The sequence below is a fragment of the Rana temporaria genome, chromosome 5 (assembly GCF_905171775.1).
Source record: "Rana temporaria chromosome 5, aRanTem1.1, whole genome shotgun sequence".
In the NCBI taxonomy this organism is placed as follows: Eukaryota; Metazoa; Chordata; class Amphibia; order Anura; family Ranidae; genus Rana; species Rana temporaria.
The window spans coordinates 145,919,089-146,142,792 of NC_053493.1; the positions used below are offsets into that span (position 1 = coordinate 145,919,089).

The window sequence follows — 223,704 nt, forward strand, 5'->3', positions numbered from 1 at the left end:
ACACACAGAGGCAGAGAGAGGCAGAGGCAAAGAGAGAGAGGCAAAGAGAGAGAGAGAGACAGAGGCAAAGAGAGTGAGACAGAGACAAAAAGAGAGAGAGACAGAGGCAAAGAGAGAGAGAGAGAGAGACAGAGGCAAAGAGAGTGAGACAGAGACAAAAAGAGAGAGACAGAGGCAAAGAGAGAGAGAGAGAGGCAAAGAGACAGAGAGACAGAGAGACAGAGGCAAAGAGAGAGAGAGACAGAGGCAAATAGAGAGAGACAGATGGGCAGAGAGAGACAGATGGGAAGAGAGAGATAGATGGGCAGAGAGAGATAGATGGGCAGAGAGAGATAGATGGGCAGCGAGAGAGTTACTGTAGGCAGGACAGTATAGTGGTCAGTGTAGTGTAGTTCTCAGTTTAGTTCTCAGTGTAGTGTAGTAGTCAGTGTAGTGGAAAAATAGTATAGTGGTCAGTGTAGTGTAGTGGACAGTGTAGTGTAGTGGTCAGTGTAGTGTAGTGGATAGTATAGTATAGTGGACAGTATAGTATAGTGGTTAGTGTAGTGGACAGTATAGTATAGTGGTCAGTATAGTATAGTGGACAGTGTAGTGTAGTGGACAGTATAGTATAGTATAGTGGTCAGTGTAGTGTAGTGGATAGTATAGTATAGTGGACAGTATAGTATAGTGGTTAGTGTAGTGGACAGTATAGTATAGTGGTCAGTATAGTATAGTGGACAGTGTAGTGTAGTGGACAGTATAGTATAGTATAGTGGTCAGTGTAGTGTAGTGGATAGTATAGTATAGTGGACAGTATAGTATAGTGGTTAGTGTAGTGGACAGTATAGTATAGTGGTCAGTATAGTATAGTGGACAGTGTAGTGTAGTGGACAGTGTAGTGTAGTGGACAGTGTAGTGTAGTGGACAGTGTAGTGGACAGTATAGTATAGTGGTCAGTGTAGTGTAGTGGACAGTATAGTATAGTGGTCAGTGTAGTGTAGTGGACAGTATAGTATAGTGGTCATTGTAGAGTAGTGGATAGTATAGTAAAGTGGTCAGTGTAGTGGACAGTGTAGTATAGTGTTTAGTGTAGTGTAGTGGTCAGTGTAGTGTAGTGATCAGTGTAGTAGACAGTGTAGTGTAGTGGTCAGTGTAGTGTAGTGTAGTGGACAATATAGTATAGTGGTCAGTATAGGTATCAGGTTGGTCATTACTATTGTATTTGAAGGGACCCGGGGAGTGCTAAAAGTCTGCAGGTTGGGGGATGGCGCAAATTACTTGCCTTGCCCTGGGTGCTGACAACCCACGCTACGATATTGCATCCAGCTAACACTTTATAAGCAGTTACAGCAAGAGTTTGTTTCCTTTTGAGATAAAGGTTTTACATAAATAAAATGACAGCATTCTTGTCAGTGGTAAATGGTTTGTCTCAACCCCCCAACTGCTGCTTTGTCTGGACAGCTTGGTCTGTTGAACACTTCAGCCCTGGAAGGATTTACCCACTTCTTTGAGATACAGCACTCCACACACATTTTAAAACCTCCTGAATTGTCAGGAGTTCCACTTTAACTACTTGCCGACCAGGTCGGCTCCCCTGTGCGAGAGCCCGTAGCTATACGTGTACAATGTATGAACAGCGATCAGTAATTTCCCCTAGTGAGGCCACCCCCCTACAGTTAGAACACACCCAGGGAACATACTTAACCCCTTCCCCACCCCCCTAGTGTTAACCCCTTCCCTGCCAGTGGCATTTTTATAGTAATCCAATGCATTTTTATAGCACTGATCGCTATAAAAATGCCAATGGTCCCAAAAATTTGTCAAAAGTGTACGAAGTATCCGCCATAATGTCGCAGTACCGAAAAAAATCGCTGATCGCCGCCATTACTAGTAAAAAAATTATATTAATAAAAATGCCATAAAACGACCCCCTATTTTGTAAACGCTATAACTTTTGAGCAAACCAATCAATAAACGTTTATTGCGATTTTTTTTTTACGAAAAATATATAGAAGAATACGTATCGGCCTAAACTGAGGAAAAAAATATTTTTTTTATATATTTTTTGGGGGATATTTATTATAGCAAAAAGTAAAAAATATACATTTTTTTCAAAATTGTCGCTGTATTTTTGTTTATAGTGCAAAAACTAAAAATCGCAGAGGTGATTAAATACTACCAAAAGAAAGCTCTATTTGTGGGAAAAAAAGGACACCAATTTTGTTTGGGAGCCACGTCGCACGACCGCGCAATTGTCAGTTAAAACGACGCAGTGCCGAATCGCAAAAAGTGCTCTGGTCTTTGACCAGCAATATGGTCCGGGGGTTACGTGGTTAAAAAAAAAGTAAACGAACTTACTTACTTACAATGCCAGCGCCTTCACCTGACCCGACTTACGAATTGGCTCAGTGTGCCGAAATCACGGAATTCCTGGACAGGCATATTTCCTTATATTAAAAGCCAGCAGCTACAGTATTTGTAGCTGCTGACTTTTTAAAAAAAAATCCAGACTGGAGCTCCTCTTTAAGCAGTGGTTCTGTGTGGATTTTTTTAGGAGGGTAAGGATATTGATAAGTGTCAGTTTAAAGACTATTTCCCTCCCCTTCAGTTAATTTCAATATGTAATTGTAAGATATTTAATCAGTTCAGCACGTTAAGACGTCCATTTTATGTGTTGTTATCTAGTGACATTTTTGAAGTGACCCGCAGTCCCCCTCCCACTTATGAGACCTAACAAGCTGAACATGCAACTTCCCTCATGTTTGTGTTAGACAGAGAACACTGAGTACACAGTCACATGAGTGACACAGAAACTTATTCATGTAGGAAGTGAAGATCTCTGGTCTTTTCAGCATTTCCTCATCATTTTTTTGTATGCTACTTTAACATGCCAAGAACATCATTTTAACTTTCTGATCTGAAGACGGACACGACATAACTGCATGACGTATATGTTGGTTCCTATTATTTCCTAGAAACTTGCTTGTTATGAGGCTGTGCTGTATTTTCAGTGTGGATTTCCTTCTCTTAGTCACCTGACAACCCCAGCCCAGCTTGTGACTGCACGGCACTGCCACAGACTGAGAAAATGAATGGACAGAGACAAGTCCTTTCCCTGGCTCTGCTGATGGGGATTCTGATTTTACAGATTCAGAATAGTTGCGCAAAGTCCTTTTTTCACCATGATAAAGTGCAGGTGAGAGGAATGCAAGTCACCACTGAGGAAGGTGCTTGTCTAGGTACGTACAAGTGTTGTTGTTGTTGTTGTTGTTGTTGTTATATTCAAAGGTAACTTTGTAAAGATTCATATTCTTGCCATTTTCCATTTAGAGAAGGAAGTTCTTAAAGTGTATGTATAAATTCTCCTTTTTAGTTTTGGATAAAGTCCTGTACACACGATCGGTTTGTCTGATGAAAATGGATCGATGGACCGTTTTAGTCTGACGAACCGATCGTGTGTGGGCACCATCGTTTTTTTTTCCCATCTGTTTTAAATTCTTCCTATAGATAAAAAAACGATAGAAAAAAACGTTCGTCTGTGGGGAAGTCCATCGGTCAAAAATCCATGCATGCTCAGAATCAAGTCGACGCATGCGCGGAAGCATTGAACGTCATTTTTTTCAGCACGTCGGAGTGTTTTACGTCACCGCTTCGGACACGATCGGATTTATAACCGATGGTGTGTAGACAAGACTGATGAATGTCAGCTTCATCGGATATCCAATGAAAAAATCCATCGGATTAGACTCCATCAGATATCCGATCGTGTGTACAGGGCTTTTTTTTTTTTTTTTTATGCAGGTGTCCAGTTGTGACACTGGACAAGAAATTCGAGAGACCTAAAAAATAGAATCTGCATCACTTTCTGTCTCTGAAGCCCTGTACACACGGGCGAGAATCCCGTTGTAAAAAAAAACGTTGTTTTTCTCAACGGGATTCTTGTCTAGCTTTCCTTGCATACACACTGTCGTCGTTCTAAAACGTGGTGACGTACAACACGTACGACGGCACTATAAAGGGGAAGTTTGATTCCAATGGCGCCACCCATTGGGCTGCTTTTGCTAATCTCGTGTTACTGCGTGTTAGTAAAAGTTTGGTGAGAGACGATTCGCGCTTTTCAGTCTCTGTGTTTTTCAGTCCATTACAGCGTGATGAATGTGCTATCTCCATTACGAACGCTAGTTTTACCAGAAGGTGCGCTGCCGTCTCATACTTGATTCTGACCATGCGCTGGGTTGTTTAAGACTCAGGCCTCGTACACACGACCGAGTAACTCGTCGGGCGAGACACATCGTTTTCCTCGACGAGTTTCTTGTAAGGCTTGTCGAGGAACTCGACAAGCTTGCTTTGCGTACACACGGTCAAGACAAAATCTCCTTGTTCTCAAACGCGGTGACGTACAACACATACAATGGCAGGGGAAGTTCGATTCCACTGGCACAACCCTGGGGGCTGCTTTTGCTAATCTCATGTTACTGCGTGTTAAGTAAAAGTGTGGTAAGAGACGATTTGCACTTTTCAGTCTGTTACAGCCTGAAAAATGTGTTATCTCCATTACAAATGCTACTTTTACTCCCGTCTCATACTTTATTCTGAGCATGCGTGGGTTTCTTAGCATACACACGCTCGAGTTTTTCGTCGAAAACCAGCCCGACGAGGAACACGACGAGGAAATTGAGACTCCCGTCGAGGAAAAAGAGAACGTGTTCTCTTTTTTTCTCGTCGAGTTCCTCGACAGTTTCCTCGATGAAAAACGTACACACGACCGTTTTCCTCGGCAAAAAAGCTCTGCCACCAAGTTTCTTGATGGATTCTGTCGAGTTTCTCAGTCGTGCGTACGAGGCCTCAGAAAAGCATACACACAAACGTTTTTCTCTTTGTAAACCAGTCCGACGAGAATCACAACGAGAAAATTGAGACTCCCGACGAGAAAATAGAAAGAAGGTTCTCTATTTTTCTCGTCGAGATTCACAACAGTTTTCTCAACGAGAAACCATACACATGAACGGTTTTCTCGGCAAAAAGCTCTGCCAGCAGTTTTCTTGCCGAGAAAACCGTGCGTGTGTACGGCTTCATCCTTTGTCACCAGGACAGAAAGTGAGCGGAAATCATCCCAAAGCAGTAAGGATTAGCGGCGGCCGGTCCATAAGGGGCACAGGGGAGTTTCCCTCCCAAAGTTTTGACAAAGAAAGCTAATCATAGAACAATTTATTTTTAAATAAATGATAATACGACTAACATTTTTTATCATCTTAAAGTTAATATTAACATTAAAGTAATATTATCATTTAATTAAATATAAATTGTTCTATGTGTGTGCACTGTGCGGGGCGCTGGACTAATGGTTGTCTATTATGCCTGTCATTTTTGGACAAGCATGTGATTAGAGCACTGCGCCACAAACCCTCCCACTTATTATTTTAGCGACCCAATATTCGACATCACGTCACTTCCGGTTTCCAGCTTCTCGTCCTGGCCAATCAGGAGGCTAAATATTTGAAACTCGGAAAAAAGACTGGGTTACACGGAAGCCACAGAGGGGAAGCAGCAGGGGTATCAGGGGAGCTGTTTCCCATGGTGAGTGTGGACCTAGAGGGGTTTGTTTGTGCCTCCCCCCATTTTTAGCACCAGCCACCACTGGTAAGGATCAGACTGAGCTTTGAGCTTCTTAACCCCTTTGTGGCAGCAAGAACAGTGGGCTTTATTGCCCAGCCATTGCTCATATGCACCCATTGGAGGAATAAGGTTGTATGCTGAGAGTACACTTACTGCATGCTCCCAGTGCACTGACTGAGCTGCCACCGATAATTCTCGGTCAAGGTTTTTGATCGGGAGCCAGGGAGATGGGAGCCAATCACAGTGGTCACATGATGCAGGAGCCATGTCAGACTATGTTCACACAGACCAGCCTTTCTTAACCTTTTTACCCAGGAGGAACTCTTTGGGAACCCTGCTAAAACCAATTCATTGGGGGGTCAGTGCCCTTAAATTGGTAGCGAGTAGGGAGAATGACCCCCTAACAGTGATGGTCAGAATGCCACGCTAATGGTGGCCTTTCTTACTTTGATAAACAATTGATTTATTTTCCGATCAAACTCTTCTGATAGGAATGTTTAATCTATAGTTGAGACCAGGTTCACAATAAGCTGCGGGAATGAAGCTGTGCGACTTCAGCTGAAATATCAGTCCCAATTTTGGCCACGATTTCTGAGACATCTGTGAGGGTTTCTGCACAGATGTCAATGTAAATCACAGCCTGAAATCGCAAAAAGTAGTACAAAAACTACTTTTTGAAATCTGCGCAGCGCCGCAGATGCAGCGTTGCACCAATTAGGATGGTTCCATTGACATGCGATTTGACATTTCAAATCGCATGTCAAAACGCACCAGTGTGAGCCAGAGCTGAAAGCCTATTTCATTGATAAACAACATGTGGGGAAGTGGATTTCAATCAACAGTTAATATAGGATTATAAGTTATTGATTAGATCTCTGTTTCTACAATGTATTCTCATAATTCGATATCATAAAAAAATTAGATCATATATTCACGATGAACAAAGTATCTCAGTGCTGCTGCTCAATGCTAAATGGTCGATAATTTTATGCCCTGGTCAAATGACTCAGTTTAATCAAATTTGTGGGGGTTGGGGAGTTATAGCTATTTGATTGTTTTTGGATGACATTTTTTAATCAAATTAAAAATAGATTAGATTAAAAAAAAATGAAGCATACATGGTCACCATACAGACAGCTAAAAAGATCATTGGTGTCACACAGTTGGCTCTGCCATGTTATGTTGGCGTCAGAACTATGCAGGGACCAATAAATGAGAGGTCAGTCAGTCAGAGCTCATGGAACCCCCTTGCAGCCTCTGGAGGAACCATGGTTGACATTGCTGGCATAGTTGACCTGACTGACATAGACACTGAAAGTGGAGCACTTAGCATGTGTTTTCAACTTCTGTCACATGCTGCCTAAATAAGAAAGGGTATTCTGAGTCAATGTCCATACTTCTGCACTGGAGCATAGCAGTGTATTACAATGTTCAGTCTATGCTTGCCATTAACCTATATTGCTTCCTCTGCTGGACGAGCATTCACCAGATTAGTAGAATGGATCTTGGTGGCCATACACAGTAGAACGTATGGGATGGCTGGGACACTGGTCTTTGTTGTTCTATCCACAATCCACAGAAATGACATTGTAGGACACGTAATCATTTGCATTGAACTGCATCACCTAATAAGTATGACTTGTAAACATCCTTGAAGTTAAAGGGGTTGTAAAGGTTTGTTTTTTATTTTCGAAATAGGTTACTTTAAGCTAGTGCATTGTTGGTTCACTTACCTTTTCCTTCGATTTCCCTTCTAAATGTTTTTTTTTCTTGGTCTGAATTTCTCACTTCCTGTTATTCCTCAGTAAGCTTGCCCCATCATCCGAGCGGTGGAAAGTCAGCCAGAACAGCTTACTGAGGAGAACAGGAAGTGAGAAATTCAGACAAAGAAAACATTTAGAAGGGAAATCAAAGGAAAAGGTAAGTGAACCAACGATGCACAAGCTTAAAGGAAGCTATTCAGAAAATAAAAAGCAAACCTTTACAACCCCTTTAAATCAGAGGAAACAGAAGACATATTACAAACGAACGTCAATTGTTGTGTGTTCATTTCAAGATGCTGGGTAAGGAAACTTGCACACACACACCTAGTCATCCTGTCTGGTGATGTTTAATGATATCTCTTGAAAATCTATCTCTGCTCTGACACTGTCAGTTATAAATCCATGATCAGAAGATATTTTCTAACCCTTCCAAAGCAAAATGCCAACATAATCAGAGACATCGATCTGCGACAGGCCAACAAATGAAAGAACATGCCAAAAACATTTGTTTTTATTATAATATTCCCAAAATGCATAAGGATGCCTTTATTCTCTCTGCAAATTGTTATTTATTATCATGTAGTATACAAGCGAGTGAGAAACAGTACACACACCCACACACTTAAGTAGTCTGCCTTATAATGCATGATGCTTTGCAGCCTAAAGAAACATATTAGACTGTGCATAGGTCACCTAGGGTAATCTCAGAAGAATGGCATCTGAGTAACGCCTAATGCCTTGTACTGTACACACGATCGGAATTTCTGATGAAAAAAGTCAGACCGAATTTTTTCATCGGATATTCCGACCGTGTGTGTGCCCCCATCGCAAATTCTAGCGATCAGCAAGTTCTGATCGTGTGTTTGGAACTCTGACTGAGAAAAAAAACATGCATGCTCAGAATCAAGTTCACGCATGCTCGGAAGCATTGAACTTCATCTTTCTCGGCTCGTTGTAGTGTTGTACGTCACCGCGTTTTGGACGGTCGAAATTTGGTGTGACAGTGTGTATGCAAGACAGCTTGAACGGAATTCCATCAGGAAAAAACTTCTGTTTTTTCCTGATGGAAAAAATTATGGAAAAAATGATTCCGACAGAAATTCCGATCGTGTGTACAGGGCATAACTTACATGTTTAGATGTTTCTAGATTAATCCATTTTTCTCTGTATCAGGCCTATACAACCAATGGCATGCGTTAGAGATATTTTGTGAGGAATTTGAGTATAAATCTAACATATAAGTATAGAGTTAATAAACAAAGCTTTGTGTGTGAATGAGGTATTCATACTGTACAGGCCACAGTGCCCATGTGAATAATCACATGGGCGCTGTGGCCTGTACAGTATGAATCAACATTTTTTTTGTTGTTTTATGTGGCTGGAGCTGTGTGCAGACAGCCTATGATACGCTATGGGGATGCTATGGGGATACAGGAGCTGTATGAACACAACCATAGGTTCTACCTTGACAACCTTGTGGTCGCAGGTTTATGGCCCTGAACACATACCGGTCACTCACTTGCACATGCACACCTGTCAAATTAGGACCCACAGTGTTCGCACAGTCCCTGCATCCCCGTAGAGTAACAAGCAGCGTCAACCACAGAACAAATTGCCCGTTCACACTGTATCAATGTTTTTTTTTCGTTTTCAATTTTTTTTTCAATTTTTTTTTTTACAAATTGTATTTTTTTTTTTTTCACAAGACTGATGGGGGGGATTGGCTTGAGTGAAATATCAGGGGTGTAAACCAACCCCTGATGTCTCTATTTTTCAGTTATAAATGAACACAGTGAGTGATTGCTACCCATCATTCTGAAATTAAAGGGGCCAGTAAATATGACATATTTGCCAGCCCCTTCCCCTGCTCTCCATAAATACGAGATTCGGGATGAGCCGCCTCCATTCTGTCCTTGATGATGACATCATGTCAAAACGCGTAGGGTGGGGCTTGTTTGGAGTGATGTCAGCTCGCAGCCTGAGGTTTTGGAGAAAAGTGGATATGCCTTTATGTCGGGAAATGGACACTTTCTGATGTAAGTGCAAGAATTTGACATTTATTTTTAATAAAACACTATTAGCACCTTTCATCCCTTATCTATGGTCTCAGGAAGGAGAGAAAATCATTAAAGATCACCCCAAAACATTTTTTTAACATTAGATTGAGGCTAATTACGGGAAGCACGGGTGTTTTTTTTAAATCAATGTAGTACTTACCGTTTTAGAGATAGATGTTCTCCGCCGCTTCCGGGTATGGTCTTCGGGACTGGGCGTTCCTATTTGATTGACAGCCTTCCGACCGTCGCATACAGCGCGTCACGAGTTGCCGAAAGAAGCCGAACGTCGGTGCGGCTCTATACGGTGCCTGCGCACCGACGTTCGGCTTCTTTTTTTTTGTCCATACTTACCTCGGTGGATGCAGCATCAGACCAATGCTGCATCTGTCCCCCGGCATCTCTGCACCGAGCCACAGAACATAGCCAATAAGTTTGGTTCTCTCTCCTCCCCCCGAGCAGAGCGATGCTGACTATCAGTCAGCATTGCTTGTGCTCTACTTCTCCGAGCGTTGAGCTGTGGAGGGGCAGGGAGAGGCTGTCTCAGCGGCTCGCTGAGTTGCTGAGACTGCCATCAATCATGGCAGCTGGCGGATCCAGACTTGGAAGTCGTGATGACCCTCTGCCCCGACGGATGGCAGTGACATCAGTGGAGAGCGGACTTCAGACCGCTCTCCGCTGAATATGGGTCACAGTGGTGCAAAACGAATTGCACTTCTGTGACTCTCAGGAGTAGCCCAGCCTAAAAACCGCAGGCTGGACTTTTCCTTAAAGTTTTCTCATTTAGTTATTTATAACATCACTTATTGAGGATTATTTTATTCTATTTACTGATTGAATCATCTATGAATTCATGTGGCTATCTTCGAATTATAGCTCAGTCACAATATTATTTGTGAGCAGGGAGAATCAGATCAAGGACAGGAAGGTGTGATCAGTGTGCGGAGGGGGGGGGGGGGTCAAATACTGGAACCGATCTCCTGTATAGATTTCCCTGCTGCAGCTGAAAGCCAGTGGGAGGTAGAGGAGGGGAAGTCAGCCCTCAGCTGGTGCAAGGAGAGCCATACAAGGTATCGGTTCCAGTAATCACTCCCACCACACAATCACCCCCTCCTCTTCATGAATGGATTCCTTCTGCTGCCTGCGCCCCCCTTGCGCCCCCCTTGCTGAACTGATGAAGCCCGGGCCTTATACAGCAAAATTCTAGTAAGATCATCAGAATTACTAGAAATCATAAAAAAAAAATTATATATATATATATATATATATATATATATATATATATATATATATATATATATTGCTATGATGTCGGCTAAACACCAGGTTTATGGAACAAGTCACTGCCTATGTCTGCTAGTGGAATTTTTCAACAAAATATACTGTATAGAGAAAGTTCAGGGAAATCCTCGTATGACCTGAAATGTGCATTGCGCAATTTTGAAAAGCCCATAAACTGTAGGTTCTGCATTTTTCTGTGTTGTAAGAAATATTTTACAATTGGGTGATAGGGAGAGATTTCAAAGCTAAAGTTCAGTGGTACCTTGTGTAGCGCCTGTGTACTTTATAGTACCGGTGCTAGTCAAATTTAAGGTTAGATCAGAGTATAGTTAGACTCTGATCCAGATTGTTAAGTGCATAACAGGGTCTCTGTCTCAGCTTGGCTGTGCTGTGGGCTTATTCTGTTGTACTGGGGTGTTCTTCCAGCCCCGATGCTGCAGGTGGCAAGAGTGGAGTCAAGATTTGGGTGCTCTTTCCTAGCAGCCAATCAGGAGGGTTTGACCTCGCTGTGCATGCTGGGGAGGGGTATTTATGGGGCAGACGCCATTGGTTCTTGGTCTTCTTCATCCAGTGTGGCACCCACCTTTAGGGTGGCCACATCACGGCGCCCCGGCGTTATGGCCTACTTGGCCGGGGCGTGCGTGCCACACGGTGTTCCTGGTTCCGGGGCCATGCTGGCCCGGGGCATCTGAACAGCGACGGAGACCCAGTGAGTGACTGGGTTCCCACCTTTGAGAATCCCAAGCTGTACTGCTGTTCGGTGGGGAGTCAGTCTGAGGAGCGCCATTAAGAGGCTGGCGGTCCAAAAGGGCCTGGACAAACCACCGGGGATCGAGGTAGCCTGACACTGAAGGATTAATCACCTGTCAGTCGGTACCTGAGCGACAAGTTGAAGGAGACCCAGGCGTAATTCATCTAAGGAGGTATATCTCCAAAAATTTAATCCAGAGAGGACCTGTGGCAGAGGTACCCTTCTGAGGCTTACCAAGGAGAGTCTGTGGCAGAGACTTCATCTTACAATTGTCAAGTGATACTTCGGCTGCCAGGTCAGTGAGAGGGGACACTAAACCCATTCCGGCAGGAGTGGCGCAGAGAAGTGTTACGCTTGGGAGCAGGACTGTTTCCCTATCATCACGCCTGAATCTGCTATTCTCCCTTCTTCTTCAGCTTTACTTTCCTCACCACAAGTTTATTGTTTTTACCTGGCTGGGTACTAAAGAGCACAGCAAAGAGCACCTGTCGTGGACATTCCTTTACTTCTACTATATGCAATAAGTATCACTCACCCCTGGGAATTCGGAGGAGCCATGAGGTAATGTGCCGCCCAAACATCCAGCAGCTCCTCCGGGGGTAATGCTACACTTGCAACTGATAGCTCCCAGTGTTGGTGATTTTATTGCAGAGCTTATTGTTTGTGTTGTAGTGTAGTCACCCTGCAACTCATTAAATCATCTTGTTCACCTGATGCAGCTTTTTATGACCCTTGTGAGTACATGAATCGTATCCAAAGGTGTTTTTCTTCACAGATATAATAGAAGCAACAATCTAGTCTTAGCCAGACTAAAATGCTCAATTGTAGATGCAGGGCTGTAGTTACTATAATACCACTTATGGACCAGTGCCTAGGGCAGATTCTATAAGGTCTCTTTCATACTCACAAATGGGTCCACGTGCGATTATGTGCGGGAGACCCAGTGGGGTTCCCAATGATTAGCTGCGGAAAGCAGCCCTAATAAAGCTTCCTCAGTTATTTGCAGCCACTCACATGTAATAAGAACAAGACAAGAGGAGTTAGAAGGCTCTTAAGTTCATCTGCCCTGTTAGTGTGAATGGAGGAATTGGTTAATTGGTTATGGGTAGATGACAAAATAAATTATGTTGATTTACTGTCCAGTAAGGAGACTAAAGGCAAAGAGGAGACAGGTGGGAGGTGATATGTCGCTGGCTCACTATCTGTTTTAACTCTGAAAAACCTGCACTAGGTGCATTGCATGCAGTTGCAGGGTGGTTTCTGCGTGGCTCTATTAACTTGAGTTTGTTGCGAGCAACGATGGTACTGTCCACCATTTGTGATGGGGGTATCATTTTTTCCATGACTTGTGTACAACCCGCTCCAGTTGCTGTGTTAGGTTTTACCACCCCTGTACTACATGTTTGAATGAGCTCTAAATCACGAGATTGGCTGCACAGAATTTCAAAACAGTAAACATATTAGAGTCACTGAGGAGGTTTAGTGCTAGAATTATTAGTCTTGCTATAACGTTCATGTTGATACCTCATGTGTGGTACGAACATCATTTACATATGCAGGCGTGACCTCACTATGTGTTTTTTTGTTTTTTACACAAAGGTTGGTTTACTAAAACTAGAGGGCCTGATTCCCAAAAAAGCTGCCTAACTTAACTTTCAGCAGTTAAGTTACACTGACTTAAAATTTCTACCTAAGTGCCTGATCCACAAAGCACTTACCTAGAAATTACACGCCGTGTAACTTAAGTGCCTCCTCTCCGGGGGCGTTTAAAATTTAAATGAGGCGCGCTCCCGCGCCGGCCGTACTGCGCATGCGTGTGACGTAATTTTCCCGACGTGCAGCGCGCGAACGTAATTTACGGCGGGCTTTGTGGATTGCGACGGGACACTAAAGTTGCGACGGGTGAAAAAAAAAAAGCGCCGGGAAAACAAAAACAAAAAAGAAAAATTGTCAGCGTCGCTCGGCATGCATTCCTGAGAGGGAGAACTCCATGCCAATTTTCAAAGAAAAAAACGGCATGGGTTCCCCCCCCAGGAGCATACCAGGCCCTTAGGTCTGGTATGGGTTGTAAGGAGACCCCCCCTACGTCGAATTTTCCCCCTACAATCCATACCAGACCCGTATCCAAAGCACGCTACCCGGCCGGTCAGGAAAGGGAGTGGGGACGAGCGAGCGCCCCCCCCCCTCCTGAGCCGTGCCAGGCCGCATGCCCTCAACATGGGGGGGTTGGGTGCTCTGGGGCAGGGGGGCGCACTGCGGGCCCCCCCACCCCAGAGCACCCTGTCCCCATGTTGATGAGGACAGGACCTCTTCCCGACAACCCTTGCCGTTGGTTGTCGGGGTCTGCGGGCGGGGGCTTATCGGAATCTGGGAGTCCCCTTTAATAAAGGGGCCCCCAGATACCGGCCCCCCACCCTAAGTGAATTGATATGGGGTACATCGTACCCCTGCCCATTCACCTGGAGGCAAAAAGTTAAAGTTATTAAACACACAACACAAGGGTTTTTAAAATAATTTATTAGTCTGCTCCGGAGGCCCCCCCTGTCTTCTTTATTAGCTCTAATACCAGGGGGGGCTTCTTCTTCCACTCTCCGGGGGTCTTCTCCGCTCTCCGGGGGGGGTTTCTTCTTCCGCTCTCCGGAGGGGGGTCTTCTCCGCTCTCCGGGGGTCTTCTCCGCTCTCCGGGGGTCTTCTTCTATCTTCGCCACTCTCCGCTGTTGACTCGGCGCACCCCGGTTCTTCTGCAGCTGTCCGGTGCCTTCTTCTTCAGCGCTGGCTGCCTGCTATCTTCGTGTGTTAGCTCAATTACTAACAGGCAGCCAGCGCGGTCTTCTGTGACGTCAGGTTCTTCTTCTCCCTTCTTCCGATGTTGACACGTCGCCTCTTCTCACTGCAATGATGGAAGCACGCCTTGCATCCCATTTATATAGGCATCACCGTCCCATCATGCTCCGATAGGTACCCACGTGGTGGGTGCACGTGGGTACCTACCGGAGCATGATGGGACGGTGATGCCTATATAAATGGGATGCAAGGCGCGCTTGCATCCCATTTATATTCATTCAGTAGCTAATCAGCTGCTAAGATGGCTTTTACATGAGAGGGAATTTCTGGCTGAAAATAAAGACATCTGCAGATGTCTGCAGCTGCAGGCATCATTCAGACATTTCCACTTCAAATCCAGGACGTCATATGATGTCTTATGGTTGGGAATCATCTCTAGTTTCATTGTCTACAAACTAAATAATTTTTTAATGTGATCCAGTATTACCTGAATTTACTACATGTGCCAGTAAAGCTACCAAAACAAGGTAGCAACATTTTAATCTGACACAGACCATTTTAAAGCATCAATAGGGCCTTATTGAACCCCCCCCCCCCCCTGTGTACAGTATTTAGTCATCTGCCTGATATATCACTTTAACTCTAAAGCCCTGTACACACGATCAGTTTGTCTGATGAAAACAGACCGATGGACCGTTTTCATCGTTTTCATGTTTTCCATCGGTGAAAAAAAATAGAACATGTTTTAAAATTTTCCTATGGATAAAAAAACTGCAATCCATTATGAACGCTACTTTTACCGAAGGTGCGCTCCCGTCTCATACTTTATTCTGAGCATGTGCGGGTTTCTAAGCATACACACAAATGTGTTTCTCATCGTAAACCAGCCCGACGAGAAACCTGACGAGGAAATTGAGACTCCCGACGAGAAAAAAAGAGAACTTGTTCTCTTTTTTTCCTGTCGAGATCCACAACAGTTTTCTCGACGAAAAACATACACACAGCTGTTTTCCTCGGCAAAAAAGCTCTGCCACCAAGTTTCTTGATGGATTTTGTCGAGGAAAGCGGTCGTGTGTACGAGGCCTAATAGTTTAAATTGGCGAAAGGTTAAGAGTTGGGGTTTGTAGTTTAATAGTGCTACGACTGGGTCAGGTAGTAAGGTTTAGTTTTCTAAACCTTAAAAAACCTTTCAAACGTTTTTGGTTATAAATCACTTGTGCTGGATTAGGTAGTACATAATGTATGCAGAATCTGAAATCTCACAACACAAGACCATTTTTATATTATAATTCAGTTTTTTTTTTTTGCTGTGTTGTATTGAGCATTCAATATTTATCAAGGTCCCACTAAAAGCGCATCAGATTTGTAAAGGTCATCTTGTTAAAATAAAAGAAAAAATGTGTGTCTTTTTCTACAGTATTTAATAAATATCTGAAGATGATTTTATTCAGTTGCTTTTTCTTGCCACAAATAAAGGAAAACATTTAAAAAATGTAGTTAAATGTATATTTCTTGTGTAAAAAATATGTCTGTATGCTTTACTGAGACGTAATGGGAAAATAATTTTCAGACATAAAGAGGGAACGTTTCTGTCCTTAATAGAAGGCTTCTTTTTGATTATATGAGTCACTTTGACAAAAAGGTTTCGAATCTTTTAACTGCACGTGGGAAGATATTTTCAGACAAATGGAAGCTTGATGAAACATTAGAGAGCATGTAAAGGAAAAGTACTGCATTCAAAGTATAGTTACCTGGAATGCCTTTTCATAAAAAAAGTTCGATTTTTTTTTTTTTTTTTATGAATGCACTCATTAAAGTGCTGCAACTGAGAATTTGTTGTATATATAGTATAATATACCATTAATAATAATATTGCGTATGCATATACTGTATGTATATCATAAATCTTAGCTAAGCTTTTTAACCCCCTACAACGTTTTTTCAGGTGTCCTATCATAAGAACATTTCCTGAAATTTACATTAAATACAACTTATCTCCTGTTTGTCCTGTCATAAATTTGAATGCTTCACTTTTGCTATTTTTATTGATTTAATTCTCCGTCCTTTGATTTAATCCATCCATCCAAATATTTATATACTCTCCCAGCATGCACCAGTGGCCAGGAAACTCCTACTGGTTGGTTAAGAGAAGTATGAATATTCATAATCCAGTTTCACTGCAGCCCATCATACTAATAACTAAATGACACCTACTGGCAAAAAAAGGAGGCGCTATAGCTACACTGGATTTAGGGGGAAACCAAATTAACAAATAAACTACAAATCAGCTAGGTTACTTACTATGCAGCAGCACTAAATTTGGCTAGTAGCCCTTGTTTAAGACAAGGGGACTACACCCCTGTTATATTTGGGGAGCCATCTAAATATATACGAGTTCATACAGAATCACCACTCTTCTCTACCTTGTGGGTAGCTCTCAGGAAATCATACAGATTTATTGCCTACAAACAGAGATAATTTTGTTCTAGGAGATGACACAGTTACATTCAAGGCATATTGTGAATGATAACTGTCACAGGGACAGTAAAGCCATCAAATGCAAGTTCAGATCAAACAAAGGCTAAGATAACAGCTTCCTTGGCTGTTAAGGATAGGAGTGTTTAGTTCCTCTTTAAAGCGGATGTCCGCTGAAAAAAAAAATATTAAAAGCCAGCAGCTACAAATACTGCAGCTGCTGACTTTAAATATTAGGACACTTACCTCTCCTGGAGTCCAGCGCTGTCCGCAGCAGAGGACGAGCGATCACTCTGCTGCCCCCCCCCCCCGCCATCCTCGGTGAGGGAACCAGGAAGTGAAACGCTCCGGCTTCACTGCCCGGTTCCCTACGGCGCATGTGCGAGTCACGCTACGCCTGCCGATTGGCTCCCGCTGTGTACTGGGAGCCGAAGGTTCCCAGAACACAATGGGGGGGGGGGGGGCGGGAGGTGACGTCATGCCCGCAGTCTGCCCGAGACTGTGAGGCCGGAAGTGGGTGCAAATACCTGTCTTTAGACAGGTGTCTGCACCCCCCACCCCCCTGAAAGGTGTCAAATGTGACACCGGAGGGGGGGAGGGTTCCGATAAGCGGGAGTTCCACTTTAGGGTGGAGCTCCGCTTTAAGACTTCTGGTCAATTTTTATCATTGTGGTATGTCAGCTGCAGGGAGGTGGATAACTAGTGTATGTCTCTTGTGGTGAAAACAGCACAGCAGATCATAGGTACAGATCAACCAAATTTGTATACAACATATGACAGCCGATAAAAGCATGCAAAAGCTATTAGTAGGGATACAACTCATCCAGGTTTCAGTGTTTTCGCTTAATTATTGTTAGGGAAAAGATATAGGATGTTCAAAATACATGTTAATCACTTGAAGTATAGTTTTTTCTCTAGGGCTGCGTTGTCTATAATTCCACTTGGTGCAGTTTAAATTTTTCGGTGTGAAATTTTTACTAAAATATAGGGCCAGATCCTCAAAAGAGATACTCCGACTTAACTGCTGTTCAGTCTGTGTGTAACTTTGGAAACGATCCTCAAAAGGCTTTTTCCAAAGTTAGACAGAAGATCCGGCATGTGTAATTGAATTACACTGCCGAATCTTAGGATGCAGTACCGCATCCGCCGCTGGGGGCATTTCGAGTCGAAATGCCGTTGCTAGTATGCAAATTAGCACTTAAGGCGATCCACAAAGCTTTCTAGCTTCCTTTTTGCGCCGTAAGTGTTATTTTGCAAGTGTAAAATTAGGGCTGGTTCTACAAAGTGTAAACTAGTCACACCTTGTAAAAGCCCATTCCAGCGACGGCATTTGGTATGCTTTCCCGAGGGAGAACTCCACGGCAATTTGTAAAAAACAAAACCGGCATGGGTTCCCCCCCAGGAGCATACCAGGCCCTTAGGTCTGGTATGGGTTGTAAGGGGACCCCCCTACGCCGAAAAATCGACGTAGGGGGTCCCCCTACAATCCATACCAGACCCGTATCCAAAGCACGCTACCCGGCCGGCCAGGAATGGGAGTGGGGATGAGCGAGCGCCCCCCCCCCCCTCCTGAGCCGTGCCAGGCCGCATGCCCTCAACATGGGGGGGTTGGGTGCTCTGCGGCAGGGGGGCGCACTGCGGGCCCCCCCACCCCAGAGCACCCTGTCCCCATGTTGATGAGGACAGGACCTCTTCCCGACAACCCTTGCCATTGGTTGTCGGGGTCTGCGGGCGGAGGCTTATCGGAATCTGGGAGTCCCCTTTAATAAGGGGGCCCCCAGATACCGGCCCCCCACCCTAAGTGAATGGATATGGGGTACATCGTACCCCTATCCATTCACCTGGAGGCAAAAAGTAAAAGTTAGTAAACACACAACACAAGGCTTTTTAAAATATTTTATTATTCTGCTCCGGACGCCCCCCCTGTCTTCGTTATTAGCTCAATTACCAGGGGGGGCTTCTTCTTCCGCTCTCCGGGGGTCTTCTCCGCTCTCCGGGGGGGGTTTCTTCTTCCGCTCTCCGGGGGGGGCTTCTCCGGACTCCGGGGGGCTTCTTCCATCTTCTCCCCTCTTCCGCTCTTGACTCGGCGAACCCCGGTTCTTCTGCAGCTCTCCGGTGCCTTCTTCTTCAGCGCTGGCTGCCTGCTATGTTTGTGTGTTAGCTCGATTTCAAACAGGCAGCCGGCGCGGTCTTCTGTGGCGTCAGGGTCTCCTGTTCTTCTCCCCTCTTCCGATGTTGACTCGTCGCCTGTTGTCGCTGCAATGATGGAAGCGCGCCTTGCATCACATTTATATAGGCATCACCGTCCCATCATGCTCCGGCAGGTACCCACGTGGTGGGTGCCTACCCACGTGCACCCACCACGTGGGTACCTACCGGAGCATGATGGGACGGTGATGCCTATATAAATGGGATGCAAGGCGCGCTTCCATCATTACAGTGACAACAGGCGACGAGGCAACATCGGAAGAAAGGAAGAGAAGACCCTGACGCCACAGAAGACCGCGCTGGCTGCCTGTTTGAAATCGAGCTAACACACAAACATAGCAGGCAGCCAGCGCTGAAGAAGAAGGCACCGGAGAGCTGCAGAAGAACCGGGGTTCGCCGAGTCAAGAGCGGAAGAGGGGAGAAGATGGAAGAAGCCCCCCGGAGTCCGGAGAAGCCCCCCCCCGGAGAGCGGAAGAAGAAACCCCCCCCCGGAGAGCGGAGAAGACCCCCGGAGAGCGGAAGAAGAAGCCCCCCCTGGTAATTGAGCTAATAACGAAGACAGGGGGGGCGTCCGGAGCAGAATAATAAAATATTTTAAAAAGCCTTGTGTTGTGTGTTTATTAACTTTTACTTTTTGCCTCCAGGTGAATGGATAGGGGTACGATGTACCCCATATCCATTCACTTAGGGTGGGGGGCCGGTATCTGGGGGCCCCCTTATTAAAGGGGACTCCCAGATTCCGATAAGCCTCCGCCCGCAGACCCCGACAACCAATGGCAAGGGTTGTTGGGAAGAGGTCCTGTCCTCATCAACATGGGGACAGGGTGCTCTGGGGTGGGGGGGCCCGCAGTGCGCCCCCCTGCCGCAGAGCACCCAACCCCCCCATGTTGAGGGCATGCGGCCTGGCACGGCTCAGGAGGGGGGGGCGCTCGCTCGTCCCCACTCCCATTCCTGGCCGGCCGGGTAGCGTGCTTTGGATACGGGTCTGGTATGGATTGTAGGGGGACCCCTACGTCGATTTTTCGGCGTAGGGGGGGTCCCCTTACAACCCATGCCAGACCTAAGGGCCTGGTATGCTCCTGGGGGGGAACCCATGCCGGTTTTTTCTTTGAAACTTGGCATGGAGTTCTCCCTCAGGAATGCATGCCGCTGTCATTTTTTTTTTTCCCCGACGCAACTTTTTTAAGCCGTCGCGATCCTCAAAACTCGGCGTAACGTAACTTCGCGCATGCGCAGTACGGCCGGCGCGGGAGCGCGCCTCATTTAAATGGGACTCGCCCCATTTGAATAGGAACGCCTTGCGCCGGCGGAATTTTAGTTACACAGCCTGAAATTTCTAGATAAGTGCTTTGTGGATCAGGCACTTAGGTAGAAACTTTAAGGCAGTGTAACTTAAATTGGATTTTTTAAGTTACGTCAGGTTTTTGTGGATCTGGCCCATAATTTTTTTTGCTATATTTAAGGATGGATATGTGGGCTTGTGTTAGGAAGTATGCATGTGAGGCTGTTTTGAAAAAAAAAAAATTTACTCTCACTCTTGTAAAGAGTACCTTGAAAAGTCTTGTTGTATGTATACAATGACAATAAAGTGTTATCTTATCTCTTATTTTATCTTATCTGTTGCTAGTAAAGATTTGATAAACAATTAAATTTTTGGATTTTTGTGTAACTTTAAATTAGTAGTTCATCCACAAGTTTGTCATCCAAACTATGTACTGCTGCGTAGGTTGGCATGTGCAGTTTTTCTAGTTTACTAAGCATCTTGATATCCTACTTTGTTAATAAATGGCCATGGTTAGGTGAGCCCTTGGTCACATAACTTGGATGGCTCCAACTAAGCAATCCTAATCTGCCTTTGCCCATCTATACTAGACCTTTCAGATAGTTGAGTTAAATAGTGACAAACCTGACCTGAAGTAACTTGTTTTTGGACATCTACACCCTGTAGTTTTGAAGATTATCTATTCTTTTTTCCTCCACTCGTTTTTCCATTTTCTTTGTTGCATTCATGTGTTATTTAACACTGGCAACTTCCATACTTTTTAGTTATATGTTCCTTTTGTAATAGATATTCCACTCTGCCACTGCTTTTTTTACATTTATTTTTGCCTTTTAGAAAAAAAAATATTAAATTATTATGTCAATTATTTTCCTAAAAATGTATATTGTTTGTTATGTATTTGCACACCATTTTAAACCATAATTTTATGAACAAATCAGGAATGCATTGACCGTGTTTTGGCCATTGAAAAAAGTATATCCTGTTTTCTTAGATGTGAGTTTGTTTCTGCTAGATATCCTATTAGAGTCATTTGAAGTTCTTCAATTTATCTCCATTCTATATTTGTGACCAATTCCCTAAGGGAGTCATTATTCCCTTATTATTTGTGAAATAATTATGTATTATTTGTGATCAATTCCCTAAGGGAATTTGTATTTCCCTAAGGGAACTATTAAGGGATTTAGTGTATTTTTTGAAAAAGGTGAGATTTATGAGCAAATCCAATCAAGTAAAATTAATTAGTGAATGGCTAACCCTTTCATAAACACTGAAACTGTGGCAGCAAGTCAGATTTGTATCACCAATGAGTGATTCTGTTGATTACAGTCAGAAGTTGAGAGTTATCTGGTGCCTTTTTCAACATGTGGAGTGTAGAAATGACAAATGGAAACTGATTGGTTCTATGGGTAACAAGCTATTTCCTATTAAAACAACTTTCATACAGATACACCATGTTCAGGAGTTCCCAGCGCTTTGTGATTCATAAGTTAGAGACATAGGCTAACCAAGTCAAGAATGGAAAATCAAAAGTTGAGAATATTTGTTAAATATATTATTAATCATTGCAAATATTATGTATATATGGTTCAGGGGGACTAAGTCCACGCCCCACACTATACAGTGGGGATCGAAGGTTTGGGCACCCCAGGTAAAAATGTGTATTAATGTGCATAACGAAGCCAAGGAAAGATGAAAAAATCTCCAAAAGGCATCAAATTACAGATTAGACATTCTTATAATATGTCAAAAAAAGTTAGATTTTATTTCCATTATTTACACTTTCAAAATTACAGAAAACAAAAAAATGGCGTCTGCAAAAGTTTGTGCACCCTGCAGAGTTATTATCTTGTACTGCCCCCTTTGGCAAGTATCACAGCTTGTAAACGCTTTTTGTAGCCAGCCAAGAGTCTTTCAATTCTTGTTTGAGGTATCTTTGCCCATTCTTCCTTACAAAAGTCTTCCAGTTCTTTGAGATTTCTAGGCTGTCTGTCACGCACTGCTCTTTTAAGGTCTATCCATAGATTTTCAATTATGTTGAGGTCAGGAGATTGTGAAGGCCATGGCAAAACCTTCAGTTTACACCTCTTGATGTAATCCCCCGTGGATTTTGAGGTGTGTTTAGGATCATTATCCATTTGTAGAAGCCATCCTCTCTTTAACTTCAGCTTTTTCACAGATGGCATCAAGTATTTATTGAATCCATTTTTCCTTCTACTCGTGAAATTTTCCCTGTGCCACTATCTGCAATACAACCCCAAAGCATGATTGATCCACCCCCATGCTTAACAGTTGGACAGAGGTTATTTTCATTAAATTCTGTGCCCTTTCTTCTCCAAATGTACCTTTGCTCATTCCGGCCAAAAAGTTATATTTTAACCTCATCGGTCCACAGAACTTGTTTCCAAAATGCATCAGGCTTGTCTATATGTTCATTTGCAAAGTTCAAACTCTGATATTTGTGGTGAGGATGTAGAAGAGGTTTTCTTCTGATGACTCTTCCATGAAGACCATATTTGTACAAGTATCTCTTTATAGTGGAATAGTGTACCACAACTCCAGTGTCTGCCAGATCTTTCTGGAGGGATCGTGCAGTCAAATGTGGGTTTTGAATTGCTTTTCTCACAATCCTGCGAGCTGTACTGTCTGAATTTTTTTCTTGGTTTTACAGATCTTGCTTTAACTTCCACTGTTCCTGATGACTGCCATTTCTTAATTACATTTCGAACAGAGGATATTGACATCTGAAAACGCTTTGCTATCTTCTTATAGCCTTCTCCAGCTTTGTGAGCTTCAACTATTTTCAGTTTCAGTTTTCTAGACAACTGCTTAGAAGAACCCATGGTGCTGATTGTTGGGGCAAGGTCAGATGAGTCTGGGCATTTAAAACCTTTGAGATTGACATCACCTGGTCTTCCCAGACGATGATTGAGAACAATCCATGACACTGGCAGGTCTCAGCTTTTCAAAGGGGGCAGTGCATGCTATAAATTCTGCAGACGCCATTTTTTTGTTTTCTGTAATTTTGAAAGTGTAAATGATGACATATTATAAGAATGTCTAATCTGTAATTTGATGCCTTTTGGAGATTTTTCCATCTTTCCTTGGCTTCGTTATGCACATTAATACAAAGTTTTACCTGGGGTGCCCAAACTTTCGATCCCCACTGTATAAGGCTGCCTGCACGGTGGCCCTGTGTAGTGTGGGCGGAGAGATAGTGTGATTTAGATTGAGCAGGCAGGTTATTCAGTTAGCTGCAGTGTATTTCATATATATACAGTATATATATATATATATATATATATATATATATATATATATATATATATATATATATATATATATATTTATTGTGACAGGAAGTCAGGTAAATCTGTGGGTGTTGTCACAAACGGGAGATACATTTCTGCCTTGTTTAGACAATACACCAATTGTTATTAGGCGTCGGCTGCAAAAGTAGCCAGGAAACGTTTAAGGGCGTTGGAAAACTTCAGCTGTTCAGAATGAGGCAATTAAGGCCTCTATAAGTAATCCAGAGGATTACCACTGATTTGCTGCATCCTGAGGCTTTGTGAGTAAGGAAAGCAGTAGCTGAAAGTCTTCTGAGGAGGTGAGGTGGTCATTGATTTTTCTGTGTGATAAAAATCAAAAAGAGACTATTGTTTTTCTGCTGTATGACCAGCAGTGCCTGCCCAGCACTAGGCTGTGCCAGACTCCATAGATAGGTTCCTGTGTGGTGAAGGTAGACGCCCCAAGTGGCCAGGGTTTATTTTATGTTTGATTTTGTTTATGCTGTTTGGATGCTAACCCCTTACACCTTACAATATATATATATATATATATATATATATATATATATATATATATATATATATACACACAGTCAGTCAGTCTAGTATATATATATATATATATATATATATATATATATATATATATATATATATATATAGTAGACTTTGGGGATCTTTAAGCTCCGCGAGACAAGTGCGTAAAACCGTGTCAGTAAAGCAAAGGGTCTTTATTGGTGACCAAACAAAACAAAATAAAGCTTTTCTTCAGCATCAAAAACGTCACAACAAAAGTCCTGCTTGTTTCCAGCATAAATTAGGAAAAAGTCTTTCTTCAGAAAAACAACCAAAAGAAAGGCACATATGTTTTTAGTAAGAAGTCCTCCAGACCTTCCCTGCAGACACAGCTTTACTTCCAAACTACTCAAAGGTCCTTTCTGAGCAGCTAGCAGACTTCCATCTTGTCCTCACAGGTGCACTCTCCCAACTCACTCACTCCCTCCAGCATCACTTCCTGCTTTAATGGGTGGTTGTCTGTGAGATTTTAACCCCTTGTGCGCTGGCTTCCAGGGTTTAGGAGTGGAGGCTCCATCCCACCCAAATAACACTTTGGAGCCTCCAAAATTCCAGGCCCCAAACTACTTTATTAAGATAGAGAAGACTGCGAGCCAGTCCTCTCTGAATTAGCGCCTGCCTGGAACTTTTCACCCACTTTTGGGTGACCCCCTGAACCTTCTACCTCTATTTAAATGGACCATAGTCCAAACAGTGGTGCCGTATAGCACCCGTCCAGGACCCACCCCCGGTGTCCTGTACAATATATATATATATATATATATATAAATATATATATACTCTGCATCCAGTGTAGCCTATATCTGACTGCAGGCCATTTGTGGTGTACTTTTTCTAAATACACTTCAGGCGGTGTATTTAATATATATATATATATATATATATATATATATATATATATATATATATATATATATATATACACAGTTTTATATATATTTATATATATATATATATATATATATATATATATATATATGTTCTGCATCCAGTGTAGCCTATATCTGACGGCAGGCCATTCCTGGTGTACTTTTTCTAATATACTTCTGGTGGTGTACCCAGTACACAATACAGTGCAGCCATAGTTGCTATTGCACTTCTGGTGGTGTACACAATACAGTGTACCCGTAGTATACTTGCTACTACTTTTCTGGTGGTGTACACAATACAGTGCAGCCATAGTGCAGTTGCTACTACACTTCTGGTGGTGTACACAATACAGTGCAGATGTAGTGCAGTTGCTAATACTTTTCTGGTGGTGTACACAATACAGTGCAGCTATTGTTAGTATTACACTTCTGGTGGTGTACACAATACAGTGCAGCCATAGTGCACTTGCTACTACACTTCTGTTGGAGTACACAATACAGTGCAGCTGTAGTGCAGTTGCTAATACTTTTCTGGTGGTGTACACAATACAGTGCAGCCATTGTTGGTATTACACTTCTGGTGGTGTACACAATACAGTGCAGCCATAGTGCACTTGCTACTACTTTTCTGGTGGTGTACACAGTATACAATACAGTGTAGTGTGGTGTTGCAAAACAAAATTTACATCATGTCCGGAAGGCCACCAAGGAGAGGCAGACGCTCACAAGCCACTAAAAGAGGGCAAGCAGGCTCTGTGTCTACAGTCAACAGTTCTGGTCGTGGACACAGTGCATCCTCTGCACGTGGCCGTGGGGCATGCTTTTCCCATTTTTTTTTGCTGCTGGCCTTGTTATTGAGCCACAACATGCAGAAGAGTTTGTGGAGTGGATAAACAAGCCGTCCTCAACCTCCTCATCTTCTGTTACCCAGGCTCAGAGTAGTTTGCCTGCCAATGCAGCTGCAAACCGACCTCTTCCAACGGCTCCTTGTCAACAGTCACTCCTTCCCTAGCCCCACCATCATGCATCTATAGCTGTTGTTGAATTTATACTGAGACCCTAAGGCTGCGCAATTGATTAACCACAGACCGTAAGCACTACAAATTGAGTTCCTCTACATGCAGTTAGGGGGCTAGTCTTCCTATGCCTGTAGGCTACCATGAGTTCTCGGCAGAGATGTGTGTGGAGCAATGCAAAAGAAAAACCAGAGTGGAAAAAGCAGAACAAACTGCATGTGAAGTATAGAGGAAATAGTCTATAATCACACTCAGAAGTGTTGCTGATGCTTACTTACAACATAAATACAGTATGCCATGTTAGTGTCAAAATTTGGTGGAAGAAGTCTTGTGATGTCTGTTGCTAAGCAGTTCTTGTGGGTTGTAGGAAATCTACTCACTATTCTAATAAAAGGGTTTCATTATGAAACACATTTAACCAAAGCACTGGCATCCTTTATGCTAACTGAATTATAAATGACAGCTATAGCATTATTATTTTAAACGGTATATTATATATATTACATTAATAACAAAGATCAGCCAATAACATTTATTTTATTTCTGTATCCTGAACAATAGAATTAAATAAAATATATGCCAAAATACAGTGCATCATGTCTAGAAATCCATACACAAAATCAGGAATAAAATAACTTGGAGATGAAGAAAAACTCTCCTAAATAGTTTATGCTGCTCTAAAGCTTTTTGACCCATGTTTAGTCATGTAAAGAACATGTAACAGAAATATTACGTTTGCAGGGGAACATCTAGTGCCAACAAAAACATAGCACCATCTGGCCAGCACTACCCATACATTCTTTATCTGTTTCCCTTAATGGAAATGTACCCCAAAATGTTCTTCCAGTTTTAAACACCTTATATTCCAGCCAGGTAACATTACTCCCTCTCACGTTTCCTGGCCAGCAGGCTCCAGAGATAAAACAAGCTGGATCCGTGATCCTGTTCACCAGACCAAATTCCTTGTTGAATAAACCATCACAGACCTTGAAGCACTTACGTGGTATCCCACACCACACCCAAGGCTCTTTGGCCAAGCTTATGGCAATACACACACACACACGTGTATATATATATATATATATATATATATATATATATATATATATATATATATATACACACAGTATCTCACAAAAGTGAGTAAACCCCCACATTTTTGTTAAAAAATGTAATTATATCTTTTCATGTGACAAAACTGAAGAAATTGCACTTTTCTACAATGTAACGTAGTGAGCACATAGGCCCATATTCTCTCTAAAAATCCGCGGGCTGCGCTTAAGGCACTTACACTCCGCTGTCCCAACTTACAGGAGTAAGTGTTGTATTCCCCAAACACTTGCTCCGTAAGTTGGGACGGCGGAGTGTAAATGCCCCGGCGTAGCCTGGCGGATCTCCAAGCTTGTATTCAAATTAAGCGCGCCCCCGATTCTAATGAACTGCGCATGCGCCGGGCTTCAAAAAGCCCAGTGCGCATGTTCCAGTTCTCGGCGGAAAACGTCAATGACGCCGACGTGTGCGTCATTGACGTAAAGTCGTATTCAAGAACGACTTACGGAAACGACGTACCCAACGAAAAAACACGACGCGGACCCGACGCCATCCGTAACATGGCCTACGTGGGACTTGCGGAAACTTACTCCTCATATAGCAGGAGTAAGTTTCCGCTTACGCAAACGACGTTAGCGACGGTTACGCGATGCGAACTCGTTCGGGAATCGGCATAGAAGGATCATTTGCATACGCAAATGAGTCCTTCACGTAAATGCCATCTAGCGGCGGCCGGCGTCATTACATTTAAGATCCGCCAGTGTAAGTGACTTACAGATGGCGGATCTTAAGTGTATCTATGCGAAAATGATTCTAAGAATCAGTCGCATAGATACATGGGCCAAAAAAGGGAGATACGATGGAGTATCCTGAGATACTCCATCGTAACTCCTATGAGAATATGGCCCAAGGTCTTTAACATCCACCAGCTCCGTGATGATGTCATGGAGGAGTGGAAGAGAACTACAGTGGCAACCTGTGAAGCTCTGGTGAACTTTATACCCAAGAGGGTTAAGGCAGTGCTGGAAAATAATGGTGGCCACACAAATTTTTGACACTTTGGGCCCAATTTGGACATTTTCATTTAGTGGTGTACTCACTTTTGTTGCCAGCGGTTTAAACATTAATGGCTGTGTGTTGTGTTATTTTGAGGGGACACCAAATTTACACTGTTATACAAGCTGTACACTCACTGCTATACATTGTAGCTGAGTGTCATTTTTTCCGTATTTTCACATGAAAAGATATAATAAAATATTTACAAAACTGTAAGGGGTGTACTCACTTTTTTAGAGATACTGGCCCAGATTCAGCATAGCTTGCGCTTTATTTGCGCGGGCACAGGGCAACGATTTTGCCCTGCGCCCACGCAAATATTTTGCGCTGCCCTCGATTCACGGAGCAGTAGCTCCGTGAACTGCGAGGGCGCGCCGGCAAATTTGCCCGGCGTAAGCGCACGCAAGTTAAATGATCCCGCCGGGGGCGGGAATCATTTAAAATTAGGCGCGCTCCCACGCCGAGCGTACAGCGCATGCTCCGTCGGGAAACTGCTCCGTCGCAAGGACGTCATTTGCTTCAAAGTGAACGTGAATGGCGTCCAGCGCCATTCACGAAGCACTTACGCAAACGACGTAACATTTGAACGTCGCGACGCGGGAGCGGCGGTATACTTTAGCACAGGCTGCCCCTGCTATTAGAAAGGGCAGCCTTGCGCTAAAGTAGCCGTACGGAAACTCCGTACCTGGCTTGCGCGGGGCCCGCGCAAGATTGTGAATCAGTGGTAGTATGCAATTTGCATACTACACGCTGATACACAATGGGAGGGCCCCCCCGCAAGAAAGCAGCCTAAAATCTGCGAGGCATAAGAGCCTTATGCCGCGCAGATTTTAGGCTGCAGCCGGTGTAACGAGGTTCCTGAATCAGGAGCACTCGTTACACCGGAGCAAGTAAGCAATTGCGCCGTGTAACTCATGGTTACACGGGCGCAATTGCTTCTTGAACCTGGGCCACTGTGTGTATATATATATATATATATATATATATATATATATATATATATATATATACACACAGACTGTATATATCTGTATAACTCTATACATTCTCTTTAAATACATTACTTGTACAATCTGTAACAGGATGTGCACAGATGGCTGAAGTGAAAAGAATCTTTGGCATTAAAGACTGGATTTTTATAGACTAAATATATTTGCATTAATTAAGTTAATTAATTGTACTTAATGTTTCCCTCCGCTTCTATATGTCTAAATTATTATTCTGTTATGTTCTTAAAAGGATTCAGTTCAGTCAGGAGAAAACCTTTCAGTTAAGCTGAAATTATGACTATCTACCTCAAAAGACTTCAAAGAGCTTGTGATGCTAAGCAGCTTCAAGGGATGGTAGCCTCAGAGCTGGTCGACTGTGGTCTTAAAAAGGATCTGAACTGCTAAAGCTGTGCCAAAAAAAAAATGCAGTCAGAGGACAGAGGACTAGTCATCATGTTGCCTTTAGTCTCCCCGCAGCAGTATAGTGGCCAACATTTTGTGGCAACACCTATGCTGTGCATCCAACAAGCCATTGTAGGCAGAAAATGTACTTTAATTAGGGATAGGACATTCATTTAAATTGGGCATGGTTCTACATGAGGTATATACAAAACCTTAAACTTTAAAATATTCTACAACAGTTGTTCTCAACCCTGTCCTCAAGTACCCCTAATGCCGCGTACACACGATCAGTCCATCCGATGAGAACGGACCGATGGACCGTTTTCATCGGTTAACCGATGAAGCTGACTGATGGTCCATCGCGCCTACACACCATCGGTTAAAAAAACGATCGTGTCGGAACGCAGTGACGTAAAACACAACAACGTGCTGAAAAAAATGAAGTTCAATGCTTCCAAGCATGCGTCGACTTGATTCTGAGCATGCGTGGATTTTTAACCGATGGTTGTGCCATCGGTTAGGAATCCATCGGTTAAATTTAAAGCAAGTTGGCTTTTTTTTAACCGATGGTTAAATAACCTATGGGGCCCACACACAATCGGTTTTGACCGATGAAAACGGTCCATCAGACCGTTGTCCTCTGTTTAACCTACAGGCCATGTTTTGGGAATTTCTCTTAGATAAAATAGCTGTCCAAAATACCAAGCCATTGACTCTGTTTTAAAGCACCTGTGCAAGATAAAGGAAAACCTACAAACATGGCCTGTTGGGGCTACTTGAGGACATGGTTTAGAGCCACTGCTCTACAAGATGTGCATTATTATACTTAGGACCGAAACATAGCAAAGAATGTATTGTTCGTTAGCAAAGCACTATGTATGTATTTGTTTAGCTAGCTACAACTTTTAAGCTGGTCTTGTATGATTCCTGCGAATCAGCAGAAATTATAACCATGAGTAGCCCTGTTGCCATACTTTTTTCTGGGTTACAGAAGTCACCGCTCTCTACTCTACTTGAAAATAAGAACTGTGGGCCAGATTCACAAAGCACTTACGCCGACTTAACTCGAGATGCGCGGCGTAATTGAAAAATGCGCCGCGCGTATCTTTGCGCCGTATCCTCAAAACGAGATACGCCTGAAATCCATTTTTTTCCGTCCTACCTAAAAAAATTACACCGGTGCTTCTTCGAGAGCAAAATACGCTAGACACACCGCTGTTTTGATAGCCAAAGATGCAAATGAGGGAGATAAGGCGATCCACAAAATTTAGTGTGTGCGGCCTAGATTGCGCCCTGTGCGCTTCCGTTAGTTTCATGGTGTAAAATTACACTTTATAAAAGGTGCCCTAATTTTACACCAGCCGTGTAAAGGTCAGCTAAAGCAACACCATTAAGGAAGAGCTGAGCACACACACTTGCAGGACAACAATCTGTATGCCAACATGCCAGGGACATCCATGCTCATAACTATACTAGTGACTTTAGTAACCGAGGGTACCCCCTCTTCTGAGGGAACAGCAGCCAGGAGACGCCTCGCAGAATGCTTTTTTGCACAGTAAACACACACATTAATCATGTCACAATGAGAATGCACGCATGCACACCCACTGTGGTCCCTAGCACAGACACATCACATGCACATCTAATTGGATTCGATCCAAGTACCCCGAATGGTACTTGGGAGCAGTAACGCCACGCCACTGCTCCAATTATGTCACTGTGCATTCATACACCATTCACATGGACCTGGGATTACTTCTCCCTGGTCCTGGGGATCCCTACTCCACCAAAACTGAGGGTGACACCCTTATTTAATCAGGAATGCCACCCCCACATTCACACATCATTCACACACATAAAACAAATCATAAGTACAGCCAGGGGAGACTCCTGGGGGGGTGAGCAGGGGAAGGAGGAGACTCATGGGGGGGTGAGCAGGGGAAGGAGGAGCCTCCCCTGGTGACTGTCCTCTTGCTGGCCTGCCCTCCAAGGCCACTGCAATTCTGTTCAGACTGATTGTGAGGGCAGCCGTATTGGCCTGGACAGCCCGGGTATTGTCCTGGACAGCCTGGGTCAGGGCACTCACCTCCTGGGCCACGCCTGTTGTGGTGGTCTGCAGGTCACAAATGCATGTGATGACCGCCAAGGAGTTTGTGGTCACATCAGTGAGTGACTCCTTAATTGAGCCCAGGCTGTCCTCCATCTGGGTCAGAGTCTGTTTGATCTGACCCAGATGGTGGGTCTGCCGGGCATTGTCCCTCTGCAGACTGACCGGCAGACGCTCGGCCACCCCCCTGGTCTCATGGGTCGCCATCCTGCCTGCAGCTGAGTCTTGTGGCCTGGGAGGAGGGGAGAGAGAGACCCTTGTGGGTGGAGGCCTGTTGGGGGAGGAGTGGGAGGGGCTACCCCTGATGGTGGCCTGACTGCTGCCAGCCTCAGGGGTAGCCTCAGGGGTAAACAAATCCGAGGCCAAAAGGACTTCCCTGGCAATGTCCATATCTTCATCCTTAGCCTCCACCCCCTCATCCTCCTCCCCCTCAACCTCCTCATGAGGAGAGGTGTGGCCACTCCCCTCCCCTGGGGACTCCTGCCATTCTTGGGACTCTTCTGCAGCCTGTTGTCCTGGGGATGGTGCAGCCTGGCCTGATGGCCCAGCAACCTCCTGGCCTGATGGCCCAGCAATCTCCTGGCCATCTGTGGAGGACACAAAACATTCACAGGTTGGAGGATCCACACACTTGGCACATATTCCCTTCCCCCACCCACACATGCTAATCACCAGATAGAAAAACCCCAAAATGATCTGTCCTCACAGGAGAATCAGATTGATAGCCAGGCAGGCCCACCACCTGCTGTGGGTGGAAACACCGGGCCACTGTCCATTCCTCCTCACTCAGCCTGACGTTGATCTTGGCCATCTTGTCACGGACCAGGCTCTTAAGATCGTTGATCTTCTTTTGTATCCCACTGGGGGTCCTCGTCTCCCCCCCCCGCCGCATTGATCTGATCAGTAATTTTCTGAATGATCTCCTTCCTCCTGGTCGAGGAGGTGTTCCGGCTCTCAGGGCCATGCAAATAAGGCCCATATCGGGCGATGGCCCTAGCAAGAATCTGCTTTTCTGCGACAGAAAAATTTAACTTCCTGCGCTTCGTGCTATAACAGCCAACACTCAGCACCAACAAAAAACAAACACAACAAACAAACACAAATACTCACACAACAATTAAACACAAATACTCACACAACAAACACACACACAAATCAAACCACACAAGCAGACAGCTAATACAAATTCAAAAACAAACTCCGAAAAAACAAACAGAAAATTCCCTTTAGAAAAAAAACAATCAGAAAAAACGAACAGAAAATACACTCAGAAAAAAAACAATCAGAAATAACAAACAGAAAATACAATCAGAAAAAAAACACAGCTACTACACTCTACTACTCCTCCAAATCTTTTAACTAACACTAAACTCACCAACACACACCAACAGACGACAGAGCAGAAGCAACTAGCTCTAGGAAGGAGAACACAGGGATGTACTTTTGCAAGGGAAGTGTGTTTGTCTGGGGCTATTTATACACAGGGCGATTCTCAAACTAAATACGCTTGGCCTTTTTCCTATCTCACTGATTGCGCCAAGTTCTGCACGTGCCCAGTGAGGTGCAGATTCGTGCGCGCATGCGCAGTACGGCCGGCCCTTCATTTGCATGGGGTCACGGCTCATTACAATGGAGCACGCCCACTTCCTTCCCACTTGCAATAACCCCGCCTTACGCCTCGGGATTTAAGTTACGCTGGCGCTAAGTTGGGCGCAAATGCGCTGTGGATACGGCACTTACGACAAAAAATTAAGGCACCGTAACTTAAATGAGATAGGTTTGGAGTAACTTAATTTGCGCCGCTGTTTGTGAATCTGGCCCTAAGCGATTAGCAGTCATGTGATCACTCAGTTCTCGGGCTGTATATCCCGCACTTCTTCTTCTAACTGCTGTACCTAGTAGCATTTAGCGGTGGCAGGACTCCCGATTATACTTCTGTTTACATCCACCTGGGTAGCATTTAGCGGAGGAGATGATGGGTGAGAACTTGGGAAATAGCAATCTGAATGAGCAATTGATTTACTTACTGTGTGAATGCCACAATATAGAACTGAGTGATCAGTGATCATGTGATCACTCAGTTCTCAGGCTTAGAGCCAGCAGGAGACCACTGCAGTTCAGACCGAAGCTGCATCAGGGAGGTAAGTGTGTATGTGTTTTTTAGAACCCCACACTTCTACTTTAATTCAGAGAAAGTGTCATATATACATGAAGACACATACAGGATTAGAGGTAAGAATAATAATTATGACAGAATGTATGTAATATAACAGAATGTATGTCATATAAAGTCACATATAACATTGCAGATAGAATCACAAAAAACGCACCGATTAAAAATCCAGACAACATATATTTGTCAAATACAAAAAATTATCGTAATCATGAAAAACTAAATATTATGAGAAATCACCTCCTCATAAAGGCGTGTACAGTATTGTATCATAGGCAATATGAGCAAGACTGATTGCGAAAACGCGAGAGGTTTCTGGGTAACGCCGACATCACTTCCTGCCAATACCCGCACGATAGTGAGGCTTGGACCGCACGCCAACCACGGGGGAATGAACGCTGACATATCAAGCCCCATAAGCACTGCTGGAAAGGCTCTGTGCCGGCCCCAAGGCACTGAAGTTTGTGCGTGAAACCTTTTTTACCTATTTTACCAATAAATTGCAAATATATTGCGCAATGATGGCTATTTTTTTTTATGTTTCAATAATTTTTATTGAAGTTTACCAATACAAAGATTAAAGATCTCAACTTTTCAGTATACCGTATACGAAATAGTCAGGGAGTCATACATTGAATATTCCAAAAAGATTTGAGGAATAGAGATGTACAGAACTGTTCGCCGGCGAATAATTTGCGGCGATTTTTGCGCGTTCACGTTCGCCGATGCGCGCGAACATATACACTGTTCGATCCGCCTCCTATTAATTATCATTGAACAAACTTTGACCCTCTACCTCACAGTCAGCAGACACATTCCAGCCAATCAGCAGCATACCCTCCCTCCCTGACCCTCCCACCTCTCAGGCAGCATCCATTTTAGATTCATTCTGAACCTGCATTCTTAGTGAGAGGAGGGATAGTGTTGCTGCTGCTGAATTTATAGGGAAATCTATAGCTAGACTAGTGTTTTCAGTGTCCACTCCAGTCCTGAAAGACTCATCTGATCTCTGCTGTAAGGACAGCACCCCAAAAAGTCCTTTTTAGGGCTAGTAACTCCAAAAAGCCCTTTTTAGGGCTAGTATATCAGTGTGTGTCAGGATCACAGCGTACACTGTGCCCAGTGCCACCCACCACTCATCTATCTTGGTGGCACAGTAGATAATATTTAAAAAAAAATTATTACTGCAATATAATAGTAGTCAGTTGCTTGGCTGGCAGCGTGTGTCAGGGTACAGCGTACACTTTGCCCAGTGCCACCCACCACTCATCTATCTTGGTGGTACAGTACATAACATTTAAAAAGAAAATTATTACTGCAATATAATAGTAGTCAGTTGTCTGGCTGGCAGCGTGTGTCAGGGTACAGCGTACACTGTGCCCAGTGCCACCCACCACTCATCTATCTTGGTGGCACAGTAGATAACATTTAAAAAATATATATTTATTACTGCAATATAATAGTAGTCAGTTGCCTGGCTGGCAGCGTGTGTCAGGGTACAGCGTACACTGTGCCCAGTGCCACCCACCACTCATCTATCTTGGTGGCACAGTAGATAACATTTAAAAAAAAATATTACTGCAATATAATAGTAGTCAGTTGCCTGGCTGGCAGCGTGTGTCAGGGGTACAGCGTACACTGTGCCCAGTGCCACCCACCACTCATCTATCTTGGTGGCACAGTACATAGCATTTAAAAAAAAAAATATTACTGCAATATAATAGTAGTCAGTTGTCTGGCTGGCAGCGTGTGTCAGGGTACAGCGTACACTGTGCCCAGTGCCACCCACCACTCATCTATCTTGGTGGCACAGTAGATAACATTTAAAAAATATATATTTATTACTGCAATATAATAGTAGTCAGTTGCCTGGCTGGCAGCGTGTGTCAGGGTACAGCGTACACTGTGCCCAGTGCCACCCACCACTCATCTATCTTGGTGGCACAGTAGATAACATTTAAAAAAATATATATTACTGCAATATAATAGTAGTCAGTTGCCTGGCTGGCAGCGTGTGTCAGGGGTACAGTATACACTGTGCCCAGTGCCACCCACCACTCATCTATCTTGGTGGCACAGTACATAACATTTAAAAAAAAAATACTGCAATATAATTGTAGTCAGTTGCCTGGCTGCCAGTGTGTGTCAGGGGTACAGCGTACACTGTGCCCAGTGCCACCCACCACTCATCTATCTTGGTGGCACAGTACATAAAACCCCAAAAAATTGACTGCAATAGAATAGTAGTCAGTTGCCAGCGTGTGTCAGGCTCATAGTGTAAACTGTGCCCACTTGCCCAGTGCCACCACTCATATATCTGGTGGCATAGTATATTAAATTTAAAAATAAAAAACACAATTTTGACTGCAATAGAATAGCAGTTAGTTGTCTGCAGGCGTGTGTCAGGTCTACAGCGTCTACTCTGCCAACTTCTGCCAGTGCACAGTGCCACTCATATCTGGTGTCACAGTAGCTTGCACGCATAGTACAACTAAACAATTAAAAAAAAATGATGCTAATTTGCTAATGGACTGTTTGCAGGTGTTTGCGGTGCGTTAAACACGGAGTTTGATCTGTCAGAGTTTGGTCTGTCACTGTGAACCCTAACCCTATTACAGACAGGGTTAGGGTTACAGATAGGGTTAGGGTAACAGATAGGGTTAGGGTAGGGTTAGGGTTAGGGTTACAGATAGGGTTAGGGTTACAGACTGCAACCCTAACCCTATCTGTAACCCTAACCCTGTCTGTAACCCTAACCCTACCCTAACCCTAACCCTATCTGTTACCCCAACCCTAACCCTATCTGTAACCCTAACCCTACGCCTTACACTACCTGATCGATATAACATCATACTTGATGTTTTAAAGCACGTCATTCCAAACAATTTATGAATGTTAGGTGATTTATGCCCTTTATGGATTAAAAACGGACTCTGCGACAACTACGTAATTTTCCATGGGAGTTTTGCCATGGATCCCCCTCCAGCATGACACAGTCTAGGTGTTAGTCCCTTTGAAACAACTTTTCCATCATTATTGTGGCCGGAAAGAGTCCCTGTGGGTTTAAAAATTCGCCTGCCCAATGAAGTCTATGGCGGTTCGCGCATTCGCGAACATATGCGCAAGTTTGCAATCGCCGTTCGCAAACGCGAAATTTTAGGTTCGCGACATCACTATTGAGGAATCCTGCTCATATAGCATATCTGGATCATTCTCACTTCCTGATGTGAACTTTAAAACTTCTACACAAGGAATTATGGTATATATACCTAACTAAACCATCAATCTTAAACTGGATACAGTACCACTGTGACCATAACCTAAGGCCTATTTTCGACCCTAGACTCAGCGTATGTTCTACCCGCTGGGAGGGACCAGCTCCCCATCTGACTACCGGGAGAGTCTGGCTCCTCCCATCATGCGGTATCTCCCACTATAGCCCAAGTGGGCAATGGTCCTTTAGGGGTGAGCAAGAAAAACATCACAACAAAATATAACAGAAATTGAAACCCAATAATTAAGAATTGTTCCTTAACAAAGATGGGGGGGGGTGAAACAAAGTAGAAATAAAGTGTAGAGTAGGGGGCAGATAAAGGAAAGAAGGGAGGATGAACTACGTCACCATGCCCAAAGACCCATCTCTGGGGAATAGATCTAGGTCGTGAGTGTCCTGGGGTTGTTTGTTAGGTATCTAATCCATGGATCCCAAACTTCATGAAACAATTTCATCTTATCTTGTACCATTGCAGTTAACGGTTTGTGTCTAAGCTGGTCAAATGGCAGGGCAGCGGACCTCCAGTTCCTGGCTATAGTTATTTAAGCTGAGCTATTTATTTTTATATGAGATCCTGAGATAAGCCAGTACGGATGTTTAAGAAGTGAATACTGGTATACCGATTTGAAAATTTGCAGATTGATCCTTACGAGTGGAGTGGTTATCCCTTATATGAACCAAAGGTGAATATGTAGCTTGCATCTGGTGAGTGACCATTTCAGAAGGTGGTGGTGTCTTCACAAGTTAGTGGCTATTTAACTCTGTTCAGTCACGGATGTGGAATTGAGCACATGGGAAATAGTTGATCAGCTTTGAAAAGCAACACTGGTAGCTAGATTCAGAAAGACTTAGGCTGGCGTATCAGTAGATGCGCCAGCCTAAGTCTCAATCTGCGCCGACGCTAATTTAAGCGTATTCTGGTAACCAGATACGCTTAAATTAGGCTCAGATACGAGCGGCGTAAGTGTCTTACACCGTCGTATCCTAAAGTGTAATTGACCGCTAGGTGGCGCTTCCATTGCGGTTGGCGTAGAATATGTAAATCACTAGATACGCCTATTCATGAACGTACGCCCGGCCGACGCAGTACAGATACGCCGTTTACGTAACGCATTATCAGGCCTAAAGTTATTCCATCAAATAGCTGGAATAGTAATGTTAAGTATGGCCGTCGTTCCCGCGTCGAAATTCAAAAAATTTACGTCGTTTGCGTAAGTCGTCCATGAATAGGGATTTACGTCATTTACGTCCACGTCGAAAGCAATAGGACCGTGCGGCGTACTTTGCCGCAATGCACACTGGGATATGTAGGCAGAAGGCGCATGCGCCGTTCCAAAAAAACGTCAATCACGTCAGGTCAACCCAAATTAACATAAAACACGCCCCCTCAGCCTATCTTAAATTAGGCGCGCTTGCGCCGGCCGCAATTACGCTACGCCGCCGTAAGTTAGCAGGCAAGTACTTTGTGAATCATGTACTTGCCTCGCTAACTTACGGCGGCGTAGTGTAAACACGATACACTACGCCGCCGCAAAGTTAAGGCGGCCTACCTGAATCTAGCTATGGGACTGCATTCTAGATATTATATTTTTTATTTATTTTTTATATATTTTTCTATATATTCTTTCTGATTTTGTTTGTATTGTTGTTATAAAAATGTTTTTTTGGAAACACAGGTTTGTGTCGAGAATTTTTAATTGTAAGCACGGGATGGCACTTTATTATTTTTGAATATTCACTGTCGAAGTAGGAGTGGTAATATATACAGTAATATAGAGTTGGCCGAGTTATCACCTTTGTCTTGTGAATATGAGCTCTGTGCACTGTTATTATTTGTTTTATCTTTACAGTATTAGTTTAACTCTTCAATCGCGTTGGCTTTCTTAGCAGGGTGTTGATATAAGTGCGGCACTCTCATTCTCCCTACGCTTTACTGATGGATGTGATTTGCTCAGGTCAGCCAGTGGGTGTGGTTCAAAGATGGACAGAGTCCTGCATGTCTGACTTTTAAAATATTACTGAATGTGTTAGTGTACAAAAAGGACAAGGGGGGAGTGTCCCTCTCGAACCATCTGTACTGCTGTGTAAGAGAACAGGCATCCGTGCAGTGAGGACTTTGCCAGGATCCAGCTACCTGCACAATGTGGGACATACTTCATTAGACCCCATTCACACTAGTGCATGTTCTTATGCAACAGCTGCTGTGCTTCATGGCACGACCATGGAAATCACAGTAGTCTCTATAATGCCCATTCACATCAATGCAGCACAGTTATAGACTGTAAGCTCTAACGAGCAGGGCCCTCTGATCAGGGCCGGAATAACATAGGGGCCGATGGAGCTGCAGCTCCAGGGCCCCTCCTCAAGATAGGCCCATTTGCCCCAAAAAAAAAAGGTCGACTTTGAGGATTGTAAATCGGCAACCAGGGGTCACAGATACGCCACATTTGGGGGGTATGTAGATGAAGACCGACCCCACAACTGGTCAAAATATGGGGCTTCTATCATTTATGTAAGTAGCTACATACAGAACGGCAAGTTTAAATACAAGCTGACACACTCTGCAGCAGCGGACTGAGAGGATGAGATCATAGGGCTTATAATAATTATTTGTATATATAAAAAAACACTAAAGTTAGCACAATTTTTTTGTATACTAAGTCAGTGGTCATCAACCCTGTCCTCAGGGCCCACTAACAGGCCAGGTTTTATGTATTACCTTGGAGAGATGCAGACTAGAATACTGCAATCACTGAGCAGCAAATTATATCACCTGTGATGTATTTTATCTTGCAAACCTGGCCTGTTAGTGGGCCCTGAGGACAGGGTTGATGACCACTGTCCTATGCGATGCTTTAAATTTTGTTTACAGGTTACATGTTTAGAGTTACAGAGAAGGTCTTGTGCTAGAATTATTGCTCTCGCTCTAACGATCGCGGTGTATGTAACCTGTGTGTATCTGGCTCTGATACTAGCCAGGGCCTTCCCAGGGACTGACTAGTATCTCTCCCCAGCCTGTCCCCACACACAATATCACCTGCTGACCTGTGGATGGGGGAATCACTTCTGCAGTGTTATTGTGTTATGCCTGTGAATACAATGATCGGTGTTTCTAACTATAGCTGGCAGCACTGATTGTTTTGGGAAAAACTTGACAGGCTGGTTGTACTCAAGTCAGACAATAGATTGACTTGTGTAAAACCAGCTAGCCCATACATAGATCGACTATGGCTGGTCTCTGCTTAATTGGCGTAATTTCAATCCATGTATGTACCGCTTAACCACTACGCATTTCCTAAACATCCTTCCACAAACCTTTACATTTTTCCTTCCCAGATGCCTTCATCCTCCTCACCTGTACATACTCTCCACACTTCTCTCCAGTACATACTTCTCACTGTCATACCCTCCACACTTCTCTCCTATACATAGTGCCCACTGTCATACCCTACACACTCCCCTCCTGTACATAGTGCCCGCTATCATACACTTCTCTCCTGTACATAGTGCCCACTGTCATACCCTCCACACTCCTCTCCTGTACATACTGTTCACTGTCATACCCTCCACACGTCTCTCCTGTACGTACTGCCCACTGTCATCCTCCCCACTCTTCTTCTGTACATACTGCTCACTGTCTTACCTTCCACAGTCATCTCATTTACATACTGCTCAGTATCATACCATCCACACTCCTCTCCTGTACATACTGCTTGCTCTCATACCCTCCACATTCCTCTCCTGTACATACTATTGTACATACTATTGTCATATCCTCCACACTCTTCTCCTGTACATACTGCTCACTGTCTTACCCTCCACACTCTTTTTCTGTACATACTGCTCACTGTCTTACCCTCCACACTCATTTAATGTACATACTGCTCAGTATCATACCCTCCACACTCCTCTCATGTACATACTGCCCACATTCATAAACTCCTCTATTGTACATAGTGCCGGCTGTCATTCCCTCCACACTAGTCTCCTGTGCATACTGCCCACTATCATACCCTCCACACTCCTCTCCTGTGCATACTGCCCACTATCATACCCTCCACACTCCTCTCCTGTGCATACTGCCCACTATCATACCCTCCACACTCCTCTTCTGTACATACTGCCCACTGTGATACCCCCACACTCCTCTCCTGTACATACTGCTCACTGTCATACCCTGCACCCTCCTTTCCTGTACATACTGTAACCCAACCTTTCCCTCCACACTCCTCTCCTGTACATACTGTAACCCAACCTTGCCCTCCACACTCCTCTCCTGTACATACTGTAACCCAACCTTACCCTTCACACTCTACATACTGCCAACTATCTTTCTCTCCACAGTCCTCTCCTGTACATACCACCCCCCATCATACCCTCCACACTCCTCTTCTGTACATACTGCCCACTGTCATACCCTCCACACTCCTCTTCTGTACATAGTGCCCACTGGTAGACCCTCCACATTCCTCTCCATCACTGCACATAATTCCCAGTTTTATACCATCCATACTCCTCTCCTATACCTCTTACCCACAAAAACTGTTCTTTAAAATTATACTGAATATCCTCAATGTTACCAGCTCTAGAATGGGCACACTTGTGTTAGTTCAACTAAATGAAATCTTCTCAGTCCTCATATTTGTTCTGCCCATTATTAGTACTTATTTAATTTTGTGATTATGACTGTGATGTATAGAGGAACATAGGGGATCTCAGCTACTATAAATATAGCACTTGTAAAAAAAAAGTGTCCCTTAAAAATATTTTTGAAATGTTGGCAACTATGCACTTAGGTACTGCCCAAGGGCACCGGGTCAGTAGGGGGCCCCATGAGAGGCTTCTGGGATCCTGTGATAATAAAGCGGTAGTAAACTTCACTAACATTACTACTTTTTAGAGGACCTGAGGTAGGTTATGCCACAATGTACAAGAATGCACAGCATATTAGCACATTAGGGTACACTTAAATTGTCAGACTGAGCCCTCCAGTGCTGCGCTGTGATCAGTTCGGCGGGTCCCGAGCGCTTCCATCTTCACCCCGGTCTTCCTTCTGGGCTCTGTGTCTTCGGTCACTTGCCTTGGCTGGGCTGCGTTGATGTCATTCCCATGCATGCTCATGTGCATACTCTCTCTCTCATCCCCCCTTTCTCTCTCATCCTCATTCTCTCTCATCCTCCCTCCCTTACCCCTCACCCCTATAATAATAATAATAATCTGCAGCGTGTTTTTTGAAAAAGTGCAGGTGCTGTTGCTGTGTGATTTTGGCCGCATAGTCTTCAATGGAAATGTACCAAAAACACATGTATAGTGCATGTAAAGCGCTTGTACATGCATTTTTAGTGCATTTTTGTGTACAAAATCTAGCCTACATCAACAAAAATGTTTGAAGCATGAAAAACACGTCAAAAACATGCAACGTCGTACTACAAAAACACACTACAAAATGCATCATGTAAAAACTGAGCTAGTGTGAACCTACAGATAAGAGATATGGCTATAGCTGTAAGGTATTATTGTACTTAGATAAACTTAAGCTTTAGGGAAAATTATCCAATAAGAATGTCATGGGCCAGCTTAAGCCATTGAAAGCTTTTCAGCCTTCTGTATTGTTTCCCGGGATAAGGGAGTTCCAAAGGATATTTAATGATTCCAATCTTGAATGAAACCTATGATACCCTTATAGTCTAAAGGTGACCACACATCACAGTTGAGTCTGGTGGTTGGGCAATCATGGTACGATCTCCATTATACTGTATTTGCCAAGAACTATGTATTATGATGGTCTATCTTAATAGTTCATGCAATGTCCAGCTATGTAGACCCTCACACTGCGCTGTTGTTTGTAAATCTAAAGAACATTATACATTGAAATATGTGGCCAACATTAGGTTATGCTGGAAGAAGAGGAAAGGAGGACGATCTTTCAGCATCTTAAATTCCCCACACATGTAACAGTCTAATTATGCAATCTCCTTATGTGTGATCTATGAAAAACTGTTGCATCATGCCCTGATGATTAAATTGCTACAGTGTTTTATTCATTTTTGAGTGTAGCTTCCAGTGAAGCATGTAAATTGTGTTCAATTAATTTGCCATTTACTTGGGTCATTGCAATTATTTTCTCAATAAATAAAAAGGTTTAATGAGTTTATATAGTGAGCTTAAAGAGTTGTAATGACCTTCAGATCGCCCTAAAAATACCACCAACGGGGATATCAACATTTGAGAAGAGATTGCTAGAATTACCATGCTAATGTAACTAAGACCTGGAAAAATGAAAAACAGCTTTAATTTCTCTTGTTTCCTATAATGTCACAGGTTTACTTTCTTCCTTTAAATCTATGCCTTTACCACAATGTATTTTCTCAATTACATAATGCATTTGTAGTGTTTAGTTGTGATGTTTTCTGTGGATCATTTGGACACAGAACACAGGGGATATGATTATTGCATCATATTATATATTGAACACATATCCGAACCAAGATGACTTCCTAAACCCAACCAACAAATAGCATAACATTATCGGGGCCGGACTGGGAATAAAAACCAGCCCTGGAAATAATTTCATACCAGCCCCATAGCATTATTATACCAGCTCAACAGCATAACATCATCAGTGAACCAACAATGCACTAGCTTAAAGGAACCTATTTAGAAAATAAAAAACAAACCTTTACAACCCCTTTAAATAGCAAAGATAGACTTACCGTAATTAAATGCATTTGATATTTCCATATACAGCCTGTGCCCCACTTTATTTTTTAAAGGAGATGCATGAGGTTTATATAAAAAAAAAATACATACTCCCACAGGAAAGAGTTGATCAGAGTACCACAAGTACTCACAAGTACAAGCTCACAAGTACCAAATCCTATATAAATGTTCAAAGACAAGAAAAATGCTCAAAGAAATGTAATACCATACCTGAGCAGATAAATGAATTATCTGGGCAGATAAATCAAACACATCAAACAGTACATGTACAGTTATATATTAAATAATGAGAGAAATGTGTGTATTCCACAAATTTACATGATAATACATCTGTCATTATAAATAATATCAAAAAGGTTTGGGCATCTTTTTTTTATGCATCATTTTTATTAACACCACTTTTAATTTACAACACTTACTGTATACCATTCATAAACTGAAACATATTGAAAACAATCAAGGACATAAATATACAAATACACAGATACCGTCATCTTAATTATTTAAAAAAAAGTCGATCAAAGATTGGCGTATAGAGCTGTTTCACTGCAGCACCTGAGTCATTGAGCATTGACCTGGCTTTAAATCGAACCCATAAAGAATTTGCGCCGTAAGTTACAGCGGCGTAGTGTATCTCAAGCGGCGTAACGGCACGGAATTCAAATCGGCGATTAGGGGGCGTGTTTCATTTAAATGAAGCGCCGAATGAACTGCGCATGCGCCGTCCCTAAATTTCCCACCGTGCATTGCGCTAAATGATGTCGCAAGGACGTCATATTTTTTAACATAGACGTGAATTACGTCCATCCCGATTCATGGACGACTTACGCAAAAAAAAAAATTCAAAATAAACGCGGGAACGACAGCCATACTTAACATGGCAAGTCTAACTATACGCCGCAAAACAGCAGCTTTAACTATACGCCGGAAAAAGCCGACTAGAGAATGCGATGGCCGCGCGTACGTTCGTGGATCGTCGGAAATAGCTAATTTGCATACTCGACGTGGAAAACGACGAGAACTCCACCCAGCGGGCGCCGAAGTATTGCATCTAAGATCCAAAGGCGTACGAAGCCATACGCCTGTCGGATCTAACCCAGATGCCGTCGTATCTTGGTTTGAGGATTCAAACCAAAGATACGATGCGGGTAATTTGGAAGTACGCCGGCGTATCAGTAGATACGCCGGCGTACTCGCTTTGTGGATCTGCCCCTAACTCTCCAATTCCATTTATTTCCAGGTTTAATTATTTTTAAGGACAAAAAAAATTGTGAATGACCAGAAACAATCATTGCTAGGTACTGCACATCCAAAACAAATGTGAGAGTTTGTTCAGTACCCAGGACTAAATCAATCCTGGATAACAAACCATAAGTAGAGGAACAACAAGAAAAAGCCTGCCCTGTAGGGTTAAATACACTCCATAAATCCTGGAGCCCCAATTCCTGCAGGTGAATTGCAAAAGAAGTTTCTAACTGTGGGCCTGCTGTGTATCGATCCATACCTGGATTACAGACGTTATTAAAATCCCCCATTATTAGTAGCGGTATACCAGTATGCTCTGCTAAAAACTCCCCAATTTTGAATAACACTTCTGAGCTATATGGCAGAGGAATATGCACTGAATACAGTATATAAACGGTTGAAAACAATGTGAAAACTAATAAAACATATCTACCCTGTGTATCGTACCACTTCAATATAACTAGCTGAAAATCAATCCAAAGAACGCAAATTTTTTTTTTCACAGAAGATATAACTGTACATGTACTGACTTATGTGTTTGATTTATCTTCTCATGTGTGGTACTACATATCTCCTGAGGAAGCCTATAAGTTGGCGAAACATGTCATACACCATGATAACCATTTCTAAACAACTATATTGTGGATACTCAATTCCAAATGAACATTTTTTATTTTATGTTGTTGTCTGTTATTTCCACCTAAAAAATCTGAGCTCTTATGAGCATTTTTCCTGTCTTTAAAGTAGGGCTGTTACTGATTAAAATTTCCGTGTTCGATTAATCGATTTTTTTTAATCGATTAATCGGCTAAATTTGATTAATTATAACGCACATACAGATCCAACTACTTTTAGCTGATCTCCTTGCAGGCTGATTCCCAGTGCAGCTACCAACCACTGGAAAAATGGATAGCAGGATACAAAAAACACACAAAGGCAGCGCTCGATGGGAATAGCAATAAAACTTTTATAGTCTTCAAGTAGGTAACAAAATAAATATTGCACTGGAGATAAAATCGATGTAGCTACATAAACTGTAAAAATGGTGCGAGTAATACCAAGCGGTAGCAAAAGCAGTCATAAAAACATGTAGCTAAGTATGATACTGGTATAAAAATTTGTACAACGATACCACTGCTTAATCCAGATGAGGAGAGGTTAACATCAGTCCGTCGGCATGTAGATGTCCCGTGAAGGAAACTATCACAACTCCCATTGGATGGTTGTAGAATCCCAGGATGATAGAGGGAAGTGATAGAGGGAAGTGTAACAGCCCTTGCGTGTGGCAGATAGTAAGGTCCCGCCGGCATGCAGAAATGAAGGCACAGCAAAGGAGCCCTTCAGATAGACACGGCAAGCCCCGCCGGTGTCCGTGACGTCACCGGATCTCCGACAGAAAATCCCTGAAGACCCGGAAGCCGGCGGAGAGGTGAGTACCGATTAAAAAGAATTTTGATCGATCAAAAAAAATTTGATCGATCAAAAAATTAAAGATTAATCGAGGAATTAATAGTTAATTTCCACAGCCCTACTTTAAAGATACATACTCATATCCGTGTAGCAGCCCAAGCCACAGACTGAGAGCTGTCAATCAGGCAGATGGGTGGATCCTGACAATATGGTCAGAACCCTCTTGTGAAGTGGTTTTGTGATGTCAGGCTTTAACTGATTCTGGGGTAACAAGAGAGCAAGAGTAAATGCACTCCTGTGACCCATAAGTGAAGTATGGCCCAAAAATATTTGTCCATACTTCTCTTTTCTTTTTTAAACCAGCTTCTCATTTTTTTAAACCAGCCATCATTGACTACAATGGTCTATAAGTATACATGTTTATATTCAGCTTTAAAACCCTCTGGTTGCCAGTGAAGTACCCCATTTTCTCCTCTTGGATTGGTAGTGCACCTCAATAAGCTTTCATGAGGTAATATCAGTTTTGACTGAAACCCGCCATAATTTTTTGTTTTTATAACAATTTTTCAATTTTCACATTGTTAATGGGGTCAAATAAATGTTCATTTTTGACTGCAGGGACCAATTTTTTTTTTCCAAACAAACAGTGTATTTGGTTTTTGTTCAGGAAAGGTAACAAATTTTTGAAGTACTTTTGAATGACATTTGTCAAGTCATCGAATGTACTGAGAGTTTCCACACAAATTTTCATATACAGTAAAGCCACGTCTACACGATCAGTCCATCCGATGAGAACGGTCTGATGGACCGTTGTCATAGGTTAACCGATGTAGCTGACTGATGGTCCGTCGTGCCTACACACCATTGGTTAAAAAAACGATCGTGTCAGAACGCGGTGATGTAAAACACAACAACGTGCTGAAAAAAAACGAAGTTCAATGCTTCCAAGCATGCGTCGACTTGATTCTGAGCATGCGTGGGTTTTTAACCGATGGTTGTGCCTACTAACAATCGTTTTTTTCCCATTGGTTAGGAATCCATAGGTTAAATTTAAAGCAAGTTGGCTTTTTTTTAACCTATGGTTAAATAGCCTATGGGGCCCACACACGATTGGTTTGGACCAATGAAAACGGTCTATCGTGTGTACGATGCCTAAATGTTCAAAAATCTACTAGCCTATGGCCAGCTGAAGGATTGGTTCACACCTCAGCATTTGTCTGCGGGTGCGGGAATCACATCTGTTCCTGCACCCACAACCACCCGCAGTCAAACCGCAAAAATGCTATTAGGAGATGCGCAGGGCTGGCATTTATTCTGATCTTAGCCCAAAGTCTGTTTGCAGGTGTGGCAACCGCACCGAAATTGCTTGGTCAAAAAGACCATGCAATTTCCCTGCTCCTATGTTTTTGAAAAGAAGCATGAACCTTTGTTTTGCGGAAACACAGGCAAGTCAGCCCATTCCTTTGAAAGGGGCTACTGTGCCCGCGCAAACGTGGGCAGCAAAATAGCTAAGGTGTGAACTTAGCGTAAATAATTCTTTGTTGGTACATTATGCAGGATTCTGTTTATACAGTCCACAGGAATAGTATTCTGATACTTTATTGAAAAGTACTAGCTTCATGAACATCAAGAAATGCAAAAATAGTACAAGCTGCTAATATAAAATAATAATATAATAGGACGGGATTAGAGAACAGTAGGCTGTTGACCTATCATTTTAATTGGCATGTTTACCTTTTTTCTTTGAAGCAGTTATTGAATGTAGTTTACTTTTCATTTGCTGCTAACAATTTATTCATGGAATCCTGAGTCTTTTATAAACACATTTGTTTAAAGATAGCATGCTTAGCCACATGCTGAATTAAAATAAAGGAAAATTTATTATCATACTTACCGTAATTTTCCTTTCCTGATGGACTCCATGGCAGCCTACGTGTGGGTTAATCCCGCCTCCTCTCCAATGTGATAGGACCCCATACCCATAAAAGTTAACTCACCAATAGACTCAGTGTTCCGTAACTATCCCGACTCCATAATTTCAGGGTGGGAACTCCGTCTGCCATGGAGTCCATCAGGAAAGGAAAATTACGGTAAGTATGATAATAAATTTTCCTTTTTCCTGACTGACTCCATGGCAGCCTACGTGTGGGAAATAACTAGCCAACACACGGGTGGGTATGCTGAACAGAAATATATTTAATTTGTCCCGTCAGCCGACAAGACTGATAAACCAAAATTTACCGAAGACAGTGCTGCAGGTTCAACACAGTAATGGGACATAAAGGTGTTTATAGAAGACCAAGAGGCCGCTCTACAAATAACGTCTGGCGCCACATGACGGGCTGCTGCCCAGGAAGCTGCCATCCCTCTCGTGGAGTGAGCTGTTACCGCCTGCGGAGGAGCCAAGCCCTTTGCACAATAAGCCTGTTGTATCGTTTGGACGATCCAGGATGCGATTGTTCTTGAAGATGCCTTCTTCCCTTTGTTCTTGCCTGAATGCAGGATGAACAGGTGATCAGAACGTCTGAATGTAGATGTAACTTGAAGATATTCAGTGAGTATCTTGCCCATATCCAGAGGGTGAGTCTCATCAGAATCTGGGTTTTTAAAGGTAGGGAGAACTACTTCCTGATTCTCATGGAAAACCGACGAGACCTTCGGTTTGGAGCCCAGCATAGGTATCAGAACCACTCTGTCTGGAAAAAAGGTGAGAAATGGCTCCTTGTGACCCAAAAAACCGATCTCGGACACTCTCTTGGCCGAGGTGATAGCTACCAAAAAGGCTACTTTGGCTGAAAAGTTCTTCAACGAGGACGGGGAAGGTCCCGACATACTAAGTCCATTCAAAAAGTCAAGTACTAACGGGAGATCCCATTTGGGGAATCTTGGCTTCCTCAGAGGTCTCAATCTTGAGGCTCCACGAAAAAATTGTTTGATTAGTGGATGAGTTGCCCAAGGGATTCCAGAAAAGGCTGAAAGTGCTGAGATTTGAACTCTTAGAGAGCTTACAGACAGGGGTAGGTCTAGCCCTGATTGAAGAAAGCTCAGGATGTTTTGGATTTCTGGGTTCTTGAAGGAACTGCCCGCGGTTAAAGAAAATTCCACAAACTTAGACCATATTCTACCGTACAATTTATTTGTGCTTCCTTTCCTTGAGCTCATAAGGGTAGAGATCACCCGAGAGGCGCAGCCAAGGGATTCTAGCCTTTCCCTTTCAAGAACCAGACCGCTAGTTTCATTTGAGCCGGACAGGGATGGAGGAGTGTCCCCTGGGAGAGAAGGTCTGGTCTGCATGGTATTGGAATTGGGTCCTGAAGACTCAGCTGAACCAAAAGAGGGAACCAAGGCCTGTTCGGCCAGTATGGAGCCACCATTGTGATTTCCACTTCTTCCGCTAGAAGTCTCTTCAGGAACTTTAGAATTATTGGGATCGGGGGAAAGGCGTACGCCCTCTGAAACCACCACCGATCCGTTAGGGCATCTGTCCCGATTGCCTGGCTGTAGTAACCCCTCGTGTAGAAATTTTTCAATTTGGCATTGTTCGGGGAGGCAAAGAGATCCACTTGGGGATTGACTCCCAGGGATAATATCCAACGGAAAGACTGGTCGTGGAGAGACCATTCGTTGACGTCCACCTGAGTTCGTGACAGGAAATCCGCTTGGGAGTTCTGAATGCCTGGAATGAAAACAGCCGTCAGGTTGACCAGGTTCACTTGGGCCCATTTCATAATGGGCTCTACTTCCTGGAGAAGGGATGAGCTCCGAGTCCCGCCTTGTCTCTTGACATATGATACTGCTGTGGTGTTGTCCATCCTTAGAATTACTGACTTTCCCTTCAGCAGTTGTGAAAAGGACTGTAGGGCACACCAGGCCGCTCGAAGCTCCAGGGTGTTCGAGCCTGGATTGTGGAGGCGAGCGTCCCACCTGCCTTGCGACATGCTTGTGCCGCATAAGGCCCCCCAACCGGAGCCACTGGCATCTGTCGTCACTGTGACCCACGAAACTGGAGCGATGGAGTGACAATTCAGCAGATTCTTCGGTTGAAGCCACCAGAAGAGGCTGCCTCTCATTGACGTTGAAATGTGGATCCGCTGACTCATGCTCCCTGATTTCCACTGCCTGAGAAAGCCGGATTGGAAGGGACGTAGCCTCCAAAGCGCCCATTTCACCATTGGTGTTGTGGATACCATTGTCCCAATGATCTTCAAGCATTGATGAGCTCTTAGGTGGCGAGTACTCAAGGCCCGGGAAATCCTCTCCTGAATTACCGGAATCTTCTCTGCTGGTAGAGAGATGGTCTTCATTACTGTGTCGAATTGAGCACCTAGATAGGTCAGACACTGAGTTGGCTCTAGATGGCTTTTTGCCAGGTTCAGGAGCCACCCGAATTCGGACAAGGTCGAGATGACCTGATCCCTCTGTGCCAAGAGAAGGGTCTTGTCTTGGGACAGGACCAGGAGGTCATCCAGATAATGATACAGACGAATCTTCTTCAGCCTGATGAGAGCTACCAGTGCCAAAAGAACTTTGGTGAAGACCCGTGGGGATGTTGTTAGGCCGAAGGGTAGGCACACGAACTGGAGGTGTTCCTGGTTGACATAGAACCTGAGGTACTTGTGCAGCTCTGCTGCTACTGGGACGTGGAAATAGGCATCCTTTAGGTCCACGGAAATCATCCAGTCGCCTGGCTGTATTGCTTGTTGGATGGTTGATAGAGTTTCCATTTTGAACTTTTTGTGTGTTATAAATTTGTTCAAATATGTCAAGTCTATGACTGGGCGCCAGGTACCGTTCTTCTTCTGTACTAAGAAGAGAGGGGAGTACACCCCAAGAAACTGTTCGTCTTTTGGGACGTGTACCACTGCTCCTTGAATCTTCAGGAGGTGAATGTAGTCTAGAAGGACCTGTTTCTGCTCCAGTGACCCTGGAAGAAGGGTGGAGATGAACTTTGGACAGGGAGGACTGGAAAAGGACCATGCGTGTCCTGAGGTCACGGTCTTGATGACCCAAAAGTCCTTGATTGAGGCCGCCCAGACGTGCCGATAAAGGAGTAGACGAGCTCCCACACGACCCGCTTGGGCGGGCGTTGTCTCAAAAAGATTTCCCCTTGTCGCGTCCAGTTGACGCCTGAGTAGTTGGAGTAGGTCTCCGGTAGGAGCCTCTACCTCTGCTCCAATTCCTTCTGTAGTTTCCACCAGGCCTGTAAGCGCGAGCTTCCCTAGCGCGGTCCGGGCTGTATCGCCGAAATTGAGGCATTTTTCTTCCAGTTTGGCGCTTGTCCTGAGGAAGGAAACCAGATTTGCCGCCCGTGACTTTGGAGATGGCATCGTCTAGCTTGTTACCAAACAGGGTTGATCCTTCAAAGGGAATCTTGCACCAGTTCTGCTTCGATGATGGGTCAGCAACCCAGGGGCGTAGCCAGAGGGCCCGTTTCGTGGTCACAGAAGAAAGCATAATCCTAGCTAACAGGCGGATTAAGTCAACGGAGGCTTCGCCCAGGAATGCGACCGCCAGTTTTAGCTCTGCCGTGGCTGAGTTCTTGGCTAGTTCTTCAGAGACGCCTTTGAGGAAAGAATCAACGTTTTCCGTCCAGGCTTCCATGGCCTTTGATAATGCCGCTAAAGCTAGAGCCGGTTTGCACGCTGTGCCCGCAAGGCCATAAATTCTTCTGAGGTCCTGGTCCATTCTTCTGTCCAGGCCATCTTTGAAAGAGACGGAATCAGCAATAGGTAAAGTGACATGTTTAGCCAGTCTCGTTACTGCCGCATCTACCAGAGGAACATTTTCCAAATGTTTGACCTCCTCCTGCTTGAAGGGATAGAGCCTTGAGGCTTTGTTAGCCATGGAAGATTTCTTGTCCACCTTGCTCCATTCCTCTTCAAAGATACCCTTCAGTTCAGACAGAAACGGGAACGTAGGGCGTTCTTTTCCCAAGCGCTTAAAATATTTTTTCTGCTTGGCTGGAGAAGCAGGTTGTTCCTCCCATAAGAGAGCCTCCTTAATCGCTTTGACGAGTGGCGTCACCTGTGCGAAGTCAAATTCTAAGCCTTCTTCATCACTCTCTAGGTCACCCTCAGGAAAAGCCGGAGTGGAGGCTTGAGGCCGGGAAGGACCTGGATCCTCTAGGATCTCCAAGTTTGGAGAAGCAGACCCGTCAGTGTTGGTCTGAATCTGCGTGTGGGGCATGTTCTCTCTTAGAGTTCGTTGAACCACACGTTCCACCAGAGACTCGATGCGATGACCTTCAGTCTCTTTTTCCCTAACCGCATGGGCGTAGCATCGGTCGCACAATGATTTGCCCTCAGGGACACGAGTGTCACATCCCCAGCAGGCTCTGCGATCAGAGCGACTATCATGGCGGTGGGAGCGGTGTCTTGAGGAGGAATGTGATCTTCTCCTCCGGTGGGAAGAAGTAGATGGAGATCTACAAGTGCGTTGCGGACTGGCAAGGTCTTCCGGTTCTGGATTGGAAGGGCTAAATAAAAAACATTTAGGGAGGAAACTGTCAACACACATGAAAATGTGACTAGCAGCCCCAAACCCGAACCCTTTCCCGCACATACCTTGTGCGTGAGGGCTGGCCGCCTGTAGACGGTGACTGGTCCATAATTACTCTGGACCTGCGTACAGTGGATGACAATTCAGGACCAACAAGAAACCTATGGTGCCGAATAAAAATATATTAAATAAAAGTGTGCTGTCCCCTTAAGAAGAAATTCTCTGCTCATTACTGCTGCTTTTTTTTTTTTTTTTTTTTTTTTAAATAAATAAATAAATATATAATCAACTAATTAAACGAAAATTCATTTAGACAAATCAATTAAGTTTACATAGTGATTTAAATAATTAAATAATTAAATACATGCAGATAAAACATAAGCAAAAAATAGGAGCATGGTAAAATCAATAAAAGCCAGAAGCAACATTCACTGACCTGGCAACCAGAAGGGAAACACCCAGACACTCAGCTGCTCGCCTGAAGGGAGACCCAATGAACATAGGCGAGCAGCTGATTTTAAATCACCCGCCGGTGACGTCACGCGTCCTCCACGAACGCGCCTGCGCAGTGGAACGCGATCCCACGGCGCCTGCGCGGCCGCCGCGGGAATCGACGGACTGCGCATGCGCGACCAAGCCTCGCTCTGAGGATGGATACGGCGCATGCGCGGGGCACTAGCGATGGGGAATCAGGAAGTCACAGGCGTGCTGGAACGCAGAGGCGCTCCAGCCGCCATACACACACAAAACAAACAACACAGAGGCACGAATAAGCGACTGCCATGGAGGAAATATATAGAAAGGGACCTTGCCAGCCGATCCTAGAAGTCTTCAGCACACGCCACAGCCACAACCAAGTGTGCTGGGAAGCTCACCACCCGCCCATGGCTGGGATCCGAGCTGCACCGCTTAAAGTGTGCTCTTTTCCATTCCTTGAAGAAAACGATTTTGATCCATGGAGGAGGAAAAAAAAGGAACACTGAGTCTATTGGTGAGTTAACTTTTATGGGTATGGGGTCCTATCACATTGGAGAGGAGGCGGGATTAACCCACACGTAGGCTGCCATGGAGTCAGTCAGGAAATTAACATTTATGAATTCTTCTCTGAGCTCTTTATTTTGAATATTCATTGTTTAATGTTAGTCACACAAACATGTTATTTAAAAATGTATTGAAAACCAAATTAAATTTATCTTATTACCATACAAGGCTATCATGCGTACTTTAGGATTTTGACCTGTTTGAAGGTCCTAGTTTTAATTGCATTTATTATTGGTATATACTGTCATAGTCTGTGACATTTTCTTAATGAAAACAGATACCACCCACCCCTGAGGTTATTATATTCATGAAGATAAAAAGCAATTTTTTTTAATAATCGTTAAGGTTCAACCCAGATCAAGCAGGTGGTATGAAGGGCAAAGCAACTTGGTGTGATGTCACAGTACACTTCAATCAATGCAAATCAATGAATCTTAATAACATTTTGTTGGAAAGCTGCTTCAGATGTTATTCTTACCAGGCAAGATGGTCATATGGCTGAGTCTTTCTTGTATTATTGGAAACAAGAGAACACAGACAGGAAATGACATCATAACCATGTAGCTCCACTTAGAATTACCGGTACATCATACAAAGATTAAACATAACACAAACAAAATAAAACATAAGAAAAAAACAAAAGAAAAGAGAACTTTTGATACAAGTATTACGTTATCTAATAAGGGCATGGGTTCCCCCTCTAAGAGCATACCAGGCCCTTCGCTCTGGTATGGATCCCCCCAAAAAATGATAACATTTAGTATATTGCAGCTTACCAGTCTTAGGCCTCGTACACACGGACGGACTGTCCGCTGAAAACGGTCCGCCGGACCGTTTTCAGCGGACATGTCCGCTCGGAGATTTCTGTCTGATGGTTGTACACACCATCAGACAGAAATCCGTGCAGACACGATATGCGGTGACATGGCCGCGCCATCGCCACGACGATGACGTGGCGACGTGCGCGGCCCTGGAAGGTCAATGCTTCCACGCATGCGTCGAATCACTTCGACGCATGCGAGGGCTTTCGGCCGAGCGGACATGTCCGGTGAGTCTGTACAGACGACCGAACATGTCCGACGAACAGGCTTCCAGCGGACATGTTTCTTAGCATGCTAAGAAACATTTGTCCGCTGGAAACCTGTCCGCTCGGACCAGTTTCAGCAGACATGTTCGTTCGTGTGTACGGGGCCTTAGATGTGTTGGCTGCATTAGCTTTAATTTTTCATGCTTTTTTTTCTTTGTTCCTGGTGATCCTGGAAGTAACACACTTCCGTTTAGGGTGTCAATGTTCTCTCACTGTACTTTATTAATGAAGAAGAAGCATTGTCACCCTAGGCTGCTCTCCTTATTTGAACTTCCAACACTTCCTCATTTCCATTACATAAGGGGTTTTGTAGTTCATAAAACATAGCTGAAAAGAGTGATAACAATGTTTGAGACTTTAGTTCAGTATGCAGGAAGTTACAAGCACTCAGGTTTTTTTGGCAGTGTTTGTTCCTGTACCTGCAAAAAACGTACTTAGGCTCGCCATACACGGTTTGAATCGTGGCAGAAACAGAATCTCAGCAGAAACCAGCCGAGATTCGAATCATTAATGGGTCGGCTGAATGTACCAAGTTGATTGATCGTTCAACTTGGGTACAACCAGCCTACTGGATTTGCATGCGATTATCGCAAGCAGCATTTATAGCCACTAGTGATAATCACTGTCCTCTGCCAGTGGGGACGGTGTCCCCCTACCCCCGTCCCTGCTGGGTGGAGACAATGGCTTGGTAGGAGGAATTCTCACATCAACGCTGTCTGTGTTGATAGGGGAATCAAGCCAAATTTGCTCCGTGTATGGCCAGCCTTAACCTTTTCAGTAGAGTATTGACTTGTCCTACTTACTAATAATTGGTGTCTTTTTGTTATGTTTCGTTGAAGTACGTCAGAACCTAGTACCCCTGGGGGGTAGCGCTATATACTATATATATATATATATATATATATATATATATATATACACAAAAACTCTATACATTCACTTTAAATACATTACTTGTAGAATTTGTAACAGAATGTGCACAGATGGATGAAAAAATTTGCTCTGAGTATGGCCGGCCTTAAGCCCCGTACACACGATCCGAAAATCGTACGAAAAATGCCGCTTTCAAAACAATTGTACGATAATCGGATCGTTAGTACAGAGCTTTCGAGAGCCAATCAGGACAGTTCATCCGATTTTATTCTATCGTACATGCACAGAATTTTTTTTCGTACGATGCCAGATCGTACGATTTTAGTTTAATCAGTACAGCTGTCGTTCGAAAATGCAATACAAATGCATTACAACACATGACATCACTTCCGATTTTTTATTCTGCCGTACGAGAATTTTTGTGACTTTAGTAAACTCATCAGATTCGACGTGAGATTAGCATACAAAAAAAAAAACAGACGATCATTTGTCCGATAATCGGATCGTGTGTACCGGGCATTAGCCAGAAAAAAAAATTGCCACCCCCACATATGGCAAGCAGCAATATATCACATTTTTGTTCTTGGATTTAAAAACTGTATACTGTACTTTAAAGTTTGTTTTCTGTAGAAAAATCACATGTTGGCATTGAACATTAACAGCTAGTTTACAAGGACATTTGAGCAGTGAAGGACAGTTTGAGATTAGTTTGCACTTTGCTTTTATTTCTTCATACAACTCAATAAATATGTATATTAAATGTTCGTGGTAAACACATCTGAAAAGCCAATGTACACTAGCTGTAATGCTAAGGTTGATTTACCAATCGTGTTATTGTCACCCTGGCCAGTGTTCATATAAAATATCCAATCAGGCTAAGGTTAATTTTCTTTTTATTCTCCTGAATTCAGCATAAGATATGGTGAAAACTACCTATTGAGTAAATCTTCCCCTAAGGGTACATATCTAGTTTAAGCCTTTAATTTAGTAAATAACATTTAATATTAACCACTTGCCGTCGCCGCACCGTCATTATACGTCCACAAGGTGGCTCTCCTAGGCGAGACCACGTAAATGGACGTCCTACCTCTTAGCCGCCACTAGGGGCGCACGCGCGCGCGCCGCCGGAGGCGCGCGCGCGCGCGCCCCGCTCGCCCCCGACTCCCGTGCGTGTGCCCGGCGGGCGCGATCGCCGCCGGGCACACGCGATCGCTCGGTACAGAGCGGGGAACGGGAGCTGTGTGTGTAAACACACAGCTCTCGTTCCTGTCAGCAGGGGAAATGCTGATTTTCTGTTCATACAATGTATGAACAGAAAATCAGTGTTTCCCCTAGTGAGGCCACCCCCCCCCCCACAGTAAGAACACACCCAGGCATACTTAACCCCTTCCCCGCCCCCTAGTGTTAACCCCTTCACTGCCAGTGGCATTTTTATAGTAATCTAATGCATTTTTATAGCACTGATCGCTATAAAAATGCCAATGGTCCCAAAAATGTGTCAAAAATGTCCGAAGTGTCCGCCATAATGTCGCAATACCGAAAAAAAAATCGCTGATCGCCGCCATTACTAGTAAAAAAAATATTAATAAAAATGCCATAAAAATACCCCCTATTTTGTAAACGCTATAACTTTTGCGCAAACCAATCAATAAACGCTTATTGCGATTTTTTTTTACGAAAAATATGTAGAAGAATACGTATCGGCCTAAACTGAGGAAAAAAAATGTTTTTTTATATATTTTTGGGGGATATTTATTACAGCAAAAAGTAAAAAATATTCATTTTTTTCAAAATTGTCGCTCTATTTTTGTTTATAGCGCAAAAAATAAAAAACGCAGAGGTGATCAAATACCACCAAAAGAAAGCTCTATTTGTGGGAAAAAAAGGACGCCAATTTTGTTTGGGAGCCACGTCGCACGACCGCGCAATTGTCTGTTAAAGCGACGCAGTCCCGAATCGCAAAAAGTACTCTGGTCTTTGGGCAGCAATATGGTCCGGGGGGTAAGTGGTTAAAGTTACATAGCGCAGGATGGAAAAAGGAAGAAGGCCATTTAGTTCCACTAATAGGAAAAAAACAAGCAAATAGAAAACCTCCATATACACAATCCTATAACCATAGTCGATCCAGAGGAAGGCAAAAAAACAATACACCTCAATAAAAACTGAAACTTAAAGCCCAATTTCAGGCATATCGTTTTGCCAGAAATGGCTTCTTTAGGAGATCCTAATATAAAGAATGAAAAAAGGTATCAGAGACGCGCAATCCTAGCAGAGGAGTCCAGGCTATCCCAAAACTGAGGGGAGGTGTGCCAGGGCCAAACACAGCTGTCAAAGAACCCCCAAGGACAGTATAAGACTTCAGTGACCACCAACAGAAGTATCAACAGCTGGTCCAGATGCATTTGTAAGAGCCGGTTCACACTGGGGCGACTCGACAGGCGACTCAGCCGCCTGACAAGTTGCGTCCCATTGTAGTCAATAGAACCGTTCTAATAGGAGCGACGCAAGTCGCTCCGACTTAGAAAAAGGTTCTTGTACAACTTTGGGGGCGACTCGGGCGACTTGCATTGACTTCTATACAGAAGTCATGTTGCAAGTCGCCTCTGAAGTCGTCTTCAGGATGCCTTGCCGAGTCGTTTTCAGGACGCCTTGCCGAGTCGCCCCCGAAGTCGTGCCACCCCAGTGTGAACCGGCTCTAACCATACTGGCCCCCAGAAAAAAGACGCTACTACTAGTTGGTGGCAACCTATAAAGTCCTCCCTTTATTTCTTCTTCTTTTTTTTTTTGAGCTTACATGTGATGTCATGTCAACAACTTGTGCTATACTCTGTGTTACAATTTTCAGTAATGAAATAAATTATGTTTTTGTTTTTTCTCTTCCAGGTTGTGTGCTTACAGTGTCTCTTGTGGAACAGCTTTCTCAGATTCATAACAGTTCAGGAAAAATGGCCATGGAGTTACTCTGTAGCTACCTTCCAGGTCTGTAAATGAAAAAGCAATGGAATACTTTAGTAATGTTATTTGGGCTGTTAAAACATTAATAATAATATGCAATATAACAGACAAAATATATATTTCTACATATATATAGAGATATATATATATCTATATATATCTATATATATATATATAGATATAGATATACTATAGATAGAACAGACAAAATATATATATATATATATATATATATATATATATATATATATATATATATATACAGTATATATATATATATATATATATATATATATATATATACAGATATATATCTATATATATATATATATATAGATAGATACACTGTATATATCTATATATATATATATATATATATATATATATATATATATATATATATATATATATATATATATATATATACTGTAGATATAGATAGATAGATAGATAGATAGATAGATAGATAGATAGCTAGATAGATAGATAGATAGATAGATAGATAGATAGATAGATAGATATACAGTATATGTATATATATATATCTTTTTTTACAAGTTTGTTATCAATTTGTATTTCTGCAGAAACACTGGGCCAGATCCACAAAAGAGATACAACGGAGTAACTGCGGTTACTCCATCGTATCCCTTGTCCTAACTTTGGAACTGATCCACAGAAGCAGTTTTCCAAAGTTAGGCAGAAGATCCGGCATGTGTAATTGAATTACACTGCCGAATCTTAGGATGCAGTACCGCATCCGCCGCTGGGGGCATTTCGAGTCGAAATGCCGATTCTAGTATGCAAATTAGCACTTAGGGCGATCCACAAAGCTTTTCAGCTTCGTTTTTTCGCCGTAAGTTTTAGTTTGCAAGTGTAAAACTAGGGCTGGTGTTACAAAGTGTAAAGTTAGTAACACCATGTACAAGCCCATTCAAGCGACGGCATTTGGTATGCATTCCTGAGGGAGAACTCCACGGCAATTTGTAAAATCAAAACCGGCATGGGTTCCCCCCCCAGGAGCATACCAGGCCCTTAGGTCTGGTATGGGTTGTAAGGAGACCCCCCCTACGCCGAAAAATCGATGTAGGGGGTCCCCCTACAATCCATACCAGACCCGTATCCAAAGCACGCTACCCGGCCGGTCAGGAAAGGGAGTGGGGACGAGCGAGCGCCCCCCCCTCCTGAGCCGTGCCAGGCCGCATGCCCTCAACATGGGGGGGTTGGGTGCTCTGGGGCAGGGGGCGCACTGCGGGCCCCCCCACCCCAGAGCACCCTGTCCCCATGTTGATGAGGACAGGACCTCTTCCCGACAACCCTTGCCGTTGGTTGTCGGGGTCTGCGGGCGGGGGCTTATCGGAATCTGGGAGTCCCCTCAAATAAGGGGGCCCCCAGATACCGGCCCCCCACCCTAAGTGAATGGATATGGGGTACATCGTACCCCTACCCATTCACCTGGAGGCAAAAAGTTAAAGTTATTAAACACACGACACAAGGGTTTTTAAAATAATTTATTAGTCTGCTCCGGAGGCACCCCCTGTCTTCTTTATTAGCTCTAATACCAGGGGGGGCTTCTTCTTCCACTCTCCGGGGGTCTTCTCCGCTCTCCGGGGGGGGGTTTCTTCTTCCGCTCTCCGGGGGGGGGTCTTCTCCGCTCTCCGGGGGTCTTCTTCTATCTTCGCCGCTCTCCGCTGTTGACTCGGCGCACCCCGGTGCGGAGAAGACCCCCGGAGAGCGGAAGAAGAAGCCCCTCCTGGTATTAGAGCTAATAAAGAAGACAGGGGGGGCCTCCGGAGCAGACTAATAAATTATTTTAAAAACCCTTGTGTTGTGTGTTTAATAACTTTTTGCCTCCAGGTGAATGGGTAGGGGTACTATGTACCCCATATCCATTCACTTAGGGTGGGGGGCCGGTATCTGGGGGCCCCCTTATTTGAGGGGACTCCCAGATTCCGATAAGCCCCCGCCCGCAGACACCGACAACCAACGGCAAGGGTTGTCGGGAAGAGGTCCTGTCCTCATCAACATGGGGACAGGGTGCTCTGGGGTGGGGGGGCCCGCAGTGCGCCCCCCTGCCCCAGAGCACCCAACCCCCCCATGTTGAGGGCATGCGGCCTGGCACGGCTCAGGAGGGGGGGGCGCTCGCTCGTCCCCACTCCCTTTACTGACCGGCCGGGTAGCGTGCTTTGGATACGGGTCTGGTATGGATTGTAGGGGGACCCCCTACGTCGATTTTTCGGCGTAGGGGGGGTCTCCTTACAACCCATACCAAACCTAAGGGCCTGGTATGCTCCTGGGGGGGGAACCCATGCCGGTTTTTTCTTTGAAAATTGGCATGGAGTTCTCCCTCAGGAATGCATGCCAAGCGACGCTGTCAAATTTTTTTTTTTTTCCCAACGCAACTTTTTTAAGCCGGCGCGATCCACAAAACTCGGCGTAACGTAACTTCGCGCAGTACGGCCGGCGCGGGAGCGCGCCTCATTTAAATGGGACTCGCCCCATTTGAATAGGAACGCCTTGCGCCGGCCGGATTTAAGTTACACAGCCTGAAATTTCTAGGTAAGTGCTTTGTGGATCGGGCACTTAGGTAGAAATTTTAAGGCAGTGTAACTTAAATGGGATTTTTTAAGTTGCGCCAGGTTTTTGTGGATCTGGCCCACTATTCTCGAATTGTTCCAATATTTCGCTGCATTGTGCTCATATGCTGTTATATGATATATGATCAATGTTCTATAGGAATGATCATGGCAAATAACAGTGTAACAGCTTAAAGCGGATCTCCACTCTAAAGTGGAGTCCCGCTGATCGGCACCCTCCCCCCCTCCGGTGTCACATTTGACACCTTTCAGGGGGGAGGGGGGTGCAGATACCTGTCTACAGACAGGTATCTGCACCCACTTCCGGCCCTACGATACGGGCAAAGGACGGGTTTTTTTTCCCCTTCCCGTCCGTCCCCCGTTGTATGCTGGGAACACTCGGCTCCCAGCACACAGCGGGAGCCAATCGGCGGGCGCAGCGCGACTCGCGCATGCGCCGTAGGGAACCGGGCAGTGAAGCCGGAGCGCTTCACTTCCTGGTTCCCTCACCGTGGATGGAGGGGGGAGCAGCAGGGTGACGAGCGATCGGCTCGTCATCTGCTGCGATCACCGCTGGACTCCAGGACAGGTAAGTGTCCTTATATTAAAAGTCAGCAGCTGCAGTATTTGTAGCTGCTGGCTTTTAATATATTTGTTTAGTGGCACATCCGCTTTAACTACCAACAGTTGTGTCCCCCAATGATGAAAAATGTAACAGCATCCAGCAGTAGCTGTGATGTCTAAAGTCCTGGGCAATCAGGCAGCGTAATGGGGTGAGCAACACCTATCAAGCATTCCCTGATGTGTGGCGTGGACAGTATGTAGTTTACTGAATGGCTCAATACTCAGATGTGCTCATGGAAGCTATTGCTTTGTGCTCTGGCGCATCAGCATTAAATAAGACTTCAGCAGTGCATGGCCAATGCTCCAACAATAAAGCATGTTATTGTAGGGGAAAGGAGATGGTGGCAGATTGGAAAAGCTGGAAATAGTACTATAAAATGTATGGGCCAAATTCAGGTACATCTGCGGCGGCGTAACGTATCGCATTTACGCTACGCCGCCGCAAGTTTTACGGGCAAGTGCTTGATTCACAAAGCACTTGCCTGTAAATTTGCAGCAGCGTAGCGTAAATCCCTCCGGCGCAAGTCCGCCTAATTCAAATGTGCCAGGTAGGGGGCGTGGATCATTTAAATTAGGCGCGTTCCCACGCCGAACGTACTGCGCATGCTCCGTTTTGAAAATTCCAGCCGTGCTTTGCGCGAAATGACGTCGCACCGACGTCATTTTTTTAACGTAGACATAAGTTACGTCCTTTCCTATTCACGGACGACTTACGCAAAAAAAAAAAAAAAATTTTACGCGGGAACGACGGCCATACTTTAACATGGCAGGTCTATCTATACACCACGAAATACCAGCTTTAACTATACACCGGGAAAAGCCGACTAGCGACAACGTAAGAGAATGCGACGGCCGCGCGTACCTTCGTGGATCGCCGGAAAAAGCTAATTAGCATACCCGATGCGGAAAACGACGCAAACTCCACCCAGCGGGCGCCAAAGTATTGCACCTACGATCCGAAGGCGTACGAAGCCGTACGCCTGTCGGATCGAAGCCAAAAGCCGTCGTATCTTGGTTTGAGGATTCAAACTAAAGATAGGACGCGGCAAATTTGAAAGTACGCCGGTGTATAAGTAGATACGCCAGCGTACTTGCACTGTGAATCTGGCCCTATGTGTTTATGAGCCCTAAAGTGTATCTAAACCCCAAATTCTCAGTATATTGCAACTTACCAGTCCTTCGTGGTAACTGTGTTGACTGCATTCGTTTTCCTTTTTTTCAGGCTATCAGTAACACACGGTCCTAATATAACACTTATTTACTGTACAGTATCGAGACAACAGAAACAAGTTTTGACTACAGAACCCCATCCTTCTACTACTCTACACAATATAGAGGGCGGGGTTCTATAGCCCTCAGCCCTAGCTTAAAACAATGTTATTGATAAGAGTCAGCACAGCAAGAGAGAATAGGAGGCTATAAGATTACAGATAAGATAAACAGATTAGCCAAAACATTTTCACTAGTGTATTTAACAGAATGAATGGGGCCAGACATTACATTTTTGTTTTTGGGTTTAGATTCCCTTAGGGCCAGTTCACACCAGACACAGTTCTGTGTGCTTTTTTTCTGCACAAAATGCATGCACAGTGTTTTCCATGTATTCCAATAACTCTAGTTGGCTCTAGTTCACACCAGACACAGTTCCGTTCAGTTCCGTGTGCTTTATTTCTGCACAAAATGCATGCACTGTGTTTTCCTTGTATTCCAATGGCTCTAGTTTGCTCTAGTTTACACCGTGCAGTCATGACTGCATGGTGTGAACTAGAGCCATTGGAATGCATAGAAAACACTGTGCATGCCTTTTTAGTGCAGAAAAAATGCACACAAAACTGTACAGAACTGCGTCTGGTGTGAACTGTCTCTTAGGCCAGGTTCACACCTATGCGAATTGAGTGCGGTTTAAACCGCATCTAATTCGCAGGACATTTTAAAATACATTGTTTTCAATGAGGCTGGTTCACATATGTGCGATGCATCCGCACTGCGTATTGCCTCCAAACCGCATGCGGTTTTTATGTCTTGCGGTGCGAATTCAGTCCCATTATCTTCTATCTATGGGTACGCATCTAATTCGCACATGTGTTCAGTTCTCTGCAGGAGTTTCTCTCATTCAGCTCAATACAATTCTCCCCCACTCTCCTCTCACCCGGAAGTTCTCCCAGGTCTCCAAATTCACACCTGATCTGCAGCTAAACCGCAGTTGATCTGCAGAACACCCTCTAGAGAAATCTGCAACGACAACACAGCTCAAAAAAGCAACGCACTAGTGTGATTCCGGCCTTAAAGTAGTAGAACAGGCAAACTTTTTTCTTCATTTTTTTTTTGTGTCCCATTGGGGAGATTGCACTTCACTTCCTGTCCAATAGTCAAAACAGGAAATAAGAGGAAATATCTCCAAACTGAGTAAATCCCTGGATTGTCACCAGGGTACCCAGGGCTAGTGCCCCCCCCCCCCACCCCCAATTAAAGATATCCCCTCTATTATTGTTCTGAGGACAGCCCAAAACCTGGGATTTTCTTTTACTTACACTTTTGGTAACAATGGTAAACATGACAAATAGAGGGGGTGAATCTCCCTAATGGGGGGCAAAGACATCTATGAAACCCTGACAGGGGGTCTAATCCACTTCCACTCTGTCTAAAACATAGTTATACTTTAAGTCTTCCTCACACATCAACCTGGTGTAAAACCCTTGAAATCTAGGAAGGTCCTGTTGATAGCCATTGTTCCCCTCAAGATAACACAGCTAAGGCTTGCATGACTTATGCACTAAATAGACTTGTTTGTGAAAAACAACTGTTTTAAGAATATGCATTGTGAGGACAGGCACTTCTCACCATTATATAGGGATAATGGTCAGCTTAAACCTGTTTTTCTTGTTCATGTACATATGGTTATATCTGACACATTGCATTCTTCAATACGGAACAAAGGGCCAGACACTGCCTTAACCACTTGCTTACTCCAGCACTGCGTCGCTTTAACTGACAATTGCGCGGTTGTGCGACGTGGCTCCCAAACAAAATTGACGTCCTTTTTTCCCTATAAATAGAGCTTTCTTTTGGTGGTATTTGATCACCTCTGCGGTTTTTATTTTTTGCGCTATAAACAAAAAAAGAGCGACAGTTTTAAAAAAAAAATGTTTTCTCAGTTTAGACCGATATGTATTCTTCTACATATTTTTGGTAAAAAAAAAAAATCGCAATAAGCGTATGATGACGGTTTGAGCAAAAGTTATAGCGCTTACAAAATAGGGGACATAATTATGATTTTTTTTTATTATTTTTTTTTACTAGTAATGGTGGCGACCTGCAATTTTTTTATTGGGACTGCGACATTATGGCGGACACATCGGACACTTTTGACACATTTTTGGGACCATTCACATTTATACAGCAATCAGTGCTATAAATATGCACTGGTTACTGTATAAATGTGACTGACAGGGAAGGCGTTAACACTAGGGGGTGAGTAAGGGGTTAAATGTGTACCCTGCATAGTGTTTCTAAATGTGGGGGGAGGGCACTGACTGGGGGAGGTGACCGATCTTTGTCCCTATGTACAAGGGACACAGCATCGGTCTCCTCTCCCTGACAGGACGTGGATCTCTGTGTTAACACACAGAGATCCACGATCCTGCTCAGTTACTGGGCAATCCCAGGTGCCCGCGCGCATCGTGTTCCCAGTAACGCGGCAGGTGCGTGCACGCCCCCTAGTGGCTGTGAAAGACGAGGACGTCATTTGACATCCTGTCAGAACAATAGAGCTATCGTACCACCGTCAATTGATGGCGGCCTGTAGTATAGTGTTTAAGCAAGTTATATTGCACAAACAGTTCAATACAATCCTCCACCTGATAAATCATCCCTCTTGTGTTTAACCCTTCCAGACTTAGTTATAGAGATGTCAATTTAACATAATCCTTCTGAGCCAAACTACCGCTCAGACAACTATAATATAACACGTAGCGCCCCCTCAATGGGAGCAAGGCGCTACATAGGATTTATATAACATAGGCAGTTTACATAGCGCTTTACAACTTGAGGGTAGACAGTACAAATACAATACACTTAACAAAACAGTAGGGATGAGAGAGCCCTGCTTGTTAGAGCTTACAATCTAAGAGGGAGGGTCAAGAGATACAAGAGGTAATAACTGTGGGGGTGTGCTGATGGAGAAAATAAATGTACAGTTGTTAGGTGGGGGCCAGATAGGCTTCTTTGAAGAGATGGGTTTTTAGGGATTTTCTGAAAGTGGACAAAGTAGGAGATAGTCGGACAGATTGGGGTAGAGAATTCCAGAGGATGGGAGAGGCTCGGGAGAAGTCCTGGAGGTGAGGATGGGATGGTGACAAGGGCGCTAAAGAGCAGGTCTTGGGAGGAATGAAGAGAACGATTTGGTTGGTATTTTGAGACCAGGTTATTGATGTAGCTCGGGCGAAGTTATGGATGGCTTTGTAAGTTATGGTTAGTATCTTGCATTTGTTTGGTTGAGTGGCAGCCAATGGAGGGATTGCAGACGCTATATAAGCTTTTTTTTACCTTACTCTTATTTTCAGAGAAAGATGGTTTAAGAGGAATCTGCACACTAATTGCCGACATTTTTGGACCTGATATAATCAGACTGTAAGTGCTTTTATTCATAAACAAATCTAAGTACTATAAGACCGCCTTTGTTATGTTTCTTGCTGTAGGAATTTAGGAATTGGTTTTGTTTTTTTGTTTTCACGATTATGTTTCAACGTTTGAAAATTGCTAATATTCCCCTACTTAAACATCTGCATATTTTGCCAATTACACTCTAAACCATAAAATCTATTTCCTTATTTTAGCGTTAGAACCAAGTGCTTAAAGGGGAGGTTCACCCTAAAAACGACTTTCCCTTATTACACTGCCCCCCCACATTACAATACGATTATGCCTATTACTTTTTTTTTTGATGCTGTACATACCTTCGTACAGCTATTCACCCGTGGCTTCCGGGTTGCGAGTCCCGCGGGAGTGGGCGTTCCTAACATGGTGGTGATTGATGTTTTGACAAAAAACGAGCTCCCCCCCCCGTCGCGTAAGCCGCGTCACGACTGGCGAAAGGAGCCGACCGGCGAGTCGGCGCTATGCTGCGCATCGCCGTTCGGCTCCTTTCGCCAATCGTGACGCGGCTTACGTGACGGGGGGGAGCTTCGTATTGTAATGTGGGGGGGCAGTGTAATAAGGGAAAGTCGTTTTTAGGGTGAACCTCCACTTTAAAAATTAGTCCAACCCATTATTAGTATGAACTTGAATCAACTGGGACCCAATTTCATTGGGTAAAATAAAAACAATGGAGAATATCCCTGTAGCAAAGTGAATGTTAGTAGACAAGGTGAACCTGGGTTCTCTTTGAATAACCAATCATTTGAAGGACATTAAAACACAGGATTTTTAGTACAAATGATTGGGTATTCAAAGTGAACAGAGATTAACCTAAAACACTGAAACCAAGTGTAGCGCTCACCCCCGAAGGAGCCGCTGATTGATTTGGGATTGGCAAATTAAGTTACCCTGACATGGCTCCAGGGGTGCAGTGGTAGAACAAATAGTGAGCGAAGGTCCAGACAGTATTTGAAGGGTTTTCAATGCTTTATTTCCAGGCCAACACGGCCAACATCAACATTAGTTTGGAAGGACAAGGTTGATGAAAGGATAGGAGGAGAAAACCTTGCGGTATCAGGCCTGGATATCAATGAAGCAGTCAGTACTGCTCTGTATAGTACCAACTTCTATAACTCGTCGCCACTCTACTTAGAGTGGGTAAAGTGCCCCCAGACAGACCCCTATGATAGGCCTGGCAGCCGAAGTGTCACTCTGAACCGTCTGGGAGGAACGGGTCTGTCTCACAGACCCAGCTCTAGGGCCTCTGCCACAGGCCAATTTCAATAAAGGACTTAGGTGAACAAAGAGCAATTCCTCCCAGTAGACTTTTTCCTAAACAGGCCCCCGGATGACATCAAGCATACCTGTCGGTGGTCTGGACACCCGATTCCCAGACAGGGATTCTCTCAATAGATCCTGGAATCCAGCGAAACACTGGAGTCCCCTTTCTCCTCAGGATGAGGTTCAATGCAGTCTTGAGCTTTGGCCAGGTGGGCCGCGCTGGTGGGGTCCATGGATGCGTGTACCCTGAAGGTGGCTACCGCACCTGGAACGGGGACCCCGCAAAGGTTTTGGAACACATGACACCTGTCCCAGATATACTCTCCCCCAGCATGCCTTGCGAGGGAAAAACTCCTCTAATTGGCTGCTGGGAAAGCTTGCTCTGCCAGAACCCCTCTAGCGCCAACTGCCGGCCAGGGATGGCACTGCATCCCTGGACCACAGACTGACCCAGTGGACAATTCTGGAATGACAGAGGTCCCGGAATTTGAACAAATAAGTTGCGGCGGCATAGCGTAAATAGGATACGCTACGCCCGCACAAAGATGCGCCCAGGTACGTGAATCTGGGCCTTGGTATTTAAAATACATTATCAAAGGGGTTGTAAAGGTTCGTTTTTTTTTTTTTCTAAAATTGGTTCAGCTGGTGCATTGTTGGTTCACTTAACTTTTCCTTCGAATTCCCTTCTAAATGTTTATTTTCTTTGTCTGAATTTCTCACTTCCTGTTTCTCCTCAGTAAACTTCACACCATCTGAACAGTTTACTGAGGAGGAACATGAAGTGAGAAATTCAGACAAAGAAAAAAAAACATTTAGAAGGGAAATCGAAGGAAAAGTTAAGTGAACCAACAATGCACTAGCTTAAAGGAACCTATTTAGAAAATAAAAAACAAACCTTTACAACCCCTTTAAGGGACTGGGAAAGCTTCATGTTGCAGGATGTGTTTTCTACAATGCAACACTTTCTTGGAAATGCCATCTGTCATAAATCATAGTGTGTATTCTTAAACCAGCTGTCCTGAAATCAAAAGAGCAAACTATTTTGTAAAACATTTTTCTGTATTACCCTACTTTTCAGGCTAAATTTTAAACTGAACGCTGATGTCATTTGCCATACTATGAAATTATGTAAATTTGACTCACACCAGACAGTTTGTCACCTGTACAAGGAACCAGAGGTAAGACATTGCTTGAAGTGTATGCAAACAATGAACTTCTGTTATTTGCTTCCATTTAGTCTGTTAAATACACAGTGCTTTTGTTTTATTTGTATGATAAGTGCAGAAAGCTTGTGATTTATTGTGCACTCTACTGCACTGAAATATCAGGCATTGAAGAACCCAGAAAGAAAAATATTGGCTAAACAGTGACTGCATCCAATTAGATGCTGTTACTGTTGGGGTATTCTGACAGCTGTGGGTGTAGTTAAGCCTGGATAGAGGAATCTATTAGATTTCTCTTGTTCAGCCTATGGGCTCATTGTGGTGAAACTAGAATCTAATTTGCAAAAACTAGCTTTAAAGCAGGGGTAGGCAACCTTTCAGAGGTTAAAATCTACCTGGACAACATAGAGCAAATCAAAGATCCCTTTATTCGCCCTTTAAAAAAAACCTATCAAGCGAGAAATAAAAACACAGCATAGTGTCCTGTCCCCTCCCACAGTAGTGACATCTGCCCCTCATACAAAAGTGTTGTCTACCTCCCCATAGCAGTGTCCTGCCACCCTTCACATCACACTCCCCCACTATAGTGTCCTCTGCCCCCCCAAAGAATTGTCCTTTGTCCACTTCACACCCTCCCGCACTGTAGTATGCTCTGCACCACCACCCCTCTGTCCCCTTCACCGCCACAATTTTGTGTCCTCTGCCCAAAGCAATGTCCTCTGTCCCCTTCACACCCTCCCCCCCTGTAGTATTCTCCGTGCCCCCCCCCCAATGCAGTGTTCTCTGTCTCCTTCACCCCCTTCCCACTGTAGTGTCCTCTGCCCCCACCCTCTCAATGCAGTGTCCTCTTTCCCCTTCAGCCTCTCCCCACTGAAGTGTCCCTGCCCCCCATGTGATGTCCTCTGCCCCCCACTGTAGTGTCCTCTGCCCCCCAAAGCAATGTCATCTTACCCTTCACACCCTCCCCCCCCATGCAGTGTCCTCTGTGCCCCCCATGCAGTGTCCTCTGTGCCCCCCATGCAGTGTCCTATGTCCCCTTTACCCACTCACTGTAATGTTCTCTGCTCTCCCAGTGCAATGTCCTCTGTCCTCTTCACCCCCCCCCCCATGTAGTGTCCTCTGTCCCCTGTACCCCACCCCCCTCCCCACATTAGTGTCCTCTGTCCTCTTTACACCCGTGTGTAGGTAGCACTCTCCTACCTTACAAAGCTGCTCCTTTATAATTAAAGGGGTGTTTTCATCCATTCCCCATTTTTTTGTGTTCCCCCCTTAACTGTATTGCTGCAATCTCTTTAAAATACACACTCAGGCCTCGTACACACGACCGAGGAACTCGGCAAAAACCAGCAAGAAACTTGCTGGGAGATATTTTTTTGCCAAGGAACCCGTCGTGTGTTCATTTTCGCCGAGGAAACTGTCGAGAAACTTGACGAGCCAAAAAGAGAGCAAGTTCTCTATTTCCTCGACAGGAATGGAGAAAATTGGCTTGTCGAGTTCCTCGACAGCCTAACAAGGAACTTGACGAGGAAAACGATGTGTTTCGCCCGTCGAGTTCCTCGGTCGTGTGTACGAGGCCTCACCTGCACGGCAGGTCCCACTGCAATCCATTATTTGGGTAACATAGATCTGGTCCCACGCTGCCATCCTGGACCTCATCAGCTGCCTGCCTCTTCTGGGTTCAAGCAGCCAGCTACCAAAGATGTGCCAGGCCCAACCTCCTGCCGCTCTGTGGCTGATCCCGCCGTTTTTCTGGGAGATGGGATGTAGGTATCCCAGGAGGCTGCATGATCAGGGACATGTAATTTTGGCCTAGGCCAGAATGGTGTTGGCGTGGGGCCAGGGGAAAAAGAATAAATGCATTTCTACTTGCGGAGGGAGCAGGGGGTTTAAACAGAACAAACTCCCTTTTGAGAGTTAAGTTCGGCTTTAACTAGCACATTTGTCATAACAGAATTTTCAGTATGTAGTCCAATAGTTAGGATAGGATATGTTAGAGATTAATTAATTTCACCTCCAATAAATCATCTACAGTTTCTAATCTTTTTTTGCATCATTTGCTTGCCTTCATGCGTTCCCTCCACGAGTGCTGAAATATAAGTACATTGTGTAAATACATTATTCTGCAATTTTATTTCAGAAAATGATTTCCTAACAAACGTTGCGTATGACATGATAAATCAGGCCTGTGTGTGTTAATCTTTCTGCAGTGAATCTGACATCTAACAGATAAAACACATTTGATGAATCATCTTGAAACTTTTTAAAAACAGAATGTAAGAACGTAAAAAAAAAAAAATAGTTCAGAATGTTCTGTATCTTAAAAGCAGTGCAAATTGTTGAGTCCATGGAAGCATAAGGAAGTTACATAGTGAGAGATTTTCTGATCAATAATAAAATACAGACTGCAGATGGATTCAATGGCATCCCAGTCTCCTGGTAACAAAGGGCCAGATTCACAGAAGAGATACGACGGTGTTTCTCTGAAACGCCGTCGTGTCAATGTCAATGTCATAGAATCAGTTACGCATAGATAGCCCTTAGATCCGACAGGTGTAATTGACTTACACCGTCGGATCTTAGGATGCAGTACCTCGGCCGCCGCTGGGTGGAGTTTGCGTCGTATTCCAGCGTCGGGTATGCAAATTAGCAGTTACGGCGATCCACAAAGGTTTTTCCCGTTGTTACGTGGGCGCAAGTCTTAGTTTCCAGTCGCAAAATTAGGGGTACTTTAACATGGTGTAAAATTACTCCACCATGTTAAAGTATGCCCGCCGCTCCCGCGTCGCTTTTGAATTTTTTGTTTTTCCCGGCGTAAGTACGTTACGCACGTCGCGATTCACAAACACGTCGCGCCGCCGGAATTTCGCGCAAAGCACATCGGGAAAATTGCGAACGGTGCATGCGCAGTACGTCCGGCGCGGGAGCGTGCCTAATTTAAATGGTACCCGCCCCATTTGAATTGGGCGGGCTTGCGCCGGACGTGTTTACGATACACCGCCGCAAGTTTTCAGGTAAGTGCTTTGTGGACCGGGCACTAACACTGTAAACTTGCGGCGGTGTAACGTAAACGGGTTACGCTACACGGCCGCAATTCTATGTGAATCTGGCCCAAAGTACTTTGGGTGTTAAGGTACATATTTTTGTGCCAGTATGGATGTTAATGCCAGGTATTTGTACCCTGCATTTGTGGTCTTTCTGCTTTCACTGATGGAAAACAACATTTGACATTTTTACATTGTCTGTCTCCAAGTTTGAAAAAAGGCTTTTTCAACTTCGCTCACTGAAAGTAGAAAAGTCTTTAAACTTTAAGGTCTTTAAAGTGTTAAACTTTAAGGTAGATTTGATCATAAAATATTATATTAAAAATAACTTTTTTTCTGTTTGGAAAGTGTCAGGATTTTACTGCTATTCAGGGCTCTGGCAAATAGATTTTACCTTATTTATTGTCACGGTGACAATGGTTTCACTATGTTATTGTTGGAGTTAGTGGCACATCCTCAATGTGCACAGATTGAGCTGTCTGTATATGCAGTAAAGCATGCTTGTTATGCTCACTGTGGAATCTAAGGCCGCGTACACACGATCAGTCAAAACCGATGAAAACGGACTGAAGGACCGTTTCATCGGTCCAAACCGATCGTGTGTAGGCACCATCGGTCAGTTATCCTTTGGTCAAAAAAAATAGAACTTGCTTTAAAAATTGACCGATGGACGCCTGACCGATGGGTCAAAACCGATCGGTCAAAAGGCCGCGCATGCTAAGCAAAAAAGGCGACGCATGCTTGGAAGCATTGAACTTCGTTTTTTTCAGCACGTCGTGTGTTTTACGTCACCGCGTTCTGACACGATCGTTTTTTTAACCGATGGTGTGTAGGCACATCAGACCATCAGTCAGCTTCATCGGTTGACGGATGAAACGGACCTTCAGTCCGTTTTCATCGGTTTTGACTGATCGTGTATACGCGGCCTAAGGGGTTAATCCTCTGCATTGTGTAAAATCTTCTCTGATCCTCCCCCTTCTTTTACTATCACCAATCCATCTGCTGGCACAACAGAGCCTTGGAGGCAAGCTGCACATGCTCAGTTTGGTGTGTATTTCTAGAGAGATTTCTTTTTGGGGGGGAGAGTGCATGTGATCACCACAGGGCCAATCAGCACTGTCCAGACAGAGGGCCAGGAGGACCTGCAGCCTCATAGGACAATCAGGGGAGAATGAAAACTCCTCCTACAAGCTTTACGCAGACACTGATAGAAGTCACAAAACTGATATATACTGCTGATAAGAAAAGGTATTTAGCAGGTTATATTTACTAAAATAATTGTGTTTTGTGGGAGACCAGATATAGTGAATGCAGAGTCCTGGGTTTAGTAACACCTTAAGGTTAGTAGATGTTGCCTATGGTCTCTGCTTCAACATTCTCCCAAGTAAGAGGGGACTCTGATGTAAGGGGGACTCAGGGGGACCTTGATGTAGGGAGGCATTCTGATGGGGACCCTGATGTAAGGGTAGACTTTAATGGAGACCCTGATGTAAGAGGGCACTTTGAGGGGGACCCTCATGTAAGGGTGGACACAGAAGAAGACCATGATGTAGTGGGGAACTCTGATGAAGACCCTGATGTAAGGGGGGAATCTGATGAAGCCCCCAATGTAAGGGGGGACTCTGATGAAAGAGGGAATCCGGTGGGGAACCAGAGTACCATAAATGAGGACTGTGATGGGGACCCTCATGTAAGGGTGTACTCTGGTGGAGACCATAATGAATGGGGAGCTCTGGTGGGGATTTTATTTTTCAGTCCTAAATATTTGTAAAATATAAGATGTGGTCCTCATACTGAAAAGTTTTGAGAACCATGGTCTAACAAACTCCAGATAGCAAACACAACAGGGGTTGCAATCTAAAACATAAAAAGTACGTTTTAGATGGATATACACTTGGTGCAGCTTTGAGCTTTTTCTTTCCTCTCCACCACTTCATGTACTCCAATTGCTCTTATTAAAATCCCATTGTTAAACAATTACCCACATCACATGCGCTTAAATATTAATGTTCTCAAATTAACAATATTGTTATATATGCTAATAAATTTAAGAGGAACAAAGACAAAAAAGCTCAGTTTTATTGGTAAGCAATGTAAAGAGAATACTTACTACTGTATGTAGAATTGCATGGGGATTAGTTTAACCCCAGACACAACATCCTAGCATTACTGTCAGCCATCTGCTTTGCAAGCTGTAGTTTCATCAATCATAACAATATTGAGTCTCATTATGCCCACAGGTTTTAATGTAATTTTAGACAGGACACATCTGCAGTAGCACTTTCAGTCAAAGTATAGCCATATAAAATAGGACAATCAATGTAAGTTATGTGCAATACAAGAAGATAAATAAGAAAATAATACCCCATGGACGTTGTGTAATGCGTATTTTTCTGAAATAAATACAGATTTGCAGCATTAATCAAAATTTCAAACAAGTTTAGCTGCTGTTATAACAATGTATTTGCAGAATAGTGAAAAAGTGAAATAAAAATGATTGCTTTATTTATTTAACTACAAACAAAGGAATATTTGTACATTTATTAAATCTATACATTTTATTTAAAATCACTAGGAAAAAATAGTATTTTCTAGCACGTGGTATATGGTCGCCCCTTTATGTCATAATGGCCCGGATTCACGTTGAGCGGCGTATATTTGTGCGGGCGTAGCGCATCTCATATGCGCTACGCCGACGTAACATTGAGAGGCAAGAACAGTATTCACAAAGCACTCACTCCCAACGTTGCGCCGGCATAACGTAAATTGTCCGGCGCAAGCCCGCCTAATTCAAAGTAGGAAGGAAGTGGGCGTGATCCATTAAAATTAAGCTTGACCCCATGCAAATGATGGGCCGAACGAACAGGGCATGCCCAGTATCACGTCGAATTTACTCCCTAAGATACGACGGCTCAATGCCTACGTCGTTAACGTAACCTACGCCCAGCCCCATTCACGTACGACTTACGTAAACGACGTAAAATACAACGGCTGTTCCGTCATTCATACCTTTGCATGGGATGCGCCTCCTATAGGTGGAATAACTTTACGCCGGACGTACGCCTTACGTAAACGGCGTATACTACTGCGACGGGCGCAAGTACGTTCGTGAATCGGCGTATCTCGGTCGTTTTCATATTCGACGCGTAAATCAATGGAAGCGCCCCTTGCGGCCAGCGTAAATATGCGCCCAGGCCCCGACGGCAGGATCATTTTAAAAATTGGGGAGATCCCACAGAGGCATTGCCTACCACACTACATCAAAATCATTGTTTTATTGTTGTTTACCCCTGTCAGGTTTTTTTATTGCTGTCTGCGACTTATTTCAAGAATTCCACTCACTACTTGTCCACATGATTAAATAGGAAATATGTAAAAATGTCCCCAACAGGGGCCTAGCAATATATTTTAAAGTAAGCCTGTACTCATCTAAAGGTGTATTTACCATGATGACACTGGGCTCTATTTACTATGATGGCCAATGTCTAGGGCAGCAGAGGAACAATTAACAAACATTTGACATTATTTTTCTCTTCTATCATCCTCTGGCAACTCTTGTAGTTAACAATAGGCTATAAGGGTAGACGTATGTTGAGAGGAGTTGAAAACGATTCCCTACAGTTCAAAAATCACAGAACCATCTTCTTTACCTTGTTTGTTGGTCTTTATAGTTAAAACATAGCGCTGCATATAACAGGGACAGCATAATTCCACCAGCAGCACATTCTAGTTGTTGATGTAACTAAAATATATTATTATAAAAGATTTGGAGCTTGTACAAAAAGGAACCATTCAGGTGTGCCTAGAGCTGGGTGACACAGGATGCTGGAGCAACTATGGAAGTCACAGGGTACTGTGAGGTCACTGGGTGGCATAGAAAGCTTAGGGTTCACTGGATGACAGGGATCACTAAAGACTCAGGAGTCACTGGGAACACAGGAGCTCAGTGGTGACTGGAGATGCTGGGGTTACTGAAGACACATGAATGCACAGGGGTTGCTGGAGACACAGGGGCTTGGCTTAGGCTCAGCAATGCATTGCTAAAGCACTGAGCAACCCATCACCTAGTCCTTTAAGGCAGTGGCTTTGCTAATTGGCCATGGAGGCCTTGAAGGATATACTACAGAAGGGGTCACTGTAGGATGCAGGAGCACAGGGGTTAATGGAGACACAGAGGCCTGGCTTAGGTGCAGCAATGTATTGCTAAAGCGCTGAGCAACCCATCACCTAGGCCTTTAAGGCAGTGGCTTTGCTTATTGGCCATGGAGGTCTTGAAGGATATACTACAGAAGGGGTCACTGTAGGATACAGGAGCACAGGGGTTAATGGAGACACAGAGGCCTGGCTTAGGTGCAGCAATGTATTGCTAAAGCACTGAGCAACCCATCACCTAGTCCTTTAAGGCAGTGGCTTTGCTAATTGGCCATGGTGCTGGTGGAACCTGGAAGGAAGTGCCAGTGACCATGTGCTATAGAAGAGACTCGCCACTGGATCAAGGAGGAGGTGAGTGGGACAGTTACTACATAGAAAGATCCCAAACAGATAGGTGATTTATATTTAAAGTAGAACTACAGTATGGCCTCTTATTAAAAATATATGCTACATCACTTAATAATAAGTGCGTATGCACATACAGTTTTTGCTTAGTTCCCCTGCAGAGTCCCACAAATATTTGTTGATTCTGCCAATGAAGTCTACTTCCTTTAATGGTGTGTAAGGATGAGCTCCAGTGTGTTCGCATAGCACACGTGCAGAGCCCGCCAGGAAGTCTGCATGGCGCTGCGATAATCACAGCCAGGGAGACAATGTCCCGATGCTCGGCTGCAGAGATCGGGAAATGTCTCCCTGGATGTGATTAGCGCAGCGTCGGAAGACTTCCTGGTGGGCTCTGCACGTGTACTATGCAAACACGCTGGAGCTCATCCTTAATGGTGTGTCAACAATGCTGCACTGCTCCTGAACATAAAACAGCATAGTCACCCATGTAGGCTGTGTCTGCATGCCCCACAATGGGATAGGAAGATGTTGCAGGGTGTGTGGCTATCGGCATAGTCACGGCTGATGCACAAGCTTTGTCAATCAGCCAACTAGCCATACCTAGTCCTGCCCGCTGCATTCTGGATTGACAGAACTGCCTGTTTCTGAAACAGAGGCAAGTATTGGGTGAGCATGTGATGCACAAATAAGGGAGGATTTAGCTCACTCACCGAAGGTAAAGAATTTTTTTTTTTGTATACTTTATGAGGCTTGTGCATCACATAGTAACTGGATTTATAGTGGAGGTTCCATCAAAAAAACTATTTTGCTTTAAACTGTAGCTTATGACTAAAAAAGAAAAAAAAAAGATTTTTTTTTTCTACTCATCTGGAAATGCCTGTTGCTATGCGGTCCCACGAAATCTGCCTTTGAAACCACCTAGGATTCTGACATCATCTCCCTCTAATGCTCCTGGGAAATGTGTGTCATCATTTCCCAGGATGCAGTGCGCTGTCCAATTATCACTCCCTATCCAAGACTTCCAGGAAGTAAGTGCCTGTAGGCTTCACAATGCCCACAAGCAAAATGACAACGGTGTAGATATAGTTTTATAAACTATCTTTTTTGAATATCTTTGCGGATCGGCGGCGGATTGTAAAATAGTAAGTGACCGGATTTTCATTATAAAAACGCATGATGAAAGGACATACATTTAAAAAATGCTAATTGTGGTTGGAACCCCGCTTTAAGTTTATCATGTTCATTTATTCACTTTGACGAACCAGTGTGTACCATGTTCTATTATTCATAAACACAATAAAAATTACTAAAAAGTGGAAAAACCTTGTACACAGGTCAGGTACATTTATTAGCAATGGCGAGTCACATGAGTACTTCTGTATATACAGTTGTACACTTTCCCTGATAAACAGTTCAGTCATCACAGCCTTTTAAAAGGAAAATGCAAAATAACCTTCAAAAATCATTTCAAACACTTTTAACACTGCAGTCGGTCCTCTGTCAGAAATATATTGTGAAAATTAATTTATGCGTTTTTTTTATACGTTTTTCATGGAAAGGTATATGGCAAGGCAGCTAAACTGACAAAGCAACCAAGGCACATCACTTGAGTCTTCCCTTTCAAACATTTGATTAATCACTGACACAAATGGCATAAATGGGCAATATGCCCACTTACTCTGACACCACAGTATGCCAGGTGGAAATACACATTTCACCGTTCTAATAAATGAAGATGTCTAAAGCTCTCTCATTATCCTGCCAGCTTGGAATGAAACATGTAGGTACATCAGGTGGGTATGAGTCAATTTTCGAGTAATTTAGCAGACTTTATTTGAAATAAATTGCTGCTTAGGGTTTCCATTTTTATAAAAAGGAACTTAGTAACAGACATTTGACAACCTGCTGTTGAGTCTCCTGCATTGTTACTAATCACAACGCTTTAGTACATCTACATGACTTGGATTCCTTTAGTCCAATTTTACATTAGAAATTATAAACAAATGCACATGTGGTGGCAAAGTGATTGCCTCTTTCCTACCTAGCTCTCCAATTGCACAGAACCACGTAGGAAGGACAAACATTCCCTGTGATGAATTGACAGCACCCCAATGCAAATTCGACATCATGCAGAGGCAATGCCTCTGAAAAATGATTGAAATGGCTGCCTACTTATCCATCATATAACAATTGCTTTTATTTCTTCCATCATAAGGGTGCCTAATAATTCAATTCATATTGCTCTCAGTGTCTTCAGTCAGCTTTGTTCATGTTAGAACCAAGCCCATACAGAACAAGGCTTCAGAAATGTAGTAACTCATATGGTCTTTCAGATTAAGTGAACTCTGTGGACTCAGATAATTATTATTCAGTGGGAACAGGCTATGACATGAAGAACAACCTTAAAGCGGATGTCCGCTAAAAAAAAAAATATTAAAAGCCAGCAGCTACAACTACTTTTAATATCGGCACACTTGCCTGTCCTGGAGTCCAGCGCCGTCCGCAGCAGAGGACGAGTGATTGCTCATCACTCTGCTGCCCCCCCATCATCCTCAGTGAGGGAACCAGGAAGTGAAGCGCTCCAGCTTCACTGCCCGATTCCCTACGGCGCATGCATGAGTCGCAATGCGCCCTGCTGACTGGCTCCCGCTGTGTTCTGGGAGCCGAGTGTTCCCAGAACACAACGGAGGGGACGGGAGGTGACGTCCTGCCCGCAGTCTACCCGCAGACTGTGTGGCCGGAAGTGGGTGCAGATACCTGTCTTTAGACAGGTATCTGCACCCCCCCTTCCCCCTGGAAGGTGTCAAATGTGACCCCGCAGGGGGGGAGGGTTCCGATCAGCGGGAGTTCCACTTTAGGGTGGAGCTCCGCTTTAAGATAAAAAATGGATCCCAAATACATAGGATGGTGCAAGTGCAATATGGCCATTTGTCTGCACCTGTATAAGATGGAAATGGCATCAGGCCAAGTTAATAGAGGGATGGGGGGGGGGAATGGGAGGAAGCACAGTTGGGTGATGTCCATGTAACTACACCCATAGATGCACAATATTGCCACATGATCCAGCCACTGTTACCTGGAAACTGTCTGAAGTTTTTCCGAGACAGAAAATGATACAGTAATTTTATGGAAGTATACCTCAATAAATAAAAGAAAAGATGTGTGTGGAAACGATCTGCAAATGAAGAACATAACAGGAACACTAGATCCAGTAACTCGCATTACAAAAGTTTTATTTCTATACACAATTTGCATGCTCCCCCCATGGAGATTAGAAGATTCACCTCTAACGTTTAGATGTCTTACTCAGCAAGTATGCATAATACATTGCCTTCCTGTCACCATCCAACTCTAGACAGCTATAATAGATCTGACAGGTCTGTTCCAACCCCACCTACATAGTTTTAAGTACCAGTGCAGGGACAGTGCAGGACTCCTGAGCATAAAGGCATTGACTAGAAGCAAGAAGACTACTGTAGCTATCATTTAGGCAGCCATATTGTTCAATTGATGTTATACCAGTCCCCAGTTTTATGTTCAAAATAATGAGCTTATGGGAGGGCTGTTATAATGGTTTAGCATCCCTGCTCTTCTACAAGATCGTCATAGTAGTTACCTCCTCTAAAAAATTTAGGAAATTGTTAAAAATAATTTATACCGGACAGTGACCATATCCACCCCAACATTTTCTTGTATTGATATATGCTATGAGCAGTGTTGTAAGTAACGGCGTTTAAATAAACGCCGCTACGTAACGATTGGCCTCCAAGGGGTAACTAGTAATCTACCTGATTACTTTTACCCCATCGGCAACACCGTTGCCATTACATTGGCGGCGTTACCGAGTTACATTGAGCGGGGGGGCGTGGCCGGATGTAGGAGCGGTGTGTGCGGTGTGGGAATGATGGAGTGAGTGAACCAGCCCCTCCGCTGGAGACCTTGCAGCACCTTGCCCACACGTAGCGCCCCCCTCCTCTGGGAATCGGCTTCTACCTTGCTGTGGATCGCGGGTGCCGCGGATGGCCTTTAGGGAGCCCGGATGGTAGTACGGCGGTGTGCGGTGAACGGTGTGAGAAGCCGGGAAGTCGGGGGGTGTCGCTGGTTGCGGAGCACGGGGGTTGGCAGCAAACAGAGCTGAGTGGAGTCCCGTCGGAAATCTCACGAGACTTCAGCGAGGCCACAGCTACAGTCAGAGCCAGACCTGGAGCTAGCTGAGTGGAGAGAGAGCTCCGGAGTACTCTGCTGCACCCTGCTGGGGAAAAAACAGACTGCAGTTAGTATGAACTTTGTGCTACTGGCTGAGCTGACACTGTGACTGCTGCTGATATTGCTTGTAATTGTAAAGCTTAAAGGACTCCAATTATCTGTCTATAAGCCTGTTATATATTTATAGACAGATAATTTGAGTCTTTTAAGCTTTACAATTAGGCAAAGTAGTATTTTTGAGGGGATATAATTCTCAGTTACTTTGCCGAGTAACTAGTTACTTTGCCAATAAAGTAACTGAGTCACTAACTCAATTACTTTTTTGGACAAGTAACTTGTAATTGTAACTAGTTACTTTTTTAAAGGAAGATGAACAACACTGGCTATGAGCAGTATTCTGGATAGTGACAAATGGCTATACATAGTTCTTTATACTGTACATAAGGAAGTTGAAAAACTGAACATATTAATTTTTCTTCTTTTAAGATGGGATTAAAGAAATCAGTCAAGCAAGCTGAAATACTGTTAAAGAAACCTGACTATGCATTAAAGGTAAGTGTAAATGCAAAAGAAAAGATTTGCTTCAAATTATTTTGGATGGATGGATGAATAAATATGCGTTACTGAGATTGATTTGCCAAAAGAAAAAAGGCTGTTATTTTCCAAGGAAAGTTGGACTTGCAGGGGAATTTTCCCCAGAGCTAAGTGAAGGTGGTAAAATTTCACTTTGCAAAGAATAGTCACTTATGTGCAGGGAATATTAAAAAAAACTGCACTTGCACTTGCACACGATTAGATTATTGAAATCAGCAGAGTTTCATCATATTCACTATGCTCTGGGGATAATTCCCTTGCAAAGTGAACAGTCTATTTGCCTTTAGTAACTTAACCCTGAATCAAACAGTTTTCAAAACCAATGAATGATCAATTTAAAATACAAAATGTGTTCAATTCCCATATTTATTAATGATTCCTCCTATAAAGACATTGTGACATTGGACGTTAAAGGTTAGGTTCACCTGTGTATTAAAATGCACTATACAAGGGGTCCCAGTGCTTTTATAAACAATGTGTAGCTTTAAAATTTGAAGTTTAACTTAAGTGCCATACCTGTAGGTCCAAGCGGATGATTTTTTGCATGATTTATTGCATGATCACAACACAAAGAAAGTGCAACATTTCAGAGCCACGCGGGCCCCTTCGTCATGCTCACATGCCTGACGAAGGGGCCCTGCGTGGCTCCGAAACTTTACACTTTCTTTATGTTGTGATCATGCAATAAATCATCCGCTTGGACACTATTTACATCGTTCCATGGTGTGCCAGCAAATATCTTTACTGTAACTTGTACCAGTATCCAGCTGGTTGTTGCTACAGCACCCAAATCCAAGAGCTCATCCGGGAAAGTGTGCGATGGGAATATGATGTAATACCTGTAGGTCCATCACAGCTTACCCTCAACCTGGCTGAAAAACTACTAATGAGAAAAATCTGCACCATCCTTCACGTGACCTGAGACACCCCATACGTTGGGTATGTTCCCAGCATTGCTCATGTGCAGTGTGCACTTCCTCCCGTATCGTAGCAGTACAGGTGCCTGCAGACAGGTGCCTAAAATAAATTTGTATATTTTATTTAGGAATTACACTTCAGTGACTTCAGTGAAGTTAATGCACTGTGGCGTGTCTGCCGTTTGGCCTGTCGTGCTTCCTGTAATAGGGCTATTAAGGCAGGAAAAGGTATGGGCAAGGATGTTGGTATTGGATGGTCATGGGAGTGAGAAGGAGATTTACTCCTGGTGGGGTTACTCTTTGGCAAGACCCTGTAACGGGACTGTAGGTGAGCCATTATACCATCAACTGGGATCTATTATAAGCTAAAGTTATGAGACCACAACAACCTAATATTTAAAAAGTAATCTGTTGCATTGCCCATGTGACTTTTGAATAACTGTAATGTTGAGATGAAGAGGAATAGCGAGGGCATGGAAAACTCCTGTACTCAGTTTTGAGGCAGTTAAGAATCGCATGAATTATATAATGGTGAATGAGAAGTTGACAGTTATGCAGAACCCTCCTATGGACTTGGCTTGGACCACAGATGTGCAAGGCCTTGCAGAGTATACAGTAGCTTCCCTCCATGCCCTCTGGCTGATGAGTAAGGGTGGGTTCACACTGTCTTCAGATTGCGGCTCACAGCAGGGGTACAGTGCGTTCCTGTTCTCCATTTCAGGGACGTATCAGGCCTGCATTTTTGTCTGAATTCAGACCTAAAATGTAGCCAAAGAGGAACAGGACCCATGTGCAATCCGCTCTGCGGCCGCCAAGGAGCTATGTGAACTGGCTCAATTGAGAGTCGATCACAGTCTCCTGTCATGCGAACTGGATGTGTGGAAAACCGCATCCAATTTGCATCAGTGTGAACCCAGCCTAACGTGTAATGTGTATAGAAGAACTGGTCAAGGAAAATCAGTGTTCAATGATAATTCCCTCAAAATGACTTTGTAGTCAGTGGTGGAATAGGTGTCACTGGTAGGTGAAAAGACATTATTCTTCTGGCGTGGAGCTGGGTAAAGTAGTTTGGCCTCTGGCCAAGAGGGATGCTTACTCACACATAACAGTTGTTTCATCAAGCTAACACTAAACTTAAATACCGATTTAAACTGACAACATGAGGTTCCCCCATGCTGCCAGCAGGCCACATTGGAAATGTGAAAATGGGAGCACAGGAGTGACACCTTTTGCAACCTTGGGAGAAACCCTGGCTGAGAATGGTTGCTCTAAAATAGAAAGTACTACTTTTCTAATCATATCAATTGTCCATTCTGGAGAGGACCATTAAAATCATTGTATGAGATATGAGGGGACAAGAGACTTTCACCAGAATCCTTGTAGAATTTTTTTATACATCTGAAATATGAAAAAAAAAAACATAATGCATATCCTCAGCAAACAGGATGCTGAATTTGAATAGCTGATGACAGCTTGTATTATTATTTTTATGTTATGTAATATTGTTCTGGAGGACAAAGTAGGTAATGGGAAAATAATGCAGATAGATTTCCTGGTACACTACACCATATCTATTGCAAATAAGAGTACACATGCCATTTAGCTCTGCAAAATTAAGCATTAACATCACAGCCAGCATTGTGTAAAAGCCTACTTGTTGTGCATGGTTATTAGTTCACATTCCGGTATGCAAAATATCCTATGGAACGTTACTCTTCCTTATTTTTCAGGAAGTTGCTGCAATAGATTCTGCACAGCAACTAGCCTATGTCTTATAACATTGCTGCCAAACGGTTGCTCTGAAAACTGACAATGAAGGACATATATAAAACTTTATTTAGCTAAACATTAACCAATTTCTGTTCTCTGCATATTTATTTTTGAGCTGCATATTCATTATAGTGCACAATGGCAACAGATCTATTTTAAGTAAATGAGCACAACTGCATATTTTAGAGTTGTGGCATTTTCTCTCAAAAAATATTCTGTAATTTGGTTAAAAATATCACAAAATATTTCTCAGAAACACAGCGGTCATGGTTTAGCCAGTGTTTTGACCATTTGAAGTTCAGCTTATAACAGATACCCATGTTCAATAAGAGACTAAAGTAAAGCCGAACACCCAAATTTAGATCGATCTATATACTTGAATAGCCATAGGGGCATGTTCCTGGAATGGTCCTTCATGTAGATTACTGCGTCCTGTTTGGCAAGGTGATCTGCTGCTATTCAGAGTTTTAAAGAGATGTTGGCCAGTCACCAACCTAGTGTTTTTCAATTAATGAATTTTTTTGACTTGCAATGTGCTTCTAAACTATCTGATTGCTTCAGAAGAGTCAGTTCCCAAGCGCAGTCCCTTCCCTTTTTGCACATCACAGCCCTCTCCTCTTCTGGGTGTGTCTAATTACTCTCTGTGCTGGTCAAGCTGCACTGCCCTTTCCTCAACTCCCAATATAACCTTTAGCCCATGTGACATTGGGCCGTTTTGACCTACGATTTGACATGTCAAATTTCCGGCTATTGCGACGGCTCACCGATTCCCAAAAGTAGTCTGCACTACTTTTGGCGACTTCGGGGGCAATTTCAATAGACATCTGTGCATGAACCCGCACAGCTGTCTCTGAAATCGCTCCATAGTCAGACTGACATGTGGGTTTGAAATCGTTTGAGTTCAGCGGAATTCGCACAATTTCAAACCCACATCAGTGTGAACCTAGGCTTAGGTCACTTACACGCGGGGCAGATTGTGTTGCAATCAGCAGGGGATCTGTGAACTGATCCTCTGCTGATTGGAGCAGAGTAGGCGGATGACACATCTCTGTCCACCAGGGTTGGACTGGGACAGAAATTTGGCCCTGGACTTCATCCAGACTGGCCCACTTTGACAGGTCTCTCCCATGGCGGCCGGACAACTCCCGGACCCCCCCCCGGCCACCCAAGCCCCCTCTCCCCCTTCACTAGCCACTATCCGTTCTACTTTATTAGAGTAGAACGGCTGGTACTGGTACTCTTATAGGCAGTACCAGTGGGGAAGCTAGACATTATTTCACCCGGGGCAAAGAATCAGTTCGGTGCCCCCCTTATGGGACAAGATTAAGCAGGAGTGAGAAACTCCCAGGCCATAGCTGTTGAGTCAGCTGTCTGTCCCCCCCCCATGCTCCTCTGTCGTCCCCCCTGCTCCTCTGGTCCTCCCCCTGCTTCTTTGTTCCCCCCCAGATGAGCACTGCGGGGAGGGAGAGACAGAGGAGAGGAGGGGGGCGGCAGTCCGCTGTCAATGAAGCCGGCCCACTGAGCCATCGGCCCACCGGGAAACTCCCTGTAGTCCCAATGGCCAGTCCCTCCCTGCTGTCCACTCAGTTTCTGCAGAGTGGACACAGAGCCCGCTTTGCTCTATGGGCGGTCAGGAGTAAAGGACTCCGCTGTCTATTTACACCCAGCTACCTCCAATCTGCTCCACCTAAACGAAAGAGGACCTGATCAGACCTGTAGGTAGGTGGGTGTAAACTAACAAGTCTGTTTATACCCACCTGTCCATAGGGAGAACTAAAACTACCAATCAGGTTCGCCTAAAAATCTGACAGGTGGACCTGATGGGAATGCTCGTCTGAAAGAGATCTAAGATAACAGCTAGTGGAGAAAAGAAAAATGGAAAAACACAACCACATGGTTACCTCTTTAGAAAATGTACAAGTATAATACATACAAGTAAAAATATTGCACCGTTCATACCCCCTCCACAGAACCCCCAACCCACCCTTGCACCCTAGACAGCGGGACCTGTGGTGCAATATTTTTGCTTGTATTTCCTTATACCAATACATTTTCTGAAGAGGTAGCCATGTGTTAAATGCACATATAAGTGTAGCTGAGTAATAACACAATTGTTGGGCTGGGTGGTAATCAGCTTGGTTTTGATTTGTATAGTTGTGCACTTGGTTTCTCCCTAAGCTCAGTGGGGTTGTGATCTCTCACTGTTGCCACTTGCCAGTAGGTGTTACTGCAACATTGGCTGCAGTATAAGTTTTCTCTTCCAGGTTGAGTTATGAATATTCATATTTGCCCCAGCTTTCCCTGTAGGAGGTTCAGACCACTGGAGAATGATGGGGGAGGGTATAAATATTTGGTAGCACCAAGCGCTTGTTCTCTTGCCTCAGGTTAAGGCCTGAGTATTTGGTGCTGGAGTGTATATGCTGCTAGGCCCAAAAGCCTGTTAGGGGCTTAACATGTACTGGGTATACAGCCCTACATATGTGGCCTAGGAGATTCACCAGCCGAAAAAGCTGTAATCTTGAAAGGCCTTACTGCTGATCTACATTGATGCTCATCATGGTCCGAGCTGGGGGGGCCTATACCTGCAACAACAAAGACACCCCGATGTTTCACCCTTGAGGATCCTTTCTACTAAAATTGCACTAAAAGGCACAGGAAGCTAAGTCTGGTCAGCTATTTGGTGGCTTTATTAGTAATAGTTTTGTATTACCGTCTGTGTTCTTATTGGCAACATTTACCCTAATTTCTTTTTCAGAACTGGAAGTGATGGGAAGTGATGGGAAGTGATGAGAAATTTCTCCAGTCAGGCATAAACAAAAACATAAACACATATTTTTCAGTAGCGTAAAGAAATGTGGGAGCTTCTGAGTGTTTTTATTGTCAGTGATGGTGTCACAAGAACAGGATGCAATATTCCCAATAGGGTTACATATAAAATAAAACCTGATAGAAGTTTGAACTGTTCTCCACTCTATCCTAAAAAATAAATAAATGGTTGTTAGGCTTTACAAAATTTCTGTAGAATAAAACACATGTGCCATTTGCTGGTAATACTATATGTACAATTATATTCTGTATCACAAGAACAATGTGATCAGCGAGGACCTGTAACATGTTTTGCCTTGCTTTGACCATACAGCTTCCAAGTTGGATTTAATTTTTCAACAGTAAAGGCCTGTACACACGATCGGACTTTCTGACTGTTTGTATGCTTCATCGGACAATTGTTATCGGATTTTCCGACAACAAATGTGGGATAGCATGTTTTCACATTTTCCGACAACAAATGTGTGATGTCGAATTATCCGATCGTGCGTACACAAGGAAATCCAATCGTCTGTACGAGGCTTAACTCTTAATTCAATTATATTTAAATCCTACTTAGAAACAATGTTTTTTGTTGCCTATAAATGAAATACTTAACAATAAGCTGTCTTGAATTTTTGTAGAAACACATGGAAATTGTTTCCGGCATTCTGTTGAAGATTTGCTCGCTTCCCGTGTTTAAAAAGATCTGTGAGGCAATAGACTTGTAAGTATCTGTGTTGACAGATCAAAAGCATGATAGCAGGTCTAAGGCAGTACATATTACTTCTAGTCCACTGCAAAGAACATTAGCTATTAACAGTCACAATGAGCTTGGGTACAATTGTAATTGCTTAACACGTGTGAAATATACTCTGCAGCTTCTGATGCTTGTGCACTCAGATTTACCAATAATACCCTGAAGATAAGTATAATACGTACTTTACATTTTCTTATTACTTAATTGTTTCTTCTCTGCATGTCTTAATAGCGTAGGGGTAATGGAAACACAATCTGGGATAAGGCAATTACTTTCTAGACGCAAAGGAACGTGTGTTTTTGTCAGTTTATACAAGTTTTATTCTTGTTTGCCTAATTTTGAACATTAAAAGAAAATGTATTGGTCAGGAGTTCAAAGTAATCTCATTTGTCTTTAATACCTTTCGGGAAACAAGAATTACTTAAAAGTGAATGTTAAATTTAGGTGCTTTTGTTTTAGAATATGGTTGTACTCGATAAATTGTTCTGCACAGGCATACCCAAGAGCTTGTCGATGTTCTAGAAGGCATGTTCAGGCTGACTAATGATCATTCTTGCATTGAATGTGTAGACTTAGGCCCCATACACACCATAGAATCTATCCGCAGATAAATCCCATCAAATGGGTTTCTGCGGATAGATCCTATGGTGTGTACACTCCGTCGGATATCTATCCGCAGATAAATCTCCCCTGGAATGGATTTCCAGCAGATAAATATTTGTCGACATGCACAGAATATCTATCTGCTGGAATCCATTCCAACGGATGGATCCGCTCGTCTGTACAGACTTACCGGATCCATCCGTCCAAAGGGATTCCCCGCACGCGCCGTAATGAATAGACGCATGCGTGGAATTCCTTATATGACAGTGTCGCGCCCGTCGCCGCGTCATAATAGCGGCGACGGCGCGACACGTCATCGGCAGAGGATTTCAGCGCGGATTTCAATGCGATGGTGTGTACACGCCATCGCATTGAAATCCTCTGAAATCTTAGAGAGGATTTATCCGCGGATACGGTCCGCTGAACCGTATCTGCGGATAAATTCTATCGTGTGTATGGGGCCCCAGAGGCAGCTACTTCATTCTGCATAATATTTCCAGAATCAAGTAGGATGACAATGCTAACAGCTAAGCAGCTATGGCTCAGATGAGGTCCTAGACAATCTCAACAACCATAATTTAATTAAACCTCACACCACAAAACTTCAAAAAACAGAAATATCCTTCTTGGCTGGAATTAAAGTAGTAGGGCATGGTACTGATTAATGCAGAAAGTTTAAAGTTTAGGTGATACCCTAACTTAAAGTGTAACTCCACCTCTGTTGAGAAAAAATATTCCCTATGGGTGATCAATGTACCATGCAAGGGTTTTTTTTGTTGTAGTAGAGTCCTACCCTTTTCTGTTCTGGAGAAAAAGTTGTTTGTTCTACTACTCTATGTCCTTAAGGCTAGGTTCACACTGGGCTGCGGGAGTGAAGCCGTGCGAGTTCAGCGGAACTCGCAGGATTTCACTCCCGCTGGCAGTCCCGATTTCGGCCTGCGATTATAGAGACATTTGTGCAGGTTTCTGCCGAAATCGCAAAAAGTAGTACAGAAATTAGAAACATAAGCTCAACTCGAACATCGGGTGTTCGTTTGTTCTAAAACGAATGGAACCTATGGGGCATTCGCGGGAAATTTGAGCGACACGGAATGACCCTTAATGCACTGCAAGATCGCAGTGCATTGCTGTATGATGATTGGCCAAAGCATGTACCTGACCCGCATGCCTTGGCTAATCACAGCGCACTCTGCTGAGAGAGTCATAAATGGCCAAAGGCAGAGTGCCTTTGGCCAATCATGGCTCAGGGGGACCAAGTCCACACCCCATACTATATAAGGCTACTTACATAGCATCCGTTTATAGCGTGTGGATGGAGATAGATTGAGCTAGATTAGGCAGGTAGGTTAGTTAGTGGCAGTGTATTTGATATATAAATATACAGTCTAGTACAGTATATATATATATATATATATATATATATATATATATATATATATATATATATATATATATATACCGTATTTATCGCGGTATAACGCGCTCCCGTGTATACCGCGCACCCCCAAAGTGGCCCGAATTCCTGTGGAAAAAAAGTTTTTTTTTTTTTTTGTACTTACAGTTTTGGTGTCTTGCGCGGCGTCCATTGGCGGCCTCGTCGGGTCCGGCGTCCTTCTGCGGCTTCGGGTGTCCTCTTCGGCGGGTCCGGTGTCCTTCTGCGGCGGGTCCGGTGTCCTCTTCGGCGGGTCCGGCGTCCTTCTGCGGCGCCCTCGCGGCCTCCTCACGTCCTTCCCGCCACGAGTTTGAATACTGCGCTCGCATATACCGAGCGCAGTACACTCGTGAAGCTTCGGGCAGGCTCGGCAACTGTCGCGCTGACGTCCTGTACGTACATGACGTCAGTGCGAGAGGCGCCGAGACTGCCCGAACATTCACGAGTGTACTGCGCTCGGTATATGCGAGCGCAGTATTCAAACTCGTGGCGGGAAAGCGGGTATCGGCGTATATCGCGCACCCACGATTTTGCCCTGATTTTCAGGGCAAAATAGTGCGCGGTATACGCCGATAAATACGGTATATAAATACTCTGCATTCAGTGTAGCCTATATATTCATTGTAGACTCTATATTCAGTCAGTGTAGTTTATATAACACAATGTATTGAAGTGGTTAAGGGGAACCCTGCGCCAAAATAAAAATAAAAATTACATGGGGTTTCCCCCGACAAAATCCATACCAGGCCCTTTTGGATTTTAAGGGGAACCCGCACCAAAATTTTTAAAGAAAATGACATGGGGGTCCCCCCAAAATCCATACCAGACCCTTATCCGAGCATGCAACCTGGCAGGCCGCATGAAAAAGAGTGGGATGAGAGAGTGCCCCCCTCCTGAACTGTACCAGGCCACATGCCCCTAACATGGGGAGGGTGCTTTGGGGTCCCCCCCAAAGCACCTTGTCCCTATGTTGATGGGGACAAGGGCCTCATCCCAAAACCCTTGCCCAGTGGCTGTGGGGGTCTTCGGGCAGGGGGTTATCAGAATCTGGAAGCCCCTTTTTACAAGGGCCCCCCAAATCCCGCCCCCCCCCCATGTGAATGGGTATGGGGTATATTGTGCCCCTACCCATTCACCAAATAAAGTGTCAAAAAAGTAAAAATGACAGGAGACAGTTTTTGACAATTCTTTCATTACAAAAAAAGTGTCCTGTGATGTCTATCCTTCTTCAATCACGGCGCAGACGAACCCGAATAACAAAAAAAAGCTCTGCCTCGATGGGAGGTGTCCAGCTGACTGCTGTCTTTTTGCGTTGACAGATGTCATGTAGCCAAGGGCGGGGCCACCCGGTGACGTAACCAGGTGACCCCGGCCCCTTTTGACGTCATGTGACATCAGATGGGCCTGGTCATCCATTTACGTCGCCCTTGCCTATATAACAGCTGTCAAAGCGAAAAGACGACATTCAGCGGGAGGCAGAGTTTTTTAATTTTTGTTTTTTTTCTCTGGACCGTCAGACGTCGTGATTGATGATGGATTTACATTGCGGGACACTTTTTTTTTAAAGGAATTGTCAAAAACTGTCTCCTGTCGTTTTTACTTTTTTAACACTTGTTTTGGTGAATGTGTAGGGATGTGGGGGGGATCCCCATAGTTTTTTTTGATTTTTTATGTATATTGCCCAGATCCGGCAAAACATTATAGCAGCTAGCAATTTTAAATTACATTTTTCCTTTAAAAATGTAATTTGGCTGCAGTACTGTTATAAACATGGGAAAGATGCGTTACTTTACAGGCAGACTACGGGGACCCCCAGGCACGATATTTAAATTAATGTTAAATTGTTATTGTTTCACTTTAAGCATTATTAAAATCACTGCTCCTAAAAAAACAGCCATTTTAAATCCTTTTTTTTGCATTAATACATGTCCCCTGGGGCAGTACCTGGGTCCCCATGTACTTTTGATGGCAATAACTTGCATATACGCCTTTAAAATTAGCACTTTTGATTTTTCATGTTCGTATCCCATAGACTTTAACGGTGTTTGCATGTTCACACAAATTGCACACATTTTTGGTCTGTTCACATGTTCTGGTGTAAACCGAACTGGGGGTGCTCGGCTTATCCCTAGTCAGATAAAATCAGTAAGCCAATATCATAAGCATGAGATGACATTTCTGGGGGTGTCCTGTGTGCCAGCTATGTACAGAATGCCTCCAGGTCCCCATTTTCATAGAATTTTTTGACAGTTTTAGAAAATTTCAACAGTTTCATATTGAAATGGATAGGCAATTTTAATTACATTCAATTGCAAAATGGCTTGTATGGCAATAATGTATGACATATATACAACATATTGTAAAAATATATATTATTTTACATTTATTTATTTTTTAATGAAAGTGGATTTCCCTTTATTGATGCAAGATTTGGGGATTCTTTCTTGTGCACATACTCATCAATGCCTGTGAATAGGTGGGGTCACGTTCATGTAAAAGTCGAGCATTATGGCGGTACCCCGACTTAGAGATGGGCCATACACTGTGTTTAATATTGAAATGTACAGAGTTTGTCTGTTAAACGTGCTGTCCCTTGTTACTACACACTCTTGTGTGATATATGTTGCATTTAGGAGGGACACTGCTGAGCCTGCGCCCTCTCCACTAGTCCCACGTACCTCTACCACCTTACTCCCAGTGAAAGAATGGGGTCCCGCCATGCGCCTAGCCCAGACCTCATGCATGCTCTCACTTAACTCTTTCACTCTCCCGTGCCATGCAGCCAGCTATATGAGGGCTCAATATCGTAGGTTTAGTCCAGGTTGCTTTTGGGGAACCGATCCCTAGGGAGGGAGCCAGATCACTGACCCCCTATGCCAGGTACCACTCTTATTGACTGGCTGCTATACACTTACCACCAGTTCTTGGTCACCTATGGCAACTGCTCACCAACTCCAATTCTCCTGCTGAGTTACCCATTTGTAGTGATCTTGCTTCATGTGCTTTACAGTCCCTGTTCTTCTGATATGCCATATGCTACCATGCACCTCTTGAGTAACTTTAGACCTTACTTAGAGCATTTTTAAAAGCTTTTACTGAAACTCTTCTTGTGGTCAGGTACAGACAACTGGAATGCCTTTTTACCGCTAACTAACTAGGTAAGACTGCCCAGCCATATCTTAAAAGGTGTAAGTTCATGATTGGTGTCCTTCAACAACTTGGCAAAGGCTCTGATATTCCGGGGTCCCATGGGACTACATGGCACACCAGCCCCTTAGTATCCCATGCATGTGTGGCAGTAGCTCCGGCGGCCCATAGCCTGGCCTTCCACCTCTTTAAATATGCACAATGAAGGAAGGCAGGGCCCAAAAAGCACAGGAAAGGGGTCCGAACTCAGTTAACCCCCTCCCAACCTGGCCTGGCTCCTTAACTTGCTAAAACAAAAACCCTTACTATAGACAAGCTGCCTACACTCTTCTTCAAGCTTCATACAATTGTAAAATGGTTCTAAAACCCATAAATTGGGGAGCTATTTATTTAAAAATGGCTGGTCTTGCTCATCTTAAACTCTCTACAGCTCATCCCAATGAGATGAAACACCTTTGTGGCAGAATCCTTAGGCCTCATGCACACTGGACGTTTTTGGACGTTTTTACAGCAGCTGTTTTTGGCAGTAAACGTTTTTTTCTACAGTCAATAAACTCTCCATCATGTTATCCTATGTGTCCATGCACACATAGGCTCTTATCAGCAGTTTTGGGCAGTGGCATTTTTGAGCAGTAAAAAAAAAAAAAACTAGTGGGTTCTAAGAGAAGTTTTTCAGCTGTGAAAACGCTTTAACGCTGATAAACGTTGATAAACGCTGATTAACGCTCAAAAGCGTCACTCACCAGCGTTTTTTAACGTTTTTGATCAATTGAAAAAAAATTAAAAAATTGTTCAACAAAAAAAACGCTAACGCTGAAAAACGATAAAAAACAATAAAAACGCTAAACGCTATTGAAAAAACTTTGAAAAACGCTGAAAAAAGTTGAAAAACTCACAGCAAAGCTACTGGCGTTTTTATTTTAACGTCCAGTGTGCATGAGGCCTTATTGTCACATATTTCTGTGCACAAGCCTATCAATGAACGTAATCTGACATGTTCACTTGTAATCTTGTAAAACAACAATATTGTCCTATGCAGATCTTGCCAAATATGCTTGTATTACAGTATTTACTTTTATGCGGGGTTTCCCAACCTTCTTTTTGTTCCTTGTGTGCTCAAATTCCCTGGATTACACCCTGATCTGTGAGTCAGCAACTAGTGGATCGTTGTTCTTTACTTTGAAACCTGAATCACAGCTCTTATACGATAGTGAGTTCTAGAACATTTTTATTTTTATTTTTTAGTTCATTAGTGTTTTCCCTCTGCCAGCACCCCATCCCCCTTTGTCTGATTTTCCTCTGTATCTACTTTTATTTCCTTACCACTCATTTGGCGTGTGGTTACTGTTCATTGCTCAGGGGAAAACATTTTGGCAAACATTTCTTTTGTTTAGTTTGTTTGCGATACTCCCGAGCCGCTGGAAATTGCCCAGGTTCTTTCACCTGCAGCCAGGCACACATTCACAGTCTTTCTTTGCCTCAAAAATCAGTCACGGGTTGTTATTTTTGTTGTTTTTATTTTTGGAGTAACTGGTATAGGATTGAGTTGAGTGGAATGCTCCAAAAAGAGACCTATGTACAGGCTGAGGACAATAAACTCCTTTTTGAAAAGCTGTAACAGAAGTCCTTGCAATAGCAAACTGTGAACTTGGAGTAGAAGCAGCCAATAGCAGGCCTCTTTCTTTAAATAGTTACATAGTCTGGTTGAAAAAAGACACAAGTCCATGTAGTTCAACCAATAAAAAGAGGGAATAAAAACAAAAAAAAATGTTTTCTAATCCTATACCCACAGTTGATCCAGAGCATTGGTCTCCAAACTGCGGCATGAGGGTCAGATGCGGCCCTTTGCTTGCTTTTATCTGGCCCTTGGGGCACTATTTTCATCCACTGATACCAACAATGGGGCATAATTCCCCCCCGACACCAAAGATGGGGCAAAATTCCTCCCAATGACACCAACAATGGGGCACTATTCCTCCCACTGACACCAAAGATGGGGCGTTGTTTATTCCCACCAACGTCAGGACCTTTCCTTCTCCCAATGCCCACAGCCCGGACCCCCTAAAGTCTGAAGGACAGTAAACTGGCTTTTTGTTTAGAAAGTTTTGAGACCCCTGATCCAGAGGCAGGCAAAAAAAAACAGCAAAGCATGATTCAATTTGCTCCAGCGGGGGGGGGGGGGAGAAAGTCTTTCCTGATCCCCCAAGAGGCAATATTTAGAGCACCAAGAGCAGAGTTCCTTCACAGAACTCAATAGACTGAGCTCTTCTGGACACCAGCCGAAGTTCTCTAACTCCCTAACACCAGAGGGGTGGCAGCAGCCCAAAAGTCTTTAAGATCTTTCAGCAGTCTTAACTCACAAATGTCCTGGGAAAGTTGGTTGCCTCTTTTCAATATCTATGCAACACCTTTATTACGAACAGAAAAACACATGGCAGTGCTGCCCTGGAGGGCAGCAAGCCCTCCAGGCTGTGTCTTTCTTCTGAAAGAAAAGCCCCAGAAGCTCTGTGTCACAGAGTATATATCAGGCCATCCCCATTGGGATTGGCCAGGGCTGTATAAATATTCATGCTGCTATTGGTATTGCTTCACACCTATGTTCCGGAGAGTTCTCCAGTTCTCTGGAAAGCAAAGAAAACTGTCAAAACTAGCAGCAGCTGAAACAATGAGCAGACCTACAGTATCGAATTACATGCAGTTGCACTGATTACAGTGAGCACAAATAACTATACCTAACACAGCAATTTAAGCCACACTGGTTACAGTGAGACAAGCTAAATGTACCTAGCACACAAAAATAAAGCTCCAATGAACACAGAGAGCCAGCACTAAATCTAACTAGCACCTATCTAGAAGGATGCTACACTAGCTTGGACCATGCTGTGTATAAAGCATTTCCAGCACAAAGGTTATAGCCAGTAGCCAAAATGCCTTATGCCGCGTACACACGATCGTTTCTCATGACGAGAAAAATTTAATTTTTTTAATTGGTCACTAAAAACGATCGTGTGTAGGCTCCAGAGAATTTTTCTCGACGAGAAAAATGGGCATTAAAAATTTAGAATCTGCTCTATTTTTTCCCGTTGTTTTTAACGTCGCCGTTTTTCTCGTCGTGAAAAACAGTCGTGTGTAGGCTTTAACGACGGGGAAAAAAACACACATGCTCAGAAGCAAGTTATGAGAAGGGAAATTTGCATAATCAGCCCAAAGGGTGGCGCCATTCAAATGGAACTTTCCCTTTATAGTGCCGTCGTACGTGTTGTACGTCACCGCGCTTTGCTCAAGCATTTTTTTTCACGATCGTGTGTATGCAAGGCAGGCTTGACAAGAATCGCGTCGAGAAAAACGTTGTTTTTTTCCATGACTTGAAAAATGGTTGTGTGTACGCGGCATTACAATTTGCATTTATTGACAAACCTACAGGCTTCAGGAAGATTTATCCAGCAGTTCTATATATACCCAGGGATTCTGCTGCTGTTTCGCAAGACTGTAATAGTTATGGAATCCTTAGAAAAACACTATATACAGTATCTCACAAAAGTGAGTACACCGCTCACATTTTTGTAAATATTTTATTATGTCTTTTCATGTGACAACACTGAAGAAATTACAATGTAAAGTAGTGAGTGTACAGCTTGTATAACAGTGTAAATTTGCTGTCCCCTCAAAATAACTCAAAACACAGCCATTAATGTCTAAACCGCTGGCAACAAAAGTGAGTACACCCCTAAGTGAAAATGTCAAAATTGGGCCCAATTAGCCATTTTCCCTCCCCAGTTAGTGTTACAGACTTGTTAGTGTTACAAGTTCTCAGGTGTGAATGGGGAGCAAGTGTGTTAAATTTGGTGTTATCGCTCTCACTCTCTCATACTGGTCACTGGAAGTTCAACATGGCACCTCATGGCAAAGAACTCTCTGAGGATCTGAAAACAATTATTGTTGCTCTACATAAAGATGGCCTAGGCCACAGGTGTCAAACACAAGTCCCGTGGGCCGAATCCGGCCCTCGCACCTCTTCTGCAGCTGCCGAAGAGCTCCTCCAGCCCTCCTCTGGTCCTCCTCTAGACCCTTACTTTCTGCTTTCAAGCAAGGCATCCAACTTCCTCCCAGAAGCAGCATAAAGAAAGGGGGTGCACTGTGATGTAAGGGAGAGTGGGAGACTCAACTTCTGATGGTAGGGTGGCTCTTGACATCTAATTTAATGGGAGGGGATGCGCTGGATATCTAATCTTACAGATACAACCAACCCTTTTAAGGGCAATCATAATGCTGATGTGGCCCACAATGAAATTAAGTTTGACACCCTTGGTCTAGGCCAGGGGTCTCCAAACATTCTAAACAAAGGGCCGGTTTATTGTCCTTCAGCCTCTTGGAGGGACGGATTTTAGTCAGCGGGAGTGAAAATTTTCCTGGCATCAGTGGGAGTAAACATCTGGTATTAGGGGGAGGAATATTGCCCCATTGCTGGTATCATAGGGAGGAATAGTGTCCCATTAGTGGTGTCAGTGAGAGAAATGGTGCTGCATTGTCGGTGTCAGATGGCAGAATAGTGTCTCGTATCATTGGGAGGGATAGTGCTCCAAGGGACGAATAAAGGCAAGCAGAGGGCCGCATCCAGCCCTCGGGCCGCAGTTTGGAGACCACTGGTCTAGGCTATAAGAAGATTGCCAAGACCCTGAAACTAAGCTGCAGCACAGATGCACATGCTCAGCATCCTATGTAGAGGTTCTCTTTGGGAAATAGATGTATGAGTGCTGCCAGCATTGCTGCAGAGGTTAAAGGGGTGGGGGGGTCAGCCTGTCAGTTCTCACTGTATCAAATTGGTCTGCATGGCGTTCATCCCAGAAGGATGCAGTTCATTCAGGGAACCATGAATGCCAACATGTACTGTGACATACTGAAGCAAGGCATGGGCCGCATACTGGGCTGCAGGGCAGTATTCCAACATGATAACGACCCCAAACACACCTCCAAGATGACCACTGCTTTGCTAAAGAGGCTGAGGGTAAAGGTGATGGACTGACCAAGCATGTGTCCAGACCTAAACCCTATTGAGCATCTGTGAGGCATTCTCAAACGGAAGGTGAAGGAGTGCAAGGTGTCTAACATCCACCAGCTCTGTGATGTTGTCATGGAGGAGTGGAAGAGGACTCCAGTGGCAACCTGTGAAGCTCTGGTGAACTCCATTCACAAGAGGGTTAAGGCAGTGCTGCAAAATAATGGTCACCACACATAATATTCACACTTTCACAGTTGCCAGCGTTTTTTTTTTGTTTTGTTTTTTGAAGGGACAGCAAATTTACACTGTTATACAAGCTGTACACTCACTAATTTACATTGCAACAAAGTGTCATTTCTTCAGTGTCGTCACATGAAAGGATTAGGGCTGTGGAAATTAACTATTAATTCCTCGATTAATCGTTAACCGCCAGCTTCTGGGTCTTCAGGGAGTTCCGTCGGAGATCCGGTGACGTCACGGACACCGGATATCTGCATGCCGGTGGGACCTTACAATCTGCCACACAAAAGGGCTGTTACACTTCCCTCTATCACTTCCCTCTATCAACCTGGGATTCTACAGCCATCCACTGGGAGTTATGATAGTTTCCTTCACGGGACATCTACATGCCGACGGACTGATGTTAGCCCCTCCTCATCTGGATTCAGCAGTGGTATCGCTGTACACATTTTTATACCAGTATCATACTTAGCTACATGTTTTTATGATTGCTTTTGCTACCGTTTGGTATTACTCGCACCATTTTTACAGTTTAAGTAGCCACATCGATTTTATCTCCAGTGCAATATTTATTTGGTTACCTACTTGAAGACTATAAAAGTTTTAATGCTATTCCCATCGAGCGCTGCCTTTGTGTGTTTTTTGTATCCTGCTATCCATTTTTCCAGTGGTTGGTAGCTGCACTGGGGATCAGCCTGCAAGGAGATCAGCTAAAAGTAGTTGGATCTGTATGTGCGTTATAATTAATCAAAATTAATCGATTAAGAAAAAAAAGATTAATCAAACACAAAAATTGTAATCAGTAACAGCCCTAGTAAAGATAGAATAAAATATTTACAAAAATGTGAGGGGTGTACTCACTTTTGTGAGACACTGTACTACAGTAAATTATTCTAATGTTTTTATAATAGTGATGATTTTTTCCAATTTCCTAGGTCAGAGCCAGCAGAAGATCTTGATCACGATAACTTCAGTATCTTTCCAGTAAGTTGAATAAACATAAAATGTATTTTCATTGTATTCTCCATCTTTAAAGGAAATGTGTGTTTTTCCAATGCAGGGTGAAGCAACAGGTTAATTTTAAAGAGGCTGATTTGCTGAGAGCCTCAAGATTTACTATTTTTCTTTTAAAAAATTAAATAAACCTCAAGTTTAAAAAAATAAATCAAGGCTGGAAATGCAGACACTTTAAATGCAGAAAGTGACCTCTAGTTTTTAAGACTTTCAATAAGGTAGTGACTTTTCTTGGCTTCAGCAAAATGGCAGCCTAAGACAAGAAGAAACTGGAGCAATGCTGGAGTAAATTTACAGTACACACTGATTTTGGTAGCATAATTATGTGGAATGTATATGTTCATTGCTAAGTTGTTAGGGATAAAGTTCCGCTTTAAGAACTAATTGAAACTTTATGGCCAAAACATTGCTGCATCATAATAATTTTAATATAATTTGATTAAAGCACACAATGCAAATCTACAGGACTGCTAACACATTTTAAACATTGTGCTACCTGAGCATTTCACCAGCTGTTAAGGGAGACTGTATTTAAAGCGGATGTGCCATGGGAAAAAAATATTAAAAGCCAGCAGCTACAAATACTGCAGCTGCTGACTTTTAATATTAGGACACTTACCTGTCCTGGAGTCCCGCGCCGATCGCAGCAGAGGACGAGCGATCGCTCGTCTCTCTGCTGCTCCCCCCGCCATCCTCAGTGAGGGAACCAGGAAGTGAAGCGCTCCGGCTTCACTACCCGGTCCCCTTCGGCGCATGCACAAGTCGCGCTGCGCCCACCGATTGGCTCACACGCTGTGTGCTGGGAGCCGAGTGTTCCCAGCACACAACAGGCGACAGACGGGAAGTCAGAAAAACCCGTATTTTGCCCGTAGCGTGTGGCCGGAAGTGGGTGCAAATACCTGTCTTTAGACAGGTATCTGCACCCCCCTCCCCCCTGAAAGGTGTCAAATGTGACACCGGAGGGGGGGAGGGTTCCGATCAGCGAGACTCCACTTTAGGGTGGAGAACCGCTTTAACCACTGAGAGCAGTGTTGCCAACCTACCAGATTGAAATTTACTGGCACGACACCCGAAATTAACTGGCGCAGCCACATTTTTACTGGCATTTCACAAAAGTTACTAAATTAAATTTTTAGGTGCAAATTTCAGTATTTATGCTACAAACAAGGATGCTGGGCAAATAGCAATGTGATTTAATGTAGATATTAAGGTAAAAAAACATATTTTTGTTATTTTCGATATAGTAAGGGCAATTTATTTAGTCACATCACCCCCTGCCTCCATCCCCCCTCTGCCACCAACACCCCCTGCCTTCACCCCCCTCTGCGGTGCCATTATCTCCCCCTGCCTCCAATCTCCCTCTGCCTCCAATCTCCCTCTGCCTCCAATCTCCCTCTGCCTCCAATCTCCCTCTGACTCCAATCTCCCCCTGCCTCCAATCTCCCCCAGGCCCTTTGCCTCTAATCACCCCCTGCCTCCATCCCCCTCTGCAGTGCAAACCAACAACCCCTGTCTCCATTTCCCACCCTCTACGGTGCCACCATCCCCCTCTGCGGTGCCACCAACACCCCCTGCCACTAACACCCCCTGCTTCCATTGCCCCCTGCCTCCATCATCCCCTGCCTCCATCCCCCTCTGCGGTGCCACCAACAACACCTGTCTCCCCCCCCTACCCTCTGCGGTGCCACCATCCCCCTCTGCGGTGCCACCAACACCCCCTGCCTCCAATAACCCCCTGCCACTAACACCCCCTGCCTCCAATCTCCCCTAGCCTCCATTATTTAGTTATTTATATTTATTTATTAAAATTCTTAAAAGTACAAAATGGTACAAAACGCAGTCAGTTACCCGTAGGCCTCGATGCGCCGAGAACAACAATATTGCCCCCTGCCTCCATCCCTCTCTGTGGTGCCACCGTAGCCACTATCACCCCCTGCCTCCAATCTCCATGCGCAGTTCCAAGCTAAACCAATTTAGGCTATTTTTACTGGCACATTCCCGCAACCACGGACATTTACAAACGGTGGAAAAAGGGCCCATTTTTACGAACTGTCCGTAAAAATACAGACGGTTGGCAACACTGGCTGAGAGTTCCCTCTTGCTTGGCTCGCTCAAATCTATTTATTTAATATAATAACAAAAGTTTTTATTGTAAAATTGTAACATCAAAATTGACAAGAAGAAAAACACTGCAGTAATAACTAAAATACACTCTCATTAAAAATGCACAATGCATTTCCTTTTAAGGGCTTTTGCACTTAACTGTTTACATATAACCCCTTTTCTGATGTATGATACCACCTAGTGCTCACTGTATGAGGTGTACACTTAGCTCAATGACACATTTAAGTGTTCACTCTTCTTGTCACTGCCAAATGCCAGGCATGAGCACAAAGTTATTTCTAATGAGGTTCAGCAGATTGCATTTATGAATCTTAGTAAGTCACTAATGAACCATTACTTCGAGATGGTACAGAAAACAAATTCTTTGGAAAACACCAATCCTTAAAGCTAAACTCTAGACAATAAGTTACATAAACAGAAAAAATATACATGAAAACGGATGATCTGTCAAAGGGTTTGTACTCCTGTTCATTCACTTCTATACAGCACAGCCAGGCCGGAGACCTGGTTTTCTTTACTGCAGTTAAGTAATAAAATTTGGTCTTGTCCCTGCCCTCAACCTCCCTGTCATCTCCTTCTATCAGAATGTTCACTAGTAAGCAATTGATTGGCTCTTTGTGTTGCATCTCTGATTCCCATTCTAAACTCTGATATATACTGTAGATCATTCCAAGAGGCTGATACAAGTCAAATACAGTTGCCTGTAAAAATACACAATAATCCAGTTTAGCGTTAACAAATACACTTTACTAGATAGATTAAAAGGACCTAGGAAATAGATTAAATGTGATTAAATTGTAACTGATAAGATGGTGCTTTTCTTCTCTGCAGTCTTTACGAGGATATCACTGGAGGGGTAAAGATTGCAATGACATAGACAAATCTGTTTATCCCGGCAGAAGGTGAGTTTATCTTCATTGATGTACCTGGAAACTCCTCTCCTCTTCTCTTCCGCAGCTGAAAATTTACGTTGTTTTTTTCCCACAAATAGAGCTTTCTTTTGGTGGTATTTAATCACCTCTGCGGTTTTTATTTGTTGCGCTATAAAATAAAAATAGAGCGACAGTTTTAAAAAATATTTAATATAATATTTTTTACTTTTTTCTATAATAAATATCCCCAAAAATATATATAAAAAAAATATTTTTTCCTCAGTTTAGGCCAATACGTATTCTTCTACATATTTTTGGTAAAAAAAAAACACGCAATAAGCGCTTATTGATTGGTTTGCACAAAAGTTATAGCGTCTTCAAAATAGGGGATAGTTTTATGGCATTTTTATTAATATTTTTTTCTTTACTACTAATGGCGGTGGTCAGCGATTTTTATCATGACTGCGACGTTATGGCGGACACATCGGACACTTTTGACACCATTTTAGGACCATTGTCATTTTTACATTTTTGCTATAAAAATGCACTGGTTACTGTAAAAATGACACTGGCAGTGAAGGTGTTAACCTGTAGGGGGCGCTAAAGGGGTTAAGTGTGTCCTAGGGAGTGCTTGTAACTGTTAGGGGGCGTGGCTTGCTGTGATATGTCACTGACAATAGCTTTCATTTTGTTCACACTGTAAAGTTACAGTATCTGGAGGAGGTTCTGCCAACCATAGGCTGTATCAGGCCCCTCCTGCCTGTATCTATGGTGTGTATGTGCCTGGACTAACAGGGAGGTAAAGCTTCCATCAATCAATATCTTATATTGTTTGTAATAAGATGAGGGAGGGGACAGTTATTGGAAGGCAACTAACACTCTGTGATATGTGCTGTGCCAGATATTATTTAGATTTACCACTGTGTACTCAATAGTCATGTAAGCCGCACAGATAAGAAAAAAAAGAAAATTAACAGCTTAAAAGGAAACTGAAACTGAAGCATGCTCAGAAGATGTGGCAAGGGATGGTTTACACAATTTAAGACTGCAGACAGGACACAGGCAAGGAGGGGGGGGATAGTGAAAAGCAGGATCAACCAGTTTTTTTGCAGACTACATCTATGGAAAATTAATGCTCTAGTGACAAAGTGAGTATGCACACAATGTATTATAGCATGTATTGATAGTGTGAAATGAATTTGAATCTAATGACACGTTAAGTACACTTTTTAGATTAAAAACAAAACTGATGCAATAGAGCAGGGATATGCAATTAGTGGACCTCCAGCTGTTGCAGAACTACAAGCCCCATGAGGCAAAGCAAGACTCTGACAGCCTCAAGCATGACGCCCAGAGGCAGAGGCATGATGGGACTTGTAGTTTTGCAACAGCTGGAGGTCCGCTAATTGCATATCCCTTCAATAGAGTCTTGGAAGTGTTACCATCATCAAGTTTTTCATGTAGATTATTATTTACAATATTAATCTTTTGTTCTATTATCTTTAGTCTTAGCGATGTGTGGCACAATTTTTCAATACATGTTCTGTGTACAACAGGCTGATTAATGGGGTAGGTTTCTCCCAAGCTTGACTTCCCTTCAAATACCCCAAATAAGTTTCTGGAGAACAAAGTATTTAAAGTGAAACTAGAGGCAAAACTTTTTTTTTTCATTTTGGATAGTGTAAGGGACGGTTATAACCCACAATCAGTCTTTTTTTTTTTTTCCTACTATTTGTGTCCCATAAGGGAGATTTCCCTTCACTTTCTGTCTCCAAAGTGAGGGAACCCCGGTGTGCCACCAGGATCACCAGAACTAATTTCCCCATTGGAAAATGTCTCCTCTGTTACTGTTAGTGTTCTGATGTCAACCTAAAATTTGGGATTTTCATTTACTTTAACTTTTGACAATAATAGTAAACATAACTAAAAGAGAGGTTGAATCTCCCTAAACAGGGTATAGACAGCAATAATAACCTAACAATTGCTCTAGTCCCTCCTCTCTCTATCCAAACCTAAAAAAATAAATACAAAAAAAAAAAAGTTTTACCTTTAGCTACACTTCAAAGTGAACACAGGTTATGAAGGAAACTGTACCCTTAGTAAATTAAATGAGAAGTGCAAGTTTTGAAAAAAAAACGATACATCCATAATCACCTAGGAGGATGGAGCATCAATGTGATGCTGAATCTATCCCCTGCTGCCTCTACACCGAGAGCTGAGTGATCAAAGACTGCTATCCTGAACCAGAATTGTGCAAGATGCTGGGATTACAACATTAGTTGTCAGTCAATAATTGAACATTACAAGACCTGCCTAACCTCAGGCACACTACAGTTAAGCTTTAATACATTAAAGCTTATCTGAGATTTTAGTGAATGGATTAACTTTTACATTAACCTACCAGATCCTTAATGTAGAATTATGGCCTTCCATTAAAAAATCAGCACAGCCTGCCTGTCCTCCAATGGTAAGACTTGTGCTGACTCTGCCCCCCCCCCCCCCACACATGTACCCACGTTGATTGATCAATCAACTTGGGTACAACCAGCCTGTTGGATTTTATATGCAATTATTGGTAATAGCCACTAGCAGTAATCACTGTGTTCTCCCAGCTGGGATAGCTTCCACCCCTTAACGCTGAGAAAACACAATGGCTCAGCGGGAGTCATTCCCCCCAACACTGAATGTGTGCGTCGTTGTCGCCCCTTTAAGCCCCCAATAAAAAGACATAGACAGTAGTGTCTTCTGCCCGGCTTCAAATACCCCCCCTTCTGCCCCATGTCACATCAGCCCCCCCCCCCTCGTAATTTACTCTGCCCACCTGCCCCCTCACACACAGTAGTGTCCTCTACCCCCTTTAAACAGTAGTGCCTCCCCACACACATGGTAGTGTCCTTTGCCCCCCCCATATCAGTGTCCTCTGTCTCCCCATAGTAGTGTCCTGTACCCTCCAAAGCAATGTCATCTGCCCCCCATAGCAGTGCCCTCTGCCATTCCACCCCCCACAGTAGTGTCCTTTTAACCCCCCTCTCCATAGCACTGTCCTTTGCCCCCGCACAGTGGTGTCCCCTGCCCCTCCATAGCTGTTTCCTCTGCCCCCCCAGTAGTGTCCCATGCGTGCCCCCCTAAAGAAGTGTTCTTCTCTCCGTTCCCCACAAGTAGTGACATTTGCCCCCTTCACTACACACAGACGTTTGTAGGTAACTCTCTCCTACCTTACACCGGCTGTACATCAGAGTGGAGTGAGAGTCAGAACAGTGCTGGATGGAGGGCAGGAGCTGCCAGAGTTACTTTTTTATGTTAACAAGCTGATGGATGGTAGCTAGGACCATCTAGCAATCAATCACCTGCTGGTTAATGTGCAGCTCCTGTGCTCCTGCACTGCAATGTTTTGCTTCTAACTCCGCTCTGCAATTAGAAGGAGAGCAGCGGAGGCTGGGGGGGGGGAGAATTGGCACAGCCCTGCTCATGAGCTACGCGTTGGTTTCCCGTTATCAATGGGTTACCAGCCCAGTCTCTAAGGGGACAATGTTAATTTGTAGGTATTATACAAATTGGTATGGATACATAACTACTAGATCATCATCTTTGGAAACCTGTAATCAGAAGTGTATTTAGGTTTTGTGCTGCCCTAGTCCTGACTAACCTCCCTGCACCCCCTAATTTAAATATGACCCACCCCTTCCTGTCAAGGCCACACCCCTTTCTGTTTAAGACCCACCCCGACATTTTCGAGTGGGGACACTAGTTCTTAGGGCTTGGGGCGGGCAATGGATTCCCTTAATTTGCATAGATTTCCTCTCACTTCCTGTTTGGCTATGGGGCAGGATGTGAAGGGAAAACGCTGCACTGGGTCAGGGATGGTAAAAAATAAACTGACAGGCTATAACCCTCCCTTACGCTATCCAAAATGAAAAATAAAATGTTGCTTATAGTTCTTTATAGAACAACACTTATATGCACCTTCTGTTTTTCATATGGAGAATAACAGAAGATCCTCTGCCTCTCCCCACAGGGTTAATACCATAGCCAATACAACTGCATATACCATAGGTATTCCCCATAGGAGACCAAGATACGGTTTCCCTAGGGAATAAAGACGTCTACTGACGGTATTATTGGGCAATAATGGATCAGATATTGAAAAAGTAAAAGTAGTTTATGTATCAAAAAGTTTTTTACCAAATACAAAATGTTAAAACAAATTTAATTGCTCACATGTTGAGCTATTAATGACCAATGTGATAAAATGACAATCCATCGAAGCACCTTGTGTACTAAACAGTTGGTGCTATAATGAAGAAACACATGGACAATGACAAACATAAAAACACACAGCTCTCCCCGTTCTTCAGATCGGTCCCCGGAGCTGAAGAACGGGGAGAGCTGTGTGTAAACACAGCTTCCCCGTTCTTCACTGTGGCGCTGTCATTGATCGTCTGTTCCCTGATATAGGGGAAAGGCGAACAATGATGTCACAGGTCCAGCCCCGCCCCCCTACAGTTAGAAACACATATGAGGTCACACTTAACCCCTTCAGCGCCCCCTAGTGGTTAACTCCCAAACTGCAATTGTCATTTTCACAGTAAACAATGCATTTTTATAGCATTTTTTGCTGTGAAAATGACAATGGTCCCAAAAATGTGTCAAAATTGTCCGATGTGTCCGCCATAATGTCGCAGTCACGAAAAAAAAATCGCTGATCGCCACCATTAGTAGTAAAAAAAAAAAAATTATAAAAATGCAATAAAACTATCCCCTATTTTGTAAACGCTATAAATTTTGCACAAACCAATCGATAAACGCTTATTGCGATTTTTTTAACAAAAATAGGTAGAAGAATACGTATCTGCCTAAACTGAGGAAAAAAAAGTTTTTAGATATATTTTTGGGGGATATTTATTATAGCAAAAAGTAAAAAATATTTAATTTTTTTCAAAATTGTCGCTCTATTTTTGTTTATAGCGCAAAAAATAAAAACCGCAGAGGTGATCAAATACCACCAAAAGAAAGACATTTGTGGGAAAAAAAGCACGCCAATTTTGTTTGGGAGCCACGTCGCACGACCGCGCAATTGTCTGTTAAATCGACGCAGTGCCGAATCGCAAAAAGGGGCCTGGTCCTTTACCTGCATTTTGGTCCGGGTCTTAAGTGGTTAAAGTACTATTAAATCATCTTTGTCTTTTACCTTAACAGATTGAGCACAATAAAATAAACATTCCCAGCAAACTATTTGTGAAATGTCTTACCCCAGCACTTGCAATTTATAACTTAGTCTTCACAGGAAATAGTTTACAGTGGACAGTGCAGTCTTGAGCCAGCCTGTTAGTTTAGAGAAAGGGAGGGGGACAGTGGAGTGTCTTTTCATCCTAGGCTACTGGGTTGTGCGTTTCTATTGATGCACGCAGTGTAGGGAGACACAGCGCTGGTCCCTGCATGCAATGGTGGCTCCATAGGGTGCTTCAAGAAAAAGGTGCCACCCTGAAAGAGTAAACCTGGGACAGCAGGCATGCCACCAGCTTAAACTGGAACGTAGTCAGTGCTTTAACTGGGCCGGAACGCGGCGGTACTCAGTACCGCCACTTCCAAAAATGGCCCTGGAGAGTACCAGCACCTCTCCGTGCGCCCAGTACGTGGGTTTCCTGTACCGGAACACAGCCCCAGGCCAGGAATATGATGATACGGCCCGACGGACCTTTTAATCCGGCCCCCGGGCGGAGAGCTAGCTACAGCATTGTAGTGGCTGGCCGCTGGGCGAATTACATCGCGCACCATCTCCTCCATAATAGTCATTGGCTGGGCCGGCCATCAGCTAGTGGAGGGGGGCGGGCTTAAGTGCAGAGTACGGCTTAAGCCGTACGTGCAGGCGCAGGCAGGGAGTTGACCTCACGTTAGATGACGTCAACTCCTTTCCGCGCGCCTGTGAGGAGCGATCAGTGCGACGTGGTGGATGTGAGCGGGTGACTGGCCCTCCTAGGACGGTGCAGCAAAGTGAAAAATCAGTCATCGGACTTTGCTTTGGATCTGAAGTACAGATTCTGTACTAATGGTGAGTGATGTTTTGTTGCTATGGCTGCTCACAGACTGATATGTATATTCTATACTTCTCCTATCTATTTTCTGTGGTGTCTGTCCCTTGTCATGCTTTGTGCCCATTTTATCTTCTCTTTTTTTAGTTTCTGACATCATCAGCTGGTTTATGTAATTTTAGCAGCAAAATCAAATGTTAGGTTTCGTAATATATATATATTTTCATGTTCAGTATTGGGGGGGGGGGAGCACCGGCGCCTAATAGAGTACCGGCACCTCTTTTGGCCCACTTAAAGCACTGAACGTAGTCAAGGACTAGAAGATGAAAAAGCTAGATACTCAGTAAGGGATTAAATCAGCTGATGAAAGTGCTTAAAACTGAGGGTTTAATATCACTTTAAAGGGGAGGTTCACCCTAAAAACGACTTTCTATTATTACATTGGCCCCCCACATTACAATACAATTATGCCTATTATGTTTTTTTTTTATGCTGTACATACCTTGGTACAGCTAATTCACCCGTGGCTTCCGGGTTGCGAGTCCCGCGGGAGTGGGCGTTCCTAACATGCTGGTGATTGACGTGATGACCAAAAACAAGCTCCCCCCGTCGCGTAAGCTGCGTCAAGATTGCCGAAAGGAGCCGAACGGCGGTGCGCAGGCGCAGTATAACGCCGACTCGCCGTTCGGCTCCTTTCGCCAATCGTGACGCAGCTTACGCGACGGGGGGAGCTCGTTTTTTATCATCACGTCAATCACCAGCATGTTAGGAATGCCCACTCCCGCGGGACTCGCAACCCGGAAGCCACGGGTGAATTAGCTGTACCAAGGTATGTACAGCATAAAAAAAACATAATAGGCATAATTGTATTGTAATGTGGGGGGCCAATGTAATAATAGAAAGTCGTTTTTAGGGTGAACCTCCCCTTTAATGTTTGCCATGTGTGAACCTTTAATTATTTATAGTAGACACTTTTTTATGTAAATGTGAAGAAATATCAGCTTTATCCTGGCATCTGAAGTACTGCATAACTACAAGTAATAACTACATAAAAAGAATAAGAAAATAAAGAAAAATCATGATTAACCAAAAATGTAGGCAAACATTTACCTTGTATAACCAATGATTTTTGTCCTTAATATGTACATCTGCTATACTTTTATGTAACCATGGATCTTACCTTCTGTGATGCCATTGTGTTCTAAGGATAAAGCATCCTCCAAACAAGATTTGTTCTTTGTTTTTCTATAGAAATGAACAGCATGATTCAGAAAGATATGAGAATTTGAACACTTTTAGCTCTTTGTATGTAGCTGGCAGAACAATGTGAATGATGTGCTTTACAGCTGTACAGTACAAAAAAAGATTGGGTTTACATTTAAGATTTCCCTGAATGAAAAGAAAATTAGATAAATGTAGCACTACCCACGGAGGAGCTGCTGGTTGTTTTTGGGTGGCACATTTACCTCATGGTTCCTCCGAATTCCTAGGGGTGAATGATGCGTATTGCATTTAGTAGAAGTAAAGGCACCCATACACACATGGGGATAACGCCCCTAGCTATCCTCACAACCTCCCAGGTCTATTTCGAACAATATAGAAATTTGTCCTATGAGTTCCATGGGCATCTGGACAACTACCTGTCTGCATACATATCAGCAGGTCTTGGAGTTCCATTCTTCGGGAGCGTTCGTTGTGAAGCTATCCTTTTCTATCTTCTCCTGCATATAACCCATGCACACGAACAGCGCTGGGGAGATCCACAACTACTCTATCTGCCAATGTCATATCTCGCATAATATCCACTCCTGAAGCCCCTGATGATGGTTTGATAAATAAAAGAAACGCATCGGGCAGCATCTACCATTTGGAGAGTGTTTTTTATGTTACAGTTTACGTTGTTATTGTATTATGTTCTGTTTTTTTTTTGCCATCCGGCACACGCATTGCTTTTTGGTGATTCCATTTGGATATGGAATATGTTTTATGTTTGCATGTACTTAGGTGCTGAATGTACATTCAGAGCCAATGTCAATAGGTCCACTTTGTCCCAATAAACAATTTTTTATATCCATATTGTGTTTTGGCCTTCAAAGTCCCATCCGGGGGGTTACCTTTCTTTTCCGACCTTATTAATTTCAACAATCCATTCCTGAATGGATGGGGTGCAACCTTAAGCCACTTTCTCGCTATAAGTAACCTGGCGATAAAGAGCGACTCCTGGAGGAACAATTTATGAAATTTATCCGAGTCCGGATCTGGGAATATCCCCAGTATACATTGTTTTGGGCATAATGTCAGGGGAGATCCCATCTCATCATGAATTAACCTGACAACATGAGTCCAATAGTCTTGTATTGCTGGGCACGACCATAACAGATGAAAGAACGTACTGGATGGGCTGTCGCACCTGGGGCATAGTGCACTGTAGTTAAGCTTGTATTTGGCAAGCCGGATTGGGGTCAGGTATGAGCGGTGTAATATGTAAAGTTGCGTGAGGCGGTCAGACAACCTGGTAGACACCTTTTTACAGGCGTCAAGCGCATAGTTACATAGTTACATAGTTAGTCAGGTTGAAAAAAAACACAAGTCCATCCAGTTCAACCACAAAAAAATAAACAAAGCATCTTCCCATTCATCATCCCCCAGTCCGCCCACATCTCCAGACCATCTATCCTTCACCCTATAGGCCAGAGCCGCCGCCACAGGGCAAAGAAGGGAGTCATAAAAGACTGAGATAAGTTTACGGGGGTCTCGTCCCATAATAATACGAAGAATATCCAATTGTTCTAAATTAGGGGGGGCATCCTGGAATTGCGTCTGGAGAGCATAGCGGAGCTGGAGGTAACAAAAGTGCATAGAGTTAGGGAGAGCAAACTCATCCTTGAGTTGTTGGAAGGATTTCAGAATGGTGCCATGGTAAGCATCTGACAAGTACCTTACTCCCTGATTGAGCCAGATAGCATGGTCTGGTACGGTCATCAGTTCATGTAGGCAAGGGTTATCCCACAGAGGTGTGTGGAAATGTGTGGGTGGCACCTTCAGCTTATGTCTCACTACATCCCAGATTCTACAATGGCAGAATAGCAGTCCCCGACAGTCGCCCAGTGCCCAACCACCCGCGAAATCCCTAAGGAGGACCTGGAACGGGTGGGCGAGCCCCATGTAACGGTCCTTGTCCTGTTTGTCCAGGTAGAAAAAGTGGGAAAGCTGTGCCGCTAGATAATAGAGATTAAAGTCGGCCAGCGCCACACCCCCCAAGGTAATGGGGCATTTCAACGTTTGCCAAGACAGTTTATGCCGAGCTGTACCCCAAACAAATGAATTAAGGATGGCTTCGATACATGAGTATCTGAGGGGTAAATAGATAGGAGCGTGCCATAGGACATAAAGGAACTGGGGAAGAAGTACCATTTTGACCAAATTCACTCTGCCCCGGGGTATGCCTTTTTGTAAAAGATTCTGCAGCTAAATACCTTAGTTCACATCGCCGATATGCAGTCATGCTGACATCAGAGGGGAATCTAAGCACCTCCCACTGTAGTGTTTAGATCGGGGAAGGAGAGCAGCGGGAGGTCACGTGACCACACATCTGCGATTTGAAAAAGGGTATTTAGCTGCAGAATTTAAAAAAAACACAGACACTGTGTAGTATAGCTTGTTATAGAAGTAATTGTGAGCATTGACTTTACAACCACTTTAAGGTAACCATAAATACAAGATGCTCATCCCCTAACTTGAATATTCTCCCTATCCAAGGGCATGAGCAGACGTCAAACAGACACACCATGGCTTACAAGCCTGGGGTCAAATAGCAATTGGTCATGTAAAGGTTTTGGACAATCCTCATTGTTCACCATTGTTTTATCCAGAGATAAGCCTAAACCATAATTTTGCACCCTCTTTTTGCCATTGGCATAAACTTGTAGAAAATTGTGCATGATTATGCAAATATCGCTAAGAAATATTCTGGTGGTCTGATTTTGCTTTCATGGCCATCATGCTCTTATTTTTATGAGCAGTTATATAGTATTGTGAACTGTTTTATAGTGCCTTGCATCCTGATTTATAATGTTTTACCTGTTTATTACAATAATCATAAACTGACACCTTTGTTTCTCTAAATCTAAAACTTTAATATTGCAAAATGTGTCTTGCTTTATCAAGCTGACATTGTCTTGCCATACTAATCACCATGAAAATTAGAGTTACATAAAAAAGTTGTTCTCTCTTTTTTTCTTGTTGAATTTTGTAATTTGGATGACAAGACATGAACAATCCACTTTAGCAACAGATGTTCCGATTTTATATGAGTTTATTATGTTAATCAAAACACAATACATTGGTGATTGGAATGCATAGTGCCTTAGTAACAGCAATGATTTGCATTTCTTGGGCAAGGGGAGCTGTAAAATTAATGTGGTTAACAGATCTATGTTCATATTTTCATTTAGACCTGAAGACTGGGATGTTCTGCATGATTCAAATTGCAACGGCATTTCGGTATGTATAATTTAATCTCCCGATGAAAGTATTTCGCAAATACAGTTACGAGTTATTTTTCATTCAGTTGTCAAAAAAACCTAGACATAACAAATTATTTAAAAACTTCTAAGTAATTTTTTAGATTTTTATTTTTTTTTACTTTTTTGTTATGTCATCTGTCTCTATAATAGTATTATATATTCAAATTTATAGTTACAATAAAGGCAATCCTCATAGCCTTAATCTCTGTGCTCTTTGCAGTTCTACAACATCCTTTTATTATGAACTGGCGCTCAAAATTTTAACTATTCCCTATGAAGTCTTATTATTGCTTTATACAGGGGCAAGATTATTTTTCTCCCCTTGTCTCCTAAATCTAGGATTCTTTTTTTAATACAAGAAAATATCTTGCTTGCTCTATAACCTGTTGATTAGCACTGAATGCCGTTATAAAGTCTATGATCTACCAGGACACCAAGATCCTTTTCCATCTTTGGCCCAATCAGGTGTAGTTCTCCTCATTTGTATTATAGATGCATGTTTTTAGTCCCCAAATGTATGACTTTACATTTTTTAACAAGAAACGCTATTAGTCATGTAGTTGCCCATTCAAACAGGTCTGCTTGTAAGGCCTCACACGGGCACTGAGGCTTGTATACTGTGGCCTGAGAGTGCAGGTGAGTGGCCCCAAATGCAGACAGTGTGCCAATTTAGGATGAGCAACTGTGTCTATGCAGCTGTTGCATCCAGGTAGACATACGTAGACTGCCCACATGCAACAACTGACAGCCCAAGCCGCACAAACAATGGCCAACTTAAGGTGTATGGGCCTCAGCTACTGTATGAGCGAGAGAAAATGGACAAGAGAAAATGTGATACTGCGCTAACTAACTAAATAAACAGAAAATAGATGAGCTGCAACAAAAATTGTGATATACGCACAATATACAATCAATAACAGAAAAAAATATAAGTTGCGCTAAACCATAAGTGAGTGTAAATTATCAATTTGATTAATAAATTAATATAAATAGTGTCCATAAAGTCCTAAGGACCAAAAAATTGTGAAAATTCAAATCAAGTGAGTGAATTGATGAATGAAGGTGTAAACGTGACTGGCAAAACAAAAATCCTCCACCGGTGCAATAAATGAATGTCTATGCGCTTACCAGAAGGGCAAACAAACAAGGCTTGCAGCTGGAACCCCCAGCAAGGGTCTTTATCAGAAAATGCCGCTAGTAGTCCGGATGGTATTCCTCCAGTGATATGGATAGATACAAGATCCGAAGAGCATGAAAAAAATATATATAGCATATGGTGATGTACCGCAATTGAATTGAAAGATAGGCACACCAAGGAAAAGCCGCCACCAATAGATATCACCGAATAAGGGGGACTCTTACCAGAAGGCCCGGTCAAGGCTCTCTGTGTGAGACACAGAGAGCCTTGACCGGGCCTTCAGCTTACACAGAGAGTCGTTAATACTGGCTGGTGTGTTTGGAGTTAACCCTTTAAAGGCCCTGGCTGGGTTTGGCCACAAGCATTCTATTGTTTTACATCTGGTAAGAGTCCCCCTTATTCGGTGATATCTATTGGTGGCGGCTTTTCCTTGGTGTGCCTATCTTTCAATTCATTTGCGGTACATCACCATATGCTATATATTTTTTTTCATGCTCTTCGGATCTTGTATCTATCCATATCACTGGAGGAATACCATCCAGACTACTAGCGGAATTTTCTGATAAAGACCCTTGCTGGGGGTTCCAGCTGCAAGCCTTGTTTGCTTGCCCTTCTGGTAAGCGCATAGACATTCATTTATTGCACCGGTGGAGGATTTTTGTTTTGCCAGTCACGTTTACACCTTCATTCATCAATTCACTCACTTGATTTGAATTTTCACCATTTTTTGGTCCTTAGGACTTTATGGACACTATTTATATTAATTTATTAATCAAATTGATAATTTACACTCACTTATGGTTTAGCGCAACTTATATTTTTTTCTGTTATTGACTGTATGAGCGAGGCCTAAGTCAATAACATCTAGGAACTTTATGTAAAAATTACTTGTTACTGTAAATGAAAATACTCTATTTTTTTTGTAAGCGACAATTCAGGGGAACATTGGTAAAATTGTTATCTTTTCACCTTTTCTCTAAAGGGTTTTGATCCAAAAGATGGAGTCTCATATGAGAAAAAATTCTGTGAAGGTACTAATTATACATTTCCTCTTTTTACTGTTTTCTGTGATGCACACATATGGGCAAATTCACAAATTGAGCCTGGCATATTAGAGTAATGCCACGTATACACGATCGATCTTTTGCCCGGCCAAATCACATAGGAATTCCGACAGAACTCCATTGGAAAAAAATAGAACATGTTCTATATCTAAACTCTGATGGAATTCATCGGAATTTCCGGTGAAAAAACTCTGATGGGGCTACACACAATCGTAAAATCTGATGGAAAAAGTCCATCAGACTTTTTCCATCAGAAATTCCGATCGTATGTACGGGGCATTAGTATTCATAACCTATATGCCATCATAACACAGTTAGCATTTTTTAAAATTAGCACAACTTTGCAGGAACTTTTGTTGCAAATTTAGTACCTTTTGGGCAAATTTGGAACTACGTAGTTAAATTGCCAAACTATGCGTAATACAGATCCAGCTTCATTACATACTACTATTTAAGTATCATCACCTGCCTGTGGCAATTACAGTTTTATTTTTTAATATGGGTATCTCCATATTAGGTGCCCAACCTGTTACAAAGATTATTCTATTTCCAAGTAGTCAACCAAAGTAGTTACTACAATTTAGCAGAAACTGCAAAAATACGATGTGTTTTGACAGTCTAGTTATCTCTTTGCTAAAAAAACAGAACCATAATTATGCTTTTCTTACCTCCTGATAACCTATTGTCGTCATTCTTTATATCATTAGTGTATAATCAGTTTAAGCTCTGCAGAATTAGAGTAACTTGTCAGGTACATATAGATACAAGATGATTATTAGCCAGAATGTGAGAGAATTCATACGAGTATCTGCGTAGACCTCCATTCAGTTATTTAGCACATAGGCATTCCTCTGCACACCACACAGTTACACTACTTCCTAAGGCTTCATTTCCACTGGCGTTTTTACAGCCACTTTTCTGAGCGTTTTTTACAGCTTAAAAACGCCTGTCCATGTTATTCTATGGCATCATGCCCACATAGACGTTTTTGAGCTGCAAATGGCATAGGCGTTTTTGAGCTGTAAAAAAAACGCAGGACCAGGGCGTTCTGAAGCTCCAGAGTAGAGCTGTAAAAACGCCAGACGTTAAAAAACGCTCAAAAACGCGCGAAAACGCTCAAAAACGCTCAAAAACGCGACCGCGGCATTTTTTAAGCTGCAGCTCACAAAAAAATTTTTTTTTTTTTTTTTTTTTTTTGCAAAATAAACATGGACAGGCGTTTTTAAGCTGTAAAAAAGCCTAACAACAGTGGCTGTAAAAACGCCAGTGGAAATGAAGCCTAATGGTTCACCTTTCCTGCTTCATAGGCCTCCTCCCTGCTAACTGAAGAGCTGTAATGATGCTAATTAATTATCTAATGAACAGACTAGAGACAGTGGCATAAGATGCTACAAAACATAATCATGAAACCTGCCTAGCAGGACATTTTAGCAGATTTTTGTAAATCCAATAGTTTTTGTAAAGAATCTGTATTCCTTTAGCAGATTACAACAGGCCAGCAAACATATATATTTAAACCGTGTGTTTAGCTGTTTACCAAGAGTTCTGATCTCATACAAATTTGAAAATTAAACATTGCTTCCTACCTAGTGATCAAATCCCACTTTCAGTTTCAACTGCCATCCAATGCCAATGGCTAGCTTAAATTGGTCAAATGTTAGAAGAATCAATAAATATTTATTTATTTATTATATTAACAAAACTAGCCTTTGAAACGCAGAAGCCTGTTCGAATCACACAGCTGCCAACGCATGAACAGTCTACATACACAGATTCAGAGGTGTGGTGTTTTGTTTTTGAATATTTTTAGTACATAACCAACCAGGTCAACGATAAAGTTGGACATTGAAGCAAAAGGCTTCTGTGCGGACTTCATTATTTCATTCACTCTCACATTCACACACTGGCCTCACTATCTACTACAAAATAGAAAAAGATCATCATTTAGAGGTTGAAATATACAGTATCTCAACAAAGTGAGTACACTCCTCACATTTTTGTAAATATTTGATATATTTTCATGTGACAACACTGAAGAAATTACAGTGCTAGTGATAGATAATGTCCTTCGCGCTACTAAATAGTGAATGAATAAATAAAGTCTTCCAAAATAAACAGTGATGAAAATGCAGCAAAAACTAGTAGTGTTTACAATACACAGCAATAGATTAATTAAAGTGAATTCTTGCGCATAATCTTTTAAACACACTAATAATGTGACAAAGAGTGCATAAATGATGAAGAAGTGATCAAAAGTGAAATAAATAAATAAAGTCCATGGCCCAGATTCAGGTAGAACCGCGCAATATTTGCGTGGGCAAAGGGCAACGATTTTTGCTCTGCACCCACGCAAATATTTCGATTTGCCCGCGATTCACGGAGCAGTAGCTCCGTAAATTGCGCGGGCGCTATGCTAATTTGCCCTGCGTAAGGGCGCCTAATGTAAATGATCCCGCCGGGGGCGGGAATCATTTAAATTAGGCGCGCTCCCGCGCCGAGCGAACAGCGCATGCTCCGTCGGGAAACTTTCCCGACGTGCATTGCGGCAAATGACGTCGCAAGGACGTCATTTGCTTCTAAGTGAACGTGAATGGCGTCCAGCGCCATTCACGAATCACTTACGTAAACGACGTGAAATTTAAATTTCACGAGCGGGAAGGGCGGCTATACTTTAGCATTGGCTGCTCCTACTATGAGTAGGAGCAGCCTTACGCTAAAGTCGCCGTACGGAAACTCCGTACCTTGCGTGCGCAGGGCCCGTGCAACTTTTGTGAATCAGTGGTAGTATGCAATTTGCATACTATACGCCGATCACAATGGCCGCGCCCCCTATCGGCCAACGCAAGAATGCAGCCTGAGAAATGAAGGCATAAGGAGGCTTATGTCTGTCATATCCTAGGCTGCAGTCTGTGTAGCGATGTTCCTGAATCAGGGGCATTCGCTACGCGGGAGCAAAACAGCTATTGCGCCGCGCAACCTATGGTTGCGCGGGCGCAATAGCTTCTTGAATCTGGGCCCATATGTGATGTAGCAGTAAAATACTGCCTAAGGAGGAGAAGAACTCAATATCCACAGATCCTAGAGATGGATGAGTGACTGAATAAACCGGTCTGGTCTCACAGAACTCTCACCTCACCAATGAATAAAGTCAGCAATAAGGATATCCTAGATGGCTTCACCTTGACCGAACAGATCGTTCCACACTATACACACTTCCACCGGTGCCTCTCCACCTAGACTGCCACAGCCTTATCCAGTCTCCTCGATCAATCCCTATACAAGCTTCATTATGGGGAACAAGAGGATGAAAGAGGGCCTCCAATAGTGTAATATTTCAGTAAAGGGGAACGTTTATTACGGTGTAAATGCTCTTACAGAAGAAAGATAAAACGAGTGCAATATAAAAATGAACAGCGGCGTCCTCTGCGCCTTCTCACGTCACTCCAGGTTTATGTCTGCCCACGGCCAATCCCTACGCGTTACGACACGGTCACATGTCTTCATCTGGGGAGTGTAAATTTCCTGTCCCCTTAAAATAACTCAACACACAGCCATTAATGACTAAACTGCTGGCAACAAAAGTGAGTACACCCCTAAGTGAAAATTTCTGAATTGGGCCCAATCAGCCATTTTCCCTGAGTAATAAACAGTACAGCGCTCAAATAAGTGAGAAAAAAAGATCTAAATAAATTGATCTTAAATTGTAACTGTGATATCAAATAAATGCTGAGAGATAGTTCTCCCAGTTACAAAAAATGCCTTGTGAAAAAACAGTTTGGGTGACACAAAAACATATAAAGAAAAACATGTGCATAAAGTCCCACTACATTGAAGTGACAAATAAAACACAAGAAAAATCAGTCCTTAAAGAGTTAATCTGTATTGGTGCCTAAAAAGGAAAGTAAGAGTAGAGCAAACTTCATCCACCAGGAAGGCACGCAGAAGTGGTAATGCAGTCTCCTTACCGTAACTGTATGACCACCGTTACAGCGGTCTCAGCAAACGTGGGGATTTTAGGTCTCCCTCCAGACCCTCTGTAGAGTATCTGGGATGGTATCTGTAGTAGCGTTTGGATCCTGGTAAACCAAGGCAAAGATCTCATCTATCACACATTTACTGCTGTAGGTGGGCTTGTACCTGTGGTTCCACAAGCTTGTGTTTAGCTTTTGCTGCACTCAGCAGCCATTCTCCCTCTATGGTGTCATGTGACTCGTTAGTGTTACAAGGTCTTATGTGTGAATGGGGAGCAGGTGTGTTAAATTTGGTGTTATCACTCTCATGCTCTCATACTGGTCACTGGAAGTTCAACATGGCACCTCATAGCAAAGAACTCTCTGAGGATCTGGAAAAAAATAATTATTGCTCTACATAAAGAAGGACTAGGCTATAGGAAGTTTGCCAAGACCTTGAAACTGAGCTGTGGCACAGTGGCCAAGACCATAGAGCGGTTAAACGGGACAGGTTTCACTCAGAACAGGCCTCGCCATGGTCGACCAAAGGAGTTGAGTGCACATGTTCAACTTCTTATCCAGAGGTTGTCTTTGGGAAATAGCCGTATGAGTGCTGCCAGCATTGCTGCAGAGGTTAAAGGAGTGGGGGGGTCAGCCTGTCAGTGCTCAGACCATACACCACTCACTGCATCAAATTGGTCTGCATGGCTGTCAACCCAGAAGGAAGCCTCTTCTAAAGATGATGCACAAGAAAGCCCGCAACTAGTTTGCTGAAGACAAGCAGACTAAGGACATGGATTACTGGATGATACCAAGATAAACTTATTTGGTTCAGATGGTGTCAAGCATGTGTGGGGGCAACCAGTTGAGGAGTACAAGGACAAGTGTGTCTTGCCTACAGTCAAGCATGGTGGTGGGAGTGTCATGGTCTGGGCCTGCATGAGTGCTGCCAGCACTGGGGAGCTACAGTTCATTAAGGGGACCAAGAATGCCAACATGTACTGTGACATACTGAAGCAGAGCATGCACCACTCCTTTTGGAGACTGGGCCACAGGGCAGTATTACAACATGATAATGACCCCAAACACACCTCCAAGACCCCCACTGCCTTGCTAAACAAGCTGAGGGTAAAGTTGATGTACTGGCCAAGCATGTATCTAGACCTAAACCCTATTGAGCTTCTGTGGGGCATCCTCAAATGGAAGGTGGAGGAGCGCAAGGTCTCTAACATCCACCAGCTCTGTGATGACATCATGGATAAGTGGAAGAGGACTCCAGTGGTAATCTGTTGTGCTCTGGTGAACTCCATGCCCAAGAGGGTTAAAGTGGTTGTAAACCCTGTACAACCACTTTTGCCTACAGGTAAGCCTATGTTAAGACTTACTTGTAGGTGCTGGAAATATCTCCTAAACCTGCACGGTTTAGAAGATATTTACAATATACGCATTTTCCGACGTCATCGGCGCATGCACACTTTAGAAAGTGCAGTTTCTAAAGGGATGATGCCATGACTGGCGGCTCCTGCGTAGCAGTGATGTCACGCGACTCCGGCCAGTCACAGTCCCCGGAAGGAAGAGGGGTGAAGATGGACGCTTCCATCCAGCGGGGACAGTGGTGACATCGCAGGCTTCGTTTTCAGGTAATTGACTATGCAATGCCTAGTAGCCCATTATGCTACTATGTAGACCCATCAGGGTTTACTTCCTCTTTAAGGCAGTGCTGAAAAATAATGGTGGCCACACAAAATCTTGATACTTTGGGCCCAATTTGGAACCTTTCACTTAGGGGTGTACTCAGCTTTGTTGCCAGCGGTTTAGACATTAATGGCTGTGTGTTGAGTGTTTTTGAGAGGACAGAAAATTTACACTGTTATACAAGCTGTACACACACTACTTTACATTGTAGCAAAGTGTAATTTCTTCAGTGCTGTCACATAAAAAGATATAATAAAATATTTACAAACAATGTGAGGGGTGTACTCACTTTTGGTATGGGGGGTCCCCTCTGAATCCATACTAGACCCAAGGGCCTGGTGTGGCCCGGGGGGACCACACACTGTTTTTTTCTCGATTTTTTTTTTTTTAGCCTGCATTTTTTTTTTTTTTTACATTCAGGCGGAAGTCAGCTGACAGTGATAGCTGATGACTCATCGGTTGTTAAGGACGCGGCGGCCGGCTTCTGGGCCCCCTCCTTAGCAACTAGCTAGATACACTGTACAAAAAGTAAAATAAAAAACGCAAATCGCGGCAAATTCGCAGCAAAATCACGGTAAAAACGTGGTACTTGCGTTTTGGATGCGGGTCCATTGAGTTCTATTACATGTAAAAAGCTTCTTTTTGCGGGAAAAAGTCCCCGGCCCTTTCCAAAAACGCAGAGGCACAAAAAAAGCATTGATGGAGCCCATGTTAAAAAATTTCCCTGCATTTCTGCAAAATGCATCAAAAAACGCATTAGTGTGAATCGAGCCTTAAATGGACTGTAGTGTGTTTCTGCAAAACTGAAAATGCACAAAAATAATCATAGGTGTGAACCAGGCCTTATACAATCAGCAGATACTTGTCTACGGCTAGATTCACGTACGGCGGCGTATCTTTCTGCCGGCGTAGCACATCCCATTTGCACTACGCCGACGTAAGATAGTGAGGCAAGTACTGTATTCACAAAGCACTTGTCTCCTAAGTTACGTCGGCGTAGCGCAAATGGCCCGGCGTAACCCCGCCTAATTCAAAATAGGCAGGTAGGGGGCGTGTTGTATGGTAATGAATTCACGATTCATTACCATACATGTAAATGAAGCACCGATCATACGGCGCATGCGCGCGCATGCTCAGTATCACGTCGCAAATACTCCTTGCTTTCGGCGTGAACGTAACCTACGCCCAGCTCCATTCTGAATCGGCTTATGCAAACAACGTGAAATTCGACAGCTGTCCGACGTCCATACTTAACATTGGCTGCGCCATCTTTTTGGTGGTTTATCTTTACGCCTGAAAACGCCTTACGTAAACGGCGTATCTTACATGCGACGGGCGAGCGTACGTTCGTGAATAGGCGTAGCTACGTCATTTACATATTCTCGGCGTAAATCGATGTACACGCCCCTAGCGGCCAGCGTAAATATGCAACTAAGATACGACGGCGTAGGAGACTTACGCTGGTCGTATCTTAGCAACATTTAAGCGTATCTCAATTTGAGCATACCGCTTAAAGATACGACGGCGCGGATTCGGACTTAAGACGGCGTATCTACTGATACGCCGTCGTAAGTCTTTATGAATCTAGCCCCTAGTGTCTAATGTTTGCATTAGCTGGCATTTTACAAACATTCACTATATTTATTATATGCCAAATGTTTGTGAAATGCCAACAAATGCATTATAAAACATTATATATATATATATAAACACCAGCACATTATTAAAATACTTTGCTACCATCTCTTAAAAACGCAAAAAATCATGAAAAAGAATAGATTACAACAAATGTAATTTCTTAAAATAATCAGTGAGTGAGCAGCAGTAATTTATTTTAGAATTGTTTAATCAGTCATTTTTCAGCGGATCAGTCTTTGGTTCTGACCATCTGTGCTTTGAAAAGTAGCATGTAACTTTCAGGCCTTGTACTCACGACCGGATCTGTGCGCTGGAAACTGTCTGCCCGACAGTTTCCGGCGTACAAGGCTGATTTGTGTTTTGTTCCGCTGGCGTGTACACACCAGCGGACCAAATTCCCGTCGTACCGGAACGCGTGCACGTAAACTACGTACGACGTCACTATAAAGGGGAAGACCAAAGTTAATGGCGCCGCCCTCTGTTCCTCTTTTGCTAGTTACGTGTTTGCTCGTGTTAGTGAAGGTTTGGTTAGAGCTGATTCGCGCTTCTCGGTCTCCAGGCTTTGACAGCGTGTATTCACGGGTTCAGTGCGTGTGCTTGCGGTAACGTAGTTGTCATTCGGCTATAGGCAAGCAGGTTGTTTCTGCTTTAGCAGTTGCATCCTGTGCGCTCGTATCTGTTTGTCGCGCGTTTGTCGCAGGTAGTGCTGGATTTGCGAGTGCTTTCTGTTTCAGTGTGTTCTTGACTGACCAGCCGGCCGGTTTGAAGCCATGATGGAGCAGCAGCGTCAATTTTCGCGAGTTGGTGCTGTTTATGGGATGGCTGCTGGATATGTTCATTTGTCCAGTACTTTGGCCAGAAACAGGGGGCGGAGGCGTTTCTGGACCAAGAATTGGTTGCGCCAGCGTGACCAGTTCTCACATATGCCTCTGCTTAGGGAACTCCAGGAGAATAATCCTAATGACTTTAGGAATTTTCTCCGCATGACGGACCCCGTATTCAACCGTCTGCTGGATCTTCTGTCCCCCTATATCACGAGGCAGGACACTGTGATGCGCCAAGCCATCACGGCCGAGCAGAGGCTTATTGCCACGTTGCGGTACCTGGCGACTGGGAGGAGCCTGCAGGACCTCAAGTTCTCGACAGGCATCTCTCCGCAGGCGCTTGGGGTCATCATACCGGACACGTGTGCTGCCATCATCAAAGTTATGCATGAGGAGTATATTAAGGTAAGTTTCCTGGCTCTAATAATGTGGCCAACTAACTTTATTTTTATTTTCCCAGATATGCTGTGTGTTTAACTAACGTTAGCTTTTCTCCCTATGCATGTTGATATCAGCTTTACATGTTTTATTCTTGGCCTACCTGCATATTTGTCCCTTACCCAATATTAACCTGTCCAGCATGCTATCCTAGGGACAAACCCACCTTGCCATTTTTTCAAACAGGACTTTTTGGGGTTTTTCCCCCCCCCCCCCCCCCCTTCAAACTTTTATTGTCCCCATCAGAGGGCTGTGGAGTCTCTTAATGAAGTGGCCCTATATATTTCATTTTCCAAATTCTCCATGCACATTTTTCTAATGCAATTTTAATACTGTGAACTGTCACAAGGATGCTTGTAGGATGTATTTGTTACAAAGTACTAAATCTCTAATTTTGTTTGTCCCCACAGCTACCCTCCACACCACAGGAATGGCAGTCTGTGGCTTCCCAATTTGCCCAGCGGTGTGATTTTCCAAACTGCGGTGGAGCAATAGATGGGAAACACGTCCGCATTGTGCCCCCACCCCGCTCGGGGTCCTACTATTATAATTACAAGGGTTATCATAGTATTGTGTTGATGGCGGTGGTGTCGGCACAGTATGAGTTTCTATATGTGGACGTGGGGAAGAATGGCCGGATGTCTGATGGGGGAGTGTTCGCACGGACTGATTTCTATGATCGTCTCCAAGCTGGTGGTCTGGCATTGCCACCAGATGAAGATAATGTGGAAGGACTTCCGTTTGTGTTCCTAGCGGACGAGGCTTTCGGGCTTGGTCCTCACCTCATGCGGCCTTTTCCCCAGAGGACCCTCACCTCAGAGAGGAGTGTGTTTAATTTTCGGTTGGCCAGGGCTCGGAGGGTAGTCGAGAATGCCTTTGGGATACTCACCAACCGGTTCCGCCTGTTCAGGACATCGATACATCTGGCGGAATATAAATTGGACACCGTTGTATTTGCCTGCTGCATTTTGCACAACTTTTTACGCAGGCACTCCCAGACGTACCTACCCGACATCGGTTCTGAGGCAAGACTACCCTCAGATCCCCTTCCCGGGCTGGACACTGGTCGCGCTGGCTTGGCCCCCCAATCAGCTCGTGAGGTACGCGACAAATATGTTGAGTACTTCATGGGTCGGGGGGCCATTGCTATGCCAGATCATATTTCTTTCTAATTCGGCCCCCAAAGAAAGGAATATTCTAAAAAATAATAAATAATTAGACCATTGGACTTTATACAGTTGTTTGTCATTAATGCTTTTTCTCTTTTTCTGTCTTCCTGGTTCTCTAACTAACTTCTTCAATTGTAATGCATAATTGATTTCTCCACTTTTAGTAACTAACCACATTTTGCACAGTATTCACTCATCTACAAACAGGGTATTGAGTCTAGAAATAAGAAGCAACTCCATTTGTAAATGTTGAGGTCAATTTTTTTTTATTTTTGCTTGTTCATGACCCCAAAAAAATTTTTTGATTTTTTTCATTACTCCCTGCTTTTGTACTTAGGAGTCTTCAAAATTTGTTAAAAAATTTTTTTTTTTTTCAGGTAATTCAACCAAAAATATTATGCAGATTATACATTTATTAACAAGTTCACTTTTTTTTTCCTCAAATATAGTTAGATTTATTGTTTACATATATATATATATATATAGATTATATTTGGTGGGGTGTTTACCGCCTTAAATTTATTTTTGGCCATATTTTTTAGGCACAAAAAACAATAATTTTGTAACCATTTTTCTTGTTTTTGGTGTGTTTTTCTAAAACAAAATTTTTGGGTGAGAATTTGGAGTCAAATCTCTACTTCACTAAATTCAGTGATTAGAGAGATTTATAATTCTATATATATATTGAAAATAATTTTTGGCGTTGTTTATTCTTTATGGTCTAAACTTTATAGTATCCCAAAATGTTCAACATGGTCAAAAAGTAACAAAATCAAATTCAAAAAATATAAAAACTCACAACAGCAGTCAGTCATGGTGTGCTTTCACACTGGAACACGCCAAAATTGGAAGATACACACATTCAGTGCAAACTCGCCAAATGTCATTGGTTCAACAGACAAATGGCCACATGTGCTATCTGACATCATGGGTGATCAATGTCTGTGTTTTGTGGGAGCAAACCCTTCCTCTCAACTACTTGAGGATGGAGGAGGGGGTTGGACCCACAAAGCACAGACATTAGATATTCTGTGATGGCAGATAGCACATGTTGGCACACTGTGTGTGTATCTTCAAATTTTGGCGTATTCATTATTCAAACTGTTAAAATGTTTGTGGGGGCGGGGGATGGGCGGGGGGTGTTTCAGTCTTTGACACGGCCCATCATGTCAATAATGTTCTTAAAATTTGCTTCGATTACCATCATTCTTTGCCGCATATTGTCCATTTCCGTGCTGCATTCCAAAAGGACATTTGTTACATTCTGTTCCATGAGAAACATCCTTTCACGCATATTGTGCATTTCAGTGCTGCACTCCATTACCTGCTGAATAATTATAGCAGCACTTGCACGTGAAAATCTTGGCACACCATCCTCCTCCCCTAAACCAACAAAAAAAAAATGGCATTTACAATATTATTTTTCAATGAGGCCTATCTACATATGTTTTTTGGAATCAAGCTAGGGTGACACTGACCTGATGGGCTTCTCCTTTCCACCTCTTCGACATCTTCTATCACTCCTCCTTCTTCCACCACCTCCCCATCATCTTCAATCACTCCTCCTTCTTCCACCACTTCCCCATCATCTTGGACTCCTCCTTCATCCATCAATCCACCTTCTTTCAATTCGCCAAATTGTTCTTCCGCCACTTGCCCTTCATCTGCTATGACTTCTAAGTCCAAAATTACTTCTTCCTCCTCTCTTCCTTCCTCCTTTCTTCCTTCCTCCTCTCCTTCCACATCCTCCTCTCCTTCCACATCCTCCTCTCCTTCCACATCCTCCTCTCCTTCCACATCCTCTTCTCCTTCCACATCCTCCTCCTCCTCCACATGTTGAGATGGCAGATTTTGGCCTTGTCTGGCCCTCTCTGCCTCCTCCAAATGCTGGCGACTTCTTTCCCCTGAAATAAACCAAAAAAAATGTAGACTCATCAGCACACAGATATTGGAGAGCATAAATCGCACACATTGCTTAGAAGATGCTTTCATTTAGTTACTTTTATCTTTCACCAAACCTACATTTTGCAATTACTTCTATATGGCAAGCTCTGATCCTGCCCCTTTTTAGCAAAGTGACACACATGGATGTCCCCCCTAAACTGTATTTCTGGGATACCCTACCAAAACCCATTTTTGATTTGGGGAGACACAGGTGCTCTGCATTGCAGATGTGAAAACATCTGCTTTATTACCACTGTTTTTAGAATGAATCCTGTTTGCCTTTCCCATTCTCCTTCTTTTTTTTTATAGAACTAGCTTTTACACAATGTTTACAAACAAAGTTTTTGGCCAGTGAGCCATGTCCAGGTGTGTTGTTCCTGGAATAACCGAGCCTTTCTGATAAACTATGTGATGTTACGTTGTTTACTAAGAACACTGTTTGTAAATATGTAGTTATTTATGTTCTAAAAAATAAATAACAACATGTCTTTAAAATTACAAGCAGGCCAAGGAGGCAGATGGTGAAATATACATGGCAACACATTATTGCAGACAATCACCACCCCCCCCCCCCCAAACCCAATATATATTTACTTACTTTTACGCAGAATTTTAAGTATTTTCTTCATCTGATGTGGCTCCCTCAATTTTAAGTCTGACCATCGTTTCCTCAGCTGTTCCTTGGACCTGGTGATCCCAAACATCCTCTGCATTCTCCTCGCCACCTTGTCCATAATATGTGCCTTTCGGCGGTTAGGGGTCTTGTATGGCCCTAATTCACCATCATAGTCCTTTTTTCGCATGATGTAAACTAACTCCACCATTTCCTGGAACCGCATATTAGTGGCTTTATATCTTCTTTTCCTTGATCGGGACGTCCCTGCCTCTGTCCCTTCACTTGTGGCATGAGAGCATCGTGCCCGCTCGTGTGACATCGCCATCTTTCCTTTCCCACAGAGATTATGGGCGTGGAAAAGATGAATTCTTACGCCATGGGCGGAGAAGAGGGCGGCGTTTAATACATACGCGGAGTGTAGAGAATGCAAACAACGTGTTTACGTCCGTTACGCGGAGAATCTTCGAGCGCATCCAGAACATACACAGTTAACGCCATATTTCCTAAAATCATTGATTAGGGGCCTCGCAAAGGTGACGAGGGCGGGGTTTCATAAATACGCGGAGTGTTAAAAAGGTTTACGCCGTGATTACGCATCTTACGCGGTAATTAGGCGAGCGTGAGAAACGAGGAGCGAGAGACAGGAAGGTAAGGAATTTAAAAATGTGATCAGCAGAGGCCTTGAAAATGTAGACACATGGGATGGGGGTTTGGGCTGTTGGTTGCACCCTTTTTAAGCTATTCTGTCTATGGGGTACCACAATGTTATTTTGGTATCCAAATGCTTTTGGACACCTCACAAAATAGAGATGTGAACAATGCTGTACCTCATTGACAAGTTTTTGAATGGTGTATTCAGATCAGGCAAAGTATTGTTCAAGTGTTGGTTGTACAGAGGTCATTAGGAAGTGTCTTTTATGTCATCCATTGTCAGGGGTATGAGATTTACACATGAAAGAGTGCCTAGATGAAAACTGTCATTTGTAAGCATTGTTTAATTTAATATATTTAAAATATTTACTGCAATGTGAACAATGGCTCTGCATCTAGCAAATCAATGTTTGGTACAAGCAATGCGGCCGAGCTGCCAATCATTGTTTAAACAAGAGAGACTGTGTTTGGAATTAGATATAGGTAATAAATTTGAAGACACATATTAGATCAAGGTCAACGCTGATCCTTTTGAATATTTATTTTTCTGTGGTTTATGTTTTTGTAATCTAGACTCAAAAAGAAATATAATTTTTCAAAAATTGCAATGGACCTCCTACAAAGCAAGGAATCTATAGAGGCCTTACTTCAAAAATACCAGGACACGCCCATCCTGTGGAATTCAAAACACTCGTTATATTGCAATAAAGAGGTACGAGCGGCAGCACTAGAAGAGCTAGCAAATTATATGCAAACTTGGGTGCCAGGATGCACTGCCAACATGGTGAAGGATAAACTTGCCAACCTCAGAAGCACATACAGGAGAGCATACAAAGCTAATAAAATCAAAAAATCGGGAGCAGCAGCAAGACAAGCAAAGGAACCCAAACTGTGGTATTATAAACAGATGGCTTTTTTGCGGGACGAAATGGAAGGCAGGAAAACGATGTCCAGTCTTTCTTCCAACCTTTCCTCCATGCTACCTTCCAGCGGACATTCCCCAGATGACCACAGCCCTGCAGAGTCGGAGGAAGAGGGCCTGGCTGACAGAGATGCAGATCTGCCACCCTTCGATGAGGAGGTATAGTAGTTTCCTCTATATTTATGGCCTAAATAATTCTTGGTGGATTAATGATTAGATATTGAAAAAAAAAAACCAAGCTGGAAAAAAACAAACAAAAAGGTGTACAGACAAATAGGTGTCAGGGATGACAACTGCAGGGGTCAGAAGTAGAGTGTATTCAAGTAATAATGAACAGAAAATACTGAACGAAAAACATGAAAATGAGTGTGGTTTTATTTAGCGAAATTGTAAAAAAATTCCTTTTTTTTACACACAGGAAGAAGAGATCAGCCAGGAGGTGGCAGATCCTCAGGTGTCTGTCAGCCAGGAGGAGGCCGGGGTCAGTGGCAGCCAGGAGGAGGCCGGGGTCAGTGGCAGCCAGGAGGAGGCCGGGGTCAGTGGCAGCCAGGAGGAGGCCGGGGTCAGTGGCAGCCAGGAGGAGGCTGGGCCCAGTGGCCTGCAGCAGGTCCACCCGGCCAGGAGAACCACCACCAGCCAGTCTTCTCCCCCCCAGGTGAGGCCATCAGGCCGAAGGAGGCAGTTGAGGCCTGTGGAGGAGGCAAGCCTCCGCATGATCCAGGAGGCAAGCGCCATCATGAGGGCCCCCCTCAACCCCACAGAGGCCTTCAGTGCCTCATTGGCCCATGATTTAAATGAAGGGGAGGAGGACCAGAGAAGACTGGCAAAGGCCCTGATGAACCAGGTACTTTGGTGGATGCAGAGGGGCCTGCTGACCCCAGACACTGGGCTATGTGACCCGGCCCGGCTTGCGGAACACCATCCTCCTGCTGCCACATCAACCCCACCTGCAAGACCCCGTGTTCGATCCGCTGGAAGGCTGCCTGGAGGGAAGGCTGGAAAGAGGAGGAAACGTTGATTTTCTGCCTTCCATTTCCTTCCACATAAAGGACATCTTGTTTGTACTACCACAGTTTGGGTTCCTTTGTTTGTGTGCTGCTGCTTAATATTTTTGTGTTTGGCTCCTGAGGCTTGGAAGTTTATCCTTCACCATGTTGGAAATGCAAGTTTGCATATAGTTTGCTATCTATTCTAGTGCTGCCGTTCTTTTTATTTTTTTGTGATGACATTTGCCAGAATAAAAGGCCTTTTGCTTTCATTTGAAAACATGTCTATTGTTTGATATACTGTGGGGATTATTAGGCAGCAAACCTTTAATAAATATACAATGGGTAATTTACAAAGGACACACTCCTTGGGGGGGGGGGGGGACATTTGGTGTGCCAACATGGTTTAATATTCTCTAATGAAACACCAAAAAAAAAAAAAAAAAATTAAAAATACATGTAAAAAAAAAATAGTTTAAATGGTGACATAACTAGAAACAAAAAAAGAAATTAAAAAAATGCACATTCCTTTACAAAAATGAATACTCTAAATTATGGAGGACCACCAACCAAAACACACGTCTGGCATAGAAAACATTATTAAAGGATTACATCACAAGCAAGAAATGTGACATTTCAGTATGGGACAACTCTATTGAAATTGCATCAGCAAGAGAACGGGGTTATTCTAGCAAGAGAAGAATTAATCAAACGAGGCTTTAAAATGTGGTTTAGTGCGCCTTTTTAAGACATTGTTCTCTTGCTAGAATAAAAGGTTTCTAATGACGAATGTGCCATATCCCAAAGAAACGCGAGTTTTACCTGAACGAGCGCTCCCGTCTCCTCATTTGGACTGAGCATGCGCGGGGTTTTTGTACGCTGCTTTTGTGTACAGACGACCGAACATGTCTGACGGACACGATTCCAGCAGACTGTTTTAAAGCAAGACCAGGAAACAGTTGTTCGTTGGAAAACGGTCTGGCCGACGATTGTTTGCTGGAATTCTGTACGTTACTGCCTACACACGAACGAACATGTCCGCTGAAACTGGTCCGCGGACCAGTTTCAGCAGACATGTTTGGTCGTGAGTACGAGGCCTCAGAGAAAAATTGTCCTGCGCTTTAAACGGCTGTCTATATTGATAACATTTTCTTTACAAACAACCATTTACAGAAAATGATTTTCCATTAAACTGAGAACTCATTTCATATTTCCCAGTTCTGTTGGTTGTCGGTGATTGCTTTGTGTCGAGAATGTTGCAAGTGCTGATTACTGGAATCTTCATTACGCTTTCATTAAAAAAAGTGTTTTGAAAAAACAGCCCATCGCTGGCCAGCAAAAATGCTTAGCTACAAGATACAAATTAGAAAAATGTTGTGGAGGTGGGGAATTAATAACAAAATATGCATATAGTTCTGCTTATTAAAAGATAGGGCATTGTACTCTGGTGTGACTTGTCTTATGGGTTTTTTAGGTACAGATGCAATGGGTATTGTAGTGTTAGGAGACTCGGCATCAGCCCACTTCCACATCCCTCCCGAGTGGGTCACACCTGCTCAGTTTTCAAAGGTAAGTAAATATTTATTTTGAGTATCTAATGACGATATTTTTGCAACTTTTTATAGTTATACAAGCTTACATGTATTATATAACATGAAGAACATTGATACTAATGGTCCACTATGGCCTCGTACACATGTACGGGTTTTTACCGCCGGGAAAACTGAGGGGAAAGCCGAGAACCTGCTCGGTAGTTTTTTCCCTACACACGGCCGGTTTTCCTGGCAGGAAAACTTCCATGAGAGCTTTGGCCGGGATACCCGGCCGTGTGTATGCTCCCCCTCAGTTTTTCCCATAGGAAAACTGCCAGGAAAAAGCCCGCCGGGAATCCCGGCAGGAAAAAAGAAAACGGGCCAGATTCAGGTAGACTTACGCCGGGCGTATCAGTAGATACGCCGTCGTAAGTCCGAATCCCCGCCGTCGTATGATTAAGCGTATTCTCAAACTGAGATACGCTTAAATATTGCTAAGATACTACCGGCGTAAGTCTCCTACGCCGTCGTATCTTAACTGCATATTTACGCTGGCCGCTAGGGGCATGTACGCTGATTTACGCCTAGAATATGTAAATCAGCTAGATACGCCTATTCACGAACGTACGCCCGGCCGTAGCAGTAAAGATACATCGTTTACGTAAGACTTTTTCCGGCATAAAGTTACCCTTGCTCTATGAGGCGCAGCCAATGTTAAGTATGGACGTTGGGACAGCGTCAAATTTTCCGTCGTTTACGCGTATGCGTAAGTCTTACGCGAATAGGGCTGTGTGTAAGTTACGTTCACGTGGAAAGCATTGACTATTTGCGACGTGATTTCGAGCATGCGCACTGGGATATGTTCACGGACGGCGCATGCACCGTTCGTTAGGAACGTCAATTACGTGGAGTCAAGGCTCATTTTAATACAACACGCCCACTGCCTGGACAATTTGAATTAGGCGGGCTTACGCCAGCCCATTTACACTACGCCGCCGTAACTTAGAGCGCAAGTTCTTTCTGAATACAGGACCTGCCGTTCTAAGTTACGGCGGCGTAGTGTATCTGAGATACGCTACGCCTGCCTAAAGATAGGCAGATCTATCTGAATCTAGCCCAACATGCTCTCATTTTTCCCGCCGGGATTCCCAGCGGTTTTCCTGTCAGGAAAACTGCCATGGAGCATACACACGGACAGTTTTCCCCCGCCAAAAGCTGTCATGGTGGTTTTCCCGACAGGAAAACTGGTTGTGTGTACAAGGCATTAGAGTAAGGTCTAAGGAATGTTGGCTAGAAGACTTAACTCATGAGATGAAACAATAACAGAGCAGTCAACCATATTATTTAGCACATTTATGCATCAGCAGGCAACCTCTCATTATTATCACATATTTTCACTGTCATGAGCACATTGTACACACAGGAAAAGATCTTCACTCTCCAGTGACCCTGTTTGCTCTTTGAGAGTTTTCAACCAATTACAGTATGTTCCAAGTCTAGCTTCTTTCTGGTCACATTGCGGGATGAAGCAGAAGCCCTATGGAGAAAGTTTAACCACTTGAGCTCCAGAAGATTTTACTCCCTTCATGACCAGGCCATTTTTCACTGTTACTTAAACGGGGCTGTAAACCCTCGTGTTTTTTCACCTAAATGCATCCTATGCATTATGGTGAAAAAACACCTTGCACCCCCCCCCCCCTTTTTACTTACCTGAGCCCCTTCATTCAGTCGGCGGAGATGCACTCTCCCTCTCTACGGGGTCCCGGCTCTTGATTTGATAGATTGGTAGCATCGCAGCCATTGGCTCCCGCTGCTGTCAATCAAATCCAATGACGCCGGCGTTGGGTGGGGTCAGGGCCGAGTCATACATTCGGCAGCTATGAACGCCGAATGCTGGACTGGGGAGCGCGCCCGCAAGGTAACCCCTCGAGAGAGCGCTTCTCCCAGGGGGTTATCTGATGTGGGGAGGAGCCTCGAGAGCCACCGAGGGACCCCAGAAGTCTCTGTTCGGGGCCACTCTGTGCAAAATGAACTGCACAGCAGAGGTAAGTATGACATGTCTGTTATTTTTTTTTTAATTATTGAAACTTTACAATCGCTTTAACTGGTGATTATGCAGTCATGTAATGCTGTAAGCAGACAAAATTGATATCATTTTTTTTTCACACAAATAGATTTTCCTTTTGGTGGTATTTTAGTTTTGTATCTTTTGTGATGTAAGCAAAAAATTATGGGGACAAAATATATATATATTTTCTACCTAATAGAGAAATGTAAATTTCTTCATAAATTTTGGCCAAAATGTATGCTGCTACATGTCTTTGGTAAAAAATAAAAATACAAATCCCAAGTGAACATTGATTGGTTTGCATGAAAGTTATAGCACCTACATACTATATACTAACTGTGTGGGTGGTGCTTGTACTGTGGGAAGGCAGAGATTAGTGTTGCTCACGAATATTCGTATTGCGAATATTCGGCTCGAATATGGCATATTCGAGTATTCGCAATATATTTCGAATTTCGCAGTGAATATTCGCGATTCCGAATATTCGCATTTTTTCAATTTTCTTTTTAAAGCAGATCACATCCTATCGACGTCTAAAAGCATTGCTGGTATGATTAGAGACCCTGGGCCGAGTAGCTAAGCTGAGGCGATCCTTTTATGTTGCTGAATTGAAAAAAAAAAAATTGCGAATTTTCGCTAATGCGAATGCGAAAATGATTGCGAATTTTCGATAACTGTGGTAGGAGAACTCTGATTGTCTCTGGTGCAAAAGGGGGGGCTTTGTGTATGTTTCTGTTATGAATATTTGTATGTTTGATATTATTTTTTTTTGTAAGAAGGAAAAAATTGCGCATACCTTAAAAAAAGGGGAGAATACAGCAGCAACTCAAAAATGTTATACAACATAAATTAATACAAGACAGAAAATGGAGTCGCTCTACAAGAATAAAAAATATGTCTAGTGACAAGACATGTGGGCAAATTATAAAATAAGCAAGCGCAAATAACTTGTGAAATACACAGTGAAACAAATATATAAAGAAATATAGTCCCAATAATAGAAAAATAATCTTTCATAAAAATGTCTTTGATATGTGAAGTGAAAAAAAGTCCAAAGCATGCAGCATGAACGTGTTCAATCTTCAAGGTGTTTGATTGACAAACGGCTGTGACAGATGGATAGAGTAAAGAATCACCACCAATGCAAAACACTTTTTATTTTCTATTGTAAAATATCACGAATATTCTGAGCCAATCAGAGTGCTCCTTCCGCATTTGCCGAATATTCGCAATTATTTTGTATTGTAAAATATCAAGAATATTCTGAGCCAATCAGAGTGCTCCTTCCGCATTTGCCGAATATTCGCAATTATTTTGTATTGTAAAATATCAAGAATATTCTGAGCCAATCAGAGTGCTCCTTCCGCATTTGCCGAATATTCGCAATTATTTTGTATTGTAAAATATCAAGAATATTCTGAGGCAATCAGAGTGCTCCTTCCGCATTTGCCGAATATTCGCAATTATTTTGTATTGTAAAATATCAAGAATATTCTGAGCCAATCAGAGTGCTCCTTCCGCATTTGCCGAATATTCGCAATTATTTTGTATTGTAAAATATCACGAATATTCTGAGCCAATCAGAGTGCTCCTACAGCATTTGTCGAAATTGCGCAGTAAATATCGCATTCGCATTTTGCGAAATTTCGAAAAAATATCAAGAATATTCTGAGCCAATCAGAGTGCTCCTACCGCAGTTATCGAAAATTCGCAATTATTTTCGCATTCGCAATAGCGAAAATTCGCAATCATTTCATTGCGATAAAATATCACGAATATTCGAATTTAGCGAATATATCTCGAATATTCGACTATATATTCGAGATATATCGCGAAATCGAATATGGCGTATTCTGCTCAACACTAGCAGAGATCCATGTTCTTGCTTAGCAGAAACACAGGATCACAGCCTTCCCTTGTCACAAAACGGCAATCTACCTTGTTTACATAGGCAGATCCCCATTCTGCCTGTTTCCCAAACAGTCAGCAGGTCCCTGGGGACATTGACCATTCACAGCAGTTCGCCGGCAGCACACGCGCCAGACCTGGAAATGCAGGATCACGTACAGGTACGTGATTCTGCACAGGGGAGCCACTTTGCCACCATATATGTACAGTATACGGCAATTGATTAATACAGGAAGTTTCAAACTGGATTATTGCACAGATCTGGAGGAAATACACAAAGCACACCACTTACAGACCGAAAATTTTTCCCCCTAATGACCAGGACTTTTTTTGCGATACAGCACTGGGTCGCTTTAACTGACAATTCCGCGATCGTGCGACACTGTACCCAAACAAAATTGACGTTCTTTTTTCCCCAAAAAAACTAAATTTTTTTTTTTTGTTATAATAAATATAAAAAAAAATAAAAAATGTCTTCGTCAATTTTGGCCAATATGTATTCTTCTACATATTTTGGGTAAAAAAAAAATTGCAATAAGCATATATTGATTGGTTTGCACAAAAGTTATAGCGTCTACAAAATAGGGGATAGGTTTGTAATTTTTTTTTTCTTTACTAGTAATGGCGACTATCTGCGATTTTTTAGCGGGACTGCAACATTGCGGCGGACAGATCGGACACTTTTGACACTTTTTTGGGACCATTGCCATTAATACAGCGATCAATGCTATAAAAATGCACTGATTACTCTGTAAATGTCACTGGCAGGGAAGGGGTTAACACTGGGGAGCAATCAAGGGGTTAAATGTGTTCCCTAGGGAGGTGTTTTTAACTGTGGGGGGGATGAGACTGACTGTATGAGGAGAGAGATCGCTGTTCCTAATAACTGTTTACATTGACAGATCCCCGATCCATAGCTCCCAACTGTCCCTGATTTCGAGGGACTGTCCCTGATTCGGAGCAATGTCCCTCATTCCTCCTCATTTGTCCCTCATTTTGGTCTGATCTATATCGTTGTATTTAATATGTCCTTTTTATCTTTCCCAGTGCTAAACCTTTCATCCGATTTCTAAATTTCTGCATTTGTACATTTTAAAAGCCAATGTAAAGGAATAGTAGTCGTAAAAAAAAGTCCTTGTGGATATAATTAACCTTTTTTTTGGTTAGATCTCCTTTAAGGTGGTGTGGCAGGGGGCGTGTCCTATGCCTACATACGTTTGTTAGTAGGTGTCCCTTACATCTCAAAATGTTGGGAGATACTGTATGCCGTTCTGACTCTCTTTCTCGCAGGTGGCCGTGCGCGTGCGTGCTATGGCGTGCTATGGCTCTTAAAGGAGCCGACATACCAGTACGGCATTTTGCAGCAATGAGCCGACCTACCGCCGCGTGACGGCGGCTGGTCAGCAAGTGGTTAAATGATATGTATGTAGTATGGAGTTCACCTTTCACTCTGTTACTCACTATACACTATGGCCCGGATTCAGAAAGGACTTACGCCGACGTATCTTCTGATACGCCGCGTAAGTTCACAGATGCACCGTAGTATCTATGCGCCTTATTCAGCAAACAAGATAAGCCTGAATTTTGGCTTCATACGACCGACGTAAATCTCCTACGCCGTCGTATCTTGGGCGCATATTTACGCTGGCCGCAAAGGGGCGCTTCCATTGATTTACGCGTCAAATATGTAAATGACCTAGATACGCCGATTCACAAACGTACTTACGCCCATCGCAGTAGTCTACGCCGTTTACGTAAGGCGTACGTCCGGCGTAAAGTTATTCCACCTAAAGCAGGGGTAAGTTATGTTAGGTTATGGACCAGGGAACAGCCGTCGTGTTTTACGTTGTTTACGTAAGTCGTACGTCAATGGGGCTGGGCGTAAGTTACCTTCACGTCGTAGGCATTGAGCCGTCGTATCTTAGGGAGTATATGCAACGTGATTGTGAGCATGCGCGTGCCGTTCGTTTGGCCCTTCATTTACATGGGGTCACGCTTCATTATAATAGATCACGCCCACTACCTTCCTACTTTGAATTAGGCGGGCTTACACCGTCCAATTTACGGTACGCCGGCGAAAGTTTGGGAGCGAGTGCTTTGTGAATACAGTTCTTGCCTCACTGATTTACGTTGGCGTAGCGCATATGAGATGCGCTACGCAGGTCTAAAGATGCGCCGCTGTACGTGAATCCGGGCCTGTACTCACTCACTATGCTCTCTCTGAGACCGATCTGCACATTACACTAAAGAAAAACCCTAGCAAGCTTCCAGTGATAACAGGGTAGCACTATGTGGTATAGCCAAGCCTGGTTCCCATCGGCAGTCTGAGCCATGCTGTGCAGGTTTAAAGAATTTTTTAATCCAAAGCTAAATATTTATTTTTTATTTATACCTTCAGCTTTACAGCTCTTTTAAAACATGAAATAAATGTCTTGCTGCAAGGCAAGCAATTAACACTTTCTTGTCCCACTGCCTGTGCTGTCAAATTTTAGTTGGTTGAAAAGAGAAGCTTGCTTAAAGACCTTCAGCTTCCATTGATTCATGGAGTGTTGTATGCAGGAACCCCCCCCCCCCCCCCCCCGCTGCACTGTTTTCTTCCACCAGCTTCTTCATCACTGCAGGACATAGGGGCTTGAGAGAACCCACAACGCACAGCAGGGGTCTAGGCATCCAACATGCTTGGCGACACAGGCAGCAGAAAGTATTTGTTTGCTTTGAAAGAAGAACTTTATTTTGCGTTTTAAATATAGCAGCAAAATCTTGAAAAAAAAAAAAAATATCTAAATCAATAATCACTTTAAAACGTGCAAATCTGTAATATATTGTAGCTCACCAATCCTTGGATATGGTGATAGCATCAGTTTCCTTTTCCCAAGCTTTCTACCCATTATTTTCACCTGCTCACCCCAAGACAGGAATTATGTTACGATTACTCCACCACCTTTCCCCATCCCCACAACATAGTGGGAGAGGTTCTGTAGTCCGCAGAGAGCTGGGTACAAGTAGAGGAAGTGATCAGCTCAAGTTTTCTAGGAATTTTTGAGTTATAATGAAACACTTTCAGTGCTATACTGTATTTAAAAAACTATAAGGGTTTACATCAGGGGTCTCCGAACTTTTCAAACAAAGGGCCAATTTATTGTCCTTCAGACTTTAGGAGGGCTAGATTGTGTCCAGCTGGGGCAGAAAATGTCCTGGGCCAAGCATCAGTGAGAATAAATTTGGCCTCAGGGTTGGTGGTCAGTAGGAGGAGGGGTAGTGCCCCTATCAGTAGGAGGAATAGCATCCCATCATTGGCATCAGTGGAAGAAATAGTGCTCCCTTGTTAGTGTCAGTGGGAGGAATAGTGCCCCAAGGGCCGGATAAAAGCAAGCAAAGGGCCACATCTGGCCCTCGGGCCACAGTTTGGAGACCCCTGGTTAACCTACACTTTAAAGCGGAGGTCCACCCTAAAAAATAAATAAATAAAAATAGCCAAAAAGGCTACAAAAAAATTGGAATTTTTATTTTATTCTTTCTTACCAGAAGTGGCTGTTACTAGGCAGATCTCCTAATCTGCCTATTCCTTGTCTTCTTTCTTCTCCTCGTTGCCCTGCCTCCTGGGAAATGGGTAGCGGTGTCTTCTGGGACCTTGTGTGTGTCCCAGGAGACATCCGCCCATTCAAAGAGCGCCGTGCGGCTCGCGCCTGCGCAGTAGGGAATGGAGCAGTGAAGCCGCAACACTTAACATCCTGATTTCCACCGAGGATGGCGGTTGGGCAGCCGAGACCCGAGCGATTGCTCGGCTTCGGCTGCCGACATCGCATGCACCCTGGACAGGTAAGTGTCCTTATTAAAAGTCAGCAGCTACAGTGTTTGTAGCTGTGGACTTTTATTTTTTATTTTTTTTAAGCCAGACCTCCTTGTTAAATGTAAAACTCAAAATCAGTTTACATAATTTAAAAGAAAACTCCATTATACCAAAAAAAGTAGAAAGCTTATACAAAAAAAACAAAAAACACACAGTAGTTACATTTGCTTGAATTAGGCTCATGGCGGCAACCAAAATTGCACCCACTCGTGGAATGGCGACAAACTTATACCCTTACAAAATCTCCAAAGGCGACATTTAAAAATGTCTACAGGATACTAGTTTTAAACTACAGAGGAAGTCTTGGGCTAGAATTACTGCTCAGGCTCTAACGACTGTGGCAATATCTCACATGTGTGGTTTGAACATTGTTCTCATATGCGGACGCGACTTATGTATGCGTTTGCTTCTATGCGCAAGCTCGGAGGGACAGGGCGCTTTAAAAATATATATATTATTTTTTTTACATTTTTTATTTTCACACTGTCCTTTAAAAAAAATATATATGAGTCCCTTATATATGTAATAGAAAAAAAGCATGAAAGGACCTCTTATATGTGAGATCTAGGGTCAAAAAGACCTCAGTTCTCATATTTCCTCCACTCCAAACTCACTCATCCATGTCTTTATGGACCTTGCTTTGTGCACTGGTTCTAATCATTTGTAGGAGGGGGGATTATGGTGTGGGGTTGTTTTTCAGGGGTTGGGCTTGGCCCCTTAGTTCCAGTTAAGGTGTCAGCATACCAAGACATTTTAGATAATTTTATGGTCCCAACTTTGTGGGTTTCAACATGACTGTGAACCAGTGCATAAACATGGTCCATAAAGACATTCATGAGCAAGTTTGAGGTATAGGAACTTATATGGCCCGCACAGAGTCTGGACCTCAACATGACAGAACACCTATGGGATGAATTAAAGCGGAGACTGAGAGTAAGGCCTTCTCGTCCACATCAGTGCCTGACCTCACAAATGTGCTTCTGAAAGAATGGTCAAATATTCCCATAGATACACTCCTAAACCTTGTGGACAGCCTTCCCAGAAGAGATGAACGATGCTCAATTAGTACTAAGGGACCCAAAGTGTGCCAAGAAAATATCCCCCACACCATTACACCACCACCAGCCTGAACTGTTGATAGAAGGCAGGATGGATCCATGCTTTCATGTTGTATACGCCAAATTCTCACCCTACTATCTGAATGTTGCAGCTGAAATCAAGACTAGGCAACGTTTTTCCAATTCTGATGCTCAGTTTGAACTTCAGCAAGTCATCCTCACCACGTCTAAATGCCTAAATGCATTGGGTTGCTATCCTATGACTGATTAGCAATTTGTGTATTTAAGCAATTAAACAGGGGAACCTAATAAAGTGACCGGTGAGTGTATATTTTGTGACATTATGAAAGGCGAGGTGATCGATGGACTTTATGTTTCACCTTGCATTCGTTCATTTGCAGTGAACTAAGGTGGAACCCGGTGCGGGTTTGACCAGGCACCTTGGCAGGGTTGGTTCCGGACCAGATTTTGGGGTCCATTTGTGTCCACCAGCAGGTGGTATAAATAAAATGGGACTGGAGCAAAGAGAGAGAGAGGAGGAGGAGAGAGAGGGGGGAGAGATAAAGAGGGGCGGAGAGAGGGGGAAGAGAGAGAGGGGGGGATAGAGAGGGGGGATAGAGAGGGAGGAGGGAGAGGGGGAGAGAGAGGGAGGAGAGAGAGGGGGAGAGAGAGGGGGAGAGAAGGGGGAGAGAGAGAGAGGGGGGAGAAAGAGAGGGGGAAAGAGAGAGAGGGGGAAGAGAGAGAGGGGGAGAGAGAGATAGGGAGGAGAGAGAGGGGAGAGACAGAGGGGGGAGAGAGAGGGAGAGAGATGGAGAGGGGGAGAGAGAGAGAGGGGGAGAGAGAGAGAGGGGGAGAGAGAGGTGGGGAGATAGAGGGGAGAGAGAGAGAGGGGGAGAGAGAGGGGGGGAGAGAGAGAGGGGAGAGAGAGGGGGGGGAGAGAGAGACCTTTTAGAATAAAACTGGCTACAAGTCAGATTTTAAAGAAAACCTGCTGTTTGAACTGCCTCCTTCCCAGGGAGGTGATCCCCCCTTGAGCTAACCCCTGACAATATATACTGTATGTGTGTGTGTGTGTTTATATATATGTCATGGGACGTACTTGGACATTCCAACATGACAATGATCCAAAACACAAGGCCAAGTGTACCTGTCATTGGATACAGCAGAATAAAGTGAAGGTTCTGGAGTGGCCATCTCAGTCTCCTGACCTCATTATCATTGAGCCGCTCTGGGGAGGGAGATCTCAAACGTACCGTTCATGCCACACAGCCCAAGAATTTACAGGAACTGGAGGCTTTTTGCCTAGAGGAATGGGCAGCTTTACCATCTGAGAAGATAAAGAGCATCATCCACAAATACCACAAAAGACTTCAAGCTGTCATTGGTGTTAAAGAGGGCAATACACAGTATTAAGAACTGGGGTATGTAAACTTTTGATCAGGGTCATTTGGGTAGTTTATGTTGTGATTATGATTTAAAAAGAGTAAACACAGTTGATTGATAATAATCGGCTTCAGCCAAACACTAAACTCTGAAAAATGGCCAAGAAATTATAAGTTCTGCCAGAGTATGTAAATTTATGAGCACAACTGTATGTGCTACACTCATTTCGCTTTGTATTTGTTTGTATTGATAGCAGTACACTTTTTATGGTAAAAACGATATATCTGGTGTCAGTGGTAGCTTTCTTTTTGCTAAGCGCGGATTTCTTTTGGCATGGAATATGCATCCTTCAATTGACCCAAGGTGTACCAATGTAACTATGCAAAAATATCCATACCCGAAATTTGGCTTCAAGCTGTTTTACATAAATCTACTTCTATTAAAAAAAAAATTTTAGCAGAAAAATATATTCTTATCTGTGTTGAGTAATGGCTTTTTATTCTAAATGATTTCAATTTAAAGCTTCCTGTTTGCTGTGTAAACATTATTCTGCAAACACAGTTTTATTTATTCCACATTGGGCTGTTTCCCTGTAATTTGAACAGTTGGTCTAAAAATACCAATATGGGTGAAGCAGTAATCCATTCTGTATTTGTTTTCTTCAGAGAAGATTGATCAATTCCCTTTTATCTAAGCACCATGTGCGCATAGCATGAGGAATATAGAAAGTACGCCTGGTCTCCATGGCTCACACATAATCCATTGACTGATTGTTCTCCTTGCCTGTGGATATCGATCAGCCTTTGTTAAATGAATCTTTTGTCAGCATTCCTTCGCTATATATTTTGTGGATTAGGGTTTTTTCAGAGCTCGGAAAAACATTGAAATGCATTGCTTTAAACAATTTAAAACTCAAACGCTGATCTATCTTTTTATAAACCCACATAATGCATAATAAAAGCACATTTTTGTGTAAAGGACGGTGTTATTCACACGTTAGCCATCTGTCAGGAGATGCAAAGAATTCTTGTCGAAGGCGTTTGTTACTTTTTTTGGCTGAAGATCTAAATCCCTAAACGTGGTACATAAGTATTTGTAAAAATCCAGATTTACCTTAATTAAGAGCAACTAATACCAATTACAGTGAGATATCGCTGCGTGCGCTGTAACCTTTGATATGCAGCATTCTGTGTACATTGTTTACAGGCATGAAAACTGTCACTGTCATTTTTTTTAAATATGTTTAATCAGCTTCCAATTTTATATAGAGACTTTAGTAACTATTCATATAAATTTCAGCCAAACATTTAAAGAACTACAAGAAAAAATAAAGCATTTAAAGGGGTTGTAAAGGAAATAATTTTTTTCCCTAAATAGCTTCCTTTACCTTAGTGCAGTCCTCCTTCACTTACCTCATCCTTCCATATTGCTTTTAAATGTCCTTATTTCTTCTGAGAAATCCTCACTTCCTGTTCTTCTGTCAGTAACTCTACACAGTAATGCAAGGCTTTCTCCCTGGTGTGTAGAAAGCCTCTTGAGGGGGGAGGGGGCGAGCAGGAGTGTCAGGACGCCCACTAACACACAGCTCCTTTCTCTATCTGCAACGTAGAGAGCATCCTGACTTGCCTGCTCGCCCCAAGGGGCTTTCTCCACACCAGGGAGAAAGCCTTGCATTACGGTGTGTAGTTGCAGACAGAAGAACAGGAAGTGAGGATTTAAATAAGGACATTTAAAAGCAAAATGGAAGGATGAGGTAAGTGAAGGAGGACTGCACTAAGGTAAAGGAAGCTATTTAGGGAAAATAAATTTCCTTTACAACCCCTTTAAAATCTTCCGGCATACAAGCAGTAAAGTGCAAGGGAGTGTATGCCACCTCCTGGCACTCTCTCTTGTATTTACAATTAAGGGCCCTTTCATACGGGGCGGATCAGTAATGATCCGCCCCGTGAACCTCCGTATGCTCAGCGGGGATCGCTCCGTTGATCCCCGCTAAGCTGGTGGATGACAGGGTGGTCTCTGCACACTGTGCAGGGACCGCTCCTGTCTTTTCTCCGCTCTCCCCTATGATCAGATGAACACGGGCCGTCTGTCCGTGTTCACCCGATCCGATCCGCAGACGGAAGGAAAAGTAGGGTTTTCCTCCGTCTGCAGAATCGGAGGAATGTGGAAGCGGGTGAGATCGGGTGTCAGAGGATGTTCATCCGATGACACCCACAATATCATAGGGACCAATGTATGTCCCTTTTTCATCCGCACACGGATGGATGAAAAAGCGGACATACGGTCCGCAGGTGTGAAAGGGGCCTTACTGTTTCTCTAAAGCTGGCCATACATTAATCTTCTGTTCTTTTTTTTTCTGACAGTCCTCTCTAGCATTAAATATATTAAACATTACACACGGCCCTATGGTGATGTCAGGGGCCGCATTTGAGGCCCCTTTAGCTCAAAAGTTGGCTACCACTGCTTTAAAAGCTCCAGGTAGCAGTACAGTCAGTGGAGGTGCATCCATAACGGGTGCATCAATTCCCCGCCGCTGTAATTCAGGCCCACGGTGCCCAAAAAATGCATGAATCCATCTAATGGAGACCCCTATATCTCCATTAGATGGATTCATGCATTTTTTGGGCACCGGGGGCCTGAATTACAGCGGCGGGGAATTTTTTTGAAGCACATGATTAGAGCCGTAGACTGATAGGTGTCAAAAAAGGTGAACAGCGAGCACCATGCTGGGCGCTCGCAGTTCACTCAGCTGTGTGTTAGGAAAGCAAGCGAATGAACATTCGCTTTCCTAACACTGAACCGCCTCTCTGCCAATCAGGTGCTCGGGTCTGTTACCTGTCACCTGATTGGCTGAAATGACAGGCGCTGTGATTGGACGCCTATCAGGCATTCAATCATAGCAGAGGATGGGAAGAGAGGACGGGAGATGACATTGAGGAGCGTGAAGGACACCGCCACCGTGACCCGCTGCCCCACCGAGGCAAGGTAAGTACACACTGGGGATGCACACTGGCAGCTTTTGATAGGCACAGTGGCGGCAATTGATGGGCACACTGGCAGTGGTTGATGGGAACAGTGGTGGCAATTGATGGGCGCAGTAGCAGCATTTGATGGGCACAGTGGCAGCGTTTGATGGGCACAGTGGCGGCAATTGATGGGCACAGTAGCTGCATTTGATGGCACAGTGGTAGCAATTTATGGGCACAGTGGCTGCGTTTCATGGCACAGTGGCGGCAATTGATCGGCACAGTAGCTGCGTTTGGGCAAAGTGGTTGCATTTGATGGGCACAGTGGCTGCATTTGAGCAAGAGCAGGGGCGGACTGACCATTCGGGCACTGCCCGAGGGCCCCGTGCCACTAGGGGGCCCCACCCGGGTTGCCAGCCTCAGTAAAACCAGGGACAGGATGTAAAAATCTGTGTTCTTTTTTAAATCCCAAGATTATAGCTGCCCCGCCTCTCCAGTACCTTTTCAGTGTGTGTATGTGTATTCTGTGTGTATGTATACTGTGTGTGTGTATATTGTGTGTCTGTGTGTGTATACTGTGTATGTATACTGTATGTGTGTGTGTGTATATACTGTGTGGCCCCATAATCTATTTCCTGGGTGCCCCATAATCTCCTATTGCCTGGGGGCCCCATAATCTCCTATTGCCTGGGGGCCCCATAATCTCCTTTTGCCCGGGGCCCCATGAGATGTCAGTCCGCCCCTGAGCAAGAGTGTCGTTTTTAAATGATATATTTATTAATATCTCATACAATGAGATACAATACTATACTAACAGCTCAATTCACAAAGCTAACAGACTAGGATAGGGTTCATTATTGTCAAAAATGTGAGTTAATTTCATATGATTGGAGAGATGAGAAAACTACAGTCACAAGACCCTCATCCTGGTCATCTGTTATCAACTTTAACAGGAACATGTGATCATGTGGTTTGTGTCATGTGTAACATATGTGGTTTTATTATAATGTTGTGTTTTATTACATTGACTATATTGTAATGGTTAGGCAATAAGATTTCTTGTGAAAAGAACTCGTACAAGGCTTAAGCCAGAACGTTTTTTCTTTCATGAAAGTTTTTCTGACTGAAGTAAAACTGTATGTTAAATAAAATAAGTACATAAAAATACAAAAGTAATATCAAAATGACTTTCAGGAAAATGTTCATGTATTAACTTAAAAGCAATACTCACTCTGTAGTTTCCCTTTTAAAGACAACTGATTTATACTAATGCTATTCTTATATCTAAAATATTAAGTTGTCAGTATCCCTATGATAGACTCTGCATTAAAAACAATTTTTCAGCTTCATCAAGCAATTGAATTTAGCCATAATGTTTTTTTTAAACACTGAGATGTATTTAAAGAGTATGATATGTATTTATTGTTGAGAGGTTTATGTGATTTCCAATGCATCATGGGAATTCAATCAGGAAAACCGAATAACAAAAGTGCCTTACTTTACAATAAGTGCTTTTACGTTTTATTTATTAGCTTGTACAAACCATACTGTCTGCACATGCAATATGTTTGCTGCAAGCATATTTGACCACTCGGCATTTAAAGATAGCATTTAGCCAATGCTGCAATAGGAAGTAAAGCCAATACTAATGACAATCTATGGCAAAGAAAGGGCAACACGAGGCAATAATCTAGTTTTTATTGTTTCTGCTCTGCTTTAAACGTACATACAGTGCCTAGAAAAGGTATTCATACCCCTTGACATTTTTCCACATTTTGTCATGTTACAACCAAAAACGTTAATGTATTTTATTGGGATTTTATGTGATAGACCAACGCAAAGTGGCACAAAATTGTGAAGTGGAAGGAAAATGCAAAATTGTTTTCATAATTTTTTACAAATAAATATGTGAAAAGTGTGGCGTGCATTTGTATTCAGCCCCCTGAGTCAATACTTTGTAGAACCACCTTTCACTGCAATTAGTGGGTGAGTGAGTAACTTGTATAGCGCTGCAATTGCGAACTAAATCGCCTCAAGGTCGGCTTACAGCTGCAAATCTTTTTGAGATTTGTGGAGTGCACGACTAATAGTTGTCCTGTGGACAGATTCTCCCACCTGAGCTGTGGATCTCTGTAGCTCCTCCAGAGTTACCATGGGCCTCTTGGCTGCTTCTCTGATTAATGCTCTTCTTGGCCGGCCTGTCAGTTTAGGTGGACGGCCATGTCTTGGTAGGTTTGCAGTTGTGCCGTACTCTTTCCATTTTCAGATGATGGATTGAACAGTGCTCCGTGAAATGCTCAAAGCTTGGGATAATTTTTTTAGAACCTAACCCTGCTTTAAACTTCTCCACAACTTTATCCCTAACCTGTCTGGTGTGTTCCTTGGCCTTCATGATGCTGTCTGTTCACAAAGGTTCTCTAACAAACCTCTGAGGGCTTCAGGGAACAGCTGTATTTATACTGAGATTAAATTAAACACAGATGGACTCTATTTACTAATTAGGTGACTTTTGAAGGCAATTGATTCCACTAGATTTTAGTTTGGGTATCAGAGTAAAGGGGACTAAATACAAATGCAAGCCATACTTTTCACATATTTATCTGTAAGAAATGTTGAAAACCATTTATAATTTTCCTTCCGCTTCTCAATTATGTGTGTTGATCACATAAAATACATTTTACGTTTATGGTTGTAACATGACAGAATGTGGACAATTTCAACGGGTATGAATACTTTTTCAAGGCACTGTATAGCCATTAGATGATCATTGCCTGGTGTTGGCTATTTTGCCATTAATAGGAAAAAAATCTGGACGCCTGAAAGATAGATACAATGCATAATAAATTATGAAAGTATCACCACTGGAAGAAAAAGGTTGCTTTGATTTAGGTAAAATCTTGTGTTCTATTGTCAAATATGTAAGCACATCAGCCTTGGTCTTGTGTCTATGGCCATATTTACTCTGAATAATGTGATGCCAGCACCTTCTACTTAGGATTAAAGTGATTGTAAAGTATTTTTTTTAAATAAAAACATATCATACTTACCTGCTCTGTGCAATTGTTTTGAACAGAGCAGCCCTGATCCTCCTCTTCTGGGGTCCACCGCCGGTACTCTGGGATCCTCCTCTTCTCCATGTGCCACCATAGGAAGCCACTTCCTATGGTAGCATATGTGTAGGCTTGATCCTGAGCCATGCTCGTGCCCACCCCTCAATTCCTTGTCACCAGATTTAACTGACAACAGCAGGAGCCAATAGCTCCCACTGCTCTCATTGAGTCCAGTGAGTAGGGAGAGAGCGGAGAGAGCCGCTGCTCCTCTGGGACACATCGCTAGCTCGAGATCAGACTCTGGTAAGTATTGGGGGGGGCTGGGGGGAAACTGACAAATGTATTCTCTGCAGTAGGGTAAAAAACACCCTAATGCAGAGAATACATTGAGGTAAAAACTTCAGCCTTTACAACCATTTTATATAAACCTTATGTTCACTACTGTCTGAAGTGAGCCCAAAGTACATTGATTTTTAGGTACAAGTAGCACTGTATAGCACATAACCAAGGTTACTAAATCAAGTAGGATTCATCTGGGTTGTAATTATCTTGTTAAAAGTGATAAATCCGCGCTAATCCCATGACAAAAAATGTGTATATATCAACGTATATTTATGAATATTCAAAAATAAATAAACAAAAAATGAACCAAAAGTGAAACAAAACAATGAATGATAAATATCTGATAGTGCTGCAACTAAAACAGAGAGCCTGAAAATTCAGCTCATAAAAATGTGCAAAAAATAGTAACAATTGCGCAACCCAAAAAAACAAACAAACTGTGCAACCAAATATCAGATGTGCGTCCTTCACATATATCAAATGTGCGTCCTTCACATAATAAAATTGAAAGCACTGGGAATGAATCCTATAAATCCTTCCCAAGAATGAATGTAAAACAAACACTGAAACAAACTGACTGAATTAAACGTCCATAGCAAATGACATTCACTGTGGATGGATGATGGATGGATCCTTAGGTAAAAAACGCAGGCGATAATACTGTTTTTCACACGACAGCCAGGTAATAATAGGCAATAATAAAAGTAGCCACACAGGCCGCTTACCAGAACTGTAGGATCTCTATTACGGAGATCATATGTGCACATACAGGAGGGATCAATCCTCTCCACCACTTTTCAGTTTCAGGTGCTGTGGTGATCTCCGTGAAATCCTTTTTTTCCAGGACTGGATTAGCTCATGCAGGATATTTAACCACTTAAGACCCGGACCAAAATGCAGGTAAAGGACCTGGCCAGTTTTTGTGATTCGGCACTGCGTCGCTTTAACTGACAATTGCGCGGTCGTGCGACGTTGTTACCAAACAAAATTGGCGTCCTTTTTTTCCCCACAAATAGAGCTTTCTTTTGGTGGTATTTGATCACCTCTGTGATTTTTATTTTTTGCGCTATAAACAAATATAGAGCGACAATTTTGATAAAAATGCAATATTTTTTCCTTTTTGCTATAATAAATATCCCCCAAAAATATATAAAAAAACTTTTTTTTTCCTTAGTTTAGGCCGATACGTATTCTTCTACCTATTTTTGTTAAAAAAAAATATAGATTGGTTTGCGCAAAAATTATAGTGTTTACAAAATAGGGGATAGTTTTATTGCATTTTTATTAATATTTTTTTTTTTACTACTAATGGCAGCGATTTTTTTCGTGACCGCGACATTATGGCGGACACATCGGACAATGTTGACACATTTTTGGGACAATTGTAATTTTCACAGCAAAAAATGCTATATAAATGCATTGTTTACTGTAAAAATTACAATTGCAGTTTGGGAGTTAACCATTAGGGGGCGCTGAAGGGGTTAAGTGTGACCTCATATGTGTTTCTAACTGTAGGGGGCGGGCTGGACGTGTGACATCATTGATTGTGCTTCCCTCTATCAGGGAACACACGATCAATGACAGTGCCACAGTGAAGAACGGGGAAGCTGTGTTTACACACAGCTCTCCTCGTTCTTCAGCTACGGGAACCGATTGCGGGACTCCAGCGGTGATCGGGTCTGCGGGTCCCGCGCTCGCGGTCACAGAGCTTCACTTAAAGAGGACGTACAGGTACGTGCTTGTGCCCAGCCGTGCCATTCTGCCGACGTATATGTGCAGGAGGCGGTCCTTAAGTGGTTAAAAAAGGAAAAGGGAAGGCAAAGCCTCCTTTCCCTGCCAATGTCTCTTACAGAGAAACGCTGCGTCGGGTGGAGCATTAGGACCTGACGTCACCACGAACCAGCTGACAGGCTTGAGCCGCGGCTGAGAAGTATCGTTTAAATTGTTTGCTATTTTTTGCTTCTAAAGATGTCAGTAGCCCAGCAAATGGAATAAAAACTTTTGTTTTAAATCTACTGCACTATGAAGCCTTCATTTTTCCTCTTTTAAATATCTTGCATGAGCTAATCCAGTCCTGGAAAAAAGGATTTTAATTATCTTCTATAATGTAGCTTCCATTTTTCTCTATATTCATAAAAACAACCTTATCACCAATTTCTTAATAAAAAAAGCAATGTTAGCAAAAATAATAACTGAGCTTTTGGTATTTGGTTTGGTTCTTTGTACAAGAAGAGGATATTGTCGGGATCAATTAAACAGAACTCATTCCAGTAAAAAAATGTAATATTAATAAAGCAGTGAATGTGACATTGAATTGCAAGATGTACGTTCCTCATCCCTTAAATAATAATACCATATAAATAACTTAGCACAAACACAATTTTAGTGACAGAAAAATGGCACAGCACTTTATTTGTTTTAACTTTGGAACATACAGATCTTTGCTATTTTTTTTTTTTTTTTTAACAAATACTGAATAATTAAGACATAACCAACAGCTTAGTCATCACCAGCAAAATTCAAAGCTTTAGCAAAATCTCCCCTTGGCCAAGGGTGACAAAACCACATTAAGTGGGAGCTTGCTGTCATCTGGCTGACCACCTACAGCAGATCCCAAGGGTTGTATGCCTTTTATACTGAGCTTTGGTAACATTCCTTTAGTAATATTTTACCTATACAAATAAATGTATAGGTAAAATATTATGTCCCCTATAGACAATTCACCAAATATTCACAAGTGGGTAATCAATCCCTGTAATTGAAAACACCTGGGAAGATTTACCTGCAGTGATTATTTGGTAAATGCCAAAAGGAGCCCCTTGGCTGGAACTACATTAGTTCATAGCCAACATATTGCACGCGTAATTGGTGTTTACTAGAATAAATAGATTCAAAAATCTAAAATTACTGGTTATTTAGCTATGGTTTGTACTGTATTATGCTAACTTTATTACAAATAGTACAAATATAAGCAAACAACTGTAAATTTACAATAGTTAAGAGGTGCTGCAGACTGGTTTGTCTTTTTTTAAGCCTTGTACAAACGATCAGATTTCCAACAGACAAATCCGTGGAATTTTATGCGAAGGGCGTTGGGCGTAAACTTGGTATGCATACAGAACTTTTTCAGCCAACATACAGGAAACTACGTGGTTTTTCAGCTCTTTAGCGACACCCTTTGGGCAACTTCTGCTAATATTGTCTTATGGTTAGCATTGGTTCGGAGCATGCCTGTCTGTACTTTGGATTTTTTTCTGATGGACTTGTGTACTAACAAGACACATTTGTTGTCGGAAAATTTAACAGCATGCTATAAAACATTTGTTTTTGGAAATTTCAACAACAATTGTCCGATGGAGCATACAATCGGTTGGATTTTTCCGACAAAACACCTGCTATAACACATTTGTTGTCCGAAAATCTGATTGTGTATACGAGGCTTTAAGTATATGTTTGAGATTGGGTATTCTCCTTGGCCTGCTTTGCACCATTTGTACTATATAAAGGTGGGTGCTGTCCTGATTGCATACTCTATTTATCCAATAACAATGTTTTAGGCTCCTTTCACATGGGGCGGATCAGTAATGATCCCCCCCGTGAACCTCCGCTTGCTCAGCGGGGATCGCTCTGTTGATCCCCGCTGAGCCGGCGGATGACAGGGCGGTCCCCGCACACTGTGCAGGGACCGCCCTGTCTTTTCTCCGCTCTCCCCTATGGGGGGATCGGATGAACACGGACCGTCTGTCCGTGTCCACCCGATCCGATCCGCCAGACGGATGGAAAAGTAGGTTTTTCCTCCGTCACACTTTGGCGGATCGGAGCGGGTCGGATGTCAGCGGGCATGTTACCGCAGACATCCCCGGCTCCATAGAGGAGCACGGAGCGCCCGTTCAGGTCCGCCTGACAGTGTGAAAGAGCCCTTAATCTCTTTGCGTTCCTTATTTGTTACTTTATATACAGCTAAATGTATTATAATACACATAAAAACCAAGTGGTATTAGTTTGTATTATGACCATCTCACAATCTGCACCCAATGTATTTACGCCAAATAGGTCCTACACAAAGTTTTCACAAAGTTGCATTTTCTATAGATTCTCTGAGCACAGTCCAAAACCTCACCCCTTTTCCTGCTACAGCCAGCATTCTAAATATATAAACAGAAAAAATGAAACCTGAGTGCATGATGATAAAAGGCTTTGGATTGTTTTTGTTTTTGTTTTTTCCCATCGAAGTCAATGGAAACAAAAATAATTTGTTCCACATTGACTTCAATGTAATGCAATACCAAATGCGGCCATAGGTGGGGAGGGGGGCCAGAGAGCGCCGAAAACGGCTCATTTCTTGTGCCCCTGTACCCCAGGCCAAATGAGGTACTGCAGGCCAATGTTCGGCTTTTCTCGGCTTCTGTGCCCCTGTACCTCAGGCCAAATGTGGTACTGCAGGCATATTTTCGGCTCTGCTTGGCTTCTGTGCCCCCGTACCTCAGGCCAAATGAAGTACTGCAGGCCTATTTAGCTTGAATTTTGCTTGTCTTGCGAATCAGCACTCGCAAACCGAGTCAGAATTTAAAAAAAAGTTGCTCGCAAATCAGAACGCTCTCAAACCAAGTTACTCTTAAACCGAGGTTCCACTGTATATGCTTTGTGAACTAATATTGATGCAAAAAAATAAGGACAAACATAGAATCACTGTATTAACAAATATATTTTATTTACATAGATATAATTATTAAGATATATATATATGTATATTTAGGATACTTTTTCGAACATGGCGCTTACTATCTCTAATGAATTTGACTGGCCTCAGTTCTCCATGGGCACTGGATTTGAGAATTCCACAATTGGGTAAGACAATTTATATCTAAGACATCATGTTGTCATACCATAACTGTGTGAGCATGTATTTCCCAAATCATTCTTTCTCCATAAGCACAGACACACAAGGAAGAAAAATTGCTGAAATATATTTTTACCTAACAACATTTGTTTAACTTGTATCGTATGTAATACTTATCACATTAAAATAACCTCTACACAGAAACTGCAATTTCAGATAACTTTGCCTCCACTGGCTTTTCAAATAAAGAGGAGCTTGCGATCAGGGATTTAGGTACCAATTCATAACTGCAGTGTCTCTGTGTATTTAATATACAGCAGTACTGAAAATGTAATGCCTTGGGCATCGAAAGAGCGAAGGAAATATTAAAGCAGCACACAGAATTTAGGCGGTTGTTGGGAGGTAGGAAGTGAAGTAACAGATTTTTTTTTTCATTTAGCATTATACGATAAATTATAACACATTCTTACAGGAGCCACATGGAACCCATCTGCAGGCCTGTCAACACTTTCTGTTTCCTCATGAATATGTATAGTTATCCATAGCTTTTAATTTTGTAATGGGATTTAAAAAGATAGCTTCTTATACTTTATAACTCTCCTTCATTATAATGTTTTGTAAGCATTTACTGAAATAGTTAGAGAAAGGGCTATTAATTCAACCAAGGGCCTTAAGGTTAAATATGTTGAAAAAGCAACAGTAAGTTACATAAACTGAGCTATATATATATGCATTATACCTATCTATGCAGCAGGTGGCGCTGTAATTATTTAGTGTATAGTTCATGTTTTCTATGATATAACAGGATGTATTGTCTATCTCAGTGCATGTACTTGTATGCTCCTTGTTCCTGTTCATGTTTCTCCATGCTGTAAGACATGTAATATATTTCTCCATGAAAGTAAAGCCGTATTACTGCAGCCAAGAAGCTTCCAGCGCTTATTGCAATACTCTGCACAATAAAATATAGGTTCCCTACTTAGGGCTATTAGTATCTGCAATCTCCTCCGTAACAAGCATTAAACGTATTCTCTCTGGAGAAGAGATGTGCGAGAGGAGATATGATGGCGATATACAAATAACTTACTGGTGACCGTAGCATAGGGAATTTTTTTTTCAGTGGGAGCGAGTTTAAAAGGACACACAGCCATTCGTTGAAATTGGAAGAGAAGCAATTTAACCTTAAACTGCATAGAGGGTTCTTTACTGTCAGAGCGGTAAGGATGTGGAATTCTCTTCCAGAAGCAGTGGTATCAGCAGGGAGTGTCGGTAGTTTGAAAAAACTATTAGATGGGCATCTTAACGAAGATCACAACATACAGGGATATGCAATTTACTATTGGCATAAAAAACAAGCACACTACAAAACACAACACGATACAATAGACAGGTTGAGGTGGATGGACTGGTGTCTTTATTCAACCTTATGAACTATGTACTGTAACTATGTACTGTAACTATGTAACATTTGTGACATGGGAAAAACATAATAACTCGGTACAGAGAAACAAACACATTGCTTCCATGCAGAACTATAGTAATCACAATAAACTCAGCTACACTAATGCCTTGTACACACGATAGGAATTTCTGATAAAAAAAGTCTGATGGGATTTTTTCATTGGAAATTCCTATTGTGTGTGGGCCCCATAGAATTTTTTTCCATCTGAGTTTGGAAATAGAACATGTTTTATTTTTTTATCTGATGGAAAGAATCCTATGGGAAATTCTGATCGTCTGCGTGGAACTCTGACAGAGAAAAAAACACGCATGCTCAGGATCAAGTCGACGCATGAGGCATTGAACTTAATTTTTCTCGGCTCATCGTAGTGTTTTACGTCAACGCAATTTGGACGGTCGGAATTTAGTCTGACAGTTTGTATGCAAGACTGATGGAAGACGGCTTGAACGGAATTCTGACGGAAAATTCCATCAGATTTTAGCCCATAGGAAATTCCTATCATGTGTACAGGGCATAAGACATGAGGTTAGATAAGGCCAACTCAGTGACTTTTGTACAGTATCCCTATGGGATGTGAAACCTCTAACAATTGCTGCCATTCTTGTTGAGCTTTCTGGTGACTAATGCCATTGGGTTGTTAGCAGTTGTCCTATGCACATAACAGATACACGGAGGCTTATGATACAGTATGTTTACAAAGGATCTCAGCTATGTAATGACTGTATTACTTTACAATCACCAGTAAAGTCTTGAAAAATAACAGCAGGGATCTGAAAATCTAAATCCGATAATGATTTAAGAGCAATACAGACATTTCTCAGGGCTGACAATATTGTACTGTGTGGCTATGACATCTACGACCTAAGACTCAATTCATATTTCCCATAACAATCCTTATTTTTAACAATGACAACCAAGAAAGAAAAGAATATGATCTTTATGGCAAATAACATATTCAGATTCGGAATACTTTATTAATTTAATATATGTATTAAAAAATAATGAATTGAGCCTGCAGTCACAGAAGTTGGCATACATTCCTGTCATTTTTGTTAGGCTTATAATTGACAACTCTAATTGGTGGTTTAAATACACATAAATGTTTATTTGATATATTTTATGCTATCTAAAGAGATACCATATTTCATGACTCATTACACATGATCTATACATTTTCAGTATGTTTCTCATGACTTTCTCATTTGTCTTTAATTTTCCTAACTGAGCTCTGTATATTACAGAGGACCGACACAATCATTATATCTGAAGTTAAGAAACCGAAACCGGTGTAACCACAGGGATTACCAGAACATATCCAGAAATGGTATACATTTTTCACTATTGAAGAATTTTAAACAAATGCAAAAAAAAAAAAAACTGAGAAAAAACAAACTGGCTTTTAATACATCTTGAAGCATGCAGCAAACAACAAGGGACTAGTAGGGCTGTATAACCACAGGACTATATAGAAAATAATTTGCAATGTGGAATGTGAGACTTTAAAAGTGCTTAAACATCTCAGGAAAACACAGACACAGATATAAAAATATCTTACAATATTTTTGAGTACAAAAAAGTTAAAACCAGTTTCTATTTGGAAACATATAAGGCCCCATACACACGATAGAATCTATCCGCAGATAAATCCGTGCAAACGGGTTTCAGCGGATATATTCTATGGTGTGTACACTCCAGCGGATAATTATCCGCGGATATTTTTCCGTCGAATCGCTTTTCAGCAGATAAAATATTTGCTGACATGCTTAACAAATATATCCGCTGTGAAGCTATCCGACGGATATATCCGTTGGTTAGTACACATTATCCGCGTATAAAAATCCCGCGCATGCTCAGACGAAATAAGGGGATGGGAGCACTCGTTCAGGTAAAACTCTCGTTTGTTTCTGATATGGCACATTCGTCCTGTTAAAGCTCTATTGTGTTGTTTCTTGCCTCTTTTTTTCTCTGCGTTCTCTTGCTAGAATAAACCCGTTTTCTTGCTAATGCTATCTATCCAGATGTTGTAACTTTATTGTAGTCCTCCACATGTCTATGTTTTGTGTTTAATTTTTAAATGGATTTTTTTTTTGTTTGGTGTTTTATTTTCTTAATATTTTTTGTGCAATTTCTGGCACCATTGTTTTTTCATGCACATTTTTTTTTTTTTGGTTGCAATTTCTGGCACCATTGTTTTTTCAAGCACATTTTTTTTTTTTTTTTTTTTTTGTGCAATTTCTGGCACCATTGTTTTTTCAAGCACATTTATTTTTTTATTTTTTTTTTTGTGCAATTTCTGGCACCATTGTTTTTTCAAGCACATTTTATTTTTTTATTTTTTTTTTGTGCAATTTCTGGCACCATTGTTTTTTCAAGCACATTTTTTTTTTTATTTTTTTTTTGTGCAATTTCTGGCACCATTGTTTTTTCATGCACATTTTTTTTTTTTTTTTTTTTTTTTTGGTTGCAATTTCTGGCACCATTGTTTTTTCAAGCACATTTTTTTTTTGTTTTTTTTTTGTGCAATTTCTGGCACCATTGTTTTTTCATGCACATTTTTTTTTTTATTTTGTTTTTGGTTGCAATTTCTGGCACCATTGTTTTTTCATGCACATTTTTTTTTTTTTTTTTTTTTTTGGTTGCAATTTCTGGCACCATTGTTTTTTCATGCCCATTTTGTTGTGTATTTTTTTGGGTGAGGTTATGTCACCATTTTTGTTATGCGTGTGTTTTTCCTTTTTTGTTTCACCAAGTTGGTACACCAAATGTCCCCCCCCCACAAGGAGTTGGTGTCCTTTCTAAATGACACATATTACCAAAAATGTTTCATGCCTAATCAACACAGTGTAAAAAAACAATAGACAAGGTATTTCTGAAAATAAACTCACCATTTATTTCAAACATAATTCAACAAAAAAATAACTAGAAGGGCAGCACTTGCTGAGATAGCAACATACATGCAGACTTGTGTTCCAGACTGCACAGGCAACATAGTCAAGGACAAAATGGCAAACCTTGAGGACCGCATACCGACAACTAAAGAGAACAACTACAAAAAACAAAAACCAGGAGCAGCAGCAAGCGAGCCAATGGAGCCCAGGCTGTGGTAGTCCAAAAAGCAAAAAGTTTTTGGGGGATCAAATGGAAGGCCGGGAATCATCGTCTCCTATTCCTTCTAACCCTCCTTGCAGCAGATCTTCCACGGATCCGGAAATGGCCTCTTGCAGATGGGGAGGATGTGGCAGCAGGAGGAGGTAAGAGATGTTGGGCAGGATGGGCCGGGTCACTGATCTCGGTGTCATCCGTCAGCCAGCCCCTCTGCATCCATAGAATGACCTGATTAAATAGGTTCCTGGCACGCCTCTGATCTTCCTCCCCCCCTGTTGCTAGTTCGTGTGCAACATAGGCACTGTAGGCCTCAGTGCGGGTGAGGGGGGCCCTCATTATGGCGCTTGCCTCCCTTATCATCTCAAGGCTCCTATCCTCCACTTCCCTCCTGCGCCTCATTAGGCCTGCTTGCCTGACCTGGGGGGGAGGGACATGTGGGCTTGTGCTAGCCCTGGGCCTGGGGCCCTCCTGCCTAGTGCTTGGCCCGGCCTCCTCCTCCTGGCTGGCAATGACCCCTTCCTCCTGGCTGGCATGCATCTCGGCCTCAGTAGCCGTCAAATCCAGGCTGGTCTCTTCTTCCTGTGGCAAAAAAGGGACATTTTTTACAATTTGACACCAGCAAATCACACACATTTTCAAGGCTCTAGACTGGTTTGTTTTAGCTTACTTTAATGTTTAATCCACTCTCCTTCTGATCCCTGTACTTGTCATCCAGGACCCCTATTTTTCAGACCCCGAATTTTCTCAGCCATTTTTTAGTTTGTGCTTACAATATCAACTCAAGAATTAAACCATAATTAGCAGCCCAAAAATTTGGTGTAAAATACTCTACCTCATCTGAAGAAGTGCTCAATCGAAGTTCTGGACGCATGCCAGCCAGCCCCTCACTGTTCTCCTCCTGTCTAGGGTGATCCGTGGAAGGTCTGCTGCCCTGCTGTCTGGGTGGAAGGCTTGACATTGATCGCCGGCCATCCATTTGATCCCCCAAAAACTCCAGCTCCTGGTAGTACCACAGACTTGGCTCCGTGGACTGTCTTGCTGCTGCTCCTGATCGTTGCGCTCGTAGTTGTCTTCTTTTTGTGCGGAATGCGGCCCTCAGGTTGTTCAATTTGTTCTTGACCATGTTGCCTGTGCAGTCGGGAACCAATGTCTGCATATATGTTGCAATGTCAGCAAGTGCTGTCCTTCTGCGCGCCCGACTTTTATAGAGGGGGTGTCTACTATCCCAAAGTAGGGGCGTCTCCCGATACTTCGCTATAAGCATACTGATCGCCTCTTGGCCCACAATCTGGTCCATTTCCTTGGTGAATGTTTTTTCACAAAAAACACAATTAACACACTGTAAAAATAAAAATTAAGAAGCATAAAAAAATGCACAGCATTCACATTGTAAGAATATGTGGCACCAGATTTCAAAACTACTATGCAAACACAGTGTCTCCTGCAGCTAAAATGCTGCCCAGCTCTGCCCCATTGTTGTGACCAAAAATTATTTCATATGCAGCCCATTTTACCAAAAAGTTGCCTAAATACGTGTCATCTCTAACCATCCTCCATTTTTTATATTTTGACCATTCCTCAAGGCACTATTTCATGTGTACCTAGCATGCCCCTCATCATTCCTGACATAGAAATACACTTCATAATAACCTCTGGCCAACCAACACAGAACAATACTTGCATGATCACAATACACCTGTCAAAAACTACAAATACGTAGAGCATTCTTCACATCTACATTAAAGTGATGTGTGAAAGCATTGTGAGAAGGAATTAACGTTTTGGGGACACAAGAAACATAAGTAGCGTTAAAAGGGTGCAAACAACAGACCAAACCCCAATCCCATGGCTCTATATTTTTTAGGCCTCTGCTGATCCCATGTTCCAATTTTCTTACCTTACTATCTCTAGCTCCTCGTGAAGCACCTTCAATTAATCTCCGCGTAACGTACGTAACCACGTGGCTTCCCTTTTATACACTCCGCGTGTGCGTGATACACCGCCTTTGCCATGCCCCCTAATCAATGTTAACTCCAAATATCTGGCGTTAAGTGGGTAACTTCTGTCAAATGTGATAATCAGCTCCGCGTAACGTACGTAACCACGTGGCTTCCTTTCTAGACACTCCGCGTGTGCGTGACACACCGCCTTTGCCATGCCCCCTAATCAATGTTAACTCCAAATATCTGGCGTTAAGTGGGTAACTTCTGTCAAATGTGATAATCAGCTCCGCGTAACGTACGTAACCACGTGGCTTCCTTTCTAGACACTCCGCGTGTGCGTGACACACCGCCTTTGCCATGCCCCCTAATCAATGTTAACTCCAAATATCTGGCGTTAAGTGGGTAACTTCTGTCAAATGTGATAATCAGCTCCGCGTAACGTACGTAACCACGTGGCTTCCTTTCTAGACACTCCGCGTGTGCGTGACACACCGCCTTTGCCATGCCCCCTAATCAATGTTAACTCCAAATATCTGGCGTTAAGTGGGTAACTTCTGTCAAATGTGATAATCAGCTCCGCGTAACGTACGTAACCACGTGGCTTCCTTTCTAGACACTCCGCGTGTGCGTGACACACCGCCTTTGCCATGCCCCCTAATCAATGTTAACTCCAAATATCTGGCGTTAAGTGGGTAACTTCTGTCAAATGTGATAATCAGCTCCGCGTAACGTACGTAACCACGTGGCTTCCTTTCTAGACACTCCGCGTGTGCGTGACACACCGCCTTTGCCATGCCCCCTAATCAATGTTAACTCCAAATATCTGGCGTTAAGTGGGTAACTTCTGTCAAATGTGATAATCAGCTCCGCGTAACGTACGTAACCACGTGGCTTCCTTTCTAGACACTCCGCGTGTGCGTGACACACCGCCTTTGCCATGCCCCCTAATCAATGTTAACTCCAAATATCTGGCGTTAAGTGGGTAACTTCTGTCAAATGTGATAATCAGCTCCGCGTAACGTACGTAACCACGTGGCTTCCTTTCTAGACACTCCGCGTGTGCGTGACACACCGCCTTTGCCATGCCCCCTAATCAATGTTAACTCCAAATATCTGGCGTTAAGTGGGTAACTTCTGTGAAACGAGCGAAGAATCTCCGCGTAACCTACGTAATTACGTTTTATTCATTCTCTACACTCCGCGTATGCATGAACCGCCGCCCTCGTACACGCCCATGACGGGACATTTCCTGGTTTCCACGCCCCTAATCTCTGTGGGGATGAAAGATGGCGATGACAGGCGACCATGCACGGAGCTCTCAGGCCAGAAGTGAGGGGAGAGAGGCAGGAACGTCCCGATCCCGTCCCAAACGGTATAAGGCCACTAATATGGCTTTTGAGGAAATGATAGAGCTGGTGGATATAATGCGGAGGAAGGACTATGATGGCAAATATGGGCCATACAAGACCCCCAACCGCAGAAAGGGCAAAATAATGGAGAAGGTGGCAAGAAAAATGAAGAGAATGTTTGGGATCACCCGGTCCAAGGAGCAGCTACGGAAGCGGTGGTCTGATTTGAAACTGAGGGAGCCACATCAGTACAAGAGGATCAAAAAAATCTTAAAGAAAAGTAAGTTAATTATATTAGTTGGGGGGGGGGGAACCTTTTTTGAATTTTAGCTTGGTCAGGTACATTTCTACATCTGTCTCCTTGGCCTGGTTGTACTTCTGAGCTCATGTTGAAATAGAAGGTGTTGTTCTCCAACATTTTTCTTGGGCAACGACTGTTAATAGTAAACATCTTTGACATCAGCTTATTTCTCCCAAATACGATGTTAGCCCAGGAACAAAACACCTGGACATGCCTCTCTGGTCAAAAACATGGTTTGTAAACATTGTGTACAAATAGAGTTGTTGAAAATGCAAATCCAAGACTGTGTAATGCCAACAGTGCTACGAAGCTGGTGTTTTCATATCTGAAATCCAGAGCACCTGTGTCTCCACCTAAATATTATGATTGTAATTTGTATGGTGTCCGTGTTAAAATTTAAGGGGGGGGACATCCATGTGTGTCACTTTGCCAAAAAGGGCCCGAATCAGAGCTTGCCATAGAAGTCATCCAAAATGTAGGAGTGGGGGGGAGAAGACCCAATTTAGCCCCAAAAAAAAGCCTCTTCCTTAATAAAGCAATGTATGCGATTTCTGCTCTACAATATCTGTGTGTTGATGAGTATACCTTTTTGTCATTGTTTATTTAAGGGGAAAGAAGACGCCTGCAGTTTGAGGAGGCTGAGAGGGCCAGACAAGGCCAACATCAAACATCTCGCCATGTGGAGGAGGAGGAGGATGTGGAAGGAAGAGAGGAGGATGTGGAGGAGGAGGAGGATATGCAAGGAAGAGAGGAGGATGTGGAGGAGGAGGAGGATATGCAAGGAAGAGAGGAGGATGTGGAGGAGGAGGAGGATATGCAAGGAAGAGAGGAAGATGTGGAGGAGGAGGAGGAGGATGTGCAAGGAAGAGAGGAAGATGTGGAGGAGGAGGAGGAGGATGTGCAAGGAAGAGAGGAAGATGTGGAGGAGGAGGATGTGCAAGGAAGAGAGGAGGATGGAGTCATCTTGGATCTGGTACTTGTGGATGAGGAAGGGGAATTTGATGAGGATGATTTTAACAATTTAGAAGATGGTGGATTGATGGAAGGAGGAGTCGTGGAGGATGATGGGGAAGTGGTGCAAGAAGGAGGAGTGATTCAAGATGTCGAAGATGTGGAGGTTGGAAGGAGCACACCATCAGGTCAGTGTCACACCAGCTTGATATGGAAAAACAGATGTAGATAGGCTTGCCACCTCATCCCTTTATTCACAAACACATATGGATTACACATGTTCTGTGGCTAGTGTAATGCTGATATGGCACCAGATGAGTTTAATTACCACCTTAATCAGCCACAGAACCTGTAAAATTAATATGTGTTGTGGTTTAAAGGGATGAGGTGGCAACTCTATATAGATCTAGACAGGCTTTTTCTGACATTGTATTTGTTTGGCTTCATTTTGTAGGGGATGAAGATGTTGGTCATCATTTTTCTGCCGCCAGTGCTGGAATCATAATACAGCAAGTGATGGAGTGCAGCAGTGAGATGGACAACATGCGCCAAAGATTGCATCTCATGGAACAAAATGTTAAATCATACTTTTTAGAGTGCTGCACCGAGCTGGAAACTATGCGCCAACAAATGAGTGCCATAGAACTGAAATATAAAAACATCATTGACATGATGGGCCGGGTCAAAGACTGACCACCCCCCCCACCCGCCCATCCCCCAACCTGTTTTATTTTGTTAGTCAGCAATACGCCAAAATTTGAAGATGCACACACAGTGTGGCAACATGTGCTATCTGCCATCACAGGATCTTGATTATCTGTGCTTTGTGGGTACAACCCCCTCCTCCATTCTCAAGTAGTTTTGGAGGAAGGGTTTGCTCCCACATAACACAGACATTGATCACTCATGATGGCAGATAGCACATTTCGCCCTTTGTTGTTGTTTAGATGTTGTAGAACTGACATTTGTCCATTGGCGTGTTCAGGTGTGAACTCACACCATGACTGGGATGTACAAGTGAAACATTTTTGTCTTTTACATGTTTTACACATTTTATATGTTTTTAAAAAAATAAAGGCTTCAATCAAAAAGCCAAAAAAGTAAAAAAAAAAAAAAAAAAAAATAATATTAAAATCAAAGAAAAACTAAAAATTTTTTAAATTTTTTGAATTACAGGAAAAATTTAAACACAAATGTTTGTGGAAGATTTTAATTATTTTCCCAGAAAAAAAAAAAAAAAAAAATTTGTTTCTAAAAAAATTCACACACAAAAATTGTGTTCTGTTTACTATTGTGAAATATTCTAGTTGTGGGAAAAATGTCAATTTTAAATACATTGGTGAACTCCAAAAATATAGGAGAATAATGATTGTTAAAACTCCAAGAATTCGAGAACTCAAAAATATAAAAAGAAAAAAAATCAATGCAAAAAATCAAAGTTGACATGTTTGTTAATAAACATTTGATTGAGTCAGCAAGGAAAATGAAAAAGCTGAAAATAAAAAAAGCTTGTCCAAAAAACAAACAATGAGTGGCTTTCTTCTTTTATATGCTGGATACCCAGTTTGTAGATGAGTGAATAATGTACAATTGTGTTTATTTACTAAAACCTGAACCCTACATTTGGCACTAGAAGTGCACTATTTTTGTTGAGAACCAGGAAGACAGATAAAACGAGAAAAAGCAGTAATGACAAACAACTGTATAAAGTCCAATGGTCTAATTATTTATTATTTCTGTGAATATTCCTTTCTTTTGGGGGCCGAATTAGAAAGTAATATCATCTGGCATAGCAATGGCCCCCCGACCCATGAAGTACTCAACATATTTGTTGCGTACCTCACGAGCAGATTGGGTGCCAATGCCAGCGCGACCAGTGACCAGCCCAGGGAGAGGATCTGAGAGTAGTCTTGCCTCAGAAACGCTGTCGGGTAGGTACGTCTGGGAATGCCTGCGTAAAAAGTTGTGCAAAATGCAGCAGGCAAATACAATGGTGTTCAATTTATATTCCGCCAGATGTATAGCTGTCAGGAACAGGCGGAACCGGTTGGAGAGAATCCCAAAGGCATTCTCGACTACCCTCCGAGCTCTGGACAACCGATAATTGAACACCCTCCTCTCGTAGGTGAGGGTCCTCTGGGGAAAAGGCCGCATTAGGTTAGGTCCAAGCCCGAAAGCTTCGTCCGCTAGGAACACAAACGGAAGTCCTTCCACATTATCTTCATCTGGTGGCAGTGCCAGACCACCAGTTTGTAGACGATCGTAGAATTCAGTCCGTGAGAACACTCCCCCATCTGACAGCCGGCCGTTCTTCCCCACGTCCACATAGAGAAACTCATACTGTGCCGACACCACCGCCATCAACACGATACTATGAAAACCCTTGTAGTTAAAATAGTCGGACCCCGAGTGGGGTGGGGGCACAATGCGGACGTGCTTCCCATCTATTGCTCCACCGCAGTTCGGAAAATCACAACGCTGGGCAAATTGGGAAGCCACAGACTGCCATTCCTGTGGTGTGGAGGGTAGCTGTGGGGACAAACCAAAAAAAAATTTTCAGTAATTTATCAGATAAACATTGCAATCACAATACAAAAACCATCACATTGTGCAACTTCAACAACAGGATTCAAATTTCATAACATCATTGTGAAGTGAGTATTTAGTTAAAACAATATAGGCCCACTTAATTATCAGACTCCACATCCCTCTGATGATAGAGCAATAAACTAATTTCAGGGGGGAGGAGGGGGGGGGGCAGAGCTACAATTGATTAGCCACAAATTCAAAAATTGGCTAGGTGTGTTTGGGCCTAGCAAAGCATGCTGGACAGGTTTATGGTGGGTAAGGACAAAATATGCAGGTAGGCCCAAATAAAATTTTTTTAAGGTTAACAACATGCATGGGGAGAAAAGGGAACATCCCACACACAGCAGATTCAAATCTCATGGTTATTATGGAAGAAAAAAAAATTAGACTTTCTCACACATTTAAAAAAAAAACATTGTGATGTTAAAATTAGGGAACTTACCTTAATATACTCCTCCTGCAGAACATGTATGATGGCAGTACACGTCTCCGGTATGATGACCCCAAGCGACTGGGGAGAGATGCCTGTGGAGAACTTGAGGTCCTGCAGGCTCCTCCCAGTCGCCAGGTACCGCAACGTGGCAATAAGCCTCTGCTCGGCCGTGATGGATTCCCGCATCACAGTGTCCTGCCTCGTGATATAGGGGGACAGAAGTTCCAGCAGACGGTTGAATACGGGGTCCGTCATGCGGAGAAAATTCCTGAAATCATCAGGATTATTCTCCTGGAGTTCCCTAAGCAGAGGCATATGTGAAAAATGGTCACGCTGGCGCAACCAATTCTTGGTCCAGAAACGCCTCCTCCCAGTGTTCCTGCCCAAACAACTGATTCGCTGAGCCTGTCCATAAGCAAACCCATAAACACCACCAATTCGCGAGAATCGACGATGCTGCTCCATCATGGATTCAAACCGACAGGCTGGTCAGTCAAGAACACACTCCAACAGAAAGCACAATCAAATCCAGCACAACCTGCTAAGCCCGCACGACACACAGATACGAGCGCACAGTACGCGGAAACGTGCTGAAAGCCTGTGCCCGAATGCCAACTGCAAACCCGCAAGCACACGCACTGAACCCAAGAATACCACCTGTCAAACCACGGAGACTGAAAAGCACGAATCGGCTCTAACCAAACCTTCACTAGCACGCGGTCACACGGAACTAGCAAAAGCGGAACAGAGGGCGGCGCCGTTGACTTTGGTCTTCCCCTTTATAGTGACGTCTTACGTGGTTTACGCTGCATACGTTCTGGTTCGCGGGGATTTTTATACGCTAGTGTGTACGTGACAGCGGATCAACAGATAAATCCGCCGATCCGCTGAAACCGATCCGCGGATAAATTCAAGCGCATGGATTCTATCGTGTGTATGGGGCCTAAGAATTTTAAAAATATACCAGACTGCTTTTTGGAGTTGTGTATTCAATTTAATGTGTATTCACAATATCTTCTGTTTCTGTTTCTTGACAGGTGGTTCAGCAGGCAATTTAAAGAATTATTTAAAAAGGTAATTCTACTTAAAATGAAAAAAAAAAAAAAACACTGCATGTGTTTGTGTGCCATTAAGACCACTGAATGGCACCCCAATGCACCTTGCTGACAAACATGCTTTGCTGTGAAGCATGGGCAATCCGCGCTTCCCCCACAGGTGAACAAGAAAATTGTCAGTGCAAACCGTGCTAATTTATATGAGAAAACACTAATAAATAAATAAAAAAAATTCTGCTAGAAAATTACTTGGAACACCCAAACATGATGGCCCGGATTCACGTAGCACTTACGCCGACGTATCTCGAGATACGCCGCGTAAGTGCACATATGCACCGTCGTATCTATGCGCCTGACTCTGAAAGCAAGATACGCCTGAAACTAGGCTTCATCCGACCGACGTAAGTTTCCTACACCGTCGTATCGTGGGCGCATATTTACGCTGGCCGCAAAGGGCGCTCCAATTAATTTACGATTCAAATATGCAAATGAGTGAGATACGCCGATTCACAAACGTACTTGCACCCGGCGCATTAATATACGGCGGTTTACGTAGGTCGTACGCCCAACGTAAAGTTATTCCCCATCTATGAGGCGCAACTCATGCAAAGGTATGGACCAGGGAACAGCCGTCGTATTTTACGTTGTTTACGTAGTAGTACGTGAATAGGGCTGGGCGTAGGTTACGTTCAAGACGTAGACAGTGATTCGACGTAACTTAGGCAGTTGTTTCAACGTGATTCTGAGAATGCGCACTGGGATGCGTCCACGGGACAGCGCATGCGCCGTACGTTAATCTATCTTTATGACGCTCAGTCCATCATTTACATGGGGTCACGCCTCATTAGCATGGCTCACGCCCACTGCCACTTACGACGAGTTACGCCGAGGGAACCCAGCGTAGATTTGGGAGCAAGTGCTTTGTGAATACTGTGCTCGCCGCTCTGCGCTACGTCGGCGTAGCGTATATTTGATACGCTACGCCGGCATAACTATGCGCCGCTGTATGTGAATCCGGGCCGATATATTTGTTTTTAGCAGAGACCCTAGAGAATAAATTGGTGGTTGTTGCAATATTTTATGTCACACCGTATTTGCGCAGCAGTATTTCAAACGCAATTTAAAAAAAATACACTTTAATTAATAAAAAAAAAGAAAAAACAGTAATTTTTTTATATAATGTGAAAGATGATGTTACACCGCAAGAATCGTAAGAGAATCGTGATCCTTATTTTAATTTTATTCTATTTATTTTAGCCAAAATCAGGCAGCTCTACTGTGTACATTATTCTGGCACTATAAAACTGGAAATAACGAAAATACACTATTCACAAAGGACATAGTTTGATGTTTAATACAAGGCACGTGGGGTATGATCTTCTACATTTAGTGGATGTAACTGTTTATTGGAGCCAGAAGTAAGAAAAAAGCTTAGACTAAAAAATATTTTTCTTATTCATTTAATCCTATTTCCTAAGAAGGATTTGGGTCCAGCAACTACACCTCATTCCTTAGTATGTAGTATCTAGGAGTAATTAAATTGGCATCATTAGTGGAATATAAACACGTCTAGGGGCCTTCACATAACTGATATAGCATTTTGAGCACCCTATGGGTCCCAAACCTGGGGTTCTATAATATGTAAATCATGATTTTTGTAGAACGAATAGAACACTACCTATTTCCTTCCCAAATGTTACAGATCATCACTTGACTTTCTCTGGAAAAAATAAATGAGATTTGATTATTAGAACATTCCGGGCTTTGGGACTTCCAGCGCCCTCAGCAAGCTACTGTAAGCTATGCCAGCTACTTTTAATTATTGAAAGGTTTACCTTTAATCGGTACCCAAGGAAGCAATTAAAAACCATCTGTAAATTGCAAATGCAAGCCAGAAAACATTACAACAATCTTTAACTTTTAAATCTGAGTTGTATTCCCCTGCAAGTAAACATTTTTTACTGGCTTTTCATATGATTTTTTACATGCTCCAACATGTGGCTGCTGAGTGTGTGAACCAGAAAACATGCAGACCTACTGTACTGTATATTGCCATAGCTTCTTGATTTTCGAAAAATTCAGGCTATATGGATACAGACATCTATAAGGATTTAGCATCCTTGCTGCTCTTAGTGTAAAGAACCTTCTACGCCAGGGGTGTCAAACTCAATTTCATCGTGGGACGCATCAGCATTATGATTGTCCTCAAAAGGGTCGGTTGTATCTGTAAGATTAGATGTCCAGCGCATCCCCTCCCTTTACATTAGATGTCAAGAGCCACCCCACCATCAGAAGTTGAGTCCCCCACTCTTCCTTACATCACAGTGCACCCCTTTTCCTTATGCTGCTGCTGGGAAGAAGCTGGATGCATTGCTTGAAAGCAGAAAGTAGGGATCTGGAGGAGGACCAGAGGAGGGTTGGACCTCTCCTGCAGCTGCAGTAGAGGTGCGAGGGTCACATGAAATGGCCTGGAGGGCCGGATTCGGCCCGCTGGATTTGTGTTTGACACCTGTGCTCTACGCAGTTTAAGGTTAAACCTCTTTTCTTCTTATTTTAGTGAGTGGTCATGTGTCTTATTAAACTCCCTTCTGCAAAAAAAGTTTTATCCCTATTGTGGGGTCACCAGTATATTATTGTTTATTGAAATCATATCCCCTCTCAAGCGTCTCTTCTCCAGAGAGAATAAGTTCAGTGCTCGCAACTTTTCTTCATAACTAATATCCTCCAGATGCTTTATTAGCTTTGTTGCCCTTTTCTGTACTCGCGCCATTTCCAGTACATCCTTCCTGAGTACTGGTGCCTAGAACTGGACAGCATACTCCAGATGGGGCCGGACCAGAGTCTTGTAGAGTGGCAGAATTATCGCTTTATCCCTGGAGTTAATCCCCTTTTTAATGCATGCCAATATTTTGTTTTCTTTGTTAGCAGCAGCTTGGCATTGCATGCTATTGCTGACCTTATCATCTACTAGGACCCCCAGGTCCTTTTCCAACCTAGATTACCCCTCAGGGTTCATCCCCGAGTAAGTAGATTGCATTCACGTTTTTAACACCCAAATGCATTATTTAAAAAATGTCTACATTAAACCTCATTTGTCATGTAGTTGTCCACCTCATTCATTTGTTCAGATCTTCTTGCAAGGTTTCCACATCCTGCAGAGAAATGATTGCCCTGCTTAGCTTAGTGTCATCCGCAAATACAGAGATTGAGCTTTTTACCCCATCCTCCAGGTCATTCATGAACAAATTAAACAGGATTGGTCCCAGCACAGAACCCTGGGGGACCCCACTTCTCACCCCTGACAATTCTGAGTATTCCACATTTTTCACCACCCTCTGAACTCGCCCTTGTAGCCAGTTTTCAATCCATGTACTCACCCTATGGTTTAATGCCAACTAACCTTACATTGTACAGTAAACGTTTATGGGGAACTGTGTCAAATGCTTTTGAAAAATCCAGATATACCACGTCTACAGGCTTTATCTAGATGGCAGCTCACCTCCTCATAGAAGGCTAATAGATTGGTTTGGCAAGAACGATTCTTCATGAATCCATAAAATCTTGTATATAGTCCCTTATCTCCTCCAAGAGCTTGTATACTATTGATGTTGGGCTAACTGGTCTGTAATTCCCAGGGATGTATTTTTTTAAATATTGGTGCTACATTGGTATTTCTCCAATCAGCTGGTACCATTCCAGTTAGTAGACTGTCAGTAAAAATTAGGAAAAATGGTCTGGCAATTTCTTGACTGAGTTCCCTAAGTACCCTTGGGTGCAAGCCATCTGGTCCCGGTGACTTATTAATGTTACGTTTCCCAAGTCTATTTCTAATTCTCGCCTCTGTTAGCCATGAGGGTGCTTCCTGTGGTGTGTCATGAGGACAAATACTGCAGTTTTGCTTACTGAAGCCCCCCAAATCCCTCCTGAAGACTAAGGAGAAGAATAAATTCAATTCCTTCGCCATCTCCCCATCCTTTGTAACCAGATGTCCTTCCTCATTCTTTTATGGGCCAATACAGTCTGTCATCCTTTTTTACTGTTTATATACTTAAATCATTTTTGGGGATTTTTTTGTTATCCTCCGCTATGTGTCTTTCGTGTTCTATCTTAGCTGCCCTAATTGCACCCTTGGATATCTTGTTGTATTCTTTGTAAAGTCTGAATGCTGATGATGATCCCTCAGCCTTGTATTTTCTGAAGGCCTTCTCCTTTTCTTTTATATGCATTTTTACATTAGAGTTAAGCCATCCAGGACTTTTGTTAGCTCATTTAAATCCATCTCCCATTGGGATGCACTGGCTAATGCCCTTATTTAATATGCTCTTAAAGCAAACCCATCTCTCCTCCGTGTTCTTTGTTTCTAAGATTTTATCCCAAATTATACAGCAAGGTTCGTAGTTTAAGGAAGTTGGCTCTTTTGAAATTCAGTGTCTTTGTTTTCCCCTTGTGTTTCCTATTTGTGTGATTTATACTGAAGCCAATTGACCTGTGATTGCTGTTTCCTAAATTGCCCCATATTTTCACATCCGTGATCAGGTCTGTATTGTTGGTAATCAGTAGATCTAGTAACACCTTGTTTCTAGTTGGTGCGTCTACCATCTGACCCATGAAATTGTCCTGCAAGACATTTAGGAACTGGCGAGCCTTAGACAAATGCGTGGTTTCCTCACATCACTCTCCAGTATCCATACAAACAGTGAGATGGTCCCTCTAGTACACGGGGACGCTCTAGCCAGCTTTACACCTTCTGAGTATGTGAATTATTCCATTAGTGACCAATCTACAATACATGTGCATTAACCAGACTGAAGTTCCAACACATGAAGTGTTAACCCCCTAATCTTTTAGTTTATAAGCGTTGTATGTGATCTGCTTCAAGAGCATGAGCAACAATCAACAGTGACCTGACCCCAGCATGTTTCAGTTTAAAGCGGGAGTTCACCCATTTATAAAAAAAAAAAATTTCTCCCCTTAGCTTCCTGCTCGTTCGGTCTAGGGGAATCGGCTATTTGTATTAAAATATGAGCAGTACTTACCCGTTTTCGAGCTGCATCTTCTTCCGTCGCTTCCGGGTATGGGTCTTCGGGAGCGGGCGTTCCTTCTTGATTGACAGCCTTCCGAGAGGCTTCCGACGGGCGCATCCATCGCGTCACTCGTAGCCGAAAGAAGCCGAACGTCGGTGCGGCTCTATACTGCGCCTGCGCACCGACGTTCGGCTTCTTTCGGAAAATCGTGACGCGATGGATGCGACCGTCGGAAGCCTCTCGGAAGACTGTCAATCAAGAAGGAACGCCCATTCCCGCAGCCCATACCCGGAAGCGACGGAGAGGATGCATCTCGTAAACGGGTAAGTACTGCACATATTTTAAAATAAATAGCCGATTCCCCTAGTAAAAACGAGCAGGAATCTAAGGGAGAAAAGTGCCCTCTAAGGGTGAACCCCCGCTTTAAGTATCTTTCCTGCAATTTTCATAGCATGCATTGTTGCTGATACAATCCTAATCATCTAAATTGTTCTGGAATAACCTTCTTCAATTTTCCTGGACACTGATTTTAATCACCGTTTCTCCTCTGCAAAGCCCTTCTTGTGAAGTTTAGCTGCAAATAATACAGTATATTATTATAGTGCATGCATTACATTTTAAAAGCTATGCCATTACATAAAATTGCCATAAAATGCCTTTATATAAATACCATTTAGATCAGGGGTGCCCAACCAGTGGCCCAGGGGCCACATGTGGCCCGCAGAACCCTCTGATGTGGCCCGCGACCTACTTCTCTGGGATGGTGGGTTGGCAAGCCCAGAACGCAGTTTTCCAACCCGCCATCCCAGAGCATCGGTTTTGTGAATGAAGACGGCAGTAGAGGAAGCAAGAGACTGCGCAGCAGAGCTGCATAAGCTGATGCTTCTTGTATAGCGCCGGCTACTGCCACAAGCGGAGTGATACCAAATGCACTGTTTTAACCTGCAGGTTTGGTGCGCTTTCAGACAATGTTCCACACCTGCAGGATATGATAGAAGTCTATGGCAAAGTGCAGCTAACCCGCTGGAAAGCCACAGGTGCACTGCGTTGCACCCGTGGTGTGGGTAAACCACAGCGCATTAGTGTGAATGCAGCCTTAGACCCCTTTCACATCAGTGGACCCTCCATTCACCTCTACGGAGCAGTAGATGTAATCAGACTTGTGTCCATTTACACTCGCCTACCTTCAATCCAATCCACTAAAAAAAACAGAAGGGTATCTGTCCCCTTCTATATAGGCGGATCAGAGGGCTCATATTGTGGCCCGCGACCAATTACCAAGTCACTTAAGTGGCCCTTACTCTTCAAAAGGTTGGGCACCCCTGATTTAGATTGTCAGCTTGTAATTCTTATTCCTAGATCTATCTAAAGCTTCCTCCAAATAATTTTCTTTGGGTTATCAAACCCAAGTGTGATAGTCTTCCCCTTTAGATGCCCAAAAATCCATCCCTAGTTTAATTTAGCTAATGTATATATCAGCCAAAGTTTAGCTGCAAGTAATACAGTATATTATTTTGGTGCATGCATTACATTTTCAAAGATATCCTGTTGCATAAGGTACCACTTAGATTGTCAGCTTGTAATTCTTATTCCTATATCATTCTAAATCTTCCTCCATAAAACTTTATTTGGGTTATCAAACCCATGTATGTCTTCCCCCTTTTGGTGGCCAAAAATCGAATCTAAACTATGGAGGGATAGACAAGGTTTGATAGCTATACTGATTTTACCCACCTCATACTGCTCACCGGTTTTTAGGCTTTCGTTCTTCTATTTTTATCTGGTAATTCAGTCAGTAACCTCGTTTTTTTTTTTTAAAGCTCAAGCTCTCAAGCAGAATGTATCAGTTTACAAGGAGGCGACAAACCATTTAACACTTGCAGTGGTACTTACAATGACCAGCTTTTATTCAAGTAAAACCTTTATCCTAAAAGGGACAAAACAGTTTGTTGTAAATTATTATAAAGTGTGAGCTGGCTTGTATTTGCTTGTGTATTTAAATCTGTTAGTACGTTTAACACTCCCCTCCCTCACAGACTGACCATACTGCTGTCTGCTGTGCCTCCTGTGTTGATTTATCCAGATTGGGGGAACTCTAATACAGGAGGTGTATTAGAGTCCGGTTCACCAGATGAAAACAAAATGAAAAAAGGCTATAAAATGAAAACTGATGCAGCCACCACATGCAATATATTACATTTTTGGTTCTGGATTTAATACTAATTTAACATTGTTTTCATTTTGTATTTCAGTTTGGCACGGAATCAAGAAATTGACAAACCTGTGGTTGTTTTTTATGGATTGATTGGCAATGACGTCTGCAATAAGTAAGTTTCATGCAAAGAATATAACTGCCTATTCATGAAACTGTAAGGAAAGGGGATATAAGCAATCATACAGTCATTCACAAGGCTCTATTTGCTGTCATTTTAACCGTTACAAGTAGAGGAAATTAAACAGTTCACAAGCTTGAAGGATAAAGGCAAAGCCCTATGAATAACCTACACAAACCATGGAAGTAGACAGCATGATTGAATAAGGTGATCCGCGCAGCATTGTACAATGCATACATAATCAAAAGGAACATTTAGAGCAGAAAACCAGCCAACTTATATGTCTTTTCCAAGAACTTCATAAGTATTTTCAATCATCTATAATAGACAAATCTCTATAGATAGAACAGCAGACAAAGAGGCAAATGCTTCAAATGTAGGACCACCATTCAAACAACAGGACCTTACTGAGAGGGTTGGTCGCAGCAGACACCAAGGAGCTCACTGCACTTATTATAATGATGTTATTGCAAAATTTGGCACCATTAAGGCAGTACTACAGGAGGTTTCTGATGAGCACTCCTGCTGCCAGTGCATCAAATAGAACAACGATGGCCATAGAAAGCCTCCCCACAAGAGAAATGTTAACTCTAGGTAAAATGATTATAACCCAAGCTTTTCAATATATGAGCATCTTGGCAACAGAAAAAAATCCCTGTAGGTTATATAATCATGTCTCTAAAGACATTGCAACAAAGGCACAATAGTGATATACAATATATAACTTCTGTCAGTTACAGGCCATCTACAGGTCTCGGCAGGGGCAGACTGACAACTCATGGGGCCCCCGGGCAATTGGAGATTATGGGGTCCCTGGACAATAGGAGATTATAGGGCCCCTGGGCAATAGGAGATTATGGGGCCCCCAGGCAATAGATTATGAGGCCACACAGTATACACACATACAGTATACATACAGTATACACAGACACACAATACATACACACAGAATACACACACTGAAAAGGTAATGGAGAAGCAGGGCAGCTATAATCTTGGGATTTAAAAAAAAAAAACACAGATTTGTACATACTGTCCCTGGTTTTACTTAGGCTTGAAAACCTGATGGGGCCCCCTAGTGGCATGGGGCCCTCGGGCAGTGCCTGAATGGTCAGTCCGCCCCTGGGTCTCGGTACCACCCAAGCTATTAAGTGAACCGCAGTATCATGAATCCCATTCTACATAAACTTCACAGGTGCATACAATATGATCACTTGGATGACAGTGTTGATATCTGGTACCAAAGGTAATTTACAGTTTGGATAAACACCCCAGCCTTGTCAGAGATATTGACTCTAAAGAAAATAACTATATCTGAATGGGGATTTGAAATTCTACACAAAAATAGCTCAGATGTCACACTCATGGTGGTGACAGTTCTCACCATTCACCAGTGTCAAAGTTCTGATACTTAACTGGAGTCTCTCACTGCTGCCTGTTATTATAAGATGATACGTAACCGCAGCATCTTCATATGTATTTTGGAAATCCCGTATTCTAGTACAACGTTTTTATTCATAACCATATTGGGTACTGTCATGCTTTCATCTGGCACTCAATCATTAAATATCTTTATTCTGTTTACCACATTTACACATTATACAGAATAGTGGGGAAACAACCTTAAGTGGTGGAACATATGCAAGACCAAACAGATTATTGGTGCACAGTAGATGCATAATATATGTATAAATTATCAAAAACTATAGGACTGATTTAGTAAAGCTGGGGAGTTCAAAATCTGGTGCAGCTCTGCATAATAACCAATCAGCTTCCAGGTTTTTTGGTAATACTTAATTGAACAGACTTGAGTTTGAAGCTGATTGGCTACCATGCACAGTTGCACCAGATGTTTTACTCTCCAGCTTTAGTTAATCAACCCCTATAACTCCCTTGTGTAGATCACAACACTACTCCCCCTAGAACAGTGGTTCTCAACCCTGTCCTCAAGTACCCCCAACATGTCATGTTTTGGGAATTTCTCTTAGATAAAACAGCTGTCCAAAATACCAAGCCAATGACTCGGATTTAAAGCACCTGTGCAAGATAAAGGATAACCTGCAAACATGGCCTGTTGTGGGTACTTGAGGGCAGGATTGGGAACCACTTGCCTGGACATTCGCTCAATACTCTGTTCTCCAATTACACTCCTAGACAGCACTAAGGTAACTTAATACGCCAATCCCAACAACAAATCAGCGGCTCCTTCGGGGGTAGCGCTACATAAAATAGAATAGAGGCGTGGGAGTATGTTGCTAAATGTTGTACCTTCATTAAATGTAACCTTTTTGCTACACTTAGAGGAGCCTCTCTTCTCTTTTATAGTTGTGACATGACGCTACTTGTTTATCAAGACATTGCTTGTATATCAAGTCAAATTTTATTAAAAAATGTTGTTTGTCTTGCAAAATGCTCTTAAACCAGGTTACTCTCAAACCAAGGTTTTACTGTATTTACTTTAGTCACCTTCTTGATATATTTATACTTGACAGCACTCCATTATTCTAGAAACTGGTGCCTTCCTTGACCTTCAGCAGATCCAGAAACATTAGTCATTTCAACTTGTACCCACATTGGTCCGGCCATGTAGCTCCTAGTATAAGCAATCTTAACAGACAATCCTAAATCAAGCAGTGAGACCCAGTGATTTGCTATAAACCACTTTATCAGCACATAGAACAGGGATCCTCAATTTACAGCCCTCCAGCTGTTGCAGAACTACACATCCCATGAGGCATTGAAAAAGCTCTCACATTCACAGACATGACTAGGCATGATGGGAATTGTAGTTTCTTGAGCACGAGCAGAGGAAGAAAACAGGTGCAAGTCACAGCAGTGGGGGATGTGGCGACACAGATTTCTCTGTCGGTTTTTAGCCTAGCAAAAAAATGCAAGAGGATTGCTCAGCGCTGGATTAACTCTTCGTGGCAAGACTGGGCACAGATGACTTGACATCCTCTACTGTACCAGGTAGAAGTCTTCATTAAAAAAAAATTGAGTTTACGTCCACTTTTACTTTGCCAGAATAAATCATTTATTCTGACTGTTAAAATTAATTAATGGTCAAGTGCTAAATGCACCTAGCGTTTAGGCCCATTTAGCAGCTTTTAGTAGTGTCAAGCATTTTTTTCTGCCCAAACTCTGTTGCTCCTGGACACACTAGCAGGGAGGGGTTTTCCTGCCTCTAAAAGCCCCCACCACTAAACACTACTAAAAGCCTATGTGTGCATTGAGATAGGCGAACATGCAGGGGCGTTTAGAGGAAGAAACAAATTACCTGACGCCCCTATGAGCAGCTGTAAAAACTGTCTGACATTACTTTTATTACGGCAAGCGCTGCTTGGCATAGATTGGTGGAGAGGTGGTCAAATTACATTTATATGACTTTTTATCATGCAAAAGTTGCATAACAGCTAAAAAATATTTGTTTTACTTGCGTTCTAGTAAAGCAGATACACTTAAAGAAATGACAACACCTGCAGAGATGAAAGCTGATGTCATGGAGGATCTTCAATACCTAGATAAACATTTACCAAATGGAAGCCATGTAATTTTAATGTCACTAGCTGACGGACGATTCCTCTGGGATTCCTTACATGACAGATATCATCCTATCGGTAATTAACATTCCTGACAATGCTTGTTCACCTTTATTATACAGTACAGTATATGTATTTATAAACTGAATATTTGTATTCATCTCCAATTTAAATTGTCAAATGACTATTTACATTTCTTTTTTTCTTAATGCAGGACAGTTAAACAAGGATGTCACATATGAACAATTCTATGATTTCCTGAGCTGTCTTTCGGTAAAAAATATATATATTTATTACATTTAAATGTATCAAATGACAGGTCAAATAATAGGAAAATATAAAAGTGGAGTATCTGAAAACAGATTTGATGCATTTCTTCATATTTCATATAAGCCTCTAATGTTTATTTTACGCTTTCATTGTTTCAGTAGTAAAATGTCAGGTTTTTGGTTTTGTTCAGTTGATTTGAAATGAATGTTTGAAGATGCAAATTTTTCTTCTAGCAGACTACATAGGTTAATGTTAGCTTGGATACTCTGGGGCAGATCCACAGAGCGAGTACGCCGGCGTATCTACTTTCAAATTTCCCGCGTCGTATCTTTGGTTTGAATCCTCAAACCAAGATACGACGGCATCTGGGTTAGATCCGACAGGCGTATGGCTTCGTACACCTTCGGATCTTAGATGCAATACTTCGGCGTCCGCTGGGTGGAGTTCTCGTCGTTTTCCGCGTTGAGTATGCAAATTAGCTATTTCCCGATGATCCACGAACGTACGTGCGGCCGTCGCATTCTCTTACGTTGTCTCTAGTCGGCTTTTTCCGGCGTATAGTTAAAGCTGCTATTTTGCGGCGTATAGTTAGACTTGCCATGTTAAGTTCGTCGTTCCCGCATTTATTTTGAATTTTTTTTTTTTTGCGTAAGTCGTCCGTGAATCGGGATGGACGTAATTCACGTCTAAGTTAAAAAAAATGACGTCCTTGCGACGTCATTTAGCGCAATGCACGGCAGGAAATTTAGGGACGGCGCATGCGCAGTTCATTCGACGCGCTTCATTTAAATGAAACACGCCCCCCTACTCGCCAATTTGAATTAGGCGCCGTTACGCCGCGAGAGATACACTACGCCGCCGTAACTTAGGGCGCAAATTCGTTGAGTATTCAAACCAAAAAAAGTAAGTTACGGCGGCGTAGCGTATCTCAGATACGCTGCGCCGGGGCAGATCTTTGTGAATCTGCCCCTCTGTGTCAACAAAACTGTTATGGAAATTTTGTAATTGAAAGATGTTTCCATATATTTAACCTTCTTGAATGTAATTAAACAGTATAAGTCAGATAAGGTGATAATGTAAACCCAGTCCTAAATTTCCTTCAATAAGGCCCCTTTCACACTGACGGACCGATTGGGTCCGCCTGTCAGTTTTTTAGGCTAACCTGATCGGACCAGCCATTGCTCTCCATTTTACAATCCATGTAAAATGGATTGTAGTGCAAATCTGCAAAATGCAAAAAGCAGTAAAAATGCATAGGTGTGAATCCAGCCTTAGGCCCCATACACACGATAGAATCCATCCGCAGATAAATCCCAGCAAATGGGTTTCTGCGGATAGATCCTATGGTGTGTACACGCCAGCGGATCTGTTTCCGCGGATATTTATCCCCTGGAATGGATTCTAGCAGATCGGATATTTGCTGACATGCACAACAAATCCATCTGCTGGAATCCATTCCAACGGATGGATCCGCTCGTCTGTACAGACTTACCGGATCCATCCGTCCAAAGGGATTCCCCGCACGCGTCGTAATGATTTGACGCATGCGTGGAATTCCTTATATGACAGCGTCGCGCCCGTCGCCGCGTCATAATCGCGGCGACGGCGCGACACGTCATCGCCAGAGGATTTCCGCGCGGATTTCAATGCGATGGTGTGTACACTCCATCGCATAGAAATCTGCGGAAATCTTTGAGAGGATTTATCCGTGGAAACGGTCCGCTGGACCGTATCCGCGGATAAATTCTCTCGTGTGTATGGGGCCTTAGAGGATTATGATTCACATGCTGTGTTGAGTGAAATTACGTTTTACATACATGTCCATTTTTCAACCAATTTAGAATAATGATTTCAATTTTTAACCAGACAATTGCTTGCTTTATATTTAGATCAACCCTTGTGTAGGTTGGATGAACAAAAATGGAACAATCCGAAATCTAACCACAGAGGTAATAATCTTACAGTATGAATCAAGAAAGGCATAATCCTACATACACTAGGAATTAATAAGGTCATCACATCTGTGTGTGCTTCCATGTTAGTGTGTAGAACAAGAACCGTACATGAAATCTTTACTGGCCTTACTCAATGCACTTGCCGATTGTGGAAAAATTAGGTTTAAAATTTCCAAATTTTGCCAATATTTTGGCAATGAATGGACCCCTTAAAGCGGAGCTCCACCCAAAAGGGAAAGCTTCCACTGCCACATTTGGCACTTTTTGGGGTGGAGTGGGTACCTGATTTTGACAGGTACCGACTCCCACTTCTGGCTCAGATCACACCCCACTCCTTCAACCGCAGTCTTTTGGGACACATCACAGGTCCCAGAAGACTATTAGGTAGATTCAGTAAGAGTTAGGCCGACTTATCAGTAGATAAGTCGACCTAACTCAGAATCTACGCCGACCTATGTTTAAGCGTATGCTCAAACAGAGATACGCTTAAACATATCTAAGATACGACGGCTTGCGCCGTCCTATCTTAGGTTGCAATATTTTGGATGGCCGCTAGGTGGCGCTTCCATTGCGGCCGGCGTAGAATATGTAAATGAGTTTATACGCCGATTCACGAACGTACGCCCGGCCGCCGCAGCCGATTTACGCCGTTTCCGTAGCGCATTACAGGCCTAAAGTTATTCCATCTATTAGGTTAAAGTATGGCCGCTGTTCCCGCCGTGAGATTCAAATTTTTTACGTTGTTTGCGTAACTCGTCCGCAAATCGGAATTTACGTCGTTTACGTCCACGTCAAAATCAATAGGCCGTGCGGCGTACGTAACCGCAATGCACACTGGGAAATGTAGTCGCCCGGCGCATGCGCAGTGGAAAAAAAACGTCAAAAACGTGAGGTCAAGCCTCATTACCGTCAAACACGCCCCCCTCCAAGTCATTTGAATTCGGCGCCCTTACGCCCGCCCGCTTTAGACTACGCCACCGTATATTAGCAGGCAAGTATATTGAGAATCATTACTAGCCTAGCTAATTTACGGCGGCGTAGCCTAAACAGGCTAAGCTACGCCGCCGCAAAGTTAAGCCCATCTGTTTGAATCTACCTATATGGGACTATTCACGAGGTGCAGGTGATTCGCAGATGCGCAGTAGGAAACCAGCTATGAAGCCGCAAAGCTTAACTGCCTGTTTTCCTTCCTTGCTATTCTGGCGCCAGCACCCAAAGCCAATTAAATAAGTGGTTCGAGTGAGGACATTGCTGGATCCCTAGACAGGTAATTGTCCTTATATTACGTAAAAGTCAGCAGCTACAGTATTTGTATGTTCTGACTTTATTTTTTGGGGGTTGAGTGGGGAGCCTAGAGCTCCTCTTAAGGAAAATGCCAGCTGTATTTACCTTTCTAAACAATCAAAACCTTATTTATTTATTTATTTATTTATTTTTTAAACTCATCTACATTTCATATTTTTTTTTCACATTTGCATGGGATGTGGTGTGTGCAAAGTAACATCGTTTTTTTTTTTTTTTTTACTTTTTTGGGTCTCCAGCAGCTTAAAGGTAACCACACCCCAGCATTATCGTTAAATACAGCAAGGTGTGTTACAAAAGTGCCTGTAGAATTTGATGCCCACTGAGTAATAGGAAGAGTGTGAGAACTGGGAACCTCGATTATTTGGTGTGGTGCCTTTTCATTGGCCAGTAGTATAGGTTGTTAGCAGTGGCGGCTGGTGCTCAAAATTTTGGGGGGGGCGCAAAGGAAAAAAAAAATTGCAGTCTCACTGTGCCCAAACGCAGCCACTGTTCCATGCCATCAAACACAGCCACTGTGCCATCAATTTGCACCACTGTGCCATGCCATCAAACGCAGCCACTGTGCCATCAATTTGCACCACTGTGCCATGCCATCAAATGCAGCCACTGTGCCATGCCATCAAATGCAGTCACTGTGCCATCAATTCGCACCACTGTGCCATGCCATTAAACGCAGTCACTGTGGCATCCATTGTCACCACTGTGCCATGCCATTAAACGCAGCCACTGTGCCATCCATTGTCACCACTGTGCCAAGCCATTAAACGCAGCCACTGTGCCATCCATTGTCACCACTGTGCCATGCCATTAAACGCAGCCACTGTGCCATCCATTGTCACCACTGTGCCATGCCATTAAACACAGCCACTGTGCCATCCATTGTCACCACTGTGCCATGCCATTAAACGCAGCCACTGTGCCATCCATTGTCACCACTGTGCCATGCCATTAAACGCAGCCACTGTGCCATCCATTGTCACCACTGTGCCCTTTAATGGTCGCCGCTGTGCCAATGGTCGCCGCTGTGCCAATTGTCCCCACTGTGCCCTGTAAATTGCTTTCTCCCCCCCCCCCCCCGCCCTGCACTTACCTTTACTGGAGTCAGGCATCCACGTCCCACGATGTCTTCTCCCGCCCTCGATGACTGACAGGCGTCTCAGCCAATCAGGTTACTGGTAGCCAGAACTGGCCAACTTGATTGGCTGAGACGCCTGTCATCTTATCCAAGGGGCGTACAGTCTGTGCGCTCCGAGAATAAGCTTCCGGGACCCGAGGGCTGTATTGGGAAAGCCTATCAGAGCTGTTGGCTTTGATAGACATTTCCGTACAGCCAACCAGCTGGCGTTATTCAGATGGTCGGACATGAGCGCCGCACATCTGAATAACAGCGGCAGCGGCGATAATAACATAGATTTGTGCAATGCATTAATCTATGTTATTAGACTCAGTGGCGGTGAGAGCCAGAGGGGGCGGCGCTCCAGCGCCCTCTATGGACGAACCGTAAACACATTTTGATAATACAAACAATAGAATCCATGTGATGTCCTTTACTGTAAGGCCCTGTACAGACGAGTGGATATCCGATGAAAACGGTCCGCCGGACCGTTTCCATCGGACATTTATGCTCCGGATTTTGATCTGATGGCTGTACACACCATCAGATCAAAATCCCCGCGGAAAACATACGCGGCGATGTGCGCGACCCAGGAAAGTAAATACTTCCACGCATGCGTCGAATCACTTCGACGCATGCGAGGGATGGGGATCGGTCGGACTTATCCGGTGAGTCTGTACAGACGACCGGATAAGTCCGACGGACAGGTTTCCAGCGGATAGATTTCTTAGCATGCTAAGAAATTTTTATCGGCTGGACAAATGTCCGCCGAAAAATGTCCGCTAGGCCGTACACACGACCGGATTTATCTGCTGGAACTGATCCGCGGATAAATCCCAGCGGACACATCCGGTCGTGTGTACGGGCCTAATTTGTCCAGATTAAAATGTATGGCATAATATAGAGGTTAAAATATGAAAGGCAAAATGAATAAACGTGATTGTGTAATCTTGTTGAGTACAGTACATCTGCTGCATATCTTATGTCTGATAATGCTTGTTTTCTCATTTTTTTTCTGTAGAGAGCAGATGAGCTTTCCAAAGTCCTTCAAGACATTGCAACTTCTGAGACTTTTACACATTTTAAGCTTAATTACTATGAGCATTTATATCAGAAAGGTAAAACATTCATTTACTTTGTAACTTTAAAGGGGTTGTAAAGGTTCTTTTTTTATTTTCTTTCCCTTAAACAAATGCTTTTATTGAGCAAATAAGAAAAATACATACAATATACTGTCACGATAGACATTGAGCATATTAGGCAATACCTCTCAATATGTGTATACAGCATCATCTCCTATTATTGTATGCATAGTTATGAGACTGAATTGTCGGTACCATTTACAGTTGGTTACATCAAAACAGTATACATGTTGCTTTGTGGTGAACACCCCAATCCCCCGAAGCACAGTAGCCATAGGGATAACCTAAAAGGCAGAGGGCAAGGCTAAGTTTCGTCCCATTCAAGTGCATGTTGCAGGTGCTTTGAGCCATTTGTCCCATATCTTATTATATTTTGAGGGGCAGCCCCTAAGAGAGTACACTAGTTTATTGTAGGGTAAAATATTGTTGACCTCTGCTATGCAGTGGGAAAACTCTGGTGGATCGGGTCTCATCCAGACCCTGGCTATGACCTTCCGTGCCGTAAAGAGTGTTTCATGTAGAAACATTTTAATAAATTTGCTGAGCTCCGAGTCCGGGAAGATGCATAGAAGGCACGGCTTTAGCTGAAGTGTGATGGGGGAGCCCATTGTGTCGTGTAAGAACCGCACCACCTGCTCCCAGAATGCCTGAATTTTGGGACATTGCCACAGTAAATGAAAAAAGGTGCCCAGAGCTTGGCCGCACATTGGGCAGGCGGCAGGGTGATTGCTCTTGTACCTAGAGACTCTGAGTGGTGTAAGGTAAGCCCTGTGAATGATAAAGATTTGCGTGAGGCAGTCCGAAAGTTTAGGGGATACTAATTTGTGGGTGTCAAGGGCATCACTCCATTCGTCGTCTTCCTTCTCCCATCTTGACTTTAAGGCATATGCCGACGTGGTCGCCTTCAGGAGTGTTAACATAGTGTGGAATTGAGAAATCAACTTTTTAGGGTCAGGGTATTTTATTGCTGCCATTAAGGGGTTGTCAGCTAAAGAAAGATCATCCTGGGGATACTAAGTGCCAAATTCGTAGCGTAGTTGAACAGATCTGAAGAACATTCGATTTGGTAAATCGAATTAGGCTTTAAGACTATCAAAGGACTTTAGTTTCCCATCACGAGTGATGTGGGACAAGTAGTATACCCCCCTAGAGCTCCACACCTCACTATCCTGAATGAGGTTGAACTCAGGCAGGGCTGTGTTATGCCACAAGGAGGTATAGCTATGTGGTGGTGTAATGTGAAGCCTGTCCGAAGCAACACTCCATACCTTTTTGTAGTGATACAATAATGTCCGGTGATCTGTCACCTCCCACCCCACCCGTTATCGCTATTGTTGGCTGCAACCATTTAGGGCAGAGAAAGTGGAGAAACCTGTCCCTGTCCACTTTATCTACATGAAATATCTGCGACAGTTGGGTAGCAATTTAATATGCGTTGAAGTCAGGGAGCGCCAGTCCGGAAAGATCAGTGGGGTTCTTCAACCTGTGCCACGGGAGTTTGTGTCTAGCAGTACCCAAAATGAACGGTTTAAGGAGGGTTTCCAGTATTTTGAAATGCTGAAGAACAAAGTACACTGAGGAGTGCCAGACCATGTACAGTATTTTGGGTAATAAAGCCATTTTCACAAGGTTAATACGACCCATAACTCCCAACGGGAGGCGAGCCCAGACCTGGGTCTTTTGCTTTAGCATTTCATATAGTGGTGTGATATTGAGTTGGACATAGTCTGCTGGATCGCGAGTGGTCCGAATTCCTAGATATTTGATTTCATCAACTCTCTGTAGTGGGAGCAGGGCCCTGTCTCTAGGTGGTGGATAGCTGTCCAGGGGGAGTATCTGGGATTTGTCCCAGTTTATCCGGAGACCAGAGAATACGCCAAAGCGTTCTATCAATGCTAATGCTAGTGGAAGAGAATCATCTAGGTACAGCAGGGTATCATCTACGTAGGTGCTGATTTTCTCCACCACCACCCCGCCCCCCCTCTGCAGTCCCTCTATATCTGGGTGCGAACGTATGGCTATTGCGAGCGGCTCTGCCGCCAGTGCATAGAGCAGTGGCGACAGGGGACACCCCTGTCTCGTGCCTCTATATAGGGGAATTGTTCTGAGGGCCTCTGGCCACTGGAGCCTGATAGAGGAGCTGCACCTATTTTATGAATTTGGGACCAAGACTGAACCTGTCGAGACAGGTCCAGAGGTATCTCCACTCGACCGAATCGAAGGCCTTGGCGGTGTCCAAGGCTACGATCACCCTGGATCCCAGATTATCATGCATCGTCTGAATGGTAATAAAGAGTCCCTAAGATTGAAAGAGGTGTTCAGGCCCGGCATTAAGCCTGCCTGGTCTCCATGTATCAGTGACAAGATTACTGCGTTGAGGCGGAGGGCAAGCACATTAGCTAGTATCTTGACGTCCACCTGAAGCAGAGAAATGGGGTGATATGGTTCCAGGAGATGGGGGTCCTTTCCGGGTTTGAGAATTAATACTATGGTAGCTTCCCTCATGGAGGGTGTGAGCTCAGAGCTTTCAAAAATGAAATTATATAGTGCAAGAAGCCTGGGGGCTAGCACAGCTGAATAAGTGGAGTAAAACTCCACTGGCACGCCATCGGAGCCTGGAGCTTTGGACTTGGGGAGTTCAGCCATTGCTTTGGTGATCTCCTCCACCGTCAATGGCGCCTCTAATTCCCTGGTCTGTTCCTCGGAAAGCCTAGGGATTGGTAGGCCAATGAGAAATGTCTCTATCAGAGAGTTGTCGTCTGGTGCCACTGTGGCATACAGAGTGGCAAAGAAATCCCGAAAAAGAGACATTGCCTGTACAGGTTCCGTCAAAAGTGCGCCGCCTGGAGAGCGGAGTGAAATCACCACTGGGGGCCTCTCCTCGCAATGCACCAGATAAGCTAGCAATTTTCCAGCCAGACTATGTGTGGCGATGCAGAGTCAGTGTTGGTGTCAAAGTATTGTTCCCAGTCAGTGGCGAGGTCTTCATTCTCTGGAAACAAAGTTAGCCAAAAGTGGTTTAACCGCAAGGAGGGCGGCCGGGGGGCATGAGGAAGGGAGAGCTCCGCCCAGTACGGGCAATGGTCCGGGAATGATCTGGGGGAAAACCCCACACCTTTTAGTCTAGGAAGGAGGAATTTGGAGATAAGTATGAGGTCTATGCGGGACATTGAATGGTGAGAAGCGGAGAAGTAGGAGTAGGCCTGGGACGTAGGGCTCCTATGTCTCCATGTGTCCACTAGGTTGAAATCAGCAAAGAGTCTCGCGAATCTGTAATGCCCCTGTCGTTACCTATAACGACTGGTTCCTTCCCCCTTTCATTCTACCTGCTCCCAGTTAAAATTCTCGCCTTCCAGCGCTCTTTTCTGAATCGGCCGCGTCACTTCCGGTGCGCGGACGATTGCGTTCCATCCTGGAACGCGGAAGTGCGCCTGGCGTTCTCCAGCTGATTCCCATGCTTCTCCCCTATTTAAACCTCCAGGCATGGCGATCAGGTGTTCCACAATTCTTGTAGGACGCCTGCCGCCTCCTGGGAGACACAACCAAGCATACCACGCTCTCCGTTGGGACCTCAGTACAGCACTTAGGAAATACTCACCGCAGACTCAGCATCTTCTCCATGCCATCTTGCAACTCTTCACTCAGCACTATTACAACTTACATCCTCTGCTGGAAGCTACACACCAGGGACTCTCTGCCTAAACTTTCCCATTAAGCAGGACTGCTACTACTATTGGGACCTGGATTAAACTACCAAATCAACAAACCGCAAGTATCTGGGTTTCCAGCATATGTATATTCTTACTATCTGCATGAAGTTAATGCAGATACACTTGCCTATGATAGAAGTGTTACCTGAGAATTAATTGAAGTTATTAATCAGTAGTTCATATGCTGTTGTACCCCTGAGTACTCTGGAGACTGTCTATCTATATATATGTTGCCTATATGCAAATAAGTATATAGGATTTGGTGATGTTGCTACTACAGAGGTTGTGATGAATTGATCCCTAAACTTTCTTAATAACATAGAGAGTGACCAAGGGTATCACACCTGAGAAACCTCAATCAGCTGTGATCCAATCCTATTATACACCTTGCAGGGCCTTACATAATTGTGGAACCCAAAAAAGATTTTTTTGTAAATGGATCCTGCTGACCTAACTAATCATTTGCTTGGACTTTCACAACGAGTTGACACATTAACCGCCTCTATGAATGAGCTTAGGCTTGAAAATGATGCACTTCGCAATCAAAATTTTGCCCAACTCAGAGAGCGCCCCGAACCTAAAGTATGTTCTCCAGAACCTTTTTCTGGTGACAGAAGAGTTTTTCGACAATTTATTAGCTCATGTCGTCTTATGTATGAACTTTGCCCTCGCACATATTTCTCGGACAGAGTCAGGATACTCACCTTAATTTCCTACCTCAAAGGTGAACCTAGAGTTTGGGCAGACTCATATGTAGAGGAGCATGGAGATCTTCTTGGTGCCTTCAATACATTCCTTGATTAAATGTCCTTACTCTATGAGGATCCCAATAAGCAATTAACCGCAGAGAACACTATCCGTAATCTTAAACAAGGGAAAAGACCAGTTGAAGATTATATTTCTGAATATAAATGTTGGAGTCGTGAGACCCAGTGGACTGACGTCGCACTAAGGAATCAGTTTAGATTAGGCCTCTCAGAGGCACTTAAGGACGAGATAGCTCGTGTAGAGCTTCCTAACTCTCTAGAGGATCTGATGCACCTATCTGTAACTATAGATCGACGCCTTCGTGAGAGGAAGGCTGAACGTGCGATTCAATACCCACATACTCCGTTCAGAAGATCGAAATCACCCCCCAAAGAGATACCTATGGAGCTCGGCTCTATTAGAGGTCCTCTGTCCCCTTCAGAAAGACAACGACGAAGATTGAATAATTTATGTTTATACTGTTCCGCACCAGATCACATTGTTTCCACTTGTCCCCTACTAAAGAAGAGCTCTGAAGGTAACATTACCAACATATGTATGCCCACTTCTCGAGGTTCTACCTCTAATTCTTATATTTTTGTTACTCTTGCTTTACAGTGGGACCAAGAAAAGATCTTTATTGATGCAATGGTGGATACTGGAGCTTGTGGCAATTTCATAGATGCTGGAATTGTACACTCAAATAAAATTCCTTTTTCCTTTAAGCAATTACCTGTGTCAGTCACCTTCATTGATGGCTCAACCTCCTCCTGTGGTCCTGTCTCTACACAAACCTCTCTTCTTACGGTTTCCTGTGAGAGTGGACACACTGAGAGTCTCTCTTTTGATATCATTCCTTCCCCTCTTTTTCCTGTTGTACTTGGTTTACCTTGGTTACATCTCCATCAACCCACTATCCATTGGTTCAGTAAATCAGTATCCTTACACTCAAAATATTGTAATGAGACCTGTTACCCTAACCTCTCTTTGCTTGTTGCCAATACACTTAATCCTGACCTTCCGACATACTTACATGATTTTGCAGATGTCTTTAGTAAGTCTAATGCTAATGTTTTACCACCCCATCGCATCTACGATTGTCCTATTGAGATTATTCCTGGTAGTTCTATACCGACAGCTAGAATTTACCCTCTATCACAACCCGAGTTAGTTCATCTCAAGGATTATCTAGACGAAAACCTCAAAAAAGGCTTTATACGCCCTTCTACATCACCTGCTAGTGCTGCCATGTTTTTTGTTAAGAACAAGGATGGATCTCTCCGACCTATTATTGACTACAGATCTCTTAACAATATCACAGTAAAAAAACGTTACCCTCTACCACTCATCCCGGAACTTATTGAAAGACTTCAGACTTCAAAGATTTTCACTAAATTGGACCTTAGGGGTGCCTATAATTTAATCAGGATCCGTCCGGGTGATGAATGGAAGACTGCATTCAAGACCCGTTACGGATTATTTGAATATTTGGTAATGCCATTTGGTCTTTGTAATGCACCTGCGACCTTCCAATGGTTTGTCAATGATATATTTCGAGACTTACTTGATGTCTGTGTCGTGATCTATCTGGATGATATCCTGATTTATTCTGACAACATTCAAGATCATCAAAAACATGTTAGGTGGGTATTGGCCAGGCTCAGGACACATTCTTTGTATGTCAAACTGGAGAAATGTGTTTTTAGTCAAAGTACCATTTCTTTCCTTGGCTATCAGATTACCCCTCAGGGAATCCAGATGGATCAAACCAAAGTGGAGACTATTCTCTCCTGGCCAACTCCTAAATCAAGAAAGGCCTTACAACGATTTTTGGGATTTTCAAATTACTATCGTAAATTCATTAAAGATTTTTCCTCCACAGTAAAACCTTTGACTAGCCTGACTAGTATTAAAGTACCCTTTCGCTGGACTAATGATGCTCAAAGATCTTTCGAGTCATTAAAGCATTCCTTCACCTCTGCACCCATTCTACAGCTACCTGATGCATCATGTCATTTTACTTTAGAGGTCGACTCCTCTCATTTCGCTTTAGGTGCAATACTATCTCAACAACCCTCTCTATCAGATCCTTTACATCCTGTGGCTTTCTACTCCAGGACCCTAACACCCTCTGAGAAGAATTACCCCATAGGCGAGAAGGAACTTTTAGCCATTAAGGATGCTTTAACAAACTGGAGACATTTATTAGAGGGTTCGACTCACCCAATTACTATTCTTACAGACCATCGCAATCTACAACACCTCAAAACCTGCAAGACTCTATCGGCCCGACAGGTTAGGTGGAGTTTGTTTTTTGACAGATTTAATTTTTTCATTTCTTACAGACCAGGATCACAAAACACAAAGGCTGATTCCCTTTCTCGAATGCTCGAGGACCAAACCACTGACGTTCCTCCTCTCTCCATTATACCATCACATCGTTTCATCGGGGCTACTACTAATTTTAGGCAGTTGCTTTCTCTCTCTTTCGCAAGTAATGACTCCCCATTACCTCCTGATCTCACTAGACAACCTGATGGTGTATACACTTTCAAAGATAAACTCTATGTACCTCCAGTACTACAGCTTCAACTTCTTAAACAGTTCCATGACTCTCCTCTAGCTGGACATCCAGGTATCAAGAAGACTTATTTACTTCTTAAAAGAGATTACTGGTGGCCTCAGATGGTCAAAACTGTTCAGGTTTATGTTTCCTCCTGTGATGTTTGCGCCACCAATAAACACTCTAAGAGACCCCCATACGGACTTTTATGTTCTCTTCCTGTACCAAGTAGACCTTGGGAAGTAGTCTCTATGGACTTTATTGTTGATCTCCCAAGATCACAAGGCGCAAACACGATTATGGTCACTGTGGATCTTTTAACCAAGATGGCACACTTTGTCCCTTTAAAGAAACTTCCTACCTCATTAGAGACAGCTAAAGCTTTTACCGAACACATTCTTAAGCTTCATGGAATTCCTACTCAAGTTATATCAGATCGTGGATCACAATTTGTCTCAAAATTTTGGAAGGCCCTATGCAAGTCCTTACACATTGATCACCGGATGTCTTCCGCATATCATCCTCAAACAAACGGTCAGACTGAACGTATAAACCAAATTTTGGAACAGTATCTTCGTTGTTATTGTAGTCACCTCCAGGATGATTGGTACCAGTTACTCCCTTGTGCCGAATTTGCCTACAACAATACTACCAGTTCCTCCTCTCAATTCTCACCTTTTTTTGCTAATTACGGTTTCCATCCCAACAGCCTACCTTCCACTATTTCGGCAAATGACGTTCCAGCAGTAAACGATTATCTCACTACTATAAAGGATACTTTGGTTGAACTTCGTTCCAATTTAATAGCAGCCCAGCAAAGACAAAAGAAATATTATGATACTCGCAGAACACCTCCACCAGCATACAACATCGGAGATTTAGTATGGCTTTCTACTAAAGCTAAAAACTCAATGTACCATCTAAAAAGCTTGGACGACAGTTTACGGGTCCTTTTCCTATTTCACACATAATTAACTCCAACGCTGTTAGACTAAAATTACCTACAAACTGGAAGATACATCCAACTTTCCATGTCTCCCTCATCAAACCCTACACTCCCAACCCTTTTCAAAACAGACTTCCACAACCCCCTCCTCCAATAGAGGTTCTAGGTGAAACAGAATATGAGGTCGAAAGGATTCTTAATTCCAGGAAACGGGGTTCAAACATTCAATATTTAGTTCGTTGGCTTGGATACAGTGAACAGGATGATTCTTGGGAAAATTCTTCAGACATTCATGCCCCTAAATTAATCAAACAATTTCATCGTAGGTATCCAAACCGTCCATCTTTAATGATTAATACTATTGAGGCCACCTTGAGGAGGGGAGTATGTAATGCCCCTGTCGTTACCTATAATGACTGGTTCCTTCCCCCTTTCATTCTACCTGCTCCCAGTTAAAATTCTCGCCTTCCAGCGCTCTTTTCTGAATCGGCCGCGTCACTTCCGGTGCGCGGACGATTGCGTTCCATCCTGGAACGCGGAAGTGCGCCTGGCGTTCTCCAGCTGATTTCCATGCTTCTCCCCTATTTAAACCTCCAGGCATGGCGATCAGGTGTTCCACAATTCTTGTAGGACGCCTGCCGCCTCCTGGGAGACACAACCAAGCATACCACGCTCTCCGTTGGGACCTCAGTACAGCACTTAGGAAATACTCACCTCAGACTCAGCATCTTCTCCATGCCATCTTGCAACTCTTCACTCAGCACTATTACAACTTACATCCTCTGCTGGAAGCTACACACCAGGGACTCTCTGCCTAAACGTTCCCATTAAGCAGGACTGCTACTACTATTGGGACCTGGATTAAACTACCAAATCAACAAACCGCAAGTATCTGGGTTTCCAGCATATGTATATTCTTACTATCTGCATGAAGTTAATGCAGATACACTTGCCTATGATAGAAGTGTTACCTGAGAATTAATTGAAGTTATTAATCAGTAGTTCATATGCTGTTGTACCCCTGAGTACTCTGGAGACTGTCTATCTATATATATGTTGCCTATATGCAAATAAGTATATAGGATTTGGTGATGTTGCTACTACAGAGGTTGTGATGAATTGATCCCTAAACTTTCTTAATAACATAGAGAGTGACCAAGGGTATCACACCTGAGAAACCTCAATCAGCTGTGATCCAATCCTATTATACACCTTGCAGGGCCTTACAGAATCTCGCGAAGTGGTGTGGCGTGGAGGAGGCCGGAGGCCCAGCCATTCTATCCAGTGCCAGGTCTAAGATATTGTTAAAGTTGCCTAGCCAGACCGCTGGCACGTTGGGGTGCAGAGCCATAAAATCAAACCCAGCTGTGAGTATAGTGGATTGGAACGGGGGCAGCACATAAAATGCTAGCAATAATATCATATCACCATGTAGTTTAGCTTTTAAGAAAACATATCTACCCAGTGGGTCCGTCACTGAATCCTGGAGTTCAAAGTGTGTTGTTTTGGCAATCAATATCGAGACCCCCTTAGGGTGTGTGGTGTGGACAGAATGGTAAACCCATCCTAACCATGGACGTTTGAGTGCCCTCTGAACCAAACCCTCAGCATGGGTCTCCACCAGAACCAATACATCAGCTCTCTGCTTTTTAAGCACCGCAAAGACTGCTAAACTTTTCATTGGATCTCTCACCCCACGGACATTCCAAGTAAGAAACTTCAGTGTGGCCATTGGGGGGATGCGTAAAGTATGAAGCTCCAGGATTCAGGCCACCCTTAATGTCATACAGCAGTACATGTATTCCCCAGAGGGGAGTGAACACCAGCAACTCCGCTTTAAAGTAGTTATAATGCCCAAAAATGTTCAACGTTCTGCATTAAGGTAAAAAAAAATGTTTAGGCATCAGTATCCCCCCTCAGATTGCTCATTCTAGTATTCGCTTTTACAAAAATAAAATAAAAATGTAAAAAGTGACCCAAGGGACTTCTACAAAAAGAAGTGATCCTTTAGGACAGTTTGATGTCTAATGCCTCGTACACACGACCATTTTTCTCGGCAGGTAAAAAAACGAAGTGATTCCTCTCCAGCCGGACTTGCATACACACGTTCAAGCAAAAAAATTTCAGACCAAAGCGTGGTGACATACAACACATACGACCGGACAATAAAGGGGAAGTTCCTTCCAAATGGCGCCACCCTTTGGGCTGCATACTTGATTCTGAGCATGCACGTTTTTTTCTCCCCTCGGAAAAGCATACACACAACCGTTTTTCACAACGAGAAAAAAACTGACAGGGAACACGAAGAGAAAAAAGAGAGCTGGTTTAAATTTTTTTTGCGGGCAGTTTTTTCGTCAAGAAAACTGCTAGGGTGCATACACACGACCGTTTTTCACGACCAATATAAAAAATGGCAGTTTTCTCGTCGTGAAAACCGGTCGTGTGTACGAGGCATAAAACTTTTTTTCTTTACTTAATCCTGGTCCATTGAATCTGGCCCCTATCACAGAGGTCCAACTTAAAACCACCCTCATAAAATGAATAAAACAAGATGCAGTAATGTTCCTCTAATGATAGGTCTTCTTTTTCCCCCTCTTATTCATTTTATTCACGACTTACACATCAGCGTGTTTTTTATTTTAATGCTTTGCGTTGGAATAAAATGCACAGCTTTTATCCCCGGGGCGGACAGATATATTAGTCTGTTATGTCCTCTGGATACAACTTGCCAGGACAGCGATTTACAAATATTTCCAAGAGACGCCATAATATTTCATTCCACCCACACAATGTCCCCACGCCATAACACATAACTATTTTTGTAATAGAGAAATTTCTTTTATTTTTTTTCCAGCCTCTAAGGTTATTACATTTGCATTAAATGCTACGGTTATATAAGCTGAAGATGACTGCATGCGATAGAGAAAGGAATAGAAGGAATAAGCATCAATGCAAATGCTTTTTTTCATGCTCCGCTCCTCCATCCTGTTTATAATTGTGTGCATCCTTCCTGAATTAATGACACAGAACTGGAAATTAAATATTTCATAGTTCCAGAATGTATTCCTGTCTTCTTCTATCACTGTGAAGCGCTCTGCACATTGTTTTACCATCATTTACAGTCATTTATGCTTGCTGGGTTTCCGTGCGCAAATACCTTTAATCAAGATAATGTCTTGCAGTTTTTGATCTTATTTCCTATAAAGCAACATAATGCTTGAGCATGACATTATGCCAGCTGAATATTAAAATAAAAAGTGTCTGCAGATTTTAAGGGCACGAATGCTATTATATTCAAGGTCTAAAATATGCGTTAATAGCACAACCTACATCCTAAAGTAGATTCAAATCTCATATACGCTTTAACATGATATTCTAGATTCAAAAGCTGTTTTTTACTGCTTCAGCCCGGAAGACTTTACCCCCCTTCCTGACCAGAGCACTTTTTACAATTTGGCAAAAGTTATAGCATCTACAAAATAGGGGATAGAATTATGGCATTTTTATTATTATTATTTATTTTTACTAGTAATGGCGGCGATCTGCGATTTTTATCGGGACTGCGATAATATGGCAGACAGACCGGACACGTTTGACACATTTTTTGGACCACTGACAATTTTATAGCTATAAAAATGCACTGATTACTGTACAAATGTCGCTGGCAGGGAAGCGGTTAACACTAGGGGGCAATCAAGGGGTTAAATGTGTTCCCTCTCTGTGTTCTATCTGAAGGGGGGTATGACTTACTAGGGGAAATGACAGATCGCTGTTCATACTTTGTATGAACACATGATCAGCTATTTCTCCCCTCAGAGAACCGGGATCTGTGGGCCAGATTCAGGTACAAATACGTTACGTTGCGGCGGCGTAACGTATCCCATTTACGTTACACCGCTTCAGGTTTACAGCGTAAGTGCCTGATTCACAAAGCTCTTACCTGTAAACTTGCGGCGGTCTAACGTAAATCCGCTCGGCGCAAGCCCGCCTAATTCAAATGGGGCGGGCACCATTTAAATTAGGCGCGTTCCCACGCCGAACGTACTGTGCATGCTCCGTCCGTAAAATTACGCGACGTGCATTGCGCTAAATGACGTCGCAAGGACGTCATTGGTTTCGACGTTAACGTAAATGGCGTCCAGCGCCATTCACGGATGACTTACGCAAACGACGTGAAATTTAAAATTTCGACGTGGGAACGACGGCCATACTTAACATGGGTTACACCACCTAGAGGGCACCCTTAGTTTTACGCGACGCATCTCTACGGAAACGACATAAATGTAGATAGACGGGCAAAGCGGACATTCGTGAATCGGCGTATCTAGTCATTTGCATATTCTACGCCGACCACAATGGAATCGCCACCTAGCGGCCAGCCTAGAATTGTATCCTAAGATCCGACGGTGTAACACAGTTACACCTGTCGGATCTTAGGGCTATCTATGCGTAACTGATTCTATGAATCAGCCGAATAGTTACGACGGGCGGATCACAGAGATACGACGGCGTATCAGGATATACGCCGTCGTATCTCTTTTGTGAATCTGGCCCTGTGTGTTTACACACACAGATCCCGGTTCTCGCTGTGTCATGAGCGATCACGGGTGCCCGGCGGTCATCGCACTCGCCGAGCACTCGCATTGGCTACGTGGGCAAGCAGCGGACGTGTGCCTCCGGTGGTGAGCGTGCCCCTAGTGGCTACAGGGCGAAGCGCCGTAACATAGCGTCGTTTCGCCCAGCCGAGCCATGCTGCCGCAGTAAAACTGCAGGCTGCTGGTCGGCAAGTGGTTAATATTTTTTCATCTGTAGCTGTTCTTAGAATGATACCTAGCGATCCTGACATGAATGTCCTTGCTCAGGCACTACCTATTAGAAGGCGACAACTGTCTCCCAACTGTGTTCCAGCATTGTCATCTTGTCAGATACACCAATGAGATGAAGACTACAGGCAGTTGTGCCAATACATACAGTATGCACAGCCCATGGATATGTATAAAGTGTGTGTGCCATGTCTAAGGGCTCATATCGATGGGCATTCTAGTCAAACTCAGTGTTTGCTAAGTGTGCATGTGTTTGGCAAGAAAGACTGACTTTCACCTGCTTTACATGCAGTTCAAATGCAGCTCAATAGGACAAATTGCATGCAGGTTAAACACAGCCTTTGAATTGCCATGTGAACGGCTCAATAAAAAGTAAATGGAGTTTTTGCTGACCTGCGTATCATATCATTTCCAAACACATGTTAAATGCAGAAAAATAACACCTTCTGGCATGAGCAATAAGAACCCAATTCCATTGTCCAGATGTTTATTTTGTAGACTTAAAGTGGATGTAAACCCTCACATATACCCAGTAAAGTGAACAGCCTCAGATCAAACACAGAGATGAAACAAATCTCCTTACATAAGTTTTACGTGTATGTGTGTGTGTATATATATATATATATATACACACGCACACACTGTCTTTTTCTTGCTATATTGTTTAGAAAGTGCACAGAGCTTTGTTTCTTCCCGTTCAGCACTGGGAGTGGTTTTTGACATACACTGTGTGACAGCTGATTGGAGGAAAGGCACCCCCCCCTCCACACAAGGAAGGAAGGAATGTGCAGAGCTGTGCTGTGAATAGACCAGCTCTCTGCTAATCTATTTATAGCACCCACCCCAACAAAAATTTCAGACTGGTTTTATCTTGGTTGTCAGAGAACTTGTCAGAAATTATCATGCTGATAACAGAAGAACAGAGCAGCAGAAAGATATGGGACTCAGGGCTTTGGAGAGAGATAGAAAACATTACAGATATATATGCTTAGGTTACTTTTCCTGTATCAATTTTACATCTACTTTAACTCATAATTGAACATATACAAAAAAAATGGTACATGCTCTCTGCTTTTCTTCCACTTTCTGAAAACCATAGATAGACTGATATTATTCTAAAAAGATAAATCGTATACAGGACTCAGGGTGGATGTTTATTACATTTCACTAATAACATTTATCAATTTAATATGATTTTTTTTAAGTGATTGCAAAATGGGAAAGTCTTGGAGGAAAGCCATGGGATCTGCTGGAGCCAGTGGATGGATTTCACCCTAATCAGGTAAGGGCAATGTTTCAATGAACGATCACGTCGCTGTGGAGCACTGTGGTAGTTCATTCTCTCTTTTTATCAGCTTGTATCTGCTTGGCCACACGGATTTACGAGCAAACAGATACACTGGCAGATCTGCTGGAGACCTGCATGGCACCAGTGATCTGCTGATTGCTGGTGCAATGCTCAACAGGCTCCAAAAAAATTATAATAATAATAAATGCACATTTTTTAACATGCAAAACAATGTGAGTTTATTATTTATTTCTAAAAAGTGAACTTATCCATTAAGCTGTGTCTCATTGGGATTGCGATTCAACTAGTTATAGGTACTTCTGGAAAAAGGGGTATTCACTGGTATTTAAAAAAAACAAAAAAAAAAAACAATATGGAACTAAGATAGAGGTTTTGATTGGCTAAAATGCCGTAGCAGCTAAAAAGTTATTTAAGACATAAAGGTACTAAAAGTACAGTTATACTTTAACAACAATTGGCTATGACATGTTCAGAGGGGCATTTCTTTTGTTTCCAGGAGTTTAGTCTGGGTACTAAATTGGTCATTGTCTCAGATTAGACCACATGCCATATTTAAAGATAAATCTAATGGAGATGTGTACTTTTGTGGTGTATAGTCACCTTTACAGTTTCACACTGAGGTGCTTCTAAACTGCTAGTAAAACACTGAGCGCTTTTGAAGAGCTTTTTAGGCGCTTTTCAGGCTCTTTTAAAGAGCTATCCATTCATTTCAATGGAGAGGGGCGTTCTTTCACCGCCCTGCCAGAGCACTGCCAGGTGTAAAAGCATTCATTGATTTTAATGGAAATAGTTTTATGTGAGCTTTTCAGGTGCTTTTTTTAAGCATAAAAACACCTAAAAAGCACCTCAGTGTGAAAGGGGCACACTGCACAGTAATATAATATGTTAACATTAATAAATAACAATAAATATATTAAACAATTGTACCAGTTGACTTTATATTGTTCAAACTTGCGGAGAAGTTAGTTGTTTTTTGTTTACTTTTAGAAAGAACAGAATCAATATTATAGTTTATGTTGCAATTTTTCACTCTGTTACTTTTCTATTGATTTTGACTTCTTCTGTGCAATTTCAGCTTTGTTTCTATCCATCTTTCTTTTTCTTTTTTTTTACATTAAGAAGCAAAATATTATTGTTTGACTCCCTAAATTTCCAAACTGCTGTTCGAATTAAAATTTACCAAAAAATGTTATTTTTTTTAAATGTTTGATAATTTTTAATATTCTGAGGCCTCGTACACACGACCGAGGAACTTGTCGTAAATGAAACATCGTTTTCCTCGACAAATTCCTTGTTAGGCTTGTCGAGAATCTTGACAAGCTTTCTTTGCGTACACACTGTCAAGACAAAATCTCGTCGTTCTCAAACGCGGTGACGTAAAACACGTACGACGGCACTATAAAGGGGAAGTTTGATTCCACTGGCGCCACCCTTCTGAGCATGTGCGGGTTTCTAAGCATACAAACGAACGTGTTTCTCGTCCAGCCCAACGAGGAACACGACGAGGAAATTGAGACTCCCGTTGAGGAAAAAGAGAACCTGTTCTCTTTTTTTCTCATCGAGTTCCACGACAGTTTTCTCGATGAAAAACATACACACGACCATTTTCCTCGGCAAAAAAGCTCTGCCACCAAGTTACTTGATGAATTCTGTCGAGGAAAACGGTCGTGTGTACGAGGCCTGACTCCAATAGTACTGTAGGCATCTATCCAGAAATCTGGAATATCATATAAAAGTATCAATCCATACATGGTTTTCAGTTAAAACTGCTGAGTTTGCGAGAAAGGCTGAAAAGTGTGGCACTACAATCCTAATTTATGTTCAAAGGAAATGCTTTTTTTTATAAAAAAAAATTTTTACTGATAGTGATAGTAACCTTTTTAGTTGAAAAGGGAAGGACCAGAAAATACAGGTTTATTAAAACTGGTGTACACAGAATCTGGTGCAGCTGTACATAGAAACCAATCAGCTTCTAGGTTTTAGCCCTCATTCACATTGAACACGGCTTTCAAATCGAGTGACTTCATGCACAGATGTATATATTGAAGTCGCACCCGAAATCGGCAAAAGTAGTGCAGGAACTACTTTTGAATATCAGTACCGCACCGGTTGGAACGGTGCCATTGCCAGCAATAGGCTGTGACTTGTCATGCGATTTGACTTGTCAAATCGCATGACAAATCGCTCTAATGTGAACAAGGGCTTATTGTCAAAGCTTAACCCTTTCCTTGTCGTATCTTTTATTCCCGCCGAGCATACGCATATATGCGTCCTCGGCTTTTGGGGGTTATACCGGGATGATGCCCGCAGCTGCAGGCATCATCTCGGTACCGTTGTTTAGAGCCGACGATTGGCTATAAGCCGCTCGGTTGTTATGCCAGAGGAGCAGAGGGGGACACACTCCCCCTCCCGCCGCCTCTCACAGCTCTGACAGGGTCTCCCGATCCGCAATCCGATGCCTCCAGTGTCTAGGCGCAGACTGAAATGAAGCCGTGAACGGCTTTGATTCCGTCCCCGCAATGTAAACACGGAAGCGGCGTCATGACGTCACTTCTGGGTTACTCGGCTGCCAATGGTGCCGGATTTAAAAAAGTACACAGTATTCGGAATCGCCGTTTTTAGCAATCTGAATACTTTGAAGTGCAAAGGAGGGATTGTGGGTCTTTTAGACCCCGATCCCTTCATAAAGAGTACCTGTCACCACCTATTACTGTCACAAGGGATGTTTACCTTCCTTGTGACAGCAATAAAAGTGATAAAACAAAAACACAATTTAATATCATAAAAATAAATCAAGGATATAATGAAAAAATATATCTTAAAGCGCCCCCCCCCCCTCCCCGCGAGCTCGCGCAACAAAGAAAATGCATACGGAAGTTGTGCCCGCATATGAAAACGGTGTTTAAATTACACATGTGAGGTATCGCCGTGATCGTCAGAGCGAGAGCAATAATTCTAGCACTAGACCTCCTCTGTAACTCTAACCTGGTAACCGTCAAAAATTTTTAAAGCGTCGCCTATGGAGATTTTTAGGTACCGTAGTTTGTCGCCATTCCACGAGTGCGTGCAATTATAAAGCGTGACATGTTTGGTATCCATTTACTCGGCGTAACATCATCTTTCACATTATTGAAAAAAATTGGGCTAACTTTACCTTTTCATTTTTTTTTTAATTCATGAAAGTTAATTTTTCCCAAAAAGTTGCGTTTAAAACACCACTGCACAAATACCGTGTGACATAAAATATTGCAACAATCGCCATTTTATTCTCTAGATTCTCTACTAAAAAATATATTTCAGAATCCAGTAAAGCTATCTAAAGTTCATAATACGTTTGGGATTTATGGAATGGTTCTGAAAAAAAATTCAACAAATTAAATATATATATATGTTTTTGTTCCATAGAATGCCTCTGCTATTGGAGCAGATCTGCTTTGGGAAGAAGCAATACGAAGGTGGCCTGGACTTTTTGGAAAAGAGAATCCCTTTAATAAAGAAATAATAGCAAAATTTGGAGACCAAGGTGGACACTGGTGAAGATTTGGCATATGCAATAATCTATACTTTTAAAAACTCAAATGATTGACTAATGTTTGCTAAAAGTTTGTTCCACTCTTTGAGTAGGTGGTGGGTAAGTGAAAGAATATTTGGGCTATCACCCCAATTTCCCAGATCCACCTATGGGAGGAATGGTAGATGTAAGGGAGCTAGGTCCTTTTCTTTAGACCCAGATTTTTGCAAAGAGCTGATTTGCCAGTCAACTAGTCTAGTAAGTTTTTTTTTTTAAGGAGTACGAAGTATTTTAAGTTTTACTATGAGATTACTAATTTGATGTGTGGCACACTGATAGCTTTAAACAGCATTTATTTTATTTACATGGGCTGGATCTCCCGATGGGGCAAGCATGTTGTATAAGGTGCTACCATCTTTGTGGTTGCAAAGATAACGTTTTACCTCCTGTTTACTACATTCGGTTTTCTTGTCACTTTCTATAAAGACCGGTCAGTTGCAATACTGTGAGCTAAATGAAGGAATCCTGTCATATTCTTTTCTTGTATCAATTATTATTCTGCATTACAGTTATTGGTCATGGATAGGAATGGCCAAAGAAATGCAGACCTCTTGTCAGTACCAGCATTAATGGACAGATCTTGTCAATTCATTTCAGTTACTACATGCCTAGACACCCTATGAACTTGATTTAGGTCATGTAATGCCGCGTACACACGATCATTTTTCGGCATGAAAAAAACAACGTTTTTCGGCATGTAGAAAAAAGCAACGTTTTTCCAACTTCATCATTAAAACGACGTTGCCCACACACCATTGTTTTTTAAAAATGCTCTATCAAAGCGCTGTGACGGACAAGACGTACAACGGCACTATAAAGGGTAAGTTCCATGCGGATGGCGCCACCCTTTGGGCTACTTTAGCTGATTCTGTGTTAGTAAAAGACAATTTGCGCTTTTCTGTCTGTTACAGCGTGATGAATGTGCTTACTCCATTATGAACGGTAGTTTTACCTGAACGAGCGCTCCCGTCTCATAACTTGCTTCTGAGCATGCGCGGGTTTTTAACTTAGTTTTAGCCCACACACGATAATTTTTTACAACCCGAAAAACGATATCGTTTAAAACATTGTTAAAAAATGCAGCATACTCGAAAAAAAAAAATTTGTTGTTTTCCAGAAGCCGAAAAATGATGTGAAGCCCACACACGATCATTTTAAATGACATTTTTTTAAAACAACGTTTTTTTCATGCCGAAAAATGATCGTGTGTACGCGGCTTTAGATCTATGTGGAAGAAATGAAAATGAATCCTACAACTATTAGTTTGCAAAAAACTTTTTCTAGTAGTGAGTGATAGTTGAGCCTATAGGATAACATGTACACGAGTGAGAGGTGTTTTAACCAGCCTCAGTATTCGTTAAAAAGAAAAAGAAAAAAAAAAAGATCTAGGCCCACACTAAAAAATATGGCAGTACTAGGGGATGCTAGCGCTTGCACAGAGAGGGACAAACAGCAGGATAACTCTGTAAAACTGAAAAGAAAAAATCCTAGATCTTGTTTTTTATTCACTTTAATAAAGTTGTATGAATAGATTTAATGCTAGGTCATCTGTACTTTTGCACATTTTTGTACCATTAGTTTTATGTAAAATGCATTCGTTTTTAGAAATTTTGACTCATATTTTCATGTGTTCTCATCTAAATTACTTTTACTGTAGCCACCATTTGAATTTTACCATGCAGTTGCTGGAGATTAAATATTAAAGTAAACTGTTTACTTGAAATGTTGTTGATAGTATTTATTCATTTCTGTTAGACTCTTAAGCCTGGTACACACTAATGCCCCGTACACATGATCGGAATTTCCGATGGCCTAAAATCCGATGGAATTTTTTGTGGGAATTCTGTTCAAGCTGTCTTGCATACATACTGTAATGCCCTGTACACACGATCAGTTCGTCTGATGAAAACAGACCGATGGACCGTTTTCATCGGGACGAACCGATCGTGTGTGGGCCCCATCAGTTTTTTTCCCATCGGTGAAAAAAATAGAACCTGTTTTAAAATTTTCGTATGGTTAAAAAACCGAGCGTCTGTGGGGAAATCCATAGGTCAAAAATCCACGCATGCTCAGAATCAAGTCAACGCATGCCCCAAAGCATTGAACTTCATTTTTCTCTGCATGTCGTTGAGTTTTACGTCACCGCGTTGGATACGATCGGATTTTTAACCGATGGTGTGTAGGCAAGACTGATGAAAGTCAGCTTCATCGGATATCTGATGAAAAAATCCATCTGTTCTCATCAGACGAACCGATCGTGTGTACAGGGCATTAGACCAAATTCCGACCGTCTAAAACGCTGTGACGTAAAACACTACGACGAGCCGAGATAAATGAATTTCAATGCTTCCGAGCATGCGTCGACTTGATTCTTGAACATGTGTGGGTTTTTTCTCCGTCGGAGTTGCACACAGACGATAGGAATTTCCTAACGTTTTTGTTTTTTCATCGGAAAAAAATAAAACATGTTCTATTTCTAAACACTGATGAAAAAAAGTCAGAGGGGGCCCACACACGATCGGACTTTTTTCATCGGAAATTCCAATCGTGTGTACGCGGCATAAAAGTTTTTATTTGTTCAACCCAGTGAGTTGACAAAAAAAAACCTGACAGCTCTGGCCAGAGCCGTTGTACTAACAATTCAATGTTAGTACAGTGATCTCCCCTGCTGAGCTGTTGTGTAAGGACAGGGGGAGGCCCCGCTCCGCCAGAACACTCTGGTCAGCGCTCTCAGCCATTGGCGCTGTTCGGGAGCAGGTCAGCTGCTGGTTTTCCAGCATACTAGTCCTACAAAAGCCAGCCAAATGGCCAACTTCTATACATGTGGGCTGAATGTCAGACGTTTTTTATTGGTTTTTATTGAACCAGTCGATACATTACTGGTGTAGGTATGGACAGAAAGTATATTTCTCCTGCGCTCGTAAAGGCGGTATTGGTGTGAAGTGGTAGTAATTTCAGATGGTGAGTTTGTGTACGATAAACATGCGAATCCCGCTGCCTAGACTGACCTGGGGTGGCCCGTAGATAGCCAAGTGAAAAAAGAGGAAAAAGGGGGGGTTAGATCACGCCCCTTTTTCCTCTTTTTTTAAATGATGCATTAATGGTAACTAATTTCCCAGCGATATTTAGCGAGATTGCATTCATCTATCTAATGGGTCAGAAAGCAGTGTCCTAGGCACATCACCTCAATTTTCTCTAGAGAACTTTTGGAGATGTAACAGAAGATTTCAAGGATTAACCAGCTTTATATAATGCTTCTAGAAATGGTGTGGAAGCTGCTAAATCAAATACTATTCCACTGAGGTAATACAGTTTATAGACCCCATTTTGTTCTGGTCACAGAAATCCTAGGTTGTGCTCATCATATCACCCATATCTAGGTTTGAAGGTTTGAAGCACCTGCTTCACTCTGGTGACAGGGCTACTGAGACAGTTTTCTTGTATACATACAGAATGGTGTCTATGGTGGGAGCGAAATGAAGGATTATAGCACCACAGGGTAGTGCCACTCTGTCACTTAGGCCGGGATCACACTAGTGCAGTTCGAATTTCAGCTCTCTTATCTCTGCAGAGAGATAAGAGAAGTGTTCAGCAGATCCATTGCGTTTTAGCTGCAGATTAGCTGCGAATTTGGAGACCTGGGAGGGGGAGGGGGGAAGTGTATTGAGCTGAATGAGACAAATACTGGAGAGAAATGAAATTCGCACCTGAGCCACACCGCAATGCCTAAAAGACACACACGGTTTTGCGGCAATGCGCAGTGCAAATGCATCGCACATATGTGAAACAAAACATGATATTCAAGCGCACTCCCTGTAGATGTCTAAGGTTCACAACAAGCTAGTTTTACTTGGAATAGGGATGGGGGCTAAGGATAATGACGGAAAAAATGAAATGTAAAGTAAATAAAAATGAAAATGAAAATGGAAATAAAAATAAAAAAATAAATAAAAAGAAAAATAAATATGAGTATTGTCCAAAAAAGACAGTGCTATAAAATGGATGTCATAGTCCATCAAGTGTCCATGGCACTATATTACTATATCGCTATAGCCTTGCTTTGGATGGCTGCCAGCTGACAGATGAAGTGATCTGTATGAAAGCAAAAGAAGACAAAATGCAGCGCCTTCTAAGCGTAGCAAGCTCGTTTAATAAGAATGGAATGTTCAAAAGCTAAAAAAGCCTACTTACAAACATAAATGAATACAGGCAAAATGGTGTAGAGATCATCCGCATTTGTTTAACCGGTGTCCGTACGATGTCCTGGTGCAGGCAGCGTGGAGATGTCGTTCTCTGTATGGCAGCGGCGGCAGGAACCGAGACGCTCTCGGAACCTACAGGCTGGAGTCAGGTATCCACTGCGGACTGCAAATGACGTCACTTCCGGATGCGGGAGGTGCACGCGTTCAAGACTTTCGAGTCTCTTCCTCAGGCTGGGCTCGCACATATGTGAACCAGCCTCATTGAAAACAAAGTATTTTGAAATGTTATGCGAATTGGATGTGGTTTAAGCCGCACTCAATTTGCATAGGTGTGAACCCGGCCTTAAACTAATTTCTAAGCTCTTCCTTATTCATGCCTTATTTTATGCAAGAAGACAAATCTTGTGGCAGTGGAAATCCACTACCCCTCCTACTCATGCTACCTGGTGTAAGACGGTTAATTCAATTTTTCCACTGTATAAAATTACATATGAGAGTAGAAATTGCTCTCATATCTCAAATCTAAGAAGTTCGATAAGATTTGGTCCACCTGGATTGATGCATATAGTCAAGACTTCTTAGATTATATATGATGATCTATTATGGTGCTTAATTTTGACCCTTTCTCCTCTCCCCCTTTTTCTTTTTCTCTGTCCAGTAACACACCCCCCCCTTTTTTTTTTATTTGCCAATATGCAAGTCCCAATGATTTATTGGGTGCACTAGTATTGCACTTTGTATTGCTTTGTACCTCTAATTCTGTACCACTGAATTGTATGCCACCCATGCTAATTTTGAAGCTCTTTTTTACCGTGAAATGTTTTTGGTTGTTCTCGAAACCCTAATAAAAAGTTTCTGTTAAAAAGATATATAAAGCTAAACCTGCAGACAACAATTTATATGCTCGTCTCTTCGGCTACCTGCACTGCCAATTACTTAAGAAGTAAAGAGAAACTCTTAAGAACTCTTAAGAAATCAGTACTCCTGGGAGTATTGGATTCCTGGTTTACTACTGCTTTCAGTAGTTCCTTCTTGTGACCACTGCGTCACTACTCTGCCCTGTAGTGGTGTTGGGGTTGTCAGGAAGAACCAGACTTCATTGAGGAACCTTGAATATCATAATTCCTGGTTTCTTAAGATTCTTCAGTGAGTGATTTTTTTTTTCCCAATGCAGAAGTGATTGGTGGCACAATCCGCAGGAGAGGAAGTATCTAAGTTCAGTGCAGCTTTATTTTAGATATCAAAACTAATATCTAAAATACTAGACACACTATTTATGAAATACAAGAAAACAAATATGTGTGAAAGCATACTTGTAAACGTGTCTTCATTTATATGTACAGTGGAACCTTGGATAACGAGCATTAACCGGTTTCCAGGAGAATGCTCGTAATCCAAAGTACTCGCATATCAAAGTGAGTTTCCCCACTGAAGTCAATGTAAACGAAAATAATTTGTTCCACATTGACTTCAATGGCATCCAATACCGCATGCGGCCAGAGGTGGGGGGCACCGGAGAGCCTCGGAAATGGCCAGAAATGCCAGAGGGCACCTCTGCTGACCTCAGAAAGACTCTGTTCCCGAGGTTTGCCGAGCTGTCCTCGGGCCTTTCCGTGCATTTCTGAATGGCGCTGAATGGCGCCGATCGGCTCCGGCGCCCCCCACCTCAGGCCAAACACGGTACTGCACAATGCTTTGGCCTGAATCCTGCTCGTTTTGGGAGACAACACTCGCAGAGTTAGGATTTTTTATAATACAGTGCTCATATTGCGAAACGCTTGTTAACCTCGTTATTCGCATCCGAGGTTCCACTGTAGTATGCAGATTCAGCAGCAGAATTGTAGATTCTCTATGAGCTCTGCCTAAGGCTCCAGTCACACTTGTACGACTCCAAAGTGCCGACTGCAGCTTCGACGCAACTTTGGATGGGTGCAACTTGGATACGAGTTTGGCTTTGACGAAGGATAATAGTTAACTTTTGCACACAACTTGCATTGTACAACATTCAGGTATGACTTTCATGCAACTTCTGAGAGTTAACATTGAAGCCTACGGCCCTCAAGTTACATGAAAGTCGGACCAAAGTAGTGCATGAACTACTTTGAAGTCGCTGCAACTTTACGATGCGCATATATGAATGGGTATCATTGGAAAACATGGGGAAAGACTGGTCATGCAACTCTGACGTCCATGACAAGTCGCACAAGTGCGAATGGAGCCTTAAACTGTTCCAGCTGCTTAGCTCAGAGGTCATGGGTTTTCCATCGCCTACCTCTATATACATCAGAACTCTAAGCTCTCTGGAAAAGGGTCAGGCGACGGTGTTGCAAAGATTGATGTAACTATTACTATTTGCACCTTGCATATTCCCTCCTGTGATGTCACGTCCTTCTACTTTCAATGCTTACATCTAGTAGGAAGCAAAGAAGCTGAATATGATTCCACAAGGTGATAGTGGGCAGTTAAATACAAAGCAAATAATTTTGTTTAATGGTTGGTAAGTGGCAGCAATGCTATTCATGATTACATGGTACTATATTTAGTATTTAATAGTTGTGCTTTATCAGATAACATGGTCACTCTAGATGTATTTTGTAGAGCGGCAAATAAGATATTAGTACCCGGTGCTACTTGGCAGACACAGCTATTTGCATAGTATGCTATAAGGCCAGAAACAAATGCAGCTACACAATGAAAGAATATTTTCACAGAATTACAACAACAATATGCAGCTTGACAAAATGCGAATTGATTCTAACAGAAGCCAATTTCATAGCATAAAGAACACAAACTATAAATTTGTACTGAGAAACCACTCGGCAGGAAAAAAAAAACACATTAACAGACTGAGGCTAATAACAGAATCGCTCCACCTGAGGGCCAACTATCTGGCTTCCAAGCTTCTGATCTGTAACCTACCATAAGAACTCATCAGGCAGAGCAGAAAAGGGATGAATATTTATAAAAGCTTAGCTGGGATTGTCACTACTGCACAATGCAAAAAAAAAGAGCAATTGTTCAAGTTCAGCTAAAAAAAACCTGGGGGGGTGAAAAGACATGCTACAACAGGACTTCAGAGCTGACAGCATAAGAGTTACCATTCTCTCCTCCAGCAATTTTTGGAGCCCCACAAAAGAGGACTTTCTAAAGGTCACTATTTGCTTAAGCCTATACATGCTCCCATGTGCCAATATCTAGGCCTGATTGGTCACGGAGACCCCAGGCATTATATAATGGGATGGAGACATGGCAAGGAGTGTGCAAATTCTGCAGCCAGTACAGAAGAGTTAAAGGCTATAAACAGATGTGTATTATCTGTGCAGTGCTGCACAATGTGCCAAAGCTGAAAATTATTAAAATAAATAAGTGTTAAAGTAATGTGCTAACAGCTTACAGCCATACTGTACTTGGCAAGAAAGATCATTCTGCTAGTTTAGTTTTACACGTTCCTGAATTTCTTGCTTGTTCATTGGTGAATATGCTAACAGCTTAGGGAGGTTGTAAAGGTTTGTTTTTTATTTTCTAAATAGGTTCCTTCAAGCTAGTGCATTGTTGGTTCACTTACCTTTTCCTTCGATTTCAATTCTAAATGTTTTTTTTCTTTGTCTGAATTTCTCACTTCCTGTTCCTCCTAAGCTATGACTAAGCACTAGTTTCAGTGCGAAACGCGTCAGTAGTCTGGTTTTTATTTCATTTTGCTGTGACTTGTAGTGCTGTCCTTCTTTTAATAAAGGCTACAATTTGTTCAGAGTGTGGCTGTCCAGTGTAACGGTCAGGGGTTAACATTGTTTACGATGTCCATTCCACCAACCCAAGACAGCTTATCCGACACTCCACAATCCAGCAGACAGGACCCATTGGATTTTCTCCCAGAAATAACGAGACACAAGCTCTGTTCTCTGGTTCCAAACGAATGAATACTTTAATGGTAAACTCTCAGGTTTTTATACAGTTAGAAGCCAAATATGGACAATGACTCAACTCCCCCCACAACATGATACAATGGGTGCTTAATACACATTCCGTTAGATAATGACATTCAGATGAGCTAATTACTGATCATTACCCAGACGTTCTGACTCTGCGATAAGTTATTCTCACCTGCTACATAAAACACATTCCTTTAGTAAACATAATTGACATGCTAATCCACTACACCTGAAAGGTCAGACATCTGACCTTTCAGACTGCCAACACATATCTATCATCAATAGAACTTTCACACAACACAGGGTTATTAGCATACACAATGAAAGGTTCTTGAGAGGCGGACTTAATTAGCACAATAGAATGCAAACACGGCAAGCTTTTAGCACTACAGTCAGGTAGACTTAATTAGCACCTCAACAGTCTGTGTCCCCACATGAATGAGTCACTCTGCTATTGACCTGTTTGGGTCAGAATTAACCACCTGCAATATTTCAAGATATCCTGCAATACATGAATTATCGTTACTGTCCCATCTCATGTAATGCGAGATATAATTTCTCAGTCATCCTATGCCCCTATTTGACATAGGATGACCCTAGACATAAGAGTCACCGGTGAAGCTGGCACAGGAGTACCCCGCATCCTTAAAAAGTCTCTGGGTATCACGGGCCATTCCGTTACATCCAGAGACGATTTTTGTTTCTCCTTAGTAAGCTGTTCTGGCTGACTAACCCCCAGCCAGAACAGCTTGGATGATGGGGGCAAGCTTACAGGCAGTGAGAAATTCAGACAAAGAAAAAAAACATTTAGAGGGGAAATCGAAGGAGAAGGTAAGTGAACCAACAATGCACTAGCTTAAAGGAACCTATTTAGAAAATAAAAAGCAAACCTTTACAACCCCTTTAAGCTGTGCATCTTCACCAATGAACAAGCAAGAAATTCAGGAACGTGTAAAACTAAACTAGCAGAATGATCTTTCTTGCCAAGTACAGTATGGCAGAGATGTGTGACTCGTAAGACTGGCTAAAGAGAATACAAGTCCTTTGGCAGTAAAATCATTCACCTATTTCCCCAAGGTGGCCCTTGAGATGCTACAGTTGCCAGCACACTTGGCGGGCTTGGCTATTCCCAATTTTTACCTATATTACTTGGCATCCCAGCTGGTGCACATCCACGACTGGTTGTGCCTGGTCCCAGCCAATGCCTGTACCTCCACGGAGGGGGCCATCACATCTTCCCTGGAAACCCTGAATAATATTATCTACAGATTTTCAAGTCTTGCCACAGATTCTCAATTGGATTTAGGTCTGTACTTTGACTGGGCCATTCTAACACATGAATATGCTTTGATTTAAACCATTCCCTTGTAGCTCAGGCTGTATGTTTAGGGTCGTTGTCCTGCTGGAAGGTGAACCTCCACCCCAGTCTCAAATCTTTTGCAGGTTTTCTTCTAAGATTGCCCTGTATTTGGCTCCATCCATTTTTCCATCAACTCTGACCCGATCTTCCCCTGTCCTTGCTGAAGAAAAGCATTCCCATAACATGATGCTCCCACTACCATTTTTCACGATGGGGTTGGTGTGTTCAGGGTGATGTGCAGTGTTAGTTTTCCACCACACGTAGCGTTTTGCTTTTAGGCCAAAAAGTTCAATTTTGGTCTCATCTGACCAGAGCACCTTCTTCCACATGTTTGCTGTGTCCCCCACATGGCTTCTCACAAACTGCAAATGGGACTTCTTATGGCTTTTTTCCAACAATGGCTTTCTTTGTGCCACTCTTCTATAAAGGCCAGATTTGTGGCGTGCACGACTAATAATTGTCCTGTGGACAGATTCTCCTACCTGAGCTGTGGATCTCTGCAGCTCCTCCAGAGTTACCATGGGCCTTTTGGCTGATTCTTTGATTAATACTCCCCTTGCCCGGCCTGTCAGTTTAGGTGGATGACCATGTCTTGGTAGGTTTGCAGTTGTGCCATACTCTTTCTTTTTGGATGATGGATTGAACAGTGCACCGTGAAATGTTTAAAGCTTGGAATATTTTTTTTTCTTAACCTAACCCTGCTTCAGAACTTCTCCACAAAATTATCCCTGACCTGTCTGGTGTGTTCCTCGGCCCACATGATGGGGTTTCATTAAGGTTCTCTAACAAACCTCCGAGGGCTTCACAGAACAGCTGTAATCATATTGAGATTAAATTACACACAGGTGTAATATATTTACTAACTAGGTGACTTCTGAAGGCAATCGGTTCCACTAGATTTTATTTAGGGGTTTTAGAGTAAAGGGGGCTGAATACAAATGCACACCGCACTTTTCATATATTTATTTGTAAAAAAAAGTTGAAAACCATTCATCATTTTCCTTACAATTCACAATTATGTGCCACTTTGTGTTGGTCTATCACATAAAATCACAATAAATCGGTACCTCTCCCAGTTCTCTAGCTCCTGTGACCCGATCTTGGGACACCGGCGGTGATCGGGTCCCGCGTCACGCGGACCCACGGCTGGGCACTTAAAGGGCAACGTACCTGTACGTGCCTGTGCCCAGCCGTGCCATTCTGTCGACATATATCGGCGTTAGGTGGTCCTTAAGTGGTTAAGATGTATGGGCGGAAATGATGTTTTGACGTTTTTTCCGCCCTGCTATAATATGGAGACGGGTGGGGGCCATCTTGCCCTCACTCGTATCCATGCCACAGAGGGAGAAGGACCTGATCACCTCCACCGATAACAGTGATCTTGTGGTGAATGCGCCGCGGAGACCACCATTATCATTTACAGGACCGGCCACAGAAAAGATAGTAGGCATGTGCAAAAGTGAAAATTTTGTTTCGTTTCGTTTTAATTCGTTATTTAATTAATTTCGTTAAGTTAGGTTCGTTACATGTGTTAAATTCGTTTTCGGAACTCGTTCGTTTTCGACCGAATTTCGAAAAATCCGGTCGAATTCGAAAATATTTCGACCGTTTTCGGAATGCGTTCGTTTTCGACCGAATTTCGAAAAATCCGGTCGAATTCGATAGTATTTTGACCGGATTCGACAATAAATAGTCTCTTTTCGAATATAATTTCGAAATTCGATCGGAACTCGAAAAAAAAAAAAAAAAAAATCGAATTCCAAATCGAAAACCCACGGACGAAATTCGATCGGAATTCCAAAAAAAAAAAAAAAAAAAATTTTTTTTTTCGAATTCCAAATCGAAAACCCGCGGACGAAATTCGATCGGAATTCGTAAAAAAAAAAATTTGAATTCCGATCGAATTTCGTCCGCGGGTTTTCGATTCCGAATCGAAAACGTTCGTAAGGATTCGGTAAATTCATTAATATTGCAATTCGGGAATTCGTATGCATCCGAATGTCCGAATAATGAAAAATTCGTCCGAATGCCTAAAAGATAGCTACCTCGGTTGTGGCAGCAGCTGCTGCCGTTACCGAGATATCCATCTTTAAAGTGCCGACGTATATGGAAATGAAAATTATCCACCTACAGAGGGCTGAATTCAAAGGCACCCCAAAAATCAAAGTGAAAAAATTATGCAGCAAGCTAGAATGTAAAGTAGTGAGTGTACACCGTGTAAAACAGTGTAAATTTTCTGTCCCCTCAAAAAAAAAACAAAAAAAACACAGCCATTATTGTCTAAACCGCTGGCAACAAAAGTGAGTACACCCCTAAGATAAAATGTCCAAATTGGGCCCAATTAGCCATTTTCCCTCCCCGGTGTCAAGTGACACGTTAGCGTTACAAGATCTCAGGTGTGAATGGGGAGCAGATGTGGTAAATTTGGTGTTATCGCTCTCACGCTCTCATACTGGTCACTGGAAGTTCAACATGGCACCTCATGGCAAAGAACTCTCTGAGGATCTGAAAAAAAAAAAAAATTGTTCCTTAGGCTATAAGAAGATTACCAAGACCCTGAAACTGAGCTGCAGCACGGTAGCCAAGACCATACATTGGTTTAACAGGACAGGATCCACTCAGAACTGGTCTCGCCATGGCCAAAAGAAGTTGAATGCGCATGCTCAGTTTCATATCCAGAGGTTGTCTTCGGGAAATAGACGTATGAGCGCTGCCAGCATTGCTGCAGAGGTTGAAGTGGTGGGGGGGTCAGCCTGTCAGTCCTCAGACCATACGCCACACACTGCATCAAATTGGTCTGCATGGCTGTCGTCCCAGAAGGAAGCCCCTTCTAAAGATGATGCACAAGAAAGCCTGCAAACAGTTTGCTGAAGACAAGCAGACTAAGGAAATGGATTACTGGAACCATGTCTTGTGGTCTGATGATACACGTATTTGGTTCAGATGGTGTCAAGCGTGTGTGGTGGCAACCAGGTGAGGAGTACAAAGACAAGTGTGTCTTGTCTACAGTCAAGCATGGTGGTGGGAGTGTCATGGGGCTGCATGAGTGCTGCCGGCACTGGGGAGCTACAGTTCATTGAGGGAACCATGAATGCCAACATGTACTGTGACATACTGAAGCAGAGCATGATCCCCCCCCCTTTGTTTGCAATCCATCTTTATTATTTTTTTCTTTTAAAACGTACATACAAATAGATTATCACATTTCAACAAAAACTTTTCCCTTAGGCCCCATACACACGACCAAACATGTCTGCTGAAACTGGTCCGCGGGCCAGTTTCAGCAGACATGTTCGGTCGTGTGTAGGCCCGAGCGTAAAGGATTCCAGCAAACATTTGTCCGCCGGGCCTTTTCCCAGCGGGCAAATATTCCTGGACTTGTTTTAAAACAGTCCGCTGGAATCCTGCCCGCTCGGACATGTTCGGTCGTCTGTACAGACCTACCGTACATGTCCGAGCGCCCGCCATCCCTCGCATGCGTTGAATGACTTTGACGCATGCGTGGAAGCATTTAACTGGCAGGCCCGCCCACGTCGCCGCGTCATCGTCGCGGCGACACCGCGGACGCGCCCCGCATATTGTTTATGCGCGGATTTCTGTACGATGGTTAGTACAGCCATCATACAGAAAGCCCCGGGCAGACATGTACGCTGAAAACGGTCCGGCGGACCGGTTTCATCGTACATGTTTGCCCGTGTATACCCGGGCTTACATTCTGCTTATTTTATAAAACCTCCCGTATCTCTTATCTATCCTTTACGTGTTTTGGGATATATTACAGGGACATTTTGTCCTAATTCTAAGAATTCTTTATTCTATTCATACATCCACACTCACACACATATACAAAAAAAAAGAACAAGAATTTTTTTTTTTCGTTTCTCCCCTTCATAAAACAAAAACAGTTTCCCTCTCTTCCCCTTGCCTCCCAGGGTCCAACCTCCTTCTACTTTATAAATAATCTATTATTCTTTTTGAGGTCCGAAACTCTTCTCATTGTTGCCATATCTCTCTCATTTGATTATTTATATATCCCTCTTCTCGCATCTGCTTTTGCATATATTGAATTTCGTCCAGTTCACATATCCATTCAACTATAGTTGGGCAAATTGTATTTCTCCATTTATGAGCTATAACCTTTCTGGCTGCCGATATGTGGTGAAGAATATCTGTTTTAATGTTCTTTATTGACCCTGGCATTATAGATAATATTGCATTTTATTATATTAGATCTTATCTCCTTTCCAGTTACTTTATAATAAATATCAAATATCTTATCCCAAAATTCTCTCACCACATGACAACCATACCAGATATGTTTCACTGTCCCTTTTTTATTCAGGCATCTCCAGCAGATCTCTGAGTTTTCCCTATTTATTTTATTTAATGCTACTGGGCTCCAATACCATCTTATTAGGATTTTATAATGTCTTTCCCAATGTTTTATTGCTGTTGATACTTTATGTATTATTATAAATGCTTTTTCCCCATTCTGTCTCTGATATCGGGCTTTCTATTTCCTTTTCCCATTTTCTCATTCCCCCCAATTCACTAAGGGTTCAACTTCTATTTCTGTATAGGGATGGCACTGTAATTATTTTATAAAAAGAAAACAACTACAGTTGTGCTCATAAGTTTACATACCCTGGCAGAATTTATGATTTTATGGCCATTTTTCAGAGAATACAAATAACACAAAAACATTTCTTTCACTCATGGTTAGTGTTTGGCTGAAGCCATTTATTATTGATCAACTGTGTTTACTCTTTAAATCATAATGGCAACAGGAACTACCCAAATTACCCTGATCAAAAGTTTACATACCCTGGTGATTTTGGCCTGATAACATGCACACAAGTTGACACAAAGAGGGTTGAATGGCTATTTAAGGTAACTATCCTCACCTGTTTGCTTGTAAGGTGTGTGTGTATATAAAAGGTCACTGAGTTTCTGGACTCCTGACAGACCCTTGCATCTTTCATCCAGTGCTGCACTGACAATTCTGTATTCTGAATCATGGTGAAAGCAAAAGAATCGTCAAAGGATCTGCAGGAAAAGGTAATAAACTGTATAAAAGGGTAAAGGGACATAAGATATCAAAGGAATTGAGAATGCCAATCAGCAGTGTTCAAACTCTAATCAAGAAGTGGATCATTCATAGTCTCTGAAAAATGGCCAAGAAATCATAAATTCTGCCAATTCTGTAAACTTATGAGCACATCTGTAAGTACTTTTTCCTAATCGATATACAGCGGTCAGATGACCCAGCTCTTCTCATCCTGTCTACAGAGAAACATAAGCAGGAGGATATTATAGTCCTCTGCTGCTGGTCAAATGTTCAAAATAAAATAAAAATCAGCCTTTGGAATACAGAGTAAAAATAGATAATATCAATGAATTGTTTCAAACTGTCATACAAATGTATATTTAATCAAATCTTTATCATTTGTTGCCAATAACATGGTGTGGGGGCATTTCAGAGTGCCACGCCCCTCCAGCCTGTCTCTTAGAATAAGAGGGAGGTGAAGCCTTCATCAATCCACATGCAATATCCCACCCCCATTGTGTTTAAACTGTCATTTACCACTGTGTATATGCCCACATGTGTGACTCTAAAGCCACAAGTGCTGCTTAGATTGGATAGGGAGAAAATGCCCAGCATAGAAACTCACTGAAAACTGAGCATGTGCCAACAAAAGCTGCAAACCAAATGCAGTGGAGACATGGACAGGGGGCGGGTGACAGGACAACAGAATCAACCATTTTTTGCAGGATACAGAAAATGAATCCCATAGTAACCAAGTGAGTATGAACAGCATTTATCGATAGTTTATGATGTTTGTTTAGTGACACGAAGTTACAGCTCACACACTAGGTTGCTCTCCCAGTTTCTCAGAGAAAGAGAGGTGGACAGTGTGCTACAGTTTTGTGTTTACAGTATTAGTGCTATATACTGTATTTGATATTGACCGTTTGCAGGGACTTGCAGTTTGTGTGGTTAGGGAGAGTGGAGTGTAAACCCACCTGCATTCACTGTGATTTCCTAGGGGGGGTGTGTGTGGCAGGGTTCTGTTGATGTGTTGTCGCACCAGAACCTTCGAACGAACAGATCGTACGCTCGAACATTTAGAACCCCATTGACGTCTATGAGACTCGAACGTTCAAATTCAAAAGTGCTCATTTTAAAGCCTAATATGCAAGTTTTTGTCGCAAAACGTCTTTGAGAACCCAGGTCTTGCCCCAGGGAACATGTATCAATGGGAAAAAAGTTTTAAAAACGGTCGATTTTAATGATGCTTAGATAAAAAATAGTGATAGTCAAACCGCATTTGTATCGCATCAATGAAAAGCTGATGTTGGCGGCTCGTAACAGGCCAGATCTATCGCTGCATGGATCCCCGATACAGCTTTTCACGGATCTGGATCCATCGATGGTGCTGAAATGCAGAAACTTGAAGCCATTACTGCAGCAGCTGGTCAACAAGCAGATACAAGTACAAGTACAGATGGGCGTTCCCGTTTAAATTGTCCTTCACCTATAAAGGCCGTTCTCATTCATTCACAACGTTTCAGGCAGGAGAAGAACTGCTGCTAAAATTGGGAATCATCACTCAGGACTCTCCGGCTTCATCACTCCGGCCTGCTGAAGATCGTCCTATCTCTCCACTATGGCAAGATAGTAAGCGGCGACAGACCAGAAAGTGACGGGCTGACGAGATTTTGACGTTTTCTAATAGCATGTAATGTTGGGGGGGGGCATCGGTTCCCCTTCTGGGGGGGAGCCTCTGGGGTGGTGGGCCTGCTGGGGAACTTGCCCGCCCTGGGGTCGCTCCCCTGGTGGGGGGGTTCGGTGTGCTGGGTCCGCCTAGTTGTTTATTTCTATGTTTGTTTGCCTATTTCTTTCTTTTTAGAAGGGCTCTTAACTAGTTACGTAATTTGCCCATCCCGGTTGTCGGCACAGGAGTTTATTATTGCCGGGTTGGAGTGGCTACGCATGTCACTCGAGTGCGAGACTACTCATCCTCTGAGGAGGGGGGTACCCTTGCCCATTTTGTACCGGATGTTGTATCCGCCGGGGTTAACTCCCCATTTAGTTATGGCATTAGTCCGCTACTCTAGGTATGTTCATCTCGGTTTAGGCCACTATGGCCATTGTTAAATCTTTTTTTGTTTCTCACTTTTCTTTTTCTTTTTATCCTCAAGAGCTCCGATGCAGTTCCCTGTCCATTTAGGGACTCCAGTAGAAGTCCTGCAGTTGTCGGCCCTCGTCCCAGTAACCTTTATAACGCACTTAACGTTTCAAGGTAAGAGTGCTCTACCCTACCACGATGGCTAGGTCTTATTCTACGGACTATAGGGTCATTACTCACAATGTCCACGGATTCAATTCCCCTATCAAGAGAGCCAAGGCCTTTTAGTTTTATCATAGGCAGAGGGCCGATGTTCTCTTGCTACAGGAAACCCATTTTGCTAAGAACTCAGTGCCTCGATATCTCAATGCGAGATATCCGCAATACTTCCTTTCATGTGGTCTGGAAAAAAAAGGGGGAGTGGCAGTTTGATTTTCTAAGCGAATTCCCTTTACACCTATTACTATAGAAAAAGATAAGGGAGGAAGGTATTTAATGGCAGTGGGACCCTTTCACTACCAGTTGGTCTCCTTTATTTCGTATTATGACCCGAACACAGGACAGCTGGAATTTTTCCAAAATATGCTTCGGATAATAATGCCCAAGGTTCGGGGACAGGTGATAATGGGAGGGGACAGTAATATTCCATTGGATAGGATTATGGATAAATCGGATCCAACTAAAACGATCCTGAAGCGACCCCCGGTTAGTAGCAGTAAGGTAGCGCGCTTGTTTTACTCTTGCGATCTGATTGATATCTGGCAGGAATGTAATCCCTCGATGAGGGATTTTACCTACTATTCTCAGGTGCATCGTTCCTACTGTAGGATAGATCATCTCTTAGTCCGTACCCCTTTGCTTCCATATGTAACTTCAGCTAAAATTTTACCTACCCATTGGTCGGATCATTCCCCGATAAAACTCACCACTAGGGGGAGGTGGACTAAAGCTACCCCCTCTCCGTGGCGACTTAACGCTAGTATATTGAATGACCCTATGCTTTATGTAGAAATTGAGCGGGAGATTCAGGCCTACTTTTAAATTAATCAATCTGCGGACACTTCCCCTGCTATTAATTGGGCGGCCCACAAAGCAGCGATACAGGGCAAACTAATTCAAATCACGAGCAGATTAAAGCGGACTCGGGAGCACACAATTACACAGCTAGAGAAAAATTTAGAGGCTTTACTGGCGGAACAGCATGGGAACCCTCGGACTGATCTGAGTTTTAAAATTGACGAGGCACGTCTGGCACTAAATCTTAGCTTGACCACGCAAGCTGAGAAACACGTCAGTTGGTCCAAACATAGGTTTTATACGATGGGAGACAAGCCGACCACGCTGCTGGCAAGGAGGCTGGTGCCCCGGCCTTATACTTCGACGCTACCGAAATTGCGTTTACCGACCGGTCATTTTACCCAAAACCCTGAGCGAATCGTTAGGGAACTTCATAAATTTTATTCATTGTTATTATAGTCGACGGGACAGATTGGACCAGGCTAAGGTGGAAGTATTCTTTCATGGTATCAATCTACCCAAAATTGCTCAGGACCATGTGGACCTGATGGAAGGCGCAATTATGGAAACTGAGGTTAGGACGGCCATAAAGTCTCTGCACCCTACAAAGGCCCCGGTTTCTCTGGCCACTATTACAGGAAATATCAAGAAATCCTCATTCCTCACTTGTGCAAATACTTTAATGACTTGCGTTGGGATGGTAGACTTCCCACACATGATAATGCTGCTTTTATCCATGTTATACCAAAACCGGGCAAAGACCAAGGGGACTGAGGTAAATTATCATCCGATTTCGTTAATTAATACGGATTTAAAAATCTTGACTAAAGTTTTAGCTCTTAGATTGAATACCTTTCTCCCTTGTTACATTCATCCAGATCAGGCTGGTTTTGTTCCTAATAGACAGGCGTCAGACCAAACTTGTAGAATTATTAATTTGATCTCGGCAATCCAATCGGACTTGGATGGTGAAGGATCTAGAAGGGGTATGTTGCTTTCGTTGGATATCCAGAAGGCGTTCGATTCCTTCTCCTGGGATTATCTGTTCGATGTGCTGCATCGATATGGATTTGGCGAGCACTTTCTGGCCATCCTCTGAACGCTATATGATGCTCCGACGGCCTCCCTAATGATTCAGGGATATTCCTCTTAACCTCTAAATATTAGGAGGGGAACTAGGCAGGGACGCCCGCTATCTCCGCTACTATTTGTCCTGGCAATAGAGCCGTTAGCAATAAAAATCCGGGAATGCCAGGATGTACGAGGGATAGTTTGCGGCGGGTGCGAACATAAGTGTTTGCTTTTTGCCGACGATCTATTGCGGACTTTGACCTCACCAATCACGTCCCTTCCCAATCTGAATAAATCATAGCAAATCTAGGGCACTCAATATCTCACTGCCAAGCTCCACCCAGAAAGTGATTGAACAAACATCTGTTCCAGTGGGAATCTGAAACGCTTTCTTATTTGGGGGTTAATTTGACCTCATCTCTTCAAACTTTATATAGGAAGAATTACCCAGTTCTTATTAAAAGGCTAACTGAGGATCTGGCTAGATGGCGAATCCATCCCTCGTCGTGGTTCGGCAGACTTCACTCAATAAAAATAAACGTCCTACCAAGGATATTGTACTTATTCCGTACACTACCGGTAGCCTTGGTACACAGTGACTTGAAGATGTTGCAAGAAAAATATATCAGTTTATTTGGGGTGATAAGAGGCCTAGGGTGAACAAACACACTATGTATACTCTTAAGCGAAAGGGGGGGATTGGGCCTGCCTGATCTACAGAAATACTTTTATGCGGCTCAACTAGCCCAACTTTCTAGGTTCCACTCTAAGCGACCACAAGCAAAATGGATGGTTATAGAAACTTAAGCTTGTCGTCCACATCAATTATCCCATATTATGTGGCTTCCGCCTAAAGATAGACCCACTATTCTATGCCCATCTTTATCCTTCTCTCTGGATATTTGGGACAGGGTCTCTAGAATTCAGAATTTCAAATCACCTCATTCTCCATTGGCACCCCTGGTGAGGAATAGTGCTTTCACCCCCCGGGCCTCGATCCACTTGCTTTCAAATGGTGGACGAACAAGGGTCTGTTGTGCATAGAAGACCTTTGCAATAGAGGGGGTATACTGTCCGAGCAATCTATGCGGGAAAAGTACCAAATGCCATTAGTAGAATGTTACCGATATGCCCAACTACGTCATTTTGTACAAACTCTGGCTCGTCAGAGCGACTTAGTGGTTTTTACTCCCATGGAACACGTTTGCACTCGTTATGATGGCCTTAGAGGTCATATTTCTGAGATATATGCGATGTTGATGAGGTCATCAATTAAATTGAACTATATGCTCCAATGGGAAGAGGATCTGCAGGAAACTGCATCTAAATCACTTATAAATATGTCTATAATAGAAGCTAATTATAAAGTGTTGCTTAGATGGTATATGGTGCCGGCTAGACTCACCACCTTTGTACATGGGGCTACCCCTAAATGTTTTAGGGGTTGTGGCCAGATTGGAACTATCTACCATATTTGTTGGACATGCCCAAAGGTCAGGAGATTCTGGATTAGGGTGTATAATTTTATTTATTCATTGACGCAGTTGAATATGGTTAAACCTGCAAAACAGGCTCTTTTGGGTGACAGGGTGGCGGAGGCCTCTAGAGCCCAAAGGCGGCTGCTTACCTTTATATCAGCGAAGATCACGATAGCCAAGAATGGCGGTCCATCTCCTTGCCATCAGCTTAAAAGGAAATTGTCATGGTTGATGTTGAACGAGAGACTGACGGCACTGGTTCAGGACAAAATGAAGATGTTCCATAAGGTTTGGGACCCATTGCTTGCATATTTAACTAACGATCTAATATCGTTGGCGATGTAGATATGTTCCATCTGATTGATCTTAGGGTGCTGGTTAGTTGTTCTCTTATCTCGCTCCCTTTTTTCTTCTTTATTTCTCTTTTTTCCTTTTCATCTCTACCTTTCTTTCAGGAGCTCTCAAACACGGGTCCTCCGGTCTAGGTTATAGCATTGACAGTAAGATGGGTTTAGGATTTTATGCTCAGGGACTCTTGGCCTGTGGATCTTGGGGTTCCTAGGGTAAGCGCTGATTATTTATGTTTATATTTGGTTACACTTTGTGCCGTACCCTAGAGTCTTCTTTAATTTTTATTCCAATATTTCTGTTTAATACTGTGTTGCACTATATATTTGATATGTGGACCTTGAATGCGTTTGCCAACGCTCGCTAATCTGTTGGGATGCTTTTGTTTTGTCATATATATATTTTCAATAAACATAATTGGAACATAATATTTTCAATTACAATACCAGGTCTGTTGCAGGCTCCCTCCACCAGGAAACGTTCTAGTCTTTGTGAACCTAGTATTGTTTTAAAATATTATTGGCACTCTTGCCTGCACTGGATTGCATGATACAGAAGTGTGGGAAAGAGCCGATTACCTTTCACTTCTTGATTTGGCTCTCACTTCCTTTTTCTATTCAAAAATAAAGTTCTGCCTTTAGTGACACATTAATAAGGCCCGTACACATAATCTGATTTTATGACAGGAATTGTGTGAGGACAGGCTGTTGTCAGAAAATCTGACCGTTTGTATGCTCCATCTGACAAATGTTGTTGCGTTTTCCGACAACAAATGTTAGCTAGTATGCTTTAAAATTTTCCCACAACAAATGTGTGCTGTCGGATTATCCGATCGTGTGTACAGAATTCCTTCAGGAAAAAATCCAAAGTACAAAACACGCATGCTCCGAAGCAATGCCAACCATAACACAACATTAGCAGAAGGGTGGCACCAGAGAGCAGAGAAACCACGTAGTGTCGGGTTTGTTGGGCAACAATTCTTTGCCGTTTGTATGCAACACAAGTTTTCGGGCAAAAGTCCTACGCATTGTCCAATGGAAATCCAAATCGTGTGTACCAGGCTTTAGTCTTTTTTTTTTTTATATACAAAACTACAGAAATTAGTTCACTGGGCACTGCAAAGAAAAAACACTGACTGTCAAAGCAATGCAATAACACCGCTTTGATGCATACACATATATACAGATTTTATTTTTTCAATGTCATAATATCCCCATACATATTTTTACAAAACAAGAAAAAGGTACAAAAGAGTGAAATAGATACAAAAACAAAAATCAGACAAACATTTAAATGTGTGTGAAGGAAATCACAAATGCTGTTAGTGTTCATTTGTGAATATATAGCATAATTCTATTAAAAATTCTTATATTACCTTAATATAAAAGGAATAGTAAACACAAAAATAGTGAACATGTAGTCGGGAGTACCCATGTTTTCCCAAGTAAGTGAATGAGAACAAAGAATAACTTTTTTTTAAAACCTTAAAAGAACTTTATACATAATGCTTCAAGGCCACTGTAAACAGCAATTCCTAAGCCAAACACTTTTTTTTTCTGAGGTAACAATCTTCATTTAGAATTAAAATCTTGGTAATCTGAATGCAAAGTAATAGAACGCCAGAAAGTACTGCAGAAAAAAGTAGTGCTTAGCATCAAGAAGTCATAATTGTCCTTGAAAAAGCATACTGATCTAAAATGATAGACTAGGGTACAACACTAGGCCCAACCTCAAAGATGTACTTATACAATGCCTAAACAAAATAGAAGTAGCAGTCTAGGGATTGAACAGATTTAGTATTAGATATAGTATTCTAGCCATGTCTATCAATTGGCATGCCACATTAACATTGGTTAACGAAGATTTTCATGGTCTCATTCTTTCCCCGTTGCATTTTTGCGGCAATTTAGCCCAACTGTTTTTAAAATGACTGGACATAGAGGGTTATTTACAAAAAGGCAAAGCCACTTTGCACTACAAGTGCACTTGAAATTGCACTGGAAGTGCAGTCCCTGTAAAGCTGAGGGGTAGATCTGAAATGAGGGGAAGCTCTGCAGATTTTATCATCCAATGGATTGTGCAAGCTAAAATGCTGTTTATTTTCCTTGCATGTCCCCCTCGGATCTACAGCGACTGCACTTTCAGTGCACTTTTCACTTGTAATGCAAAGTGGATTTGCCTTTCATAAATAACCCCCGTAGTGTTAGGAGAAGTGGAGTGCTGTAGTCTATTACCAATTGCTATGAAGTGTGATACTCTAATACACACTCTAATTAAATATCGGTGTTTGTTCAGCTCCATAGATTTACAAACAGCCAAGAAACACGAAGCAACACCCTTAAAAAATATACAAATACTTATTAACAATGCCATAAAATATTAAACTAGTAAAGCAAATAGCTGGCACCATAGCAGCTTTGTAAAAACGACTTAAAAAAAAAAAAAAAAAAAAAAAAAAAATACTGCAGAGCTCACTTGTTCCTTGCGCTCAAATATATATTTGGATCTCTGTTTTTACTTGCCATCTGTGGCCCCTGTTACTTCATTGATGACAGTAGGGAAAGCTGAAGCCCCCAACATATTTCCATATAATGACCCCCAGGAGACATGACCTTACCACTCGTCTAGGTGACAACATAGTTCCTGGAAAAGGAAGTGAGGGATACCTACCCAACAATGCTTCAGACAGCAGTAAAGACCTGACGGCGGTTCCAGGCCTCTTCCTCTCTATCCAAAAATTAAAAAAGGTTTTGGCTGGATTTTCATTTCAACTACACTACACTTTCATACAGAAAATCTACTGCCATCAATACCCTAAAAATTATTAGGCATTAATAGCTTAAAAGGGGTTGTAAATGCTCATGTTTTTTCACCCTAATGCATTAAAATGAAAAAAAAAAAAAAAAAAAAAAACACCTGTCT

General features: G+C 42.9%; 1 protein-coding gene across 1 annotated transcript; it reads left to right on the forward strand.

Moving 5' to 3' along the window:
* Window positions 1–2,741: 2,741 nt before the first annotated feature.
* AOAH (acyloxyacyl hydrolase) lies at window positions 2,742–200,779 on the forward strand. Its single transcript, XM_040353220.1, has 21 exons — window positions 2,742–3,221; window positions 58,753–58,848; window positions 66,584–66,650; window positions 69,016–69,115; window positions 81,331–81,396; window positions 87,575–87,657; window positions 99,047–99,095; window positions 102,081–102,151; window positions 112,605–112,653; window positions 114,797–114,845; window positions 131,186–131,280; window positions 152,625–152,716; window positions 155,412–155,494; window positions 165,879–165,915; window positions 173,173–173,247; window positions 176,698–176,870; window positions 177,007–177,065; window positions 178,952–179,011; window positions 182,458–182,554; window positions 196,573–196,649; window positions 200,082–200,779. Exons 1-21 carry the CDS (start codon window positions 3,071–3,073, stop codon window positions 200,211–200,213), a joined length of 1,761 nt encoding a protein of 586 aa, XP_040209154.1. The 5' UTR covers window positions 2,742–3,070; the 3' UTR covers window positions 200,214–200,779.
* The last annotated feature ends 22,925 nt before the right edge of the window (window positions 200,780–223,704 follow it).

Coding starts and splice junctions, on each gene's coding strand:
- AOAH (XM_040353220.1), top strand. CDS start 3,071: ATGAATGGACAGAGACAAGTCCTTTCCCTGGCTCTGCTGATGGGGATT. Junction 87,658..99,046: donor ATCTGTGAGGCAATAGACTT/GTAAGTATCTGT, acceptor CCAATTTCCTAG/GTCAGAGCCAGCAGAAGATC. Junction 179,012..182,457: donor TCCGAAATCTAACCACAGAG/GTAATAATCTTA, acceptor TTTTTTCTGTAG/AGAGCAGATGAGCTTTCCAA.